The 257,734-nt window shown below is 45.0% G+C and overlaps 2 protein-coding genes across 14 annotated transcripts; both read right to left on the bottom strand.

Moving 5' to 3' along the window:
- Nucleotides 1-13,868: 13,868 nt before the first annotated feature.
- On the bottom strand, nt 13,869-57,641 carry COQ3 (coenzyme Q3, methyltransferase). The gene is made up of 7 exons (XM_029595384.1): nt 57,486-57,641; nt 45,957-46,032; nt 38,685-38,834; nt 34,960-35,059; nt 32,921-33,163; nt 23,893-24,052; nt 13,869-14,289 (listed from the first exon to the last, which is right to left on the bottom strand). The coding sequence occupies exons 1-7, from the start codon at nt 57,592-57,594 to the stop codon at nt 14,093-14,095; spliced, it is 1,035 nt and encodes a 344-aa protein (XP_029451244.1). The 5' UTR covers nt 57,595-57,641; the 3' UTR covers nt 13,869-14,092.
- Nucleotides 57,642-110,171: 52,530 nt separating this feature from the next.
- On the bottom strand, nt 110,172-256,166 carry PNISR (PNN interacting serine and arginine rich protein). Of its 13 annotated transcripts, XM_029595378.1 has the most exons (14): nt 256,036-256,138; nt 227,717-227,795; nt 201,619-201,729; nt 191,621-191,665; nt 191,359-191,544; nt 186,073-186,296; nt 185,390-185,561; nt 184,256-184,446; nt 168,097-168,234; nt 164,108-164,207; nt 163,392-163,445; nt 150,175-150,345; nt 110,756-111,818; nt 110,172-110,543 (listed from the first exon to the last, which is right to left on the bottom strand). In XM_029595378.1, exons 3-14 carry the CDS (start codon nt 201,704-201,706, stop codon nt 110,513-110,515), a joined length of 2,463 nt encoding a protein of 820 aa, XP_029451238.1. In that variant the 5' UTR covers nt 201,707-201,729; nt 227,717-227,795; nt 256,036-256,138; the 3' UTR covers nt 110,172-110,512. The 13 variants fall into 13 exon arrangements, with proteins under 13 accessions (XP_029451238.1, XP_029451237.1, XP_029451239.1 ...); XM_029595377.1 differs by lacking the exon at nt 227,717-227,795 and having other exon boundaries at nt 256,036-256,166; XM_029595379.1 differs by lacking the exon at nt 227,717-227,795 and having other exon boundaries at nt 201,619-201,726; nt 256,036-256,154.
- Nucleotides 256,167-257,734: the final 1,568 nt, after the last annotated feature.

The raw sequence follows: 257,734 nt of genomic DNA, 5'->3' as shown, positions 1-257,734 counted from the left end.
TGGCCAACCAAGCATCTGAACTTTCTAGGAACAAGGGAACCATCCCAGCATCCAAGGAGCCCTGTTATAATTGGTGTACCCTTATTCTTAGCACCCATATCAGCTATAACATCAGCCACTTTGTGCCAGAACGGTTGTAGACCCAGTCAGTACCACCCCATTTGGATACAGGGACCCTGTTCCCCACAACCCCTCCAGGATAGGGGACTAGAATCAGAAAAAGCAATGGAATAGTAAACTGGCATTCTGTAAACCCTATGCAGCAAATGAACCATCAGTTCAACCCATTGCTGGCAGTGGGAACTATGATGTGCATTTACCCATATAACCTTCCACATGGGTGCGGTAAGGGAGAGCCCCAAGTCCTCACTCCAATGCTCTATAAGGCTCTGTGGAAAAGAGGTACCAAGTTTCCCTTGTAATAGTCCCCAATAAAGAGTCGTACCGTTAAGAAAGGCATTGGGGATCTGAAAAAAATGTTTGCATACCGTTCAGCTCTGGAGTAATAGCAGTGAAATCAACCTACTTAGAAAGAGCTGTTCGCAATTGTAGATAATTAAGATGGGAATGTGTGGGAAGGTCAAATTCTAGACTCAAGGACTCAAAGGATAAAAACCACTCATCTTCCCAAAGCTGTGCAAGGTTATATAACCCACATTCTCTCCATTCCTTAAATACCGGAGAAAAAGTGAGACCAGAGACATTGGTGTTACCATAAACAGAGCTCAATAATAATACATTCCTATCCAATCCCAAATACCCTAGTACATGCTTCCACCCCTTTAGAGTGTGAGCCAATACGGGGCTAGTCCTAGTCACTCTACGGTACAAGGGAGAGGCATGAAAGAAAGGGCAACATTGTGAGATCTACCTCGTCTCATTGGAGCTGTACCAGAGACCCCCAAACAGTTCACCGGTGTCAAAACCAAACCTTAAGGAGCAACCATCGGGCAGCCCAATAATACATCTTGAAATTTGGGAGCACCATCCCATCCTGGTTTTTTTGGCTAGCCCTAATTGACTAAGCTTGATATGGGCCCTTCGTTATTCCAAATAAATTTAGAAATCAAGCCATGTATGGTGTTGAAAAACTTATTGGGAACATCACAAAGGATATGTTGAAACAAGTATAGGAATTTGGGTAAAATGTTCATTTTAATTAAATTAATGCATCCAGCCCAAGATAATGGAAGGGCAGCCCATTTCTGTAAATCATTATGTACCCTTTCCAATAATCCTACATAATTACGAGAAAAAAGATTTAAGATCCTGAGGTACAAAAATCCGCAAATAGAAGAGGCCTTCTTCACCAAATGAAAAGCCATCATACAAGCAGGAACTAACTACTGGGGACCCAGAGGAAGAATTTCAGACTTATCATAATTGACTTTATAGCCAGAGAGAGCCCCATACTGCTGAAGTGCTTCAAGCAAAACCGGACTAGACAACTGTGGGTCAGACAAAAAAAAATCAGATCACCACCCGCATATAGACAGATAGTATGCATATAGGAACCAAATTGAAACCTCTTGTTAACAGTCGTCTGCCTAATCAGGGCAGCCAAGGGCTCAATGGCAAGATCAAAGAGCAATGGGAAGAGTGAGCACCCCTGTCAAGTGCCTTGCTCTATCAAAAAGCAGGGAGAAAGAACCCCATTTATCAAAAGACGTGCCCTAGGAGCTGTGTACACAGAGCTCACCCATTGCAAGAATCGTTTAGGTATACCTGCTTTCCTAAGAGTTAGAAACAAGAAGCGCCAGGATATACGATCAAACGCTTTCTCTGTATCTAAAGATATAACCATATCCATCTTTCCTAATTTCTTAGAGATACTCAGAATATTAAATAAGCACCTGGTGTTAGCAGTAGAATTCCACCCTTTAACAAACCCCGTCTAATCCTGATGGACTAAATAGGGAAGCACACACTCTAAGCATAGCTACAGGATTTTAGCCAAGATTTTCAAATCAGAATTTAATAGTAATATGGGGCAATAGGAACCACACAGTGGTGTCCTTCCCAGGTTTATATAGGAGATTGTTGCATCCCCAAATCGCCCCAGTGATGATTCAATCAGCCCAGCATTATTATATAAGGGGAGCAAAAAAGGGGCGACACCTCCCACACACTTCTTATAAAAATCAATGTGATAACCATCAGACCCCAGACATTTCCCTCCTAGGATAGATTGGACAGCCAAGTGAATCTTGGAAAAAGTAATAGGTTCCTCCAACCTTACCCGCTGTGCATGACCCAACTCAGGTAGAACAATACTATCAAGGATCTGCTGGATAGCCCCTTCAGCAGGCAAGCTGGACTCCAAATATAAAGTGAAAAAAATATTGTACCAAAAGATGCTCACAGACCCAAGGGTCAGCAGTAAGCGAACCCTTAGGAGTGCATAAAGTCACAATATGCAATTTCCCTTGCTTTTTCTTCACTGCCCTCACTAGCAAAGTGCCCACCCTATTACCTTGTCCATAATAATTGAGTCTATTAAATTTAAGGGCCCGCTCAACTTTAGCTGTTTCAAAGGAACACAACTTTAGCTGTTTCAAAGGAACGTAACTCCCTCCTAGTTTATTATGTTTTTAGGCAGGCAGTCTTTTTCATGTTGAGCCTCAAGAGATGCAATCTGTTAGCAAATCTGCCATTCATCTTTTTTCCAATTTCATATTATAGCTGTCATAACTAATAATCTTCCCCCTAAGGAAAGCTTTGAAAGCTTCCCGTCTGAGAATGGGAGTGTAATCAGCTGCTGGGTTAAATTTGTTAAATTCCCCTACAGCTTTAGTTATCAACTCTCTAAATTCCAGTTTTCCCAACAAGGAAGTATTCAGTCTCCACAATGAGGCACGAGGTCCAGCCTGCACAGGGTATAAAGAAAGCTCAACAGAATTGTGGTCTGAGATTACGCAAGGCAGGTTGGCACAGTCTGCAACTCTAGCAAGGAAATTAGGGTAGCAGAAAAAATAATCTAACCTGCTGTAAGATCTATGTGGGGAAGAATATAACATTTATTCCCTATCCTGAGGGTGCGAATGCCTCCATATATCTACGAGTCTTAGAGAAGAGACCAAGTCACTATTAGCAAACCCAGACTACAGCAGAGTGGGAGACACATTAGACCTATCCAACAAGGGAGTCATACAAACATTCCAGTCACCACCCATACAGAGTGATTCATAGCCAAAGTCAATGAGAACATCCAGCAGGTGCTTGTAAAAGGCAGACTGATCATGGTTAGGTCCATAAACGTTAACCAGGGTAAACGAATCCCGATATAGAGAGCAGTCAAGCAAAACACAGCACCCATCAGGATCAGTCAAAGACCTGTGAACCTGTAAGGGTAAATTCTTACCAATTAATATACATACTTCTTGAATTAAAGGAGTAGTAGTAAACAGCACCCACCCAACCAGTTTGTAATTTCTCATGTTCCGCCTTCTTCAAGTGAGTCTCCTGCAAAAACAGTATATGCGTGTTATGTTTTGCCCAGCTTAATATCCGTTTCCGCTTTATAGGCGATAAAATGCCACGTACATTGAGGGACATAATATTAAGAGCAGACATCAGAACAAAAACCTAGAGATCAAAGGAGTGCTATTAGTCTGCAATTACTGGCATCAGTAGCATGGGATCTTCTTGGTGTTTGGGTACTTGCCAGGTTCTTGTAGCCTGGTTTGGCCTCTGTGGGAAACAGGATGCTGGGCTTGATGGACTCTTGGTCTGACCCAGCAGAATTGATATGTATGAGCAGGAACTGAAATAAAAGTGACATAGTCCACAATAGGTTAGCAGGCAGATCCGAGTCTGCACGAAGATACCAGCTGAGGACGAGATCCAAATTCTCAAACGGTGAAAATAAAAAATATTGAGGCCATAAAAATATCGAGGCCATCGCATAAATCCCAGGAGCCAAAGCACTGCAGATGCTGTTAGATTCCAGAATAGCCATCGTAAAATAAGGACAGACTGCCAGAATCCTCACCAAAATATAAGGAAGTCATTCAGAAAAAATGGGTACTGTGCCCAGGCTATCAGAGAAGGGAAACAGAACAAAAAATAGCATGCTAGTCACTAGGGTATGAAAGAAAAATTAGTCACAGAGCAAGGCCAAAATAGTAGTAAAAACCAATTCAATCAGCTGTAGGGAAGGCTCAGGTCACCTCAACAGAGGTAGTCGATAAACTAGCAAAACAGAACTAGAAAGAATTTCCAATCGAAACAAGCCACCAGAGGCTACAGGCCTCCCACCAGGCCCAAGGATAACAAGATAGTTCAAGTAGAGATTCCCTCAAGGCATCTCAGAGGTAGAGGCACAAGTCTTAACTTCAGATAGCAGCTTTTCCGCCTCTTTTACAGAGGCACAAAAGATTGCGTTGTTGTCAAGTCACTTTTAATTTGGCAGGATAAAGCATTGTGTAAGGAAAGCCCAAGTTGCTGAACTCCCTTTTTACGGCATCAAAGGTCTGGCGCAGTTTTTGAAGACCTGGGGAAAAGTCTGCAGTATATCATAATTTTCGACCCAGCGTGAGACAGAGATTTTGCCGCTCTGGCAGCTGCCAAAATGCAGTTTATCCTGAAAGTTGTGAAGCTGCGCAATCAGTGCCCTTGCTGTTCCACTTCTTGCCGAAGGAGCTGAGATGCGATGCGCCCGGTTGATCTTAATGGCGCCTTCTTTCCCAGGTAGATTAAGAAGCTGAGGGAGCCAACGAGCCACAAATTCAACAGTGTTCCGATCCTCTGCTCATTCCGGGAGGCCAACAATATGGATGTTGCACTGCCATCAGTTCTCGAGATCATCCAATTTGCCGATCGTTGCAGCGTGCTGGCACTCCAATTTATCTAGTTTGACGCTCATCGACGTGAGTGTATCTTCCAGGTTAGAAATCTGGGTCTCAGCCTCCACGATCCTACCCGAGTGCTCCCATACTGACTCAACCAACTGGGCAATTTTATCCACTATGATGCCGAGCCTGGCATCCAGACGCGAAGTTACTTTTGCCACAAGCCTCCAGTAGGTCAGCTACATTTTCCTGGCCTCCAGCGGCACTGATTAAGGTGTCATCCAGGTCCTTCTCCAGCATGGACGCCGTGGAGTCACTCTCCCGATCTGGAGATTTAACTCTCAGTGCTTTCCGAGGTTTTGACCTCCTCTTTGCCCAAAGTGCAGTTAGTGAGCTTCGGGAAGAATCTTTACTTAGTGCCATCGCAAACTTTAATACCGGACTGAAAGATCTGAGCAAAGATAGGTAGCCCTACACGTCTGCTTTCTTCAACATATAACCGGAAATCCTGATATTCTGTTTTATTATCCATTCCTTTCTTAATAATCCTTAACATTGTATTTGCTTTCTTAGCTGCTGCTGCACACGGAGCAGATGATTTCAACTTATTTTCAATGATAACACCTCGTAAAATTGATCATAACTTTTCCTAACTTGACCACCAGCACACTTTTTTTTTCTTTTTTGACAATTCTACTTTTTCAGCTCCTCTGATTTAATATCGCCACGTATTAAGTTGGAGGAAGTACAGAAAAGTTGGAGGAAGTACAGAAAAGCTATTAGCTACATGATCTTTTGGACATGTGTTGGACATGCTAACTCCTGTTGTGCATTGGCGGTTGTGGACGCATGTCCAAAACGCGTGTTAAGCCACGCATTGCGGCCAGTGCACGATATTGCATCTTTCTAAATGTAAGGATCTCTGCAGGATAAAGCCCGGAATTCTGAAATACATCTGGTGGAACAAATGCTACCTGAAAGCTTTCAAAGAAAGATCCTTCAAGAAAGCATGTTTAATCAGCTCGAAAAGAGACCTCACCGGCATTCTCAGTATCAGATTAAGGTCCTACTGGTGAATTAATTAGATTTGGCCTTCCTTTACTGCCGTAACACCACCAAGGAAACTACCAATATTCCTTGAATCCAAACCCTGTAGCAAGAGATAGCTGCTACCTGAACCTTCAGGGAATTAATGGCTAGACCTTTGTCCATGCCCTTCTGCAGGAAGGTTAATGTAGTTGAAATATCTACTTACCAAGGAAACACTGACAGATCCTTGCAACAATCCTCAAATAAGAACCAAACCCAACATACACCAATACAGTGTAATTTTTATGGGCCTTCAGAGTGGTGGAAAACCCTTTTCTGCACAAGTGTGACCTTGAAGGGCCAAGCCATAAGATAGAATGGCTATACTATACAGTATAAATTAACCCCCATGTATAGAATATGTTAATCCAAAGACAATTTCAAGGAACTGTCTTTTATAGGAGTGACAGAAAAGTTAACTGAAACTTTCTGATCGTCATATATGATCCCTAATTTTTACTTATTTTTTGTGCAATGCCATCTTACAAAAATTCATGTTTTAAAATATCCTAATGCTTAATTCCACCGTCTTAAAAAAAATTAAGTAAGTACTTATATAGCTTAATCAATTACATATCCTTCCAATTTCTGATGGAGAACCCCCTGACATGGTGCTGCGTTTCGATGTGTATCTGTCTCAGGGGGAGACTGGATTAACTTTCTTTGCTTCCTCTTGACTTGTCCCCAGCAAAATGGCAAACAAACAGTCCCAGTGGAATCTGAAAGAAGTTACTGCTTTTAATAAGAGGGAACCGGAAGTGGTCACTTAACATAACTTTATGTGATGGAAAATCCTGAACAAACAGTAGAACAAAACTGCTAAAAGAACATTAAATCAGAGAATACCACTCCAACTGATCATTAAGGTCTAACGGGTCAACAATGTTTAACTTATAAATCCACTTCTGCTCCTTTCAATTAACAACAGATTATATATCTCGTCCTTGTACAGGTGTCTGAACTTGTTCTAAACTCACCCATTGTAAATCCTGAAAAGAATGAAAAAATTCTTCACAATGGGAACCCATAGGGGCATTTGTTTACTGCATTGTGTGACTATGACATTCCTGCAATCAGATCTTGATAGGTCGTTTTGTGTATCCAACATGCAATAATTGGCAGGGACATTGAATCAAATAAATGTCTGTATTGTAATTTATATACTATTTGAATTTAATCACTGTCCATGTAATTGGACAGGCCTACAAGGACCCCGGTAAAGTAGTGGTGCACATGGAAAGTCGACCACACACATAGTGCCCTACCAAGTCTTCTGTCTCTTGCTGTGCTAATGACTGCAACGCTGATCTCACTAAAATATATTTCAAGTTCCAACCTCTCAAAAAGCAATTCTCAAATGTTCTTAAAACCCTTTATTGAAAAGAAAACATGCCAGTGTCACTGCAAAATATTAGCTATTTGTTGTGCTTAAGGTGTAAATTTCAATACAGATGTAATATCTTAAGAGTTGTCCAGTTGTTATGCTAATAGAGAGTGCTGAGTAAATAAATCATGTTTATATGCTCGCCTAACAACTTGAACAGGAAAACCACGACTCAAGAAACAAGAGCACTTGTGCTCGTTTCTTAAAATCTTGGTGACCATGGGAAATCCGGCATAATCACAAGAACTCACTCACTGGGAGAATATGTCTTAAATTCCTAAGCTGATAGCTGCTGTATAAAAAATAGTCAGGGGTTCTCTACCAGAAATTGAAAGGATATGTAATAGATTAAGCTACATAGTACTTCCTTAATTTTTCTAAGATTATGGAATTAAGCATCAAGATATTTTAAAACATGATTTTGTACAAGATGGCATTGCACTAAAAATTAAAAAGTAAAATTTAGGGATCATATATGACATCAGAGTTTCAGCTAAAATTTCAGTCACTCTTATAAAAGAGTCCCACAAAATTTTTTTGGGATCAACATCTTCTATAAATGAGGGTTAATTGATATAATTTATCGTTTTTCTCAATGTTGCAGTATAGCTGGGCTATTTGGTTAGCACTAAAAGATAGAATGGAGCAAGATCTTCCATGAGGAATAGCCATTGGTGTTATAAGCCAAAGAGAAACACAGACTTGCAACTTTATCAGATTTGGGTACCACGGCCAATTCAGAGGCAGCAATATGACTAAGGATAGGTGATCCACTATCTGACTTAATATACTGCTGATGAGAGGCCAGGGAGAAAAAACAAAGTTTGTTTTTTGGCCACAACAGAACCAGGGAATTGATCCTGCTGAAGCTCTACTCCTGGCAGCTGAAAAACCTGCGGTCCTTGAAACTCTTGTGAGTTGCCAGCAGATCTTTGTAAGGAAGGCCACACCTGTCTACTATCTTCTGAAAGGCTTCTCCCATTCTCCAAGATCCAACATATTTCTGCTGAGGAAGACAGCTTGGATATTGTCCACACCTACAATGTGAACTGCTGAGATCTACAGAAGATTCCTTTCTCTCCATTGAAACAGCAAACTTGCCTCTTTGGTCACCATCTGACTCTGTCATGCCCACTTGTGTTTGCGTAAATGACTGCTGTCTCATTCTCTGAAAGTGCATGAACTGCCACTCCCTTCTGTAAAGAGAGAAAGTGCACCAGGGTTAGCCTGACAGCCCTGATCTACAATCTGTTGTGTTAAGTGCCAAACATGCTTAAGGCTTTTTTGGGACACAAGGATAACATACCAAAATTTGTAGAAACAAATATCAATTTTTTAATTGTATATCAATAAGCAATACAACTATTCTTGGAAGAATCAAATGGCAGGACTTCTGCTTATGAGAAGCACTAGCCCATCTCTCATTTGTGCATCAGTGAGTTTTTCATTTTATAGATGAAACAGGCAATCTCAAGTAAGTAAACTTGCATGAACCTATGGGAATATCATGTACACAGTTTCTCTTGTCAAAAAGAAGAAAAATTAGACCTATGTTACCCTGATCGGTTTCCAAAATTTTCCCAAATTGGGGCCTGCTTGCTTAGTGGTCACATCAATCTTCTGTTAGTCCTTTGTCCTGTCATTTTTTCAGGGAGATCTCCAAGACTCTGTTTTCACAGGTGCCACTGTAGTTGAAATGTTAGCCTGTGAGATTCTGACCTTTTCCTTCTGTTTTTTTGTGACCTTATAACCCTCCATCAGCTCCAGCTGATGCCAGATGTCTCCTGTAATTTCTCCAGGGGGTGGTGAATTCTAGAGAATAACTATTCTGAACTATATACAGGACCCACTGGTCTGAAGTAATTATCCACTCCAGATAATTCTGCTGAAGGCACCTGCCTACTAGGGCATCTGCAAACTCGGCTGAACGGGTGGCTCTCGAAGTCCTGGTGTTATCATTCCTTGGTTTTCAGGGTGCACAAGGACCCATTCCTTCTCCTAAATTTTCCAACATGAGAAGATTCCAACATAGGGCCTTCAAGAACAAGACCACAAGACTTTGAGAAAAAAAGATCAGCAAGCAGCTGTATGGCATAAAACTTAGGAGACTGAACTGGACGAGAAGTCATGGAAAGCCTAAAAAGATCTCACAGATGCACAACTAATTACCAAGAGAGTCAGAATTATGTCCAAAGCAAAACAGAAATCACCCAAGATATACCAGAGACTAGTTAGACATCCTTATTTTCTTAAAAAAGTTGCACAAGTGGAAGAAAACTTGTCTCAAAGCATGCCATGTTTATGCTTGAGACACAGTGGTATGACACAGCAGAATGGTGCATTTGTAATATCTTTGTTAGCGTGACACCATCACAAAAGCTTTTTCCAACATCCAGGTTTTGACACCAGCTCTTCTCTGGTGCCATCCAGTCTGTTTGATATATTTCAAGTGCTGTTCTGATGAACACAGGGGCAGTGGATTGCATAAGACCAACCTCTCTAGCTTCTGTAACATGTCTGCCATTATTCAATGTTTGGCCAATTACACTACAGGAAAAACACCAATCCTTGCCAAAAATTGTTATTGACACTCTCCTAGCTGAGAAAAATGGGGTATGTTAATTCATTAATATCTCCCGCTGTGCTTATGTTGGTAACTCTGGCAAGTTGCAGGATATCATTAATAATCTGCGTGACCTTTTTGCCCAAGCCCACATCATCCCCTCCCAGCATGGGTGATTGGAATTTCCTTGGCATCGGATATTGGTTTGGGGGTCTGGGGTATAAGTTGATGTATATTATTGATGTAATGCCGTCTTGACTGCTTACCTGGGTTGCAGATCGATCTGGTGGGAGCCCTTCTAGGGCAGATTCCATCAGTCCTTGCGTTCTTGGCACCTGGTGCCTCCACCTGAGGAAGGTGGTGTTAGTGGTTGGGATTTCCCTCCCTTCACCCCATGAAAACAAATAGGACTGTGAACAGGGCTGGCAGTATGTACAGGTTTATTAGACTATATGAGTATATTATGTATGTTTTATGTACATCGCTTAATGCCTGAGGTGTAAGCGCATTATAAATAAATAATGTTATCTCCTGGCTTCCCTAAAATGACTGTGACATCTATTGATCTAGGAGGCTGAATATTATAGGTCTGAGAGCTTGTGTGGCTTAGCCTCCCCAAGATCCTTGAGCAACTTCACCAAGTCTTCCCCAAATAATAATTTCCCTTTCAAGAGGAGCTTGCTAAGGCAGGCCTTAGACATACTCAGGACAATTCAGTAATCTGGGCGTTAAGAACTGTGCACTTCAGCACACATTTTTAACGCCCAGATTATTATTAATTTTTTTTAACTCCTGATGCAGTAAAAAATGAAATGCAAATGCATCGTGAGTTTAAAAACAAAAAGCAAGTTTAGAGTGAAATGTGCATTTGCCCAGGTTGAACACACAGTTCAGCTCAGGGTGGGGAGGGGGAGAGATATCCCTGATAAGCCATAAGTGACAGCACTTATGGCTTTTATCCACTTAGCTGGATAAAATGGCAGCATTTATGCGGCTAAGTAGCGGTGAACCACACCAAAAATCTGGATAAGCACAGACTTATCCAGCTATTTGGCAGCTGTTACACTCTGATAGAGAGATAGATAAGTCAGTATTTATCTGGATAAGTGGCAGCTGTCGCTACTTAGCCAAATAAGTATAGACTTATCCGTGGACATTTAAAGAATTATTTTTTTTAAACATTTTTCCCCCTTTTCTTTTTCAGGGGTTTTAAGTGCCAGCACAGTGGCACTGGAAACTTAACTCCAGCTAGGACCTGAAATTTCCAGCACTAAAAAAAGTGTGATGGCCAGATGTAGTCTCTCTGCAAAAGGGAGTACTGCTTAATGCCCTCATTTGCATGGGATTTCCACACGAGGGTATTAAGAAGTACTCCTGTTTAGAAATGCACATTTCTGAACGCAAAGCTCCTTGTTGCATTGCCAGTAAGTTTTGCACACAGAAACACGCTGAAGTGCAGGCAGAAAGGTGTGTTCAGCTGCACATACCTTTCTGCATCAGTCTGAGTATCTGGTAATTGCATGGACTGCAACATCCTACATATTGGTAATGTCACTGAAAGTTTGTGGTTCTCTGCCTCCATCTGCTGGTAGTGATATAAACCCATGCATCTGGACTGGTCTAGCAGAACAAGGCATTATAAATTGAAATCTTTTAGTATGTTAAATATTCTTCAGTTGTGCCTGAAATTCACATATGCCTCCTCTAGCACTGATCCGCATGACACCAGTGACCACAGTACATCACAGGAGATCTTGAATACATTGGAAACTGATATGGCCACACCTTGTCTCCATGGCAGTGCTCTCTTACATGTATTTTTGACAACTATAACAACATTTTTAAAAAATACTTAAAACAGAAGGTAATGATTGCTGTACTTTGCAGCTTGAGACCTTTCCATTAATAGCTGGGTTCTCAAATATTTCGTGCTACAGTTTTGAAGAGCCGTGAACGAAACATACGTAAAATGACTAACCAAAATAATGCCCTCAGAGAGGGTATTATATGAGAATTATATGAGTAAAATCTGCCTAATGGCTTGGGAATTATTTATGCTGGCAGACATCACAAGTGTAAATACAGCAAGATCCACTCCCATGAAGAGATGTTTTCTGTTAACAGAGATCCAGGGAAATATGGCCTGCTCCTGCTTTCATTATCTCCTACACAGGCTAGGGCTGTAGTTTAATCAGAACAGCAATGGTAGAGATGATGTAGGCATGAAAGGACACCATTTGCGAATCTCCTCAGGTAGCAAGTATTACAAGAGAAAAATGCAGGAGTGAAAAATGAATATTATTTTTTTTTTTTTTATTTACAAATCCTGTAAAACCTTACATTAAAAGCAACAAAACCACAACAGGATTGTTCACATACTGTATGTGCTTTTCAATATATTTTTAAATGATATGGAAAGGGATACAACAAGTGAGGTAATCAAATTTGCAGACGACACAAAATTATTCAGATTAGTTAAATAACATGCAGATTGTAATAAATTGTAGGAGGACCTTGCAAAAATGGAAGAAGAAATTTAATGTGGACAAGTGCAAAGTGATGCATATAAGGAAAAATAACCTATGACATAGTTATACGATATTAGGTTCCATATTAGGAGTTACCACAAGGAAAAAGATCTAGGCATCATAGTGGATAATTGAAATCATCGGCTCAGTGTGCTGCAGCGGTCAAAAAAGCAAACAGAATGTTAGGAATTATTAGGAAGGAAATGGTGAATAAAACAGAGAATGTCATAATGTCTCTGTATCACTCATGGTGAGACCATACTATGTGCAATTCTCAAAAAAGATATAGTTGCACTGGAGAAGATACACAGAAGGGCAAACAAAATGATAAAGGGGATGGAATGGCTCCCCCATGAGAAAAGACTAAAGAGGTTAGGACTGTTCAGCTTGGAGAAGAGACAGCTGAGGGGGGATTTGATAGAGGTCTATAAAATCATGAGAGGACTAGAACAGGTGAATGTAAATCGGTTATTTACTTTCAGATAACAGAAGGACTAGGGGGCATTCCATGAAGTTAGCAAGTTACACATTTAAAACAAATTGGAGAAAATTCTTTCATCCAACACACAATTAAGCTCTGGAATTTGTTGCCAAAGGTCATGGTTAGGGCAGTTAGTGTAGCTGGGTTTAAAAAAGGTTTGGATAAGTTCCTGGAGAAGTCCATAAACTGCTATTAATCAAGTTGACTTAGGGAATAGCCACTGCTATTGCTGGCATTAATAACATGGGATCTATTTAATGTTTGGGTACTTGCCAGGTACTTGTAACCTGGATTGGCCTTTGTTGGAAACAGAATGCTGTGCTGATTGGACCCTCGGTCTGACCATGTATGGTAACTTCTTTTGTTCTTACATGGTGGAAAAGGGTGAAACTGACCAATGTGATTAGGCAATTCAACCTTTCTCAATGAGTAAATCCACTCCATGCAAAAGAACACTTTAGCCTGGAATGTTCAAATCCAGCTATTATTTTCTTATAGGTACAAACTGGAAGAAAGTAGCTTGGGTTCAACTCAAATAAATGGTTGCCCATTTAGGGTTTTTTTACATAGCAAAAATGCTGAAATAAACCTAGGAGATTGGTTATGCTTGCAGCATGTGTGGTCAGATAATCAAGGCTAATCATGGTTCTGCAGGTTAAATACATAAAATCTGAAAGATCTGCAGCTTACTGCATGCCACTTTATTTTTTTTGAAGGCAACTCATCTTAAACTATTGTACTCTGGGGAAAAACATCTCACTGAAAACATAAAAGAATACTTTTAGGGCCTTAGTGGCTGAGCAGCTGTTGGATTTTCCCCCATTCTCAAACCTGCTCAAGCTAGATCTCTGCCAAATGTTCTGAGAATGAGCCTCATTTATTCTCAGACTACTGGCTTGCTTGGCATCCCAAGCTGTAAAGGCACTGCAGCAAATCTGCTCCGCGACTGACACAATAGTGCTATTTTCATACCACACCAAGATGTAGAAACTAAATTTGAAGATTAACGTGACAGGGTCTTGCTTGCTTGAAATCTTGACCATTACTTCACCTTTATTTTGAAGGCTTTTTCCTAACTCTGGACATACATATACACAAGTGACGCTGATAAATACTTTTCACTGTGCAGCAGTATTCCATTTCACAGCAAACTATTGGACTGGCAACAGCCTACATGCTAGGTCCAAGTTGTTTTAGGCCATTCTTAATCTACAGGAGTTGATCTTCTTGATGCAGTTTTTACCCCCTCCATAAACCTCAAAGAGCAGAGCTGGTGCTGTCCTCAGCTTGCTCCTGCTTCCGTTCTGCTGCGGGCTCTGTGGAAGCGGGCTCCTCAGGCTGAATGGTCTTCACTGCATGCATTGCATAGTTAAGGCTAGTGTTCTCCATCCAACTCCATGAGCGACAGAATGGATTGTATAACATCCCGCTGAGTGTTTCTACTACAAACCCATCTAAAAAGAAGAAAATCCAGAAGTTATTCGGTATGTTAACCTGCTATGTGAAAGAACAGTCTACATTAGATTTTTTTTTCCCGCTAACACACTGAAAATATTTACTGATATTTATCAAATTCTTGTATTAAAAAAATACAAGATGGCCCAATAACGTGCATCTGAGATGCGTATGCCTGTCCAGCAAGAGGCTGAAGTACTAGCGGGCACAAGGTGTCAGTATAATGATTTAAACAAAGGCTGAATATCAGCAGTGGCCACAGGGCAACAGGTAAGAAGCCAGTCCTGTGGCCAGGCAAGGAGTCACTCATTACCTATGAAATGTGCATGCCGACTAAGTTTCCTATATGTGATGCTGTCTCTCTTATGCAGTAAACTCCCATCAGCCTGAAAGCTCCATGCTGAACACACAAGCACAGCAAACAGCAAAAGATAATTTGTGCTACTGCTTTTTGCCACCCCCTGAAACCTTTTGGCTGGCAAAGAAAAGCCTGAACAATGGGCTGCAGGGGGAGGGGAGACTTCCTGCTTGGGCTTCTCACTCAGATCCAGTTTGACAGTGGAGAGGAGCTGGGAGAGGAACCAGGAGCAGATGAGAATTGGGTGTGGGGGCTGGAAAAGGAGAACACGGGCTATGAGAGGAGAGGAAAAGGGGCTAATAGAAGAGATAAGTTGAAAGAAGGGTTGTGGGAGAAGACAGAATTATGAAGGAGACATGAGAGATGAAGGAAAGGAAGAGGCAGGAGGTGATGAGACTAGAAAAAGTTAAGAAGCAGTGGTGGCGGGGAAAAAGAGGAAAGACCAGCTGTAAATAGAGAGATACATGCATGGTGGACAGAACAGACAGAAGGAGCAGAAGACAGGACAAAACATTTTGAAAGAGGTGGTTATGAGGTGGCACAGAAGAATCTAAGAAGGCCAAGGGTAAATAGAGACAGGCTAGAAATCAAATTATAAACAGAATAGTTGGAAAATTATTGATGTTAGGGTGAAGATTTCTGTGCTAGCTAGCTGGGCTCCCGGGGTGAGGAAAGGCTGTTGTTGATTTTTAAGAACATAAGAACATAAGAAATTGCCATGCTGGGTCAGACCAAGGGTCCATCAAGCCCAGCATCCTGTTTCCAACAGAGACCAAACCAGGCCACAAGAACCTGGCAAGTACCCAAACACCTAGAAGATCCCATGCTACTGATGCAATTAATAGCAGTGGCTATTCCCTAAGTAAACTTGATTAATAGCAGTTAATGGACTTCTCTTCCAAGAACTTATCCAAACCTTTTTTGAACCCAGCTACACTAACTGCACTAACCACATCCTCTGGCAACAAATTCCAGAGATTTATTGTGCGTTGAGTGAAAAAGAATTTTCTCCGATTAGTCTTAAATGTGCTACTTGCTAACTTCATGGAATGCCCCCTAGTCCTTCTATTATTTTTCTGCAGTTTGGGGGGCACTGGGCTAAATAAGGTATTTTTATGCAAGGATGGCAGAAGAGAAATGTTGTGCTGAAAATTTCCTTCTTAAAAAAATTATACCCTTCTCATGGTATTCTTTGTCCTTTTCCTCAAAAGCATCTTGCTGCATTCCCCTCCTCTCAAGACATCTAGCCAGGTGTTCCTACCCTATCTTCTGGGCTCTCACTCAAATCTCTTCCCACTGTTATCTTGTGCTGCTGCATTCTTTCCTCCTGCTGGCATGCACTGATCCTAATTACTGCACTTTTACAAGAGACAGACAGGAAAGTTTCCTAAGTGAGCCTCTCTGCCTGCACTGGAAGCTCTTTTAACACATTTCAAAGCATATACAGAAAGCAAGCTCCATGCACAGGTCAAAATGCCACACTGCAACACGGCCTAGAGTCACAGCCCCTGGTTTCCTGCAGCAGCTCAAGGGTAGATTCTGTAGAAAAGTATCTGAAATTCTGTGGCAATTATGTGGCATACTTGCATATTGAATAATGTATATTTTTATTTTATTTTAAATAAAGTAATTTTCTGACATCTCTCGTTGTCCAGTTTGGGTTTTTTTGGGGGGAGGAGAGGGGGATCCTCTTACTCACAACCCACCACTCCGAACCTCTCACTCTCCACCTTCCACCCCCCCGATGCCCTCAGAGGCCCCACACCCCTTGGGATTCATTCACTCACTCTTTCCCCCCTGATTGTACTTGGCTGTAGGACAGCAGCAGTGCAGTGCTTTGAACCACAATCTCCTCTGCTTCCTGGGGCTGCTGTTCCGCTTCGAACCACTTGGGACCCCATAGTGCTCTGCGGCTCAAAGCGCATCAGTCCAGCTCTGGAAGTAGACGATGACATTCTAGAGAGGGAAAGTTCCTAGAAAAAATAAACGACTGCTTCATGGAGCAATTGATTCAAGAACCAACAAGAGGGGAAACTATTTTAGACCAAGTCCTTAGGAGGAGCACATGAATCAGAGCGAGAGGTAACAGTGGTGGGAAAATGGTTGGGAAAAAATTGAAAGGGTCAACTAAAAAGGTTAAGAGTTTAGATCAAGCAAGGACGTTACTTAAAAATATCATCTGGGAAACCCAGACCAGATGTATTCCAAGCATTAGAAAAGGTGGAAGAAGTCTAAACGACTATTGGCATAGTTAAACGGTGAGGTGAGAGAGACTATATCTTCTAAAAGAACATCTTTTAAGATACGGAAGAGAGATCCAAATGAAGAAAACAGGAAACCGCATAAGCACTGGTGAGTTAGATAGATAAGGAAGGCAAAGACAGAATCTGAAAAGAAGCTTGCTATGGAAGCAAAAACTCACAAAAACTTTTTCAAGTACATTTGAGGTTAAAAGCCTATGAGGGAGTCACAGTTGGACCATTAGATGATCAAGGGGTAAAAGCAGCACTTAGGGATGACAAAGCCATAGCAGAGAGAGTAAATAAATTCTTTGCTTCAGTATTCACCGAGAAAGATGTGAGAGAGATATCCATGCCAGAAATGATATTCAAAGGTAATGATTCTGCATGACAAACAAATCTCAGTAGATCTGGAAGATGTACTAGGGCAAATTGACAAACTAAAGAGTAGCAAATCACCTGGACCAGATAGTATATATCCCAGAGTGCTACAAGACTAAGAAATGAAATTGCAGACTTGCTATTGGAAATTTGTAAACTATCATTAACATCGTCTATGATACCTGAAGACTGGAGGATTGCCAATGTAATGCCAATTTTTAAAAAGAGATTCAAGGGTGATCCAGGAAACTACAGACCAATGAATCTGATGTCCGTGCCAGGCAAAATGGTAGAAGCTATTATAAAGAACAAAACTGCTGAACATATAGATAAGCATACTTTAATGGGACAAAGCCAACATGGATTTAGCCAAAGAAAATCTTGTCTCACCAATTTGCTTCACTTTTTTGAGGGCGTAAACAAACATGTGGATAAAGGTGAGCCAGTTGATACAATATGTCTGGATTTTCAGAAAGCATTTGACAATGTCCTTCTTAGGAAATTAAAATGTTACGGGATAGGGGATAGTGTCCCATTGTGGACTGCCAACTGGTTAAAAGCTAGAAAAGAGACAGTAGGGGTAAATGGTCAGTTTTCCCAATGGAGAAAGTTGAATAGTGAACTGCTCCAGGGATCTGTTCTGGGACCACTGCTTTTTAAAATATTTATAAATGACCTTGAAATGGGAACAAGGGAAGTGATCAAATTTGCCAGTAAGACAAAATTATTCAAAATTGAGAACTTGCAAGAGGACTTGCAAAACTGGGACACTGGGCATGCAAATGGCAAATAAAATTTAATGTGGACAAGTGCAAACTGATGCACTTAGGGAAGAGTAATCCAAAGTATAGCTACAAAATGCAAGGTTCCACATTAGGCGCCACCATTCAGGAAAAGATTTAGGCATCATCGTTGATATGTTGAAATAGTCTGCTTAAGTGTGCAGCTGCCAAGAAAGCAAACAGAATGCTAGGGATTATTAGGAAAGGAATGGAGAATAAAACAGAGAATATCGTAATGACTCTGTATGCTCCCATGATGCGACCTTATCTTGAGTACCGTATGCAGTTCTGGTCACATCTCTAAAAGAGAGCACTAGATGGCCGGCACCATCTTTAAAAATGGCAGGGCCATCCAGTGCTCCTACTATGTGACAGGAGCCGGCCAATGGCATGGATACCCTGTCACATGGTAAGGGCAAAGGGCCATCGGCGCCATTTTGATTAGTGGCAGCCGACGGCCCTGGAGCGGGAGATCGCTCCCGGTATCCCCACTGGACCACCAGGTACCTGTAAAAAGTTTTTTTTGGGGGGGTCGGGAGGGTGGGGGAAGCTAAGGGATTCGTTTTAAAGGGTCGGGGTGGGTTTAGGGGTTATTTGTGTGTGCCGTTTTTCCCGCCCTCCCCCAAAACGATAAGAAAACCCCCACGAACAATATCATGGGGGTTTCCTATCGTTTTGGGGGAGCCCCCGATTTCTGACGATTTTGAAAATATCGTACGATATTTTCAATCGTCCGAAGCCCGATTCTCATCCCTACTATCCAATATGGGCAGGGAAGTAAACTAATTCAAATGGAACTTTGATATCACCTTCGGCAAAAAGGAAGGAACAGTCCTGAGCTGCACTGCCCCCAGGGTTATCCGTAGAGAAGGCTCATGGCAAGAAAGAGTCTGCAGCTTGGAGATCCCTCACCAAATAGATCACCACCAGGAAAACGGTTTTCAAGGTAAGCAGCCACAAGGAGAGATCACATAGCGGCTGAAAGGTGGAACCCGTAAAAAATCTCAATACCACATTAAGGTCCCAAAGAGGCAAGGGAGGATGTGGATGTTTTACTCCCTTCAAGAACCTAGACACATCTCGATGGGAGGACGAGGCCTACCATTAATCTGCCCCTATAGCATGTGAAAGTTGGCACTTGCACCTTCAGGGTATTTAGGCTCTTAAACAATCCCTTCTGCAGAAATTCCAAAATCAGTGGGATCTCCACTCTGAAAAGATAATAACCTCTCACCCCGCACCAGTTCTCAAATACTCTCTAAACCCTAATATAAGCCAGAGATATAGAAAACGTTCTAGCTGGAAACAATGTGGTTATCACTGCCGGAGAATACCCATGCCTCAGTAGACAAGCTCTCTCAAGGGCCAAACTGTAAGACAGCACAGACCAGGATTTTCATGCATGATCAGCTTTTTATGCAGAATATCCTCCCTGACCAGCAGTCTCACAGGACTGCCCACTAGAAGTCATTGGAGGTTGGCGAACCAGTCTCCATGGCCAATCCAGAGGCGCCAGAACAACACTCTTGGTATGACTCAATTTTCCGAATGAGCCTGCTGATCATCAGCCAGGGAGAGAAAACATAACACCCCACTCCACCGCCATTACTGGGTGGGAGGAGTTGGCAATCTGTTATAAGTCCGCTAGAGAGTTGGCAACCAGTTATGGATCACTCTGCCAAAAGAGAGGAGCTTAACAATTGTAATACTCCTTAGGCGGAGTTAATGATCTGTGGTGGGTTGGCCTCCCACAGAGTGGCAGTCTGATTAATACTGCTCTAGGCTGGAGTATGGAGACAAACACAGATAGTTCTTTATTAGACAGGAAGTAGAACCACCAGAGGTGGCAGTAGTGAGCTGATGTGCCTGGCAGGGCTGAAGTCCCTCAGATACTGGAGTTGCAGTCTCTGGGTTGCTGAGCTGTAGAGAGAGACTATAGGTAGTGAGTAGACAGGGTATTCTGGATACATAACCAGTAGTAGATGATACACTCACAATTGTAGATATCTGTAATGGCTTCTATGCAACAGAGAGTCTTCAGTATTCAGGAGCAGGAGCCGTAGGCAGGTACTGGTTCCTATATGCAGTCTGGAATGAGAACTCACAATATCTGTGTATGAGATGGCTTCTGGAATAGAAGAGAATCTTTGGAGAGTTTTAGGAACATGGGCCCTTGTGGAGCGAGTATCTGTTCCTATCTGCAATCTGAAATAGTAGTGTACCAGATATAGATATGCGATAGCTTCTGAGATAGAAGAGAGTTGAGAAGGGTTTTAGGAACATGAGCCCTCGTGGAGTGAGTACCGGTTCCTATCTGTAATAGAACTCACAGTGTTCATGTCTGCGATCGCTTCCAGGTAGTAAGGAGTCTTCTGAGCATTCAGGGACATAGGCCCTAGAGGGGCGAGTACCAGATCCCGTCTTAGCAATCTGTAATCAAGAAGAGAGAACGGGGCCCCCGAGGAGCGGGTACCCTTTGGTAAGTTTGTGCAGGCAGAGCAGCAGAGAAAGAATTCCCCTTGCTAACACGATTCGTAGTTGCAAGCAAAGACCTTTTAAGTTGGAAGCGGATGACGTCACTACGGGGGGATGCCCCCGAGGTTCGCGCCCTTGCCGGTACAAACTCTGGCCAAGTTGGATGCCAAGTGGGAAGATCTATGATGCATCCACTCTTTGCAGGACTGCTTAGCCTCCATTGGACAATGTTTCAGAAAGGTCTATAACCCCTGGAAAAACTCCATCCAGGGAAAGAAGGCTGAACCTATACCGAGACACTCAGGACTGAATATAGCACTCTCCGAGCCCTCCCCTTGGGAACAAGGGAGAGGGGAACAAAACTGTCCATTGCTTTGCCTCCTGCACCCCCTCTCCGAGTCCTCCATCGGTAAGGGGATGCCCCAATGGCAGCAAAATCCTTGTGAGGCAAATTGCCATAAGCCTTCAGACAGCGCTGGCATAGGCAAAGCGAGAGCGACAACTTGTCGCACAAATAGAAAGGCACTTAGTCTTTTTAGTCCCTGGCGCCATTATCCATCATGAAAAGGCTACTCGCCTATCCACGCAGTCTTCTGCACACATACCAAAGTGCACGTAGATGTACCCACACAATTATGTGCTCATGTCTAGGCTACAAGCTTCTGCGCCGACTCTAGGCTTCGGCCCCATTGTGCATACACAAGCGCATGCATGAGCACACATAAAAATGCCCATTGCAGCCTAACTGCATGTAACAGCGACCTAGTTGCACTCCATGTGACCAACCGATAGTACCTGCGATGCAGGGCCTAGGAGCAAATGCTGTCCTAACTGCCAACCCGCGCTGCCAAAACGCTGCTCGCCTCCACTCTCTGCTAACTCATCAGAGGTGTGTGTGTGTGGGGGGGGGGGGGGGGGGGGGGGGGGGGGGGAGGGAGATTAGTATTGAGGGGGAGAAAATGACCCGGTAGGGAAAGGGGATCCCTATCACCTTCCCTCCTTTCTTTTACCTGAGCTCAGCTCTCCCCGGCTGAAAACACTATCAAGCCAGTGGCTATGGGAGGGGGGCACAAGCCTTCACCCCGAGCTCCTCCTCCTTGTCCTCTGACGATTTTTTTTTTTTTTAAAGAGCCTAAACCTGGCCAGGCATTGAGGTTCAACTGCTCAACCAAGGGAGGGATCAGCCTGGTTTCACCTCAGGAACTCAACCTCTTCTCTTCTTTTTTTTTTTTTTTTCCCTAACATGGGCAATCCCGCTAGAGAGACATGTGTCCACCATCTGCTGGAACCAGAGATACTGGCAGGCTGATGTCGGGGCAGAGCTATACGTCAGTGACATCAGTTTTCTCTGTTTCCATCTGCTGGTAGAAGTGGATAAACCATTGGTGAAGAATGGCCTTCCTGAGTGCAGAGGAATGGTATTTTTGAACAATGTCCACACCTGATTTAAACTCTTTACTTTTGCAGCTGCACCTTTTTGTATTTTCTAACAATTTTCCTCATTTTCTTTTGACAGTTAAATGTTACTGCAGTAGATTTATTTAATCTCCTTTCTTCAAGTCATTAACTCAAATTTGATCACATTATGATTACTGTTGCCAAGTAATCCTCTCACACCAAAGCCTGCTTTCCATTACAAATTAGGTGTAAAATGGCTCCTCTTTTGTTGGTTTCCAGAACAACTTCTCCATGAAGCAGTCATTTATTCATCTAGAAACTTTACCTCCCTAGCATTGGGAGGGGAATGCAGAGAGAGGTGTTCTTGCCATGCTTCCTCTCTCATTCCCATCCCTCTTCACCCCGTCCTCTCTTCTTTCTTCACCCCATCCAAGCTGCCCTTTCATTCCACATACCAATACACATACACACCCCCCGTTCATCCTCCTCTACCTTCTCTTTCATACAGCCCCTGACCCCTTATAACCCACCCAGCCCTCTCCTTCACACATCTCTATCCCCCAGCCACTTTCACATATCTCCCAAGTCTCTCTCACAACCCCTCTCACATATACCACCCCCAGCTTCTATCCTTGGCTCTTCTAAAATACCCCCTGCCCCTTCCCTCATTTTGCTGGGCTAGCAAGAGAGAGGAGAGCAGCAGCAGAAGCAGCAGCAGCACCACCCTGGGACATATCACCTTCCTCTACCACCTTGGGTCCAATTGCAGTTCAAGCAGTAGTCGGGCCCTGGCACAGAGGACAACGACATAATCTGATGACTGTATAGGCCAGTACCCCAAATTTCAAGCAGCGGAACCCAACCATTTGTTTCCCGCTCCAGCCCCTCCCCCACCAGGCAGCATGCAAGGAACAGGAGGAGAAGAGTGAGCCTGGAACAGACCGTGCACAATCCAAAGCAAAAATGAATCCTATGTTCCATAATCTGGCCCTTCTTGTCCTATTGTCTACATGGAACAAGATGAGGGGAGAGGAAGCAAGAGTGGACACGGTGACAAAGAATAATTCAGTTTTTTGTCTGCATATTGCAATTTGTGAACCTTTATTTTGTATTTGGTGAGAGTCTGTGTTCTGTTATGTGTGACTGAGGTGAAGAATTCTACTAGGTGCAGTTTCTGTGTAGGGATCTGTCGCATTCCAGATGGTTCTGGTTTCCCCAATAGGAGGTGTATTGATGTTTGAAGGCCTGGTAGAATATTTGCACTTTTGTCTTTTCATACAGAGGTGTTTCAGTTCTGGGAGTTTTTGTATGGCATTGAGTGCTGTTTTGATATGACAGGTTTGCTGTATAGGCTGTGAGTGATATTTTTTTGCAGGGTTTTGTATTACTTTGCAAAGTGACTGTAACGGAGAGACTTTGTACCATTGTTACTAAAACAACAATTTGAATTATTTTTCTATGGAGTGCAATAAGGGGAAACATCTCAATTCAGCCTTTTCACAGAATACCTTCAACTAATGCAGTATGAATTTAATTAATACTTTTTTGGGGGGAGGGGTTTGCAGCCTAACCCCAAAAATCACAGATGAAACATTCAGACATGATTTCTGAAACATATTTGTATTATGTATATTTACAGTGTCTTGTAAAAGTATTCACATCACTGTATATTTGTCACATTCTGTTGTCTAAAAAATACAAATCAAAATGCATTAAAGTAGGAGCATGTTTCACTGATCCATACAACATACACCACACTTTCATTGTAAAAGAATAGTTACAGAAATATTCCAAAAATATTTATGAATAAAAATAAAAAAAAAATAAAATAAAATAAACGTTCAGGTAGACAAAATGGTGCAGTTTAGGGCAATAAAGCATACTGTTTTTTCTCAATCTGACTTTCCCAGCCAATATATGTAAAGGAACAAACCCTAAAACATTTCCCATCTGCCGTTTGACACTTACTTGATTCTAAGAGGCGCTCAAGTTCTTCAGGCAAAACAAACTTCTCCCAGTCATGAATGCCGGCTGGTACAATTCCCATTATTCTCTCAGCCACTACAATTCCCAAAGCATAGGACATCATGGTTTTGCTGATTGTGGTAATAAAGAGTGAGCCACCAGGCTAACATGAAGAGGGAAATGTTATCGTTAGAGAATCTAATATGTTAAAAAAAAAAAAAAAAAAGCAAATAAATGAACATACCCAGGCAGTCTTGCTACGAAACACCAGTTCAGAAATAGTCCCTAAAGACTAGGGCCCCACCAAGTGCATAAATTATCTACCAAATGACTTGGGGAAACCGGTCCATTGGATGGGAACAAAAGTGGAAAACATTTGAAATTAAGATGATTAACATAGAAACATAGAAGTGACGGCAGAAAAGGACCTCATGGCCCATCCAGTCTGCCCAGCAAGCTCCCATAGTTATATTTCCCATACTTAACAGTAATTCAGACCGCCAAGGTCAGTGCTCTTGTTGGTTACTGAGTCCAATTTCCTTCCCCCCCGCCCTGCCATTGAAGCAGAGAGAAATATTGGAGTTGCATCAAAGTGTAGTATGAGGCTTTTTGTTTAAGGATAGTAACCGCTCATCAAGCAAGTTACCCCCGTGTTCTTGTAATTGAACCGTGTAATTGAACCCAAACCTACTGTTTGGGTTCAATTACCTTAACCCTCCCCCGCAATTGAAGCAGAGAGCAATATTGGAGTCGTATCAGAAGTGTAGTATTGTGCTTTTTGGTTAAGGGTAATAACCACCACATCAAGCAAGTTACCCCCATGCTTATTTGTTTTCCCAGACCTTGAAACAAATGCAAAAGGACAAGGATTTTGGCTCTCACCCATTATCACATATATGCCTTTTCAACTGTAAAAAGTTTTACCGTTCATAACCTCTGGCATTCTCACATCCCTTCCCTTGAGTTGCATCAGCATATGCAAACAGCCTAAGACCTAGATGAATGTAATATTTAAACCTAGTGTAACTGCGCTGTTTCTTCACTAACATGATGGAGACAGAATAACTCTTGAAAGCTCGTCACATATGTATTAAGTTAGTACAATAAAAAGGTATCATCTACAGCTTGTTGACTCTTCATTCTAGTTTCATAAAAATGAATTAATTGCTCTGTCACACACACAAGTAACAAGTTAAGAATTTTTTTGAATTTTATTTTGTTTTATTTTTTAGCATATTGTATTTTTATTTGATTTTATGTTTAACTTTATTGTGGATTATTTTTATACTGTATCATTTTTAAGATTATTTAATTTATTTATGTAAACCGTTGTCATTTGGAGAGCACCATCACGGTATATAAAATCAATCAATCAATCAATAAATAAACAAACACAAAAGTTGAGTTGCCTACCAACCAAATATTCATTTCAGATTTTTCATCGTAGGAAAATGGATCTAGTCTGCCCAGCTCTGCCCAGTAACTACCAGCTCTTGCTTCTGGAAAGTTCTGGGCTTTCAGTTTCTGCTTCTCACCAGACTAAAGTCATAAGTGCAAAAAGGCTGTGGAGGAGGAACTCTATTCTTATGTAGTTGTGGAACTTGGATTAAGCAAGACAGAGGAGTTAAGAAAGAGAACATAGAAATGGGCAGAGAGAGTAGAAAGAACAGCAGAGTGAACTGCAAAGAAAAAGGAAAGACATGGTTCAGAAGACACACAGCTTCCTATATTCCCCTACAATACCTTAGAAAACTAGCATGGCTTCTGGGCATCAGAGACCCTATTTGGAAGTATTTTCAAGAATTCCTTCTTGGATAAAGCAAGTTAGTTTACCGTAAACTGTGTCTTCTGTAGATAGCATGATCAATTAGCTATTACATGTGGGGTGACATCATCCAATGGTACCGGACTCATCTCTCTAAGCTAGTACTGCTTTCCTGAGCATGTGTGAGAGTTGCCGCATGTGCCTCCTCAGTCTACATCAGAGCTAATTCTAGCTATGTATTTGACTCTCTACAGAGGTGGGCAGGTACTTCATGCCTAATTAATCCTATCTATGGAAAACAATGTTTACGGTAAACAAACGTGCTCTTTCTGTCCATAAGCCTGCTGAATTATCCATTACATGTGGGGAGTCTCAAATTGTGGGTTGCAGTAGAGTGTTTACTTAATAAGCAACCCAGCCCCCACTGTGGAGAATAGACTACAGCAGGAACAGATTTCACAAAACTGCTTGTCAAAAAATTTGTCAATCTTTGAGAGGTTATCAAGACAGTAGTGGGATATAAAAGTGTGACTTGAAGACAAGTTGCAGCTTTGAAAATATCCTCAATAGGAACTTCTCGAAGATGAGCAACAGAAGCAGCCATGGCTCTCACTTGATAAGCCTTCACAGTGTCTGTGACTTGCAATCCTGTTAAGTTGTAGCAGTGGTGAATGCATGTGAAGTAAGTTTGATGACCACTACTCGTAGCCTGTTGGGGATAAGAGATGAACAGTAGGGAAGTTTGACGATATAGCCAAGTTTGTTTCTTGTAATACACTAAAGCCCTTTTTGCAGTCCAGAATATGGAGGGCTTTTTCGCCTTTATGCGCATGGAACCTTGGAAAGAAGTTAGATAGTATGTTGGATTGATTGATATGAAAAGTTGAGACTACCTTTGGCACAAACTTTGGGTGGGTACAGAGACTACCTTGTGGAAAAACTGTATGTATGGAAGATGAGAGCTTAGAGTTTGATGACTCTTCTAACTGAAGTCACTGAAATGAGGAACACCATCTTCCATGTCAAGTACTTTAGAGAAGTTGACTTTAGTGCCTCAAAAGGCAGCTTCATTAGTTGGTCAGATCCCACAGAATAGGTGTTTTTTGAACCAGAAACTTGACATGCCTTAGACCTTTCATGAATCGAGATATCAGGGGATAAGTAGAGATTGGTTTACTATTCCCTCAAGTATGGTAAATTGCTATAGCGACGAAACCTAAGTGAGCATTTCAGCAGATGCTTGGGTTCACAAGAAAAGGAGTCCAAAGTGTTCTGTTGGCACCATTTGGAGAACCTATTCCATTTTAAGGCATAATTTCTTCTAGCTGAAGCCTTTCTAGATGAGACTAGTCTGTTCACAGTCTCTGTAGGTAAACTGAGATCTGCACTCATTGACTGCTCAAAATCCAAGCTGTGAGGGCTAGGGCTGAAAGTTGGGAGAATATAGTGTCCCGTCTTCCTGAGTTAACAACTCCAGATGTTTGGGAGGATAACAGGAAGGTTTATTCATTTTATTTATCTTAAATCTTGTAACCCGTGAAAAGGAAAATTGGTTCTAACCTGCTAATTTTAGTTCCTGTAGTATCACGGATCAGTCCAGATTACTGAGTTTTGCCTCCCCTCCAGCAGATGGAGACAAGAGAAAAAGTTTGAGAGCGCCCTCTCTTAACCTGGTGAGCCACCTGCTGCTCTTCAGTATTTACTCATACCCAAGCAGAAATAACTTTGTAGACTAAACCACTTGTGAATTAACCTAAGTTTTATCTCTCAAATGAGCACAGGGTGAAAACACAGAACTTTGAAAACAGACCTAAGATCGGCCTTAAACGGATAGCACAAGCTTATACCACTCTTCAGGAAAGACTAGTTCGAGCAGACTCTTCTTCTACCCCATTCAAATCCACAGTGGGTGGACGTCTGGACTGATCCGTGGTACTACAGGAACGAAAATTAGCAGGTAAGAACCAATTTTCCTTTCCCTGTACATACCCGGATCAGTCCAGACTGCTGGGATGTACCCAAGATTCTTCTAAACAGGGTGGGACTGCGAGAGTGATGCTCAAACGACACTGGCTCCAAAATTGCAGGCATCTGCCTGCTGTACGTCCAAACAGAAATGTCGAGCAAAAGTGTGCAAGGACTTCCAGGTAGCTGCCCTGCAGATTTCCTGCGGGGAGACCAGCTGGCATTCTGCAGAGATGAGACAAATCTCTAGGAAGCAACAAGTACTCGACCAGCGAGGAGACCTGTTACAAAGGGAATGCTAGGGAGCAGAGCCTGAGCTTAAATACTATGGTTAGGTTGACGTCATCATCCGGGGCCACGGCTAGGTTCCCACCGTGGTCCCTAATTAAGAGTCAGTGATGCTGCTGCTCATGCTGCGCCTAGGGAGGGGCGCAGCATGAGCAGCAGCATCTCTCTGCAGTCCTCGCAGAGAGGCCTGATGAGAAGTGGAAGCAGGACTGGGAATGCCGGGGACTGTGGCAGAGCCGGAGGCACCGAGGGAGGCCCGAGGAGGAAGCTAATAGCCCACCGCCGCCAGCGAGGAGGAAGCACACACAGACTCAAAAACTTTCCAGATGCGCACGAAGGCCAGGGAAGTCGACTGCTTTCGGGCTCGCAGCAGGGTGGAAATTACCTCCTCCTTATACCCCTTACGCCTCAGGTGACGCCGTTCAAAAGCCAGGCCGCTAGACAGAAGCGATTGGCCTGGTTGAAAAATACAGGCCCCTGACTGAGGAGACGAGGTAGATGCCCGAGACGCAGGGGTCCGTCCACCGCCAGATTGATGAGATCTGTGAACCACAGTCTTCGCGGCCACTCGGGCGCGACTAGAATCACTGGTGCCCAGTGGAGTTCGATTCGTCTGAGAACTTTCCCCACCAGGGGCCACGGGGGGAACACGTACAGAAGAACGTCCGCTGGCCAAGGCAGAGCCAGAGCATCCACGCCCTCCGAGCCGTGCTCCCTCCAGAGGCTGAAGAACCGATTGGCCTTGGCATTGTGCAGAGTTGCCATGAGGTCTAGGTAGGGGGGACCCCACCTGTCCACTATCAGAGCCATGGCTGTGTCCGAGAGCTCCCACTCCCCCAGATCGAGCGACTGACGGCTGAGGAAGTCGGCTTGAACATTTTCCTTGCCCACGATGTGGGAGGCCGCAAGGCACTGTAGATGCTGCTCCGCCCAAGAGAAGAGACGGCTGGCTTCTAAGGCCACCAGGGGACTGCGAGCGCCCCCTTGGTGATTGATGTAAGCCACTGTGGTGGAGTTGTTGGACAAGACTCTTACCGCCTTGTTGCGGAGCAGGGGAAGGAACTCCTGAAGAGCCAGGCGTACCGCCAGGGTTTCCAGGCGATTGATGTGCCAGCGAGACTGAGTCGGCGACCAGGTACCCTGGGTGGACTGAGAGAGACAAACCGCACCCAGCCCAACAGACTGGTGTCCGTGGTCACTATTGTCCACTGTGGAGCTTGAAGAGGCATCCCTCGTAGTAGATAAGGAAGAGACAGCCACCACTGTAAGTCGTCTACAGTAGAGTCCAAGAACGGGAGGACTATGTGATACTGCTCAGACACTGGCTGCCAACGGGATAGCAAAGCTTTCTGAAACGGACGCATATGAGCAAAGGCCCAGGGGACGAGGTCGATGGTGGAAGCCATGGATCCCAAAACCTGCAGATAGTCCCAGGCCGTCGGGGAAGATAGCGCAATCAGATTCTGGATCTGCTCGATCAGTTTGAGGGCGCGCGCTCACGGTAGGAAGACCTTGCCTACTCAAGTGTCAAAGTGGGCTCCCAGGAACTCCAACTCTTGGGAGGGCTGAAGGTTGCTCTTGGAGAAGTTCACTATCCACCCGAGGGAGGCGAGGAGAGACAAGACGTGATCCACCGCCTGTTGACAGGAAGCCGCCGACTTGGCCCTGATGAGCCAGTCGTCCAGATAGGGGTGGACAAGGATTCCCTCCCGGAGCAGCGCCGCTGCTACCACCACCATGACCTTTGTAAAGGTGCGGGGCGCGGTCACAAGGCCAAAGGGATGCGCCCGAAACTGGAAGTCCTGATTGAGGATGTGGAAGCGAAGATACTTCTGGTAGTCGCGGTGAATGGGAATATGGAAGTACGCCTCTGCGAGATCGAGGGAAGCGAGGAACTCTCCGGGATGGACTGCTGCAATGACCGCACGCAGGGTTTCCATGCGGAAATGAGGGATCTTGAGGGCCCGATTGACCGTCTTGAGGTCTAGTATTGGGCGGAAGGAGCCGTCCTTTTTGGGTATGGTGAAGTAAATAGAATACTGGCCGGCGCCAAGCTCCCTCTCCGGGACTGGGACCACCGTGCCCAGATCCAGGAGTTTGGAGAGAGTTTGAACCACTGCGTCCCTCTTGGACCGACCGCTCGGCGAGAAAAGAAAAAGATCCGGAAGGTCGCGAACAATCTCGAAGGCATACCCGTCTTTGATAATGTGGAGGACCCATTGATCCAATGTGATTCTGACCCATTCCTCGAAAAACAGGGATAGGCGGCCGCCGAGGCGAGGGACCGAGGAATGAGTCAGCTGAACTTCATTGCGTGGCAGGCTTAGGGGTGGCGCGTGCGCGCAGGCTGGCCCTCACGAAAGGTCTGCAACCAGGACTGAGTACGAGAAGACCCCCTGGAGGAACCTCCCTGCCCACGCGGAGCGTAACGACGCTGACCTCTGAAGCGAGAACGAGAGGGCGCGAAAGACCGGGCAGGTTTAGGATGGTCCTCTGGTAGTTTATGGACCTTGTTGTCAGACAAGGAGTCCATAAGCTTCTAGAGGTCCTCTCCAAAAAGCATCTTACCTTTGAAGGGCAGCGTGCCCAACCGAGCCTTGGACGACTGATCAGCCGACCAATTGCACAGCCAGAGGAGCCTCCGGGCAGACACCTCTGAAACCATTGCCTTCGCCTGAACACGGACCAGATCATAGAGGGCGTCCGACACGTAAGCGATGACGGCCTCCAGACGCTCAGCCTGCTCTGCCGGCGGAAGTTCCTGGGCGCAGAGTAACTGTTGGACCCACCTGAGGCCTGCCCGCATCATGAGGCTGCTACAGCAAGAGGCCCGGACCCCGAGGGCCAAGACTTCGAAGATGCGTTTCAGGTGAGCCTCTAATTTACAATCCTGCCCATCTTTTAGAGCCGTGGAACCCTCCACCGGAATCGTGATGTGCTTGGTAACCGCTGAGACATAAGAATCCACAGAGGGATATTTCAGCAGCTCCAAACCTTCCTCCGGGAGGGGATAGAGCTTATCCATGGCACACCCCACCCGGAGAGCACCCTCAGGGGCCTCCCATTCCCGTAGGATCAGGAGCTTAAGCATGGGGTGGAAGAGAAAGGCGGAGGCCGGAGTCCTGAGCCCCCCAGGACCGGATTCATATCCTTGGGCAGAGAGTCCATCAGATTATCCACAGTGGGACCCTCCAAGTCCAACTCCTGCAGGACGAAGGGAATGAGGGGCTCTAATTCCTCCTTACAGAATAAACGGAGAGCTCTGGGGTCATCCCCCTCTAAAGGGGGGCCATCCTCCAGATCCAGGGAAATGGCGGGGTCCGGGATCCACCGGGAGGGAGGAAGGGGGGACGCCCCCAGGACCACCTGCGCCTGAACTGGCCCCTGGGGCTCCACAGCCGGGCATCAACGGTGTGGATCAAGGGATTTTTTGCGGGGGGGGGGGGGGGGGGGGGCGTTCGTCCTCCTCCTGCAAGCTAGCTAAATAAGATTTGTGCATGAGGACGAATTCTGCAGAAAAAAGGACCCTGGATTTCCCAGGGGGGGAGAGGGGGAGGGGGAAGCGAGGGGGGGGGTCGGGCCCCCCTCCTGGGGACCCGCGGGGCTCAAATTGGGGGGTAAATAAAAAAAAAAAACCAGCCCCCCAGCCCCAGGGAGCTCCGAAATTGGGGCCGATGAAAAATCCGAAATGACTGCCGTTCCCGGGCTCTGCCGACCCGGGAAAGGCCTAGCCACGCCGGGGGAAGAGGATCCCCGGGCTAAATTTGCTTGTCCTGCCGAGGAGGGACCTTCCCCACCCGGCAGGCAAGCAGAGCAGAGGCCCTGCCGCGAAAAACGCGGAGAGGGCAGCCCACAAGAAAGGCAGGCTGCCTGCCGGGGCATAGCAAGCTGCGGCTTAAGAAAAAAAAGCAGAAAAAAAGGTTTGAGTGATAGCCTGCAGTGCCGGAGTGAAGCAGAGGGGGAACCAGCTGACTCCTGCCTGTCTGGCTGCCGGTTCAAGGCCTGGTAGGACCAGAAAAATAAAAAAATGCTGGTCTACTGCTGCAAATAAGTTAGGGGTAGGGGAATACCCGTAACTTATTTAAAGTTTGAAACTTTTTTTTTTTTTACTGAGCGCAGCAGCGGGTTCAAAAACCCTCTCGGCAGCCAGATGGGGGGGGAGATGAGACCCCGAGAAACTCAGTCCCCACACCTAGAAGCGTACATGGACTCAGGCTATGCAGCGCAAAAGGGGCAAAGCCCCCCTGAGCCCGGCAAGAGCTGGGAGACGGATCCATCTCCCTCGCAGAAAAAAGAAAAAAATCACTAAAAAAATAAAACAAAGTCTTATAACTAATTTTTTTTTTTTTAATTTAAGGAGAAACTACAATGAATACTTGCTTGAGCCTAAGAAAGAAAAAAGAAGAGGCTGACTAGCCTACAGCAGAGAACCGAAGGGGAGCTGCTACACCTGCTTGGAGACAGACGAATACTGAAGGGTTACAGGATAGGCTCTGCCCTCATACAGGATATCCTTTCAGTTTTGGTCTGTCTCCACCTGCTGGAAAGGGGGCTCAACCCACTGTCTGGACTAATCCGGGTACGTACAGGGAAACTAGGTTTCTGTCAAATTTTTGAAGGATTACTTTGTGTTAGAGATTCAAGATGGGACAGTGGGCATAAATGCTTCTCAATTTTTAAAACATAAATATTAAAAAATCTAAAATAAAATTGTAGAGTAGTTACAGGATTTGTAAAAAGACAGCAGCTACCCCTTGAGAAAGTCCTTGCAGTGCAAAATGGCATCAGTTCTCGCTTATGGCTGATGTAATATACAGTATACTGAATTCTATTAACTCTGGATGCTCCCACTGATCTTTTCAGCACGTGAGAAGTTTGTGAATTCTGCTCCTTACCAGATTCTGAGCAGTGTGACAATGACTGGCAAGCTTCCTCATGGGAATAGGTAGTTAGGGAACAGAACAAAAATAGCCTGCCACACCCACTAATTGAAAAAAAAACATCAAACCTTACTTTTAACACTTGATGGCAGCATTTTATAAATGACTCCACGTCACCCACATGCTCCACAACTTCCGAAGCTACAACTGCATCAAACGCTTCTGTACTCTCTGCCACAATTTCTTCCAGGGAACTGGTTTTGTACTGGATCTGCTTAGCAAGGACTGGATCAAATGATTTATGGAGCTCGGCTGTTCTGATGTTCTCTTTCAAAGGGTCAATTCCAGTAACCGCAGCTCCCAGTATCCCTAAAGGCTAAAAATAGAAAGGCATCATCACTCTCTAAAGGAAAAAAATGGTTTATTAATGAAAGCACATAGCTCTTTGTGAGCAACCCACAAGCACCATTAAAAGCTCAGAATGCCAAGTACACCCGCTGTTATCACCACCACTGACATCGGTGGCACGCCTTCAGGTCTGCACCAGCTCACTCAATTATTTACATAGGAATACCACTTAGGCACTGGAAGCAACTTCCTGGGCCCAGCTTCCCACGTCTTTTATTAATATAGGCATGTTTGTAAGGAACTGATTATTTTAGGCTCTGCCTTTTCAGGTAATAAGCATCTATTAGAAGCTGTCTTTGAAACTAAATGCTCTTTGTTGTGCATACAAGTCATCTTTTTATAATTTTTCTATTTACTAACTGATTAAAACGTCCTCACTTGTGTGTGCACCTAAAATAAAACTTACGGACAACAAAATAAAACTTTCAGCGCCAACATCTTACTGGAAAAAGTCATGCAGAAAAATGATTTTGTGGAGGAGGGGCTAGGCAAATAGGGTAGAAGTCAGTAGGAAGAGGCAGGATATCTTGTTTGACAAAGACTGTAGTCCTAGCAATGTTCATCTTTCATTCTTTAGAAGGACACTGCTTGGATCAGGTTATCGTCCCTCCTCCGAGGACTGGAGTCTTGCACAGGATCACCGAAGATGCCTCATTCTGCAAATGGTGGGATCCTCCATCTCTGTAAAACTAGGCTCTCAAGCACAGGGCCAAAAAATTCCACTTGTCAGTGAGGAGTACATTTTTAGGACCGACAAAGGCTGGAAGAATGACTGCAACTAGCTGAATCCAACCCACCACTAACTGTAGAGAACCAGCTCTTTTTTCTCCCCTGATCCCCCCAACCCCCCCCCAACCTTCCAACTTTGCAGCAAAGGTAGCAGCATAGGACTCAGCAAGTGTGTGCTCCCTATCCTCTTCCTGTCTAGCAAAGCAGCATGCTAGGGAAGAGAAGCAGCAGCAACCGGGGGCCAGGAGTGCACTCTTCCTGCTAGACCAAGAGAAAGGAAGCAAAATGGGAGAAGGGAGGAGAGGAGCCTGAAGGGGGAAAAAAACTGAAGAAAAGAGGAAGGAAAATATGACAGGTGCCTGGTTTCCTGAAAAACGTGCAAGTTTACAGTGTATTTTTGGAACCCCAATATATATATTAAAAAAAAAGCACTTAATGGGGGAGGGGAGGAACATCTGTGTTCCCAAAGTACGACAACTGTACCCATGGAGAACGGGGTCGAGGGAGGTGGAGAAGTGGTTCCATCATGCCACCTCCTGTTTTCGGGCCAAACTAGCAGTGATTTTTAAATCATTACCAACAACATCAGATAGTATTTCCATTGGAAAAAAGTAGATTTGTCTTGATTTTTGCAATGCAATACCAGGGAAGTCAGCACTCTGCCTGGGGGGAAGGCTGTTTTTACAACATTCAAGATCAAATTTGACTAAATCCATGAAAATCAGGGTAAAAATTATAGCGCCTGATTAGATCACCACCCCTAAAAACTGGCCACACAGTAAACAAAAGTAAAAACCTTTCTAGGTAATAACATTTTATTTATTTATTTCAAAATGAAAAGGCTTGAGAATTAGTGACCTACTGGACGCCAATCAATGGGAAAAATGTCAGCGGCTCTGTGGGTCCTCCACAGGCTCTTTACTGGGCATTCTTCACAAAAACCTAGGCAAATAAGGTTATAAGAAATTAAAGTCTCTCCCATTTTTTGTATTATGGAAGGAAAAGGACAATATTACAATATATATATATATTCACCTCAGACAACAACCCTCCACCGCAGCCGACATCCAGGAGCGTCACACCTGCCAGAGGGCGTCCGGGATCATGGTCACGTTTCCGATTTATCAACGTGTCCCTAGAAAAATGAGACCAGACTATATATGGGTAAGGGGGAGCAGAGGCATCTTCCATTCAGTTGTTAGTCTAACCTAAATGATATCCGTATTTTGTCTTTCATTTCATGTTTTGTTTATTACAATCATTCAACTAGAATCTCTTTGTACCAGGGACTTTACCACAGAACTGTCTAGCCCTAATGCTGTATCAAATGATATGAACTCCCACCCTATGAAGTATCAAGGCAGGCATAAACCTTGCAGCACTGAAAGGATGGAAATGCTCATCCAACTGTTGGTCTTATACAAAGAGAACTGTTTCAAGAACAATCACATCTCCGGTATAAAAAAAAAAAAACCAAACCCAAAACATTAATCACGAAAAGCAGCGGTCTTTCTGATCCTTGGAGGACTGCAAATCATAAGAGGAGAGGAGAGGGCGCACCTCTGGGGAGGCCTTCACAGTATTCAACTATTTATATCACATAGGAGGGCCAGCTAATAACTCAAGGTGAGTTTTGGTGGTGGTTTAGGGTTTTGGGGCCAGTTTGACATGCAGAGTGAGACGTATGAACAGCACAGTACACCTCGGTGAAGATTTGACGTCATTTGGAGTGAGGAAAGTCTCACAAAAGATGAGATTTCTACAATGTTCTCTCGCCCTAGCTGTTAGAGAGTCCATCAGGCTACTGAGTTGTATATGCAGTTCAAGTTTCTCTCTGAGTCAAGGCGGCATTGTAAGCCCCTGCTTGAACTGTAGCGCAGAGCTCAACCACCACCTCCAGGCCAGCACAGAGGAAATGAGTTCCCGGGGGAAAGGTATCACAGGGCAGAAAAATAAACCACAGAGCAGGTAAACAGCCTCATAGTGAGGCAAAACAGTAACATAACTCAAGAAAGCCTGGGATAGGATGAGAGGATCCCTGGGTATTTAGAATGGAAGAGAAAGTCAGAGATCAGCTGGGTTCTATGATATTGCAACAAGGAGGAGATTGGGCAGATTAGATGGGCTTTAAGGATCTTACACTATGTACCATCATTCTCTGTGTCATTATTTGTATGGATGATAAAACAATCAGCCCAAAAAATCCCAAAAATTGTCCAGGGGAAAACACTGACCACAAACACACAAGGTCTCCATTCAGCCCCTTAGTTTAACTTTAATTATTTGTTCAACTACCAATAGCATCAGGTCCAAGGAGCACTTGTAGCTGTCCATTTATTAGTGAACTCCTTATCTTCCTGAAAACTCTCAGGCTTTTCCTGAACTCACAGGCGCCTGGGTTGTGTTCAACCACAGTCAAGTCATGATCTTTTCATTAGGCAGTATTTGAGTCTTATTCTGTTGTCTACCTTTACTGTCTGTGACTGCAGGATTTTGGAGTCACAGACAGTAAAGGTTTATTTCTTTATCAGGATGCAAGTATGCACGACGTCTTCACTCTTGAACACTTTTCTCTGTAGGACCAGTGGTTGGATGACTGGCCCCATATTTTCATTGCTGTAAGGTTTGTGCCTGATGTGACATTTTTGGGGACTTTTTTTTTAATCCTTTTTGCCATGGATTGATGCCTGGGTCTAAGAATTTTCTGAGCTAACGCCTTGCATTTGCTAGCATTTTACCACAGAAGCTCCCAAACCTGTCTTACTGACCCCATGAGCCAGATAATATCCACAATGCACATGCATGTGATCTGCATATACTAGCTCTCTAATATATACAAATATATCTCATGCATATTCACTGAGGATATCTGGAAAACCTGACTGGCTATAGAGTCAATAGATTTGGGAGCCATGGTCTTTGCCATTGCTTACCACCTCTATAAAACTGTGTATATTAAAAGTACACAGATTACAAATCCAGTTACAATTGTAAGAACTGTAATGCAGGCTCCCAGGTTCCCTTTTTAAGAAGAAGGTCTTAGAACCTAAACAGTTGTTTGATTCAAAGCTGAATTTGACTTGTGTAAAAAATGCTACACTATGAGGGTATCAGTTTATCACTATCAGTGATTTCAGTTTATACTAACCAGGATTTATAATAATAATAAAAAAAATTGTTATGGATGGAGCACTATAGCAATATCCTCCCTCTGAACCCACTGGCTATTAATACAAAGATGCATTCTTACATACTATGTAAGGCAAAGGTAAGTAAATGCAGCAACAAGATAGGCAGCAACAATCACATATCTCAAACTAAAAATCCTTCTGAACCTCTGGGAATAGAATCTGACGAAGTGGACCTGGTCCTCGAAAGCTCATGCTATAATAAATTGGTTAGTCTATAAATTGCGACTTGACTCCTATCATGTCTGGGAACAGCTGTTAGCAGAAGTCCTAAATCATTTCACACCGACAAGATCCCAATGGCCCCTTACTGGTTGTGGCATCACACACATCAGATCTAGGGCAGTTTGGGGCACTGTGATCCAAATATGGCTGTCCAGAGAATCAGGCCATTGAAGCAGCAGTGCGGGCTAAGGCCTGCTCAAAACAGTAACCTATATTTTGGCTATATCGCTGCCAATCTGGGTCTTAATCCCAGAAGAAAAGAGAACCAGTTAGAGATTTAAACTGACAACCATTAAAAACAAAATAGGCTAAGTACTGCTGCTTTAATAGATAATCACTGTCCCCACAAGATTACTACTAAACTGCAGGCTAGATACTGCTTCTGTTGAAGCTTGAAGGAAAAAAAGAAAGGGTTTCATGGTTTTCCAAAATGCAGATAAATGAACATTCCAGACAGTGGAACAGGATATTTGTTGAGTTAATGCCCCTAAATTTCAACCCATCAGATTACCTGGAATCAAATTCCCCATTCTATTTATTGTACAATTATTACATACCTACCTAAACTCTCTGACAAGTGTAGTCTATACACTTATGCCTCTTCTCATCATATTATTGTATTATCTAACTTGTTCAGTTATGCCTTCTATCGCTCCGGCTATCCTAGCCCTCCAGGTTAATACCCCTTGTTATATGTAACTTTCATTTCTTGTTATATGGTTGACTTTGTTATTCCCCTCATGTTAGTTGTAAACCGATCTGATATGAATTTCTTTCATGAAGGTCGGTATATAAAAATGATAAATAAATAAATAAATAAATTAGCAAACTGCAAATCTAAATTGCTTAATGAAAACTTTTTGCAAGGCAATAAGTATGATGAAGTCTTCACATGCTGTACAATCCACAGAAATTTATGAGGCCCATAATGAAACTTAGTTTATCCAGCTAAGTTCAGAATTCCCAGATAAACCATGGGATTTAAATATCCTGCTGCAATAAAATTTACCAGGATCACTCAGAGGCATTCTAGAGTGTGGCTAACTTACTTGGATAATGCCAATATTCAGCATTATCTAGCTAAGTCTGATTGTGCCACAGATCAGTCCTAAAGTTATCCAGATAAACTTATCTGGATAATTTGGTTTTAACTGGGTAAATTCAGGCGTGCAGCTGACTATCCAGTTTTAAGTTATCCAGATAAGTTCTTCCGGTTAATGTATTCAGACAGCCTGTGGCTGAATACTGACCTCATTGCATTTACTAACACTGTTACTGCTATCATGTTTAAAAATAAAATCAGTACTTAAAACAGGAAAAGCAGGCAGCAAATGTTGAAAACCCTACCTAATAAATGGTACTCTAAGGTCGTTCATAGTATGGAGGGCTGCGTATACGCCTTCCTCATCCCACCATTTGTAGGCATGCATCTGAAATTTCTGCATCTCTCTGGAATCTACTGTTTGGGCAGCGGTATGCATCCACTTCATGGTACATCTACAAGAAAGACAGCTTAAGGTACAAGTGGCAATGAAAAGACAGGAGCTAAATGCACAATAAATAAAAATAAATATCCCAATATGAACACGCAAACACATAGAATGAGGAGGAAACCCAAGGCTTCTTAGCTCCTGGGAAAATGTCTGCTGCAGACACATGAACATCCACAGCTCATTAAACAAAAGTAAGAAATCAAACCTGTTCAGTTGTGACCCAATAAAGAATTAGCTCTGGAAGAAAATCAGGCTTTGAGAGGGGCTTTATAGAAAGGGAGAACGGGAAACATATAAAGCCAGAGATTATAGCTGTAGGTATGAGGACATGTGAAAAGAAATCCAGCAGAACATGGAATATTTTGTTTAATTTGCTGGTTAAAATGATCAGTTATTCACAGCATGCTTTAACAACTGAAGAATAAATAGAGCACTATTTAACACTGAAATCATACAGTCTTATTTTAGGGAATGAAAAGAACAATAGTGACATAGGCGTGATTAACATGCTACCACTGCTGACCAATCTTTGCTCTTGCTTTTAAATACTCAAAGCACACTTTGAAGAATGTGGCCTTGAAGAAAGGGACACATTTTGTTTGTATTTGTACTACAGATGTGTCAAAGCTGCAAGGATCTTGCAGACAAAGGAACCACAACATGGCCTGACAGCTTTATTGCACCTTATTTTTGCCTTTGTTTACAAATGGTGAAATTACTTCTTACCTGATAATTTCCTTTCCTCGAAGTTGGGCAAGCCAGTACACACTAGTGGGTTGTGCACACCAACCAGCAGATAGAGAACGACGACTAGCTAATGTCACCCTCATTTGGTTCAGCTCAGACAGTAGCCAGCCAGCATTTTCTTCAAAAGCAAACTGTGGACACTAACCACTAAACATTAACAAGAAATATCACATCCTACAAACACTATTGGAAATTAACCTTTTTTTTAAATAAATAATGGAAACACTGGACTCAGTTCCGCTAACAATAGTCACCTAGGACAATCATAAAACCAGAATATCCTAAAAAAAATGGGACTCACTTACCAGTTTTGTACTAATCAAGCTCCAGGAGAGATCCTTGAATCTCATTCTTCCTTAACCAGGATCTAGCAAAAAGAAGAACGTTGGCTGCCCCAGAGGCAGCCCAGGCCGGGATGGTAGACTAGCATGCCCTGCTTTCAGGAATAGAAATCATCAGGTAAGAAGTAATTTCACCTTCCTCTTCATCCGGGCAAACAAGTCCACACCAGTGGGATGTACAAAACCTACTCCCCAGAAGGGCGGGAGGCTGCCTGAGGTCCAAGCAGCACTACCCTAGCAAAGGCAGAATCCTCTCAAGCTGCTACATCCAGCTGGTAATACCTGGCAAACATATGCAAGGAAGATATGTCACCGCTCTACAGATCTCGTTTGGAGAAAGCAAATGCAATTCTACCCGGGAAACCGGGAGAGCCTTCCCGGAATCCACCCAGGCTACTACCACCACATCCTTCAGCCAACGAGCCATCGTACCCCGAGAAACTGCCTCCCCCTTCATCACCCCCCCCCCCCCGGTGATGAAGGGGGAGGCAATCCGAATTCCAATCCAAATTCCAAAAAGTGTTCATAACCTCCAGATAATGTAATAAATGCCGCCGTACGTCCAATGGCCACAATTTCCTGTATTCCTGTCCATCCATATTCCTGTTTAAGGATGGCAACAAATCCAACTGATTTAAGTAAAAGTCTGAAACCACCTTCGGAAGAAAAGTAAGTACCATCCATATCTGCACCTTATCCAGCGTGATAATCAAAAAAAGGGTCTCTGCACGACAAGGCTTGCAATTCTGAAATCCGAATTATGACCAGAAACACAGTCTTCATGGTTAGTAAACACAAGGAAATGCCTCAAAGAGGACAAAAGGTCGGACTTGCCAGAAGGGAGAGAACCAGATTTAAATCCCACAAGGGTACTGGGAAACACTAAGGGGACCTAAAGTGTTTCACTCTCCTCAAGAACCAAGACACATCTGGATGTGAAGACAGAGACCTCCCTTGCACCCGGCCCTTATAAAACATTATAGCAGCCAACTGCACCTTTGGTGTGTTCAAGGCCAAACTCTTATTCAGACCTTCTTGTAAAAAATCCAAAATTAAGGGACCAGGCGCTGAAGTGGGCAGACAAGCGCGATTCTGACATCAATGCTCAATAACTCGCCAAACACGGATATAAGCCAATCGAGCTGGAAAACTTACACACTCTCAGAAGAGTTTCCACCACTGCCCCCTGTGTAACCTCGCTTTAAGAGCAGAGTCCTCTCAAGGGCCAAACTGTAAGACAAAAAATTGACCAGGATTCTCAAGAAATATTGGGCCATCCTGCAACAGCCCCCCAAGAAAACAGAGCTGCCATGGATACCATCAGAAGATGACATAGAGCCGCATCCTGCGCAGCCAATCCGGGATCACCAGAAACCACACCTGGATATTGAGCTATCCTTTCCCAATAACTGGCCAATCATGGTCCACAGCACAAATGCATAGAGTAACTTCCCCTGCAGCCAAGTCTGAACTAGCACATCCACTCCGAGTGATTGAACATCCCTTGTCTGACCCTAGAATCTCTCCATTTTCGCATTCCTGCGACTCACCATTAGATCCAGAAAGGGACAACCTCAGCGATCCATGACAAGGTGAAAAACCTCAGGAACCAATCCCCATTCTCCCGGATCCAACTCGTGACAACTGAGATAATATGACCGCACATTGTTGACTCCTGCTGTATGCAAGGCTGACAGTGACTGCAAATGAAGCTCTGCCCACGGAAGAAGGGCATATATTTCTAGAGAGATTTGCCAACTTCGAGTCCCCCCTTGGTGATTTATGTAAGCCACCACTGTTGCATTGTCTGACATAACTCTCACTGCTTTTCCTTCCAACCGGTCTGCGAACTGCAGGAAGGCTTACCAGATTGCTCAGGCCTCTAGCCGGTTGATGGACCAAGACGCCTCTTTGGAAGTCCACTAGCTTTGTGCCACCAACTCCTGACAGTGTGCTCCCCAGCCTTGGAGACTCGCATCCATTGTGACCACCAACCAGTCGGGCATCTCCAAATCCTTATCCTTTTCAAGATGCTCCCTTCGTAACCACCAGAGCAACTTCCACCTCATCTCCGGCGGTAAGGCTAATATCACATTGGTTTCTGAGACTGGGGATTCCACCGAGTCAGGAGGGACCATTGCAGAGGACACATATGAGCACATGCCCAAGGTACAATCTCTATCATCACAGCCACTGATCCTATCTGCAGATACGACCAGACATTCAGACCAATAGCCAACCACAGGGTCTAGACCTGACCCTAGATCTTCTAGGCCAAACACCTTACCTTGAGCCATACTGAAACGGACGCCCAGCTACTCCAGATCTTGAGATGGCTACAGGTTGCTCTTGGCTAAGTTCACTACCCATCCCAGGTGCTGTAACAAATGAACCACCCTGCTTGACACTGCCCGGCTCTCCTCTAATGACTTGGCTCTGATTAGCCAGTAATCCAAGTAAAGATGAACAAGAATGCCCTCCTTTCTGAAGGCAATGGCCACAACTACCATCACTTTGGAAAAGGTCCTGGGTGCTGTGGCCAAGCCGAAGGGCAACAATTGAAACTGGTAGTGCCAAACTAAAACTGCAAAGCACAAATAGCGCTGATGCTGCTTGCGAATCGTAATATGCAGGTAAGCCTCTGAGAAGTCCACAGAAATGAGAAATTCTCCCTTCTGCACCGCCATGATCACTGATCATAACGTTTCCATCCAAAAATGGGTAACCCAAAGGGCTCGACTGATCCCTCTGAGATCTAGAATAGGTCGAAACAAGCCCTCTTTCTTGGGAAACACAAGTAAATGGAATAGCACCCTGTGCCCTCCTGATCCTTTGGAACTTGAACAACTGCCTTCAGGGCAAGCAGCTGCTGCAACATGGACCGGACCACTGACTTCTTTTCCAAGGAGTTGTAGGGGGAAACCATAAAAGCATCAGAGAGGACAGATAAGTTCCAAAGCATACCTTTGCGCACCACTTCCAAAACCTACTGGTCAGACCTGTTGTAGGTCCACCTCTGACAAAGTTGAGACAGGCATCAGCCTATCTTTGGAACTGGAAGATAGACCCCCAAAACTTCATTGGGAGGATCAAAGAGTTCCGGATCCAGAGGCACTGTCCTTACCTGGCTTTTGCCCAAAAGTACTGACACCTTCCAAACGTATGAGACATCTGACTACTCAAACTTCTGGAGGAGCAAAATGCTGAGAGCTCCAAAATCACCCCTTTGCCTGAGAAAACTGGGCAGTTGACTTCTTATCCTCTGGTAACAGAGGAAATTTTATTCCCCCCATCGATCCGCCATCTTCTCTAGCTTCTCCTGAAACAAGTGCCCTTTAAAAGGCATTTTGGTAAGGTTCAACTTTGAAATAGTATCAGCAGACCAGTTTCGCAGCCAAAGGAGTTTTCGGACTGCAATCACCGAAGCCACACTACGAGCTGCTGTACATGCCAAATCATAGCGGGCATCTGCTAGGAAGGCAGCTCCCAGTTTCAGGTATGGGCTATTCTCTCCCAGAGCTTCCTGGGCCAACTGTAACCCAGCCCTTGCCACAATACAACAGCAAGCAGAGATTTGGAGATTCATGGCCATTGCTTCAAAGGCCTGCTTCAAAATTGCCTCAGTCTTCCAATTTTGAGCATTCTTTAAAGCTGCATCTCCTTCTACTGGAATGGTGGTCCACTCTGTCACTGCGCAGACCAAGGCATCCATCTTGGGAAACCGGAGCTGCTCCCTAGTTTTAGGATCCATTGGATACAATCCTGCTAAAGAGCGACCTCCTTTAAAACTAGCCTCAGGTACACTCCAGTCCAAATCTATCAGCTCCTGGATGGCCTCATGCAGAGGAAAGAACCAGGATGCCTCACGCAAGCTAACCATTACAGGGTTCTTCTTCGGATCCTTAGCCGCTGCTGGCAAGGTCTCCTCACACCCAAGGGCCTTCAAGGTCTGCAAATTACAATGGATATCTCGTCCCTGTGAAAGAGCCAAAGCATCTTTCTATAAGGCTCAGCATCATGGGGAATCTCCCCTTCTTCCAAAAATGGCTCGTCGGGATCCCCCACCAAGAATCCCGACTCCCCACCTGAGTTTTCTGAAGGATCACCATCTTCACATTCTCCTCCTTCAGTTTGTCTCCTTCTTTTCTTCCCCCTCCTGAGAGAGGACAAGGTCTCCTTAGAACACTTCCTAGGACCCGAAGAGGGAGACCTCTGAAGCAGGCGATCCCTAGATCCTCCCTGGGCCCTTCCTGCCCCTGACAGAAAGCCTGAAGGCCTTTAAAAAATTCTATCCACGAAATGGAAGAAAGATCCATCCTTGGGGTAGGCAAAACCTTCTCTGAGTCCATTCCCGGGGGGTTTGGAAGGAGAGGCAATGTTGAAGACTCTTCACCCTCACTTGTAGGAGCAGCCGCAGTACCTTCTTCCTGTAAAGTGGGAGCCTCTGAAGTCCCTGCAGGGACAAATTCCCCTGAGGAGACATCTCCCTGGGCCCAACACAATTCTGGCAAACATTGAGGGACCTCCTAGGACTAAGGATCCTCATAGGGCATGCAGAGTAGATACAAAGCTTCTTCATGCGCTGCTCCCCAAATGCCATCTCATTCTCTCTCTCTCCCCTAACAGAACTGAGCAAATGCCTCCAACCGCGTGTCTCAGCAGATCCTGCAAACCCTCAAAATGACACCAGCTGAATAAATCTCTGCACTGCCGCACTAATCCCAGCAGGTCCAAAAATAGCCCCACAGCACTCTTTAACTGCATGGCCCGATGCGGCTGCGATCACAGCTGCTGCTCTTTGATTGGCTCTATAAGAAGTGCATCAAAAGCCATTTAGACGGATAACTCACAAGTTATCCATCTATATGGCATATTAAGCCTCTTATCTGGCTAAATTATAGCCAGATATGTTGTTATCCAGCTATAATTTAGCTGGATATAAAATGGGTGTTTTGGGGGCATTCTGGAGTGGGGTCCTGCTATCCAGCTAACTTAGCCGAATATCTGGTATATCTTCCTAAGTTATCCGGACTTTTTTCTTCAAAAATTTCAATTTTGCGGTGTCCAGATTCGCCCCCCCAATGCACACCCCAACTCTTTCCCTTCTCCCCCTGCTCCGTACCTTTAGTTCGAGTTGGTCTCCAGGATCACAGAGGCCTCCTACCTCGATCTGGACCGGCGCTTCTAAGGATGCATCTGCCATTGTTAGATCCTAGAAACCAATTTGGTATGGGGCAGGGGGAGAAAGGAAAGGGATGGAGTACGCATTATCGGGGGGAACGAATCTGGATGCCATGAAATTGAAGTTTTTGAAATATAAAAGTAAGTTGGAGCAGGGGGAGAGGGCTCCCGGCACCCAATTTTTTTAAATTTTACATTAAAAGGCTTGTTTTGGTGGGGGAACCTAGTTCAGCCCAGTAGGGCCTTTGCAACTCAGGTGGGAGGGAGGCGGAGGACAGGCAGCAATGTTTTGGGTTTTTTTAGTGGAACATAACTTAATCGGATACATTCCTTTTTTAATATATCCGGTTAAGTCTAAAGTTATACAGCTAACTTTAATCGGGGATAGTCAGTGGAATGTTTCTCCCACTGAATATCCAGGACAAATTATGCAACTAATGTTAGCCAGATAACTTGTACACTGAACAGCCTCAATATTATTATGCTGCTAAGAAATTGAAAAACTGCAATAACTTGCTAAGAATGCAGAGATAAGATAGTTGACTTGGCCAATTTTTAAGTTATAGTTAAAATCCCTATATAGGTACACCTGCCAGAAACAGTCAAAAGAAAACCATCAGAGTAACTGGGCAGACATAAGAACATGTTTTCAGAATCTCCGTCCCTGACCACATCTAAGAAAGGTACTTTACCAGTCAAAGTTTCCATCTTATAAAAAGCAGTCCCACCCATCCACTTTGTTGGCTCTCCAACTAGTTTTGTTAAAATTTTGTACCACATTTACACTATCATCCTATGCATTTCTCCAAACCAATAGTATTCAGCATTCTTGTAGATTATACTAGACTACAGCTCACCTACTACTCAGTGCAGAAAGGCGGGAGAAGGTCCTACTAGCAGAAGTCAACAGCATTCCTGGGTTCATCTCGTCCCCTACAGAAAGATAAGAATTAAAGTAAGGGCAAACAAAGCATTATGCTTAATCAATCTTCTACTTTATACTGAGGTTGGGGAGGGGAGTCAATTTCCCATAATCTCTCTTTGACCTTCCTTCTAACTGGCCAATCAGTGTTATGCAAGAGTACTTACACAAGTCAGTCCCAAAAAAGCTCATCTCCTAAAGAAAAGATGTCAGTAGCGCCTGAGATGATGATTACATTTCCCTTCATGCTTATTCCCATACCTATCGTCTTATTTTGCCTTTTAGTTAAGTACTTCAGTTTCTAGAGAGAATGAAACACTGCCTAAGAATAATAAATCAAAAAGTCATTCAAGGAAAAAGAACTTTTTGTGGAATCCAGTCTTGAAAATGGAGAGCAGAGCTAAATGTTGAAAAGCGTTCTTAGTTATTTCATTCCCATACACTTTCTCCCTTTGCTTAAAAACAGGAATATTGAATAGTGTGAATTCTCTCCAAAATAAAACTCAGAGAAGTAGATGAAGTAAACAAAACTAATCAGATAGATGATCCACCATGGTAAGTGCTTCACTCTAGCGAGTGCAAAAGATATTGCAGAAGTCAAGTTTGGTTTCATTACTTCCCTTTAATATTGGAGAAATTACTTACCTGATAATTTTGTTTTCCTTAGTGTAGACAGATGGACTCAGGACCAATGGGTATTGTGCTCTTCTGCTAGCAGATGGGAGACGGAGTCAGATTTCAAAGCTGACTTCACTCTAGATATACCCCTGCAGTAATCTCAACTCTTCAGTATTCTCTTCGAAAAGCCATTGTGGATATATCTTTGCTTAAATAACTTGATTAAACCTGAGTAAAACGTGAACTGGTTCAACTAATTTCCAAACTGGAGACCGCCAGTGCACTCAACCAATTAACGCCGACACCAGACAAACTGTGGGTGTCTTGAACTAGGGGCTTACCCATATTTGCTTAGTCTCGAGGTTTGTTATCAGAGGTTCTCCTTTTCCAGGGCAGCCGTGGGCGGGACGCTGAGTCCATCTGTCTACACTAAGGAAAACAAAATTATCAGGTAAATAATTTCTCCATTTCCTAGCGTTAGCCAGATTGGCTCAGGACCAATGGGAATGTACAAAAGCTACTCCCGGACAGGGCGGGAGGATGCCCGTGGCCCACTTAATACTGCCCTTGCGAAGACTGCATCTTCCCAGGCCTGAAAATCCAGGTGAGGCATGTCTCGAGGCATCCACAGGGCCGGATCTTGTGCTTCCGGCAGGGGTTGAGCCTGGGGCGCAGCTGGGGCTGATTGCGCCTGAACGAAGGCTTGCAGCCCTTGGAAAAATTCCAACCAGGAGGAGGTCCCTGGGTCCATGTTAATCCCAGAGGGAGTCAGAGTAGGGGCCCCAGAAGTGCCCTCCTGTGGGGAAGGCATCTCGGAGATCAAAGGCCCGGGGAGCTATCTTCAGTACCAACTCCTGACAGTAAGGGAACCAACTCCTGACAGTAAGGGACCAGGCTTTGGTTCCCCCTGAGTTTTTTCGCAATGTTGCACAGGCAGGAATCAAATTCAGGCTGCGCGGCTCTTATGTGGCAGGCTATGCAAAGAGAGTGCCTTCTTGGGCACTGGTGCCATTGTTTCTATGCGTTTGCGGGCGTGCAGTTGTAAACACGGCTGTGCATGTAGTTATGTGCACGGGTGCGCTCAGTTGTGTGCACAAGTTAGGCTCATCGGCTGCCCGGCCTGCCCCACGCGTACCGCCGGCGAGAAGGGAAGATGGCGCTGACGACCCCCGCACGTATGATGGCGCCCCCCCCCCCCCCCCCCCGAGGGTCTCTACGTGTGTGGACCCTTGCACCGGATTGGGGCCTAGCCTAACCAAGGCTGCTCAACCCTATCTGTGCTCCCTTCTAACCTCGCTGGGACGGATTCGGTACAGCAAACCAAGCTGTGGAGACCGGAGACCTGAATTTAAATGTTTTTTTTCCTTACCTGTTCTCGGAGCTTACCAATCGTGTGCCGGACAGTCTCCAGCTGTGGAGGGAGAGGGAATTATCTTCACCGCCGCACTCGTTTCTGCACCCGCTGCCTTTCAGCCACACTGGGGGGCTACGTCCATGCCAGGAACCGGCTACCTCTGAGGGATATCAGAGATCAACCTCAGGAATTCTCGACTGGGGGAGGGACCCTTAGGTATCACTGCAGGAGAGCGGGGCTTGATCTTCCTGAAGGTAAATTTGTTTCTTCTTTGCTGTAATTCTTAACACTATTCTAGAGTGTGGGATAGTGTCCACATCTGCTAGGAGACAGAGAGATACTGAAGAGCTGAGGTTACTGCAGGGGTATATTTAGAGTGACGACAGCTTTGAAATCTGACTCAGTCTCCCATCTGCTAGCAGACGAGCACAATACCTATTGGTCCTGAATCCATCTGGCTACACGTTAGGAAAATATTATTTTCTCCCTTCATTTAATGGCACCAAATCTTTCCCCACCTTTTGCTACTAACACCATGCTTACAACAGTGACTTACCAATGCCTCTCATGGTTATAAATACTGGGCATGCATATGTGTTGACAAGTCAATCTCCTCACAAAGGTCATTAAAGGACTGAAGGTTCCCCTCATCCCAGAACTGGGCAACTTTCTCCAGTCTTTAATCTCCTTTGAAAAGGTGGGAGTTCCCACAGATCAGAGCAACAGGCAATACAACCTCTTCAATTGCACTCATGAATCTATGTACTTAAGTCCACATCCCGAGTGTGCATGATATAATCAGGCTTCCCCTGCTCACATTATGTCTAACAGGAGAGTCCCCTGGAAGAAAATGGCAACATTGCCAAAGAACCTACTTCTGTCTGTAGCCGCTCCAGTGATACCAATGAGGTATCTACATGTCCTGCCCAGGATTTAAAGTAAACCCTGCTTTTTGGGCATCCACAGCTGTCTATAATTCCAAATAGGTTTAGCCATAGAGCTCATCAAACACTCTCAGGGGGATAGTGCATGGTACATACTGGAATAAATACAAGAGTTTGGGCAACACGCTCATTTTTAACAAATTTTTATGCCCTGCCCAAGAAACTGGAAGGGTCGCCCAGTCATACAGACTTGGTTTTATTTTGACAACAGATTCCACAAACTTATGATCATATAGTTCTTGCAGGTCTTTACGACTCCATGGTTTTCAGGACCCACTGATCCTTGGTACTCTTCCACCACTCCTCCAAGTAAAGGTGAATCCTACCCCCTACCAGAAGTATTGAGTCCAATCAAAAACTAGGCCCTTATTGCAGCATCTTTGGCTTATATCTTTCATGCTAACATCCTTGATTCCAGAGCTGCTGCAGTGGAAGTGTAGGTAGTGCATAATAGTTTAATTTTATTAAAACTTCTTAATCATTTTTGTGCAAAAGCTCAAAGTGATTTACAAAATAAAACATACACAATATAACAATAAAACAATACATGACATAACGTCATATATATAAATGGTCCAATAACCAACTACCAGTATAACTCATGTTCGATAAGCTAGCATTTACTGAACTATGCATTAACTAGAAAAGTTTTTAGAGCAGCTTTAAAAGTTTTTTTGCACTCCATAAGTCTTAAAGGTGCAGAAATAAAATTCCACATTACAGGTGCTGCCATAGAAAAGGGAAATTCTCTCGTAGTTGACAATCTCGCTGTCCTCACAGTTGGCACCTCAAGGAATCCCCTTTCTTGTGATCTTTGATTCCTAGTTGGTTGGGAAATATGAAGAAAACATTAATCCACAGAAAGGAAACAGTGCTAAGAAGTTTGTGCATCAAGAACAGAAACATGGATTGAACCCTGTACCGAATAAGCAACCTTTGAAGATGATATAGCGTAGGAGAAATATGCTCCGAGTGTTTCGTTCTACTGACGACATGCCGTAAAATTGAGATGTTTTATTGCTACATCTGGGAGCCCAAGGTGTATAGAATTGCAATAATCCATAGTAGGCAGCACAGAAGCTTGAACAACCAATTTAAAATTGTACAGGTCAAGCAGAGTCTTGAGGCCATGTAGGGTTCTAAGTTTGAAAAAGCCATTTCAAATTACACCCTTAATATAGTGATGAAAAGATAGTTTAGAATCAATCAATACACCCAGACTTTTCAAATAAGGTGAAATCGGGAAATAAGGTTGTTCAAGACTATATTGAGACAATTTGTTATGTTGGAGTCACTGTTTTATGGTTGTCAGACAAATTCCAATACTACACACTCTTTCAGCCCATGAGGAGCTTGTTTTGCTATAAAACTGGATATCATCAGCATATATTCGCTAGCTATCACAAAGCATCATTAGAATCTTACAAATTGGAGCTAAGCAAATGCTGAAAAGTAAAAAACAAAGCAGAACCCTGAGGGATGCCTGTAGTATTAGTAAACCAAAGAGTACCCTGATCCCCCATTATGACCTGCGATCACCGATCAGAAACATATGATGTAAACCAGGACAAAATCTTTCCAGAAATCCCACTTTTTTTCAAACGATAACACAAAATATCATGGTCAAGGGTGTTGAGACCCCGTCTAATGCTATCAAGCAAAGAAACAAGAAGTATCTCCGTATTAAGTGACTTTCTAAAGCCAAACTGAAAGGGGTCAAGAATCCGATGTTCAATAAATTTAGATAGTTGCCTGAATGCTATAACGTCTAACAATTTAGACATGAAAGACAAAATAGAAATTGGCCTATAATTAGAAGAAATAGAAGGGTCCAATCCTGATTTCTTTAACAATGGCCTAATAACCGATTGCTTTAACCTAGCTGGAACAATGCCCTCTGACAAGGAAAGATTAATAAGTGCACAGAGGGCAGGGGCAACAAGATCTCCAGCGATCTTCAAGGTAGACACTTTAGTTGTATTTAAAAGGACAGAAGGAAGGGTTTAACTTAGAGATCGTCTGAGCAACCTAAAAAGCCATAGTGGGATCAAATTCAGACCATAATTCTGTAGCAAGATCAGAGAAATTAGAGTGACATGGAGGCACAGATTGGAAACTTAATAGCAAATCCTGGACTTTAGATTTCAGATGATCCTTGAAGTTATTACAAGTTATAGAACAAGCTACATTTCCTTTCTGCAAAGAAGAGAGTTCATGAGTAAGTTTTTTTGCTAACCTAAGAGCTTTAGGATTAACACCAATATCACGTATCTTTTTAGAATAAAATTCTCTTAGAAGCCGCTACCAAATTCTTATATTCTGAAATTAGCAGAAGGACCATCTCTGTAAGTAGGAGCACTTACAAGCAAAGTAAGAGCACCCAGAAGATGGTTTCTCAGAATCTGACAACATGCTGCTCCTTAATATGGGTGACATTTTCTCAGAGCTGGTCTCCAAAGAGATTTTCCCCAGAATAGGGCACATCTGTTCTTTCACAGACTGCTGGCTCTCAGCCAAGTCATCCAGCATTCTTCAGTGGCCACTGTCAAGTATCCATGTCAGGACCAATGGATCTTGGGCCACTGGCTGTGGGAGTGGCAGGCTGGAGCTCTCCAGGGAGGAGCCATTGCTGACTGTGGAGACCTGAGGAAGCAGTATTTTCTTTTTCTATCCTGCAGGTAGTGGGAGAAGAGGTACACACCTAGCCCAGTCTCATTGGCCTAAAAGGAGATCCAATCTGGAGTAGCACACCTGTTTAAACCTCTAGTCAGCAGAGTGTCTATTGACACAACAAATTCCTAATTCACTGGGCTAGGTCTGTAAGGACTGCTCTGAATCTGGCTGAACTGTTTTGGATCTTACTCCTCACTTGCATGGTAAGAAAGCACTTTTGAAATACTTTTGTTTCTCCTGCATAGTATAAGACATAAACCCATGTTGTGTGTTATGTTTGATACATGTTTCTTTAATTAAAGCTGTTGTGAACTGTGCCTGTTTTATCTATGCCCTTATCAGATCCTGACAATCTGGCTGCAGTATCAAATGATTCATATATGGAGCGGAGATGACGACGCTCACACTGCTGTCTCCAAATATGCCAGCTGATATTCTGCTTGCTCTCTGTGGACTCCACCAAGGGTTTTTGTTTTTTTGACACAATCATGTAAGTACTGCACAATGTAGAATAGGTGGGGTGTAATGTGGGCATTGGGCATCAAGCTCTGAAAAAGCTTTTCACAAAGTTTTTCAATAGCCTAGAGCAGCGGCTTCCAATCTGTGATCCACAAGACCATCACAGGGAGTTCACCAGAAGAGAGGCAACTAAAGTGCATCTCTGAGGAGCTGTTCTAAGGCTCCTATTTATTTATTTATTTATTTAAAGGCTTTTATATACCGGAGTTCATGCACTTGTGCATACCACTTCGGTTTACACAGAACAAGGAACAGAAAATTACATCAAACAGATTGAACAATTAAACAAATATACAATTACATCCAACAATTGGGTATAAATAACATGGTTAACTTAGTAGGAACTTAGAGTTTGAGGTAAAGGAGAGAAATAGTACCAAGTGGTAACAGAACAATGTTAATAGCTAAATAATAAATATAAATAGTAAATACAAATTCTTATAATAAATACAGGTGTTTACAGATTACAGTCTTCATGAAAAGTTTACGTCTACAGTTTACGTAGACAGTAAACGTCTACAGTTACGTCTACAGTTTACGTAGACAGTTTACGTCTACAGTTTACGTCCTACTACCTCACTGCCTAATCCCATGCTGAGGAGAGGAAAATTGTCTCAAAAGTCCAAAGTGGCATAGTAAGGAGGTGGAGAAGAATGTGGTTCATTGCCTCCATGAGGAGTCTGTAGCTGCACTAAGAGGAAGGAGGGAAGTGTGTTCATCAGCACTTTCAACAGCTGCTACTCCATGTGACCAGAGGCACCAAACAAGTTGATGACCCCAAAGAGCATTTCTGGCCACTACTACAGCTCTGGCTGTCCTGCTGGCCTAACAGGGAGGGGGAAAAAAAACTCATGGAGTGTCATGGTGTGGTTGGAGGGAAGGAGCCATAGTGGGTTCAGCACTCAAAGAGGCAGAGAAGGGGATCACAGGAAAGAGAGGGCAAGAGGAAGAGCATAGAGTGAAAGCACTTGAAAAAGGCCTTAAGAGGGAGGAGGGAGTATTACAAACTGTTTGGCACCACAGAAGGAGAGCATGGAAGAAAAGCAAGAAGGGGCAAGAAGCATGGGGGTGAAGGAAGCACTCAGAAAGGGGCCTTGATGGGAAAAACCAGGGAAGGGAAGAAGACAGAAGGAAAGACAAAGAAGGCAGGAAGGTGGGAACTCAGGAAAGCATCACAAGAGGAAGGTAGGCAGGACATAACCAGAGAAAGGACTACATGGAAAAGGGAGGTGATATTGTCCCTTTACAGGTCCCAGGTGAGACCTCACTTGGAATACTGTGTACAATTCTAGAGACTGCACCTTCAAAAGGATATTAAACAAGATTGAGTCAGTCCAGAGGTGGCTGCTAAAATGGTCAGTGGTCTTCATTCTAAAGCATATGAGGATAGACAAACATCTAAACGTAAACCCTGGAGGAAAGTAGAAATAGGGAAGATATGATAGAGATATTCAAATATCTCAAAGGTTTCCATGCACAGGAGGCAAGCCTCTTTCAATGGACAGGAGGCTCTAGAAGAAGGGGTCATACTCCGGAGTAATCTAAGGAAATATTTATTTACAGAGAGTGTAGTGGATATCTAGAACAACCTCCCAGTAGAGGTTGTGGAGACAAAAGCTGTATCTGAATTCAAGAAAGCATGGGATAAATACAGGGGATCTCTAAGGAAGTCATTGGAATTATAATGCTATATTATTTGGACAGATGGGCAGACTAGATGGGCCATACAGTCGGGCAGACTAGATGGGCCATACAGTCTGCCATCATGTTTCTAAGTATAAAAGGAACTAATTGATCATGAATTATTATTAAACAATCTACCATGTTTTGATGTTGCGTTGACCTATAATGTGAATGTTGCTTTTGTAAACTGCTGTGATCTTCTTTTGGAACGACAGTATATAAAAATGACTAAATAATTAATTAAATAAGTTTCTAGAAAGGAAAAAGCAGGAGGGAGAGCACTCAGTAAGGATCCACAGATAGTGAGAAGTAGGGCACTTGGAAAACATCTATGATGGAGGTGAAGAAAAGCACTCATGAAGCGGCCACAAAAAGAGAGCAGGAGGGAGCATGCACTTTATCAGAAACCATTCCTTATTTAATATTGTTTTATACATTACAGATGATTATAGAATGCATATTTGTTTTTATATTAGGTTCCGTAAGACATTTAACTGCATGTAAAAAGCTGCATGTGGGGTTCACCATATTTTTGGAGGTTTGAAAAGGGTCCACACTCCCCAAATTGTTAGGAACCCCTGGTCTAGGGTACTTGCCCTGAGGGGTTTTGTAGAAAAGTCTAGTCTTCTTTGCCCATTTCAGCTTGGATTCTACTACCACTAACTAGTGCAGTAGCTGGATTAAAACCGTGGGTTTGCTGAACACTATATTTACAATCCATTTTCCAAGCCACTGATGCTGGATTCTCCACATTCTTGTTTTTACATCCCATAGTATCAAGTATACTGGAATTGCTGCAGGCTCTAACAGTTTGCAAGATCTGAAGAAAACCCAAAGACTTCAGAGCGGAGGTCTTAATTCTTGCAGATGGTGATGCTCAAGGCCTTACCCAACTTATCCAAAAATTAGGAATATGAGAGGTCTTCTGGTGGCAAAAAACTGCACCAGAAGATCAGGCAGGAGGTCAGAGGGAATCACCGAAGGTCCTTCTTCAGACCTAAGAGGTGAGAGAACACTGACCAAGGACCCCAATGATGAGATAGGCAACTGGGGCAGGATCCCCAGTCATTTCAGAGGGAAATATCCCTGGGGCATGATCCAGATGGTAGTTTCTTGAGCTTCTTCCTTGGACTGATTGAACTCCGTAGCGAGAGACATTCAGAGACTAGAATCAGCCCCTGGAACTTCTGAGGGAGTTGCCAAAGCATAGAGGTGAAAGGGACTTGAGAGAACAAATCTGACAAAAGGTGGATATCCACATCTCCATTAACTTGGAGATGTGGATGTCCACCAGAGCACAGTCGTGATGACGTCACCCAAATAGCATGGCTAATTCAGCCTGCTTATTGACTGAAAATTTACTTTACACAAAGTAAACCGTTCCAAAGTACGTGCGGCTGCCAGGTTAGTAGACTTGAAGACATGGAAATCTTATTTTTGTTTTTTTAAATCTTTATTTCCATTCCCAAAATATTTACGCAGAATGATAGCATACATACATGTAGCAAGGATATAAGTGATTGATTAACAACTATGCATAGAGTAAGGGAGACAAAAAGAGGACTCAATTTAGAAAAAGTGAGCACACTAATTTACTGCCTACAATCCACTAATTATATGTCCTCCAACAGCCATCTTCCTTCAATATCCCTCCAAGTGTTTTCAGAGATAACTACCTATAATTTATAATGCCTACCTGAAGAACATACTACACAAGTATGTTCCCAGGAAGATTAAAGTAGAAGTCTCTCCTATTTTGAGCACACATTTCTCTCTCTGTGGTTCAGTTATTAGTCAATTTTTTCACATTTGTCAGAATCAGTAGAAAAATACATTAAGGATAACCTGAGGAGCCAATTTAATTTAAGGTAACAGGACACAGCTAAAATTTTTCCCAATACAAACTATTTCTTTTTTTTATTTTTTTCCTGACAATTCAAATATTTCACTTCTAGCTGAGAGGGGAGGGGGAGGGGAGGCATGGCAACAGGAATTACAGACAAGCAAAATAGCTTCTAATCCCACTTCACTTCCCTACCTGCAGTTTAAGAGGTGGGGGGAAACTCTGTGAGCCTTTAAAAGTTTCATGTAATCCCTGAGATGTGGGCACTAAATAGGTGATTACAATAAAGAACGAACTCCATGTCGAGGGAAGACGAACTCCAGTAGCTAGTACTGAGCCAGAATCACTCACTGCCTTCATCCCAAGTACAAGGGGTCTTCTGCCCCCTCAGACTACTGAAAGAGCCAAAATCCTCTGGCTACACTCCAATTGTAAATATTACTACCCTTAAAAGAAGGCATGGAGGTAACTTGCATATAGGCAACAGTTACTAGCCTTAACATAAGGCTTTGAGAGTAACCTATATGGAATGGCAGTTATTAACCTTAAAGGAAGACATGGGGATAACCTGTATGTAAGCAGCAGTTACTACCCATAACAGAAGGCATGGGGTAAGCTGCCAGAAGCAGCTGTTACTTCCCTTTCATGTATTAAAATGTATTAATCGCTTGTTCCATTCACAAAGTAATAGAAGGCATGGGGGTAACCTGCACTGAGCAGCATTTACTAACCATAACAGAAGGCATGGGGGTAACCTGCATGGAGCAGCAGTTACTAATCTTCAGGCCGATATAGTACAGTGCGCTCCGGTGGAGCGCACCGTTAACCCGCATTTGGACGTGCTAGCTTTACCCCTTATTCAGTAAGAGGTAATAGCGCGTCAAAAACGCGCATCCAACACCCCCCCCCCGGAAACTAATAGCGCCCACAACATACAAATGCATGTTGATGGCCCTATTACAAGCCGATACAGTACAGTGCACTCCGGCCGCACATTTTACTTTAAGAAATTAGCGCCTACCCAAAGGTTGGCATTAATTTCTGCCGGCGCCGAGAAAGTGCACAGAAAAAGCAGTAAAAACTGCCTGCAAAATTGAGCATCGGCTGTCAAACCTGCTGACAGCCGCCGCTTTTACCGCGGGCCTTAATTTGCATAGGCCACCCTCCTTAATCTCGCGCCGGGACAGCGGGCGCTCACCAGCTCGTTTTTCTGAATCGACCTGCTTAACAGAAGGCAGGGGGTAACCTGCATGGAGCGGCACTTACTAATCTTAACAGAAGGCATGGGGTAACCTGCATGGAGCGGCACTTACTAATCTTAACAGAAGGCAGGGGGTAACCTGCATTGAGCCGCAGTTACTACCATAAGGAACCTGTTGGGCGGAGTGGATGGTCCATTAGATCGTTGTCTGCCATCATTACTATGTTGTGGCTAAAATCCAAGGGCGGGCGGAGAACGATCCCTCCCGGCCTTAGGTTTCAGACTAAAGACCCTGGACAACAGAGAGGGAACTGTGAACGGACTGAACATCCCTACACCCCAAGTTTTACTGTCATACGCTCCGTGCAGCGATGAAGAGGGCGTAAAGTCAAATGGAAACAACTTTAGAGAAAGATACCAGTCGCTTCTAAGCTGCTGCTATTTCACAGACTCCCGGCCAGCAATGACAGGAAACAGACGGGGGGGGGGGACCCCAGTTACTTCCTGCAAGGGGCGCTCCGGGGAGAAAGCGCAAAGGAGAGCGGAGGCGGCCGCCGTCCAGCCACTCCTACGAGGGAGGGCGGCACCGCAGACGGAGGCACCTCACCGCAACCAACTGTTAGTCTCACCGTCAGCTCCCCGCCACCGCCGCCTCCTCCTCTCCCCGGCCGCCACAACCGTCAGCCGCCGGCACTGCGGCGAATACCTCCCGCCCGAACGACTCAACCAGGCCGCCATTCCTCCACCCGCACGACAACCAAACTAGAGACGCCCTTCAACCTGTGAAACTGACCGACCAATCCGACATCGTTTAACGACTGACAAGCTAACCTATCAATCGTCAGCCTTTAGCCAACCAATAAAATAAGAGGCGCTGACTCGGCAACTAACCAATCGACCCTCACCAAGGAAGGGACCGTCCCACCGGCGCACCATAATAGATCTGGCCGAGCCGGTACCCTGTCTGTTCACTTCTCGCGGGAGTTCCTGATCTGGGTTAGATCTGGTCCTGCGTGTCTGGGAGGTGGGTGGTGCGGAGGGCGGCGCTTTGTGTTGCTGTTAGCGCCTCCTGCTGGAGTTCCGCAGCCGAAGGTTTCGTAAGTGCAGCTTAATAGTGCTGGGTCTTCTGGAAGCAGCCAAGCAGTAGCGACTACTTAGTGGCCTAAAAGTTGCTTAAAGCAATGTGCAAAAGCCACATTATAAAATACACCTACAGCTTTTATAAACGTGAGGGTTACTGTGATTTTTTTTTTTTTTTTTACCAAAGACCTTCAGGGCCGCTTTAACCACATAAGGGACCTTGGCCAGGGTTTTGTAGTTGGGCTTCTTTTTATTTTTTCCCATATTGACCACCATTTTACCTATCTGACCCTAGCACTATCTTCCCTCCCTCTCCACTCACCAATTAATTTGATGCTGCAGCTTTTCTCTGTATCGGCTGCCAGGACTACAGCTTTAGCTTTATTAGTACATAAGAAAATGCCATACTGGGTCAGACCAAGGGTCCATCAAGCCCAGCATCCTGTTTCCAACACCTGGCAAGTACCCAAAAACTAAGTCTATTCCATGTAACCATTGCTAATGGCAGTGGCTATTCTCTAAGTGAACTTAATAGCAGGTAATGGACTTCTCCTCCAAGAACTTATCCAATCCTTTTTTAAACACAGCTATACTAACTGCACGAACCACATTCTCTGGCAACAAATTCCAGAGTTTAATTGTGCGTTGAGTAAAAAAGAACTTTCTCCGATTAGTTTTAAATGTGCCCCATGCTAACTTCCTGGAGTGCCCCCTAGTCTTTCTACTATCCGAAAGAGTAAATAACCGATTCACATCTACCCATTCTAGACCTCTCATGATTTTAAACACCTCTATCATATCCCCCCCCCTCAGTCGTCTCTTCTCCAAGCTGAAAAGTCCTAACCTCTTTAGTCTTTCCTCATAGGGGAGTTGTTCCATTCCCCTTATCATTTTGGTAGCCCTTCTCCATCGCAATTATATCTTTTTTGAGATGCGGCGACCAGAATTGTACACAGTATTCAAGGTGCGATCTTACCATGGAGCGATACAGAGGCATTATGACATTTTCCGTTTTATTCATCATTCCTTTTCTAATTCCCAACATTGTTTGCTTTTTTGACTGCCGCAGCACTCTGCACCGACGATTTCAATGTGTTATCCACTATGACACCTAGATCTCTTTCTTGGGTTGTAGCACCTAATATGGAACCCAACATTGTGTAATTATAGCATGGGTTATTTTTCCCTATATGCATCACCTTGCACTTATCCACATTAAATTTCATCTGCCATTTGGATGCCCAATTTTCCAGTCTCACAAGGTCTTCCTGCAATTTATCACAATCTGCTTGTGATTTAACTACTCTGAACATTTTTGTGTCATCTGCAAATTTGATTATCTCACTCGTCGTATTTCTTTCCAGAACAGAACAGTAAGGGTCCCAATACAGATCCCTGAGGCACTCCACTGTCCACTCCCTGGACACATTCATAATATAAAATACACTCCACTGTCCACTCCCTGGCCACATTCATAATATAAAATACACATGAGAGGAAAAAAAAAGCACCAAGGTTGTGGCGTGGATTACAAACTGGTTGTCAGACAGAAGACAGAGTGTGATGGTAAATGGAACCTACTCTGAAGAGAGAGCCGTATTACAGAGTGCCACAACGATAGTTCCCTGTACTTACCTGGATCAGTCCCGACTCCTGGGTTTTGCCTCCCCTCCAGCAGATGGAGACAGAGAAGTTTTAACAGACTCCGTCATATACCCCTGAGGTGCCACCTACAGTTCATCAGTATTTCTCTGTCTCCAGCAGACAGGAATTTGGTTTGTTTACTTAGTAAGTTTTTCTTTTTACACCCCCCCCCCCCCCCCCCCAAAAAAGAAAGACAGAAAGGAAAGAAGGACTTCTCTGCATCCTTTGGAGCCTCCTAGGGGGTTGGCAGGTCACGAGGGGGCCATCCCCCCCTGGTATCTGAGGCAACATGAGCCAGGGGTTGAGAACCTCTGTGTCGGCTCTGAATCCCTCCCTAGCTTCCGGGTGATACCGGGGAGCCCGGCTCACTCACCCGCAGAGGCAAAGGGCCCAGGAAGATGTCAGACAGGTTTTAAAAAAAAAAAAAAGGTTTTCTGTGGTCCGTGGCAGAGTGCCATGCTGTGCGTTGTCGGGCTGCTCTGGGGGCGGGCCTTTGTCTCTTCCCAGCATCTTCTTTTTCTCTTCATGCTGCCACCGCGGGGTTGAGAGACCACTCATGCGGTTGAAAGATGCGACTCAGCTTGTCTGCCAACATATTGTCCACTCCCAGCAAGTAGGTGGCCCTGAGGTACATCGAATGGGAGAGAGCTTCCGCCCAAATCTGTGCAGCTTCCTGACACAGAAGGAAGGAGCTTGGGCCTCCCTGTTTGTTGATGTACCACATGGCCACCTGGTTGTCCTTCTGGATCAGGATAACTTGATTTGAGAGGTAATCATGAAATGCCCTGAGAGCATATCTGATTGCTCGAAGCTCCAGGAAATTTATTTGGTGTTTGGCTTCCTCTGGAGACCAAGAGCCTTGCGTCTGCAGATCGGCCACATGGACTCCCCATCCGAGGTTGGAAGCATCGGTGGTGAAAATTGAGGGTTTGGAGCCTGAAAGGGCAAGCCTTGGAGGAGATTGATCTGATTTTTCCACCAGGCAAGAGCCTGATGGAGTGAGTCGGTTACGTGGACAATGGTAGACAGGGGCTGAATGCTTTGAGTCCATTGAGACCTTAGAGTCCACTGCATGATTCTCATGGCCAAACGGGCCATTGGTGTGATCTGAACTGAGGATGAGAAAGTGGCATGCAGTCGCGGAGTGCTGAGACTACAGCTGGTGTGCAAGAGACACGACAGTGAGAGCTCACTGTCGAGGCAGAAAAGCCTTTGCCTACAAGGTGTCCAAGTCTGACCCAATGAACAACAAGATTTGAGATGGGACTAAGTAGGATTTGTCATAGTTGACTAGAAATCCTAATGAAATTAGAGTGTGTAAGGTTAGATTGAGGGACGACAGAATAGCTTGCTGAGTGGGAGCCCTGATTAACCAGACGTCTAGATAGGGGTAGACGTGAACACCTTGGGTCCTGAGGAAGGCTGCAACTACTACGAAGTATTTTGTGAAGAATCATAGTGCAGACACTAGGCCGAACGGAAGCACTCGGTATTGATAATGCTTGGGACCTACGAGAAACCTCAGGTATTTGCGATGAGATGGAGTTATCGCAATATGAGTGTATGTGTCCTGGATGTCCAGAGAGCAGAGCCAGTCTCCTCGTTGTAGAAGAGGAAGAAGTGAGCCTAAGGTTACCATCTTGAACTTCTCTCGCTGGAGGTATTTGTTGAGGGCCCGTAGGTCCAGAATAGGACGAATGCCTCCCGCTTTTTGGGGGATTAGAAAGTACCGGGAATAGAACACTAGGCCGTGCTGAGAATAGGGTATGGGTTCTATTGCCTTGGACTGGAGAAGGAGGGAGACCTCTTGATCCAGAAGGATGGAGTGATCGGATGTTCTCCACATCGGTAGAGGTGGGGAGTCCGGTGGCATGGAGAGAAAGTTCAAATGGTAACCCTGATCAATTATTGCCAGAACCCATTGGTCTGAGGTGATTGAGTGCCATATGTTGTGGAAGTTGCACAATCGACTCCCACTGGTATGTGAGGCAGCGGAATCTGGCTGCTGCTCTCTAGGTGGAAGTAAAAAATCTGAAGCAGGCGCCGGTTGAGAGCTGCTTGTGGTTTTTGTTTACGTGTTTGACGAGACTGTGCTTTTTGAAAAGATCTCGTGGCACGGGATCTGGTTGGTGGTGGGTAGGACTTCTTCGGGCGGAAGAATGACTTTTTAGAGTCCTTTCTGAAGGGCTGTTTAGAATAGTCAGAAGGCATCAGAGAGAGCTGTCTTAGGGTCTCATGATGGTCCTTAATTTCCGCCACTGACCATTGAATCTTTTCTCCTACACAAGGCAGGTCGGATAACCTGTCTTGTACCTCAGAAGACTTGAGCCAGGCCCACCTTCTCGCTGAAATAGCAGCTGCAGATACCCTAGTAGCAGTATCAAAGATATCATAAGATGATCTGATCTCATGCTTGCCTGTCTCAAAACCTTTGTTTTCTAAGGTTTGGAGCTGTTCTTGAAATTGCTGAGGCAGGGAGTCCATCAAGTCTTGTATCTGCTTAAAAGTGACCCTGTTATATTGGGTCATATAGAGCTGATAAGCAGCAATTCAGGAGATGAGCATTGATCGTTGGAAGACTTGGCGACCAATGGCATCTACAAACTTCTGTTCCTTGCCAGGGGGAAAAGAAGTGTGAGGCTTTGATCTCTTTGCTCTCTTCGGTGCAGATTCCACCACTACAGATTGGTGATCCAATTGTGGTTTCTGAAAGCCCGGAGCTGACTGCACCAAATAGGTAGTGTCCGCTTTCCTGTGGACTGGAGCCAGGATGTTCCCAGTTCTTCTTCAGGAGATCCAGAAGAACCTGGTGGATAGGGATGGAGGTTAGTACCTTGGGAGCATCCAAGAATTGGAGCAACTCCATCATCTGATGCCTATCATCCTGTTCAGTCTATAATTGGAAGGGAACAAATTCAGACATTTCCTTCACAAAATTTATAAAGGAAAGGTCTTCTGGAGGAGAACGCTTTCTACTTTCAGTGGGTGAAGGTGGTGAAGGCAAATCATTGGTGTCTGGTGAGGAATCATCCGTCCAGGTATCATAAGGATAAGCACCTGCCCCTCTAGGACGTAGAGGGGGACGGGATGGTTGTATACCTGAAGGTCCTGGTCTAGGCTCTGAAGTAATCGAAGGAATAATCGGAGGCACCGATGAAAGCATCAAAGGCACCAGCGCAGGCATCGATGGATGGCTCGGTGGCACCGACGGGTGTATCGGCACCGATGGTTGGATTGGTGGCGATGGCCGTATCGGCATCGATGGCTGAGGCAGAACTCCTGAAGGAGGGATAGGAAACAGTGTTTCTCCTCCCAAGGACAGAGTGAGCAGGGAGGGTACCGGCGCCATTAATGACCCAGGGTCCATCGGTGGGAAAGCGGCTATGAGCACTTCCATCCTGGACAGCAGCAGTGCCAACGCTGCCGGAACTGGGTCGGTAACGGTTCCACAATCGGTACCGGTGTCTGTGCCGGAGGAACCTGGAGTCGTTGCATCGCCTTGTCGATGGCCTCCTGAACCATCCGAGACAGTTCTTCTCGGAGACCTGGAGCAAGCAGCCCTGGCTCCAGAACAGAAAGAGGCAGAGGCATAGCTGGAGGGACCACCGTTAAAGGCGGAGTCGCGGCTCCCGATGCCCCATCGGGGGAGGGTTGCCTCGGTGACCTGGTCGCTGAAAAGGTCGGTGCCTTTTCTGGACGGGTTTTTTCAACGGTGGCTCAGTCGATTATTTCGCTCCCTCGATGGTCCGAGACTTTCTATGCCGTGGCAATGTTTGTCTCTACAATCCCCTCGGTCCTGAGGGAGAGTAGAAGGTGTCGAAGGCTGAGATGTCATCGATGCCAGACGGTCACCGGTCGGTGGACGATAATGGCACGAAGTTGACTGTGCCAGTTCCGACGACGTCGATACAATGGACGGAGTCGGTGTTTGAGCACAGAAGAGAAGTTCCATCTTTTCCATTCTGGCCTTGCGACCTTTTGGTGTCATTATGGCACATTTGGTGCAGGTCAAGACATCGTGCTCACGTCCAAGACACATTACACAGACTTTATGGGGGTCTGTGATGGACATGGTGCGATTACAGTCCGGGCCCCGAAGGAACCCCGACGCCATGGAAAAAATTGAACCGCGGTATGGCCGATGGCCAGTAGGCCGCAAGGGCCAAACTAGACAGTAATCGACGGAAAAATGGGTAAAAACTTACCGGAGTACCGCAGCTTGAAAAAGTTAGAGGGACCCCTGTGGGGCAAATGAATTTTTAGTAATTCTGTGAGGAAATTTCCTGTCAGGAATCTCTGAAGAGCTCCTTAACCGCGAGGCTATTGCTGCGCGGAAAAAAGAAGACTGAAGGGGGACCCCTGCTGGCTGCAGGGTTAGTGCCATGCTGGGCATGCCCAGTAAGGGCCAGTCAAAGTTCTGGAAACTTTGACAGAAGTTTTCCGTGATTGGGCTCCATCCTGTGATGTCACCCATATGTGAGGACTACCATCCTGCTTGTCTGTGAGAACGGTCCATGGATGGCGGTAGACGCAGAGGATTCCTGCCAATAGTCTTTGCATGTCCGCATACCATGGTCTTCTTGGCCAATCTGGGGCGACTAGTAGAACTAGTCCCCTGTGGTGTCCTATTTTGTGGTTGACCCTGCCCAGTAGTGGCCAGGGTGAGAAGGCGTACAGGAGGCTTTCCTCTGGCCAGTTCTGGACAAGAGCGTCGATTCCCTGAGATTGTGGTTATCGTCTGTGGCTGAAGAATCTGGGGACCCGGGCATTGCAACAAATTGCTGTTAGGTCCATGGCTGGGAGACCCCCAACGATTTACTATCAGCTGGAAGGCTGTGTCTGCCAGCGACCATTCCCCCGGATCTAAGCTTTCTCTGCTGAGGTAGACCGCAGAGATGTTGTCTTTTCCTGCGATGTGGGAGGCCGAAATCCCTTGTAGATTTATTTCCGCCCACTCCATGAGGGGTCTATTTCTAGAGACACCTGCTGGCTCTTGGTTCCTCCCTGTCAATGTAGGCAACTGTTGTTGCGTTGTCAGACATGTCTCTGATGGACTCACCTCAGTCTGTGGCTGAATCGTATGCAGGCTAGTCTGACTGCTAGAGCTTCCAGGCGGTTTATGTTCCATTCCGCCTCTTCCTTGTTCCATTGTCTCTAGGCCATCAGTTCCTGACATTGGACTCCCCATCCGCGCAGGCTTGCGTCTGTGGTGAGCAAGATCCACTTTGGTGCGGATAGGTTTACACCTCTGCTTAGGTGTTCTTCCTGTAGCCACCATTGAAGCTGCTCCCGAACCTCTGTCGGTAGCTGGAGGCGAATTGAGTAGTTCTGGGACACTGGATTCCATCGTGATAGTAGGGAACGTTGTAGAGGTCGCATATGGGCCCTTGCCCACGGCACAACGTCCAGAGTTGATGGCATGAGGCCGAGGACTTGAAGGTAGTCCCATACCTTGGGGCAGACAGAGGTCAACAGCTTTTGTAATTGATCCATTAGTTTCCTTCTCCGTGGCGGGGGAAGGTAAACCTTGTTCTGTTTGGTATCGAACCGGACTTCCAGGTATTCTAGTGACTGGGAGGGCTGTAGATGACTCTTGGTTGTGTTCACGACCCACCTGAGTTCTTGTAGTAGATTCTTGACTCTGGTGGTCGCATGGCGACTCTCCTCTGGAGACTTTGCCCTTATCAGCCAATCATCCAAGTAAGGATGTATCAGGACTCCTTTCCTCAGTGCTGCCACTACCATGATTTTGGTGAAGGTTCTGGGGGCGGTAGCTAGTCCGAAAGGTAGTGCTCAGAATTGATGACGACGGTCCAGTATTGCAAAGCACAGGAAGCACTGGTGGTTCTGATGGACTGGGATGTGAAGGTAGGCTTCGGATAGGTCCAAGGAGGTTAAGAATTCTCCCGGTTGTACCGCCATTATAATGGAGCATAGGGTTTCTATGCGGAAGTGTGGAACCTTCAGGTAGCAGTTGAAGGCCTTGAGGTCCAGGATAGGTTGGAATGTTCCTTCTTTCTTGGGAACGATAAATTAGATGAAATAGTGGCCAGTACTTTGTTGAAGCGTGGGCACTGGAGCTATTGCCTTCAAGCAGAGTAGTCTTGCTAGCGTGGTTTCCAGTGCCAGTCTCTTGGAGTGGGAGTGGCACGGTGATTTCATAACTTTGTCTGGGGAATGCTTTGGAAGTCCAACAAGTACCCCTCTCAAATGATAGTTAGGACCCACTTGTCCGAAGTTATCTCGATCCATCTTTGGTAGAAGAGGATACGTCTGCCCCCTATGTCTTCTTCCTGTGGATGGGTCTGCGTCTTCTGATTGTGGGGTATGGCTGGGGCTTGCCCGTGCTTGCTCCTCTCTTAATGTGCCTGTTTCGAAAGGACTGAGACCTTCTTAAAGGACGAGGTGCTTGGGACTGTGTATTCTTGTAAGGCTTACGGCGCTGCGACCCTCTACCCTTGGTTCTTCTGGGGGAGGAGTGCTATGTTCTTTTGTCCTCAGGTAATTGGGGTACTGGAGATTCACTCCATTTGTTGGCTAATTTCTCCAGTTCGCTCCCAAACAGGAGGGATCCTTTAAAGGGCATTTTTTGAGGTTTGCTTTGAAGGTCACGTCAGCCGACCAATTCTGGAGTCATAATTGTCTTGTTGCTGCCACTGCGGTGGCGACACCCCTGGATGAGGTGTGAATGATAGCGTAGCATCGGTGAGAAAGGAAACCGCAGTCTCCATCGCGTCTCTGGTGAGGATCAGACAGGAACGTTCTACTAAAGTGCAACAGGAAGCAATTTGTAGCGTCATTGCTGAAACATCAAAGGACTGCTTAAGGATGGCTTCCAGCCTTCTATCCTGGGCATCTTTCAGTGCTGCACCCCCCCTCCACTGGGATCGTAGTGTGTTTTGAGACTGCACAGATCATAGCATCCACTTTGGGGAAACATAGAAGATCCTTAGCTGTGGGTTCCAGTGGGTATAGAGCTTCCAGTGCCCGGCCTCCTTTGAAAGTGGCTTCTGGAGCATTCCATTCCAGGTTAATCAGTTCCTTGATGGGCTCCAACATAGGAAAATAGCATGAAGCCTTATGGAGGTTCACAAACATGGGATTCTTCTTTGGTTCCAATGTAGGTTCCGTGCCTGGAAGACTCAGTGTCTTCAGTCTGGGACACGAGGACTGGTAATTCGTCCTTGTTTATAGTTTATTTAGGTTTTTTATACCGTCACATCAGTCTGAAAGACCATCACAACGGTGTACAGTTAACAATAAATACATTAAATATAATACAACAGTAATACATTTAATACCAGACTATACATTGTTATCTCTAAAAATAATAAAACCAATAAAGTATCCCTAAAATTTATACAGTAATACAATAAAACTAGGATAAAAATAAGAGAAACAGAATAAGAACGAGATAAGCTTGCTGAAATGCTATCTTGCCTCTGTATATGCACGAGTAAAAAGCCATGTTTTCAATTCTGCCTTAAATTTTTTAATGTCCGTTTGCAATCTCAAATTAGTTGGCAATGTGTTCCATAGTCTCGGACCAGCGATAGAGATTCTGCGAAGTTCGCGACAGAACAGTCTTGCTGATTTGATCGTGGGAACAGACATAAGCCCCTTGTTACTGGATCTTAGATCTCTTTGTGGAAGAATTAGAGCATGGTCCGGTATGGTTCCATCCCTAGGGAATTTCTCCTTCTTCCAGGGAGTCAGTTTCCTCTTCAGGGACGCTCTTGGTTAGGAGAGGCATGTCTCAAGAAACCAGGGAGGGGCCGGGAAGTGCTTGAGCTTCTGGCAGGATTTGAATTAGGTGGGTAGTAGGGGCTGGATGTGCCTGGACAAAAGTTTGCAGCCATTTATAAAAATTCCACTCAGGAGGTTCCTGGGTCCATGTTGATCCCAGGGGGGGGATTGTAGTGGTTGCCCCAGAGGAATTTTCCTGTGGGAGCGCAGAGTTGGAAATACTTAGGTCGGGGGTGCCATCATCTGTGGTACCGGACCCCTCTCCTGGCTGTAGAGGGTCTTGATTTGGTTCTCCCTGGTTCTGTTCACACTGTTGGCACAAGAGGGATTCCAATTCAGGCTGCACGGCTCTTAAATGGCAGGCTGGGCAAAGAAAAGGTCCCTTGGCTTTCTTCGATGGCAGTGCCATTACTTGTGCACATATAGGTCTTAAAAACTCGTCCGTGTGTGGGGTTATGCGCACAAATGCGCCTAGTTGTGCGCGTTGGGTGTGCGGAAGTTATGCGCATGAAGTGCGCTCAAGTTGCACGTGCGTGCAACAGAATTTGTGCGTGAACCGTTATGCACGCGGTTGTGTGTGCGGCCTAATTGTGTGCTTCGTTGTGCGCCCACCCTGTAGATGAGCGTTTAAATTAGGCGCTTCGGGCTTCCGGCCTGCCCCGCACGTACCACTGGTCGAAGGGGGAAAATGGTGCCGACGACCCCGAAGGCAAGATGGCGACCCTCCCCCCGGAGGGTCTCCACGTGTGCGGACCCTCGCACCAAATCGGGGCCTGCCACAAGGAGGGCTACTCAACCCAATTTAAACCTCGGAGGAAGGACAGTATGGCTGTTTGAACCTTGGAGACCGGAGACTTAGAAGTAAAGGTTTCTAGTTTACCTGGTCTCGGCGCTTACCGGTTGGTCTCCAGCTGTGGGGGGAGAGGGGAATACCTTCACCACCGCGCTCAAATCTGTACCTGCTGCCTTTTAGCCACCCTAGGGGTTAAATCCACGGCAGGATTGGCCGGCAGACAAAGGTTCGCTTCTGAGGGATATCGAAAATCACCTCAGGAAAGTCTTGACTGGGGGAGGGACCATTAGGTTTCATCTCAGGAGAAGCAGGGCTCTTTTTTTTTTAAATACTTTTTTAATATACCGATACTCAAGACTAGTGTCTTATCGTACCAGTTTACATTGAAACGAAGAGTAACCAATAAGCAATGAAGATAGAGTTACAATGAACAGGGAGTTTACAGAGTGGGAGGGTAGAGAGCAAAAGCATACCATTAACAAGAAAGATATAGATAACTAGGTTTTAACATAACGAAGGCTCTCTTCTTAAAGGTAAATTTTCTTTCTTCTAAATGTTATACTATTCTCATTTGGGATAGTGTCCGCATCTGCTATGGAGACGGAGAAATACTGAAGAGCTAAGCACGCTGCACGGGTATATGTAGGCTGACAGCTTTGAAATCTGACTGTCTCATCTGCTATCAGGAGAGCACAATACCCATTGGTCCTGAGTCCATCTGGAAATGCTCCTTTTCCTGGAGTTAAGGAAGACACTGAGCTCTTGGTTTGGTGCTTCAGCCTTCCTCCTTTTATAAAGTTCTAGTACACCCATTAGGAAAGTTGCTTTATCTTCAGGGGAAGAGGTTTCTGAAAGGAGCTTTGTCTACAAGCTGATTGCTCTTGGGAACATTCTGGTACAAGCTGCAGTTAGTGTCATGAGTAGGACCTAAGCAGCTTAGTGTAGGTCTGCTGTAGCTGTCTTGTGGCTGCATTTGCTAGTGTTTATAGAATGGTTTTCCTTACATGTCTGAAAATCCTTCACGTTTTTTCTTATTATCCTCCCCCTTTTATTTCTGGAGACTCAAAGACTTTAAAAAAAAAATTAAACCCAATCAATTTAAAGAAATAATCAAGCTAAGCACAAAACAAAAAAAAGAAACAGGCCATGTTGTGAGATGACATCCTGATGGTGCAGAAGACTCAGAAGATTCATGGGGAATACATGTGCATGTTCAGAAAGACTTCTTTCTGAGCTTGAAGAGAGACCATGTCCAGACTGATGGCAGATGATGAAACCCATGTGTGTGGCTGTTTTTTTTCCTGCTTGTTCATGAACAGATCACCATAGTTCCACGGCTGACTCCATTCACTTCAAAGGCCAATGATATCTGGCCTCTGATGAGGCCAGATATCATTGATGAGCAGGGACAATTGTGGAGCTATAGGATGGCTGGTCAAAAAATCAATTTTAAAATTATTTGACATCAGGAGCTGCCCAGCTCAAATAGTACCAAGGACCAGTTTTGGCTCATGAGCTGTAGTATGCCTACTCCTAGACTGAGTTAAGCCTGAGGGAAAACAGAGTAGTTACATTAATATTAGCATTTTCAAGAGAAAGATCTCACTGTGCTGGAGAAACCATCTATTGGGGTAATTATCTAGGAAATGGCTTATACTACTTTAAATAAGTTAAACTGAGAAAAGATCCAATTTAATAGAAAAGCATAATCTACAGACCAAACTCTCGCTCTCAAGGAAGATGTTAGAATTGGGCTCAGCAAATGATTTTAATTAAATATAAATTTAACAAGACAGAATGTGAATGTAGTTATAAATACAAATGGCGAGAGTTACTGGGCTGATAAGGATGAATAATCTTTCAATAGCGACTCAGTAGAAAAAAAGCAAATCTGATTACCTGTAAAGCAGAACTGCTTACCTGTAACAGGTGTTCTCCTAGGACAGCAGGATGTAGTCCTCACATATGGGTGACGTTACTGGACGGAGCCCTATCACGGAAAATTTTCTGTCAAAGTTTCTAGAAAGCTTTGACTGGCACACTGAGTGCACAGAGTATGCCCAGCATGCCATTATCCCTGTGTCCACAGGGGTCTCTCCCCTTCAGTCTCGTTTGTAGCAAAAAGCACGAGCGAAAAATAAAATAAAAAACGTTAGCGGACTCAACTCCGCGGGGTGGCGGGTGGGTTTCTTGAGGACATCCTGCTGTCCTGGGAGAACACCTGTTACAGATAAGCAACTCTCCTTTCTCCCAGGACAAGCAGGATGGTAGTCCTCACATATGGGTGATTAGCAAGCTACAGGCTGACTCGTATTACAACAGGCCAATAGCAGACAGCTCGTGCGCAGGCACAATAATTGGAGTGCTATTGGCAATGAGGCAGCCTGACATCACAGCAGGTGGTTGTGGAAGGAGTTGGGGATTATCGTCGAAGAAACCTTTTCAAGACAGGTTGGCCAAAGGCAGAGTCTTGACAGACTTTCATTGATAAGTAGTAGGGGGGGGGGCTGCGAATGTGTGAAGATATCTACAAGTCGCAGCCTAGGAAATAGCGGCCATTGGTACTGAATGATAGTGTGGTACCGATGTTGTCAAGGCAGTTATAGAATGTGCCTGCACTCACCCCTAGAGAGGAAGGCCTGGTGCATCATAGCAGAATTCAATAGTCTGCTAGACACTTGAACTCGCAGCTTGTCTTTTGCCAAAGAAGGAAAGAGTTAGGAGTAATTCCTATGGCATGTAGTGCAGTCTAGACAGATTGGAAGTGCACGCTTACAGTCCAAGGAGTGGAAAACCTTCTCGCCCTAGTGAGAGAGAGGCATTGGGAAAAAGTGGGCAGAGTATATTCTGAATGAGAGGCTGTGTCTACCTTAAGAATATGAGGGTGAATACGTAGGACCACTCGGTCACAGAGGAACACAGTGTCGGGTGAGCATGCAACAAGGGCTTGTAACTCACTGACTTTGTTAGTAGAAGTGATGGCTACGAGGGAAAGAAGTTCCCATGTCAGACTGTTAAAGTTATAGGAATGCAAATAAATAAATAAATGTAGGCCCCATTCCATAACCAGTAAACATAGAGGCGGCTTAATCAGTGGATAATCCATGGTAAGCAGACTCAGAAGGGATTGAACCGTTAATCAGGCATCCACACTCCCAAGTGGTACGCCAAATTGGAACTGAGGTGTACCCATGCAGAGGATGTCTGGGGACCAGAATCCGAGGGTATGTTAGAAAGCGTAACAGAAAAGGAGTTGTGTAGAAAAATAGGCTAATACCCTTTTGTATGCGCCATGTGGTAAATCATGCCATTTCGAATGGAAAGATTTACGTGTGGAAGGCTGTTGTGACGCTACCAGTACCCGAGAACATCAGTGAGTCTGTGATATGAGACTGACCTGTGAGCAGGTGAATTGGTTACTGGAGTGATAGGTTGAGAAGTATGGGAAAGCATACTTGTCGTGGTCAGGATGTGGGTCTGAGAAACACTGAACCCCGTCCTGTTGTAGCATAATGAGAGTTTTGGCTATGAGAGGCGTCAAAAGGACACATATAAGAGGCCTGTGTTGCAGAGCAAGCAAAGGCGTCCATGGGAACGCATTCTGATACATGTGTAGGGAGTAGAATCTGTCCACCGTATGGTTCAATTCGGAAAGAGGGCAAGGTCGGTTGACCTCAGCGCTAGAATTTGCTCGCTACACATGTAGTCAGAGAACATTCAAGAGGATGGAAACATCTATGGAGCAGGTCTGCTAGTGCGTTCGGCAAGTCTGTTAGATAAGCGGCCCGGGAATGCATGGAGTGTGCAAGGGCCGAAGGCTAGAGTTGCGCAGCTTCCTGGCAGAGCAGCTAAGAGGTTGTGCTTGCTTGTGTGTTGGAATACCAAATTGTCACTATGCAGTCTGTATGCACAAAGGTTTGTTGCAGAGGCAGTATTTTAAGGCATAAAAGGCTCCAGGAAGTTGATGTGAAACTCTGTATGGAGCGGAATAGACGCATATTGGGTTGGGAAGATGTGGATTCGAACTCTTCAACCCCAAGTAAATGCGACCGTGGCCAGGATCATCTGAGGATTTGTTTTTGGATCGGTAATATGGATCAGGGTTGAAAGTGATTGAACAGCTTAGAGCCACTGATATTTGAAAATCCACTGAATCTTACTCATAGCCAGTCTGGGCATATGAGTGAAGTGGATAGTGAAAAACCCCATGGCCCATCAATGAAAGAATTGAGGAGCCGAGGCTATGTTGCATGCACGCAGAGATGTGTAGGAATTTGACAGGATGTCTGTGCGGTTGTTGGGCAAGAAGTTCATTGCGACTGTAGTGCCCAGAACTGCTCCATATGGGATTTATGTAGTTAAACAGAAATTCCAGGGAAATGTAGTAGATTTATAGTGAGTCTGGGAGAATTTAGAGCTCCTTGCTTGGATTGACTCCAATTAGGCAGTTGTCCATGCAAGGAAAAGCGTGAATGATGTTTTGCTCAGTAGAGAAACAGCAGTCACTGCTAGGCATTTGAAATACACAAGTTGTTGAAGCTAGTGCGAATGGCAGAACTTGGCTTTGGAATGTTGTTGACTCACTATGAAGCACATAGAAGATTAGAGGAGAGAGGCAACCCACTTATTGCGGTAAGGGAAGCACAGTGACAAGAGACACCATTTTACCTGTCCCATGTGAAGAAAGTTGTTGACATTTCTGAAGTCCAGGATTTATTTATTTTATTTATTTATTTAATTTTATATACCGGCAACCGTTTGCACATCGTGCCGGTTCACAAGTAACTTACAACAGAAAGTATATAGGCATAGCCTTTACAGAGAACGGTGTATAACGTAAAACGCAGTAATAGAACAAATAACTAAGTAACTGGGGAGGGATGAGGGGGGGGGGGGTCGATACAAAGGGGGGGCAGGGGGAGGGTGCAAACAGATACATGGGGATAAAATGTGAATAGGGATTCGAGGAAGAAATATGTACAATGGTTATATACAGAAGTTGTACACTGGATATATATACAGATGTTGTACACTGGTTATATACAGGAGATGTAGGAAACTTTAGAGGGGGAGGGGGTTGGGTGTAGGTTCTGAAAGGGGGGTGTTGGAGAGGAATGATGGTTGGGCTAGCGTGTTAGTTGGTGAAGATGATGAAGAATGGGGGTATGCTTGGAGGAAAAGCCAGGTTTTGAGTTTCTTCTTGAAAGTAGGTGTGGAGGTTTCGGTACGTAGATTAAGAGGCATAGAGTTCCAGAGGGAGGGGCCTGCAAGGGAAAGGGCTCTATTGGTGGTGGAGATGAGTCTAATGGATCTTATGGAGGGAGGGATAAGGGTTCCACGGAGGGAAGCACGGGTGGGTCTTGTGGAGGTACGAGGGAGGAAGGGTGGGTTTAGCCAGTTGCAGTGTTCATTAGTAATACTTTTGTGGATGAGGGTGAGGGTCTTGTAAATAATTCGTGAGTGAATGGGAAGCCAGTGGAGATCAATGAGGGTGGGAGTGATGTGGTCTTTCTTATTGACATTGGTGAGGATGCGTGCAGTAGCGTTTTGGAGGAGTTGTAGAGGTTTGATGTGGCTAGAAGGGAGTCCAAGTAGGAGAGCGTTACAGTAATCAATTTTTGAGAAAATTATGGATTGGAGTACCGTGCGGAAATCGGAGAAGTAGAGAAGGGGTTTGAGTTTTTTGAGGGTTTGAAGTTTGAAATAGCAGCTGCTAAGGATAGATTTGATGTATGGTTTGAATGTTAGTTGGTTATCAAGTATAACACCCAGGTTTCTTGTGTCGGAGAGAAAGTTGGGGGAATGGAGAGTGGAGAGAGTGGGTGCGGCTGCATGTCTAGAGGAGACGAGGAGGAGTTCAGTTTTTTGCGGATTGAGGGCTAGGTGCATGTCAGTGAGGAGCTGGTTTATGGAGGCGAGAATGGTGTTCCAGTTTTGGAGTGCAGTGAGAACAGAGTTTTTGAAAGGGATGAGGATTTGCACATCATCCGCATAGATGAAGTGTGTGATACCAAGGTTGGAGAGGAGGTTTGTGAGGGGGAGCATGTAAATGTTAAATAAGGTGGAAGAGAGGGAGGATCCTTGGGGAACGCCACAGTCGAGATTAACAGGGAGGGATGTAAAGTTGTCGGTGAGGACTGTGTAGGTACGGTTTTGGAGGAAGGACCTTATCCAAGAAAGAGCAGTACCTGAAATTCCTATGCTGATGAGAGTGTTGATGAGGATGTTGTGATTTACGGTATCGAAAGCAGCGGAAATATCTAGCATGGCAATGAGGTAGGAGTTACCGGCATCCATTCCTTTGATGATTGTGTCTGTAAGGGAAAGGAGTAGGGATTCCGTACTGAGGTGTTTACGGAAGCCGTATTGTGTGGGTAGGAGAATGTTGGATTCTTCTAGGTAGTCAGAGAGACGGGAGTTTACTAGTTTCTCAATGACTTTGGAGAGGAAAGGGAGATTGGAGATAGGACGGAGGTTAGATAGATTGGAGGGATCAAGGGAGGGTTTTTTAGGATAGGTTTGACCACAGCTTGTTTCAGGGAGTTAGGGACCAGGCCGTGTTCCAGGGAGCAGTTCACGATTTTGGAGAGTGTGGTGGCTATTGTTTTAGGAATAGCGAGAAGGAGTTTAGTTGGGATGGTTTCCGAGGGGTGGGAGGAAGGTCTCATCTTTTTTAAGATGTTTTCTATTTCTAGAGTTGAGGAGGGTTCAAACGAAGCGAGGATGGTGGGTGTATGTGGGGTGGGAGGGGTTATGCTGTTGGTGTTAGTGTTCTTGGTATTAGGGGTGAACTTGGCAGTGATGTTGGATATTTTGTTCTTAAAGAAGAGGGCAATTTCATTGCATCGGTTCTGTGTGGAGGGGATTTGGGGTGTAGACGTGTTAGGTTTGGTGAGATTTGAGACTAGGGTAAATAGAGCCTTTGGGTTGAATTGGAGGTGGTGAATTTTCTTAGCATAATATTCTTTTTTGGTTGTTTGAATGGCATTTCTATATGTGTGCATGAGTTGGTAATAGATGGTTTTTGTGGCGGGGGAGGGGTGTTTGCGCCAGTGTCTTTCAGCTGCTCTAAGCTGGATTTTTTGGGATTTGAGCGTTTGGGTGTACCAGGGTTTTTTGGATGATTTGGTTTGTGTGATAGTTTTTTGAATGATTGGGCATAGGTTGTTGGCGATTTTTTGGGTGGTTTCTGTCCAGGAGGATATGGCGCTGTCTGCTGTCTCCAGGTCAATGTGATTAGGGATGTTGGAGCAAGCCGTTGCTAGGGTGTCTAGGGAGCAGGTTTTACGAAGTTGGAAGGATTTAGGCTGAGAGGGAGAGGGGATGGAGGGGGTTTGTAGAGAAAGGGTTGTATTGATAAGGGAGTGGTCAGACCAGGGTGGGCAGAGCGCATCTGCTTTCTGTTGAAAGACGGAATAGTGGGACTGTACCCCAAGCCCTGGTACTGTACCCCAAGCCCTGGTACTAAGTGGGATGGCCGCTCTGATATCCGGCAAGGTTGAGAGACCAGGAGGCTGTCCAACTGGCAGAGCTGATGTAATCTGGATATCAGCTGGTCTCATGTGGGAGCGTAAGCGGTAAAAGTCTTACCCGCATCTCTGTCTGCTGTGCAAGAAAATGTCGAGAGCTGTCGCCAGGTCTCGAGGCGGGCTTGCAATTGAGGCAGTGACTGCTGGATCTTGTGTCTAGCAGATCAACTAATGTATCTGGGACTTCGGGCCATAATTAGGAACCAGAAGCAAGAGTATTATCGAGTACGGAGTCCCGTTGCTGGCAACGGGAGGATGTCTCGATGCAATCCCAAATTATTGGTAGAGAGGTTCTCTTGTTGTTGTGTCAAACATAGCTGGCAATAGCGATATATGACAATACGGTTCTTGGAGGAGAATATGACCTAGAACCTTCCGAAACCATGTGGCCTGATTTAGCGACCAGGTCTTGATGGGACTGTTGCTGAAGCGGGATTAGAGTACTTACCGTCCTTCGTGGTGGATCGCAGAAGGGCGAGTCAGTGAATATTGATGGCTCCGGTGTTAGTGGATTTTGGAAGGCATCGAGGACAGCCTGAGGGACGTAAACGTCCGGGTCAACTCTATAAGCTGGGATGGTAGCGCAGCTACAGAGAAGATAGGCTAGACGTTATTGGCGCTTCCACATTATTTTGTGGTGGCTCAGTACCCAGCACCGGTGTTGGGGAATGCCTCGGCGCCTCGGAGTGCAGGACTCATTAACCCGGGCCTGCTTCGCAACTGGCTCAATGGACATTGACACCGGTGCGGAATAAGTATCCCTCTGAGCTCGACCCGGTCATTCTCCAGCACAGAAGAACTGCCACCGATGTGCGGAACAGTGTCTGTGGCAGTAGCAATGTCTCCCTCGGCGCTCGGTCTGGTCATTCTCCAGCACCGAGTAAGATGCCACAGATGTCCTGGATTGCGTCGGTGGCGGATGATCACCGTGCTGGTGACTATGATTGCCACGGTGCTTAGCCCGGTTTTTCCCCAGCACTGAGGTGGATGCCCTTGCTGTCTCGGATGGCGCGTGGTGATAGACTGTCACCATGCCTGCACTTCTCCTGGCACTGTCTAGTGCCCTAGGATTATACGGGGCTTTGGTTAAGAACCCGAAATATGGAGCGTTTTGTTTAGTCAAGGGCATTACATTTAGGTGCTCTGGTAGTATTGATTGCATCGACGTGGGAATCGATGGAATTCATGGAGGAATCAGTGGCATCGATGTAAACACTGATGGCACTGATAGAATAGATGCGGGCATCGATGGCGGCACTGACGGCATCGATTGGGGCATCGACTGCAATGAAGGCACAGAGGGAATCGATGGAGGCATGGATAGAATCGATGAGAGCATCAATGGCCTCGACAGCGGCCCTGGCAGCAACGGTAACTGTGGACGTCCCTATCTCTCTAGCTGCAATAACCCGGTGGAGGATCACAGGAGGACACTCGCAGGCTTTGTAGGGCTGAGGATGAAAACATAGGGAGAAGGGAGGCCGCAATTCAGTTGGTAAGCCGGGGAAACCGTTAACGAGGTGACAGGAACCAACCGAAAAACAGGGCATAGTACTCACCAAGCGTCGATTAAATGTACGCGAAGGGAGACCTGTGTAGGGAAAAATTATTTGTGAAGTAAAACTTCAAGTATTTCTGTGAGTAAAAGTTGTGAGAAATCTCACAGAGCTCCTGAAGCGTGGCAAACTGCAGTGTGGATAAAAAGAGACTGAAGGGAGACCCCTGTGGACACAGGGATAATGGCATGCTGGGCATGCTCAGTGCGCCAGTCAAAACTTTCTAGAAACTTTGACAGAAAGTTTTCAGTGATAGGGCTCCGTCCAGTATCGTCACCCATATGTGAGGACTACCATCCTGCTTGTCCTAGGAGAAACAAGGTTCTCCGTAGACAGCAGGCTGAAATAGCCATAACACGTGGGTGACATCTTCTGATGGCGCCAACATGGACCCAGCTTTCAGAGCTCAGTAAAGATATTACAGAGAATGCATGGAAGTTCCTATGTATGTATACTTTCATGAGCTCCTCAGTTTCTTCCAGAACTTAAGTGTTAGTGAGATAGTTGATTCTCCAGGGAAGAAGGTGGGTAACAAGGATGACTAATTCATCCTGCTTACAGGACATGCTGCTCAGACAATAGTGGGATGTGAAGGTGTAGACAACCAAGTAGCAGCTTTGCAAATGTCTTCAACAAAGGTGGCCCTGAGATAAGCCAATGAAGTCACCATGGCTTTCACAAGATAAGCTTTGACAGAATCTGTAATCCAGCCAGCATGTTATTGTACACTATAGCCTCCGCTAGTCAACTAAATGTGCTATTTGGCCACTGCCCTTCCCAATCTATTGGAATCAAAGGATATGCACAGCTGAGAAGCTTGACAGAAAGACAGACTTCTTTAGCTAATACCCCAGGGCTCTTTTATGTACAGTCCAAGGAGCAAAGCGCCTGTTCTCCTTTGCACACATATGGTCTTGGAAAGAATGCAGGTAGCACAGCAGCTTGATTAATGTAGAACAAAGATAGCACTTTCAGAAGGAACTTGGGGTGAGGTCATGCAGCCAACTTCTTATGAAAAAAAAAATGAAGGTATAGCAAATATGAAACCAGAGCCCTGTAGTTCACTTACTCTTCGAGTCAAAGTCATGGCCACATGAAAACACTTTCCATGCAAGAAACTTCAAGTACACTGATTCGAGAAGTTTCATGAGTTGAGCTAGGACTACGCCAAGGTTCAAAGGAAGTGGAGATTTACTGTTCAAAGTCTGGAATGCCACAGTTCTTTTAGGAATTTTGATACCAGAGTGGAGAGCAACTGGAAACCCTTCCAGTTGCTGGTGATATGCCACAGTGCAGTTCAGACAAACTCTGACTGAAGAGGTAGTAAGCCCTGAGGCTGAGAGGAAGAATAGATACTGAAGCAAATCCCTAAAGCCACAGAGGAAAGAATTCAACTGGCTGATCCTACACCAAAGTCGAGAACCTCTCCATCTGAACCCACTGGATCTTCTAAACAAAGTTTTTCTGTTGGAAATCAGCATATCTTTGACCTCCCATCCACCTTTAGTTTCCAAGATCACTGCATACCATTCTCCAAGATCACTGCATACCATTCTCCAAGAATGTAAGACATCTAGACACATTGGTGTTCAACACCTTTGCCATCTAGACACATTGGTGTTCAACACCTTTGCCATGAGGGCCAGCAATGGCATAGCCTACTGTCTTCCTGTGTGATGAGATCCAAGTCATTTCCAATGGAACCAGTCTGAACTGACAGATGGATGAGATAGAGATACCAACTTGCCATTTCCAGGCCATGCCTATGAGGATTATTATTGCCTTGCATGATTATGGACAACATGATGATTAGAGAAGTCTGTAAGTATGTACAGAGTAGATGGGCACTTTAGTCCAGCACAAAATTGTTAGGAGTTAATCTGTCACTGATCAGATGCAAGGAGCAGAAATTCTCGATATTTCTGTTGTCTTCTGAGGCAAACTGGTTGATCAGCAACCTTCCCTAGCAACTGAAGCAGTCATGATTCTTTGATCCAAGGACCATTTGTGCATTTTAACACTATGCTGAGGTTTGGTACACAAATGTATTCTGGATTCTTGGAAGGTAAGTCACCTGAAAAGGGCATTATGATCTCCTGCCCATGTTCAGATTCAGAGGGCCTGCTTGTTTATATAGAACAGGACCATTTGATTGTCTCTCTAGATCAAGATTCTCTATCCTAAAGGAAGGTGAGAGAAAGTCTATAGAGCATACTTAATGTGATGGGATGAGCAGAAAGCCATTTAGAACTTCCAGATTCATCCAACATTGAGGAGATGTTCTCATTCAAGGGGTCACAGAGATTTGGTGGGATAATGGTTTATAAACCTGATCCTACTGGCATCAAGAGCCCAAAATGTGCAGGTCAGAGAAATCACATCCAATACAACAGCCAGGTGTCTGAGGATGACCAGGATAGACCTGGCTGATGCATGGTCCTGGTGAAGTAGAGCACTTACTAGACCTATCAGCTATGCAGCCTATATGACAGGGAGAAATGCTTTTTCCTGAAGCAAGTCTAGCCAGCCTCCTCTAAACTGAATTCTTTGATATGGAACCATATCTTCTATTTTTGTCAAAGTTATTGAATCAGTAGTGTTACACTAACTCTGTGATTTTACTGAGGACAATGCCATCACTGACTAAAAGCAATCTGGCTTCATAAATGGTTTCAGTATAAAAAACCTTTTCAAGTTTCAACACTTATCCGAGATTTGATATCAGTCTAGACCAGAGCTTTCCAAACTTTTCATGTTGGTGACACACTTTTTAGACAAACATAATTTCGGGACACAGTAATTCAGTCTACTAGTAAACCAGAGGTTAAAGGTTAAACGAACGAAACATATTTCGACAATTTATGTATGTTTCCTTAAATATATACATAAATAAAATGTTTCACGACACAACCTATCTCATGAAAACCTTAAATTTATATTAAAAATATATATTCCAAGATTCATGTTATTGTTATAATTTATGAGAAACAATAATAAAACAAATTGTCTGTCCCCCACACACTCATCTCTCTCCTCCCCCCAGCACATGTCTGGCCCCCACACACTCATATCTCTCCCCCCCCAGCACATGTCTGTACCCCACACACTCATATCTCTCCCCCTCAAGCACATGTCTGACCCCCACACACTCATTTCTCTCCCCCCCAGCACATGTCTGTACCCCACACACTCATATCTCTCCCCCTCAAGCACATGTCTGTCCCCCCAGCACATTTGCCCCCCACTCACTCATCTCTCTCCCCCCTGCACATGTCTGGCCCCCACACTCATGTACCTAGTCTTTTTGATTGTTGCCAGTTAAGTGCTTCACTCCCTTCCATGATCACCAGACACTGCTGCTTGCAGTCAGTACTCCTCATGGCCAGGCCTCATCGGCAGCAGCAGCAGCAGCCAATGCAAGGATGGCTGGGCTTGTTCCACCCACCAAGCCCCCCAAAAAAACGCGATTGACAGCAAAAATCACCCAATAATAAGCAACCCATAAACTGAAAAAAAAAAAGTGAATCTCTAGGAAAAAAAAAGCCCAAACTTGCGTCAGAGTTGACCGGGCTTGCGCGACACACCTGCACACTGCAGGCGACACACTAACGTGTCCCGACACACAGTTTGGAAAGCTCTGGTCTAGACTATTTCCTGGGTCTCCTAGTCATAGCTGCAGCATTTGACACACTAGCCTGATATACTCACAAGGCTGTAGTCTTTTGGAATTTCTGGTGTTATCTTAAAATGGTTCTCATCCTACTTAATCAATCGTTCCCAACAAATCAGAATCAGTAATGATTGTTCAAATTAATATGCAGTAACCACATGTATCCCCTCAAGGCTCCTCTTTATCTGCAACTCTTCAACATTTATCTTTTCCCTATGTAAAGTATTTCTGTGTCTTGGCATAAATTATATGATACATGTGGAAGATATACAGTTTTTTGTTCTATATAATTCTTAATGGACAAATACATTTGATTTGGTGTCACTATGTTTAAATTCTGTCAAACGATGATTATCACATAATAGATTACAACTGAACATTCAAAAAACAGATTATGAGCCTAACAGTTATCAAATCTCTATCTTATGACCTCCCATCCACCTTTAGTTTCCAAGATCACTGCATACCATTCTCCAAGAATGTAAGACATCTAGACACAATACTTTACACAAATCTCTCACTGAAAAATCCAAAATTATTTTGGTTGTGAAATATTCATTTATCAGTATCTATTTAGACAACTGAAAACTCTCCTACAGCCCCAAGGGTTTCACTCTGTACTCTAATCCCTAGTCCTCAATGGTTAGGAATATTGTAATTTGCTATACCTAGACTTCTCAGTAAATTCCATTCATGCACTGCAAATAATGCAAAACTCCGCTGCCAGGATACTGACTGGTAAAAGAATAAGGGATCAGATAACCTTCTCATTTTGCACTAGCATCCAGGAATGTGGCACTGTTGCGTTCGTGCCTATTCTCACCCTCGCTCCACCCTCTCTACCTTTGTGGAGCCTCCCTTCGGCTCAGACGGACAGATGCAGCCGCAGCTTCTCCCCCATCCTTGGGCTGGCTTGATGCTACGGATCCATGTTCCTGATGACATAAGGGCGCGCTCCAGACTTTGTGCCAGCAAGGGCGAGAACCTCGGGGGCATCCCCCATAATGATGTCATCCGTTTTCAATTTAAAAGGTCTTTGTTTGCCAACTACTAGCGAGTTAGCAAGGAACTCCAACGGAACTTGCTTCGGCAGTCCACGCTACTTGCAACTATGTTCCAAGTCAGCAAGGGGAATTTTTCTCCACTGCTCGGCCTTTTCAAACTTACCAGGAGTACCTGCTCCTTGGGGGCTCTGCTCTCTCTATTCTTGATTTCAGATTGTTGGACGGGATCCGGTACTCGCTCCTCGAGGGCCTACATTCCTGAAGACTCAGACGACTCCTATTGCCTGGAGGCGATCGCAGACGTGAACACAGTGAGTCCTTTTATTGATAGGAACCGGTACTCGCTCCACTGTTCCTAATCGCTAAGGCTCCCTTCAGTCTAAGACGATATCGTAGGTACAGAGATCGTGAGTTACCATTGCAGATAGGAATCGGTACTCGCTCCAGGAGGGCCTATGTTCCTAATTTCTTTCTCAAACTTTTCTTTCTCAGAAGATATCGCATACCTATATTTTATGGATTATTATTACAGATTAACAGATAGGAACCGGTACGAGGGCCTACGTTCCTAAATCTCTCCTACCACTCTCTTCTATTCCAGAAGTCATCCCATACACAGTTATTGTGAGTTCTATTTCAGACTGCTTACAAAGAACCAGCGCTCGCCTGCGGCTCCTGTTACTGAATACTCTCTGTTGCATATAAAAGACACTAGAGAGATATTTTGGCAGAACGGACCCTGGTGGATCTTAAATTTGTTCTGATGGGCCCGAATGGGGAATTACCTTCAACAATATCCCAAAGTCCCCTAATAGTCCCACTTAGGAAGGCTTGGCTCTTCATTACCAAGCGGCTTGGACTACCTAGGCGATGCTCTTACCTCCTTCCGATTCAGGGAAACCCAGAGTTTCTGCCTGGCTCGCAATCCACTAGTTTAACAGGCTGGGAGCAGCGGGGCATCACGCACTTAGGTCATATACTTGACCCGGAGGGGACTCTCTTGCCCTTTGCTATCTTGCAAAGCACGTATGGATTAAAGGCTGCTCATATTTTTGGTTACTTACAGCTCAGACACTATGTTATGTCCTTAAAACTGGACACACATAGCCCGGCACATTTCTTGTCGAGTCTTTTTTCCAATTAGAGCGTCAGCAAGTCCCTTCGCTATCTAGATATTATAGGAGACTTTTTCAAGGTCAGTCGCAGACTACCTATGTTACGGCTGTAGACCGCTGGGGACATGATGGGGTGTTTACTGTCTCCTTGGCGGCCTTTTCTGCTTGTATGGGGGGATTAACCAAGGTCACTGGAAACATGTACTACCGGGAAATGCAGTACAAATTCTTGCAGAGTGCCTTTATTTCCCCACAAATAGCTTGGCGTGCACAACTAATCCCAGAGGCCACTTGTCCCCACTGTCCCCTTGCAGTGGGAACACTATCTCATGGATTCTGGGGTTGCCCACCTATCCAATTATATTGGGGGAAGATTGTGAGGTATTTACAGCGCTTACTGAAGGTGCACCTCCCACTCACTCTGCATTTGGTTTTATTTGATTGCATTCCCCAGACATTGGTCTAGGGGGGCGGGTCCATACTTATTGGTCAAGAAGGCCTGGCTGATAGGGAAGAAAGTTATATTATTAAATTGGAAAGAACCGACAGTGCCCTCGTTTTGGACTTGGTGTATACATTTTCATCGTATGATGCAAATGGACAATCTCACTTCCAAATTATCGCTGTTGCAACGTAGAGCCTTCGTAAGAACCTGGGAAGTTTATCTTCAAGTGCTACCGCATCAGGCACGGAGTCTAATTCTCAATGACTGACTGCACTGGAGTACTGGTTGGACCTGGATATGGCAAACTATCGCAGCTCACGGACTAGTTATGACTATACCGAAATACCTTGAACTTTTGTCGGGTTACCCGAAAGGACCTGGGATTGGGGGGTGGTTTCCATAACGTTTGTACATAGTAGGGCGGTGGTCTTGGACTTTCATTTTCTCGGTAAGAGCAGCTGGGGTGTGTATCAGAGTTCCACATCCCAGGCCTTCCCGGGCTTGTTCGTTGCCTGGTGAGACCACATTTCTCAGCGATTTGTCTGCACAGGGGAGCAGGGTTTTATGAGATGGGTTTTCTGTAATGAGTGTCTGTTAAATTTTCAAGTGGTGCCTCTATATGTACCAGTATGTGCTATGCCTCTGGACTCACTAAGTATCCACTATTTATCTGTTATGTATTTCACACTCAAAAATTGCTTTATCTAAGACACTACAGAGATCTAAAATTGTGAGTGAATCATCTATCACTGGTTATGCCCAGCATATCCTGTCTACTCTCTACCTATAGTCTCTCCTTACAGCTCAGCAACTCAGTGATCGTTGTTCCATTATCAGAGGGACTTCAGCCCTGCCAGGCATATCAACTCACTACTGCCACCTCTGGTGGTTCTACTTCCAGTCTAATAAAAAACTATCTGTGTTTGTCTCAATACTCCAGCCTAGCTGGTGGTCCCTCTCAGGATCTCCACTTGAGGGTGCTGTCAATTGCCATCGGCCCAGGGATTCACTATTTCTACTAAGTGTTATTCCTACACTAATAAGAGCGGTATTATCATCTACCACTCTGTGGGAGCCAATTCACATCAGACCATCACTCCTCTCACTGTGGAAGCTGATCCATATCAGATAGCTATCTCCCCGTGGGAATCATACAGGTTGCTGGTTCATCTTTCTACAGGAACAAGCATAACAGTTGCTACTCCTTCCCTCTGGAAGAGCAGAGCACTAACAGATTGTTACTCCTTAGCAAGATCTGTAACAGAGTGCTACTTCGCCCTCTGGCAGGATGATCGCTTATAGATTGTTAACTCCTCCTTCAACAGGAGTATCCAGCATCCAGATTCATAACAGATTACTAACTCCTCCCCTCTGGGGGAGATCTAAAACAGATTGCTAACTCCTCTCCTCTAGGGAGCTGGTCTTTAACAGGCACATCCAATATAAAGTTATAACCCTTATTCATAAGCTGATAAATAAATCTACAAGCTGGTTTAACTCTATCCTCCAACCAAATGGACACACAACTACTGCAATTAGCAAATAAGCAGGGATGTGCATTGGGCTGCATTTGGCAGCCATTTGTTTCCCACATACCTCGCGTAATATAGTACACACATAGAAACGTACGTATTCATCTTTATGTGTGTACTATACCTCCACGAGGTACATAGGTAATGGGAAAATAATGAAATGAATGGCTGCTGAATGTACATCCCTACAAATAAGCATCTGCCTGAAATCCCTTCTCCAAAGCAAGGATACCTTGATATAACAAGAAATAAAGATTTCTCAGTTGCTAGCTGCAAACTATGAAATTCTCTGCTGGAACAGTTGCATACCATTACACATATGAAAAATTTTAAGGCACTTAAAACTTTTCTTCTTCTGCAAGCCTTATATCTGAACACCCAGGAACTTGGTATCTAAAGACACTGCACACTGATCAGGTTTTTGTATCTCAAAGCTTACCTTCATGTCCTTGTAATATTGTTCTGTTTGCTTGTAAACTAAATGTAATTCACCTCAAACAACTTTTATGAGTGCAAAATACAAATCTTTTAAATAAAATAGTTCGACCTGGCAAATTTGACCAAAAATCCCAGGGATTATAGGAGCCATATGGCCTTCTCAAGGGCCTCCAGAACTGCAAATAGAGATGAACCTGTCAAGAATAGTATGGGAACATGCAGATTCCCCGTCAACAAAGCTGTGTTGCCACTACCACAAGGCATTTTGTGAACATTCTCTGGGCTGCCAAAAGGACAAAGGTGAACACTTTGATATGGTAATGCACATCCTGCATAAGCGCTGTGACGCGGCGGGGTGAGTAGGGGAAAAGGGGGGTCAAATGCCTGCTTATCACCGGGCCGCGGTGTAAGCGAAGAGCGGGAGGCGGCGGAGGAAGTGGAGGAAGGGATGTTATTTGTATTGATGTTATGATGTTGGCTCGGGTTATGTTCAATAAACTGCGGCCTTTGTTATACCATACAGTTGTCATGTAGTATTATTTACAAAGGGAGGAGGAAGCGAGACTGCCGGAGCGATGGTCTCGGGTCCCTATGTTAGCATATTTCAGATCCAGAGCACACATCCAATCCCCAAGTTTGATTGAAAAGAATTCACTGAGGGAGCTCACCTTGAACCTCTCCCAAACCAAAAACTTGTTCAGTATCCACAAGCCCAGAATAGGCCTCAATCCGCCTGACTTCTTGGATATTAGGAATTACTGGAAATAGAATCCCTGGACAAACTCCTGAGAAGGGAAAGGATCAATTGTCTCCAGCTGTAACTGGGCAGACTGGGAAAGGTCAGAAGCTGAAGACTGAAATCCACTGGGTTGGAGGAGGATAAAGCAAAATTGCTTACCTTGTAATAGGTGTTATCCCAGGACAGCAGGATGTAGTCCTCACATATGGGTGACATCAGTAATGGAGCCCTATGTACGGAAAAACTTCTTTCAAAGTTTCCCTGAAACTTTTGACTGGCACCAAGGTGCCTACTGAGCATGCCATGATATTCCCTGCCACAGGGGTCTCCCTTCAGTCTGTTTTGTAGCAATTAGCGTTAGCCAAAAATAAAATAATAAAACGTATCGGGCCCAACTCCGCGGGGTGGCAGGTGGGTTCTGTGAGGACTACATCCTGCTGTCCTGGGATAACACCTATTACAAGGTAAGCAATTTTGCTTTATCCCAGGACAAGCAGGATGCTAGTCCTCACATATGGGTGATTAGCAAGCTAGAGGCTGAGTCATTTGGGATTGAGGCAACAGTGAAGTATTGTTGTTGCAATGAATCAGCCGAAGATCACAGCAGGTTGGATGTAGGAGGAGTTGGGATTACACTGGAAACAAGTTCTTTAAGACAGATTGTCCATAAGCTGAATCTTGTCTTCCTTCTTTGTCTAAACAATAGTGAGCTGCAAAAGTGTGAAGAGAACTCCATGTTGCTGCTTTACAAATGTCCAGAATAGGTACAGAGCGAAGGTGTGCTACGGCCATTGCTCTGACGGAATGTGCTTTTACTCGCCCTTGAAGAGTAAGGCCTGCTTTTTCATAACAAAACTGTATGCAATCTGCTAGCCAGTTTGACAAAGTATGTTTTCCCACTGCTTTACCTGGTTTGTTTGGATCATAAGATACAAACAGTTGATTGGATTTCCTTTGGACTGTAGTGCAGTTTAAGTAGAAAGACAGTGCACGCTTACAGTCCAAGGTATGTAAGGCTCTTTCTCCCTGGTGAGAATGAGGCCTTGGAAAAAATGTTGGTAAAACTATAGATTGGTTCAGGTGGAATTCCGTAACTACTTTAGGAAGGAATTTTGGATGAGTATGGAGGATCACCCTGAAATGTAGAAACTTTGTAAAAGGTTCGTTATGTGACAAGTGCTTGTAGTTCACTGACTCTTCTAGCTGATGTAATGGCTATGAGGAATACAGTTTTCCATGTAAGATATTTAAGGTCACAGGTATCTATGGGTTCGAATGGAGAACGCATGAGCCTGGCTAAGACTACATTCAGATCCCATTGTATGCTTGGGGAATGAAGTGGAGGTTTAAGGTGAGTTAAACCTTTCATAAATTTACTGACGAGAGGCTGTGTAGAGATAGGTGTGTCTCCCAGCTTGTTATGGTAAGCTGAGATCGCACTCAAATGTACTCTTACAGATGAAGTCTTAAGACCAGAGTCTGAAAGATGGTATAGGTAATCTAGTAGTGAGGTAGAGGGGCAAGTGAAAGGATCTAAAGACTTCTGAGTGCACCACAAAGTAAACAGTTTCCATTTGTAGGAATAATTCTTTCTAGTGGAAGGTTTACGTCAGTGGTTCTCAACCCTGTCCTGGGGACCCCCCCAGCCAGTCGGGTTTTCAGGATATCCACAATGAATATGCATGAGAGAAAATTTGCATGTTATGGAGGCAGTGTATGCAAATTTTCTCTCATGCATATTCATTGTGGATATCCTGAAAACCCGACTGGCTGGGGGGGTCCCCAGGACAGGGTTGAGAACCACTGGTTTACGTGAAGCTATAAGCACCTGAGAAATAGTGGTTGGAAGGTTGAGTGGTTGTAAGATCAAGCTTTCAACATCCATGCTGTCAGGGACAGGGATTGAAGGTTGGGATGGCGCAACCGACCCTGATCCTGAGTTACGAGATTGGGAGCTACTCCCAGGCGAATTGGATCCCTGACTGAAAGGTCGAGGCCAGTGTGGGGCTATGAGTATCATGGTCCCTTTGTCCTGTTGTAGCTTCACTAGAGTTTTGGTTATGAGTGGTATCGGTGGATACGCATATAACAGGCCTGAGTTCCAATGGCGAGCAAAGGCGTCCTTTTATAGGCTGTTCTCCTGTCGGAGCAGAGAGCAGTAATTGTTCACTTTGTAGTTCAGGTGAGATGCAAAGAGGTCTATTGTTGGTTGACCCCAGCGTTGAAAGATCTTGGTTGCTATCGTTGGATCCAAGGACCACTCGTGTGGTTGGAAATGACGACTTAGGCGATCAGCTACTATGTTGTGGATGCCTGCTCGGTAAGTGGCCCGTAGAAGAATTGAATGTGCCAGGGCCCAATCCCAAATCTGTGCTGCTTCTTGGCAAAGGAGGTAGGAACCTGTTCCCCCTTGTTTGTTGATGTACCACATGGCTACTGTGTTGTCCGTTTGGATCAGAACAGTCTTGTGTGAAAGGCAGTCCTTGAACGCATGTAGCGCATAACATATAGCTCGAAGCTCTAAGAAATTTATCTGAAAAGAGGCTTCGGCTTTTGTCCACTTCCCTTGGGTCTTCAGATGAGCAATGTGTGCTCCCCAGCCTAAGGTGGACGCATCTGTAGTTAGTGTCACTTGTGGAACTGGTTGCTGGAAAGGCAGACCCGTGAGCAAGTTGTTCATTGATGTCCACCAGAGGAGGGAGGAACGGAGTTCCTGCGTTATCTGAATGTGAGTGGACAAGGGTTGAATGGCTTGAATCCACTGAGTTTTGAGTGTCCATTGCAGTAGTCGCATGGTCAATCTGGCCATGGGAGTGACATGAACTGTGGAGGCCATGTGACCGAGTAGGGTGAGGCACTGATGAGCTGTAACCTGAGATTGAGTTCGGAACGAGTGTGCCAGGAGAGCGAGTGTCTGAGCACGGTCTCTTGGAAGAAAAGCTTTTGCTATGATGGTGTTTAAATCTGCACCGATGAATTGTAGAAGGTGAGATGGTATGAAATGGGATTTCGGATAACTGATGAGAAACCCCAAGGAGTGGAGTAAATGGATTGTGAGCTTGAGGGAATTGAGAGCTCCTTTTGTGTGACTCCTGATGAGCCAATCGTCTAGATAAGGAAATAGATGCACCTTTTGTTTGTGAAGGTGTGCCACCGCCACTGCCAGACACTTTGTGAATACTCGAGGTGCTGAGGCTAGGCCAAATGGGAGCACTCGGTATTGAAAATGTTGTCCTTCGACCAGAAATCGCAGGTATTTGCGGTGAGGAGGAAAGATGGGAATGTGAGCGTAGGCGACTTGAAGATCCAGAGAGCAGAGCCAATCTCCTCTTTGAAGGAGAGGTAGCATAGTGGCTAACGATACCATCCTGAATTTTTCTTTTTTGAGAAATTTGTTGAGATTTCTGAGATCCAGGATTGGACGTAGGCCTCCTGTTTTCTTTGGAATGAGGAAATAGCGGGAGTAGAATCCTCTGCCCTGCTGAGGCCCGGGAACTTGTTCTATGGCCCTGGCACTCAGAAGGGTGGATAATTCTGTTTTTAGGATTTTGGAGTGGTGGTTCACTGTCCAAGATGAGATTGGTGGAGTGTCTTTTGGTACAGTGAGAAAATCCAATCGGTACCCTTGATCTATAATGGAAAGTACCCATTGGTCTGTAGTTATGGAGGTCCAGGTGTGATGAAAGTAGGTTATGCGACCTCCCACTGGTAAATCTGGAAGTGGATTGTGAAAAGGGGTTCTGCTCTCTGGTTGTGTTTCAAAACCCTGATGTTGATGCAGTCTGAGCAGGTGGTTGAGGCCTAGCAGGCCTTTGCTGAGACTGAGGATGCTGAGTTGGACGAGATTGTCTTGCTCGGCTCGCTGGAGGGTAATAGCGGCGTTGGCGGTAGTAAGGCCTCCTGATATCTTTTCTAGGGAGCCTCCTAGAAGGAGGTTGTGACTCTTGAGGGATTAGTGAGAGTTGCTTGAGAGTCTCAGTATGGTCCTTAATCGTGGCCACTGCTTCCTTGACCTGGTCTCCAAACAGGTTATCACCCAAACAAGGAAGGTCGGCTAATCTCTCTTGTACCTCTGGCCTTAAGTCAGATGCTTTCAGTCAAGCCCTTCTACGAGCCGTGATTCCTGAGGCTGACAGTCGAGAAGCCGTTTCAAAGCTGTCGTATGTAGCCCTGACCTCGTGCTTGCCTGCTTCTAGGCCTTTATGCACGAGTTGTGAGAATACTTCTTGGTATTGGTCTGGAAGATCATGGGTAAGGCCTTCGACCTGCTTCCAGAGGTTGCGTTGGTATTGGTTCATGTATAGTTTGGTAAGCAGTTATTCTTGAAACCAACATTGCTCCTTGAAATATTTTCCTACCTAGATTATCCAGGAATCGACTTTCCTTTCCTGGTGGCGTGGAAGCATGTGTTTTGAGTCTTTTAGCCTTTTTCTGGGCTGACTCAACTACCACCGACTGGTGTGGTAGTTGAGATTTTTGAAATCCAGGGATTGGCTGGATGAGGTATGTAGCATCTGCTCTTTTATTAACCGATGTCACTGATCCAGGATGCTCCCACAATCTGTACATGAGTTCTTGAAGTACCTCATGTACAGGTACACCAAGTATTTCCTTAGGTGGATCTACAAACTGTAGGACCTCTAATGTTTTCTGTCTGGAGTCAATTTCAGAGAGAAGCTGAAAAGGTATGGTCTCTGACATGTCTTTTACAAAATTGCAGAAGGAGAGATCTTCCGGAGGTGACTTTCTCCTATCTTCTGGAGGTGATGGCTCAGATAGCATTTCCTCGTCTGTAGAGACATCTGTATCAGAATCAGTTCCAGTGTCCCTTGGATGACCTGAAGGTCTGAACGGCATCGATGGCATGGAGGGAAAACCTGGAGAGTGTGGATTCCAAGGTGGAACAATACCAGAGGGACCAGGTATTGGTTCTGGAATCATGCCTTCATCTGTGTCTTGAGGCTTCTTGGATACAGCCTGGATTAGGGTATCCAACTTTTCCATCAGAGGTGCATCGGTGCTGGCGCTGGAATCGGCATAGACGGCATCTGTGCCAGAATGGCCGGTGATATCGGTAGCGAGGGCAAAATATCCGTCGGTACTGGAATCGGCATCGATGGTATCGCTGGTGTCGAAGGTTGTGGCCTCAGAATTGCATCGAGGAATGTGTCTCGTACCGCTTGACGAATATAAAACGTCAAGTTCCGCCCTCATGGATGGTGAGATCAGAGCAGCCATGGGGGGAGAAGGTAGTGGCGATGCCGGTACCTTCTCAGGGCCCTGAGGGGGTACGGTTCCCTGCACCGGTATCAGTGGGGATCGCCGTGGTATCGAAGGCTCTGGAGCCTGCACGTCCAACTGAGGTTTCTTAGCAGTCGATTCCGTCTCCGATGGCACTGCGGGTATCGGATCGATGGTCGATGTGTGCGGCCTTCGATGCCGATGTTTTTCTTTTTCTTTGGCCATTTCGCTTCCCGATGTCGAAGCCCTCGACGATGGAGAGGGGGAGGAAAGAAAAGCGTCTCCAGACTCACCTGGGACTCGTTTCTTTAACACCACCTTACGAATCGATCCAGCCGGAGACGAATGCGTTGAGGATGATGCTGCGGGTAAGCAGCTGAATTTTGAAGAGCTGTTCCATCTTCTCCATCCGGAGTCGACGTCCCTTCGATGTCATGGAGGCACACAAGGCGCAGGCCCTGACATCATGGTTCTCACCAAGGCAAAGTACGCAGTCTTGGTGGGGATCCTTAATAGACATATTTCTAGTGCACTTAGGGCACTTTTTGAATCCCAAAGCCATTTTTAGGTCGGACAGCCGTCGATGACCGTGGACCGGGAAAAAACGGTCTAAAATCGGAACGGAACCGCGAAGTAATGAAAACTTACCGCGATGGTATTCTAAAGGGAGACCCTTTGCAGCTAAAGTTTTTCTAACTTTTTCTGAAAAGTTTAAAGTTGTGGAGAAATCTCCACAGGACTCCAACTAACCGCGAGGCTAATGGCTCCGTGGAAAAAAGAAGACTGAAGGGAGACCCCTGTGGCAGGGAATATCATGGCATGCTGGGCATGCTCAGTAGGCACTCTGGTGCCAGTCAAAAGTTTCAGGGAAACTTTGAAAGAAGTTTTTCCGTACATAGGGCTCCATTACTGATGTCACCCATATGTGAGGACTAGCATCCTGCTTGTCCTGGGATAAGAGAAGTTTAACTAGAGACATATTCCAAAATGTTCAGCACCCTTCACCAATCCTTGGTGATGCACAGAAAGGACTAAAACCTTCCCCCACTGGAGGAGACATGAAGGCAAGGTAGCCCGCAAGGCAGACTGGTCCTGGGCTTAGTTTATGCTTGCTGCTGAGCCTTTGGCTAACCTTTCCTTCTGCTGACCTCAAGTGAGCACAGCTCAATTATGTTGAAAAAAAGAAGATATATCTTTGGAAAAATGGATACCTATAGGAAAAATACTGGTATTGGGCAGGAGCTGGCTGGTTCCTTTAAACATAGCCATCATCTCTTGAACTTTGTTGCAGAACAAGTTGTCTCCTGTACAGGGTACATCCACGAGATGATCACACACATCCACATGGAAACTACTTGCTCACAGCCACACAAGCCTTCAGACTCTTACAGAAGTGGCCAAACTCCTGGCCATGGTGTCAAAAGCTTCATAAATGGAGTGGATCAGACACTTCACATTCCTCCACTATTCAAAAGAAGTCCACAGTGCTGGGTCTGAATATTCTGTCAAAGATTTTAGCTTTAGCAAGCATTTTTGCAAATGCACCAAGTATAGCTGGAGAACTGCAATCTGGATGCTCAGCATAGGTGGAAGACTTTCCACCCAAACATGTGGATCCTTCCCAGAAGACATATTAAATGAGTGATCATGAGTGAGCTTAGCATGTTTCAATATTGACTCCATCTCCATGGAGCAGTGCGGTATTTATTTTAGGACCACTCAAATCATGGAGAGGCCTGGACCCTACAGTTTAGGCCCAGTTCTCAGTCGGCTCGATGTCTGTATCTGCCACATTCTCATCTGCATGTCTTTGAGGAGTTTGTGAAACACAGCCAAACAGTCCACTGGAGGTCAAAGCCCAAAGATGCCCATTTTCAGGTTCTTTTCTTTCCTTACACTGACTGACAGTGTCTCTGCAGGTTAATCCAAAAACCATGAGTAGAAGACATCTTCCAGAGCTGAGGTATGCTGAGACAAGTTTGGCAAGGGATCTGAAAGAATCCACATAGAATCTTCCTCCCCCAACCACAGAGGAATGTTGAGCCATGACCTTGACGATTAGAGTGACCAAGATCACCACTGGTCTGAGGGGGAAACATCCTGCAGAAACTCTGAATGAAATGATCCTTTTCCCCCCCTTTTGAGTCATAAAGGAACTCCCATGAAGGAGAATCTTCATAAAGAGGACTCTCTCCTGAGCAGTATGAACCAGTGTGGGAGTCTGGACTACCCCACTATGGGGGAAAACTTCCTCCATTTTGGACAGGAGAATTTCTAGTCTCTTATCTCCAGTCTTCAGGGAAGCAAAGATATTCTTAACTAGTTCTAATAGCTGGATTCCCACTGAGGGAACCCTTTGCATTGGAGTTGAAGAGACATTTTCTTCAGAAACTCAGATTGGTTCATCCTCACTATGAGCTGCCAGAAAAGTCAAAGAACTCTGCATCATGGCAATGGCATCTACTGTAGAAATGTCTGGCTCTGAAGCACTCCACGCCAGTTGCGTCAATGCCTGCTGAATGCTGCATTCTTCCATGGATGATGCCAGCAGCGGGACTCAGACTTATGCACCAATGGAGTCCACTTCAAAACATAGGAAACAAATAGCTGTTTGATGCTGCCCAAATGCAGATCCCTACTTATTTGCCAATCGCAGTTGTGTGAGCCTATACAGTCAGAGGATGGAGTTAAACTAGCTTGTGCCAAGTGAGTTGACTGCCCAAAATGCAAGGTCTACATCGGTAACATGGATGGTGTCAAGTCTGAGTAAAACAGATGACAGTGCCATCGTAATTTTCCACGCCATGAAGGATGATGGCACCTGTGCCCATTAAGGATCAAATCTTTTCATTGACTCTGAAGGGAATGACCATAATGTTTAGGGCTCATCAGCACCCTCACTGGCTTTTGTGCCATACTCAACCCCTGGCCCGAGACGGAACTGGGAACCAGCATCACAGGTGGGGAATCATCCCATGCTTGCAGGAATGTGAGGGGGAATTTCTTGTGCTCAGAGTCTGACACCTTATTCGAGGACGAGAAATGGTTCCACTCCTCAGCCTTGAACTGGGGCATGGGGCTCTTGCCTACTAGCACCTTCTTTAGGACCTCTGTCTTCTAGGTGCAGCAGTGTAGTAGTGCAACAGCTGTAGCAGTTGGAAGAATCATGGCCCGGACCCAAATAATGTGTATCCGTGATGGACATCTGGCACGCAGATGAAGGTCTTGAAGCTGCTGACCACAGGCTTCCTTGGCCTTTTCCATACCTTTTTTTTTTTTTTTTTTTAAATAGAATTTAAAATTTTTATTTGAGAGGCAGTAGCAAAAACTAGAAGTAAGGCAGCTCAGGTTCACAACAAACTAAAATTTTGAGAATGGGACCCCTCTATATGATAGCTCCAATAAAAACGAAGGGGCTCACAAGCAGCGTGCATGCAGTCATTACTGAGCTCTGAGAGCTGGGTCAGTATCGGCACCATCAGATGATGTCATCTACATGTTAAGGCTAATTCATGCCTAATTGTCAACTGCCAAAAACATTTGCTTCTCAGTAGCAATCTGGACACTAGATTAACAAAGGCACATATAGATAAATAAGTGTAATTCCCCCCCAAAATCTCCATTTTTGCACCTCAGATTCTTAATTCTGATCAAGAAAATCTCTCATCAGTAAATCCTATGTGTATTCAGAGTTAGAAAAGGAAATTACTTTTAAAGCCAAAGATATTTATTCATTATGAAGCTTCTATTCAAAGATCGCTGAACACCTGATATAGGTGTCTCAGTTTAAGGCCCCTACACATAGGTTCCTACATTTTGGACTGAAAATAGCTTTAATCACCAAAAGTTAGGTATATGAGGCTCCTAAATTTAGGATTGAGATTTATTTTCCTAACTTTAGGTACCTAGTGCTGGAAATCAGCACTGAGCATCTAACTTCATTCCCCCAACCTGACCCTGCCCATTCTTTAGGAACCTAGTGAAAACAGGTACCTAATTTAGGTGCTCTGCAGAGGGCCATTTTCAGTTATGCAGATCTAGACACCTAAATCTGTTGAATATCAAACTATGAATCCAAAATGTATATATTTTTCTAGATTTTGCAAGAGCATGTTTGGCACTTTACCTGAAAACTGCTGTCACTGAGAACAGTTACCTTATTTATCTTACACCTTTTCATTGGTAGCTCAAGGCAAGGTATTTCCCTAACCTCAGAGGGCTTACAATCTAAATGGATACCTGAGGTAATGGGAGATAAAGTGACTTACCCAAGATCACAAGGATGGTCAGTAGAAGAAGTGGGGTTCTGAACCCTTACTTCCCTGGTTCTCAGTCTGCTGCTCTAACCACCAGACTACTCCACTTCTACCTTGTATCCTGCAAGGCTCAGTTCCTACAGTGCAGCCAGAAACATCTTCTATGATGACCATGCAAAGTGTTTTTTTAGAGAATGAACTGGATAAGATTCAGGGAGAGTTTGAAGGATAAATCTTCATTGGATATTTTAACTGCTATTAAAGTGGTTGTGTTCCAATACCAGAGATAGCAAATGTTGCTTACCTGTAACAGGTGTTCTCACAGGACAGCAGGATGTTAGTCCTCACATATGGGTGACATCATCAGGATGGAGCCCAATCACGGAAAACTTCTAACAAAGTTTCCAGAACTTTGACTGGCCCCTACTGGGCATGCACAGCATGGCACTAACCCTGCAGCCAGCAGGGGTCCCCCTTCGTCTTATTTGATAGCTACAGGCAGTGCCAAAAAAATAAAACAAAACGTTCCGAACCCAACACCGCGGGGCGGCAGGCGGGTTTCGTGAGGACTAACATCCTGCTGTCCTGTGAGAACACATGTTACAGGTAAGCAACATTTGCTTTCTCACAGGACAAGCAGGATGGTAATCCTCACATATGGGTGAGTACCGAGCTGAGGATGTCCGAACATGCACCAAATGTACCCAACAGCGTGTAACAGGCATAACAACTGTGGTGGAATTTGGTAGAGGGCATCCTGAACCCCACCGGGCAGGCAGAAGGGTGTTGGTACGTCAAGTTGGAAAGAGGTTACGCAGGACAGACTGGCCGAAGATGGAATCTTGTCTTCCGGCTTTGTCCAAGCAATAGTGGGCTGCGAAGGTGTGGAGTGAGCTCCAGGTGGCAGCCCTGCAAATGTCAGGAAGCGGCACCAATCGTAGGTGTGCTACTGAAGTCGCCATGGCCCTTACAGAGTGTGCTTTAACACGGTCTTGGAAAGAAATGCCTGCTTGCTGATAGCAAAAAGATATGCAGTCCGCCAACCAGGAGGAGAGAGTCTGATCACCCACAGGCTGCCCTAATTTATTGGGATGGAAGGAGACGAATAGCTGAGTGCTCTTCCTGTGGGCAACTGTACGGTCTAGGTAGAACGCTAGAGCCCGTTTACAGTCGAGGGTATGGAATGGGGCCTGGGAAAGAAGGTAGGTAGTATGATGGATTGATTAACGTGAAACTCCGAAACTACCTTAGGTAAGAATTTAGGGTGAGTGCGGAGTACCGCCTGGTCCTGCAGGAGTTTAGTGTAAGGCGGATAGGTAACTAGGGCCTGTAATTCACTAACCCTGCGAGCTGAAGTGATAGCTAGAAGGAAAATCACCTCCATGTGAGATATTTCTTATCTTATCTCTTCTCCATTGTCATGTTCTAGCTTAGACAACATTATTACCCTCTTAACGTTGTTATTTACTCTCCCAATTTTTGCTGAAGTGTTCTGCTGGTTTATGTTACGAGTTAATAAGTTTTATTGTAAAGCGCTTTGCTAAATTAATGTTACTTGTAAACCGAGGTGATTTGCCACACGTGCCGCGGTATATAAAAATCTTTAAATAAATAAATATTTTAGGTCGCAGGAGTGAAGAGGCTCAAATGGAGGTTTCATGAGCAAACCAAGAACCAGATTAAGGTCCCAAGAAGGGGCTGGAGGCCACAAGGGTGGCTTGATATGAAGCAAGCCTTTAAAAAAACGTGTTACGAGGGGGTTGTACCGATATAGGGACATCCCCGACACCTTTATGGAAGGTGGCTACCGCACTGACATGCATTCTGATTGAGGAAGTCTTTAGACCGGATTCCGATAAATGCCAGAGATAGTCCAAAAATCTCAGGATTGGACAGGAAAAGGGATCAAGGGACTGTGAAGAACACCATGATGTATACCTTTTCCATTTATAGGAGTAAGACTTTCTTGTGGAAGGCTTCCGTGAAGCAATGAGGACACGAGAAACCGAATCTGAAAGGTTAAGCGGCTGAAGAATTAACCTTTCAACATCCATGCCGTCAGGGACAAGGCCTGAAGATTGGGATGGCGTAGACGTCCGTCGTTCTGAGTGATCAGAAGCGGGTCCCGGCTGAAGCTCCGAGAAAATCGAAGGAATCGCAGAGGGCACCATGGACACCTTGGGGGGCATCGGTGCCGGCATCGAAGGCATTGATGTCGCCGATGTGCGTATCGCCCCCGATGAGTGAATCGGTGGTGAGGGACAGCATGGCATCGATGGCTGAGGCACTACTCCCGAAGGAGGAATGCGGAACGGTGTTTCTCCTCCCGATGAAGCAGCCATCGGGGAGCACACCAGAGCCATCGGAGACCCGGGAATCACCGGTGGAAGGGCAGTCATAAGCGCCTCCATCTGGGTTAGCAGCAGTGCCAGTGCTGCTGGAATCGGGTCGGTGACCGGTTCCACTCTCGGTGCCAGTGTCTGAGGGACCTGGAGTCGTTGCATCGCTTTGTCGATGGCCTCCTGGACCAACCGGTCCAGTTCTTCCCGGAGACCTGGGGCAATGAGCTCCGGCTCCATGACGGAAGAGGGAGGCTGAGGCACAGTCGGGACCGACCACCTTTACAGGCGGAATCGCGACTCCCAAACCCTGATCGGGTGAGGGTGGCCTCGATGTCCCAGTCACAGGAGTGGTCGGTGCCGCTCCTGGACGGGGCTTCTTCGACGGTGGCGAGGTTGATGATTTCACTCCCTCGACGGTCCGAGACTTACGATGCCGATGGCGATGCTTTTCCCTACGATCCCCTCGATCTTGAGGGGGAGATACGGGAGTCGATGGCTGTGAAGACGTCGATGGAGGGCGGTCACCGGACGGTTGTCGATGGTACGACTTCGACGGTGCCGGTTCCGAGGACGTTGATGCGATGGACGGCGTCGGGGTGTGAGCACGGAAGAGGAGTCCCATCTTCTCCATTCTGGCTTTGCGACCCTTAGGTGTCATGAGGGCACACTTGGTGCAAGTTAGGACATCATGCTCACGGCCTAAACACAAAACACAGACTCCATGAGGGTCTGTGATAGACATGGTGCGAGTACAGTCCGGGCACCAACGAAACCCCGACGCCATGGCAAAAAATCGAGCCACGATATGGTCGACGGCCAGTAGGCCACGAGGGCCAAACTCGACGGTAACCGACGAAAAACGGTGAAAAAAAAACTTACTGGAGTACCGCGGTCGAGAAAAGTTAGATGGGGGACCCCTGTGGGGCGAAGTATTTTAATTAAATTCCGTTAGGAAAAATTCCTGTCAGGAATCAGTTCAGAGCTCCTAAACCGCGAGGCTATTGCTGCGCGGAAAAAAGAAGACTGAAGGGGGGACCCCTGCTGGCTGCAGGGTTAGTGCCATGCTGGGCATGCCCAGTAGGGGCCAGTCAAAGTTCTGGAAACTTTGACAGAAGTTTTCCGTGATTGGGCTCCATCCTGATGATGTCACCCATATGTGAGGACTACCATCCTGCTTGTCCTGTGAGAACTATTGCTTTTGATTCTATGATAACCAAGTTTCTAAATTCTAATAAAGGAGAAATGTTATTACCTATTAATTTCCTTTCCATTAATTCTGCTACACCAGTCCAGCCATGAAAAGTGGGTTATTTCCCCCTACCAGCAGTTGGAGGCAGACATCACTGATTTCTCCTTTGACATCAAAGCCACTACTTAGAGGGTGAGATTCCAGTATTCTGACAAAGCTTCAGATCAGACCCCATCCCTCAAGAAATTAACTCAAGTTCAAATTCAAATGAGATGAAGTTTCCATGACACCTAACAGAAAGAAAGGAAGCAAAGGAACTTGAAAGTAAGAAAAAAAGAAGCAAAACCACACTCCTTAACCAATAACAAGAACAGCTTGAATATAGTCTCGCTTCCCAGGTAAGTCCTGAATTGGTGTGGCAGGACTAATGGAAAAGAAATTAACAGGTGAAGAAATTTCTCCTTCCATCTCACCCTACTACACCATGATAAGTGGGAAGTACCAAAAGGCTTCATCTACTTGGGCAGGAGGAAGCAAGAGCCGCCCAAAGAACCCCTTCTCTGTAAGCTGTCTCCTCCCGCGCCAGCACATCCAGCCAATAATGCAGAGAAGACGAAATGGCTGTCCTACCAGTGCATGTATCACCGCCCAGGACGCTGTGTGTGTGCGCCAATTCCAGTGATTTTTTGCTTTTCAAGAGGTAGACAGATTCAATAATCTCTTTTATACAGGAAGCTAGAGTAGCCTTCAAAGCCACTTAACATTTACCCGGACCTCCAAAGAAGACAAACAACTTGCTGACCTACAGGAGATGTTAGTGACTTTCAAATACCTCAGAATAAGCCTCAGCATGGCCGAGCATCTGTGCGTATGATACTAATTAGCCATGGTGTCTGGGAGTCCCCAGCTGAAGTATTGAGCGCAGTAGGCATGTAGTCATTTGTATGTTAGTGAGCGCTCAATATATAATAGGAGGCGGACAGTTCTGAAATGGTTGAACTATTTAGTGTTCTTTTGGAGAATTATCCACCCCATCTTTGCATCACCCTCCGCCTGTTTGTCCAAGCAGTAGTGGGATGCGAAGGTGTGAAGTGAAGACCATGTGGCTGCATTGAAGATACCCAAGAGAGAGACATCATGAAAGCGAGCAATGGATGCAGCCATGGCATGTACTTGGTGTGCTTTGGGTGTGTTAGATGATGATTCCGAACTTTTTTGATAACAATAGTATGCAGTTGGTAAGCCAGGAAGATAATGTTCTCTTTGATACAGGAAGATTTGGCGCTTTCGGGTTAAATGAGAGGATGAGTTGCGAAGGTCTCTTCGGAGATTGAGTGCGTTGTTTATAATATGCAAGAGCACATTTACAGTCTAAGGAATGAAGACGCCACTCACTGTCATTTGCGTGCGGTTCTGGATGAAAGATCGGTAGTGTTATGGTTTGATTTAAATGAAAAGTAGAAACTACCTTAGGTAGAAAGTTGGGATGCATACGTAGTGCAACTTTGTCATGGTAAAACTCCAAGTAAGGAGAATAATGAACCAGTGCCTGAAGTTCGCTAATTCTTCGTGTGGAAGTTAGGGCGATTAAGAACCGTACTTTCCAGGAAAGGTATCTAGGATGGCAGCTGTGCAATGGTTCAAAGGGTGGTAACATAAGTTATTCCAAAATTGGGTTAACATCCCAAGGCACTGGGGGTTTTTTGATTGGATGTCATAAATGTAGAGCTCCCTTCATGAATCGGGAAACTAGAGCATGACATGCTATAGATTCTCCATTGAGAAGATTGTGATATGCTGATATCGCGCTAAGATAAACACGTAAGGAAACGGTAGCCAAACCTTGTGCATAAAGTTTGTGGAGATAAGTCAATAGTCGTTCAGGTGGGCATGCGAGTGGATCAATGTCCACAGAGGAACACCATGTGGAATAACGTTTCCACTTATGTTGATAGTTCAGATGGGTGGATAGTTTCCTTGATGCCACTAAAATATCTTGAAGTTGTGGAGATATGTTTAGGTTTTGGAACGTGAGCCATTCAATCTCCATGCAGTGAGATTTAAGGATGTGTGGAGTGCATGGAGTAGTGAACCCTTTTGCTGGGTGAGAAGAGTGGGGGCATTCCCCAGAGGAATTGGTTTGCAGATTGATAGTTGGAGTAGGTAAGAGTACCATGGCTGACGTGGCCATGCTGGTAAATCATAATTAGGTTTGCTTTGTCCTCGCACCTCTGTATTGTGCGTGAGATCAAGGGAATTGGTGGAAATGCGTATAGGAGATGTTGAGACCAATCCAGTAGGAATGCGTCCTGTATCAGAATGTGAACACTGGGGTAAACTGAGCAAAAAAGGGGAACCTCTCTGTTGCGTTCTGTTGCAAAAAGGTCTATTTGAGGGAGATCCCAAATTGAAAATATCCTGTCGGCTACGCGCTGGTCCAATTCCCACTCGTGTGGGTGAAAAATCCTGCTCAACTTGTCTGCTTTGGTATTGTTGATTCCCGGAATGTATGTGGCTTGTAGGGAGATTCCCCTGCTGTGAGACCAGTCCAGAATCTCAACAGTTTCTTTGCAGAGGTTCCATGAACCGGACCCTCCTTGTTTGTTTACGTAAAACATTGCCACTTGGTTGTCGGTGTGGATCATGATGATGTGTTGCCGTAGCTTGTGTTCGAAAACTCATAGAGCGTATTTGATAGCTCGTAGTTCCAGGAGATTGATGTGATAAGTCCGTTCCTGGAACGACCACAATCCATGAATTTGGGAGAGACATCTGTGGTAAGAATCAATTGATGTCGAAGAGGCATTAGTGGTGAGCCTTCTGTCAGCGCTGGTAGGCAAATCCACCAGTGAAGGTCTGTCTTCATGCTGTTGGTGAATCTTACTTGAGTGGACAAAGGACTTCAAACTGAGACCATTGGTGTTTTAAGCCCCATTGAAGACAACCGATGTGAAGTCTTGTGTTTGGGACTACATGCCCGAAAAAATTCAAACAAAAATTAAAAACATGGCTTTTCACAAAAGCTTTCCCATAACGTACTTCCATCCTTAAGTAAAAAAGACCCCTCACATTCCTAGATGCCACCATGAACTTTCTTTGTAAATATTAATAATCATTAACTTTATGTAATCTTTGTAAATTTTTAGTTACAGCCACTTGCTAACCTAAGTTATTCCTTGTTACGAAATTGTTATTTACCATGATGTTCCTAAATGTTATTATTGTAAAGCACTGCTGCTAATTACTATGTTTTGTTTTCTGTTTAGCGCAGCCGCCAAGTTCTGTTGAATGTAAACCGATTTGATGTTACTAAACGAATGTCGGTATATAAAAGATTTCAAATAAATAAATACATATGTACATGCTGCCATATGACCCAGGACAGTCAAGATTTGGCGGGCTGAGGTAGTCGGAAGCTTTAGTAGATGTTGGGCTAAAGAAGTAAGCGCTATTGCCCTGGGTTGAGGCAAGAAAGCTTTGTCCCGAATGGTGTTTATGGATGCTCCTATGAAGACTACGGTCTGGGTAGGTTGAAGATGAGATTTTTCGTAATTTATGAGAAAACCTAGATTGTCTGGGCAATTGATTTGTTTGCATTAAACTGTTTTAGAGAAGATTGGGAGTTGGGGCTACTAGTAGCCAATCTTCCAGATAAGGAAATATTTTAATCTCCCGACGATGGAGGTGTGCCACCACTCTCGCTAGGCATTTGGTAAATACCCTGGGAGCAGATGAGAGACCGAAAGGAAGGACTTTGTATTGAAAATGTCTTTTTCCCCACCTGAAAACAAAGGTAATTCCAAGATTTGGGATGCACTGGGATATGAGCATATGCATCCTTTAAATCTATGGAGCACATCCAATCCATGGGCTGCAGGAATGGAAGGATTGATTTGAGAGAGGTCATTTTTAATTTTTATTTCCGAATGTATTTGTTGAGGAAGCGTAGGTCCAGAATTGGACGTGGACCTCCAGATTTCTTGGGAATGAGGAAGTATTTTGAATAAAATCCCTTCAGATGTTGAGAGGGGTGTACTTCCTGTATACAGTGTTGTTGAAGTAAGTGATGGACCTCTTGAAGGAAGTCTCCCAATGAATACTCTGAGATCTGTTGGTACTCAAATGCAGAAGAGGCGGGAATGTAAAACTGAGGGAATATCCGTCTTTTATTATGTTCAGGACCCAGGAATCTGTTGTGATATTGCTCCATTGAGTGAAGAAGTAGGAAAGTCGACCCCCTACTATCTGGGCTTGTAATGGTGGCAGCATTATTTCTAAAAACTATTGGTTTTTAAAGGGTTGAGGATCTGTAGTCTGGAGTGGTTGACGAGGTGCGCGTGGGCGTTAACAAGAAGTTGGTTGTTGGAAAGGCTGTTGATGGATTGGTTGGTATGGTTGGGGCCTATAGGTAGTATAAGGCCGATACTGACATCTCTGGAAAGGTCTTTTGAACGAATCGAATTGACGTTTAGATGTTGAGTCATGTTGAGTTAAAGACAGTACAGCTACTTTCTGCTCCTTTAACTTCGCCAGTTTTGGTACGTTTATCTCCGAACAAGTTATCGGGTCGACAAGGCAGATTAGTCAGCTTATCGTGAACATCTTCACGTATGGCACTCGCACGTAACCATGCCAGTCTCCTGGCAGCTATAGCATCGGCTGTTTTTACAGAGGTTTCAAACCCCTCGTAAATGGAGCATACCAGATGCTGACGTCCCTCTTCCATATCATGGAATTCAGATGGAAGTGTATTATCTGCTGAGCTTTGTTGTAGCAAATGTTTTAAAGGATTGAAGGCATTAAAAAAGATACTGAGCTACATAGAATTGATGGTTCTGTATCTTAGCGTTAAGGATTCCCGATTGATACGCTTTCCAAGCAAAGTTATCTAGATTTTAGTTGTCTTTGCCGGGCGGATTATTTGAATGTAAGCGGGATTTGCGTGCCTTTTGCATGGCTGATTCAACCACGACAGATGCGTGTAGTAACTGCACATTGGTGTAAAAGGGTGAATCTCGCATCATATACTTCAAATCCATTTTCCTTGAAGTTGGAGTCGTGGAGTATCCCAAGTTTTTTCCAAAAGAGATTCCAGCACTGGATGAAAAGGGAGTGCTGTAGGTTCAGCCGGTGTATCAAATATTTTTAATACAACGAACATCTCTTGCCTAGGATCAGGAATCTTTTCTGTTTCTACTCCTAATCGGTGGCCCACTTTCTCAAGTGGGCCACCGATTAGGAGTAGAAACAGAAAAGGACTTGGCTCCAGACTTGGCTCACAGACTTGGCTCCAGACTTGGCTCCAGACTTGGCTCACAGGACTTGGCTCCAGAACCAGTATCTCCGGTGGTGATACTGGTTCTGGAGCCAAGTCCTGTGGGTCAGACGGGTAGCCGGTTAACGACCCTGCCGATGAAGGTGAAGTAGGAGAATCTACTGGTCGAGGAGATAGCCTTGCAGGCAGTGTCTTCGGTGCTGGCTCTGGTATAAGTGCCGAAGGCACCTCCGCCGGTGGATCAGGGCTTGGTAGATTTTGTTGCTGGATCGATGTTAGAAATTGTAATAAAATAGAGGTAATCTGTGTCAGTGTATCAGATACTGATATTGATGTGGGGGGGGGGGGCCCAACATTCGGTTGTTGACCCAGCTGTCTTGAGGATGCCTTGGTTCGGTTCATGAGAACGTCCAATATCTTCAGGTGGATAAGGAAGTTTGGAATGTAGAGGCTCTTGATATAAGGATTTCTTTCGATGCTGAGATGGGGCAGAAAGTCCTGAAAAAATCTCCACAACTAAAAGTGGGGATGAGCTCCTAGGCCTTTTATGACCTGATGTGTGTTTCTTATATTGTTTTATAGGTCGCTGAGATGTAGATACGGTGCTGTGTCGATCTTCCTCAGAAGTTTCTGGGCGTCGATGTCTTCAGATGTTTGAGTGCTTCACCACTGTGTCAGTGTGTCGATGCTGCACCGATGTGCCAGTACGTTGATCTTTCCCCGAGGCCTCGGGGCGTTGCTGAGTCTGTGTATCTATAGGCCTTGATGCATGCGACGCAGGCTGCGTCAACAGTGCATCACCAGCCATTTGCATCGAAGGATTTTTAATTTTCTTTTTCTGCTTATGGCCTTGAGGGTCAGCAGAGGTGGATCTCCAATGGGCATGAGCCTTGGGGGTCGACTGCAGTCCCCGAGCCGACCTGGCTGAAGCGTCAGAGGGGGCATACAAGCCCGTTGCCTCCTCTCTGAGCTGGGCAATCCGTGCTGCTCTCTGGCGCTGTGCCCTTGGGGACATCCATCCACAATCATTACAGTTTGCCTGATCATGTTTTGGACCAAGGCAAATGTAACAATATTGATGTCTGTTGGTTACAGACATTATCTTACCACAGTCACAGAATTTAAACCCTGGACAAGGCATGATGTAACTATTCTGTGTGAAATTTTTAAGTTTTGAAGAAATAATTAAAGTTTTTATCTTCAGAGCAACTTTTCCTCACAAGAACTGTAGAGCTCCGCGTGCGGTCAGTCGCACGGAAAAAAACAGACTGAGGAGCCTCGAGCAGGCACAGGGACAGGCAAGGAGGGAACACCTCATCTAAAGACTTTGGGTTATTTTAGAGAGCTCCGCCACCTAGTGGCACAGAGGTCGTACCCCAGACAGCATGGCTAATTCAGCTGCTTATCTATGGGAAAATCACCTGGCTAACATGAAAGGTGGAATTTCACCTTAGCGAGGAAAGATGGTACCGGCTAGAACACTACTGTGTCTGAGGAAATCACGAGAGACTCCTGGCAAGATAGAGATTGCAATTCAGAGACCTGCCGTGTGGAAAAAATTGCAACCAGAAATACCATCTTCAGCAACATATCCTTCAGAGACCTCTGTCTCAAGAGATCAAATGGTGGGCCCCACGAGGGCTCTCATCACTAGATTGAGATCCCACTGTGGTAATAATGGGACGAAAAGTAGACTGCACCCATTCAACTCCCTAAAGGAAATTGGTCACGTCTGAGTGAGTCACTATAGACACACCTGCTACGGGACCCCAGTAAGAGGAGACAGCCACAGCCTGAACCTTAAGAAAGCCAGACCTTTGTCTAGCCTGCCCTGAAGAAATGCCAGAATACAGGGCACCATGGTCTGTCAAGAGCACTCTGACCTGAGCTTGCAAAGCTCAAGATGCCAGACTCAGATGTAAGCAAGAGAAGTGGATCTCTTCCAAGAGCTAAGCAAAGTGAAAATTACTGCTGAGGACTACCCCTTTCTACAGAGCCCCCTCTGCTCAAGAACCAAGCCGTAAGACAAAAATGGAGCTGGATCCTCCATGACCACCAGCCCTTGAGCCAGAAGGCCCTGCACTGACGAAAGGTGCAACAGCTGGCCCACCTGCAGCCGAAGGTGGTCTGCATATCAAGGACGACGACAGCCAGTCTGGCACAACTAGAACTGGAGAGCAAAGTCATTCTATCCACCATAGCAGTCTGCCTATGAGCACCCACGGAGGGAAGATGTACAAGAGCTCCCCCTCTTGGCCAGGGCTGCGCCAAGGCTTTAATACCCACTGATCCCTGATATCGTTGAATGAATAAGCAGTCTATCTTTGCGTTCCACTGGGTCACCATCATATCCATTTATGGCCAACCCCCATCTGGGGCAAATCCTGTGAAAGGCACCCTTGCTTAGCTCCCATTCCCCAGGATCTAGCTGATTTCAGCTGAGGAAGTCAGCCTGGACATTATCCTGCCTGGCCAGGTGTGCTGCCCAGAGCAGCTGGAGATTCTTCTCCGCTGAAACTAGAGTCTCCTGGTGCCCCCCCTGCCAATTCACATAAGCCACAGTGGTGGCATTGTCCAAGATAACCCAAATGGCTCTCCTCTGGAACAGTGGGAGAAATTGAAGAAGGGCCAGGCGAAATGCTCCAGACTCCAGCCAGTTGATGTAGAAGCCTCTTCTGGAGATTAATTCCTCCAACCCAAAAGACTTCTGTCTATCATGACCAAGACCCACATCGGAGTTACCAGACTGACTTCTCACAACAGATAGGAGGAAACCAACCATCAAGAAAGCAACTGGGGTACCAACTGGCACAGAGGGAGTCAAACTCTGCAGTCCTGTGACTGTGGAGACCACAAAGTCAGAAGCAACGCCTTTAGAGGCTGGATGTGGGCTCTGGCCCATGGCATGAAGTCAAGAGTCGCTGCCATCAACCCAAGCACCTGCAAATAATTCCAAACGGCAAATCCAGTAAGGCTTGAACCTGATTATCTTGTGTACTCTCTCGCTCGTAAGGAACTGTCTCACCTATGTGTCAAACCACGCCCCCAAGTACTCCAGGGATTGTGTGGGCTGTAGGTTGCTTTTGTCAGAATTGACTACCCAGCTCAAACGTTCTAAAACCTGAATCTCTTAACGAGACACGCACTCCGCATCTTTGTGCAAAGGTGCTTTTATCAATCAATCATTGAGGTATGGATGGACTGTAATTCCCTCACGCTGAAGCGCCGTCACCACCACCACAACCATCACTATGGTAAAAACCTGTGGTGCGGTCGCAAGGCAGCACTCAGAACTGAAAATGTTTTTTCAGGACGCAAAATCACAAATACTTCTGATCCCCTTCCTAAATGGGAATATGAAGCTAAGCCTCTGACAGTTCTAGTGAGAACAGACTGCAAAGTTTCTATATGAAAACTCAGGACCTGCAAACAGTTCACTCCCTTGAGATCCAGGATGAGGAAGAATGAACCATCCTTCTTGGGTACCATGAAGTAAATGGAATAAAATCCCAGGCCCCATTCTGATGGGCGACCGAAACCAATGCACACAAGAGCTGCAGCTTCAGCAGGGTCTCGAAGATCGCCCACTGATTGGTTGGAGTAGTGCAGGGAGAGACCATGACGACATTGCGTATGGGGTAATATAGATCCAGGGTGTAATTATATTGGATTATTTTCAACACCCACTCCCTGCAGAACTTCTACAGACGACTGCCCACAGACGTCAAGAATGAGTGGACTTATGGAACCTCATAAGGCAGCTCTGCTGGCTCCGGCAGCCAAGCTGGCATCCCCTCGCTGCCTCCTGGCTTCAGGAAAGGACAGACTTAAGTGCCACAAAATACTGACTCCCTGGCTGATCCCACCTAGAAGATCGAAACTGTCCATGACCTCTGCCAGCCTTATAGAAGAAGCAGCCCTTGTCCTCTGGCAAGCGCTGGGCTTAAGATCCCTAAGGTTTTTAACCAACTGGTCCAGATCTTCCCCAGACAGTCAACCCTTAAAGGCCAACTTTCCCAGGAGGGTCTAAGACCAAGAATCAGCCGCCCAATTGCATAGCCACAAGAGCCGATGCATCGTGACTGGGAAGAGCTCTGCAGAAGGTTATACAGGGCATCCGGCAAGGTGGCTGCCGTGGATTCCATCCTGGCAACCTCCTCGCTCTCCGGAAGTTGTTGGATCCTGTGCAGGAGGGCCCAGACCAGGAGATCCGAGTAGATAGAAATCTGCATGGCCATTACTGTAGAGGCAAATAAACTCCTCAGCGAAGGCCCCATCTTCCTGTCCTGGGGTCCTTCAAGGACACACACCCCTCAACCAGGATAGTGGTACGCCTTGTCACCACCATGACTAAAGCATCCACTACCTGCACCTGAATAAATTTCTGGAGCACAGCTGGAGGAAGAATCTACAAGCAGTGCAGGAGATTAACACCTCCCAGGCCTGACTCTGGGGACTCCCACTCTGCCAATATCATCTCCTCCACCTCTGAGTGGAGTGAATAGGTGGTAGTGGTCTTATGTTTTCCTTTGATAATGGAGTCCCACATTGGAGTCTCTGGAGAATTCAACTCCTCCAGCCAAAGACACAAAACCACCTGTTCAATGAGAAAACCTCTCTCCTTCGAGAGAAAGAGGTGAATAACTAAATTGGTTTCAGGGACACTTATCTGACTTTGCTGCCAATCTCATCCATAGGCCCCCTCAGAGGCAGTGAGTAGAACAATGGGCTTGCACTGCTGGCCTAAGCCAGTGGCCTGCCCCTGGATCTAGCTAGTGATCCATTGCCAAACTGAGGCACCAACCCAGTCCTACCATCTGCTGGAAGCAAAATAAACTTGAATCTCACTGCTAGCATCACCTTCTAAGTAGCGGCTGTGATGCCACAGGAGAAATCAGTGTTGTATGTCTTATCTGCTGGTCGGGGGAAATAACCCACTTGTCACGGCTAGATTGGTGTAGCAGGATGAGATGTAATAAGCATTTTATTGGTAGTCAATGATTTCTCAGCTGTCATTTATTTATAGATCTATCTAACTGATGAGACTGAAGCAAGTCTGAGCCAGAGATGCTAAGGGCTATATAAAATTTGCCACTTCAAGAACATAATAGAACTGAAAAGGGTAATGGGTATGATTAATTATCTTGGGTGTTATTGCCAAATCTTTCCAGCACAGCCAAGTTTTTCAACAAGCTGTTGAAACTGGACTCTGTCTGGATTTGGGATGAAGCCCAAGAACAAACCTTTAAAAAGCTGAGGCACTGATAACCTCATAGTAGCCCAATGACAACAGATCCTTGGCTACAGACCATTAACTTGATGTACTTGTATTTATATGTGAATACCAGTAATAAGAAATCAGAAGAGCTATCCATGATCCTTGATCTCGTTTTCACTTTCCAAGAAGCTAAGAAAATTAATTAGTTTTTTTATTGTCTTACAATTATTTAAGCAGATTCCTTTTTTTCTCTGCCATTTCACATTCTTGCTCTTCCCAAGAACTATAGAATGGAACTATTTTGTGTTTTCTTTCTAGACTATAGGATTGGATTTTAGAATATTTTATTTTTTTTGCTGTTTGCAATTGTTTTGACCATGTAATTCGGATCCTGAGATAGAAGCACTACAAATTAAAATAATGAAGGACATTTCATGGATAGATCACATTGTTATAACAATCACAGGAAAAAGTCTTTCCTTTAAAAACTTTCAAAATCATGGTGTAGGAACATTACCAAAAATTATCTAAAGAATTTATTGACATCACAGTACACTCAATAGTAATTTTAAGACCATTACAGCTGAAAGAGATTAGTCTATGGGATATTCTTAATGAGCACTGTGTTCTTCCAAAAACTTTAATACAAAGGAATCCTATTACTCATTTAACCTGGAGCAGCTGTTGAAAATAAAGAAAAAAAAGAAAAAAAAAAAAACTATTTACAGTTTAAAAAGAATTCTGGTTTCACCTACACAGCCATAATGTGTCTCTATAATGAGACAAGCCCTTAAAACTCATGGAATTTTTAAACAAAATCATGGCAAAAGTGCCACATCCTTCCTCAGCGTTTTCGGCGGGGAGGGGTGGTTGACCTGAAAAATAACAAAAAAAGGGAGGAATACAATCAGTGATTAAAAAATGATTTTTAGTAAAACTACAAAGTTTTTAACTTGCACTTAATTTACTTTCCCATGCCAACAATTTTAAAAGGATTAAACTCATTTATGAAGCAAAGTGCACTTATGTAAGACAATTTTAATTAAAACTAAAGAAAATCAGAAAAAATACTTAAAAAGTATACTACCTTGATCGAGACTTAGACTTGTGTTTGCGGCTTGCCTTCTTACCAGACCTTTGAGTTTTCTCCACAGACTCTGACCGGCTATGCTTCTGTTTTTTGGCCTTTCTCTCTTTGCTGAATTCTGGTGATTCAGAACTGCTCCTTCCACTAGAGTCAGAGGCGGACCGTTTTTTACAGTCTTTGGTGGAACTCCTCTTGCTCTCTTGCCTAGAATCCTGCCGTGCTATTTTAGAAGATGATGACTCGTGAGAGAGGGTTCTTTCACTCTCTCGTTTTCTTTTAGTCCTACTCTCATCATGACTGCTAGATTTGCTAACTCTATCTTCATCTTTCATTTGTCTCTCCCTTCTTTTATCCTGCTCTCTCTCATGAACCCTTTCCTTTCTCTTCTTCTCTCTATCCATGCTCCTATTACTATTTTCTTTTTTAACTTCTCGCTCCTTACTATCGCCCTTACGTTTGTTCCTGCTCCTACCATGGTCATCACTCCTGCGTCTGTCTCTGCTCCCCTTGGCGTGTCTATCCCTCGAGCTACTTCTACGTTTTTCCCTACTTCTTTCCTGAGAAGAACTACGATTTCTACGCCTTTCCCTTTCCAGGCTGTTTCGACTTGATCTCCTCCTCTCGCTGATTTTTTCCCTACTTCTACTTCTCTCCCTCCTATTCCTATGAGAGTAACTTCTGCTTCTGCTACGTCTGACTGTCCGTGAAGGAGATCTGCTTGGGCTATGTCTTTTCTTTCGTTTGGGAGAAGAAAAATATGATGAACTGTGGCTGCTTCCTGAGCTAGAACTGTAAGAAGAGCTAGAGGGGCTACTGCTGCTGCTGCTCCTGCTATTGCTCGTGGTGCTACTACTGCTGCTACTTCTCGACTTGCTTCCAGCCTTTTCCTTTTCCTTAACTTCTTTTTTTAAATCTACGTACAACAGAGTATCACTCAAAGACCCTTTCTTTTCATCATCTATATCAACCTCATATTCTCTCTCTTCCTGTATTTCTGTACACTCTTGTTCTGCAATAGCTGCTTCAATCTCTCTTTTTATTCTTTCGTTCTGTAATCTTTCCTCTGCAAAAAAAAGAAAATAAAATCATCCAGAGACAGGGTTCTGAAAAAAATACAACACATAATTCAAACATACTTTATCCTAGTGTTGTCTATTGGGTTTCCAAACAGTTTCATTTTTAACAAAATATAATTTCCTTTCTTTTCTTGAATGCCCACACCCCCAGCAATATTTCAGCAATTAGAAAAACTCTCTCTCTCTCTCTATATATATATATATATGTAGTTATAAAAATTCTTACAGTACACAATTAAAACTGAACTGCCTCCTTAAACTAAGTCATAAATAATATCCACATGAAGCACTAAAGTATTTCAAATTCAATAAAATTATAATTTAACATTTACCTTAAATAGTATTATACAAAAATATCAGTAAAATACATGAATGCATCTACATAAAGTAAAAAAAACCACAAAAACTCCAACAAATATATGTCTCCAAGAAGGGTATCACAAGGTGCTACATACAATCTATGCTCATAACACTACTGAATGTTCCGAATACATGAATACGTGGAGCTTGCTCAGCAAATGAACTGTTCCTTTGCCCAGTTACAAATGTCAATTTTTAGTATTTAAGGTATGTGTTAAAAATTGTAATTAAGTTTTGTTTTTATTGAATTTGAAATATTACATTTGTGCTTCATGTGAATATACATACACACACACACACAAACAGTAGAGGCAGTCAAACAGCTAAAGTGTTCAATACAAATTGTAAATATAAAATTGTAGTGAACACGATAAATTAGTTCTTACCTGATAATTTTCGTTCCTGTAATACTACGGATCAGTCCAGACAGTGGGTTGAGCTTCCTGTCCAGCAGATGGAGACAGAGAAAAACTGAAAAGGTATCCTATATGAGGACAGTGCTCACCCTGCATCCCTCAGTATAAACGATAACAAAGCAGAAAAAATAGCTGAATAATTTAACTAGAATAAGATCAAGCAAATAACCCGTGAAAAATCATGAAATTGCAAATGGAAATTCAAACAATTCAAGAACTGCTCTTACATATATATCTATGTAATAGATACTTCCGATGCCATATAACTCGAAAAGAAGCAGACATTCCTCCAATCTGTGAATGAAAAATAGACATTCCTCAAGACTGTGAACGAAATGAAAACTTCGAGCGGTATCAAGAAACAGTCAGGGCGGGAGTCAGGACTGATCCGTGGTACTACAGGAATGAAAATTATCGGGTAAGAACTAATTTTCCTTTCCCTGTACGTACCTGGATTAGTCCAGACAGTGGGATGTACCACAGCTTCCCTAAGTAGGGTGGGACCGAGATAGGTACTTCGAGCGGGACTATCTACCGAATGGACCAAAAACTGGCGCCTCTACGTCGAGACGATAATGCCGCGCAAAGGTATGCAGAGATTTCCAAGAAGCTGCTCTGCAAATGGCTTGCGGGGAAACCAATTGGCTCTCTGGCTAAGAGGTAACCTGCGACCGCAAAGAATGGGCCTTTAAGCCCTCGGGAACCGGCCGGCCCCAACAGATATATGCAGATGCAATTGCCTCTTTTTGGTCCGCACCATAAACTAAAGAGATGATCAGAGACCCAAAACTAGTTTGTAACTGGTAAGGGCTGGAGTAGAACCCTGTGACATCCAAACGCTGTAGGTCTCCGCCAGGAGTGCTCGCAAAGTCCTCTGGAGAAAAGGCAGTAAGCTTCACTGACTGAAGTACGTGGAAGGAGGACACTACCTTTAGTAAGAAAGATGGGACCGTCTTTAGGGAAACCCCTGAATCCGAAAAACGAAGAAAGGGCTCCCTACAAGATAAGGTCTGAGGCTCGGAGACTCTCCTGGCCGAGCCAATAGAGACTAGAAATACTGATTTAAGAGTCAGGTCCTTAAGCGTAGGCAGCCAGAGGGGTTCGAAGGGTGCCATACCACGACGGACAAGTAGCCCGGACGGGCAGGTTCAAATGCTTAGCCCCCTTAAGAAATCGAACGACATTCGGATGGGCCGCCCCAAGAGGGAACAGAGGGCCAAATCTGTACTCACAAGGAATTGAAAGACGAACCTTTGGAGAGGCCACTCTGGAGGAAGAAGAGAACCTGGGACACCAGGACCTTGCGTGCCTGAACTCCGGAGTCAGCACACATATTTTCAAACACTCTCCATACCCGAACATAAGCGAGAGAGGTAGAAGTCTTACGGGCCCGCAACAGCGTGGATATAATTTCCTCCTTGTAACCCTTCTTTTTCAGTCGCCGCCACTCAAAGCCAGGCTGCTAGACAAAAGCGATCCACCCGATTGAAAAATACGGTACCCTGACGAAGCAGGTTTGGAAGGGGACAGAGATGAAGGGGACAGTCTGTCGCGAGTTTCACCAGATCCGCAAACCCTGGTCTCTGGGGCCACTCTGGCGCCATGAGGATGACCGGCCCCTTGTGAAGTTCTATTTTTGTGCGTACCTTTCTCACCAGGGGCCATGGTGGGAACACGTAGAGGATGACGTCATGCAGCCAGGGTAGAACTAGGGCATCCACCCCATCCGAGCAGCGCTCCACCTGCGACTGAAGAATGTGGAAGCCTTCACATACCTCATTGGTGGCCATAAGGTCGAAGTGGGGAACTCCCCACCTGCGCACGACAAGGGCCATTGCCTCTTTGGATAACTCCCACTCTCCGGGGTCTAGATGTTGGCGATGGAGGAGGTCGGCTTGAATATTCTCCTTTCCTGCAATGTAGGAGATCGCTAGCCGATCCAGATGGTGCTCCGCCCCGGAAAGTAGTTTGCTGGCTTCCAGGACCACTAGACAACTCCTGGTGCCACCCTGGCGATTGATCTAAGCTACTGTGGTGGCATTGTCCAAGAGGATTCTCACCGCTCTGCACCGAACCAGGGGTAGGAAGGTCTTGAGTGCCAGCCACACCGCTCGGGCCTCCAAACAATTGATGTGCCATCGGGATTGGACTGCAGACCATTGTCCCTGAGTAGACTGATTCTGACACACCGCTCCCAAGCCGGAGAGGCTGGCATCCATCGTTATAGTAATCCACTGGGGTGTCACCAGGGGCATCCCCTCCAACAGGTGAGCAATCGATAGCCACCACTGCATGCTGGCAATAGTAGAGTCTGAGAGCGTTAGAAATGTCCGAAAACTACTCCAAAACTAGCTTCCAGCGGAGCAGCAAAACTTTCTGTAACGGACGCATATGCGTAAAATCCCAAGGGACCAGACCTATAGGCAAAGCCATAGAGCCCAATACCTGGAGGTAGTCCCAAGCCGTAGGCACCGAGACAAGAGATGTTGTACTTAATCTATGAGCCTGAGCGTCCGGGCCTTGGAAGGAAAACTTTGGCCACCTGGGTGTCGAAACGTGCTCCTAGAAATTCCAGGACCTGAGAGGGCTGGAGGTTGCTCTTGGAGAAATTGACTATCCAACCGAGGGAGGAGAGGACCAACAGGACCCTGCTGACCGCTACCGTGCGGAACTGTTCCGATTTTGCTCGATCCTCCAGTTAGGGATAGTGCTGTCCCAGGATGTTGAACCGAAGATACTTCTGATGGTCCTGGCGGCTCGGGAAGTGAAGGTAGGCCTCTGACAAGTCGAGAGAGGCCAGAAATTTGCCCGAGTGAACCGCTGCTATGAGCGCCTCAAGGTCACAATTCAAAAATGAGGAATCTTGAGCGCTTTGTTGACTCTCTTGAGTCCAGGATCGGTCGAAAAGAGCCGGCCTTCTTGGGAATGACGGAATAGATGGAATACTGGCCGGACCCCCGTTCCTCCAAGGGGACCGGGACAATGGCACCGAGCTCCCGAAGCCTGTCGAGAATCTGGCACACCGCTGGGCACTTCCAAGTCCCGCAAGGAGAGATGAAGTAGCGGTCCGGGAGATCCCGAGCAAATTCTAAAGCGTAGCCTTTTTCGATCCCCTCGAGGACCCACTGATCCGAAGCAATCTTGACCCAGTCCTCCAGAAAGAGGACTGGGTCAAGAGATGTTCACCCAAGTCGGGAAAGGAGGAATGGGCCGGCCGCATTTCATTGAGGACTTCGTGGCGGCTTCCCGAGGGTTACCATCTCGGGACGGACGTCGGCCACAAAAGGAATGAGACCAAGACTGGGATCTAGTGGAGAGCGCCCTCTGAGTAGCCACTCGTGGCCTGTTGTACCTGCGCTGAAACGAGAGCGCGAAGGAAAAAAAAAAGGACTTGGACTGTCAAGGGCGGTCCTCAGGCAGCTTATGAATCTTGTGTTCTCCCAGAGACTTAACAAGCTGCTCCAGGTGCTCACCAAAAAGCAACTTACCCTTGAAGGGGAGAGTGCACAACTGCGATGTAGGAGTCTGCCGCCCAATTTCACAGCCAAAGGAGTCATCTGGCTGACCCCGTTGAGACCATTGATCCGGCCCGCACCCTAAGGAGATAATAAAGAGCATTAGATCTGTACGCAATCGCGCCTGCCAGCTGTTCTGCCTGTTCTACCTCTGCAGATGGGAGGACCTGGGTGCCGAGTAGTTATTGAACCCATCTGAGGCTTGCCCGCTGCATGAAACTGCTACAGACCGTCGCCCAGACCCCAAGTGCCAAAACTTCAAAAATTCTCATGAGATAGACTTCCACCTTACGGTCCTGAAGGTCCTTCAAGGCAGTCGCTCCTACAACCAGAATTGTAGGTCTCTTTGTGACCGCGGAAACCAAAACATTCACCTTAGGGATTGTGAGCATATCCAGACACTGCTCAGGGAGGGGGATGAGATTATTCGTGGCCCTTCCCACGTGTAAGCCAGCATCTGGCGCCTCTCACTCCCGTAGGAGTAACAGCATCAACATCGGATGAAAAAGAGAAGATCTGCGGAGGTGCCCTCAGCCCAGCTAGGACCGGATCCGCGTTCCTAGACGTCAAGGCACTCGGGCTTTCCCCCGGGTGGGGATCTATGCCCAGCTCAGCTAACACAAATGGTAAGAGTGGATCCAGCTTCTCCCACTGGGAGAGACTTAACATTCGTGGGTCGTCCCATTCTACCAGAGGATTCGGAGTTAGGGCATCCTCAGCTGGGTCGGGGTCCAGGAGCTGAGGTGGTAAATGAGAAGGATCCAGGGGATCCGGTACCCCCAGCACAATCCGTACACGAGTCGCCCCTTGATCTGGGATCTTGGATCCCTGATCCGCAGGTATCCTAGGGACCATAGCAGGAGGAGGACCTGAAGGAATGAGCGGTGGAGCAGGATCTGGGGGTGAGTTATCCTGCTGCATAGGCTGGCAACATATGCCTTATGCAAAGTAGGACAAGTCTGTTGAAAATTGGCCCGGCTTGTTTTGGTTTTTTTTCCCCTGTCACTAGGGGAGGGGGACCAGCAGGCTGAGGAAAGAGCTCACATCCGGGAAGTCCACAGGGATTAAATCGGGCGGACTTTGTGGAAAAAAGTCGTTTCCTCCCCCAGTCGGCACAGAATCCGAAGCGAGGTCTAAAGGCAAGATGGCTGCCGTTCCCGTGGTTTGCAGGAACGGGGCCGACCTCGGAGCGTGCTTGCAGGAGCAAGATCGCACAGCTGATTTGCCTTGTGCAGAGGAGCCTTCCCCGCCGGGCAAACACAGAGCACAGTCCCTCGCAGGAAAGCCTCGGTGCAGTCCCCACATGCGATCCAAAAAAACTGAACGAAGCATGGGGGGGGGGGGGGGGGGGGCCAGAACTGCCACGTGAGAAGCAAGCAAGTTCACCTGTGCCTGGCTGCGAGCGGAAAAGGGAAAAAAAATCAACTAACCACTCCTTTCCCCGAACCAGCAGCTTGAACGCTGTAGGCTTTTGAATCACGCTCTTTTTTATTTTTATAAAGAGGCAGAGGAATTATATATCTCTGTCCATAGACCGGAGGCATGCCACTTCTCTGGGTCTGCGTGGGGGAGGGACTGGACCACCAGTGTCACCCCAAGCCAGGCAGATCACCGGGTAGGGTCCTAGGCTGATCACATTAAGGGGCAAAGCCCCCCTAGGCCCTAATAAGAACAAGCAGCAAGCATCGCTGCCCCAAATATAAGTTTTCTTCAAATTTCCTTTTTTTTTTTTGAAAACTTTATATGAAGAGAAATACTTGCTTGATCCCTGAACAAGACAGAAGAAGGAGAAAATACTTCCTCAAAGGCAAAAAACTGCCTAAAGAGAGGGAACCGCAGGTTCTGCTATCTGCATTTGCTGGAGACAGACTGAGGGATGCAGGGTGATATCTTTCCAGTTTTTCTCTGTCTCCATCTGCTGGACAGGAGGCTCAACCCACTGTCTGTACTGATCTGGGTACGTACAGGGAAAGCAAAATTGCTTACCTTGTAATAGGTGTTATCCCAGGACAGCAGGATGTAGTCCTCACATATAGGTGACGTCACTGACGGAGCCCTAAGGCGGGAAAGCTTTCTGTCAAAGTTTCTAGAAACTTTTGACTGGCCCTGTGAGGCCACTGAGCATGCCCAGCATGCTATGATATTCTCTGCCACAGGTGTCTCTCTTCAGTCTCATATGTAGCAAAAGCGTTAGCAAAATTAAAGTAATAAAGGTATGAGGCCCAACTCCGCGGGGTGGCGGGTGGGTTCTGTGAGGACTACATCCTGCTGTCCTGAGATAACACCTATTACAAGGTAAGCAATTTTGCTTTATCCCAGGACAAGCAGGATGCTAGTCCTCACATATGGGTGATTAGCAAGCTAGAGGCTGAGTCATTTGGGATTGAGGCAACAGTGAAGTATTGTTGTTGCAATGAATCAGCCGAAGATCACAGCAGGTTGGATGTAGGAGGAGTTGGGATTACACTGGAAACAAGTTCTTTAAGACAGATTGTCCATAGGCTGAATCTTGTCTTCCTGCTTTGTCTAAACAGTAATGAGCTGCAAAGGTGTGAAGAGAACTCCATGTTGCTGCTTTGCATATGTCAAGGATTGGTACTGAACGAAAGTGTGCTACTGAAGCTGACATTGCTCTTACTGAATGTGCTTTTACTCGCCCTTGGAGAGGAAGGCCTGCTTGTTCATAACAAAATTGTATGCAATCTGCTAGCCAGTTGGATAGAGTATGTTTTCCCACTGGTTTACCTGGTTTGTTTGGGTCATAGGAAACAAAAAGCTGATTGGATTTCCTGTGGGCTGCAGTGCGGTTGAGATAAAAGGATAAAGCACGCTTACAGTCCAAGGTATGGATTGGTTCAAGTGGAATTCCGTGACTATTTTGGGAAGGAATTTTGGATGTGTACGTAGAACCACTGTCATGTAAGAACTTAGTAAAAGGTTCATATGTGACAAGTGCTTGCAACTCACTAACCCTTCTAACTGATGTAATGGCTATGAGGAAAATAGTCTTCCATGTAAGAAATTTTAGGTCAGTGGAATGTATGGGTTCAAAGGGAGAACACATAAGCCTTGATAAAACCAAATTGAGATCCCATGGTGTGGCTGGGTGTCTAATTGGTGGTTTGAGGTGAGTTAAACCTCTCATAAACCTGCTGACGAGAGGTTGTGTGGAAAAAGGTGCATCCGCTACCTGGTTATGGTAAGCAGAGATTGCACTTAAATGTACTCTTACAGATGAAGTCTGGAGACCAGATTCTGAAAGATGGTATAAGTAGTCTAGTAAAGAATTTGTAGGGCAAGTGAAAGGATTTATGTTGTTTTGCGTGCACCACAAAGTGAACCTCTTCCATGTGGAAGGTTTGCGTGAAGCTATAAGCACTTGAGATATATTGGAGGAAAGATTGAGTGGTTGTAAGATCAAGCTTTCAACATCCATGCTGTCAGGGCTAGGGATTGGAGGTTGGGATGGCGCAACCGACCCTGATCCTGAGTTATGAGAGTGGGAGCTACTCCTAGACGAATGGGATCCCTGACTGAGAGGTCAAGAAGTGTGGGAAACCATACTTGTCGAGGCCAATATGGGGCTATGAGTATCATGGTCCCCTTGTCCTGTTGTAGCTTCACTAGAGTTTTGGTTATGAGCGGTATTGGAGGATACGCGTAGAGTAGGCCTGAGTTCCAAGGGCGAGCAAATGCGTCCTTGGCCAGCTTGCTGTTCAATTTGTATAGGGAACAGTAGTTGTCTACTTTGTAATTTAGATGTGATGCAAAGAGGTCTACTGCTGGATGTCCCCAAAGTTGAAATATCCTGGTCACTACTGAGGGATCCAGGGACCATTCGTGTGGTTGGAATTGACGACTGAGTCTGTCCGCCACTACATTGTGAATGCCCGCCAGATAAGTGGCCTTGAGAAACATGGAGTTGCTCAGGGCCCAACTCCATATCTGAGATGCCTCTTGACAAAGGAGGTACGAGCCTGTCCCTCCTTGTTTGTTGATGTACCACATGGCTACTGTGTTGTCCGTTTGGATCAGAACAGTCTTGTGTGTAAGGCAGTCCTTGAAGGCATGCAGAGCATAACGTATAGCTCGACGTTCCAGGAAATTGATTTGAAATGTTGCTTCGAGCTTTGTCCAAGTTCCTTGTGTTTGAAAATTGTCTATGTGAGCTCCCCAACCCAAGGTGGATGCATCTGTAGTTACAGTTACTTGTGGAACTGGTTGTTAAAAAGATAGGCCCTTGCGCAAATTGTCCTTGTTCATCCACCATAGTAGAGAAGAACGTAGTTGGTGGGTTACTTGCATTTGAGCATGCAGTGGTTGAATGGCTTGGATCCATTGTGATCTTAAAGTCCATTGTGTTATTCTCATGGCTAAACGTCCCATGGGTGTAACGTGAACTGTAGAGGCCATGTGGCCTAGTAAAGTTAGAACCTGGTGAGCTGTTACTTGTGTTTGTGAGCTGAGCCACGTTGCTAGCAGTGAGATTGTTTCTGCACGATCTTCTGGCAGAAAAGCTCTTGCAAGGTTGGTGTTCAAATCTGCTCCTATGAACTGAAGCAGTTGTAATGGTGTGAGGTGGGATTTTTGATAATTGATCAGGAAACCCACTGAATGTAGTGTTGCAATTGTTTGATTGAGGGAATCGAGAGCTCCTTGTAGAGACTGACTTCTGATGAGCCAGTCGTCTAGGTATGGGAATACATGAGCCCCTTGTTTGCGTAGATGTGCTGCTATGACTGCTAGACATTTTGTGAACACTCTGGGTGCAGAGGCGAGTCCGAAAGGGAGTACTCTGTATTGGAAATGTTGATGACCCACTATGAAGCGCAGGTACTTGCGATGAGGAGGGTATATTGGGATGTGAGTATAAGCATCCTGAAGATCCAGAGAACAAAGCCAATCTCCTTGTTGAAGAAGAGGAAGCATGGTGCCTAGGGAAACCATCCTGAATTTTTCTTTCTTTAGAAATCTGTTGAGATTTCTTAGGTCTAGGATGGGCCTTAGGCCTCCTGTTTTCTTTGGAATGAGGAAGTAACAGGAGTAGAATCCTCTGCCCTTCTGAGAATGTGGCACTAACTGTATTGCCCTGATTTTCAGAAGGGTGGATAATTCTGTTTGTAGAAGAATTAGTTGAGACTCTTGTTGTGGGATGGCTCTCGGTGGAAATTCTGGTGGAATTGACAGGAAATTTAGCTTGTATCCTTGAGCAATTATAGAGAGCACCCATTGGTCTGTTATTGTTTTCCAGTGAGTGTAAAAGTGGGATACTCTTCCTCCTACTGGAAGTTGTGTGTGAGGATTGAAAGGAGTGGCTTGTTCCCTGGGCAGTATCTCAAAACCCAGACGCAGGGCCTGTCTGAGGTGGAGGTTGAGTACGAGGTGCCCTGGGTTGTCTAGTTTGGGCACGTTGTTGCTGAGGCCTAGTGGATCTACCCCTAGATGTTTGGGAGTAGTATCTGCATGGCCTATAGTAGGGCCTCCTTGTTTCTCTGCGAGGAAGTCGACGAGGAGGCTGTGTGGAAGGATCCTGAGGTATTTGAGACAATTGACGCAAAGTCTCTGTGTGATCCTTCAGTTGTTGGACTGCCTCTTGAACTTTTTCTTCAAAAAGGTTATCTCCCTTGCATGGAAGATCAACAAGTTTTTCTTGGACCTCAGGCCTGAGGTCAGAGGCCTTGAGCCATGCATATCTGCGTGCAGCAATACTTACAGCTGCAGTCCTGGAGGCAATATCGAAACCGTCGTAGGCCGCCCTCACTTCATGTTTACCTGCTTCCAGGCCCTTATGTATAATGGCTTGTGCAGGTTCTTGAAGCTGTTCAGGTAGAGATTTTGTAAAATCCTCCATCTGTTTCCATAAATTTCTCTGATACTGTGTCATGTACAGCTGGTATGCAGAGATTCTGGAGTTCAGCATAGAAGATTGATAAATTTTTCTTCCCATAGAATCAAGGAAACGATGATCTTTGCCCGGTGGGGTAGAAGAATGAGGACGGATTATTTTTGATTTTTTCTGGGCAGATTCAACTACCACAGATTGATGTGGCAGTTGTGCCTTTTGGTATCCTGGAGATGATTGTACTAAATAAGACGAATCCACTCTCTTGTTTACAGCTGACACTGTGGATGGGTGCTCCCAGATACGGTGTTGTAGGTCTAAGAGCACCTCGTGTATAGGGATGACCAAAACTTGTTTTGGGGGATCCACAAATTGCAGGACTTCTAAAGTATGTTGTCTTGAGTCCTATTCCGCTTCCAACTTGAAAGGAATGGTGTCTGCCATATCCTGTATGAAATTAGAGAAAGACAGGTCTTCAGGTGGGGACTTCTTTCTGGGCTCTGGAGGTGAGGGATCAGACATGAAGTCCTCTGAAGAGGATTCTGTATCTTGGCTATCCCAGGATTCCTCTTCTTCCTGTCTGTGAGTGGATCTTGGTGGAAAATATAGACCTGATGGACCTGGTAATGGGTCATCAACAGGTGTGGGTGGAAAAACGTGCTCCCCAGGTTTTTTGGGCAAGGTGTCGATGACATCTTGGTATCTCTGAAGCAGACGCTGAAAAGATGGTAGGTCGTGAACATCATCATCATCATCCATCGGTGTTGGCCTCGATGTCGAGAGCGGCCGTTTTCCCGTTGGAGGCGGTAACATGGGCATCGATACGGTAGTAATCGATGGTAGTTGCGCATAGATCGACGTCGATGTGGTGATTATCCTTGGTGTCGACGTCAATTCTTCTATTGTTCTCGGCGTCACTGTGGACACCGGCATCGGTGGTCCCACCGGCATCGGCAAAGTTGCCGGCATCGATGCTGGAAGCATCGGCATTGACGAGCCCGTCGGAATTAGCTGTTCCCTCAAAGCCTGTGATATCGCTTGTCTGATGATATCAGACAATTCTGGCGTTACAACTGTTGGTACCAGAGCAGTTGTAAGCGGTGGCGAAGGCTGAGGCGTTGGATCCGCTGCAGGGCCCTGCAGGGGATCAGGTGTCAAGATCGGAGGATGAGGCCCAGACCCCGAGGTTTCCTCCGAGCGTGGCCGCTTTGCTGTCGACGGATCCTGGGACGCTGATTCAGTCGTCGATGACCTTCGATGTCGATGTCTATGTTTCGACTTTTGCGGGTCAACGGATTTCGTCGATGTGGACGAGGACGACGAATGATCCCCTGACGGTCCCGGGGTGGACTATTTAAGCAATAAGCGCTTTGTCGCTCCGGCCGGAGACGATTTTGATGACGTCGAAGGCAATGGTATTAATTGAAGGTGGAATAAATGTTCCATCTTTTCTAGTCGAGATTTTCTTGTTTTCGGCGTCATCTTGGCACATTGCGGGCAATTTTGTACGTCGTGTTTTTCACCGAGACAGATAATGCACTCGAGATGCGGATCGGTTAACGACATCTTACGGGCGCATTCCGGACATTTTTTAAAGCCGGTAGCCATGTTGCGATCGACGGCCATCGAGGGAAAAACGGAATTTTGTGAGAAAATTATTTTCTCCAAATGAGAAGAAAATGAGACCGAAGTACTCACCAGCCGGTGAAGAAAAAACCCCTTGAGAGATTGTGACAGAGAATATCCGAGAGGTATGACTTAAGTCACAAAAGTATTGAGAAGTTCTCAATGGCTCCTACACCACGATGCGAACTGCAGCACGGAAAGACGAAGACTGAAGAGAGACACCTGTGGCAGAGAATATCATAGCATGCTGGGCATGCTCAGTGGCCTCACAGGGCCAGTCAAAAGTTTCTAGAAACTTTGACAGAAAGCTTTCCCGCCTTAGGGCTCCATCAGTGACGTCACCCATATGTGAGGACTAGCATCCTGCTTGTCCTGGGATAATAAACAATATAAATTTTGTTTTATTAGAAAATATTTTATTCTTCTTAGATATCACACACTATAAGCTGTTTTTAAACAATTATCAACATGTATACACTCACTTTTACTATCATGAGAACCTGTCTTTGTAAAAAGACTGTCCATTTAGCAGATACGTTTTTAAATGTCTCTCCAGAACCCTGCTGAATGTTATGTCCCAGATCCAAAATGCTCCAATGAATGGTTGCACCAGAACTAGAATGTACTAGCACCAAGATCATGCTGGGTTCAGCTTTAATCCATTGTAACCGTTGCATTTAAAACCAGATGTCAACTTAAAACTCTCCTTGATAAAGGACCTCTGTTTCGCATACCAATGGTTTAATCAGGAGGATGCATAAATATCTAAGAATAAAATTGTTTTCTAATAACACATAACAGTGTTCACTATGATTTTATAGAGATTATAAATATATAGATAGACATATGTCTCCTATATTAGAGGTTCAAAATTCTGGTTCTCAAGAGACTGGTTTTCAGGATATCCACATATCTGCGCACACTTGATCCAAGAATCAGGTTACCCGTACAGGGGTAGATCCTTTTGATGGCCCAGTGGTAGGCAGGAGTTATTGCAGGCCATAGAAACAGTTCCATGTGTTGGTGGCCTGGCAGCAGCTCTGGGCAAAAGTTTCAAATGTTAAGCACACTGGAGCCTGAATGTTTTCCAACCCTGGTGGCAGGTCATAGATACAAATGCTATCCTGAGGACCCTCATATATAGGTTGAGTGTGAATTTCATAATCCTTTCGGGCAATAGGACATACTGGGCTAAAATTGCTGTCCCTCTTCTGTTCAACTATATGGATAAACTCAAGGGAATTTTTTTTTTGCCTCATTTGGACATACTGAATTGAGGGTCTCAAAACCCTTGCTAGTAGCCTATTTGAAAAAGTTTAAAAGAAACAATTAAGGGAAGAATGATGCATTCCCCCCCCCCCCCCCTCACATTGTGATTTCTAGGGAAATTACCTCCTCTGCATTGGCAGGCTACAGTATAATATATTGTAAAAGGATACTGCCATAAGAATTTAAGAATTGCCATACTGGGTCAAGCCTAGTATCCTGTTTCCAACAGTGGTCAATCTGGTTCACTAGTACTTGCCAGGATCACAAATAGTAGATACATCCCATTCAATGTCTAGGGATCAGTAATGGTCCCCAAGTCTATCTGGTTATGGCTTTTTCTCTTCAGAAATCTATCTTAATGTTTTTAAATCCAGATATGCCTACTGCCTAAAATTTACCACATAATTTGGCAATCAAATCCAGAGCTTACTTGTGCATTGAATAAAAAATATTTTCTCCAATTTGTTTTAAATGTGCTATTTACTAACCTCATGGAATGTCCCCATGTCTTTGTATTTTTTGAAAGAGTAAATAACCGATTTGCATTTACCCATTTCATAGACCTCTATCACATCCCCCTCTCTGTTGTCTCTTCACCAAGCTGAAAAGCCCTAACCCTTTTAGTCTTTCCTCATAGATGAGCTGTTTCATCCATTTTATCATTTTGGTTGCTCTTATCTGTATCTTTTCCAGTTCAGCTATATATTGTTTGAGATGTGGCAAACAGAATCATACACAGTACAGTAGATGCAGTCTCACCACTATAGAGGTATGACATTCTCTGTTTTATTCTCCATTCCTTTCCTAATAATTCTTAACACTGTTTGCTTTTTTGACTGCCACCTCACAGTGAACTGAGGATTTCAAAGTACTGCAGCTACAAATTATCTGAAATAATTGGCTTATTTATATCTGAGCTAAGTATATTCCTTGTCTGATTTTTATAATATTTTGTGCCTTTGAGGGGAAGAGGTATATTTTACTTATGAACAGAAGTCCTAAAGTGGGTATTGGGGCTGAAAAAGAAATAAAAAAAAAAAGAAAAAAAAAAGTTCAATAAGTTTTACCAGTATGGCTGGGGGGGGGCTCTTTATAAAATTCATTGGTGTAGAGACCAGCATTTGGGAGCGGACAACAGCCACTGTTTGCAGTTCTTCCTGTGAGAGGCAGCTACAAGGTATCTAAAAAAAATTGTTTTCCTGCAAGTAATCTCAACTCCCTCCCAACCTCTACCCACCCACCTCGGAGTTTACTTTTCTTATATAGTCTTCCCTGGACTCCTAGATAATTAGTTTCAATTAATTCATCCCCCATTACACTGTAGTTCCTTACAGCTCAGATAACGGTAATTTAAACTGTCATATTGCTTGTAAAAATTGGTTTTCATATTCTACCTATTAATCTTTACTGACTAACACTAATACTTTTAGTTTTTATTTCAAATACCTATTAAAAAATCTTTGCTAGAGCCTAAATTTTACCTTATCTATATGAATTTTAAGGAATTAGTGATAATTTAATAAAATGTCTTTCATTCAATGCAACAATTATGTTGCTTATGTCCCAAGGCCTATTTGGAGAATCAAAGGTTGTCCCTTGTGCCTTCAGCTGTCTGCAATTAAAATGGAAATGACTCACCTAAGGGAGGAATTGTCCAGGTTTCAATTAACCTCCCCCCTTCCTTGAACCATCCAGATCTCTCGCCCATCTCTCACAAAGGTTTCAGAAATTCAGGAAAAAGCAGAGTTGCTTACCTGTAATAGGTGTTCTCCCAGGACAGCAGGATGTTAGTCCTCACATATGGGTGACATCATCAGATGGAGCCCTGTCACGGAACACTTTTGTCAAAGTTTCTAGAACTTTGACTGGCACACTGAGCATGCCCAGCATGCCACCAACCCTGTAGCCACCAGGGGTCCCCCTTAAGTCTCGTTTGTAGCAAAAGTACGAGCAAAAAATAAAATAATAAAACATAAGCGAACCCAACTCCACGGGGTGGCAGGAAGGTTTCATGAGGACTAACATCCTGCGGTCCTGGGAGAACAACTGTTACAGGTAAGCAACTCTTTCTCCCAGGACAAGCAGGATGGTAGTCCTCACATATGGGTGAATAGCAAGCTACAGGATGAGTCATACATATGAGGCCAAGCAGCACACAATATGTGCAACAGGCACAACATCTGGGGTACCGTTGGCAAGGATGAGGTAGCCTGAAATTCACAGTGGGTCGAGGTAGGAGAAGTTGGGTTACTACACTGGGAACAAATTTCTTAGGACCAAAGACGGAATCCTGTCATCCTGCCTTATCCAGGCAGTAGTGAGCTGCGAAGGTATGGAGAGAGCTCCATGTCGCAGCCCTGCAGATGTCAGTAAATCGGTACTGAACAGCAGTGTGCTACTGACATTGCTATCGTCCCTGTAGTGGAAGGCCTGCTTCAATGCAGTCTGCCAACCAGTTTGACAGTGTTTGCTTGCCCACCGCATTCCCAAGTTTGTTTTTATCAAAAGATACAAAGAGTTGGGTGGACATCCTGTGGGCTGTAGTGCGGTCTAAGTAAAACGCAAGAGCACGCTTATAGTCCAAGGTGTGCAGAGCTCGCTCACCTGGGTGAGCGTGAGGTCTTGGAAAGAAAGTGGGCAAGACTTACTGATTTAAATGGAATCAGTTATCACCTTAGGAAGGAATTTAGGGTGAGTGCAAAGAACCACCCGGTCATGAAGGAACCTTGTGTAGGGTGAGTAGATCACAAGGGCCTGTAACTCACTTATCCTGCAAGCAGATGTGATGGCTACTAGGAAAACAACTTTCCATGTAAGGTATCTGAGTTCACAGGAGTGCAAGGGCTCAAAAGCAGTGTGCATGACCAGTGCAAGTATCACATCGAGGTCCCATGCCGCAACCGAAGGCCGTAGAGGAGGCTTAAGTTGTATTAAGCCTCTCATGAAGCGATTCACCAGGGTTTGAGTCGTTATCGGGGCATCCCCTATTCTTTGATGGTAAGCAGAGATGGCACTAAGGTGCACACTGATAGATGATGTCTGGAAACCAGATTCCGAGAGGTGCCAGAGATAATCTAACAGACTCGATGCGGGGCAAGAAAAGGGATCCAAGCCTTTCTGTGTGCACCACAAGGTAAATCTCTTCCATTTAGAGCGGTAGGATTTCCGTGTGGAAGGCTTCCGTGAAGCTACTAGGACTTGAGATACATCACTTGAAAGGTTGAGTGGTTGTAGTATTAGCTTTTCAACATCCAGACCATCAGAGAGAGGGCCTGAAGGTTCGGGTGGCTTAACTTGCTGTAATTCTGTGTTATGAGGTTGGGCGATGTGCCCAGGCGAATGGGGTCCTGGACAGAAAGGTCGAGAAATATGGGAAACCAAATTTGGTGCAGCCAATATGGGGCTATGAGAATCATTAAGCCCCAGTCCTGTTGCAGCTTCACCAGAGACTTGCTTATTAGTGGAATCAGAGGGTACGCATAAAGCAGGCCTTTGTTCCAGGGACGGGCGAAGGCATCCCTTCTTGGTGCTGGCCGGTCCCTGTGCAGAGAGCAGAAGCATTCCACTTTGTGGTTCTAACTGGACGCAAAGAGGTCGATGGTAGGATGACCCCACCGGTGGAAGATTCTGCTCGCAACCGAGGGATCTAGAGACAATTTGTGGGGCTGGAAATGTCGGCTAAGGTGGTCTGCCAGTGCATTCTGAGTGCCCGTTAGATAAGTGGCTCGCAGAAGAATGGAATGCGACAGGGCCCAGGCCCAAATCTGCACCACCTCCTGGCAGAGCAGATAAGAGCCCGTGTCCCCTTGTTTGTTCAGGGACCACATTGCAACTTGGCTGTCTGTTTGAATCAGGGCAACTTTGTTGGAGAGGCAGTCCTGAGATGCATAAAGGCGTACTGCATCACTCAAAGCTCCAGAAAGTTGATTTGATGGGTCACTTCGGCTGTTGTCCAAGTCCCTTGAGTTTGAAGGCCTTGGACATGGGCTCCCCAACCTAGGTTGGAGGTCCACAGTTAAGGTCACCTGAGGAGCAGGTTGCTGGTAAGGAAGACCTACTTGTAAGTTGGCTTTGTGTGTTCACCAGGCAAGGGACAGAAGAAGCTGGCTGGTTATGTGTATCAGGAACGACAGCGGTTGAGTAGCTTGTCACCACTGGGATTTTAGAGTCCATTGGGTCACTCTCATGGCAAGGCGTGCCATGGGGGTGATATGGACTGTTGATGCCATGTGGCCAAGCAACCTAAATAGCTAGCTAGCTGAGGCTCTTTTCCGATGGCAGATAATGTTGGCAAGGTTGGACAGCGTAATCACACGGTCTTTGGGTAAGAATGCTCTGGACAGCGTTGTGTCTAGGTCTGCTCCTATAAAGGAGAGAAGATGAGCCGGTGTCAACTGGGATTTTAGGTAATTTATTAGAAATCCCAATGAGTTTAGAAGCCTTTATGATGAGACCGAGTCGAGGGCTCTTTGTTTTAATTGGCTTTTTATGAGAAAGTCCTGGTATGGAAAAACATATACACGCCTCTGCTGTGTAACTGTGCAGCCAAACTGCCAGGCACTTCGTAAAGACTCGAGGCACCGAGGCTAGGCTGAATGTAGTACCTTGTATTGATAGTGACTGTGACCCACCACGAATTGCAGATATTTGCGATGAGGAGGGGACATAGCAATATGGGCGTATGCGTCTTGAAAGTCCAGAGAGCAGAGCCAATCCCCTTGTTGAAGTAGAGGAAGCATGGTGCCCAGGGATAACATTCTAAACCGTTCCTTGCGAAGAAATGTATTCAAGGCATGGAGGTCCAGAATAGGCCGGAGGCCGCCTGTCTTTTTTGGAATTAGGAAATATCTGGAGTAGAACTCTTTTCCCTGCTGATTCGGTGGAACCGGTTCCAAGAAGGGTTGAGAGCTCTGACTCGAGTTTTCCTGTGTGGTCGACCCACCTCCAGGATGGATTGGGTGGGAAGTCCAGGGGTATTTTTGAAACATTTAGATTGTAACCGTGGGTTACAATGGACAATACCCACTGTCCGTGGTGATTGGTTGCAAAGTGGCACAGGCGGCCCCCCACTGGAATATGGCTACTGCTCTCTGGAAAAGAATCAAAATCCAGACGCAGGGCCAGCTTGTGGAGTTGGCTGTGGTCTGGATGTTCTCGCTTGGCACGCATGTGCCCTCTGAGGTGCCCAAGCCGGTCGTGCACGGGATGCAGGAGGGTAATATCTGCGTAGCCTGTAGAATTGCTTCTTGGGTTCTCTATGTGTGACCCTGCGGGCTACGGAGGGAACATCTGGAGAGACAGTTGACAACTGGCGCAGGGTCTCATGATGGTCCTTTAACTGGGCCACTACATCCTGGATCTTATACCCGAACAGGTTATCTCTGTACAGGGTAGATCTGCCAGTTTGTCCTGCACTTCTGGGCATAGGTATGAGGCCTTAAGCCAGGCCCAGCGTCTAGCACTGATGCCAGCTGCTGAGACACTGGATGTTGTTTCAAAAGAATGGTAGGCAGCTCTGACTTCATGTTTGCCTGCTTCCATTCCTTTTTGTAGGATGGAGGACAAAGTTTCCTGTTGTTGTTGAGGCAACGTCTCCGCAAATTCCGACTTGTTTCCAGAGATTTCTGGTATATTGGGTCATGTATAATTGATATGCTGCAATTCGCGATATCAACATGGACCCTTGGAAAACTCTTCGTCCCAATGCCTTCTGTTCCTTACCGGGAGGAGCAGAGGAATGTGGACGAGATCGTTTAGCCTTTTTCTGAGCTGATTCCACGACTACAGAGTGGTGGGGCAGCTGACTTTTTTTGAAAACCTGGGTCTTGTTGAACCAGGTAGGTAGCATCTGTCTTCTATTGGGGTACCATACCTGGATGTTCCCAAAAGAACTTCATGCACCGGTATTGCCATTATTTCTTTTGGAGCATCTACAAATTGTAAGATCTCCAACATCTTATGGTGAGCATCTTCTGTAACTAGTGAAAACGGTATAGTCTCAGACATCTCTTTGACAAAACAGGTCTTCTGGAGGAGATCTTCGCCTTCCCTCCGGCAGTGAAGGCTTTGAGAGCAAATCCTTGGATGTCCGTGATGAATCATCTGAGGATGCATCGTCCCATGGATTATAGGGACTTTCCCCTTCTCCCGGTGGAGCTCCTGATGGAGGAAGCCTGCCAAAGCCGAGAGAGCGGGAAGGCATTGATAGATGCGGCACTGGCATCGATGGAATTGGTGCTGGCATTGAGGGCATCGGGGCAGATGAGGTACGCTTGGGGACCGGTAGCCCCAATGGCCCTGGCATGGGTTCTGGCATCGATGGTTCCCATAGACGGACGTGGCCGGGAACTGATCCTTCCCCTCCGAGGAACCCGGTACTAGAATCGGGACCTGCAGAAGCCTCGATGGACGACTCGATGCCAGTGTGTCCAGTGGCAGAGGAGTCGATAAGGCGCAGATGAGCGTATCGAGGAGCAGTTAACATTGAGGGAGCCGGTTCCGGGGCCAGTATGGGGTCCGGTGCCGGCGGCAATTGGAAGCCTCATAAGGCTTTCAAGCACTTCCTCTTGAACCATGCGGTCCAATTCCTCCCAGGAAACCGGCATAGGTGGCACAGCAATCTGAGTAGGAGGCAGGTTAGGCATCACTGGAGCTTCCACGGAGGCCCATGGAGGCTCGGTGCCCGGCACGGTAGGGAACACCTAGGGGTCCCGGGTCAAGAGGAGGATGGGGGATCCTCTCCCCAGGCCCTCTTCGCAGGCGGTTCAATGGAAGTCGATGCTGCTGCGGTATCGGTGCCGGCACTGGTCGGGGACATCCGTCTGCTGGTGTCGATGTTTCCCTCTGTGCTCGGTCCAGTCTTTCCCCGGCACAGAAGATGACGCCGATGTCCTCGATGACGGACGGTCACACCCTGTCCACAATGCTCCTGGTCGCCATGTTAAAAAATGGGCGGGCGCGTGGTCGGTGACCGTCGGGCATCAAACGGGAACAGACTGCAAGTACCGGAAAAAACACTTACCGAGCGGAGGGAACAGAGCGCGATGGGGGACCCCAGTGAGGGATTTTTAAGAAGATAAACTTCAAATATTTCCGTGAGGAAAGTTGTGAGAAATTTCTCACAGAGCTCCTAAACCGCGAGGCAACTGCTGCACAGAAAAAAAAAAAAAGAGCGAGACTGAAGGGGGACCCCTAGTGGCTACAGGGTTGGTGGCATGCTGGGCATACTCAGTGTGCTAGTCAAAGTTCTAGAACCTTTGATAAAAGTGTTCCGTGACAAGGCTCCATTTGATGATGTCACCCATATGTGAGGACTACCATCCTGCTTTTCCTGGGAGAAAATAGTTTACAGTGGGCTCTGGTAGAACAAGACATGTGACAGATACCCAACTTTACAGCATCCTGTGCCTCAACCCCAACTCCTACAAAGATGTCAGATATCCAGGATTAAAAAACCCAGGAACAGAAAGTTTTCCACAATAGGGCTCCATCAATGATGTCACCCATACGTGAGGACTAGCATCCTGCTTGTCCTGGGATAATAGAAAGACTAGGGGGGCACTCCATGAAGTTAGCATGTGGCACATTTAAAACTAATCGGAGAAAGTTCTTTTTCACTCAACGTAAGAACATAAGAAAATGCCATACTGGGTCAGACCAAGGGTCCATCAAGCCCAGCATCCTGTTTCCAACAGTGGCCAATCCAGGCCATAAGAACCTAGCAAGTACCCAAAAACTAAGTCTATTCCATGTTACCATTGCTAATGGCAGTGGCTATTCTCTAAGTGAACTTAATAGCAGGTAATGGACTTCTCCTCCAAGAACTTATCCAATCCTTTTTTAAACACAGCTGCACTAACCACATCCTCTGGAAACAAATTCCAGAGTTTAATTGTGCGTTGAGTAAAAAAAGAACTTTCTCCGATTAGTTTTAAATGTGCCCCATGCTAACTTCATGGAGTGCCCCCTAGTCTTTCTATTATCCGAAAGAGTAAATAACAGATTCACATCTACCGGTTCTAGACCTCTCATGATTTTAAACATCTCTATCATATCCCCCCCTTAGTCGTCTCTTCTCCAAGCTGAGAAGTCCTAACCTCTTTAGTCTTTCCTCATAGGGGAGTTGTTCCATTCCCCTTATCATTTTGATAGCCCTTCTCTGTACCTTCTCCATCACAATTATATCTTTTTTGAGATGCGGCGACCAGAATTGTACACAGTATTCAAGGTGAAGTCTCACCATGGAGCAATACAGAAGCATTATGATATTTTCCGTTTTATTCACCATTCCCTTTCTAATAATTCCCAACATTCTGTTTGCTTTTTTGACTGCCGCAGCACACTGAACCGACAATTTCAATGTGTTATCCACTATGACGCCTAGATCTCTTACTTGGGTTGTAGCACCTAATATGGAACCCAACATTGTGTAATTATAGCATGGGTTATTTTTCCCTATATGCATCACCTTGCACTTATCCACATTAAATTTCATCTGCCATTTGGATGCCCAATTTTCCAGTCTCACAAGGTCTTCCTGCAATTTAACACAATCTGCTTGTGATTTAACTACTCTGAACAATTTTGTGTCATCTGCAAATTTGATTATCTCACTCGTCATATTTCTTTCCAGATCATTTATAAATATATTGAAAAGTAAGGGTCTCAATACAGATCCCTGAGGCACTCCACTGTCCACTCCCTTCCACTGAAAAAATTGTCCATTTAATCCTACTCTCCGTTTCCTGTCTTTTAGCCAGTTTGCAATCCACGAAAGGACATCGCCACCTATCTCATGACTTTTTACTTTTCCTAGAAGCCTCTCATGAGGAACTTTGTCAAATGCCTTCTGAAAATCCAAGTATACTACATCTACCGGTTCACCTTTATCCACATGCTTATTAACTCCTTCAAAAAAGTGAAGCAGATTTGTGAGGCAAGACTTGCCTTGGGTAAAGCCATTCTGACTTTGTTCCATTAAACCATGTCTTTCTATATGTTCTGTGATTTTGATGTTTAGAACACTTTCCACTATTTTTCCTGGCACTGAAGTCAGGCTAACCGGTCTGTAGTTTCCCAGATCGACCCTGGAGCCCTTTTTAAATATTGGGGTTACATTTGCTATCCTCCGGTCTTCAGGTACAATGGATGATTTTAATGATAGGTTACAAATTTTTACTAATAGGGCTGAAATTTCATTTTTTAGTTCCTTCAGAACTCTGGGGTGTATACCATCCGGTCCAGGTGATTTACTACTCTTCAGTTTGTCAATCAGGTCTACCACATTTTCTTGGTTCACCGTGATTTGATTCTGTCCAACTGAATCATTACCCATGAAAACCTTCTCCATTACGGGTACCTCCCCAACATCCTCTTCAGTAAACACCGAAGCAAAGAAATCATTTAATCTTTCTGCGATGGCCTTATCTTCTCTAAGTGCCCCTTTAACCCCTCGGATATATTTAAAAATGTTTTTACTGTGAGTTTTTGCCTCTACAGCCAACTTTTCAAATTCTCTCTTAGCCTGTCTTATCAATGTCTTACATTTAACTTGCCAACGTTTATGCTTTATCCTATTTTCTTCTGTTGGATACTTCTTCCAATTTTTGAATGAAGATCTTTTGGCTAAAATAGCTTCTTTCACCTCCCCTTTTAACCATGCCGGTAATCGTTTTGCCTTCTTTCCACCTTTCTTAATGTGTGGAATACATCTGGAAAGTGCTTCTAGAATGGTATTTTTTTTTTAACAATGACCATGCCTCTTGGACATTTTTTACTTTTGTAGCTGCTCCTTTCAGTTTTTTTCTAACAATTTTTCTCATTTTATCAAAGTTTCCCTTTTGAAAGTTTAGCACGAGAGCCGTGGATTTTCACACTGTTCCTCTTCCAGTCATTAAATCAAATTTGATCATATTATGATAACTATTGCCAAGCGGCCCCACCACAGTTACCTCTCTCACCAAGTCCTGTGCTCCACTGCGAATTAGATCTAAAATTGCTCCCTCTCTCATTGGTTCCTGAACCAATTGCTCTAAAAAGCTATCATTTATTCCATCCAGGAACGTTATCTCTCTAGCGTGTCCCGATGATACATTTACCCAGTCAATATTGGGGTAATTGAAGTCTCCCATTATTACTGCACTACCAATTTGGTTAGCTTCCCTAATTTCTCTTAGCATTTCACTGTCCATCTCACCATCTTGACCAGGTGGTCGGTAGTATACTCCTATCAGTATAGTCTTCCTCGACATAAAAGGAATTTCTACCCATAAATATTCAATTTTGTGTTTAGTCTCATGCAGGATGTTTATCCTGTTGGACTCTATGCCATCCCGGACATAAAGCACCACACCTCCTCCCGGGTGTTCCTCTGTCATTGCGATATAATTTGTACTCTGGTATAGCACTGTCCCATTGGTTATCCTCTTTCCACCATGTCTCTGAGATGCCAATTAAGTCTATGTCATCATTCACTGCTATACATTCTAATTCTCCCATCTTACTTCTTAGACTTCTAGCATTAGCATACAAACATTTCAAAGTTTGTTTTTTGTTTGTATTTTCATGCTGCTTTTTAATTGATAGGGATAAGTTAGAATTTTTTAGCTCAGGTAAGTTTTTAGTTACAGGCACTTGGACCATTTTTTTTTTCTACAATTTTTCGTACAATTAAACTCTGGAATTTGTTGCCAGAGGATGTGGTTAGAGCAGTTAGTGTAGCTGTGTTTGAAAAAAGGATTGGATAAGTTCTTGGAGAAGTCCATTACCTGTTATTAAGTTGACTTGGAAAATAGCCACTGCTATTACTAGCAACAGTAACATGGAACAGACTTAGTTTTGGGTACTTACCAGGTTCTTATGGTCTGGATTGACCACTGTTGTAAATAGGAAGCTGGGCTTAATGGACCCTTGGTCTGACCCAGTATGGCATGTTATGTTCTTAAGGCCTGTGATGAAGAGACACCCACCCTTCCCAATGCTATCCTTATAAAAAGCTTTTTCTGCATTGGAGAATGAAGAAACCTCAGCAATAGATTTTAATGTGATTTCTAAAAGTGAAGTCACCCAATGCACCCACAAGCCCTTCAACAGAATCAAATGTCGTAAAAGAAAGCTGCTTCTGCAGGGAGACTCAATCATCAGAGGAACCAATTTGGGAGCACATTTTCATGGTGACAAAAGTTAAATGCCTTCCAAGATCCTCAGCAAGTAGAAATACAAACCAGATAGTCCAGGACAATGAAGAAGAAAGTAGGAACTTTGCTATTGGTGTTATCATCCATCTGGGGATAAATGACCTCAATAGAAATGGTATCCATGAAGAACAAGATTTCCAAAATCTAAGAAAGATAAGATACTGCAAAGACTACTGCCTTTACAGAAGTATTACCTGTTCATGAAAAGGGAAAGGAGAGGCTATGCCATAGATATTATCAATTCTTGGCTCAAAACCTAGTGTACAGAAAGTGGTTTTGGATACATTGGAAGCAAAGGTCGTGTATGGAACAGTAAAGGCTGGATGGTAAGGATGGCCCTACATTTGTCTGTAGCAGGCAGGAGGATGCTAAGTGAGAAATTCAGATTATATATTACACTGGTAAACATTTCTTGAAACAGGAGTACCGCAGGGATCAGCCTTGTCCGCAACCCTTTTTAACATACACATGCTACCATTATGCCATCTATTAGCAGAATTAGGAATAATACATTACCATCTATGCAGATGATATTCAATTAATTCTACCAATCGACAACACAATAGAAAAAACATTAAACCTAGCTAACATGTACCTAGACATCATAAAACAACTATTAAACCGAATGGAACTCGTGATCAACATTGAAAAAACGGAATTTCTACACTTAGAAAGAAAAAATATCGAAATCATTCAAACCCCAATAATACTCAAAAACAACCAGAAAATAGAACTAGCGAAAAAAGTACGGAACCTTGGAATAATAATGGACCCCGAAATTAATCTAACACACCACATATCGCTAAAAGTAAAAGGCGGCTACGCTAAACTCATGATCCTCAGAAAACTTAAACCGCTACTAACTCCTGCAGATTTCAGAACAGTGCTTCAGGCACTAGTTTTCGCCAGTACCGATTACTGTAATGCACTTTTTTTTTTAATGTAAAGTTTTATTGACTAAAATTGCAAAACAATGTTATACAATGAAACATGGAGGTTAATAAGGTTATCATAGAATAAACCCCCTGTAATCCCCCCCCCCCCTTCTCCACACCATCTCTTCTCTGAACAGGTACAACACGAAACGGATAAAGAATAATAACCTTAAGGTGGAAAGTAGGCAAACTGTACAGATCAGCATGACTGTAGGACAATACAAGGTGTAAATCAGTGAGTACACATTACATAATAAATCTCGTGAGGTAACAAATTTTGGCTCTGGGTGTTTACTGCTACGTGTCATTATCTGAGCAAGTTCAAAATGGTCCATAAGAGAGGGATAAGATTAATAATAGAGAGTAAACAGGCATCTTATGTGCTCCCAGTCGTAGATTGAGCGGAAAGCCACTTAATAAAGGGTTCCCAGAACGGCAAAAAGCAGGCATCTGATCCCAATGAAGGGCAGTGAGGTGGGCCATCCGATAGCACGAATGAAGTCTATGGATCACAGCAGGCAGAGATGGTATGTCAGACAGTTTCTGTGCTTTAGCTAGTTCACAGCAAGCGCAACCCTAGATGGTCTTTTGTTCCAAATATAATTAAAAATGTTGAGATTACTTACCTGATAATCTCGTTTTCCTTAGTGTAGACAGATGGACTCAGAACAAGTGGGTATAGTGTGCTCGTGCTAGCAGTTGGAGACGGATCTGACGTCAGCACGGGTACATATACCCCCACAGGAAGTGAGGCAATTCAGTAATCTTCCTTGCAAAAGCTGTTATGGATATATGTGTACTGACGATCAATGAAATAGTGAAACAGGATTCCCCTGACCGATTGATAGTAGCTGGAGACCGCCAGCATTCCCAACCAGAAGGCATCGACACCTGGCAAAGGGGACGCTCTTATGTAAGAAAATGTATTTAATAGATTGTTTTGCCCAGCAGAAGGGAAATGCTGCCGCTATGCAGTCCACTTCTAACAAGGGTAGAGTAAGATTTAATTTCAGACTTGTCATGATTGACTCGAAACCCAGCCACTTTATGAAAGGCCTCTAACTCGCCCACCACTGCTGTTAAAGAATCATAGGGGTTAGTCAGGGTAAATAGGACATCATCCGCAAAAAGCGACATTTTGCAGTGGATACCCAAAAGTTCCACACCAGTTACCCTAGAGGACTGACGCACTTTGGAGGCCAAGGGCTCTAGGAAGAGGGCAAATAATATAGGTGAGAGTGAGCATCCTTGCCTAGTACCTCTCTGAATATCAAAGCAGGAACTGTAGCCTCCGTTCACCTTCACCCAAGCCTTCGGGGAGTCATACAGCGCCCTCACCCAGTGTTGGAAGTATTTTCTCTTCCAAGTCTTACAAAAAATGGGATTTGGCAAAGGCCAATGAATAAGGTCAAAGGCCTTTTCGGCATTAATAGCTAACAGCACTGCGGGAATTTGTTTACCCTAGACCCAATCAATAATATCAATGACCTTCTGAATATTATCACTAGCTATCCTAGATGGGACAAATCCAACCTGATCGTTATGAATCAAGCCCGGCAGAAGAGACTTTAGGCGCTCCGCTAAAACTCGTGCTAAAATCTTGAGGTCAAGATTTATCAAAGATATCGGTCTGTAGGATCTGCAAAGCTCAGGATCCCGCCCAGGCTTGGCTATAACTGTGATGCCTGCAACATTAGCATGGGCTGCAAGACTTACATGACCTCTCAGCAAAATGAACATTTCTGTCAGAGGGCCAACTAAGGTGGGTGCTAGTTTCTTATAATAGGCCCCTGAGAGACCATCAAGTCCCGGTGCCTTTCTGGCCTTTAGCATTTTGATAGCATATTGGACTTCAATGTCCGTTATGGGCTCATCCAACCGAGTTTGCTGTTCTAGCGTCAGGTTTGATAAGACAACCTGTGCCAAATAGCTATCAATATCCCCATCCTGTATAATTTAGTCCATCCCATAAAGATCTGAGTAAAACTCAGCAAAGCATTGGCGTATATCATCAGAGGTTGTATAAACCTCACCACTAGCGTTTTTAATTCTAGCTATGTTGTTTTGGGCTAAGACTTTCTTAAGGCGTCTAGCCAGGAGGCGACCCGCCTTATTGCCTTCTTCATAAAACTGTTTCTTAGTAATCTCTAGGGCTAAAGCGGTAGTGTCTGCATCTAGAATATTTAACTCCGCCCTCACCCTTTCTAGCTGCTGGTAGACTGTGGGGCACTGTGTAGCCTGGTGTTGACTAGAGAGTCGGGCAATGGAAGCATGCAATAAAGCTCTCTTTTCCCCTTTCTGCTTTTTGCAGTATGTAGCTTGTGAAATAAGCAGCCCCCCTGGCTACAGCCTTGGAGCATTCCCACACCAATGGGGGCGAACATTCTGGAGATGAATTCAAATGGAAGTAGGACTGCAGTCCTTGCTCCAGACTTTTCAAAAAAAAGCCTTGTCAGTTAATAAGGACTCATTCAGTCTCCAGAATCTTTTCCCCAGATGAGATGTAGTGACTAATTTCTAAATTTACTGGCGCATGATCCGTCCAGGTGATTGGGTCTATCCCTGTTTCCACTACCCTATTCTGCAGCTGGGAGTCAACTATAAAAAAAAATCGATCCTAGAATAGGAGTGGTGGGCAGTGGAATAATACGTATAAGAACGAGAAGCGGGAAATCTGTGCCTCCACACATCATGGAGATCCCATCTGTCTAGCAAGGATTTCAGGGAGGACTTCGCAGCTCTGGAGGAATAGGATACCTGGGCAGAATTATCAATAGTGGGGTTAATAGTGATATTGAAATCCCCTCCAAGTAGGAGAGACCCAGCAGCATGTTGCAATAACAGATTATGGCCTTGAAAAAAGGACCTTGTCCCGTGTTCGGGGCATATATAGTAACCAGAGTCCAAACCTCATCTCCTGCGCGTATCTTTAGCAGGACATATCGCCCTTAGGGGTCAGCCAAAAATGAGAGGATCTCATGAGTAAAATCTTTGGCTATCAGAATTCCCACCCCGGCATATTTGGAGTCTTTAGTACAGGCCGCTAGAAACTTATGAGGGAATTGCCTGTAGGATAAGAGACGTTCATAACGCTTTCGTAGATGGGTTTCCTGAATTAGCCCTATAGAAGCTCCGCTAGTTGCTAGCTCTCACTCCAAAAGTGAGCGCTTGCGTGGGTGGTTAAGACCCTTATCATTAAGGGAAATAACTCTGTGTTCCGGCCATAAATCATGGGTTAAAGGATCTGCCACAGAAGTGAAGCCTACATCCCTCCAGGTCCAGAAACTAAGTACCAAGAGATAAAACTGAATATACAAATATGTAGAAGAGAACATCCCCCCTCCCCCCATCCATCCAGCAAGTAGGATGGCCGGCACCATGGTTAGGGGCGATCCTCGTGCAGACGAAAACAGACTACAATCAGTGCCCCCCCCCCCCAGACCAATGTAACAAATAACATATATAATATAGTCAACCTGCAACTGTTCTGGAAATACATAACCGTAGAGAAGTAACTTTTTTCCTCTATCACCATTATAAAGAAAGTAATGACATGGCGAGCGGACGTCAGAAGCAAAGCCCATCAAAGGAGCGTAGTTATCTGTATTGAGACCTGGTGGACTCCTCAGCTATTCATCCTTGATCCGAAAGGACCGCTCGCGAGTCCTCAGAGTGCCTCCGAAGTCTCTTGCCACCCTTTCCAACTCTGTGCCAACGTGGTGGATCCACCAGACGCTGTGCCTTTGGTGGGGGCTTAGCAGGGAGGACATTGATGTTAAAACCGGCCTTTTCCAGAGCTGCCACTGCTTCGCTCTGCGTTTTGACTGTGTGAGGTTCCTTTTACTAGAAACTGTAATCCAATGGGGAAAGTCCATCGATATCTGATGTTTTCATTGCGAAGAAAGGTGGAAATCTCTCTCAGCTCAAACCGTTTCCGAAGTGTGGAGGAAGCTAAGTCTTGATAAATGGTGATGGAGTTACCTTCCCACATCCATGCATTTGCTTTTTTGCAGCGTCCAAGACGGAAGCTTTTTGGGTAAAACTATGGAAGCATAACACTATTATCTCGTGGCTTGGCATCCATTCTGGAGCCTAAAGCTCTATGCGCTCTCTCAAGTTTTATATCCAGATTTTGATCAGCAGGATCCCTGTCTGGTGTATTACCTCCCAGCAATATAAAACGGCATATCTGCACTGCCACTTCAGAAGCATTTATATAAGCAGGAGACTCTGTGACACTCTGGATACAGATACTGCACCTCCTGGTGCGATTTTCTAAGTCCTCCAGCTTATCTTCAAGCACAGTAAGCGCATTGTCCATGTGATCCTGTTTCTGATAAAGCGTATAAATGGCCTCCGCGTGGTTTTCGGTCCGTAGGTCTACCTCATCAACCCGCTGCCCAAGTGCGGTGAAATCTTCGCGCAGATCTGAGATAGATGCTAAGAGTTCTTTTTTGTGCGATTTAAGGTCTGCCCTAAATTCGATGAACCAGCCCCGAATTTCATCCCGGAATTGCGTGACAAGCCCGGGGGGCTCGAGTTCTGCGCGATCCGCACTACTGCAGGCATCGCCAAAATTTACCTCGGGGCTCTCCAGTGCGGTCTGCTTAGGCCCATCAGCAGGGACGTCTGTTAGATCCGCCGGGACTTTGGAGAAGGAAAACGGCTTCAAATCCGCAGTTTTCCTTTTTGCTGCCACAGTAGTGAAATCGGGAGATTAATTGCCTCTGCCGGGTGAAATTGCTAATTTGCAGGTTGGTTTTATAAAGTAGAAAATAGATCAGGGAGGAAGAGCCCAGGACTATGCATCCATCTCCATCACAGGCAGAACAGCACACCCCCCCATATTGCACTTTTACTAGGACTCCCAAATAAAACAATAAGACCACTTCAAATTCTACAAAACACAGCAGCTAGAATACTAACTGGAAAAAGAAGAGGAGACCATATAACAAATTCTGGCCGAACTTCACTGGCTACCCATAGAACAAAGGATAAAATACAAAGCACTATGTACTATACATAAACTAATAAATGATGAAAAAGCGGACTGGCTAAACACTGCACTACGGGTACACCTCCCACACAGGAACCTTCGTTCAGCAAACAAAGCTCTCTTAACCATTCCCTCAGTCAAGACAGCACGACTAACCCAGGTAAGAGAAAGGGCATTATCTTTAGCAGGACCCACACTCTGGAACACAATGCCTTTAGAGACCAGATTACAGAGAGACCCCAAAACATTCAAGAGAAGTCTAAAGACATGGCTTTTTAAACAAGCCTTTTATAAAGAGACCAGAGAATAGAAAATATACTGGAATAAACAGAAGAGCACCGGCACACAGCACTATTCTCAAAAATGTACATTATAATATTTTATCAAATTTAGCACACAACGAACGTATTAATAAAAACACAAGAAATGAGATTTTTTACCTGTAAAGTACCTTCCAGGTACACCTGGCCAGAACCTACATCACTAAACATTTATGCGTATTTTGATGATTTAATGTAACCGAAACTTAATGGCACCTGTTAGAATGTACTATAGTAAGCTTACTCCAACATTACTTATGTGCCTACATGTAAACCGTTGAGATGGTATATATCTTCGCGACGGTATAGAAAAGACGTTAAATAAATAAATAAAATAAATAAAAACTTCTGCCCTGGAACCAACTTCTTGCGGAGAGGCCAGACTTTTCTGACGTAATGCGAATCTCTTGCTCGACTGTCCCACTCACAAAGGAAGCAACAATACTTGGTATAACCAAGCTGTAGACCCAGTAGAATTGCAGCTACCTTGAGATCACCACACAAATTCCAGTTGTACCTAGAGTACTCAATGTGGTTCAGCAGTAGCTGCATGTTCTCATACGTTTCTTTCATATGAACGGCATGTCCAACAGGTATTGATGGGCAGATAGATGGGTGCAAAACAGCCTTCAAACTTAAGATTGATGAATCAATAAACAGTTGCTATTCTATTCTGTTGGGTCGTGGTCACATCCGAGAGCACAAAACAATCATTTGATGTTACAGCAAAAAGTCAGACTATCTAATTGGTTGAAATATTTTGTCAAATCTTCATGACAGCTGCGAAATACTGAAATTTTCGTATCAGATGTCAAAAGATTCCATCCTTGCAGCCTTGACCCAAGTAGCTCCGCCTGACTCTTCAATAAAGCCAAATCTCTGACCAGATCGTTCAGCTCTGACTGAGATATTAATTGAGGATTGCTGGATGTTGATGGCACAAAGTCAGTATCAGCTGTAGCTTCCCATCTGCGACACTCACCATCATCACCTACCTCCTCATCCTAGTCATCAAGTGTCCACACCTCTGGCGGTTTTGGAACAGGAAGACTGTTGTCATGCGGCACTGGTCTTATTGCCGATGCAAGGTTCGGGTACTCAAACTTCCTGTTCTTTGATGAGTATCCTGACACATTCATCATGTAGAAGTAGCAGTCAGTTATATGATCTTTCTGTTCCCTCCATATCATTGGGATGGCAAACAGCATGAATGGTCGCACACCTTTCAGCCAAGCTCGCAGATTACTGGCGCAAGATACGCAACATATATGAGGAGCTCATGCTCTGTCCTGGTCACCAATTTTGCACCCAAAGTATAACTCGTATGCCTTCTAAATGAGTGCAGTCATACTCCTTTTCTGTGCTTTCAGAGTAAACTCACCACAAATGTAACAAAACGTGTCTTGGCTATTACGACATTGGCGCGACATTTCATAAAGTATATGAAATTAAATCCACAAGCATTAAACTCAACAGTTTTAGCGATACGATTCGCTCATTCACACAGATGTTGCATAGGAGACTACTCATTGCTGCTGCTTATATAAGGCTGCGTTGTCATGGAAACAGGTTGGAATCTTGCAGCCAAGCTGGGGCTTCCCGAGCAAGTTCTGGCATGATCAGGCGAGTTTCTTGGTGTATTTTAAAAAAAGTTAGTCTCTGTTACATGTTACGTTGCTTATGCCCGTCAAAAACGCGACATGAATTTAAAAAATCATAAAAACTACTGTCCAGCAAGAAAATATATGTACATGAGATTATGTTTTAAAATTTCACAATTATTGTAATACAAAATTGGCCATTTCTCAAAAACCTTACGTGATGTACAAATTTCGAAGTAATTTATCTGTGATCAGCATCAAAAAATCTATTTGGAACACCAAAAAGCCTGAAGGAAACAAAAATTTTGTTTACCAGTGTTATCAGATATTTAAACTAATGAATGGGGATGTCAGAAGATGGCCAATGAAATTGATGTCACCCCCATGCAATATAGAAAGTGGGAGAAGAAAATACAATCCATCAGCTCAAAAAAAGGAGAAAAGGTGTCTAGGAAGTGCAAAAAATCAAAGGAAAAAAATTGGAAAGCTATCACTACAAATGCTTATAGTTTGGGCAATAAAATCCCAGACCTGCAGGCCCTAATGGTAGAGGCAGACTTAAACATTGTTGCTGTTCAGAGAAATGGTTCACAGATTCTTATGATTGGGATACAGTCATACCAGGCTATAACTTGTTAAGGTAGGACAAGGAGGACAGAAAAGGGGGAGGAGCAGCTCTTTATGTCAAAAACAATATCCAAGCAACTGAACTGCAAGGAATGTGGGGATAGAGAAGAAGCATTATGGGCTAACCTAAAAAAAAAAAAGGATGATGGTGCATCCATTTTTACTGGAGTGGTTTACAGGCCTCCGACTCAAACGGAAAAACTAGACAGATCTGGTCGAAGACATCCAAAAGGTGGGAAAGAAGGGAGAAGTGTTGATAGTTGGAGATTTTAATTTGCTGGACGTAGACTGAAGAATCCCTTCTGCGGAATCTACCAGAAGTAGAGAGATAGTGGATGCTCTGCAAGAGGCTCTGTTAAAAAAAAATGGTAATGGAACCTACGAGGGAGGAAATTATACTCGGCCTAGTGCTCACTAACAGTGATAATGTCCCTAATTTCCTGGTGGGTGCCCACGTCAACACCAGTGATCATCTACAGTATGGTTTGACATCGCAAACCAGATAAGGAGAAGTCACATGAAGACCCAAGTGTTGAATTTAAAAAATACGGACTTTGTTGAAATGGGAGTGTACCTGGAGGTAAAACTAAAGACTGGGAGAAATTGGGAGAAGTGGAACAGTGAGACAATCTAAAAAGAAAAATTACAAAGACAACAAATCTATATGCTAGAAAAGTAAACAAAAGTAAGAGAAATAAGAAACCAATCTTGTTCTCAAAGCAGGTGGCTGATAAAATAAAAGCAAAAAGAACAGCGTTCAAGAAATATAAAGAATCCCAAAAAGAGGAATACAGGGAAGAATATCTAGTGAAACTTAGGAAGACAAAGAAAGAAGTCAAGAAAACAAAAATCAGGCAGAAGAAAGGATTGCCAGAGGTAAACAAGGTGACAAAATATTTTTCAAATATATCAGAGAAAGGTCCAAAGTGGTATAGTGAAATTGAAAGGTGACAAAGATCAATGTATGGAGAGACAAAGAAATGGCCGAATTATTAAATAAATACTTCAGTTCGGTGTTCACTAAAGAAGACCCTGGAGAAGGACCGTCACAAGTTAACAAGACTGTGGATGAGGGTGGAGTAGGCAAGACTCCGTTTACAGAAGAGAACGTATGGAAGAGCTAGGAAAACAAAGCGGGCAAGGCCAGGGGGCCGAATGAGATACATCCCAGACTACTGAGGGAGCTCAGAAATGTGCTGGCAGGTCCGCTGAAGGACCTGTTCAATAGATCCCTGGAAACAGGAGTGGTGCCAGAAGATTGGAGAAGAGCGGTGGTGGTCCCACTTCACAAGAGTGGAAGCAGAGAAGAAGCTGAAAATTACAGGCTGGTTAGCCTCACCTTGGTGGTGAGAAAATTAATGGAGATTCTGCTGAAGGGAAGGATCATGAACTATCTACAATCCAGTGGGTTGCTTGACCCTAGCACGGATTCACCAGGAGAAGGTCCTGTCAGACAAATCTGACTGACTGGATAATGGAAGAGCGCTTGATGTGATTTACTGGGATTTTAGAATAGCTTTTGGTACAGTCCCACATAGAAGACTTGTGAACAAAATGAGAAGCTTCGGGAAAAGGGAGCCTAGGCTATATAAAACAAGGGGCCAAGCCCCCCTAGGCCCCCGCAAGAGTGAGGAGACAGGGACTGCCTCCTTTGAAGGATCCTCAGAGTTCACACTTTTTTTTTTTTTTTTAAAACAATAACTCAAATACTTGCTTGATCCAAACACGATATAGACACAGAAGGAAAAAAAACGCACAGAAGGGACAAGTAGAAGTGAACAGGGAACCACAGGGTGCGCCGTTCCACCTGCTGGAGACAGACAAATACTGAAGGGCTACAGGGTAGGCTCTGTCCTCATAGAGGATACCCTTTCAGTTTTGGTGTCTCCACCTGCTGGAAAGGAGGCTCAACCCATGGTCTGGACTGATCCGGGTACGTACAGGGAAATGAGAAGCTTGGGAGTGGGTGCCAAGGTAGTAGCATGGATTGCAAACTGGCTGATTGACAGGAGACCACGTGTAATGATAAATGGAACCTACTCTGAAGAAAGAACGGTGTTAAGTGGAGTGCCACAGGGATCGATTTTGGGACAGATTCTTTTTGAGTGACCTGGCAGAAGGAATAGAAGGTAAAGTTTGTCTATTTGCAGATGATACTAAGATCCGGAACACAGTAGACATGCCTGAAGGAGTAGAAAGAATGAAAAGTGATTTAAGAAAACTTGAAGAGCGGTTGAAGATTTGGCAGCTGGGATTCAATGCCAAGAAGGGCAGAGTCATGCATTTTGGTTGCACTTCTCTGTACCTTTTCTAGAATCTTGGCTAGTGTACCTTTGAATATCTATTCTAGCATGGGTGTATATGTTCCTCAGTGAAGACCGAAGCAAATAATTCATTAAGTCTCTCTGCTATGGTTTTGTCATCCCTAAGTGCCCCTTTTACTCTTTGATCATCTAATGGTTCAGATGACTCCCTTGAAGGCTCTTTACTTCGAATATACCTAAAAATGTTTTTATGAGTTTTTGCTTCCACGCAAAGCTTGTTTTCAAATTTTCATTGCCTTCCTTATCAATGCTTTGCATCTAACTTGCTAATGTTTATACTGTTTCCTGTTTTCTTCATTCTGATCCCGTTTCCATTTCTTGAAAGAAGTTTTTAGACAATATATCCTCTCTCACCTCACCTTTTAACCATGCCATTAGCAGTTTGGCCTTCCTTCCACCTTTTCTCATGCATGGAATAACATTTGGTCTGGGCTTCCAAGATGGTATTTTTAAATGTCATCCATGCTGATGTAAACTCAACCTTTTCAACTGCTGCTTTTCAGTTTTTTCCTAACCATTTTCCTCATAGTCATCTTTTTGAAAGTTAAATGCTGACAGGAGATATGATAGAGGTCTATAAAATGAGTAGAGTGGAACTAAGGGATACACTATGAAGTTACTATATTTTTTTTTTTACTCAATGCATAGTTAAGCTCTGGAATTCACTGCCAGAGAGTGTAATGAAAGCTGTTAGTGTAGCTGCATTTTAAAAGGTTTGGACAAGTTCTTGGAAGAAAAGTCCATAAACCATTACAAAAGGTGGACTTGGAGAATTTCACTGCTTATCCCTGGGATAAGCAGCTTGGAAACTATCTACTCCCTGGGATCCAGTCAGGTACTTGTGACCTGGATTGGCCACTGCTGGAAACAGGATGCTGATCTTGATGGACCTTAGGTCTGACCCAGTATGCAAGATTTATATTCTTATGCTCTCTCCTGTAGAGAATCTATCCAGGCTCCTATGAATTTGATTTTTTTTGGAGGAAATTAGAAACGATTTCTCGAAATTCCCCAGGACCCCCTACAATAGCAGATGTAGTATTTATTTTTGCAGGGAGTTTAGTACAACTTCCTGGGAGCTTGCCGTCACAAGCCAGTTGTCCAGGTAAGGGAAGATGCATATGACCCAATGCTACAGATGCGCTGCTACTACAGCCAGGCACCTGGTGAAGGCTTGGTGCTACTTAAAGACCGAAATATAGCACTCTGTTCTGATAGTGGGAAGAGTCCATCATAAAGCTCAGGTAATGCCAGTGGGAGGAATGGATGAGAATATGAGCATAAGCATTCATTTGATACAGAGTGTACATCCACTCCCCCCTTCTGGTTGAAGGGAAGGATTGTGCAGACGGTATTCCTTTTTAATTTCTCCTGGAGTATGCACTTGTTCAGGCTTCTTAAATCCAGGATGGCTCTCAGTCCCCCAGATTTCTTGGGGATAAGGAAGTAGTGTGAACAGTATCCTTGGCCAATGTAATGGGAAGAAACCAGTTCTATTGCCTGTTATTTGAGGAGCAACTCCACCTCCAGCCAGAGTTCCGTGGAGTGAGACAGATCCAGATTGAAGGCTGAGTGATGAGAAAGCATGGGACGCTGGTGAAACACAAGCAATATCCAAACTCCACAATCTCGAGAATCCAGCAATCTTTGGTGATCTTGTGCCACTCCAAGTAGTGCTGGATTCTCCCCCCTATTAGTGAGATGGTTGCTAGGTTTGGAAAGTGGTCTAAAACATGGTCCAGGTTAGGGATGGATGTGTTTTAGGTTGACAGTGCTCATACTGTTGAGCTTGAGTCAGAAGTCGTTGCTGTTGCAGAAGAGGTGGTATCCAGTACTGCTGGAATTGCCAGAAGGGTTGTCTCCAGAAATGTGTTCTTTTAAAAGCATAGTAAGTATATCTTGCAGAAGATGGTTGCTCTGGTCTCAGACAGGGACTGGACCTCCACATGATGCTTTTTGATTTGAGCAACTGTTTCCCTGAGCATTCCCTGAAAAGGTCAGCACCAAGGCAAGAGATATCATGATGTAGGCTACTGACTCTCGACTAAGCCATGCAGTATACTATGATGAACGCTGTTGAGGTATGTGCTGTGGTATCAAACGCCTCACAGATGGATCAAATAAGATGGTGTAGACACACTTCCACATTTAGGAGTGGATGTGGGTAAGCGATTACACCCTCACCAGGTGGAAGGAAAGGCTACAGTTTCTGTATATAATCATGTAAATGTTGAAACATGTGAAACTGGTGTGTGGAGATCCGTGTATTTAGCATGGAGCTTTGGAACTTTTTTTTTTTTTTTTTAAACCGAAGTTGTCCAGTAACCTGGGATCATTTCCTGGCATTCTTGTTTTCTTTGCTTTTTAGAGCTGATTCTACCACAGCTGATTGATTGGGTAAATTGTACTATTCCAATCCCCAGATATTTTTGCACTCTATATTTTAGGTCTAGCTTCATTTCAAGTGGAGCACAGTAAACAGGATACACCAGAGACTCAGTGTTACTTTGGCGCCAGCTGCTCTGGTGGCTCCACAGAGTAGCACCTCTTCTTCTTCGAAACATGCCATTTCTGTTTATTTGACCAAGAAGATTCGGCTGGTTCCACTGATGGGAGGAGATAATTTGAGGAATTCCTGCTCAACTCCATTAGCGCGGAGGCAGACAAGGCTGCACTTCGAGAAGAGAATCAACTGTGGCTTCTGAAAGACTAGCACAGTTCCTCCATTTTCCAGGTCCTTGATCTTCAGGTACATAAAGACATCCATCTACAATCCTAGTAGTTGGCATGGTCGCAGACATTCTCCTACCACATTTACAAACCTTGAAACCACCTTGTGGTGGCTTTCTTCCTGCTGGACATTGTGAAGACAATTTTCTTTTTAAAATAGGTAACACTGAAAAGTGCAGTTTGGGGTTCAAGGCAACTTTTAAGAAAAAATTATGAAGATTTTCACAGAACAATGGAGATAGGAACATATCTGTGCTGGTGCTTGGATGGAAAAAAGACAGAGGACTCGTGAGACAATGCCCACACAGGAATTCCTGCACATGCTCAGTAGAGCAAACGCTCTACTAGCTAAGAGAGAGAAGTCATGTGCCATCTCGTGATGTCACTTGCATGTCATGGCTAATTTGTTGGAGGAAAAAAGGCTGCACAAAAAAATATAAGAGCAAAAAGAGTGAAAGAAACCAAAAAGTTATACTAAAAGGAAAATTAAAAAAAAACAAAACAAACTTTTCCACCAGCAAATAAAAAATATTTTGGCTAGCGTGCAAGTTTTCTAAATATTTCCCACCACAATTCAAAGAACTTACCTTCCAATTGTTTTTCCAACAACATTTGCAGTTCTCTTTCTTTTCTCCAAAAAGCTTCTTGCTTTTGTCTTATTCTGTGACGCAATTCTTCATCATCAGTATCAGATGATTCGGAGCCTCGGTCACTCTTCTCATCTTCACTGTCTCCTGATCCATAACCACCCAGTCCACCTGCATGCATAAAGCCCAGTCTATCACAAGGCACCAGTAAACTTTTTTAAATAACCTTTTTCTAGTGAGCTGATAGGGTAAGCAGTACATCTCCTTACTCCCATTTGTAATCCATCTTTCAAGGAGCTAGACTTTCAAACACTGAAGAACCAACAAGGTCACCATAAGCGAAGTGATGATGCTGCCCTTACTCTTAAAACTACACAATTTTGCTTCTGTGGGGAATGGCCAATTACAGTGCATGTCATAAAACAGCATACAGAGCAATCGCACGTGTAGGGCTCTGCCCTCTCATTATCCTCTCTGAATGATTTAAGTCTAATTGGCAAACTAAAACCTCCAAATCCCTATCTAAACATCATTTGAGTATGGTAAATGTCAATTGTTCATATATACTTCTCTGCAAAGGAAGGCAGATGTGGCTGAAGAGTAATTCCAGCCTCTCTTGTAACTGTAGTAACTGATTAATTGAAAATATTTATACTTTCTGATTCAGGCTTTATGAAAATATATTATAAATTTAAAGGTAATAAATTGAGAATGGTTTTAAAAATATGGTGCCTATTACAAAGTTCAATTAACATTTCTAAGCAGGTTAAATCATGACCTGAAGGTTTTTTTTTTTTTTTCTTAACTATCACACTATCATACATTTTTTTTAAACTCACATCTATTTACATTACTGCCTGCTTTCTGAAAACTTAGGTTTTTACTCAGAAAAAGACTTGCTTTCATATAAATATACAATTACTTAATACAGAAGTTATTAAATTGTAACTTTTGGTCAGCCATAAAAGATACCCATTCAGAAGGAGAAAGTGCTTTGGACAGATGTGAACACTTTACAGAAAAAGAAAGGAGGATAATTCATAGTATATGCCAAGCGAGAGTTATCTTTACATAGCTAATTGATGAGAAAGCAAATGTTGCTTACCTGATGTAACAGGTGTTCTCACAGGACAGCAGGATGTTAGTCCTCACAAATGGGTGACATCGAGGATGGAGCCCACCACGGAAAACTTCTGTCAAAGTTTAAACAGAACTTTGACTGGCCCCTACTGGGCATGCCCAGCAAGGCACTGACCCTGCAGCCAGCAGGGGTCTCCCTTCAGTCTGATTTTCAAAGCTACAGGCAGTGCCTAGAAAGTAAAAATAAAACGAACCCAACACCGCGGGGAGGCGGGCGGGTTTCGTGAGGACTAACATCCTGCTGTCCTGTGAGAACACCTGTTACATCAGGTAAGCAACATTTGCTTTCTCACAGGACAAGCAGGATGGTTGTCCTCACAAATGGGTGAGTACCGAGCTGAGGATGTCCCGACTTGCACCAAATGTACCCAACGGTGTGCAGCAGGCACAATAAGTGAGGAGAAATTTGGGAAAGGGCATCCGCACCCAACCGGGTAGGTGGAAGGGTGTTGGTACATCAGGTTGGAAAAAGGTTACGCAAGACAGACTGGCCGAAGATGGAGTCCTGTCTTCCAGCCTTGTCCAAACAATAATGGGCTGCAAAGGTATGGAGAGAACTCCAGGTTGCAGCTTTGCAGATGTCAGGAAGCGGCACCGATCGAAGGTGTGCCACTGACGTCGCCATGGCCCTCACAGAGTGTGCTTTAACACGGTCTTGAAAAGGAATGCCAGCTTGCTCATAGCAAAAAGAAATGCAGTCCGCCAACCAGGAGGAAAGAGCCTGCTTACCCACAGGTTGTCCCAACTTATTAGGATGGAAAGAGACGAATAATTGAGTGCTCTTCCTATGGGAAACTGTACGGTCTAGGTAAAAAGCTAGAGCTCGTTTACAGTCTAGGGTATGCAGGGTCTGCTCTCCAGAGTTGGAGTGGGGCCTGGGAAAAAAGATAGGTAGTATGATGGATTGATTGATATGAAACTCAGAAACTACCTTATGTAAAAATTTAGGGTGAGTGCGGAGTACCGCGCGGTCCTGCAGGAGCTTAGTGTAAGGCGGATAGGTAACTAGGGCCTGTAATTCACTAACCCTGCGAGCTGAAGTAATAGCCAAAAGGAATAACACTTTCCAAGTGAGATATTTAAAGTCACAGGAGTGCAGAGGTTCGAAAGGAGGTTTCATTAGACGACCAAGAACCAGGTTAAGGTCCCAGGATGGGGCCGGAGGACGCAAGGGCGGCTTTAGATGGAGCAAGCCCTTAAGAAAGCGTGTTACTAGGGGTTGTACTGAAATAGGATTACCCCCAATACCCTTATGGAAGGCGGCTACCGCACTGACATGCATTCTGATAGAAGAGGTTTTAAGACCTGATTCAGAGAGATGCCATAAATAGTCCAAGAATTTGGAGATTGGACAGGAAAGGGGATCAAGGGACTGAGAAGTGCACCATGATGTGTACCTTTTCCATTTGTATGAGTAAGACTTTCTTGTGGAAGGCTTTCGTGAAGCTATCAGGACCCGAGAAACGGAATCTGAAAGGTTGAAAGGCTGAAGGACTAACCTTTCAACATCCATGCCGTCAGAGACAAGACTTGGAGGTTGGGATGGAGGAGGCATCCGTCGTTTTGAGTGAGCAGATGCGGGTCCTTTCCCAGAGGAATGTGCCTGCGGATGGAGAGATCCTGGAGTATTGGAAACCATACTTGGCGTGGCCAGTAAGGTGCTATCAGGATCATGGTTCCTCCGTCCTGGCGTAGCTTCACGAGAGTCTTTGACACAAGAGGGAGTGGAGGGAATGCATAGAGCAGACCGGTTGTCCACTTGAGGGAGAATGCATCCCTCGGCCGAGAGTGCTGGCTCCGAATGAGAGAGCAGTAATCGTCCACTTTGTGGTTCTGAGGGGACGCAAAGAGGTCTATGCGGGGAGAACCCCACTTGTGAAACAGAGAGGTCGCTACCAGAGGATCGAGTGACCACTCGTGTGGTTGGAAGACACGGCTCAGCTGGTCTGCCAATACATTGTCTACTCCCGGCAGGTAAGTGGCCCTGAGGTACATGGAGTGGGAGAGGGCTTCCGCCCAGATCTGCGCAGCTTCCTGACACAGAAGGAAGGAGCCTGTGCCTCCCTGCTTGTTTATGTACCACATGGCCACTTGGTTGTCCGTCTGGATTAAGATTATCTGATGAAAGAGATGATCTTTGAAAGTGCGGAGCGCATAGCGGATTGCTCGAAGTTCCAGGAAATTGATCTGGTGTTCGGCTTCCTCTTTGGACCATAACCCTTGGGTTTGAAAGTCGTCCACATGGGCTCCCCAACCGATGTGAGAAGCGTCGGTGGTTAGGATTACTTGCGGATCCGGTGGAAGAAAGGGTAAGCCCTGAAGGAGGTTGACCTGAGTCGTCCACCAGGTTAAGGATAGGCGTAGCGCTTGTGTGACTGTGACTATGGAGGACAGAGGCTGAAAAGCTTGAATCCATTGGTGTCGCAGAGTCCATTGTGTTACTCTCATGGCTAGTCGGGTCATGGGAGTGACTTGAACCGAGGATGCCATGTGCCCTAGGAGAATGAGGAACTGGCGAGCCGTGGCAGTGTTCTGAGACTGGAGCTGGCGAGCCAGGGACATTAGGGTGTGGACCCTCTGAAGAGGAAGGTAAGCCTTTGCCTGTAAGGTGTCCAAGTCTGCCCCAATGAAGGATAAGGTTTGAGACGGGACTAAGCAAGATTTCTCGTAACTGACGAGAAACCCTAAGGAAAGGAGTGTTTGAATTGTCAATTTTAGGGAGGATTGAGCTATCTGTTGGGTGGAGGCCCTGATTAGCCAATCGTCCAGGTATGGGTAGACGTGGACACCTTCCTTCCTTAGGAATGCTGCTACCACTACGAGACATTTGGTAAAGACTCGTGGGGCAGAAGCTAGACCGAAAGGGAGGACACGGTATTGATAATGGTCGTGGCCTACTAGAAACCGCAGATATTTGCGATGGGATTGTGTGATCACAATGTGGGTATAAGCGTCCTTGAGGTCGAGAGAGCACAGCCAATCCCCTCTTTGTAGCAGAGGGAGCAGCGCGCCTAGGGTTACCATTTTGAACTTCTCTTTTTGAAGGTATTTGTTGAGGGCTCGAAGGTCCAAAATGGGACGTAGTCCCCCTGATTTCTTTGGTATTAGGAAGTATCTGGAATAGAATCCCTTGCCTCGTTGAGAGGGAGGAACGGGTTCTATAGCATTTGATTGCAGAAGAAGGGATACTTCCTGTTGTAATTGAGCCAAATGGGTGGATAGACTCCACGCTTGAAGAGGCGGGGAGTCTGCCGGAAGAGTTATAAAGTTGAGGTGGTAACCCTGTGCGATAATTGTTAGCACCCACTGATCTGAGGTGATCTGCAACCAAGGTTGTAGAAAATGGTACAGTCGACCTCCTACAGGGATGTCCGGAAGAGGGGTTTGGCATGTGTTCCCTACAGGGGAGTCAAAGGCCAGCCGCAGGCCCAGGAGGAGGGGCTACAGTAGGCCTTTGTTTCCTAGGCTGACGCGGCTGAGGCCTAGTAGAGGATAGAGCTGGACGAGGCCTGGCCGATGGAGGGTAATAACGGCGTGGTCGAAAGAATGACTTCTTAGAGTCTTTCTTTTGCGGTTGCTTGGAGGTCAGCTCAGGTGGGACAGATGAGAGTTGCTTCAACGTCTCATGGTGGTCTTTTAACTCCGCCACAATCTGCTGAATTTGCTCTCCAAACAAATTATCGCCTAAGCAGGGTAAATCAGCAAGACGATCCTGAACCTCTGGGCGAAGGTTGGATGATTTTAACCAAGCCCAACGTCTGGCTGAGATGGCTGTGGCTGAAACTTTTGTGGAAGCATCGAATATGTCGTAGGCAGTCCTAATCTCGTGCTTCCCTGCCTCAAATCCCTTGTGAAGAAGGGCTTGAAGCTGCGGTTGGTATTGGTCTGGCAACGTGTCAGCATAGTCTTGCATCTGCTTAAGGATGGCTCTGTTGTACTGAGTCATGTAAAGTTGATATGAAGCTATGCGTGAAATCAACATAGCTCCATGATAGACTTTCCGTCCAACACTATCTAGGAACTTGTTGTCCCTGGTAGGTGGGGTAGAAGAGTGTGGCTTAAGACGCTTGGCCTTCTTCTGCGCGGACTCAACCACAACAGAGCGATGATCCAGTTGAGGTTTTTGGAAACCTGGTGCTGACTGGACAAGGTAGGTGGAGTCAGCTTTTTTGTTAACTGGGGACACTGATGAAGGAGATTCCCAGTTTTTCTTGAGCAGATCCAAAAACACCTGGTGTATAGGGATGGAAGCGATGATTTTTGGAGCATCCAGAAATTGAAGGAGTTCCATCATCTGGTGTCTGTCATCAGCTTCAGATTGTAGTTGAAAAGGTACAACTTCTGACATCTCTTTCACAAAATTAATGAAAGATAGATCCTCAGGAGGAGATCTTTTTCTACTCTCTGTAGGAGATGGTGGCGAAGGTAAATCTGTGTCAGAAGATGTATCATCATCATCACCCCAGGTATCGTAGGGATCAAGTGGGGCTTGTAGCCCTGATGGACCTGGCTGAGGCTCTGAAGGCATCGATGGAAACCGAGGTGGAATCGGTGCCGTAGGTGGAACCAGAAATGGCATCGATGGCTTCGGTGCTGCCGATGGAATCGGTGCCTGGCGTGGAATGGATGGAACCGAAGGATATATCGGTGGAGATATACCAGAAGGCACCGATGGAACCACCCCGGAAGGGGGAATCCGGAACGGTGTTTCTCCTGCCGATGAAAATCCAGTCGGAGACGGTGGTGTTGTCGATGGTACTGGAATCACCGATGGAAGGGCCGTCATGAGCGCCTCCATGCGGCTCAGTAGCGGTGCTAGCGCTTGTATCAACGGCTCGGTGGTCGGTTCCCTCCTCGGTGGCGAAGCCGGTGCCGGTGTCGGTGTCGGGGGCGGCACTGGAACCGGTGCCGGAGACGGTGCCGATGGAGGTTGCAATTTCTTCATCGCTTTCTCGATGGCCTCCTGGACCAGCCGGTCCAGTTCTGCCCGGAGACCAGGGGTAACCATACCCGGCTCGACGGGAGAGGGAGGCTGAGGCAGGGCCGGAGGGACCACCGTAACCGGTGGGATCACGGCCCCTGCACCCCGGGAGGGTGAGGGTTTCCTCGATGCTGGCGAACGAGACGTGGAGGGTGTCCGGTCTGTTCGCGGCTTCTTTGTCGGTGGCTCGGCTTGAGCAGAGGTCGATGGCTGTGGATCCTCGACAGGCCGAGACTTGTGCCGTCGATGGCGGTGCTTTTCCTTCCGATCCCCTCGCCCATCCGGGGAAGGGACGGGAGTCGACGGCCGAGAAGCGATCGATGGCGGACGGTCACCGAAGGGTTGACGATGATGGTACAACTTCGACGGTGCCGGTTCCGATGACGTCGATGCTATCGATGGCGTTGGGGTGGGTGCATGGAAGAGGAGCCCCATCTTCTCCATCCTGGCTTTGCGACCCTTGGGTGTCATTAAGGCACATTTGGTGCAAGTCAGGACATCATGCTCACTACCCAAACACATTACACAAACCCTGTGGGGGTCTGTGATGGACATAGTCCGGGTACAATCCGGACAACGGCGGAACCCCGTTGCCATGGCCTGAAGCCAAAATTTAGGCTGGGGATCGGTAAGTGCCAACAGGCCTCAAGGGCCAAAATCGACGGTAGTCGATGGAAAAAGGCAAAAAACTTACCGGGTTCCGTAAGATGACTAAAAATTTGTCGAAGGGAGACCCCTGAGGGGCAAATTTTCTTAGGAAATTAACTTCCAAATTCCTGTCAGGAACGTGGTTAGAGAGCTCCTTTCACCGCGTGGCAACTGCTGCGCGGAAAAAAAGAAGACTGAAGGGAGACCCCTGCTGGCTGCAGGGTCAGTGCCTTGCTGGGCATGCCCAGAAGGGGCCAGTCAAAGTTCTGTTTAAACTTTGACAGAAGTTTTCCGTGGTGGGCTCCATCCTCGATGTCACCCATTTGTGAGGACAACCATCCTGCTTGTCCTGTGAGAACTGGATTGCATATCACATAAAAAAAAACTCATTCAAAGCAAAGGTATGTGTGGGTGTAGTATAGACATGCTTGCTCATTCACAACTAAGAAAAGATGTGTAAGTCAGTCTGAAAATTCAGATGTCTTTTATGGCTAATCCCCTAACACTTACTACATATTACATCTTATATGAACATCAATTTTTTTTAACTCAGACTGGATCAGTAAAATGGGAAAATAGTAACAGTTTACTTCAGTGACTTTCCAATGTGTCAGACTAAATCAAAGTAGTATACAAAGGAAAACTGGTTCTTACCGGCTAATTTTCGTTCCTGTAGTACCAAGGATCAGTCCAGACCGCTGGGTTATGTCTCCCTTCCAGGAGAGGGAGTCAGAGAAAAAAACTGAAAAGGCACCCCTCTTAACCTGGTGTGCCATCTGCGATCCCTCAGTATAAACGATATTAAAGCAGAATAACCAATAAAGGAGAACAAATCCCCAAACATAACAACCAATAGCTACAACAATACGCGCGGTAAAATAAACAAACCGTACCACCACATTACATATCAAGAAGATTCCTTCCCATGCCTGTAAAGAACTCTGCCGAGGTAAGAAGAAAGAAAACATACAGACAAAATGGACTCTCCAAAAAACCCAAGGGTGGGTGTCTGGACTGATCCTTGGTACTACAGGAACGAAAATTAGCAGGTAAGAACCAATTTTCCTTTCCCTGTACGTACGTACCAGGATCAGTCCAGACCGCTGGGAAGTACCAGAGCTGCCCTAATTGGGGTGGGATCTGGAGAGTCCCGCACGAAGAACACTGCTGCCAAAACAGTCGACCTCCGGATCCCAGACGTCCACACGATAATGTTTCGCAAAAGTATGCAAGGATTTCCAAGTGGCTGCTCTACAAATCTCCTGCGGTGAGACAGACTGGCTCTCTGCCCAAGAGGCCGCTTGAGACCTGGTAGAGTGCGCTTTCAAGCCTTCTGGTATGGCACGCCCTGCGCAAAGATAAGTGGAGGAAATGGCCTCCTTCAACCACCTAGCAACTGTAGCTTTGGATGCCTTGTGTCCCCGTCCAGGACCAGCCAACAAGACAAACAAATGATCCGATAATCAAAAAGCATTGGTCACCTCTAGATAGCGAAGGAGAATCCGGCGCACATCCAACTTATGCAGATCCTTATCCGTCGCAGAAGTCAGATCCAAATTTGGGAAGGCCGGTAACTCTACCATCTGATTGACATGAAAAGCCGATACCAGCTTGGGCAAGGAGGGAACAGTCCGCAGCGAAATTCCAGAATCAGAAATACGAAGATACAGATCTCAACACGACAAAGCTTGAAGCTCTGAAATTCGCTGTGCGGAGGTAATGGCTATCAAAAAAAACAGTCTTGAGTGTCAAATCCTTCAACGTAGCTTGCCGGAGGAGCTCAAAAGGAAGACCACATAAGTCCTTGAGAACTAAATTCAAGCTCCAGGCAGGACAAATTTGTCGTACCGGCGGGAGCAAATGCTTGGCCCCTTTCAAAAAAAACAGGACATATCTGGATGAGCTGCCAGTGAAAAGCCATCAATCCTGCCCGCAGGCAACCCAGTGCCGCGACCTGCGTCCAGAGAGAACTGTAAGCTAGACCTTTCTTCAGTCCCTCCTTCAGGAAGGCTAGGATGTGGGCCACCGAAGCCAGACGCGGGGGGACGTTCAAACCTTGGCACCAAGAGTCAAAAACTCTCCAAACACGAATATAGGCCAACGACATGGACGATTTCCGTGCTTGCAAGAGGGTAGAAATAACCGAATCCGAATATCCCCTCTTCCTCAATTGCCTCCTCTCATAAGCCAGGCCGCTAGACAAAAGCGATCCGCTCGATCGAAAAATACTGGACCTTGTCTAAGGAGATTCGGAAGGTGGGTGAGACTCACCGGACCGATCGCCAACGAGATCAGATCCGCAAACCACAGCCTTCGGGGCCACTCTGGGGCTACAAGAATGACAGACCCCACGTGGTTCTCTATCCGACGCACGATCTTGCCCACTAGTGGCCAAGGTGGAAACACATACAGCAGTACACCGCGAGGCCACGGAAGGACGAGAGCATCCACTCCTTCTGACCCGTGGTCTCTCCGACGACTGAAAAACCGGGGCGCCTTTGTATTTGTCCGAGATGCCATCAGGTCGAGGTGTGGAACCTCCCAACGACGAGTGATCAGCCGGAAAGCTGCGGATAATTCCCACTCGCCGGGATCTAGATGCTGGCGGCTGAGAAAGTCTGCCTGCACGTTGTCCACCCCGGCTATGTGCGAGGCCGCCAACCGGACCAGATGTCGCTCTGCCCACGTCATGAGCCTTTCGGCCTCCCAGGCCACCGACCGGCTCCTGGTTCCCCCTTGGCGGTTGATGTAGCTACCGTCGTCGCGTTGTCTGACAAGACTCGCACCGCACACTGAGCTACCAGAGGGAGAAAAACACGTAACGCCAGGTGTACCACGTCTGGCATTACGTGTTATCAGGCGACCATGTCACCTGATAACTTGTCCAACGATCCTGAGCGGATTGTGACTGGCAAACTGCTCCCCAACCAGTGAGGCTGGCATCCATCGTAATTATTACCCACTGCGGCTCCTCTAGGTCCATCCCCTGTAACAAGTGGGCCGGAATCAACCATCAATCGAGACTGGACCTGGCTGGTTCCATCACTGGCAAAGGCAGGCGAAACTCCTCAGATTTCGGATCCCACCGAGAAAGCAATGTGCGTTGTAATGGTCTCATATGCGCCCATGCCCAGGGAATCACTTCCAGAGTAGACGCCATGGAACCAAGAACCTGCAAATAATCCCATACTATGGGCAGGGGGGTAAGGACATGAGCCGAAGGATCTGCGCCACTACCTTGAGCCTCCTCTCCCGAGTGAGGAAGACCTTGCCTACCAAGGTGTCGAAGTGTGCTCCCAGGAAGTTGAGAACCTGAGATGGTACCAACTGGCTCTTGGCAAAGTTGACCACCCAACCAAGGGACTGGAGCTAGAGTAGAACCTTGCTCACTGCTTCCCGACAGAGACTCTCCGATTTGGCCCGGATGAGCCAATCGTCCGGGTATGAGTGAACCAAGATACCCTCCCGCCGGAGGGCCGCTGCTACGACTACCAGTACACCTTGGTGAAGACCCGAGGCGCTGTCGCTAAGCCGAACGGAAGAGCTTGGAACTGATAATGCTCCCCCAGGACCATGAACCGGAGAACCGCTGATGGCGCTCGCGTATCCCAATGTGAAGATATGCCTCGGTCAGATCCAAAGAGGCCAAATATTTTCCTGACTGGACGGCCGCAACGACCGACCGTAGAGTCTCCATGCGAAAATCAGGGAACTCGAAGTGCTCGGTTGACTGCCTTGAGATCCAATATTGACTGGAAGGACCCGTCCTTCTTCGGGACTATGAAATAGATGAAGTACCTGCCGGCCCTGCGCTCTTCTGGAGGGACCGGAACAATAGACCCCAGGGATTTCAAGCGACTCAGGGTTTGCCCGACTACCTCTTGCTTGGTCAGAGAGCCGGTGGGAGAAATCAGAAAAAAATCCCTTAACGGGCAGGCAAAATCCAACTCATAATCGTGGGCAATGATATTGAGGACCCACTGGTCCGACGTGATCCTGACCCACTCCTCGAGAAACAGGGAGAGATGACCTCCTACCATGGGAACCGGGGAGAGGGTCGGAACACCTTCATTGGGACTGCTTACCTCCGGTGGCCCCTTGAGAGCCTCCCTCCCGAAATGGCCTCCGACCACAAAAGGAAGTAGGCCAAGACTCAGCTCTCTGAGTCTGTTGTTGTGCGGGAAAAGCGGGCGGCCGCGACTGCCGAAATCTGCGCTGTCCTCAGAAACGGTAACGCGCTGCCCTAAAGGGCCTGGAAGACTTAGGCTTGTCTTCTGGCAATTTATACACATTTTTCTCCCCCAAGAGACTTAATAAGGGCGTCAAGTTCCTCCCCAAACAACAATTTTCCCTTAAAAGGAATATTGCCCAACTGAGTTTTGGAAGAAACGTCCGCGGACCAGTTCTGGAGCCAGAGAAGCAGTCTAGCTGAAACTGCAGTGGCTATGTTGCGTGAAGACGCCCGCAACAGATCATATAAGGCATCCGCTGTGTAAGCTACCGCAGACTCCATCCTATTTGCCTGATCTGTTTCCTCTGGCGGCAACACCTGTGATGTGAGCATTTGCTGTACCCACCCGAGGATCGCTTGCTGCATGAGGCTACTGAAGACCGCTGCTCTAACACAGAGCGCTGACACCTCAAAAATGCGCTTGAGGACGACTTCTAGCCGCCTATCCTGTAAGTCCTTAAGAAACGTCGCTCCCGTAACAGGAATGGTGGTCCGCTTGGTGACCGCAGTAACCGACGCGTCCACCTTGGGAATCCTGAGGATATCCAAGGCTTCCTTGGGTAAAGGGTAGAGTTTGTCCATTGCCCGTCCCACCCGCAGGGTTGTGTCCGGAGATTCCCACTCCCGAGTGACCAACTGCTTAAGCATTGGGTGGAAAGGAAAAGTTTGGGGCAGGGCCCGCAGCCCCGAGAGTACTGGTTTCCCCCCTTAACTGGCTCCAAACTGGGGACTGGTGCCTCCACTTCCAGTTCCTCCAGGACATAGGGGATCAAGGGATCCAATTCCTCCCGGCGAAACAGCCGAGAAACCCGGAGTCATCCCCCTCTACTGGAGCGGACTCATCAACACCCCCATCTAGGTCTTGGAGGAGAGAATCCAGAAAAGATCCCAAGGGAGCAGGATCCGGAGGCCCCCCAGGAGCCGAAAGGGCATCCAGAGACGTGTCCTGCAGCACAATCTTCGCAGGAGGGGGCTGCTCATCCTGCTGATGAGCTTCTGCCTCCAAAAAAGCCTTATGCATAAGTAAAATAAATTTTGAAGAAAAAACGGACTGGCCCTTTAAGGGATCCGACAGGTGAGGAGGAGGAGGGAGGAGGAGGACCGGGCTCCCCGAGGGGGCGGGCCCCGGATCGCGCGGTCGAATGGGACTCAAACTGGGAGGAGAAATCGGAGAATCCTCTCCCCCAGTCAGCAGGCAGGGCTCCGACAAAATGGCCGCCGTTCCCGCGCTCGCCGGCGACAGACCAGGATGCAATTGCCATTCCACGCCTCGTGGCAAAATGAGCCCAAAATCTCCCCTGGACGAGCCCTCCCCCCCGGGGAGGCAGCGGGCACATGTGGGAAGGCGGGGCTGCGAGAGACGCAACCCCGCTTCCCCACATGCTAAGCACGATAGCCCTAGTGGCATCCCGGGGGGGGGGTCCAAACAGCGTGGTAGGAAAGAAAAAGGAAGAACTTAAAATACCCTGCCGACTCGCGGCCTTCCGGAGCTCTGGGAACGCTGCAGCACCCGAGGAAACTGGTCTCGGGGCACCGAGGGGAGGGGACCAGCCCACCAGTTAATCCCCCTCCAGAGAGAGACGGCCCTCCAGGAACAAGGTTTTTAGAGCTGCCAGCCCCTGCCTTACCTCTACCTGCTGAGTGAAAAGCCTGGGAAAATAAAACCGCACTGAGCTTTTTTTTTTTTTTATACAACCAACTTGCTGAGGCCAAAGGTGTTAACTAAAGCATCCAGAGCCTTAGAACTCTGTTAAAAAAAAAAAAAAAAGTAACTAAATTTAAAGAAATTGAAAAATCAGGACTGCAGGTTCTGTCAACCCTTCTGCTGAGAGTCAGAGAAAATATTGAGGGATCGCAGGTGACACACCAGGTTAAGAGGGGTGCCTTTTCAGTTTTTTTCTCTGACTCCCTCTGCTGGAAGGGAAAGACAAACCAGCGGTCTGCACTGATCCTGGTACGTACAGGGAAAGGGTCAGATGCACTAAGCATTTCTCTCATTGGGACAGAATAGGAAAACATATTTAGTGCATTAGCCCCAAAATAAACAGGAACTGGAAACTTGCTAGTCAAAAAAAAATCCTGAAACGATGGTGCTGTCCAATACACATACAAGCAGGATATGTTCATTCTTTAAAATGGCAAATATTAACTAACAGAGATGCAAGATAAAGATCCCGTTCCCCTGTTAGCCCTTTTGCAGAGTACAAACTTACTTACCGAGTCCAGAGAGGGAAGCCAGTGCACTGGACTGTGCCAGCTGTTTTGCAGGAGCTTTGTATCACATCAACAACAGGAACAACATGTTAACACAAACAGCCACGATTTCATATTCATGAGATTCTATGGCATTGTTAAAGCTATTACTAGTGCTGCTTTGTGGGGGAGAGAAGAAAGGTTAAAAACATAACATCCATAAATACAGTCTGAGAAGTTCAGAGCTTTTTTTTTTTGTTGTTTTAAATATATTTTGGCAACTACAGAATTTTAAAACGTTGCAATCAAAATTAGTTCCATGCTTTAAATAAACACTTGAGTGACTGATTAAATTCTAAAGTAGATCAAGTTATGTTTTAGAGATAGCAAAAGGGGGGGGGGGGGGAACCAAATATTTCTAAATGTATTTTACTTACTGACGAGAACTATTGAGCCAATAACTCGTCATTACATGCCACGACCTTTCCCATTTTGCTTAGTTAGTTATCATTACAGAGTAATAGAAGGAACTTACACTGACATTTACTTGTCATAAGACAAACACTAGAAATAAATAGCAATAAAAAAGTGTAGCACTTTAATTTTTAGTCAGTGCACCACAAAAAAGCTAACTCATAGGAGAGAGTATTAGTGAGTCTGAGCCAATTTTTAAATTGTTTTGGACATAACTACTAGAGTCACTCATTTTAAGAAGCAGTAGCAGGAAGAAAAAAGTCTACCTTTTGTTGCCTTTCGGTGTACCTCTTTAGCCACAGTTGAAATTTCTTCATTTGTGACATCTAAAAGAATTTCTGTTAGCAGCATTTTTGTCAAGAACATCTAAAGAAAAGAGGTTCACAAAACATATTTAGAAAGCAGGCCCTGCAATTAACATATAAATACGAGTTAGTTACATTAAACAAACAAAAAAAAACCCCAAAACCCTATCTGGTTTCATAAAAATGTATCTTGACAATTTGAATTCACACAGACCTGCAGGATTTGAACTTTATACATAGAGTTTAGCAGCAGTATTGGTCCTGTAGAAATGTCCAAAATGGCTGGCGATTTGAGTCTCCATAAAGATATGGATATCACCTTGAGGGTGCATTGATAATAAGCACTGCTGCTGCCGGTACTTCTAATCACTAAGGGGAGTGGCCTTTTTTAATTTGCATTTAAGAAAAACTTTAAAAAATTGAACAAGGGAGCCGACGATGGTAGAGAAAGAGGGGCTGCCACCAACCTGCCTGGCTCAATGGAGCGGAGAGTAATTAAAATCCGACTATCAGCTGTGGGACTCCCTCGATGCTGACATCATCAGCCAGAGACCGCAAGCTTAAAAGCCTGTGGATTTGAGGTGAGAGTGGGGCCGACAATTGTGGAGAGAGAGGGGCTGTCACCAACCTGCCTGGCTCCACGGAGTGGAGACTAATTAAAATCCAGCTATCAACTGCTGGACTTCCTCGACGCCGACATCATCAGCCAGAGACCACGCGCTTAAAAGCCCGCGGAACTGCGGCGCACTGCAGCCACTGGCGCGCCGCCTAAGCCGCACAAGCCGAAGGGGCGTGCTCGCGGCTTAGATCCGCTTTGATCGCCTTTTGATGTATGATGTTTATATGGGGCGTAAAAGAAAAGCCAAGTTTGTGACATCCTCTCTGGCTCCGCAAAAAAACAGCCCCATGTAAGCAGGAGTAATTTGCCACAAAAGGACTGTGAGGGAGACTCATTGGATGCCTCCTTAACTCCTAGCATAGGACCTACGCCTCTCAGCCCCCAGGAGGAATCTCCGTCAAAAGAGAAGCTGCAAATGTAAGTGGCTTTGAAATTCTCTCTCAGTCACCGAAAAATGCAACACCTCCCTGCTTGGAGCTAGAACAGCAGGAAGCAAGTGAAGGAACTCTTAACGATTAACATAAATAGTGCATGGGTTAATGCCATGGAAGAATCTAATGTAACCCTGGGTGATCTTTGGAGGATGCTGATAAAGCTAGATTCAAATGTGTCACAGATGAATTCTTCCTTTAGTGCAAGAGCTAATGGGAATAAATTTGTTATACAGGAACAAGGGAAAAGATTAAAGGATGTAGAGGTCTTACTTAGTTGAAAACATGACATTAGAATTACAAAATGTAAAAATGTTGGAAAATCATTATACATCTGATAATATGGTTTTACATGCTGAATTAGAGAACATAGAAAATTTCATCACAATAAAAAACTTACGTTACGTAAATTTTCCACTTACTAGCTTACTCTCACCCTATGAGGAGTTTTCAAAATATCTAAGGGAAAATTTGGCATGTGAAGAGATACCTTTGATCTAAAAAAAATTTTTATTTCCCTGCCCAAACAACTAATACACCTGGGAGAGAGGAGGAGAGTACACCAGGTGTATCTACTTTTTTGGAAGATTCCATTGATTTGATAAATAAGAGGGCAACATTATTTGTTTCTTTTGTTTTAGAAAAGGATAAAGAATTCATTCTTGATAAGTTCTTTAAAAACAAAGATATACTATTCTGCAGGCAGAAGGTATTCGTATTTCCTGATGTCTCCAAGCCTACCAAGGCAAGGAGAAAAAAAATTTCTCCTTGAAAAATAAAACTTTAGAAATAGGTGCATCTTTTTATTTGAAATATCCTAGTAAATGTTTTAATAATTTTCAAGGAAAAAAGTATGTCTTTTCGGAACCTTTAAACCTGGATATATTTTTGAGGGACAAAAGTGAGGTAAATTTTGGTAAAGCTATATCAGTAGTAGAAAGGCCAGATCAAATAGTAGAAGCTTCTTCTCTCTGAGATTATGTGTTGGTACTTTGTTTCTTTTTTGCTTTTGGCTCCCTCTATTATTTGTATTAGTGCAATGGCTAAATTTTATGTATTTGGAATGGAATGTTATTCTTGTATTTGTTTTATGATAAGTTGTCACACTGAATTACCTCTATTATGCACAGAAATGTGAATTTGTAATTATAAAGTGAAATATTCAATAAAAAGAGTAAATTATAAAAAATTGAAAGAAAGAACATTTTATACATGTTAAAATGATGGACCAATGATTAAATTATGACCCGGGCATTTTGTGCTGAAACTAACCTGCATATACGGGTGTTATGATGGTCCTTTCTGCAGCCACTTATTTGCAATATCCGTTTCTCTGTTAGAGTATGTTTTCTATTACCGTAAATGTGAATTATAAACAAGTTTAAATTCAAGTTGAATGCTATTTTGATGACTGGATTGCTTTTGTTTGCATTCACTTTTTGACTATCTTTCTTGTCTGGCAGGCAATTCAATGCCTGTTGGCACAGACAGTGCACTGACTTGGCATCGAGATGGAACGAAATCAGAAAAAAAAAAACCCACCCAAAAAAACAACCTAAGAAACTACCGGGAAACAAAACAAGACCACAAGGCCTCGCAATGAACAATTCTGCGACATTACTCCCAGGAAGGAACAGGATTAGATGCAAAAGAGTGAGGAGCCACAAATAGGCTCCGTAGAAAAGAAGAGATTTAAGTAGTCCCCTTGTGGTATAGTGGCATGCTCATAGTCAAATTTCTAAAAATGTTGATGTAAGAGCTCCGGATTAGACTCCATCTACATGTGAGGACTGCCATCTTGCATTTCTCAGGAGAATCCAGACATCTATTGCCCTCTCAATAAATAAGTTATTTCCACTTGTCTCCTCTGAACTTCCCTCCTTCCAATTCCATATCATGATCACCTGTCCCTGAATTTATTTTTCAAAGGAAAATTGCATCTTCCTATAATTTTATTGAAACTTGCTAAATTTTGACTATTTCTATCAATTCCCCATTTCTATTTGTTCTTCCAGAATTACTGATCCAACAAATTAAACTCAACACACATTACACACAGACTGGGACACTAAAATAATGGTGGCTGACAGAGCTACTTAGTTGGAAGTGGATTTCAAAGACAGTCACTTATTTCACTGGAGCCAAGAGGAGGAGTCAGGCTTCTTGTGCGCTACTGCTCATGAATCCATCGGCTGAAAAGCACTCAGTCTAAAAGCGCTGGAGGAGGCAGGTTTGGCTCTGCAATTTCCTCTTGCTCCTCTTGGCTTCCAACTGGAAACAGCATCTATTAGGGTTATGTCATTATCAGCCAGAGGGGAGGAAGAAAATTTCATTTTTACTCTCTTCTATCAAGCTCAATCATTGTAGTGACAAGCCTTTTGCCAGAGACCCTGACTCCTTCCAGAACCTGGCACATAGACAACATGAGTCTGGCTGGGTCTCTCCCTGCTCCACCCCAGATGCTTAGAGCACAGTCTTTGCAGCATTCCCAGCCTCAACCAGCAGATTGCCTTAGAAAATAGAACCCTTGATCTCTCACAAAGTAGCACTGACACTGAACAGCACCTTAAATAAAGGAATTTTAATTTAGAAATTTTGTTCACTTTTGTTTTGCCATTTGCAGTATATTCATTTTGGTGGCAGCATTTTATTTTTTTTTACTCTCATAAGTAGGGATAAAAATGATGCCAAAAATAAAAGCAGAAATGCAGGATGAAAATTTTCTATTATCATGAATAGCAGCAGTTATTGAGTCTCACCAACATTAATATGTCATGCACAATTTACTAAATATTCTAGGAAAAAAATCTGACAGCATGGATAATACTGTAACTGCAACTAAAGAGAAAACAGGAAAGTCTTCAGTAACTTCTGCATGTTAACTGAGGAAGCATTTGTACCATCTGATACTCTCTTTCTTCATCTGTCATTTCTGGTTCACTCTGCTCCTCCTGAAGCACTGGTGATGGACTTCTGCTTACTTTTCCAGTACTAGCAGCCTCTACATTTTCCTCGTCTTCTTCCTCCTCATCACTGTCCTATAAAAGCATACAACACATATTTCCAGGGAATATCTGCATTTATAATAAATTTACTTTAGCCTTGCTTATCAGCCTTGCTAGAAGCATGAGAAGGCTGATGGCAGGGAATGACATTTTTCCTGAAGTTTTGGATGGATTTTTCCATTTGCATATTTTCTCTTTTTCCCCACTCCATTTTTGACACTTGCTCCCCCTCCCAATGCAGATGACATTAGGTAACATATGTGGTCCAAAGGGCTGGAGGGGGGTCTCCTTGAAGACGTGACAGTAGTCTTCCCTCTACCCCTGGTCGAGAGCACACCACCTCCATGGCATGCCAAGACCTGACTGACTGATTTTTAAACTTGAATACCCTGTGCTGAAGCACACAGCTTTGTGGTCTTAGCAAGGAGTCTGACCCCACTACTGGAGAAATTACTTACCTGATAATTTTGCTTTCCTTAGTGTAGATAAGAGAGACTCAGGACCAATTATGCTCCCCTGCTGGCAGATGGAGACTGAGTCAGATTTCAAAGCTGACATCACCCTACATATACCCTTGCAGTGACCTCAGCCCTCAGTATTCTCTTCAAAAGCCACTTTGGACCCACTAGTGAAAAAATGATTAAAAATATGATTAAAAATGGATAACCTAAACTGTACTCAACCAAACAGTGAACCCCAATAAGAATATAGGTGCCCTGATCTAGGGACTGGATGAAGACTTACTAGTAATCTCTTGGATTCGATATCTACTCCATGGGCAAATCCTTGGCAAGGTTCTTGGGAAGCCAAGAACAGGATGTTGAGTCCATCTGTCTCCACTAAGGAAAACTAAATTACCAGGTAAGTAATTTCTCCATTTCCTGGCATGTAGCCAGATAGACTCAGGATTAATGGGATGAACAAAAGCTACTCCCGAACAGGGCGAGAGGCTGCCCGCGGTCCAGTTAACACCGCCCTTGCAAATGCTGCATCCTCTCGGGCCTGTACGCCCAGGCGACAGAACCTGGAGAAGGTGTGCAAGGAGGACCATGTCGCAGCTCGGCAGATATCGGTGGGAGATAGTCTAACTTCCGCCCATGAGACTGCCTGACCCCTAGTGGAATGAGCTTTAACTTGAAAAGGTAATGGCTTTCCTGCCTCCACATAGGCTCCCATGATCACCTCCTTAATCCAGCGAGCTATGGTAGCCCATGAAGCTGGTTCGCCCTGCTTCTTTGTACCATGAAGGACAAACAGGCCTGTATGTCTTCCGGACTGGTTCTGAAACTTCCAGACACTGCACCAAAAGTCTACTGACATTCAAATGACGGAGGAGGCAGCATTCCTTTGCATCCTTGTGCTTATCTAAGAATGGCAACGAAATGGCCTGATTCAAATGAAACTCCGAGACTACCTTGAGCAAGAAGGATGGAACGGTACAAAGCTGTAATGCTTCTGGAGTCATTCAGAGGAACAGTTCCCGACACGACAATGCCTGCAGTTCAGAGATGCAACATGCTGAGCATATAGCCACCAGGAACATCGTTTTCAAAGTTAACAAACGCAAGGAAAGACTGCACAGTGGCTGAAAGGAGGGCCTGCCAAAAATTCCAATATTAGATTAAGATTCTACAAGGGAACCGGCCATTGTAGGGGTGGCTGAAGGTGCTTCACCCCTTTCAGAAAACGGGCCACGTCTGGATGAGCCGACAGGGAGATTCTGTGCATCGCGCCCCTGAAACAGGAGAGAGCCACTACCTGCACCTTCAAGAAGTTAAGGGCCAAACCTTTATTCCAGCCATCCTAAAAAATTCCAGAATAAGCAGGATTTTGACCACCCAAGGTGGGACACTGCAATCCTCACACCAGGCCTCAAATACTCTCCAGACCTACATATATGCTGGGGATGTAGAGAACTTCCGAGAGTGGAGTAAGGTGGCAATTACTCCCGCAGAATATACTTGCTTCATCAGGCAAGCCCTCTCAAGGCACAGACCATAAAACAGAATTGAGTCAGATCCTTGTGAAGGACCGGTTCCTGCTGTACCAGGTCCCTGTGCGGTGGGAGGCACAGGAGGGGGGTCTACACCAGGAGTCTCCACATGTCCGCATACCATGCTCGCCTGGGCCAATCTCAACTACTAGTAGGACTAATTGCCTGTGGTGCTCAATTCTGCGATTGTGACCCCTGCTGGGCAGGGTCAGAGAGAAGGCATATAGCAACTTGTCTTCCCGGCCAGGTCTGAATGAGAGCGTTGATCCCCAGGGACCACGAATCTCTTCTGCGACTGAAGAATCGGGGAACCTTTGCATTGTGAGATACGGCCAGCAGATCGATGGACGGGAGACCCCAGCGATCTACTATCAGTTGAAAGACTTTGGCCAACACCCACTCTCCTGGATCCAGACACTCCCTGCTTAGAAAGTCTGCTCTGACATTGTCTTTTCCTGCGATATGGGAGGCTGAGATTATTTCTTGCGATATGGGAGGCTGAGTATTTCTGCCCATTCCATAAGGAGATCGATTTCCTGTGACACTTGCTGGCTCTTGGTTCCACCCTGGTGGTTGATGTAGGCATTGTCTGAAATCACATGGACTGCTTCACCCTGGAGTCTGTGGCTGAATTGTAGAAACGCCAATCTGACTGCTCGGGCTTCCAGATGGGTGATGTTCTAGAGGGCCTCTTGTTCAGTCCAATGTCCCTGGGATGACAGTTCCTGACAGTGAGCTCCCCAGCCCCGGAGATTCGCATCTGTCATGAGGACCAGCTAGTTCGGTGAGGACAGGGGCACACCCCTGCTCAGATGAGCTTCCTGCAGCCACCACTCCCATCGGCAAGTGGAGGCGAACTGAACAGTTTTGAGACTTCAGGTTCCAACATGTCAACATTGAGCACTGAAGTGGCCACATGTGTGCCCTCGTCCATGGCACCACTTCAGGGTTGCCGCCATCAAACCAAGGACTTGGAGATAGCTCTTCACCACCAGGCGTATTGTGTTCATCAAGTGATGCACCTGGGACTTCAACTTCCTTACCTGCGCAGTCGGAAGGAAGACCTTGCCCAGCTTGGTGTCGAACTGGTCTCCCAGATAGTCCAAGGACTAGGAAGGTTTGAGACTGCTCTTGTCCATGTTTACTACCCAACCAAGTTCCTGAAGCAAGGTGGTCACCTTGTTGGTCACCTGGAGACTCTCTTCCACAGACTTGGCCCGGATCAACCAGTCATCCAAGTACGATTGCACCAGGATTCCCTCATTTCTCAATGCTGCTGCAATGACCACCATGATCTTAAAAAATGCTCTGGGGGCGGTGGCTGGGCCAAAGGTCAGCGCACAGAACTGATAATAGCGATCCAGTACCGCAAAGCGTTGGAAACGTTGGTGTTCCTGATGGATTGGAATATGTAGGTAGGCCTCAGATAGGTCCAGGGAGGTTAAGAACTCTCCCAACTGTACAGCCATTATCAGAGTGTAAGGTTTCCATGTGGAAATGATTCACTTGTAGAAGTCAGTTGACACTCAAGGTCCAGGATGGGGCAAAAGGAACCTTCCTTCTTGGATATGATGAAATAAATTGAATATGCCCTATATTTTCCTGGAGCGCAGGTACTGGGATTATAGCCCTCATCGTAAAGGAGCCTTAAAAGAGTAATCTCCACTGCCCAATTCTTGTGCTGGGAGTGGCAAGGAGAAGTCATGAATATATCCAGAGGAGTGCTGTGAAATTCCAGCGCATATCCTTCTTGTATGACCTCCAGGACTCATTTATCCGAAGTGATCTCGACCCCCCCTATCTCCTTGTTCCGAGGATGAGTTGGCAAAATTTCTTTGGGGGATTCGGGACAAACCTGAACCAGAGCCTGGCCCTCTCTAGGGCTGTCGACTACAAGAGGACTGAGACCTCCCAAAGGGCCGAGACCTCTGAAATGTCGAGTTTCTGTACAGGCGAAAATGTTGGGAGCCCCTGGATTTGCCCTTCATAGGCAAGGAGCACTGTAACTGCTTCCTCTTATCTTCCGCTAGCTGGGGGACTGGAGTCTTGCCCCATTTACTGGCCAGCTTTTCCAATTCATTTCTGAAAAGAAGGGATCCATTAAAGAGCATCTTTGTAAGATTGGCCTTGGAGGTTGCATCTGCAGACCAATTTCACAACCACAGCTGTCTTCTGGCTGCCACCACTGAGGCCACTCCTCTGGCCAAAGTACGGACTAAATCTGAGCCCATGTCTGCTAAAAAGGCGGCAGCGGGTTCCATAATCGCTCTGGAATTCACTCCGGAGTCATCCATCTTCTGAGAGAGGAGTAGGCACGAATGAGCTACCAAGGTACAACAAGAAGCAACTTGCAAGGTCATTGCTACTGCGTCACAGGCTTGTTTAAGGATGGACTCCATCTGTCTATCGTGCGCATCCTTTAAGGCCACTCCTCCCTCCACTGGAATAGTTGTTCGCATAGAGACGGCACAGACCAGCGCATCCACTTTAAGGAAACGCAGACGCTTTCTCATTGCCAGATCCAGGGGGTATAGAGCTTCTAACACTCGTCCCCCTTTAAAATTTGCTTCTGGGGCATCCCATTCCAGGTCAATCAACTCCTGGATGGCTTCCAGTACCAGAAAGTAGCAAGATGCTTTCTGTAGGAAGATCAAAATGGGATTCTTCTTTGGTTCCGTCATGGAATTGGTCCCAGGGACTCCCAGCGTCTTCAGGGTCTGGGAATCAAAGGCCGGCAATTCGTCTTATGAAAAAACTGTAACACGGTTCAATACGGTTCCAACCCAGGGGGAATTTCCCCTTCTTCCAAGGGGTCCGAATCATCCTTTTCATCTTAGCCATCTGGGTCCCTACCAGGGATGCCCTTGGTAAAGCGAGGCATGCCTCGAGGTCTGCCGATAAAACTAGGAGAAGGCAGGCTTACCAACTGAGGCTCCGTCTGGACGGAGCAATCGAGGTAGTAGACTACACCTATATGAAGGCCCGTAGACCCTGGAAAAATTCCAGCCAAGAGAAGGCAGCCGGGTCCATGCTTAACCCAGGGGGTACTGGGGTAGGTGCCTCTGAATTTCCCTCTCCCATGGATGACCCAGTCAAGGAAGTACTCAGATCCAGGGTACTTCCAGTTAAAGCTGCGGCTAACCCATCCTCTGAATGGCTTAACAAAGTTCGGGAAGGCCATCTCTCCTTGGGCTTCCTCACAGTGCTGACCTAAGTTGATATCCAGGTCAGACTGCGAAGCCCTAATATGACAAGCAGCACAGAGAGAAAGGTGCTTATGTTTCTTGGCTGCCGGTGCCATTGGCAGTGGTAACTGTGTGTTCTGTCGGCTCGCACTTTTTATTTTTTTATGCGGACAGATTTTGAGCACCTAGGCGGAGTGTGGCGAGATGCACGCACAGCCTGTGCACCCGGCTTTTCCGGTGTTCTGTGCTTAGTAAGTTGTGTGCGTATGTATGCATGCGGCGTGTGCGCAGAGCCGCCACATCGCGCGCATCGACGTTCTATGGAGGACAATACAGCACGCACAAAGACGCACGCAAGATGCTGGTGCTGCCGCGGCCTACCACTCGGTGTGCTGACCAAGACTAAAGTGGGGCCTAGCTCACCGGGAGCAGCTCAACAGCCCACTTCCCCTTACGCCAACAGGATCAGGAACAATCTTGGTACGGTGCGCCAAGCAAGGAGACTCCAAATGTCTCCAAGTTGGGAGGTAAATTTTTTTTTTTACTGGCTGAGTAGAGAGACAGTCTCCAGCTGTGGGGAAGAGGGCTTTGGCGGTCATCACCGCACTTGGCTTCCTGCATCCTCTGTCTTTCAGCTGCTTAAGTAGCAAAGTCAATGCTGGGAACCGGCTACCAGACGAAGGCACACCTCTGAGGGATCTCGGAAATCACCTCAGGAATTCTCAACTGGGGGAGGGACCTTTAGGTATCACTGCAGGAGAGTGGGGCTCAATTTTCCTTCAATTTAGAAAGAATAATTTCTCCTTCCAAAAAGAGCAAGTTTGCTTTCCGTAGATAGCAGATGAATTAGCCATGTTGTCTGGGACGTCCTCCCGACCTGTAGGTGGCGGAGCTCTCAAAGTAAAGTTTTAAGTCTTGCTGTAGTGTGTGCCTGCTTGGCACCTCCCCCTCCCCTCTGTAGAATCTCCTCAGTCCGTGAAAAAGCTAGGTAGATAGTAGCAAGACTGTCCGGGGAGGTGGGAGGGTCAGCATGGCTAATTCACCTATCTACGGAAAACACCGTTTACGGTAAGAAAACGTGCTCTTTTCACATAGATAAACAGGATGAATTAGCCATGCTGTCTGAGAGTCCCCCGCTAGCAGCTTGAGCTCTATTGCCTGTTAGATATTGTGTTACTTGTAGGCTCAAGATGCAAAGGTATATTGCAGACAGTCCTTGGCGATATGGAGGATTTAGGAGGTGCCCGCTGTTAGTATCTGTTTGCCCATGGATGCATCTTCTGATGCGAGTTTGTCCAAACTGTAGTGAAGGTATGAAGGGATGACCAAGCTGCAGCTTTGCAAATGTCTAATATTGGCACATCTCGTAGATGGGCAATGGAAGCCGCTACGGCTTGCACTTGGTGAGCTTTAGGTGAAACTGTTAGCTGTCTTTGGTAGCAAAACTGAATGCAGTTGATAATCCAGGATGACAATGTTCTTTTTGATACTGGCAATCTCGGTGGAATTGGGTTAAACGAGAGGAAGAGTTGTTGCTCTTTTGCAATCTAGGGTATGTAGCTGGCATTGAGCCTCATCGATATAAGGTCTGGGATGAAATATCGGTAAAGTTATGGATTGATTTAGGTGGAATGCCGAAACGAACTTTCGCAGGAAATGCGGATGTGGACGTAACACCACCTTATTGTGGTAGAAAACTAGGTACGGAGAGTAGTGGACTAGAGCTTGAAGCTCGCTAATCCATCTAGCCAAAGTGAGTGCTACTGGAAAAAGTACCTTCCATGCCATGGGGTGACAGGTTTCCAGGGGGTTCAAATGGTGGAAGCATGAGTTGCTGCAGGATTAGGTTCAAGTCCCACGGTACCGGGGGTTTACGCAGCGGTAGGCATAGACATAACATTCCTTTCATGAACCTGTGACTAGTCCATGAGGAACACATCTTGTGTGAGTCTTTCATGGCTGGGATATATGGAGCAGAAGTTCGTTACTTTGCAATTGCGTACCGTAGCCTTGTCCCGTATGCATACATGGCCATCCCCAGGTGTGGAAGATCCTTAGTGCTACCTTGGGTTTAAGTTCCCATTTGTTGGGATGGAAGATTCTGCTGAGTTTGTCTGCTTTGGTGTTGTCTATTCCCAGTAGGTATGTTGCCTGAAGGGTTATGGAGTTGTTGGCCGCCCATTCCAAGATGGATATTGCCTCCCTGCAGATTGTCCAGGAAACGGACCCTCCTTCCTTGATTATATAGAACATTGCTACTTGGTTGCCCGTGTGGATCATTACTGTTTTCCCTTGTAGTTGTAGTAGTTGGAAGGCTTGAAGAGCATTGAGGATCGCTCGTAGTTCTAAAAGGTTTATTTTTTGGGTACTTTCTCAGGTCGACCAGAGGCCTTAAGTTTGAAGGCGAGTTAGGTGAGCTCCCCATCCCTTCGGTGAGGCATCTGTGGTGAGTATGATATGATGCACCAGGGGATGTAGAGGAGCTACCATGGTGAGGGCTGTTGATTGCAGCCACCAATCCAAATCCCGCTTCATGTTATTGGTAAGGGAAACCAGAGTTGAAAGGTGGTCGGAGAATTGTTTCCATTGGGACTTTAAGCCCCACTGAAGACATCTCATGTGTAGTCGTGTGTGGGGAACCACAGATTGACGCCTCCATATGTCCCAGAATCGTTAATATATGACTGGCTGGAGTCTTGGTCGAGTCTCAGAATTTGAGCTAGAGCTTGCAGAGCCATAGCCCTTGGCTGGGGAAGGAAAGCCTTGTCCCTTAAAGTATCTATAGTGGCCCCTATGAATTGCAACACTTGCATGGGATGCAGATTTGATTTTTCGTAATTGATTAGTAGCCCCAATGAATCCAAACATAGAATGGTTGTTAGGAGATTGTTAAACACTGTGGATCCATAAAGTCAAGAGGCTGCCAATGAAGAGTGGGTGACTCGCCAGAATGATGGCTACTGCCTGGAGTCAATACCCTTATTAAATAAACATACACAGGCTTGACTCCAACATCGCTCTAAGCTTCAACAGCAAGAGGAAATGTGGAAAAAAGGATTCACACTCACAAAGAGGGGAGTAGCTGGCTTGTTACGGCGGTTACTACCCCAAATCAAATAAGCCTGATACTTCACTTTCAATGCATATACAGCATAGTTCTCTGATTCAACGGCAGGGGAGAAGAAAAGAGGGTTCGCACTCACAAAGCGGGGAGTAGCTGGCTTGTTACGGCGGTTACTACCCCAAACCAAATGGGCCTGATACTTCACTTTCGATGCACATCCAGCATGGCTCTCTGCTTCAACGGCATGGGAGAAGACTTATACGTCACGCATATCCAGCATAGCTCCCTGCTTCAACGGCAGGGGAGAAGAAAAACAACCAATAAGGGCTAATAACATAGTCTGGGTAAAACAAATAAGCATGGGTGCAGCTTGCTTATTGCGGCGGCTACTACCCCAAACTAATCATAGAAACATATATAGAAACATAGAAATGACGGCAGAAGAAGACCGAATGGCCCATCCAGTCTGCCCAGCAAGCCTCACACATTTTTTCTCTCATTCTTATCTGTTACTCTTAGCTCCTTGTTCTATTCCCCTTCCACCCCCACCATTAATGTAGAGAGCAGTGATGGAGCTGCATGCAAGTGAAATATCTAGCTTGATTAGTTAGGGGTAGTAGGGGCAGTAACCGCCGCGATAAGCAAGCTACACCCATGCTTATTTGTTTTACCTAGACTATGTTGTACAGCTCTTGTTGGTTTTTTTTTTTCTTCTCCCCTGCTGTAGAAGCAGAGAGCCATGCTGGATATGCATTGAAAGTGAAGTATCAGGCGCATTTGGTTGGGGTAGTAACCGCCGTAACAAGCCAGCTACTCCTCGCTTTGTGATTGCGAATCCTTTTTTTTCTTCATCCCTGTCGTTGAAGCTATGCAGGATATGCGTGAAGCATCAGTTTTTTGTTTTTGTTTTTTTTTTTTCCCCTGCCGTTGAAGCAGAGAGCTATGCTGGAAATGCGTGATGTATCAGTCTTTCTCCCATGCCGATGCAGCAGAGAACCATGCTGGATATGCATGGAAAGTGAAGTATCAGGCACATTTGGTTTGGGGTAGTAACTGCCGTAACAAGCCAGCTACTCCCCGCGTTTTGAGTGCGAACCCTTTTTCTTCTCCTTTGCCGTTGTAGCAGAGAGCTCTGCTGGATGTGTGAAGTATCAGTTATTCTTCTCCCCTGTCATTGAAGCAGAGAGCTATGCTGTATATGCATTGAAAGTGAAGTATCAGGCATATTTGGTTTGGGGTAGTAACCGCCATAACAAGCCAGCTACTCCCCTCTTTATGAGTGCAAATCCTTTTTTCCATTACCTCTTGCTGTTGAAGCTTAGAGCGATGTAGGAGTCACAGTAAGCATGTGTATGTTTATTTAATAAGGGTATTGTGTCAATAGTCATCATTCTGGCGAGTCACCCACTCTTCATTGGTGGCCTCTTGACTTTATGGATCCGCAGTGTTTATCCCACGCCCCTTTGAAGTCTTTCACAGTTCTGGTCTTCACCACTTCCTCCGGAAGGGCATTCCAGGCATCCACCACCCTCTCCGTGAAGAAATACTTCCTGACATTGGTTCTGAATCTTCCTCCCTGGAGCCTCAAATCGTGACCCCTGGTTCTGCTGATTATTTTCCTACGGAAGAGGTTTGTCGTTTTTGGATCATTAAAACCTTTCAAGTATCTGAAAGTCTGTATCATATCACCTCTGCTCCTCCTCTCCTCCAGGGTGTACATATTTAGATTCTTCAATCTCTCCTCGTACGTCATCCTATGAAGATCCTCCACCTTCCTGGTCGCCCTTCTCTGTACCACTTCCATCTTGTCTTTGTCTTTTTGTAGATACGGTCTCCAGAACTGAACACAGTACTCCAGGTGAGGCCTCACCAAGGACCTGTACAAGGGAATAATCACTTCCCTTTTCTTACTTGATATTCCTCTCTCTATGCAGCCCAGCATTCTTCTGGCTTTTGCTATCGCCTTGTCGCATTGTTTCGCTGTCTTCACATCATTAGACACTATCACCCCAAGGTCCCTCTCCTGCTCCATGCACATCAGCCTTTCCCCCCCCATCGAGTACAGTTCATTCGGATTTCCACTCCCCATATGCATGACTTTGCACTTCTTGGCATTGAATCTCAGCTGCCATATCTTCGACCACTCTTCCAGTTTCCTTAGATCCCGTCTCATTCTCTCCACTCCTTCCGGCGTGTCCACTCTGTTGCAGATCTTAGTGTCATCCGCAAAAAGACAAACCTTACCTTCTATCCCGTCTGCAATGTCGCTCACAAAGATATTGAACAGGACCGGTCCCAACACCGATCCTTGCGGCACACCACTTAAAACCGCTCTCTCTTCAGAGAAGGCTCCATTTACCATCACACATTGTTTTCTGTCAGTCAACCAATTTGCAATCCAGGTCACCACATCGGCACTCACTCCCAAGCTTCTCGTTTTATTCACCAGTCTCCTGTGCGGAACCGTATCAAAAGCTTTGCTGAAATCCAAGTAGATGACATCTAGTGCTCTTCCTTGATCCAATTCCTTGGTTACCCAGTCAAAAAAGTCAATCAAATTTGTCTGACAGGATCTTCCCCTGGTGAATCCATGCTGCCTCTGGTCCATCAATTCTCCAGACTGTAGATAGTTGACTATTCTCTCTTTCAGCAGTGACTCCATTACTTTTCCCACCACCGAAGTGAGGCTAACCGGTCTGTAGTTGCCTGCCTCTTCCCTGTTCCCACTCTTGTGAAGCGGGACCACCACCGCTCTTCTCCAATCACTCGGCACCACTCCCGTTTCTAGGGATCTATTGAACAGGTCACACAGCAGACCCGCCAGAACATCTCTGAGCTCCCTCAATATCCTTGGATGAATCCCATCAGGCCCCATGGCTTTGTCCACTTTCAGGTTCTTTAGTTCTTCCCACACATTTTCTACTGTAAAAGGATTTTCATCTATTCCCCTTCCCTCCAGTTTCTTGTTGTTTAGAGATGGTCCTTCTCCAGGGTCTTCTTTAGTGAACACAGAGCTGAAGTATTCGTTTAATATTTCTGCCATTTCTTCGTCTCTCTCTACACATTGATCATTACCACCTTTCAATTTCACTATACCACTTTGGACCTTTCTCTTTTCGCTGATGTATCTGAAAAATGTTTTGTCACCATTTTTTATCTCCTTGGCAATCCTCTCTTCCGCTTGACTCTTTGCCAACTTGATTAATTTCTTTGTCTCCCTCAGTTGATACAAATATTCTTCTTTGTGCTCCTCCCTTTGGGATCCTTTATATTTCTTGAATGCTGTTCTTTTAGCTTTAATTTTGTCAGCCACCTCCATTGAGAACCAGATAGGTTTCAGTTTTCTTTTGCTTTTCTTTACATTTCTAACATATAGAGCAGTTGCCTTGGTGATTGCTCCTTTTAGATTGGTCCACTGCTGATCCACATCTCTCTCGTTCTCCCATCCTTTAAGTTCTTCCTCCAGGTAGTTCCCCATTTCCTCAAAGTCTGTGTTTTTGAACTGTAAAACTCGGGTCTTTGTGGTTCTTTTCCCTATTATTTTAGTGATATTAAACCATACCGTTTGATGATCACTGCTGCTGAGGTGGGCGCCCACCTGGACATCTGAGACATTATCTGCATTAGTGAGCACTAAGTCGAGTATAGCTCCTTCTCTCGTGGGTTCCAACACCATTTGTTTGAACAAAGATACTTGCATGGCATCCACTATCGCTCTACTATTTTTAGTTTCTGCAGATGGGATTTTCCAGTCTACATCTGGCATATTAAAGTCACCGACGATCACCACTTCTCCCTTCTTACCTATCTTATGGATGTCTTTAACTAGATCTCTGTCCAGCTCTTCCTTTTGGTTTGGAGGCCTGTAAACCACTCCAATATAAATGGATGCTCCGTCATCGTTTTTTAGGTCGACCCATAGAGCTTCTTCAATACCCCAACTTCCTTGTAGCTCAGTTGCTTGGATGTTGTTTCTGACATAAAGAGCCACACCTCCCCCTTTTCTATCCTCTCTGTCCTTCCTTAACAAGTTGTAGCCTGGTATTGTTGTATCCCATTCATGAGATTCTGTGAACCATGTTTCTGTGATAGCAACAATGTCCAATTCTGCCTCAGCCATTAGGGCCTGCAGATCTGGCTAGATATTTCAAGCTAGATATTTCACTTGGATGCAGCTCCATCACTGCTCTCTACATTAAAGGTGGGGATGGAAGGGAAATAGAACCAAGAGCTAAGAGAAACAGATAAGTATGAGAGAAAATATGTGTGAAGCTTGCTGGGCAGACTAGATGGGCCATTTGGTCTTCTTCTGCCGTCATTTCTATGTTTCTATGTTTCTATGTTTCTATGTTCTGTAGAATGGAGGGGCTGGGTGCAACTAGAAGCCAGTCGTCCAGGTAGGGAAATATTTGGATACCTTGGTGATGTAAGTGAGCCACCGCTACCGGTACGCATTTCGTGAAAACTCTGGCAGCCGATGAGAGGCCAAATGGAAGAACCTTGTATTGGAAATGACGATTCATTGCCGTGAAGCAAAGGTACTTCCAGGAGGCTTTGTGCATCGGTATGTGGGAATACGCATCTTTGAGGTCAATGGAACACATCCAGTCTTTGGGTTGGATAAAGGGTAGGATGGATTTGAGAGAAGTCACCTTGAATTTCTCTGACATCAGATGCTTGTTGAGTGCCCCGAGATCTAGGATAGGTCGGAATCCTCCTGATTTCTTTGGAATGAGGAAGTATGGGAAATAGAAACCTGTGTGGTGATGAGATACAGGTAGTTCTTGAATGCAGTGTTGCTGCAGGAGGTTGTTGATCTCGAGGCTTAAATGTTGGGAATGCATGTTTTGTTCCCTTTTGCCTACTAAGTGCAGTGTGACAGGAAGGGTTTGGACGTTTAACACGTAACCGTCCTTTATGATTTTTAACACCCAGCTGTTGGTAGAGATGTTGTTCCATGCAGATAAGAACTGAGTCAATCTGCCCCTGACTGAGAGAAGTAGCGGTGGTGTAGGATCTTCTAAAAACTTTGAGAAGTTTTAGGTTGGGATTGTTCCTAAGGAGTCCTGGTTTGCTTAGGAGTCCTCTGACGTTGACGAGAGGTTTGGGTCTATGAAGTTTGCGGGCGTGGCGTAGAATAGTATGAAGGCCTCGAAGGCGGATAAGGCTTAAAGGGGCGGCGTTGGTATTGTGGTCTTCTGTAGCCCGAGTAGTAACCTCTATAATAAGAGATAGGTGTTGGAGTGGTGAGTGACTGGACCGCTAGTTTTTGCTCCTTTAATTGAGCTACTGTATCTTTAAAGTGATCTCCAAATAAATTATCTGGCAGACATGGAAGATTTGCCAATTTTTCTTGGACATCCTCTTATAGCACTGGCTCTAAGCCATGCTATTCTTCTGGCGGCTATAGCATTCGCTGTAGACTTTGCTGATGTTTCAAATCCTTCATATACTGTGCGTATTAGGTACTGCAATCCTTCTTCCATGTGAAGGAATTCCTCCGGTAATTGTTGGTCAGGAGAGCCCTCCTGCAACTTTGGCTTTAGAACTTGCAAGCATTCAAACAAATATTGAGTTACTGCAAATTGGTGTTTTATCCTGGCGTTGAGCATGCCAGACTGATATGCATGTTTTCCAAAGTCGTCTATGTATTTTTTATCTTGACCTGGCGGTGTATTTGAATGCAGCCTTGATTTGCGGCCTTTTTGCCTCGCGGATTCCACTACCACTGATGAATGTGGCAATTGTACATGAGAATAATAGGATTTACGCATCCTAATATTCAACTCTGATTTCCTGGAAGTAGGTGGTCGTGTGAGAGGTGTTTCCCAGGCTCTCTTCATGAGGAAGTCAAGCACATCATGGGAAGGTAATGCCACCGGTTCCGCTGGAGTTTCAAAAACTTTTGAGTAGACCTAGAACGTTTACTCTAGGATCAGGTAGTTTTCGGGTTTCTATATTGAGAGTTTGGCCCACTTTCTCGAGAAACTTCGAATAAGTTAAGTCCTTGGGAGGTGAGACCGGCTCTGGCTGGTCCTCTGGAGGGTCAGAAGGATATCCCATAGAAGAACCGAGAGAAGATATTACTGGTGAAGCATCTTGTGGCAGTGGTGAAGGTGATGTTGGCGCCGGCTCTGGGGTGGGGCGTCCAGAAGGTGAGTGGGTCTTCTGTTGGTGGCGCCTCCTCAGGTTGGTCTTGATCAGCAACTGTAGTTAAAAATTGAGCCAGAATTAATATTTGAAACATCACGAGATGCTAGAGCTTGTTGAGGCAGTCTAGCTGGTGGAGCCACTCTCGGGGCAGGTAGAGGGTGTTTAGGAGGTCTGTCAGTTTCTTCAGAAGACTTGCGAGGTTTTTTTAGTCAATGGTTCTTCGTGCTCCGATGGAATCGACGGAGAGGATGGGCCAGGAGGAGATCACACAGGGTCCTCATCCACAATCAGCAGTGGAGATGGTTCTCTTTGTTTTTTTATGTCCTGAGATATGTTTTTTAGGTGGTTTCTGACTCTTATGCTTCGATGGAGTCGAGTCTGAATGTTTTTTTCATAGTGAGCCGGCTCCATAACGCATCGGTGTGTCGAGGTTGTATGGTCATGCTTCGAGCCCGAAGCATGGCTTGATTTAGTTGTGCCAAGTGATTCGATGTAGATGCGTCGATGCCGATTGACACACTGGTGCCGGTCGACGCAATTGATTTTTTCGACGCAGTGGTTGCGTCACCCGCTCTGGGTATCTGCGTCGATGGAAACTTTTTAAATTGGCGCAGTCGATGCCGAATGGCCCAAGACGCTGCTCGCGGCCAAGCCAACACCCTCAATGCATAAGGCGGCCCTGGGGAGGATTTTGCCGATTCCTCTGAGGGGGCATAAGATCCCAACGCAGCTCTTCTTAACTCTTCAATCTTAGCTGCTGTCTTTGTGTCCTGGGGGACATCCGTCCAGTCAGCACAAGCGGATTGTTCATGCTGGGGCCCCAGACATATGTAACAAGATGAATGTCCATCAGTGACTGACATGATCTTTCCACAGTTACAAAACTTAAAGCCTGGACGAGGCATTTTTGAAAAATTTGACGAATTACTACAGTAGTGGTTAAGCCTAACTACTAGAAAGTGTTTTAACCTTACGAAACTTCTTTTCTTGAAAACAAACTTTTCTCTCAGAAAAAAGCTCAAGGAGACAGAGAGCTCCGCGTACTGCGAGGCTTGCGGAAAAAAACGGAATGAGGAGACTCTGCAGAGGGGAGGGGGAGGTGCCAAGCAGGCACACACTATAGCAAGACTTAGAACTTTACTTTGAGAGCTCCACCACCTACAGGGCGGGAGGACGTCCCAGACAGCATGACTAATTCATCCTGCTTATATATGTGAAAAGTACAGCAATCCCCTTGGGAGACGTATGTCCGCCATCTGCTGGAGATGGAGAATACTGAGGGGCTGAGGTCACTGCAGGGGTGTATGTAGGGTGATGTCAGCTTTGAAATCTGACTCCATCTCCATCTGCTGGCAGGAGAGCATAACCCATTGGTCCTGAGTCCATCTGGCTACACGCTAGGAAATTATACATTTTAAATCTCTGTAGGGATGAAAATATACAGTGGAAGACACATTAAGAAATATAGCTTCTGCTGTGGATTAGGACCTGGTCACCAAGCATAAATGTGCCCAATACTGCCTACCAGCAAGAAGCTCTGACAAAGGCCATTTGTTGTGTCCTTTGGGTTAAAGGTTAAATATTTATGACAGTGGGAAAGCCACTTGGATCAAATAAGAACCACCTTATTTTTAAATGCTGAAATATCTTGGTACTTACAAACTTGCTCTTCTGCGGCAAACGTGGCCCATCTCCCTCATTTTCCCCTGCATTTTTTTCCTTTTTAGAAACCTGAGAGCGGTGTTGTTCCATTTTCTCTTTTTCTAATTTCTTCTGCTTTTCCCTCTCCATTTTTTCCAGACCCTCACGAATCCAAGCAGGCAAGGTTCTGCGTTTTATAGCATCTATAGCTTCACAACAAGAAACTTACAGAATTAGCTGAAAAAAAGGCATTACAAAAAACACACGCCACATACTAGCACCACAGAACACAAGAACATTCATTCCTGTACTTTTATATTCTGTGTTTTAAGAACATGGAATTGATGTGCAGAACGCTTGAAGCATCAGTGTGTTTCTCAGTGAAAATAAGGTTACAAAACGGACAGGGTACATCCCGACCTTTTATTTCCTTATGACCTTAAGAGTTGGAACCTAATTTGACACGTTACTATCATATCCACACATACTAGCATGGTCATAATATGCTTTCCTGCTCAATGTGTTTATATGGATATTAAACCTGCCTGATGTGGTCTTTGAGAATAAAAAAAAAATTCCCCAGGAATAAGGGTAAAAACAAACCAAAAATCCAAAGCCCTCCAAAAATGAATTTTTTTCAGTTACAGAGGAAAAGAAAAAAAAAAAAGATCTAATAAAAGACTAGAAAATTTTTTTACAGGACTCAAAAATGAGAAAAACTAAAATGGACTAGGGAAATCTAAAAATAAATAAATAAATAAAAATTTACAAGCCATTTTTGCCAAATTACTACCAAAAAAAGTCATTCTGTCAGCAGATAATGATGTCTCGATTTACCCAGTTGCACTATGTGTATTGCAGATCCAACTTAATTACCAGTCATCCCCCTTTCCTGCCCTTACCACCACCCTCTATGTCTCAAGTATGCTTGAACTTTCACCGTTTTGGGTCTACCATCTCCACTGCAAGCATCCACTATGCTCCTCATTCCTAAGCCTCCCACCTAATTACTCATAACCTCTTGCTACTAATTAACTTTTTTTTTTTTTTTTTTTTTTTTTTTAATAGAAAATACTAGCTTCTTGTACCTGAGAAAAGCCTAAGTGGAAATCTGACAATCATCAGAGATAAAAGAATATGGTTAACACACACCAATTTGTGCTGGTGGCTCCGGCTTCACAGGCATTGCAATAGGTGAGCGCTGACGGTCTCGGAAGGCCGGCCTCTCTCTTCGGTTTTGTGGTGGAGCTGGTGGTCCTGGTGGACCTGGTTGCCAATAAGGAGGATGAAAGCCACCTTGAGGGGGGCCAAAAGCTGCTCCATGCTGAAAGAGCACCACAGTTGTTTACTGTTCTTCATGGCACATACACGATGGAAGCCCTAAAGTGATTCCACTCATACTCTTATCTTTTTAATCTGCTGTGCAGTGTGGATTATTCCAAGTTCAAATTTAGCATTTTAAAACAGCAGATTTGAAAATCGGATAAAGAACTTTGTAAGTCTTCTAACCTTTTTAATTCAAAAGTAAAATGAATTTATTTTTTTTTTTAGTTTAAAAGTAACCATTTTAGGTTACAAACATTCTTTTAAAGAAAGATTAAAGAAAATGTTTGTAGCACTTCAATTGAAACAACTGAAGTGACATTTATAGATCTAGGTCAAAATATGTCATTTATACTTTGAGTCTCATACCAATGTAGCTGAATGTTCTTTTAATCTGAATGTGGACATGCAGGAATATTTCCTTTAAAATTAATTTCTGCACCTAGATAATGCATGCAGAATTTCCATAGTCTCTACTTATTTGTTGACTGTATACTTAAAGGATTTTTCACCTGGTAATCAAACTGGCTCCCTGGGCCCACTGGAAAATTCTCAGGCGGCCCTCCAAAGTTGTGATTGTTCTGGTTAAATATGTGCCTGTTTTCAGGGGTAAATTCCCCGCTGTCCTGACTGTTGCTGTCTTCAGATGGAGGAACAATTTCCATGGGCCCTGGGGCTGGAGGAATCCACTGCGGATCAGGAGGTGGAGGCGGGGGCTGGTGATGCATTCCCCATTCTGCTCAGGATTTAGCCATGAAAAGGTTTCAGTAAACAGTTAACAACAATAATGACACACCTTTTTCTTTGGTAGTGAGGGCCATCAGGAATTCAGTACACAAATTTTGTTGGCTTTACGAAATCCAGCAAAGAGTAAATAAGAGAGGGTGTTAATGGCAAAATATTTTGTTTCTTGCCATGGCTCCCTTCAGAATGATTGCTAATCTAAAAGATCTGGAATATTCATCATTCATTCTGGGGCACTATTTATTCTCCAAGTTCCCTTTCAGTATGCAAGTGCCAAATTCAAAGCTGCAACACCACAAACACTGTCTTTCTCCACTCAATCACTAATGCCATATGAATAAAGATGTGCCATCCTGAGTCAGACCACCTCAAGCTCAGTATCCTGTTTCCAATAGTAGCCAATCTAGTACCTGGCAGGAATGTCTGCTACTGGCCACTTGTTTACTATTATTTTTCCTTCTGCAACTAGGTCTACTTTTAAACAGTCAACATCCTAAATCCTGAGGATAAATATGTCAAAACAGTTCCTTATAACTAACTTTCAAAAGCAAGTACACATCTGTAATTAGCAAAGGCAATATGTTTTAACCTTTTCCATCTTAGGAATTTCTACATATTTAAGGTATATCTCCTTGCCAAAAAAATTTTCTAATGAAGCTGGAAAAAGTTTAACCACCCCTCACCCCCACCCCTTAGCTGTGGCAAGATGGCTGTCCCTTACTGCTGTGGGCCCAGCCGATTATTCAGCATGTTGTCTCTTCCTCCTGAGCCTGATAGTACTCACGCTCTCTGGGATCTTTTGCTAGCATAGGAAAGACTTCATTTAAATTAGGGTTGCCAACTGCCCAGTTTTGGACCGGACATTCAGCTTTTCAGGCATATGATGTTGTATCCAGTCAAAAGTACCGACCAGATGCTAAAAGTCTGGTTTTGCAGGAGGTTCCTCCTCTCCCCACAGTTTCCTAGTTACAAGGAGAGAAAGGCAGGGTTGGAGCTTCTCGGAGGAGAGCTGCATTGTATTTTTGCCACCCCTTTACTTGTGCTGTGATTGGACAGCATAGGGAGAGGAAGTGGGGCACAGCAGAGCCCTCAGCAATCAGTGGCTCCACAGATTTCTGTAGCTATCACCCTCTTGGCCCCCCCACAGCATACTGGGCCAGGACCCAAGAGAGGGGCTGCAGTGAGCCAGCCCAGACAGATACAGGCACAGAAGAGATGGTGGAGAAACAGACAGATGTAGGGTACAGGGTGGAGAGGGGAGAGACAAAAGGGGAGACAGATACATGGGGAGCATGGTAGGGTTGAGATATAAAGGGAGGCATGGAAGGAAGGAATGGGTCACAGGATCTCTTGCTCAGTCCAGCCAATAGCTGCAGCTGTCTAGAAAATTGCTCTGTAGGCTGAACCTTCTCCCTTCAGGTCTCTCTGGACCCATACCTTGTCCTTTAGCAATTTGGAATTTGCCTGATGCTAAACAGTGATCCCCTTCCCTTCTCTGTCCATGCCTGTACTCTTTTCCTGGCCCCTTCTCTGCCCAGCATCCCCTGCCCTGAACCAGTCTTTCCCTCCACCTTTTATCTCACTGCTCCCCTCAGGCCTATTGCTGGTCTGCACGGTAATATGGCTGGCAGGGACGAGGGGGCAGTTAGTGCTTCCTTGGATGACATGACTGGTCAGTTGAGCCAGGAGCCACATAGGAGCTAAGGAACGCTTGTTCCACTACAATGGTGCCATGCAGCACTGGTGGCCAGCCCCCTGATGAGGGGGGTTAGAGCATTCTGGGCAATTGTTTGCTTCTTCTGACAGCCCTGGTTCTCCCCTTCCCTGTTCATCATACTTCTGACCTTCTGAGATCATGTGTGAAAGAAAGAGGGAGCATGTATGAGTGATTGTGCGAGACAGAATGAATGTGTATGGGTATGAGAGAAGGACACAGGAAAAAGTATGTGCTGCCGCCACCCCCCCCCCCCCCCCCCCCCCCCCAATAATCCATGAGATAAGAAATGGGAAGCAGCTGAGTGGCAAGGGCCCCCCCTTTCACTGCCCTGAGAGGCTGGAAGAGAAATTGTTGCCTGTGTGTAGCATGTCAATTCATGATTGCCTTTTAATGCACACACAGAGAGTTTAGGTACTTCACTGTCAGGATCTTACATTTATGCAAATAAAGGACACCATCTCTCTTCTCCTCTGCTGCTGGCCCCCACTTCCTGTCCTCAAGTGTCCAGTCCTGGTCTATGGAAATGTTGGCAATCCTAATTTAAATTGGTAATTCACATTTGCAAACTGTTATGTTTTACAGGCTCTTTTTCCTGAACCAGCAAAAATGAAACACTCTTCCAACAGTGGCAGTACTGTGCACCACCAGGGAGATGACCTGGATTTGATTCATGGGTTAGCTTTCTGCTTCCTGGGCTACTCAAGACTGAGGATGATGTGGAGAAAGCATTCATAGCCTCTATGGGGGAGGGAGTCCAAGTAATTGTGCAATAGTGACGCCTGGTGGCTGAATTTTTAAGGCCCCCATCATTGCAGAGTTCCAGGAGGAGCCCTGGTGCCTAGCCCCAACCAAGGTCTATTCCTGCAATGACCAAGCTAAGTAAGCTAGGAGGGGATATAAAACAGAGAAAAATCCCCAATAGTTGCTGATAAGGGCTCATGGCATGAGATCCCAGCCCTGGTTTTGATTCAGATGAAAACCCAAAAGGATCTTTCAGGCCTCCTCCAAAAAAACAAAACAAAACCCATTTGTGATCATTTTCCACATACTAAAGTATTAATTTAAGTTTGCATCATTCTGGTCACATAACACTATGTCTAGGGAAGAGTTTTCTGAATGCTGCATACTTGCTGGAAACAGTGAGTGGCCAGAAAATTATTATTATTTTTTTTTTTTAGGATTCCTTTAAAGATTGTTGTAGTACAACAATTTTAAGCTGATACAGTACAGTGCGCTCAGCTGAGCGCACCATTTAGCAAGCATCTATTATCCATTATACTATAAGGGGTAATGGCAGCGCATTTTTGATGCACTGCCAACCCCCCAAAAACTAATAGCGCTCATCATATGCAAATGCATGTTGATGAGCCTATTAGTTAGGCATGCGGGATACTGCTCAAGGGCAGGCGTTAAATTCTGAGCAACCCGGAAAAGTGGCACAGAAAAGAAGAAAATTAAAAAATAAATAAATAAGCTAGAAAAAAAAAATCTGCCCGCCGATCAGCGGCTAGCAAAATGGACACTCAATTTTATCAGCATCTGTTTTCCTAACCCCTGGCTGTCAGCGGATTCGAAAACTGAAGCCGGTAAAATTGAGCATCAGTTGTTGGAACTGCTGAGAGCTACCTCTACCACTAATAAGGAGGCGCTAGGGACGCGCTATTGTCCCTAGCGCCTCCTTATTAGCGCACCACCTAATTTAAATACAGAATCGCGCACCCAGGAGTGGTGCCTGGGCGCTCAACATGGAGCACCCGCTCTCCTGCATTTCTTACTGTATCGGCCTGTAGATCTGTACATTTTAGAAAAATTCATAATTCAAAAAGTACGTAATATCAAGGTTAGGGCTGACATTATGCAAATTTTTGTTAAGCTGCTAATTGTAGGGGTATTTTACAGTGGATTTTTTTGAGCAGTTAGATGAGGTGGGAGGGAGGATTGTGGGGAGATGCAATTTGATTTTTCCTGTTTTATCGTGCATGTTTTGGGATGTGCTTTGTCCAAAGCTTTTTGAAAAATGCAGAGAATAAGCATAGAAATTAAATTAAGGAGATTTCATATTACTATAGCACCCAGTTAAATATAGGACAGAAATATGAAAAAAATGTTCCAAATCCATTCTCAGAGTACAACTTTGCACCATTCAGGGATACATCCTGAAGGATTTGTCGTGATGATCATGTAACCAAGACTTTAAATAAAGACATGGTGTTCTTATTGAAGACATGAAAACATTAATTTAAATAGAAGGAAGATGATTAGATGAGTTCAGCCTCCCTGATAACCACACAGAAAATACCGTGGCAAGTGTGACTTCCTTTTAAAAAAAATTTTTGCAACTTCATTAGAAAGTTTTACCCAAAATCTGGAAGAAATGTTTTCAAACTCCAAAGAGAGTAATGAACCAGCTAATCTTCATCAATACAAGATATACAATAACCAAAATAATCAGCAGCAATCAATTACTGTACCCCTAAGAAAGTACCTATGGGAACTAGCTGCCAGAAATGTTTAGTAGATGTTAAGGATAAAAGCAGGAAATGACAGGGTGCCAGACACCACCTCACCTCAAAATCCAAGCAGCATTCTCAAAGCCCAGATGGCCTTATTTGGTCAGAACAAAATACAGAAAATACTAAGATTTGCCAGCTTGGCTCTTGGTGGTTAATTTCAGTAGGTATTTCTTGATGTAATTTGCTCTTGGATTTTGTATGATAAGCTCTATACAAGAAACACTGGGCAATCAAGGCCAAAGAATTTCTAAAACATATGACTAAACAACAAATTGTGGAGCAACCACCAACCTAATAAATTAGCTCAGGATTTTAAGATTCTTACTTCTACTGCAGAACAATTTGCTCTTTTTATAATCCTAATTTTTCATGTATGAGCAGGACTGCAAACCAGGTATGTAACAAGGGTAGTTTAGGAATAGCAAAAACACATTAGTAATAATGGAGGATACAAGCAGAACACAAGTTAATCAGAAAACTTAAGAGCTGGTAAGCAGAAAATAGAAACAGAAACAGATTAAAACATGTGAACCAAACAAAATGTTAATTTCTTTAGGGAACAAGTTTTTTTTTTTTTTTTTTTTTAAATCCATCATGACATTTCAAGGCCTGAGAAAATTATAATTCATACTAGAATTCCAGATATAAATGCAGATACCCAAAATGGACATAAGCCTAGTACTAATTGTGAAACCACTTCAAATCAAATCCCTGCCCACAAAAAATACCATAATGCCATCATAGAAATTAACTAAATATCTTTATTAAAAAAGATAGACAATAAAACGTGAACATTTTTTATTTGCAAAAAGCTGAATACAAACCTGGCTGCCACACTCTGTTGAAGTTAGGATCTGCCTGAAAATTGCCATGGTTGTTTGGAGGTGTTTCAACTGCTGCAAGGTCTTGGCCGTTTGGTATAACTGCTGGCGGCGGTTCTACTATGTTTTGATTTGTAGCCTCCCTCTGAGCAATCCATGCCTGAGCTAATGCAGCCCAGTCAATCTGGCCTAAAACAATTGGATGAAGCAATGTTCAGCATTTCAGTCTCAAATGTTATGTGGTCTAGATCTCTTAATTTCATACCTTTGCAATTGCTCTTTGACAGAGATGGAACTGAACTCAAGATATCTGATGGAAGCAAAGGGCACTTAGTTTTAAAATTTAGAAAAGAAGAAAATCATACTGATGTGACAAAATACAAGAGGTCTTTGTTTAAAATCACACACGATTCTTATCTTTAATTGTATCACTAATTTATGGTATCTTAACCAGGTTAAAAAGGATTTAAAACACAAGGGCTGGCACCGAGCTCCAGGTTTGACTCCTCCCTCTGTCGCAGATGCTGCTGAGGTGTAGCATGCAGAGGACCATGCAAGCAAGCTGCTGCTACTCTGCAAGCAGGACCAAGAGCACAACTTGCAGGAGGTATCTTCAGCCAGCAAGAGCTTCCAGTCACCTGGGCATTCAATCTGGGGAGGCAGTCAAAGCTAGAGGGTAAAAAAAAGGGGGGGAAAGATAAAGCCCTACAACATCCCCATCTCAGAAGCCAGGATCTTTTCTGTATAACATTATCGTGCTTTAGGTCATAACGGCCAGTATCTATACTTTCATATTCAGTATCAGTGGCTGGAACTCGCTGGCCATTTGCTAAGATTTATTGTTATTTCTAGAAACCTTGATTAATCTGATGGATCATAACACACCAAGGCGCATTCAGCTAATCAAACTGTTCCATTAGTTGACATGGAAGGGCAGCTGTGGGCTAACTTGTTCATGTCAACTTTTCAAACTGGAAAAAATAAAATTAAATCCCAATCGATTATAGCAAGTTAACAGGTATTGCTTCCAGCATGTCTTAATGTTTAAATTCATGATGAAAATACATATAACTACAATATTTAAACACCACAGAAAACTGTGGAAAAGAAGACCATCATCCCCACAAGCTCTTATCAGTAACACAATTATGTTTAGCCCTTCATTGCAATCATCAGTCTCCTATATTTTCCAGTTATTGCACATAAAACATTGGGGATGTGCAGCCAGAAAATATTCATTTACATTTTTAGTTCATTCAAATTTTTTTCATTTGGGGGTTTTTTTTTTCCCATTTTTTTTATTATTGTGCACCAAATCAAATTAACATGCACTAAAACACAATTAAACAAACACACATTCCTATAAAACCTAAGTCCACAGTCTTTTTCACTTATCTTTTTGCAGCTATGTCACCCAACATAACTTAGTGTTTCGGATATCTGCTTCAGAGGCATATTTCTTCATGACATTAGTGAGAACGTTTTTTCATCTACTTAGGCTCATTAAGGTCCCGATACACTGATCTTCAATACATTTATTTTTATCCACAGAATATCATGCAATAAAGCAAGTTTGCTTATCGTAACTGCTGTTTTCCATAGATTGGAGCCACTGGCTAATTAATCCTAATGGACTCATTGCTCTTAGCTAGTAGAGTATTAGCTCTACGGAGCATGTGCAGAAATCCCCAAGTGGGCGTTGTCTCATGAGCCTCCTCAGTCGATAAAGCTAATTCTAGCCAGGAAGTCAACCCTCCAAGTCTATCTACTGAAAACACAGTTTACAGTAAGCAAACTTACTTTTCTGTCGATAAGCAGGCTGAAGTAGCCATTATATGTGGGGAGTCCCAAGCTGATACTATCTCACAAAAAAGCCACTGAAGCAGCCAGGGCTCTGAGATGACTCTTGATGGTATCTGTGATATATAAGCCTGCTAGAGTGCAGCAGTGTGCGACGTAGTTAGCTAGCCAGTTGGACAATATATATTTGACTACCTAACTCGTTAGAATCATGGGAGATGAAGAGATGAGAAGCCCGACGATGAGGCAGAGTACTTCAGTTGTAGTAATCCAGTGCCCTTTTATAGTGCTTGGCATGAAGGACTTCAAATTTTTTTTCTTTTTTGGAAGCGCATGGCTTCAGGAAGAACATAGGCAACATGATGGATTAATGTAAAAGGATAATAGCACTTCTGATAGAAGCTTAGGGCGAGTGCATAGCACAACACTATTGTTGAAGAATTGCATATAATGAAGATAATCAACCAAGGCCTGAAGATCACTGAAACTTTAGGTTGACATGACCACTAAAAGGAATATAATTTCCATGTTAGGAAGATCAACTAAGCCAGCTCCAATGGTTCAAACATTGGCTTCACAAATAGTTCTAGAACCATGTCTAGGACACATGGTACAGGTGATTTTACATCTGGTAGCGTTGTATCCTAGAGGCCTTTTATGAATTTAGGTAATAATGGCTGAGTGGAGATTGGCTAACACTCAATTTGAGTTTGATAAGCCATTATTGTCCTCAGATGCACTGTTAAAGATGTGGTGACAAAAAACTGAAGCAGAAAAGGAGGAAGTAGTTCAGCAACTCCTTGAGATTATATATGAACAGATCTAAGGTATTGTGATGCCAGCTTGTAGAGAATGCTTCCTACCTTAAAAGGTAGAGAGGATCTGGCAATTATTGAGTGGTTAACATCCAATCTAATAAGCTGGGGGAGGGAAAGATCAGAAAAAAAAACCAGATGTGCCCCTCTGAGAGTCAATAAGCAGGAGAGGGACTGGAAGTTATACTGCATACGCAACCAACTTGTCTGGGCCCTGCTGGGGTTATAAGGATCAGTTGGGTCCAGAATTTGAAAAGTGTTTGTGTCATAAGAGTATCAAAGGAGCAGCATATATGAGATCTGTATTTCAACTGGGCACAGAAATTTCTTGAGTGGAGCTGAATTTTCTGGCAAGAATGGAGTAAAACTCTTCCATTTTTCTGTTTGGATCTGGTGCAAAAGATGAATGGCTAGAAGACTGAAGGTTTGCTGGCCGTCAAATGTTGTAGAGGCCATTCATGTGGTTGACATACTCCGCTGATGTGGTCTGTCAATATGCTGGAGATCCCTAAAAGGTAGGAAGCGTGCAGGATGGTTTAATGTCTGCACACTCATTCCCATATTTTGCCATTAAATTAATTTTTCCTCTTGTTGGCAGAGTCTACATCTCTATGTCTCCCTATTTGTTCATGCAGAACATGGCTCTCGGGTTGTCAATGTGAACAGAGAATGCTTTTCCCCTGGAAGAAGCAACTGAAGGGAGGAAGCGTATATTTGACTACTCTCAATTCTAGATGGCTGAAGTGGAATTTTTTTTTTTTTAAATGACTAAGGGCCTCATTTTCCAATATCGCACGGTATCGCATGCGATACCAAAAAGGGGTGTTACCTTATGCTAATAAGCATGTGTATCGCAAATTGCGATAACAGCTATGCAACACGCTCTTAGCGCAAGTTGCGCTATTAACCCAATTTGGGCTACATTGCCAGTATATATCGCGGTTCACGATGTTTCCGGACAACCTGTTTCAGTATGAGAGAGAGAGAGATATGAACGCTCTACCTGGGCAACAACAAGCTTGGTGGAGAGAACATTGTCCAAATCTTAGCTTGGAGTGGGTTTCCTCACTCCGAAGGCCATCAAATCTTCACAAGAGACCACTGTTCTGTTCGTACGTCTCATGTTAAATGTGAAAGTGGCCCCCAACCCCCTACACTCATACCTAATTCCCACCTCAAGTTACTAGGTGGGCCTCCCATAGGGATACAAATACCTGTCTAGGGAAGAGGCACTATAGCAAGTCAGTCTCTCTCTCTCATATACTGAAACAGGCTGTCCGGAAACATCGTGAACCGCAATAAACCTTTTCCGGCCTCTAGCGCACAACGTACCGCAAATGAAAGAGGTGTAGCTATTGGCCGCGTTAGGAGCCGCGCTAACACTGCGGCTGTTTCGTGGCACACGATAACTCTTTTCTACTTTACATATGCTCCGCCCCAACTCCGCCCCCTGAATACAAAATTAAAAATTTGCATTCGCAAATCGCATTAACGGCTGTTAGCGCAATTTGCGGAATTATCTCCCACGGTAACTCCTTGGAAAATGACCCCCTAAGTTTCTTGGGTTCGAAAGTGGCCTGTATAGTTTTAACACTCTTTTGTGGAGGCAGCCATTGTCAATGTTAGTTGACTTCTTAGTGTTTGGGTAACTGCCAGGTTCTTGTGGCCTGGTTTCGCCTCTGTTCGAAACAGGATGCTGGGCTTGATGGACCCTTGGTCTGACCCAGCATGGCAATTTCTTATGTTCTTATGTGAGGAGGTAGCCAAAAGAGAGTTAGCAAGTTGGTTCTATTGGGAATGATGAAGGCCCCATTGCAGAAAACATATGTGAACGTGGGGGAGCGGAAACACATGGAGTAGAGCAGTGGGCTACAACCCAGGGAAACCAAGGTTCAAATCCTGCTGTTGCTCCTTGTGACTGTGGGCAAGTAACTTTACCCCCTGTTACCTCAGGTACAAAATTAGATTGTAAGCCCTGTGAGGATAGGGGGAATACCTATAAAACCTGAATGTAATCTGCTTTGATGTACACTTTAGATATGCCGAAAAGCAGAATATAAAAATCTAAATAAAATATGTTGTCCAACACCTGGCCAAAAGTACCCTGCACATTTGTGGGTAATGTCCAACGTGTGTTTTAACAGGTTGCAGAGGAGGGATCTGAGAACATTCTGAAAATGTAGATCTTTGATAGGGAGAATCTACCCAGACAACAATTAACTATTTTGTGACTTGGAAAAACAAAGACTTCGCGAACATCACCAGAAATCCTAATAATGAAAGGAATTGAACTCATGTTCTCAGGGAAAATAATTCATCTCCTTGTGAATTTTGACTCTGAGGTCTTGTAGTCACAGATGCCCTGCCACTTCTGCTCGATGTTCAGTGAATGCTCTTGGGGACGTACTCTGCATGGACAGCAAAAGAAGTCCATGATGAGGCATAAGCAATGAATGGGATGGACAGGAAAAAGAATAGAAGCATCCTTCAGATCTGGGGCACACATCCACTCCATCATCTGAACAAAGGGAAAACTTGTGTTAAAAGAATTCTTTTGAAATTTCTCCAGGAATGTATATGCTTGTTCAGGTTTTTTAAACCCAGGATTGATTTTAAGACCCTGATTTTTTTTTTTGGAGATAAGGAAGAAAGCAGAAATAGAACCACTGCCGTGGTAATGCGAAGGAATAGGTCTTAATGCCTGTGTATTGAGGAAAAACTTCATTTACATTCAGAGTTGGATCCAGATTGAATGAGGTACAATGAAATAGCATTGGAAGTAATGAAGTGGATTCCAGGCTTGCATGCTTGACAAATTAGTAATCTCTGAAGATCGTGAGCTGCTGCTATCAGAAGTGCTGAATTCTGTCTCCTACTGGAGAGAACTGACATTGGGTATGAAGCTTGAGCAGGCTCAAACTGACGGGTTTTGTGCTGTACAATCTGTATAAGTGTCATTTGTAATCCACACAAATCTGCTGACTTTTTAGGGTGTCATATTCATTTGCAAGCCACGTAAATGCAGATGCTATATTCAATAGTGAGGCTGCACTACTGAATATACCTCCAAAAAGTTTGCCGGCTAGACTTATCCAGCTATCTAGACAGTGACTGAATATGGACCTCAGTTTTTTTATTTTGCAAAAATCTGAATACAAACCTGGTTGCACAAACAAGCTGCCATGGTTGTATGGAGGAGTTTCAACTGCTTTAAGGTCTTTTCCATTTGGTATTACCGCTTGCATTGGTTCTACTACATTTTGATTTGTAGTGTCCCTCTCAGCAATCCATGCCTGAGCTAATGTAGCCCAGCCAATCTGGCCTAAAAGAACTGGATGAAGCAGTGATCAGCATTTCTGTCTCAAGCGCTATACGGTCTAGAGCTCTTAATTTCATATCCCTGAAGCAAATATACAAAACATTGGGCCTATGTCGGGTGACATAGCTGCAAAAAGATTAGTAAAAAGGACTGTGGACTTGTGTTTTATGTGCAATAACTAGAAAACAAAGAAAATATAGGAAACTGATTATTATGATGAAGAGCTAAAAATAATCCGTTGTTACCGATATCATGGCCAAAACTGCACATAACTGTCTTGAACAGTAGGAGACACTGGCAAAAACACCAAACTTATAACATTGTGTGTCAAAAGTCATTTTAAACTAATGTGGTGAGAATTTTCAAAGGGATAGCCGTAGTCTGGTGTAGGAAAAAAAATGACAAGAGGGAGGTAGCACCTTATAGACTAACCAATTTATTGAAGAATGAGCTTTCAAGGACAGAGTCCACTTCCTCAGATGCATCTGACAAAGCGGACTGTCTTCAAAAGCTCATGCTTCAATAAATTGGTTAGTCTATAACATACCGTTTCCTGTCAATTTTTCAAACGAACATGTTTAACATGGAAATTTTTATTCCATGTTTTTTCCAGATGGGAGGATATCACAAATTGAAGATATAAGCAAAGATATGATTTGTGTGTGTTTTACTCAAAATAAAGTCCTTTTTGTTGATTTTGATCTTCTGTGATCATTGACTGTCCTATTTTCCCCCATCATGATATAATGCAAAACTAGAACAGGTAACTACTATAAATTACTTTACTGAATTACAATACAATGTACAGCACAATGATGCCTGCCTATGTAAAGTTAAAACTGCTCATTAACGAGCTATCTTTGTTGACAAAGTCATTGGAAAAAGGAAACTATCTAAAAAGGAATTAAAGAAGTTGGGTATAAGACACTTGCTAAAATAACAAATGTTTAGTAACACAAGTTTCCAGGGCTGCTAACGTGTTTATAAATGCAAGCTTTCAGAGCTATTAGGATCTCTTGCTCAGGCATTGATGGACAGCACCATAACAGTCATGCATCTTTAAACATTCATTAACCCAAGAATGAGATTTTTTTTTTTTTATTTTTTTTTTTTATACTGTCATTTCCTATTCTATTAACTCCTGGAACAGTCAGGACCTGTGGGAATACTGCTTGAAATGTAAAACTGAGAGCAAGCGCCTCAAACCAGAAGTTGCATCATAACACTTCCTATCCCAAACACCTCCACCTGGCAATGGTTTCGTGTCCATTCTTGATCTGAAATACATGTCAGTAGGGCTCTTTCCTACCAAATATTAGTCAAAATATTACACAGATCAACAGGTCCTAAATAGGCAAAAAAATGTGCCCCAAACATTTAAAGAGGGGTCAATCCTGCATGCTATAGAAGTTAATAGAACAGAAACGGACGGTAAGGAAAATTCCCATTCGTACACTCTACCAACAGCTATGACCTGTGGGACATAGTACAGCAGTCCCTTTCCTATGATTGAATTCTCAGCAGCCTGGAGTAATTCTCCCAATTGCTACAGTAGCTGATGTGCATTTGTCTACTCTGCAATGTTTCACCAAAGTTTAAAAGGACTCCACATGTGTTTTTGCAAATTTATACCTTCAAAAACGATCCCAAGCAGATGGCTCTAAGCAGTATCTAAAAAGAGTAAGATTAGTCAAATCTCTTCTGGCTTGACTGCACAGGCCATAGCCCTGGACTAGAGATTGAGTCAAACCACATCTGCCAAGAATTTTGACACAATACATGTCACCAGTAAGACTGCCAGCAAATCAGCTATTTCCCTATGTCCTTCTGTGTAATCTCATATTTGATCAAAGCTCTAGATTTATACAATGCATAGTGGAGGCGGTCATTAATCTCAGATCTTTTCAGATGTGTCTCCATTTTCTGTATATTGAATTTTATATAACATGTTATTTATTGTAACCCACCTCGATCTTTTCTGATGGAGCAGGAAATCACATTTTAATACAAACATACAATGATCTGCACCCTCTACAAGGGGTAGCCGTTACTATCTATTCTGGTAATAGCACATTTCACATTAGAGGCCTTTGCCTAATGCTCTATCTTGTTCTTATGTGGCCAGTTTTAGCCAAGGCCTTGGGCAAAGCACTCTGTCAGGGTAGGACCAGTCTTTTCTAATGAATCTCTCTATAGACTTGTGTTCATTCCAACTAGAAGAGGACAACTCTCTTGCAATCCAGGGAATGAAGAGCCTTTTCATCTTTATAGAAATGTGACCTAGGGTAAAATATTGGAAGGATAACCGGAGTGGAGTAGCCGACTAGTGGTTACAGCAGCAGACTAAGAACCAGGGAAGCCAGGGTTCAAATCCTACCAACTTTTCTTGTGATCTTCAGCAAGTCACTTCACCCTCCATTGCCTCAAGTGCAAACTTAGGGTCTCATTTACTAAGCATTTTTCCCCTCAGACACAGAATGGGGAAAAAAGTCTTAGTAAAACAGGCTCAAACTGTAAGCACGCTGGAACAGCAAGATACCTGCTGTACTTGAATATAACTTGCCTTGAGCTACAAAAGGCATGAGCTAAATCCGAAATGCGTATACTACCTCAGGCAGGAATAATTTAAGATGTGTATGGTGTGCCACCCTATGATGATGAAATCTGGTATAAGATGAACAAATCACTAAAGAGCTGGAACTCACTGACTCTTTAGTCTGAAGTGAATGCCATCAAAATTGTTACCTTCCAAGTAAGAAGCTTGAATTCACAGAGTCGAGAGGTTCAAAGGGGCATTCATTAGGTGGGTGAAAATCACAGTGATATCCCATGACACTACAGAAGGCTCAATGGGAGGATTTAACTGACAGAAGCCCCAAAAAACCTGACAACTAGAGGCTGTACAGAAATGGGTTTTCATTCTACATAATGGAGATGACAGTTTTGAAAAATCTGGAAAGTCCTTATCCCTTTCCAATCTCTACTGGCCTCCAATAAGGCAGTTGTATCTCTGGCCTCAACTGGTGCCCATCAGGAGGCTGCATATCTTTTGCCCTGATTGGGCCTGGCAAGAGGCGCCATCTGTCTGAGATCCATGTAGAAGCCTATAACCTCCAATCCTCACAGGCTGCAAACCAGCTGGATTTGCAGGAAAAGCCTAATGACTATTAGTTGCTTTAGACAGTCATACATTAAAAAACATGAATTAGGAGACTGTAAAGACAGATATAGGATCTGCTGTACAGAATAATATGAGAAAAGGCTAAAAGCAGTACCTGCTTGCTCAAGCACTCTGAGCCTTGAGATTTTTCTCAACTCCTGGGCCTTTCCTTGGACCAAACATCCAAAGGGATTGAGGACCTCTTTGGCATAGCTTGGCCATTAGGGGTCTGTGGGTCAAATCTTTGGGACACTGGAGTTTAGCATATTGCTAAGGAAAACAAGGAACCTATCATTCCAAGACTGAGCCGCTTCGGGTGACATTTTCATGCAGATGTCAAAGTCAGAAACATTGTAGTCTTATCCCAGACACTGATAGAAAACTTTGTAATCAGGGATAGAAAATAAACCTGAATGCCAGGTTTCCTAAAATTTAACACCTGGTGCTAACTTGAGCTGGATGAAGGAGCCACCACTAAGATACAAGAGACCACAGGATGAAAAGTAGGGGAAGTCACTAGCCTGGTTTTCAGGCACATTGAGGTTGAAGAAAACTGATGAGGCAAAATCAAATGAAGAACTTTTTTTTTTTCCATGAAGACGGTCCACAGAGATTTAAAAAAAACCCCAAAAAACAAACAAACCACCAGCTAGTTCAGCAGAATAACAAAGAAAAAGAAAACTAAATGGAGAGAACCCCAACTAGGGAAATATAAGGAAAGGAGTTTACGCAAATAAAAACGAACTGAGGGGAGCTACAGGACCTTGACAACATGGGAACAGTGAAAGGTCTTTGCCCTTTCCAGAAAGCTCTGGAATAACTCGTCCACTCAGCATTCAGCACAGTTACACAGTCCACATGTATGACTTTGTGAACTGCTAGTCTTCAGAAAACAGCAGATGACTGGACAGGTAAGACCGCTACAGCAGAATAGGTCGTGCAAAGATGCTGGTCTCAACTACTCTCCCAAGCAGTAGTACCCACAGGGCATGTGACAAATGTACCATACACCTGGCTACTTTGTTGGTCTCTTAAATATTATTTTTGCCAAGCCAAGATACTTCTCCCTTTCAGTTTTCCAAAAGAGAACAGCATTTTGGCCTGTCAATTACTTGTACTCCAAACCAGCTTGCTAAAACTAGTTCAGACATGTATGGTCATTTACTTACTTGGGTCTTGTTGCTGCTGGAATGACTGCATCCACTGCTGCTGGTTTAAAGGCCATTGCTGCCAAGGCTGTCCACCTTGATCCCACATCTCTGCTTCAGTCTCAGAACCTACTTTATATTTGACCAGAAATTACTATTAATTTTTGAACTATACAATTCATGTAAGGTAGAAGAACATGTTTCTGAGTTTATTACACAACTGCCCTTTAATTGCAGTTTTCCTATTTCAAAAGTTCCAAAGTGATCCAAACTGATTTAATTTTTGTAAGACAATACTCAAGTCTCGATTCAGTACAGGTTTGCCTACAAAAGTAACAAGCTTGATAGAGCACCCTAAAAGTTTGAAGAGTAAAGATTTCCTCTACTATTACATCCTGGCCTTAACTTTAGTCTGAGTGGGAAGGTGGGCAGTTTACAAAAATTAAAACTTACTCTAATGCAAGCTTCTTCCAAGTTCTGAAACAGAGCCAAAACAGGCTTCTTAATTATCCAGATATATGGAAAGAACAATTTCATTTCATTCAATTTAGTATTGCAGAGTAGTGTCTACTCCCTCCCCACTCCCGTTATTTTACTTTCAATATAAAACTTGCTTCCTAGATAAAATTAGTATACAATTCATTTGGCACCTTTTTACTGAGGATCTAAAATATGTATCATCTGCTTTGAGGATGTCAAACCTTGGATGGAACGATATAACAATTAAAAATACTGAAGGGAATCTCAGTCATTCTCAACAGCAACATCTAATGGCCAGGCTTTGGGTCCACATTAGCTAGGATCCAGAAAGTGCTGTGGTTAATTACCCCTGGCCAAGGACTGTTGCTGTGATGGCTAGGCCAAACTGGAAAGGAGAATATAAAAATAGGGCAAAATACCCAAGTAGCTGTGAATGAAGGCTGTAGCCCAGGCAAAATAAAAGAAACAAAAAACAATCAAGTCAATAAATCCAATTAATGTTTACAATCTATCTTCCTTTCATATGGGAAATACTTGCCTAGCAGAACATCTGATACAGACCACATCTGCATCAGAAAATGTAAATTACACAGGGAACCATGACTAATCAGTTTGTGAAATCAGCTGGGAAACAAATAGATATGAAGCAGCTGGCAACTCCATACTAAGTGTCAATACAAATATTAAAACAAAGAACCTCAACTCTAATAGCAGTTCTCCTGAAGTAAATGTCAAAAAATTATGTGGCATGAAATCTTATATTACTCAAAATGCACAAAAATGCCAATATTCAAATAAAAATCTATTTACTATTTTTTTTCCAGTCTTTGTTGAATGTACATTGATAAGTGTCTATTCTATTGTTATTCTCTTTTCTTGTATCAAATTCTTGCTCTCTATTCACGTTTTCATCCTTCTCATCTTTCACCCTGCTCCCCCCATCTCCAAAAAGGAACCTCTTTTTCTTCACCACCACACTTCATTGACTGAAGGAAAATTAGTCTCTTACCTGATAATTTTCTTCCTGTAGTACCACGGATTAGTCCAGACTCCTGGGTTTGGCCCCCTCTCTAGCAGATGGAGACAGAGCAGTTACCATAACAATGCTCTACCTATAAATAGAATGGTGCCACCTACAGTCCGACAGTATTACTCAATGTCAAAGCAGAATATCACATCAAAACCTCTTCAACTATGTACAATAACCCTTTAACAAGAAAAAGAAATAATTGGTTACTTAACCCTCCTGGGAACTGAACCTGTAGAACCACTTGAGTACAGACAGACAATCGCAAATTTCTTCAGACCTAAAAATTAATTACATAATAACCGAGCAGACTCTCCCTTACTTCCATGCCTCTGACGGGCGGGACTCTGGACTGATCCGTGGTTCTACAGGAACGAAAATTAAGAAACTAATTTTCCTTTCCCTGTACATACCTGGATCAGTCCAGACTCCTGGGATGTACCAGAGCTACCTTACCTGGGATGGGATCCGGAGAGGTCCGCTCGAAGCACACCTTCTCCAAAACCACCAGAACCTAGTGTTTGGACATCCAGTCTGTAATGTCTCGCAAATGTATGCAAGGACTTCCACGTAGCCGCCCTGCAAATTTCCTGTGGAGAAACCATCTGGCACTCTGCCCAAGATGCTGCATGTGAATGAGTAGAGTGAGCCCTTAGACCAACAGGAAGAGATCTACCATGAAGGAGATAGGCCGAGCTAATAGCCTCCTTCAGCCAGCGAGCTATGGTAGTCTTGGAGGCCATCTGACCCCGCTTGGAGCCACGCCACAGCACAAAAAGATGGTCGGAATTATGAAAGTCATTTATAACGTCCAGATAACGAAGCAATGCTTTGCGAATGTCCAGCTTCCACAAATCTCTGGACAAGGGATCCGAATGGTCTAATTCCGCGAAATAAGGAAGCTCCACAGATTGGTTGATATGAAAGGAAGAAACCACTTACAGGAGAAAGGAAGGCACTATTCGTAATGAAACCCCTGACTCCGAAATCCGCAAAAAAGGTTCTCCACAGGAAAGAGCTTGAAGTTCCGACACTCTACGAGCCAATGTAATAGCCACCAGAAAGATCCTTCTTAGTCACCCTCTTCAAAGACTCAAAGGGTGCCAAGAATAGAGCCGTGAGAACTAAATTTAGACTCCAAGACGGACAAGGATGATTCAGAGGACGACGCAAGTGCATTGCTCCCCTTAAGAAACGAGCCACATCTGGATGTGCTGCTAACGCTTCACCTTGCACAGAGCCACGCAAACAACCAAGAGCCGCCACCTGCACATAAAAGGAAACTGCACGACAAGCCCTTGGACAGACCAGCCTGAAGAAAACACAGAATTTCCAACTCAGAGGCCTGGGTAGGAGAAACATCTCGGTCTAAACACCAAGCCTCAAAAATCTTCCATACTCCAACATATGCGAGGTTGGTGGATGTCTTACGAGATCGCAGGAGCATAGCCACAACGGCTGGAGAATAGCCTTTCCCTGTAACCATCGCCTTTCAAAAGCCATAGACTTCCTCCAAACAGACGGGCCCTTGATGTAGCAGATCTGGACTGTCTGTAAACCGCAGCAGACCTATCACCACTAGATTGAGGAGGTCTACAAACCATGGGCATCTGGGCCATTCCGGGGCTACTAGGATGACCTCCGCTGGATGGAGCTCTATTCACCTGAATACTTTGCCGATCAACGGCCAAGGTGGAAAGATGTACAGTAGAACTTCAGTGGGCCAGGGCAGGACTAGAGCATCCTCGCCCTCTGCTCCCATCTCTCTGCGACGAGCGTTGAAACGCGGAGCCTTGGCATTCCGAAACGTCGCCATAAGATCCATGCTGGGCGTACCCCACGTATCACATAGTTGAAAAACTGCGTCCGCTAAGTCCCATTCTCCGGGATCTAAGCGATTTCGGCTGAGAAAGTCTGCCTGTATGATGTCCATGTCGGAAATGTGAGACGCTGCTATGCTAAGTGCTGTTCCGCCCAGCTGATCAATTGACGAGCCTCAACTGCCACTGGCTGACTTCTGGTCCCTCCTTGACGATTGATGTACACTACTGTGGTTGCATTGTCCAAGAGAACTCTGACGGACCTACCGTGAAGGAGAAGACGAAACGCTTGTAACACTAACCACACCGCTCGGGTCTCCAGACGACTGATTGACCACTGTGATTCCTCTGCAGACCAAAGTCCCTGTACAGATTTCCCCCGGCATACCACCCCCTCAACTGGAGACTGGCATCCGTGGTGACCACTGTCCAGTCGGGCACCTCCAGAGGAACACCTCGGGTTAAATTGTCCATTACCAGCCACCAATCGAGACTGGACTGCGCTGCATCCGTCAGTGGGAGAGGAAGAAGAAACAGTTCGGCGACGGGATTCCAGCAGGAAAGCAATGCCGACTGTAAAGGCTGCATATGAGCAAAGGCCCAGTGAACCAGTTCCAAGGTTGAGGTCAAGCCGAGAACTTGCAAGTAATCCCGGACCCTGGGAGAATGCTTGAGTAACAAGACTCTTACTTGAGCCTGCAATTTGGAAATGCGTTGTGTGGAAAGAAATATTCTGCCCTGCTGTGTGTCGAAAAGAGCCCCCAAATACTCCAAGGACTGCGAGGGCACGAGCCTGCTCTTGGATAAATTGACCACCCAGCCCAGCGACTGAAGTAGCTGGAGTACCTTGTGAACCGCCAACCGGGCCAGTGGTTCAGACTTTGCTCGAATCAGCTAGTCGTCCAGGTAGGGATGTACCAGCAGCCCTTCCTTCCGGAGACTACCATTACCTTGGTGAACATCCTGGGTGTGGTGGCCAGCCCAAAGGGCAGCGCTCGAAACTGAAAATGCTGACCCAGTATTGCAAAACGAAGGAACGTCTGGTGATCCGACCAGATGCCTATATGAAGGTAACGCCTCCGTGAGATCCAGGGACACCAGAAACTCTCCCTTTCGCACCGAGGAAATGACTGACCGGAGGGTTTCCATGTGAAAACGTGGCACCCTGAGGCATCTGTTCACTCGTTTGAGATCCAGAATGGGCCAAAAAGATCCCACTTTCTTTGGCACCATGAAGTAAATGGAATAATGGCCCTTCCTTCTTGCCTCTGGAGGTACTGGGACAATGGCTCCTAACTGCCGCAGGTGCTGCAAAGTTTCCTGGACCGCTCTTCGCTTGTTGCTTAACCGCAGGGAGAGATGAGAAACCTGTCCAGAGGATGCCGTGCAAAATAGAAAGCGTAGCCTTGTCTTATCACGGCCACCACCCACTGGTCCGTTATCTTGACCCATTCCTTGAAAAATAGGGATAGTCTGTCCCCTACTGCAGGCACCGAAGAATAGACCGGCGCCCCTTCATTGTGAAGACTTAGCCCCCGAAGTAGACTGGGAATTCCCGGCTCTGCCGAATTTTCTGCCACGAAAGGTCTAGGACCAGGACTGCTGTCTAGTTGGTGCCTGACAGAAAGAAGAACTGGGTGCTCTAGCTGGCCAGAAACGGCAATTCCCTCTTAATCTGGCCCGAGACTAGAAAGAACCTTGTGACTTAAGTCTGTCCTCCGCCAACCTAATGACCTTATTCTCTCTCAGAGATTGAATCAGATCTTCCAAGTCCTTTCCGAAAAGCAATTTACCCTTGAAGGGCAAAAAACCCAGCTGCTCCTTGGAGGACACGTCCGTCAACCAGTTTCTTAACCACTGGAGTCTCCGAGCAGAAACCGCGGACCTTGCCGACATCTGCAACACATCGTGAAGCGCATCAGCACTGTAGACCATTGAAGCTTCTAGTCGTTCTGCTTGGGTGGACTCCTCATCGGAGAAACCCACATTAGCCTGTAACTGTTGAACCCAGCGCAGACCCGCTCGCAAGGCAAAATTGCTGCACATGGCCGCCCACACTCCCAGTGCAGACACCTCAAAAATCTTTTTAAGCTGTACCTCCAACTTCCAGTCTTGCAGGTCCTTGAGTGCTGTAGCCCCTGTGACCGGGACTGTGGTCTTCTTGGTAACCGCGGACACTGCCGCGTCCACTCTGGGCACTCGTAGCAGCTCTAAAGCATCCTCCGGCAGAGGATATAGCTTATCCATGGCTTTACTCACCTTCAAACCGAGATCCAGGGTATCCCACTCCCGGAAGAGCAAGTCCGTAGCCAAAAAATGAAAAGGGAAGGAAGTAGCAGGGCCTCTCAGACCCAGCAAAACCGGATCCATCGCTCCCCAGTTTGGATTCCTCAGGTGGCCCCTCAATGCCCGGCTCAGCCAAAATAGAAGGGATAAGAGGACCCAGCTTCTCTCTTCTAAAGAGACAGACCACCTTAGAGTCGTCCCCTTCCGTCACATGTGAGCCCCTCGCTGAACCCTGCAGATGCACATCAGCGTCAGCATCCACCCCCTGTGGGGGCTTGGACTGAGGGTCTGGGTCCCCAGGGTCAGTACCTTGATCAGAGGTATCTGAGTCAGTCTGAGGGACCCCTGTTCGGAGAGGGTGCTTAGGTCTCGATGGGTCAGCAGCCCCCTGAGACCTAGAGCGTTTCTTGGAAATAGGCTTGGACCCCAGAGAGACGGATTTTAAGCCAGACTGCTGCTTCCCTGATTTTTTTTTGCTTTATAAGCTTTATGGAGCAGTAAAACAAAGTCCGACGAGAAAGAGGAAGAGGAGGAGTACAGAAACCCCCTCAGTGTTATCCTCCATTGCTGGCAAATTATGATGCAAAAGGTCCCTTTCACCTGGGAACCTCTGCTGAGGAGGGGTTTTTACCACCTCCTCTATCGCAGCACAAGTGGCAGCTCTGAAAAACTGCAAAATGGTATCCGTTCCGGCGCTGAGCGGGAACGGGTCAGCACCAGCTTGACCTGCAGTATCTGAGCCCGCAGTCACTAGGGTAGATTTAGTTTTCACTATTTTGACAGCATTAACGGCCCCGGAGGACCCCCCCCCCCCCCCCGGCAAACATGCAGAGCAGAGGCCCTCCAGTGAAAGGCGCACGCGGGCCGAGCCACATGTACGGCATGAAGATCGCGGCATCGAGAGAAAACAGAAATTTACAATGACAAGAAAAAAATTTCAAAAATAACTCACCCCCGCTGCTAAAATGCGCCGAGACAAGGAGAGAGCCGCCGTGATACTGCCAGCCAAATGAAAAGTCTAACTTTTTTTTTTTTTTTTTTTTTAGAAACTTGCCAGGCAGTGGTCCAAGGTGCTGATTCCTGTAGGGTGGAGTGAACCGGGCTCCCCGGAGTTGCACCCAAAGCTGCCCAAGAAAGAAATTAGAGTCCTCAACCCTCTTATGCAGCTGCCTCACGACCAGTGGGGGATGGCCCTCTCTGGACCACACAACCCCCTGGGAGGCTGAAGACAACACTGCTATGGACTAAGGTTTTTGTTTTTTTAAGCCAAACTGACTAAGAAATAAGAAAAGTAACTAAAAAAACCCCACCAACTCTGACTAACTCCCAAAAGAAACTAGCACACAGACCAGACTGTAGGTCTGGCACCCCCACCATCTGCTGGAGACAGAGGAATACTGCTGGACTATAGGTGGCACCATTCTATTTATAGGCAGAGCATTGTTATGGTAACTGCTCTGTCTCCATCTGCTGGGGGGGGGGGGGGGGGGGCAAACCCAAGAGTCTGGACTGATCTGGGTATGTACAGGGAACCTCTCCTCCTTTCCCTCCAGTCTCCTCTATCCTCCCCATGTCTATCACTTCCTCATTCCTCTCCTCTTGCCCCCAACCATCCTAGGTCTCTGTCCTCCTCATTCTCCAGGTTTCTTCCTTGATCCTAAAATGCTGTCAAGTACTATTCCTTACTATTTGTGCCACAGCTCACTGGCATACAGTTAATAAGGGTGCATAACACCACCACACAGTTAATAAGGGTGCATAACACCACCACCACCAATGGTGGGAATGAACAGAGAGGTTGAAGATACTGTAGTCAAGGTTGGACAGGCAGCAGAGGGACATGGACATAAGAACGGCCAAGATGGGTCGAATCAATAGTTCATTTATCCCGACATCCTATGTTCAACAGTGGCCCTAGAGTTATTAGTAACACCTACCAGACAAACTAGAGTTCATGTACATGTTTCCTGTAGATAAATAGTATGAGGAGACCTGGCCCCAACACAATCTAATATCTATTTCCTTCCTTGTCTTCCAGGAATGCATCCTAGAAGATCTTAGATGAGGGATTACCAATAGTAATAGCATCTACTGAATCAGGAGGGCAGTTAATGTTATTGGCCAACGTTTTCTGTTGTTCCATAAGGCATTAATTCTGTGCAAATCATCATGGCCACACACCCAGAAACCAAAGTTTATAATTTTGTGTCTAACTGAAAATTGAATTAAATTTTCAAAATGGCAAAAGGTGAAGGAAGTTAAAACAGCAGCACCTCCTACACAGACACCCTACCTAACATATTGTCACAATATTGTTTATTATTTGATATACTCCCTTTCAAAGTAAATAAAGTGTCTTTACTCATCTCTAAACAAATTTTCTATTTTATTCTAGTTTTTTCCCTGGCTGCTAAAAATTTTGGCTTGTGTTCCCATCTTTCTAAAATGTTTCCACTTCTATATTAATATGAAGAGTTTATTTTTTCCTTGTTAATCTTGCTAAGGGTTTGAGGCTTTCATTCATCTCTCTGTTTCCATTAACATATGCCTATAATAGCCCCTAGATCTATTTTCTCACCTTCACTTAGCTATTAGGCTCCAACATTTCAGAATGTAGACATCAGGGTTCCACATTGGGGGGGGGGGGGGCCTAAAAATCATGTACTTTTAATCAAATCCTCAAAAAATATGGTTTTGTCCTTTTCTCTACCCAAACAGATGGCATACACCAAAGCAACTCTAAAGATTTCTCAGTAGCCTGAGGGATGTTTCCTTCAAGGCATATCCTCAGCACCACTCTCCTTCTCCCTCCCTGTGCCCAGGCTCCATTTCTGCAACGCAGCCCTCAGAAATAAAACATAGAAATGATTGGATTACTTAACCACACAGATATAAAATCACCGACTGCCTGACCTATAGATGGTAAGCACAGAAGAAAACTTTGCCACTTTAAATAACAAACCAAGAATCCTGCAATAAGAAACAAACTATTTTGAGAGGATTCTTACATAAAAGGTTGAGTATTTATATAGATATCTATAGATAGATACTTTCTAATAAGACAAAGTACATGTTTTGTGAAAAGAGTGCTTATTTAGGATTTTTCTTACCAAGAATGTTTGTTATTAATTGCCTATGTATAAGGTATTGTTTTTTGAAGAAAGGTTTTTTTGGATTACTAATAAATATGGACTTTTAATTTTGGACAGATAAGTACTGAGGCCATGATCTTTATGTGGGCTGTACACAACTTCATATGGATTCTCTCAAATTAGTGTGCAATTAATTACCAGTTTTGTAACCATTTTTGCATATGCCTCTGTTCTAAAAAATAGTGCACTGGCTCCAGATCAAACTTTGTCTGCTATTCATAACACTTGTATTTAGATCACTGCATGGTACTAGAGACAGTTATCTTAGGCACGCACCCCAAACATGCTTGTTTGCTGAACTAGCTTTGAAATCCTCCCATTTGACCTGTACGAGAAATTGTGCTTGCAGTGCAGTGGGTCCAACTTGTGCAATAAGTTGCCAGTTGAAACAAATACCAACTGACTATGCAGCATTTAGAAAGATTGTAAGGATAAATTAAAAAAACATCTGCAAAATTAAATGTCTTTTTTCTCTTTGTAGCAGGATGTACTTTGCTGATATTCAGATTTTGAGAACATTTTATATGCTGTTAAATTGAATAGCTCTGTATTTATGTGATTGTTTTTGCTTATGTTCCTACAGTATTTGTGCTGTACCTTGCTCAGAGTTCCACGTAAATATGGCGAGCCAGAAATGTTTTAGAAATAAGTATTGAATAGAAACAGTTCTTTAAAATCACATGAATCACTTTTTGAATTGCGTTGAGATATCACAGAAATGTGTGAGACAATGAAAATTCAAGTAAATAATCCATATAATACAGGGTTATACACACCCATATTAACTCTGGGTGTAACATTTCAGCATGGGGGTAACCTGCATGGCACTGCAGTTACTACCCTTAATTGAAGGTATGGTGGGGAACCTACATGGAGCAGCAGTTACTACCATAAGCAACTTGCTGGATACATTGGAAGGGCCGTTTGGTCTTTATCTGCCATCATTTACTGTGTTGTTAGTAGCACTACAAAGAGGTAGGTATAGGGCAGATAAAGGGCACTAAAAGTTTAAAAAAAAAAAAAGAAAAGAAAAGAAAAACTTTTCACAACTTCATCTTCAGATAATTTTTCTAGGATGACCATTGTGGATATTATACTTTAAAGAAATTTACAAAAAACATTTTGAATTAAATGCTTTGGATTTTTACTCTGGGTAATGTCACCTTGACTGCAATCATCCACTGGTATTCAGAACTCAACAGTATCAGCAACTTTTTTTTTTTTTTTTTTTTTTTTTTAAATAATTTAGTCAGTTAAAGCAGAAACAAAAGGTTAACAAAAACAAATATATCACTTGATACCTTTTACTTGACTAGCTTTCAAGTGATAAAACTCTTCTTCAGGTCAGAATTTAAATGGACTGTCATCTTTAGCTCACTCAAATTCTGAAAAGAAGAGAGTTTTGGCTCTTGAAAGTTAGACAAGAAAGGTATTGTTGGTTCAATAAAAAAGGTATCACGTGATATACATGTTTTTGCTAACCTTTATGTGCATTCAAATGGACTAGCAAAACTACGCTACTTTATCAAGTTTAAACAAATTACAGTAATTCACAATTTATTATGGATTTCAATTTAAGCTATATTGTTGAAAGAGTTTAAAAGTTCCTCTTACTTAGTAGGCTGCGATAATTGGGCAAACATAAGAATCTGCCAGAGAAAGAAGTGCAAGCAGACATAAGGAATAAGACCAAAAGAAAAAAATAGAGTGAAGACAGAATTTGAGAGTGTATTCTGAATCATCTATGTAGTACTCCACCTTCAGAAGTCCAAATTCTTTCCTTTTCTCGATGAGAGAGAAGTCACCTCAAACAATAACTTTTCTTTTTACACGGAATATGCTCTTTTCTTGTACTATGATCTTAGTTTCCAGAAGCAAAGTATGTAATTCTACCTCCGATTATGCTCCACAATCACCAACATGCAACTTGTCATGTGTAATATATGACCCAAGTTTTGAGTTACCAAGATTCTTAAGTAATTATCTTTATACTCCGTGTACAGTATTCATTTTTCATTCTCTCTGCAAGTCTAAATAGTATTTTGTTTTCTTCAATGGCTCAGATAACGTCCTCAATTGTAAGACATTTGGCTTGACATAAAATCTTGTATTTTGGAAAATATTCTCTTATATAGCTCCACATTAGAGATCTTACAGTTAAGTTTGTCAGAATGCATATACTACTATGTGGGGAGCTGTCTGAACTTTATCTGGTCCACCCTGGATCCTCTGCCAAACCACTGCTATAGAACTCTTACCAATGGAGCCAGATAAGAGGTATGGAGAGTCTGTGTAGCTGAACACACTAGGTCCCCCAAAGGCCTAAATAAAATGTTTTATAGTTCTCCTCTCTACCTTCTTTCTCATCACTCTTCAAAATTTAATATTGAATGCATGCCTCAACAACCCAACTTTTTACTAAAATTCTACAAATAAAGCAGTTTTGTTCTATGAATGGCAGTAAATACTTATCTCAGTACACCAAACCCATTTCTCATCATTGTTTGCAACATAATAGGCATCACTATGGTGCCATTCTACTACACTTGCCAACTAAGGAAAAGAGGGAGATCCTGCAGGCGATCAAGCTTGTACAGCTGACTGATGGAAGATATCCTTGTTACAGTGGATGGTGGTAGAGGCAGTCAAAGCTTGGGTGGCTAAGAGTTATTCTTAGATAAAGCAGTGAGGGTGGGGGAAACCAAGCAGGTTGAGTGGGTCAAATGCTCCTTTTCTGCCAACATTTATATTTACTATGCATTCTCAGTGAGACTTTTTCCTTTTCAAAAAAGATAACCACCACACAATTTTTTGACTAAAAGATATATATGGTAAATGAATCTTTATTACAAGAGACTGTGATTTTGTAAACAATAACGTATGTTTTGAAAATCAGTCCTTTTAATATTTAACATGGTACTTACGATTCCAATAACACCATGATAGTGAAAACAGGGTTTGGATGTCCGTGCAGAACTGTAAATCTATCACAACATTAAAAGCTGGTTTTACACGTGGGCGTAGCTTTTTGTGCATGCAACCCGGCGCGTACAAATCCACACCCGATTTTATAACATGTGCTTGCAGTTGCGCGCATGTTATAAAATCCGGGGTCGGCACGCGCAAGGGGGTGCAAGCCGAGCATAAAAAAAAAATAAAAATGGAGAAATGTTTACCAAAGAATCCTTCTACACCAGTCCAAGCACGTGGGTTATGTTCCTCTACCAGCAGATGAAGACAAACACCACAGACTCTCTCTGTCACATCACCAACACTATGTAAAGATGATTCAGCACAGAGAAACTCCAGTGTACCTATGACAAAGCACTTAAACTACATTAAACATTCTCAAAGTACAAATCTTAAGCACACTAGGAGAGATTCTCCTCAAAACTCACCCTCTTTAAACCAAAATTCTGGAAGGATGAATAGGCAAGGTAGAAGAATATACAGTTTGAAAAGATGGTAGTCCTTACACATGGGTGACATAAGTTTTCCGCATTGCGCTGCATCTGATTTATGTCAAGAAACTGACTAGGCACACAGAATGCCCAGCATGCCCTATACCATGCATCCATGTGGGGTCCCCCTCTTCAGTCTCTTTTTTTTTCCTCCAGAGATGGTGTCAGCATCGTGGTTGGATTGAGCTCTCAAACTTTCGGCTTTTTGCATCGCGGAAAAACTTTTTGCAGTTTTTCACTTCTCTCTTCTAAAGTCCATCGTTGTGTCCCTCTCAGTGCCTCCCTGTAGTATCCCTGGTCAGGGTCAAGGCAACCACAGACATTATGCTATGCCCCCAGGCAGAGGATGCAAACCTCATGAGTATCAGTAATCAACATGGTCCTTGGGCACTGGGGGCATTGGCATAAGCCAGACAAGGTCATGATGGGGCAAATTAAATGGAATAAGACAAAACTATGGCGGTGGGTGGCGATGGAAGACGGGCACTGAGGCACTGCCACCATGGGGGGAGCCAACTGTGAAAGAAAACTTACCTGAATGCCAAAAACCCTGTATACATACAGACATGCAGTAGCACACCCCTACAGAAGACGCATTGAAAAGAATCAAATTCCCAGGAGGGTCCGGAACTGGTATAGCAGGATTCATGGATAGAAAATTAGAAGATAAGAAAATGTCTCCTTCCAATTCATACTGCTACACCAGTCCAGTCCAAACAGCTAGGAAGTACCAAAGCCCCACAACTGTGGGTGAAAGTAAGGTCCACTCTGAGAACACCTACCCCAAAGGCTACGTTCCCCTTAGCAAATACATCCAGACAATAATGATTCACAAAAGAATGCAAGGAGGACAACATAGCCACCATGCAAATGTCCTCAGGAATGGCTACAACTGTCTTCACACAAGAAGACAACCACGCCCTTGTAGAGTGGATAGTGATAAGTTCTGGAACCTGCCGGGCCTTAGGCAAAGATGCTGAAGAAATCATGTCCTTGATCCAACGGGCTAGAGAAGCCTTAGAGGCCACTTCTCTCTTATGTAGACCACCAAACACCTCAAATAGCCTGTCAGAGCTACAAAACTAATTAGTCACCTCTAAGCATTGAATGAGAACCTGGTGAGCATCCAAGAATCTCAGCAACCTGTTAACACCAAACACTCCTCTCTTAAAAAAAAAAAAAAAGCAGGCAGGATGATAGATCGATATAAAGGAAACAGAGGATACCTTCAGCAAAGAGGAAGGGACAGGCCAAAATGACACCGAATCAGAGGCTATCACTAAAAAGGGATCCCTGCAAGATAAAACTTGCATCTCTGAGACATGATGGTGTAGAACAAATTGCCACAAAAAACACTGCCTTTAAAGAGAGATCCTTTAATGAAGCCTACTTGAAATGGAAACAGCCTCTGAAGAGTAACCACCACAGCTTGAGAAAAATCTTCTCTACTAAACTCGCCCTTTCAAGGATCAAGTCACCAAAGAACAATGGACCCTGGAAAGCACAGTCCCTGAGACAGAGAAGTCTCATGGGACTTCCATGCTTCAAATGCATGAAAGTCGCCTACCACATATTCCATGGACAAGGTGGGGCTACCAGAATTACCAGAGCTAGATGTTCTGAGATTCTATCATGGCCTAGAATGAAATGCGCACAGGAACGTTTGTCAGTTAGCTCCAGACCAGAGCATTACTTCAGGAAGAGACATTGCATCTCATGTGTCTGAAACATTGCTGCACTTCACAATCAGGAAAGTCACCATAAGGTTCATCATCATCAGAACTTCCCATCTATCTTCACCTCGACTGACAGCCTAAACCTGCAATGGAGCGTGAAATTTTAGAAGAATCAAATCAATCTGATTTAGTTGCCCATCAATTGATAGACTATTTTGAATCGTCGTGCTTCCATTGTCCCTGAGTTAGCTGCGCCAGACAGAGTACTCCCCAGCCTATCAGAATGGTATGACCCGCCATCACCTGCCAGGCTAGAGTGCCAAGCTTATCCTGGTGAACTCTGAAACTGGTACCCTATCCGAGCCGTAACAGCTGGATCCACAGACCTATAGAAGCATGGAAGTGATCATAGAGCGCATCCGCCAGGAAAACCACCAAGAACTCCATTCTCGCTGCGCTCTTACTTTCTGGGAGCTGTTGTATTCAGCGCAAGAGAGCTTTAATCACAAAGTCACTAGAAAAAGAAATACGTAGTTTATTTATTTAACACTTTTTTATACCGACCTTCATAGTAATAACCATATCGGATCGGTTTACATTTAACAAGGGTATAACTGAAGCGTAACTAAAGTAAATTAAACAAAAAGATGTGAATAAGGCAAAGTTACATTCAACAAGGGGTAAGAACTTGGAAGCTTACGTAGCTGGAAGAAAGGTAAAGGCAGATAATAATCAAGAAATACAATAGAGAATACGGGTTAAAAGCTTCAGGTGAGCGCTGAAGTAGTGAACAAATGTTACAAAGGAGGTTCAAAATCCTGCCCTGCGGATCCCTGATGGAAAGGCTACCTTCCAATAGAATAGTAGTATGCCTGGCCACAGCATGTCCAACGCATTCACCCTGGGAGTTAGAAATGAATGGTGAACTGCATCTGTAGGAAGGTGATACAACTTTATACCATCTTCCAACAACATCTCCTCTACTTCGAAATGGAGATGATTTTCAGAATCTTGTTTAAAAGATTCCAAACCAGAGCCTCCTCAACACTGGAGTCTGCTATCCTGAAGCAAGGCACTACTTGATAATCAAAGCAGAAATTTCCTCCCAACAAAATAAGCGGATAACAAAATCATCCTTTGTCTCAGAGATGTCCTGGCAGCTCTGCTGGCTGATCTTTTTAACGTTTCTTTAGAGTCTGGAGGAGTTCCAGAGGACTGGAAAATGGTAGATGTGGTTCCTATTCATAAAAGTGGAAATAAGAGGAGGCTGGAAACTACAGGCCAGTTAGTCTGACCTCTGTGGTGAGCAAACTAATGGAATCACTGCTAAAACAGAAGATAATGCAATTTTTGGAATCCAATGGATTTCAAGATCTGAAGCAGCATGGTTTTACCAGAGATAAATCTTGTCAGATGAATCTGATCAATTTCTTTGATTGGGTGACCAGAGAGTTGGATCAAGGAAGAGTCTTAGATGTAGTATACTTGGATTTCAGCAAAGCATTTAACACTGTTCTGTACAGAAGACTTATAAATCGTGCACAGTCAGTAAGAATCCTAGAGTGACTGACTGGTTAGAAACTGGCTAATGGAAGGTGACAAAGGGTAGAGATAATGGAGTTTTTTTTTTCTGAGGAGGAGATTGTTACTAGACATACACCTCAGGGATCAGTCCTTGAACCAGTCCTTTTCAACATTTTTGTGAACATAATGGGAAGAGTTGTTGGGAAAGGTTGGTCTTTTTGCCGATACCAAAATCTGTAACAGAGTGGACAGCCAGGAAGGAGTGGAAAACATTAGGAGGGATCTAGCAAAGCTCAAGCAACGGACTAAGGTCTGGCAGCTAAGATTTAATGCTAAAAACGCAGAGTAATGCATTACTGGAGGTGAAATTATTCTAAGCACAAAGGAATAGGATCTGGGGGTAATTGGCCACTTTAAGATAAACAGATACAAACAAGTGGATAAAGCAACAGTAAAGGCCAGAAAGATGCTTGGCTGCATAGGGAGAGGAATATCAGCAGAAGAAGGGAGGCGATATTGCCCCTTTATAGGTCCATGGTGAGACCTCACTTGGAATACTGTGTACAATTCTAGAGACTGCACCTTCAAAAGGATATAAACAGGATGGAGTAGGTCCAGAGAGATGCTACTAAAATGGTCAGTGGTCTTTTTTCTAAAGCATATGGGGACAGAAAAAGATCTATACATGTATACCCTAGAGGAAAGGTGATATGGGGGAGATATGATAGACACATTCAAATCTCAAAGGTTTTCATGCACAGGAAGTGAGCCTTTTTCTATGCAAAAAGAGGATCTAGAACAAAGGATCATGGGGCTGAGGTTGAAAGGGGGAAGAATCATGAGTAATCTTAGGAAATATTTCTTTACAAAGAGGGTGGGGGATGTGTGGCACAGCCTCCCAGTGGAAGTGGGAGGAGACAGGCTATCTGAATTCAAGAAAGCATGGGATAATTACAGGGGATCTCTAAGGAAGTGATGAGAATTATAATGCTAAATTGACTGGATGGATGGGCTAACTTGATGGGCCATATGGTCTTTTTCTGCAGACATGTTTCTATGAATGTGCACCTGGTCAAAGGAGCACCTACCATCCCTCTGGGATGTTTTAGTGGGACTGGCCCCTCAAGAGAGGACTTAACATATCCCAATAAAAGAAGTGCACTTCCCCTCACACATGAATTGCACATAATACCTAATGAAAGAAACTAAGGTGAAAGTCGTTATAATAAAATTATCAGCTTCTCTGGGGGAATCCAGGTCGGGGGGACGACACCCACCCCCCCAGGTTCCAAGTTCACAGGCCCACCAGAATCCTGCACTGAATCTAACCATGGCTGCTGCACATCAGAAACACAGCGGGAGCTTGACCCAAAATGGCTATTGCTCCCACCAAAGCTGCTGCCCACAAAGATTCAGCCAAAGCCACATCTGAGCCAAATTTTCCAGGGGAGTCATCCCTGATGGAGGGGAAGCAACAGACGGGTCAAGCAGGGGCAGAGGAGCATTGCTCAGGAACTTCATTGACTTGCACAACATGGAGCACAAAGGCCCTGTGGCCAATATGGCCCTCTTGTAACCGCATGCCCCGCAGTGGCGGCTACATACTGAACTGTGCATGCCATTTTGAATGGATCCCCCAGTGCAGCACTGACAAAGGAGAGACCAAACGTCCAGAATCACCCCAAAAATTTACCTCTGAACCGTGACGTAAGTAAAAGCAGGTCAGCTTCTTAGCCTGAAGAATCTCTGGCCTCCACCAGCCCATTCACTATTGTCCTTTGCGTTGTTTCTTTCTCCCCGCAGGCCAACTGAGCAGAGGTGGAGGTGGAGGAAGCAGCTAAAGAGCTTAAACTGTTCTCTTTTAAAAATGGATTTTCCTTTTTAGAAAAAGTAAATAGAGAGAAGAAATAGCCTCTCCCAGGCTATACCTAATCCCTCTGGGACTGGGAACCATCGAAGACAGGCTCAAATCTCCTGGGAAAACCAGGGGCCTGGCTCTAATCCACTTCAGAGCAACCCTGCTGCACCATCAGTGAGTCTTACCATCTGCTGGAGTTTGTCTGTGTTGCACCCCAAAATGGCGATGACATCACAAAGAAAGTCTGTCTACTTTGCCTACATCTGCTGGTGGGGAGACATAACCTGCCTGTTTAGATTGGACTGGTGTAGCAGGATAAAACAGAAATTTGTTTTAAAAATGACTTTTTTGACCCAGCAGTTTCCTCCAGCTTCTATGGGCTTCCAGCTCAATCGGATGCAGGGCTGGGATCCTGATGCTATGCACTTTCATTCACAACTGCCCATGGGTTTTTCCCCTTATTTTATAGCTGCCCCAGCCCAAACAGTCTGGCCATTAAAGTTAAGGTTGTTGGCCAGAGGCCAATGCACCAGGAACCCAACCCTTACAGAACTTTGACATCATAAACCCTGAATCTAGCCATTAGATACCACCGCATAAGAATGACCATGGCTCTCCCCCGCCAGGGGCTGTGAACACTTCCTCTGCAACATCCCTAGCTCATATGGAACACAGAAGACCTGATGTGAGGGTCGAACTGGGGACCTTCCAGCTGGCAGTGTGCAACCACAGAGCTACCAGGTTGACTCTAAAAATGAATTTTAAAAAGACTGTTTCCAAAATCACAATCCATGGTAAATTCTTAGAAAGTTTATTACTAATATTTAAATAAAGGTAAATGGTAGTGCTCCTATAAAGTATATAATTTAAGGTACTTCAGAGGTTAAAGCTAAATCTAAGATATGTATGTCTCTGTTATCAGTCACTTTGCTTTCTAAAAAGAAGTATTTTTTGAGCATTATTTGACAGGTAGTAAATGAGTGAAAATAAGGAATTTGATAATCCAAGTAGGCAAAATAAATCTTTGGATTGGGAAATTAAAATGATTGCTAGGTCCTTGGTATGTCTTTTCATATAACAAATGCCCATAGTTTTCTGTCATTCTGAGGATAATGGAATCTGCCAAAAATTTGCTCTCTGAAACAGAGTTTCTCCTTTTTCTCATAACACGTTATACGTCAAATAAAAAGAAAAGGTATGGCAATAATTTCAAAATCAAAAAGGTTTGTGAAAAAACAAATCCAGTCATCCTAGAGACCGCCTTCAGTAGATTTAGCATTGATACAAACACAATGAGCAGGCAGGCTAATCATGATCATCTTAATAAAGGTGCCTTCTTTGTCTTTTATTAACACTGGCACACTTAAGTGCCTGGAAGGATGATAAACAGGATATAAAATTAACAATTGTTTAATGTGTGTGCAACATTCGGGCTGAACGTTTAACGAAGAATGAAGCAGGACAAATTAAGATTATCTGCTCTTGCATTTAAATTTTGTCAGTACCCACCAATGGAGAAATTACTTACCTGATAATTTCATTTTCCTTGGTGTAGACAGATGGACTCAGGACCAATGGGTATAGTGTACTCATATTTCAATCTGACGTCAGCCCTAGTACATATACCCCTGCAGGAAGTGCAGCTCTTCAGTACTCTCCTCGAAAAGCACTGTGGATATATGATTGACTGAATAATTTGAATAACTTGATTAACTTTATAACTTGGATAACTTGATTAATTTGAACTGGTTGAATTGGCTATAGCTGGAGACCGCCAGTGCCCTCAACCGAGAATAGTCGACACCCGGTAGGGTGGGTGTCCTAGATGAAGGAAAGCATGGCTTACCTGTAAATCACTCGCTCCCAGGGATGTCCCCCGAGAATTCCATGAGTAACGGCAGCCGTGGGTGGGATGCTGAGTCCATCTGTCTACACTAAGGAAAACAAAATTGTCAGGTAAGTAATTTCTCCATTTCCTAACCTGTAGCAGATGGACTCAGGACCAATGACATGTATAAAAGCTACTCCCGAACCGGGTGGGAGGCTGCCCGTGACCCACTTAGTACTGCCCTTGCAAATGCTGTGTCCTCCCGAGCCTGAACATCCAGGCGGGAAAACCTGGAGAAGGTGTAGATGGAGGACCATGTCACCCGCCCTGCAGATCTCGGCAGGTGACAGCATCTTGGTTTCTGCCCAGGACACTGCCTGGGCTCTAGTAGAATGGGCCTTGACTTGTAAAGGCGGTGGCTTGCCTGCTTCTACGTAGGCTGCCTTGATGACTTCTTTGATCCAGCAGGCTATGGTTGCTCACGAGGCTGCTTCCCCTTGCTTCTTCCCGCTGTGACGAACGAATAGATGGTCAGTCTTTCGTACGGATTCCGACCTTTCCAGGTAATTGGACTATGAGTCTGCCGACGTTGAGATGGCATAGACTTCGAGCCTCTTCCGAATTCTTATGCTCATATGGCGATGGTAGTGAGATGGTTTGGTTGAGATGGAAGTGAGACATCACTTTGGGGAGGAACGACTGAACTGTGCGTAACTGGATGGTTCCCGGGGTGAATCTGAGGAACGGCTCTCTGCAGGACACTGCTTGTAGCTCGGATATACGATGGGCTAAGCAGACTACCAGCAGGAACGCTGTCTTCAATGTTAATAGTCGGAGAGACAGGCCGCGGAGAGGTTGAAGGTGGTTCCTGCTAGGAAATCTAGGACCAGGTTGAGGTTCCAAAGAGGCACCGGCCACTTTAGGGGTGGTCGGATGTGCTTGACTCCGGGTGAGAGGCTATGCTGCTGCTCTCGGTTCCATAGCATGACAATGCGGCCACCTGTACCTTGATGGAGTTGAGGGACAATCCCTTCTGCAGGAATTCCAAAATTGCAGGAATTTTGACTGAGCGTGGTATATCGTCGTGGTCCTCGCACCAGGCTTCGAATACTCTCCAAATCCTTATGTATGTTAGGGATGTGGAGAACTTGCGTGCTCGGAGTAGGGTGTCAATTACTGCCCCCGAATATCCGCTCCTTCTTAGGCGAGTCCTCTCAGTGACCAGACCGTAAGAGAGAATTGAGCTGGATCCTCATGGAGGATCGGTCCCTGTTGGAGCAGGTCTCTGTGTGGAGGTATCAGCAGGGGGTTCCCTGTCAGCAGTCTTCGCATGTCTGCGTACCATGGACTTCTTGGCCAGTCCGGGGCCACTAGAAGTACTGGTCCCCTGTGATGTTCTATCTTGTGGATGATCGCGCCCAATAGGGGCCATGGCAGGAAGGCGTATAACAGAGTCTCCTGTGGCCAGGTCTGTACCAGGGTATTGATTCCCTGGGACCAGGGTTCCCGCCTGCAGCTGAAGAAACTGGGTACTTGGGCATTGGACCAGTTTGCCAGGAGGTCCATGGTTGGTGTTCCCCAATGGTTTACTATCAGTTGGAATGCTGTGGTCGACAGCTTCCATTCTCCTGGATCTAGACTCTCTCTGCTGAGGTAGTCCGCCGCGACGTTGTCTTTCCCAGCAATGTAGATGGCCGAGATCTCTTGAAGATTCACTTCCGCCCATGACATTAGGAGGTCTATTTCCAGAGACACCTGTTGGCTTCTGGTTCCTCCCTGACAGTTGATGTAGGCCACTGTTGTGGAGTTGTCCAACATTACTCTGACCGCTTTGTCTCGGAGTCTGTGACCGAACCTTAGGCAGGCTAGTCTGACTGTCCGGGCTTCTAGGCAATTGATGTTCCATCCCGACTCTTCTTCATTCCATTACCCTTGGGCGGTTAAGCTCCTGGCAGCGTGCTCCCCATCCTAGTAGGCTGGCATCAGTGGTGAGTAGGATCCAGGTTGGTGAGGATAGTCTCGTTCCCTGGCTCAGAAGGGCTTCTAGTAGCCACCATTGAAGTTGGGCCCGAACTCTGTCCAGGAGCTGAAGCCGTACGATGTATTTCTGGGACAGTGGATTCCATCATGATAGTAGTGAGCGTTGTAGGGGTCTCCTGTGAGCTTGTGCCCATGGGACTACTTCCAGTGTGGATGCCATGAGGCCGAGAACTTGTAGGTAATCCCATGCTGTGGGGCAAAGTTTGCTTAACAGGGTTCGTAACTGGGTCATCAGTTTTGATCTCCTTGTCGGTGTCAGGATGACCTTGTCTTGTTTGGTGTCGAACCGGACTCCCAAGTATTCTAGAAATTGGGAAGGCTGCAGGCAGCTCTTTGTTTGTGTTGACCACCCACCTGAGGCTCTCCAGTAGAGAGTTTTGACTCTGTTGGTTGCCTGGTGGCTTTCCTTTGGGGATTTCGCTCTGATCAGCCAATCGTCTAGATAAGGGTGCACGCGGATTCCTTCCTTCCTCCATGTTGCTGCCACCACCACTATAATCTTGGTGAACATCCAGGGTGCAGTGGCTAACCAGAAAGGTAGTGCCCGGAACTGGTAGTGACGGTCCAGGATCGAGAAGCGTAGAAAAACGCTGATGCTCTTGATGGATCGAAATGTGTAGGTAGGCTTCCGACAGATTCAGGGAGGTAAGAAACTCTCCCGATTGTATCGCCCTTATTACAGAGCGTAGGGTTTCCATGCGGAAGCGAGGAATTTTCAGGTGACGGTTGACCGCCTTGAGGTCCAAGATAGGTCCGAACGTTTCTTCTTTCTTGGGGACGATAAAATAGATGGAATAATGGCCAGTATTTATTTGTTGGGGAGGCACTGGTGTTATAGCCTCTAAGACTAGTAATCTGGTCAGTGTAGATTCCACTGCCATTCTCTTGGAAGGGTCGTGGCAGGGAGATTCCACAAACTTGTCCGGAGGGGGGTGGTGGAAATCCAGGTAATATCCCTCTTGAATGATGGATAGGACCCACTTGTCCGAAGTTATCTCGACCCATCTTTGGTAGAATAGGGCAAGTCTGCCCCCTATGGCTTCTTCCTTTGGATGGGTCAGCTGATTTTCATTGTGGGGTGCGGCTGGGACCTGGGCCCGAGCTGGCTCCCCTTTTATTGTGCTTGTTCCGAAAGAACTGGCTCCGGCCTGTGGGGTGGGCCGCTTGATATGAGCTTCTATATGGGTTGAAGCGCTGTGATCCTCTGCCCCTGGAGGTCCTGGGGAAGGATCGCTGGTTTCTCTTATTCCTGTCCTCTGGTAGCCGCGGCAGTGGGGACTCGCCCCATTTGTTGGCTAGTTTCTCTAGTTCGCTACTGAACAGGAATGTTCCCTTGAAAGGCATCCTTGTGAGTCTCGTTTTGGAGGATGCGTCAGCTGACCAGTTTCAGAGCCAGATTTGTCTTCTGGCTGCCACGGCAGATGAGACTCCTTTAGCTGCTGTGCGTACCAGATCTGACGCGGCGTCCGCGAGGAATGATACAGCTGGTTCCAGGGCCTCCCCAGGAGTGTTGTTCCTGGTCTGTGCTAAGAAGGCGCGTGTCACAACAGCACAGCAGGCCGCGATCTGTAAAGACATAGCGGAGACGTCAAAGGACTGTTTGAGGATAGATTCCAGACGTCTGTCTTGAGCATCCTTGAGTGCTGCTCCTCCCTCCACTGGGATAGTAGTGCGCTTCAAGACCGCGCAGACCATGGCATCCACTTTCGGACATGCCAGGAGATCTTTGGCGGCTGGGTCCAGAGGGTACATGGCTGCCAGAACCCGGCCCTCTTTGAATGTAGTTTCTGGGGCATCCCATTCCAGGTCAATTAGTTGCTGGACGGCTTGTAATAGTGGGAAACGGCGGGAGGCCTGACGGAATCCCTCTAATAGTGGGTTCGTCTAAGGCTCCCCCGAGGCACTTGTGCCCGGGATGGCAAGCTATTTTAAGCTGTGTGTGACCAGGCCTGGAAGCTCGTCCTTGGTGAAGAAGCGTCTCATGGTTCGATGGGGTTCTGTCCCCGGAGGGAGTTCCCCTTCCTCCAGGGGGCTTCTGGGCGGTGGGATCACTTCCCTGGGCATAGAGGGTCCCGGCCTGTTGAGGTCCTCTGGTGGAGCCTGTGGCCGCATTATAGGAGGCCCTGGTTGCATGTGGATGAAGGTATGCAGACCTTTGACGAATTCCTTACCCAAGAGATAGATGCTGGTTCTAGACTAGGAGGCGCCATGTCCCTGGGGAGCCCCGTTTGAGGGGAGGTCCCGCTGTGTAATGCTGGGTCCGGTGAACTGCTCGAGAGGCTGGGGTCCGGTACCGGCTGGGGAGGGCCATGAGTTGGGTCCCCTAGGGCCTCTTTGTACTGTATACACAGGGCCGTGGCCTCTTCATGCTGTGCAGCTCTAATGTGGCATGCTGGGCAAAAGCCCTGAGCTTTGAGTTTATTTTCAGGTGGTGCCATGGCTTGCGCGCATACAATACAGTTGTGCGCTCCGGTGTGCGAAGTTGCGCACGTAGGTTTGGTGAGCGCATACAGGGAGATGTGTGTGCTGTTGTGCGCACAGGTCGAAATTATGCGCCCGGCATAGTAAGCGCGTGGCTTATGTGCATCTGGTATTTGTGCGTGCGACATTGTGCGCACAAGGTATTTGTGCGCACGGATCGAAACAGCGGACAGGGTGGCGAACAGAGCCAAAATGGTGACGGCGACCACCTCGGAGGGTCTCCACGTGGGAGGGCCCTTGGATCTGACTGGGGTCTAAGCCCTGCTAGGGAAGATCAACCCGGTGGCACTGGTCCCGGCTGGCGACCTGTGCATCTCCTTGAGCTTCGGAGACTGGAGACTTTTAAATAGACTTCTACCTTATCTTGTCTCGGCGCTTCCCGGTTTCGTTCCGGGCGGTCTCCGGCTGCGGGGGAGGAGAGGGAAAGTACCTTCACCGCCACGCTCGAGGTTGCACCCGCTGCTTCTCAGCCTTACCCGATGTCGAGGGCTAGGTTCCCACCGAGGGTCGGCCGCCGGACCGAGGTTTACCTCCGAGGGATCGCGGAAATCACATCAGGAAATCTCAACTGGGGGAGGGACCCAACGGGTGTCAGAAGAGCGGGGTTCGTCTGTAGAGGTAAGATTTCTTCTTAATTTGGTTTTCTTTGGTAAAATTACTCTAACACTGTGCTAGCGTGCACAGAGTCCCTAACTGCAAGGGAGACGGAAAATACTGAAGAGCTGCACTTCCTGCAGGGATATATGTACTAAGGCTGACGTCAGATTGAAATCTGATCCGTCTCCAACTGCTATCAGGAGTACACTATATCCATCTGCTACACGCTAGGAAAGGCTCATGAGTTTCTGCTGGCAGAGCAAACCATTGCATAATCAACAAATCTGAAGCACCCCCAACTCCTAATTTAATTATTTGAAGAAAGCTATGGGGTGCCTGCCTTCAGTTTCAGCTCTCTCTCTCTCTGCTTGCTGCTCCAGCCCTCTCTCTCACATGCAGTCAGAAGGCAACAGGAGAGGAAGGTGTGAGAATGAGGCTGGAGCAGACAGAGCAAGAAGAAAGAGAAGAGGCACTCTGTTCCTTAATCCAACTCCTTCTATCCTGCTGTTCCTCCCTCACCCCACCCCCTAACTCATCCCCTGGCCTGAGACCAGGAAGGGAGAGATTAGGCTGGAGTGGATAGAGAAAGAAATCAGAAAATGTGATCCCTCGAAGATCTCTTAAATCAAACCAAAGACGATTTTGATATAATTCCTGGATGAAATGATGAAATTCTATTAAGGGGATATCTTTATACAAAGGTTCTTGTACCACCATATGTGGCCAACCATTTACCAGCCTCAAAGACCTGGATGTGCTTTGTTATTCTGCAGCTGCTAGTATCACAGCTGGCAAAAAAGATACTAAATTCATAGAAGCCTTGACAACTGGCACTACTGCCAACAAGTTATAAACCATGTATCAAACATATGTAGAGATTTTTCTAAATAATTAATACAATGACAAACTGTGATGCATACATAAGCTCATATACATGGACAGATAAGGCCTTTCAAGAAAATATTAAAGGATAGTTACACTGTTTTTCAATTTAACACAAAAGTGACGTCAGTTAAAAATGTGTTAACTATGTTTGTCCTTCATAATAGGCATCATTGTACAGTGCTCTGACTTTATTACTCTACCTTATATTTAATCATTGGTCAGTGGTGATAATCTTTTTTCTTATTTTTTTCAAATACGCTTTTTTCTCAAAATACTGTAACAAAATCCCAAGGTGATTAAAAATTCAAACTTAACTTGGAAATCTGACACCGTCAAATTTTATCACGTTGTGATTTTGTTACAGTATTTTGAGAAAAAAGCATATTTGAAAAGAAGAGATTATCACCACCACTGACCATGATTAAATATAAGGCACAGTAATAAAGTCAGAGCATTGTACGATGATGCCTATTATGAAGGTCAAACATAGTTAATACAAGCGTCTTGTTCAAATTATTGGGAGGTTTCTATGGTTTATTGATTGATATCGTCGATAAGTACCATAACCCCATAAACCATTCGAAAAGGAAGGCACACGTGGTAATTGATAGTTAAAAATGTTAACATGTCTATTTGATAAATAGTTGATTTTTGTATTTGGTAAATTTTATATTTGTATATAATTTAAAAATTATTTAAAAACTGTGAAAGTTTCAATAAAAGATTGATTTTGTTGCATAGTGAGAGATAAACTTCATGCAATTCAAATTTGCCATATATATGATGAAGAATTGTGAATAATCTCACACAAGATACTAGATGCTGTGAGTATAGTATACAATTTCCCCTTATGACTAACATATCAGGGATATTTAAAGAATAGGCAAAGTCTGACAATTAACATAAATAAGAATTTGTAATGTGGTTTTCAATTTCTAATTAATAAATTATTTCATTCGATGTGCAACGAGTGCTCACTATTTAATGGCAATAGATGGACTTACTTTACACTGCAAACATGCTGCACAAATGATGCCGAATTTTCAAATTCTGGTACCAGAATTCCATGCAACTTATCTACAACTAGGAATTGTCAAAAACAGACAATCAGCATCAACAAAATGCCTTAAGAATGTATTAGTTTTTTTTTAGCAACATTAGAACTAGTATTAGTTAAGAGATACACTTAAACATACATATTAATGGAAGCCAATACTGCATACCAGAAATGTGTGTGCATCTTTCAAGAAAGATTTATTAGGTCTGTCTGTTGCAATTAAAGAACCTGAATGTGATGAACCTCTGTTCCTTTTTTTCAACCTAACTTCTAGCTTTCTGCTTGACTCGCTGCACTGAAGGGTCACCTTGTGCACAGCGTATTTATGCAAAGCCTCAGATTTTCTGGGGCAATAAGTGAACTGATTTTGTGGCAACAGTCAAAATTCTGCAGCAACATTTTCAAGATTCTGTAGTGTGCGCACATAAATTTACTACAATGGTACATTAATTTACAATGTGAACATCAAGTTTATTACAAATCTATCAAAACTGAAATATACTGCCTTATCAAAATAATTATTTAATCTTTACTATGTGCAGCTGGATACTTTTTGTTTTCATCTTTTTACATTTCAGTTCCTTTTCCTTCTTTTCTAGTTTCTTTTGCTTTTCAGCTCTATTTCCTTTCACCCACTATTTTCTGTTATTTCTGTCTTGCTCCTCTCCCTTTAAGTGACTTCTCTCTTCTCTCCTTCATACTTCTCTGCCCCCCCCCTCCATTCTAGCATCTACCCCTGCTTTCTAGTCATCCTCTATACTTTTCTGCTAAAGATTCTCCTCATAATAACCCTCACACCAGAGTCTCTGGCATGACAGAGGTGAAGAGGTTGAAGTCAGGGTGTTGCAGATGTAGGAAACCAGCTTCAGTGGACAAATGACGAGCACTTCTATGGAGACAAAGTGTCAGCAATCATAATAGAAACAGTGGAGATGAGATGCCAGTGGCCAAAAGAGAAGCAGCTTCATTAGACAGCAGCAGATGAAAGAAGATGTGCCCAAAGAACGAGCAACAGTGGACAAAACAGAGAAGTACTGGCAAGCCATATCATAAACTACTTACACTCCGTCATCTAAAACCATTTCTCTCAAATAATGACTTCAGAACAGTCTTGCAATCATTATTATTCCCCAATATAGACTATTTATTTATTTTATTTATTTATTATTTTTATATACCGACATTCAATCTCAATTGAGATATCACACCGGTTTACATTCAGGTACTGTATTTCTCTATCCCCAGAGGGCTTACAATCTAAGTTTTTGTACCTGAGGCAATGGAGGGTAAAGTGACTTGCCCAAGGTCACAAGGAGCGACAGCAGGACTCGAACCCTGGTCTCCTGGTTCACAGTCCACTGCTCTAACCACTAGGCTATTTCTCCTCCAACTCTCTACTCCTCAACTTACCTCTAAACACCATTCAACCTCTCCAAATCCTGCAGAATGCAGCTGCAAGAATCCTTTCAGGTGCCAAAAAGCATGACCACATCACCCCAACCCTCATATCACTTCATTGGCTGCCAATAAAATACAGGATCGAATATAAAGTCCTTTCCATCCTACATAAAATTATATATGAAGAACAGAAAAATTGGCTAAGCCCCTACATTCAACTCCATACCCCAGGTAGAAACCTGAGGTCAGCAAATAAAGGACTCCTAAAAACACCACCAATGCACTCAAATCAACTCACCTCTACTCAAAATAGAGCGATATCCCTTGGTAGCCCAAAACTTTGGAACTCCCTCCCAACTAAACTCAGAATTCAAGAAAACCTAAAAACATTCAAAAAAGAATTAAAAACTTGGTTATTCAATAAAGCATTTCAAACCACCCAAAGAATCAACTAATCATCACTGCCCTCCATTACAACCTCATGATTAAATGATTATCAGCACAACTATGCTTTTCTAAAATAAGAATGAACTTGTTTTGATCTTAAGCATGAATTTGTTTACTACTAAGCCTAACATATTATGTTTTTACACCCCTTGTCATCCCCTTTATCCCTATAACCTTATTCTGTAAACCGTTATGATGGCGTTATTTTGACGTTTCCGAATGACGGTATATAAATCTCGCTAAATAAATAAATAAATAAGCCATAGGATAACAGTGGTAGTGGATGGAGATGGAAGATAAAGACAGAACAAGAGACAGCAGCAGCAGACAGAGAAGGGAGGTGCTGGTGGCCACAAAATGAGCAGCAGTGATGTATGGAGAGGGGAGGTGCTGGCAGGCACAAGAAGAACAGCAACAGGTGGCAGCTAACACCGATAAATAGTTTGGTGCAATTCCCCAGTAACATGTAAATAGGGACCTTCATTTTCAGTTTAAACAGATTTTCATTCATAAATTTGATTTTTTCAAAGGTTATAATCAGTTTAAACTGATTTTATGTGGACTGTGAAGCCATGCTCTGGCCGATGCTTTGGTTCCAGCCCTTTCCTGGAGTCTTAAGAGCATGGCTTCATAATCACTTACCCAAATACAGATGAACAGCAGCCTGCCACCAGACGTTTCTGGTAGGATCCCTGCCTCAGCGAAAACTCAGAATTTCAGAGTAGAGCTTGCACTGCGGAGTGCAGGAATATGAACATGCTTTTGAAAATGAAAGAGAAAAGGAACCAGAGTCACCACAGCTAGTAAGAATGAATAAAGTTTGGGGGAAGGGAGATTTTATGAGGGGCGAGAGAAAGAGGGGAATCTTGGGGGGGAGGGAGAAGTCGATTTTTGGAAATAAGGGAGACAATGAAAAAGTGGAAGGAGAAAAAGGGGAAATGATGGAGGGGACCAGGATCACCTGAAAGATCATTTGAGGGGAGGTTATAAAGGTGTGGGGGAATGGGATAGTGGGAGGTCTTAGTCCACCAAAATTAATTCCGAAATTCTCTTGGAAAAATGATGAAACCTTTTTGTCCCCATTGATTTTCACCTGTTTATGTATTTGTCAAAATAAACCCTATTAAATTCCTGGGGAAAATATATAAAAGATAAATAAAATCCCAAAATTAAAGTATATATACTTTGCAAATGCAACAAGCCATACTGCCATGTGTTCATGCATGAGCTCCTTCAGTCTATAAATTAGCTTATACCTGGAGAAAACAATTCCAAGGGAAGGTAGGTATGTTTGGGGAGAATTGTCCTCGAACAGCAGAGAGGAGGCTGGAAGCTTAAGGCTGGTTAGCCTCACCTCGGTGGTGGTGGGAAAAGTAATAGAGACTCTGCTGAAGGAAAGGATAGCGAACTATCTTACACTCAGGAGGATTGCTGGACCCAAGGTAGCATGGATTCACCGGGGGAAGGTCCTGTCAGACAAATTTGATTGATTTTTTTGATTGGTTGACTAAAGAATTGGATTAAGGAAGAGCACTCGATATGATCTACTTGGATTTCAGCAAAGCTTTTGATATGGTCCCATATAGGAGGCTTGTGAATAAAATGAGAAGCTTGGGAGTGAGCGCCAAGTTTGTGGCGTGGGTAACAAACTGGTTGATGGATAGAAGACAGTGTGTGATGGTAAATGGAACCTACTCTGATGAGAGAGTGGCATTAAGTGGAGTGCAACAGGGGATCGGTGTTGGGCCCAGTCCTGTTCAATATCTTTGTGAGTGACATTACAGAAGGGATAGAAGGTAAAGTTCATCTATTTGTGGATGATACTAAGATCTGCAAAAGAGGGGACGTGCTGGAAGGAGTAGAGAGAACGAGACATGATTTAAGGAAGCTTGAACCGTAATCAAAGATATGGCAGCTGGGATTCAATGCCAAGAATTGCAGAGTCATGCATCTGGGTGTGGTAATCCAAAAGAGCCGTATGTGATTGGGGGGGGGGGGGGGGGGGTGTGAAGGGTTGTTGTGCACGGAGCAAGAGAGGGACCTTAGTGTGGTAGTGTCTAGCGATCTGAAGTCAGCAAAGCAATGTGACAAGGCGATAACTAAAGCCAGAAAAATGCTGGGCTGCATAGAGAGAAGAATAACCAGTAAGAAAAAAGAGGTGATAATCCCCTTGTACGGGGTCCTTGGTGAGGCCTCACCTGTAGTATTGTGTTCAGTTCTGGAGACCATATCTCAAAAGGGACAGAGACATGATGGAGGCAGTTCAGACAAGGGTGACAAAAATGGTGGGAGGTCTCCATCAAATGACCTGTGAGGAGAGATTGAAGGAACTAAACATGTATACCCTAGAGGAGAGGAGATGCAGGGGAGATATGATACAGACCTTCAGATACCGGAAAGGTTTTAATGATGCACATGAGACAATCCTTCTCCATTGGAAAGAAATCATTAGAACTAAGAGTCACGAAATGAAACTCCAGGAAGGATGACTCAGAAAAACGTCAAAATATTTCTTCACGGAGAGGGTGGTGGATGCCTGGAATGCCCTTCCAGAGGAGATGGTGAAAACAAAAACGGTAGAAAATTTAAAAGGAGCATGGGATAAACACTGTGGATCCCTAAAGGTTAGATGATGGAAAAGTGCGCATGGGGGTAACTTGCTGGTGTGGCGGTTACAACCCTTAACCAATAAGCCTTCATACTGTTGATGCAATTCATTATTGCTCTCTGCTATAATGGCAGGGGGAAAAAGGGAATTAGTTTCAGATAGCAACAAACAAGGACCTTGAATTTTACGATCTGGGAAAACAAATAAGTATGGGGGTAGCCTGCAGATGCAAAAGTTACTACTCTTAAACAATAAGCCTTAAACTTGTGATGTAACTTCAGCGTTGCTCTCTGTTTCAACTGCAAGAGATAATGGGGAATCAGACTCAGACAGTAACCAACAAGGGCCCTGACTTTAATGTTTTGGGAAACCAAGTATGGGGTTAACTTGTATGTTATGGCAGATGCCACTCCCTGATGCTACCATTGCAGGAGAGACCTGTATGGCACGGCTGATGCTACCATAAGCTTGGTCCTTTTCTGCTGTCATTTCTATATTTAAGAACATCTGTTCCAGCTAAGCAACTCTGCTTTCTCTAAGGACAAGCAGGTTTGGGACTCCTCACAAGCGAGGAATCCCTAGCTACAGACTGCCCTGAACGAAAAGGGGAAAACCAAAACCGTGCCCACGAGCCTTTCCTGTATTTCTTGTCTTTCATAAAGACAGCCTGGAACAAAAATAATGGGCCCTAGGAAGAGTGGAATTGGGTTCTACACTTCAAAAAGATTCCTCAGGATAGACTGGCCAACCTACTGCCACATTGGGAGTTCCTGTCCAAACAATACTGAGATGTGAATGTGTTGAGAGAATTCCACATTACAGCCTCGCAGATCTCTTCCATAGAGACCGATTTTAGGTGGGCCACGGACGCTGGCATGACTAACAATATGTCTTGAAATGGCCCACCTAGGCATAATAGAAGGAGATAAAAACTGTTAGACAATTTGAAAGTGTGTGTTTGTCAACAGCAATCTCAGATTTTTTGGTATCAAAAGAAAGAAAGAGCTGAGTGGACTTTCTACAGGCTCAGTCTGTTCCAGATAGAAGGTCAAGTCTTTTTTGCAGTCCAAATCATGTACCACCTGTTCACTTTTGTGGACATGAAGCCTGGGAAAGAATGTTAGAAGAATGACCGACTAAGATGAAGAAATTTAGTATAAGCTAGATAAGTCACGAAAGCCTAGGGCTTGAGGACCCCACATACTGAAATCATTATTACCAAAAATATGACCTTCCAGGTCAGGTATCTCAGCTCACAGGCGTGCAGAGGCTCAATGGTGGCTTTCATCAGCTGGATCAGTACCACCCTGAGGTTCTAAAACACAGCAGGAGGCTTGATGGGAGGCTTCAAATGAAGCTTGCACAGCATGAATCAGACATCTAAAGGCCATACAGAGGTAGGTCTACCTTCTATATAGTGATGATAGGTGCCAATTGCACTAAGGTGAGCCCTTACTAATTTGACCTTGAGATTTGACTCTGAAAGACGTAGAAGGTAATCAAGCAGTTTTTGTTTGAAGCAGAAGAGATCTATTGTCTTTTCTTCAAGCCACAGGCAAAACGTTTGCTTGACTTCATAGGACTTTCTCTGGAATCCTTCTTTGAAGCCAGAAACACAAGACATCTTCTGAAAGATCTAGGAATTGTAAAGCTACCCTCTCAACATCTAAGCTGAGAGAGAGCCAAGGACTTGACATTGGGATGATGCAACCACTCCTGATTTTTAATAAGGGTTGTTGGGGAATTCCCCAGCCTGACTGGGTCCCTGATGGTCATCTCAATAGCAGAAACCAAATATATCTTGACCAAAAGGTAGCTATGAGAATCATAATTCCTCGGCCTCTTCTGAGCTTCAGCAAAATCTTCTCAATAAGCAGAATTGTAAGGTATGTATACACCAACTCCAATCGAGGATGAAGGCATCACGGGCTAGTTTGACTTGGGTCCATTTCTAGGAACAGAAGAGTGGAACACTTCTGTTCTAAGAGAAAATGAGCAGATCTAATAGGAGTGTGCTCCATTCATGGAACATCTGGCTCGCAACCCTCCAGTCCAGGGACCATATGTGGGGTTCGACTGTGTCTACCGGGACATTCTCATTGCCTCCCAGGTATGTGGTTCTGAGGACCATTTCCTGAGAAATGGCTTAGTCCTACATTTGGACAATCTCCAAATACAGGAGGTACAATCCTATTCCTCTCTGCTTGTTGAAATAGAACATTGCTATTTAACTACCCATCCTAGACAAGGATTACCTTGTTAGCCTACTTATCTCTGAAAGTCTTCAGAGCATACTGAACCTCCCTTAGCTCCAGTAAGTTTATCTGACGAAGCCTTTCCCAAGCTGACTATAGGCATTGGGTACAGAGACTCTCTAGACCCAATGGACACATTGGTGTCCATTGGGTACAGAGACTCTCTCAACCCAATGGACACATCTGTAGTCAGAACAATTTGGACTGGAGGAAATGAGAAGCATATACCTCTAGTCAAACTGGAATCTATTCACTCCATGTAGGGAGTCCTTGAGCAGACACTATCTCAAAGATAGTAAGTGGTTTGAGGCACAACTACCTCAACTTTCCCATGCTGATGCCTGACAACTCGCTTGAATCCTCTCCACTATAGATATCAACGTGATAGCCCTCAGTTGTGGAAGGACGTTCCTTACCCGAGTCATGTCTAGCAGTGCTCTTAAACTTCAATTGAGGATGGACTCGTTAATGGACCAACTCCAACATCTAAATGGTTCTGCACATTGATTCTATGGCACCTACCTGAGGTGTGCTCTTGACCAATCAATTATCAAAGCAGAGAAAAACACATGCACTCCTAATTTGCATAACTGCACAGCTACCATGGTGAGACATTTTGTGGTGCGGACGCCAAGCCAAAAGGCAGGATACGATACTGGAAGCGATGATACCCTACTACAAATTGAGATATTTCCTGGAACTCTATGTGGGTGTAAGCACCCTTCAGATGGGGTGGGCAATGCTCTCTCACTTTTTTGAGAAGTGTGTTACAGACATCAATGTCTAGTCTTCTCCAGGAACTGACAATGATACCAAGCTGCTGAATGGCTAGAGAGACAAATATCAGCTAGACATCAGTCTGCATCAACATCTATGCCCTCAATGCCAGTGCCCTGATTCTGTGTATCGTCTAATCCAAAGCCTGCAGGATTTTCTTGTCCAGCTCCTCCCAAAAGACTGATGATGCCAACGTCTGTTGGGTAGCAAATTGGGGTGGCCACATCTTTCTAGGAAACCAGAGGTTATCGATGGCAAACACCTGAATCTGTGGAGACTGCGTGATTCCAAAGAATGCATCAAAGATGAACTCTCATCACCATGGGAGTGCTTCAAGGGGGGTCTCATTGCTGCAGATAGAATGTCTCTACTCCTGGCATTGTATATCGATGCTGGAACCAAAGAGGCTAAACCCTTTACTTTCTTCAGGTGGGAGCAGGCAGACAACAGTCCTCCTGATCCTCAAAGTTGAGGGAATTCATAGCCCTCCCAATGCTGATGCAGTTCCTGGCTCCATCAACATTAATATCACCGATGCAGTTACTAATGGGCTGGACTTAACAGATGTCAATGAGTTTTTCCATCAGGTCAAGCCAGGACCCCCCTAGGAGTCATGGTCATGCAAAGTCGACATTCCTAGATGTCATGGGTGGCCCTCAGGCACAGGATACATCTATCACGGGAATCTGTGAAGCCACTGGCAGACATTCGAGGAACAAAAGGAAAAACCACCATCATGAAATTCATCAACTCAATGATCGCTATGCTGTCAATGCCTCAGTGCACTGCATGAACACCAAAAACAAGCTTTAAAAAAAAAACAAACCATCTAGGGATGAAAAATCCTGTCAGGAAGGATGTCGAATGGATCCAGGGTCAGCAGAAGAAATCTGCGACTAGTGGGCTCCACAGAAAAGATGAGACTGAAGGGGCCCCAGCATGAACACACAGCAGTGGCATGATACACATGCCCAGTGAGGCATGCTTAAAGTTCTAGATAATGGCACCCACTTGTAAGAATAAACATCCTGCTTGTTTTCAAAGAAATTCTACTGCAAACTGGTGGCCTTGCATTTCTCATACATGTAGCCCCTCACACTAGCTGCTCAGAAAATATTCTGTAAGAAATGCACAGTACAGAGATACAGCAAATATTTTACTGTTATGTATATCTGTACTTAAAACTAAATGTGAAAAAAAATTCACTGAAAACAAAGACATCTTTTTATGAAGAATGCTATAAGACCAGTTTTCATTTGGCAGTTTCTATTAATTTTCTACCACTGATTTCCATAGGTGCACAATAGTTCAGTGCTGCTGAAATGTCAGGCACCAGGGTTACCATGGTTTCCAGCCTAGAGACTGAGCCCCCTTGAAATCACGCACCTTGGGAGGGGGAAGTGGCCCCTGGCCATGCATGCAAGAAGAAGAGTAGCTCCCAAGCTTGGCAGAGACTTAAAGTACTTACTAGAGGGGGAAGGAAGTAAAAAAGAAAGCAAAAGTGAGGGACTGAGTGAAAAGGAAGCTTTCAAAGATGAATGTGAATCAGGCAAAAGGGAGACTAGAAAAGATGAAATGGGATTGGAATAGGGCCTGAGACAGGGAGGAAAGACCAAGGTGAAAATGGGTTGGAGGACGAGAAATGAATCACGTAGGAGAGAGATAGGGAGGAGGAAAGTTGGAAGACATGATGAAAAGGTGAGATGAAAAATGTAGGGAGAGATGGAGAGAAGTACAGGAAAAAAGGTATCAGAACAAATGACAAACATATGGAAAGATGTAACAAAGAAAATGAGGAAGAGAGACAAAAGAATAGCATAAAATGTTTTTCTGTGTATTGGATTGTGTGGCTTCTGAATATTTTAAATGACCATATATTGTATGTACTTTTTAAATATTTTAAAATGCATAATTACAGACAATGTCAGTGCTCTATTCTGGATTAGCGTTATCTCCTGCACTTAGTATTTGCCACTAACATTTAATAAATTCAGTTTTTGCAACTTTTTTTTGAGAGGAGAGTATTGGGTGCTGTCAGCCTATAAGATGCATGGGGACAGGAGATAATGAAAGCGGGGCAAAATGTACACTGCAGGAATTATGCAATTTGTATCCTTTAACAGCATGTATAACCATGCTAATTTTCATAATACCCCAGGGTAGGGCAGACTATAGACCACTTCAGAAGATTGGCAAGACAGCGCTGGGACAATAAAAGTAAGGCAATGACTGACATTACCGCAACTGTCCTGACTGGCCCTCAGGGAAAAGGGATGGGAGGGGAAGCAGCTTCTGGGCCAATCAGTGCCTGGATGAGAAGGAAAAGAGCTGCAGTGGGGCCAAAGCAATGGAGAAATTACTTACCTGATAATTTCGTTTTTCTTAGCGTAGACAGATGGATTCAGAACCAATGGGTATAGTGTGCTCCTGATAGCAGTTGGAGATGGAGTCAGATTTCAATCTGATGTCAGCACCAGTATATATATCCATGAAGGAAGCTCTGCTCTTCGGTATTCTCATCTCAAAGCAATTGTGGATAAATGTATGTCTGGATAACTTGGTTAACTTTGTTTAAACTTGAATAACTTGAGAAACGTGATCAACTTGAACTGGTTGACGTGGACTATAGCTGGAAACCGCCAGTGCCCTCAATCGAGAAACGCCGACACCCGGTAACTATGGGTGTCCTAGCTGAAGGGAAGCGTGGCTTACCCGTATTTGTCTTGCTCTCGGGAATTGACTCCCGAGGTTTTCGTGCATAGCAGCAGCCGTGGGTGGGATACTGAATCCATCTGTCTACACTAAGGAAAATGAAAATTATCAGGTAAGTAATTTCTCCATTTCCTAGCGTGTAGCAGAAGGATTCAGGACCAATGGGATATACAAAAGCTACTCCCGAACCGGGTGGGACGCTGCCCGTAACCCACTTAGTACTGCCCTTACGAATGCTGTGTCCTCCAGAGCTTGAACATCCAGGTGGTAGAACCTGGCGAAGGTGTGAATGGAGGACCATGTCACCGCCCGACAGATCTTGGTGGGTGATAGCATCTTTGTTTCCGCCCAGGACACTGCCTGGGCTCTAATGGAATGGACCTTGACTTGTAGCGGTGGAGGCTTGCCTGCCTCTACGTAGGCCGCCTTGATTACTTCTTTGATCCAGTGGGCTATGGTTGCCTGCGAGGCCGCTTCTCCTTGTTTCTTCCCGCTGTGAAGGACGTATTGGTCCGTCTTTCGTACGGGTTCCGACCTTTCCAGGTATCGGACTAGGAGACTGCCGACGTTAAGGTGGCGAAGATGGCGAGATTCTTCCGAGCCCTTGTGCTCGTCTGGAGATGGCAGCAAGATGGTTTGGTTTAGATGGAAGTGAGAAACCACCTTTGGAAGGAAGGAGGGGACAGTGCGTAGCTCTATGGATCCCTGTGTGAACCTGAGAAAGGGTTTCCGACAGGATAGTGCTTGAAGTTCGGAGATGCAACGGGCCAAACGTATTGCCACTAGAAATGCAGTCTTCGAGGTTAGTAGTCGTAGAGACAGACCGCAGATAGGTGTGAAGGAGGCTCCCGCTAGGAAGTCTAGTACTAGACTGATGTTCCATAGGGGTACCGGCCACTTTAAGGGTGGACGGATCTGCTTGACCCCCTCTCAGGAAGCGGGAGTCGGATGAGATGTTAGGCTAATGCCTTCCACTTTGGTTCCGAAGCATGCCAACGTGGCCACCTGAACCTTGATGGAGTTGAAGGACAACCCCTTCTGGAAGCCGTCCTGCAGGAATTCCAGGATCGTGGGAATTTTGGCTGTCTGCGGAAGGACGTCGTGGTCTTCGCACCAGGCTTCGAATATTCTCCATATTCGTATGTAGATTACCGATGTGGAGAACTTGTGTGCTCGGAGCAAGGTGTCAAACACCACCCTCGAGTATCCGCTCTTCTTCAGGCGTGTCCTCTCAATGGCCAGACCGTAAGAGAGAATCAAGTTGGGTCTTCGTGGAGGATCGGGCCTTGCTGGAGCAGATCCCTGCATGGAGGCAGAGGGAGAGGGCTCCCCATCACGGCCTTCTTGGCCAGTCCAGGGCCACTAGAAGAACTAGTCCCCTGTGGTGCTCTATCTTGCGGATGATCCCGCCCAGTAGTGGCCACGGGGGGGAGGTGTATAACAGGTCTTCCTGTGGCCTGGTCTGGACGAGGGCATCGATCCCTTGGGATTGTGGTTCTCGTCTGCGACTGAAAAAGTTTGGAACTTGGGCGTTGGACCGGGTTGCCAGGAGATCCATGGCTGGGGTTCCCCAGCGGTTTACTATCAACTGGAAGGCTGTGGTCAACAGCTTCCATTCCCTTGGGTGTAGACTTTCTCTGCTGAGGTAGTCCGCAGTGACATTGTCTTTTCCCGCAATGTGGGCGGCTGAGATCCCTTGTAGGTTTGCTTCCGCCCACGCCATTAGGGAATCTATTTCCAGGGACACCTGTTGGCTTCTGGTTCCTCCCTGGCGGTTGATGTAGGCAACTGTTGTGGCGTTGTCAGACATGACTGACAGATTTGCCTTGGAGTCTGTGACGGAACCGTGGGCAGGCTAGTCTAACCAGCCGGGCTTCCAGTCAGCTGATGTTCCACCCCGACTCTTCCTTGTTCCATTGCCCCTGGGCCGTCAGTTCCTGGCATTGGGGTCCCCACCCTCATAGGCTCACATCTGTGGTGAGCAAGACCCAGGTTGGTGGAGATAACCTTACTCCCTTGCTTAGATGGTCTTCTTATAGTCACTATTGGAGCTGATTCCACACTTCCTCCGGGAGCTGGAGGCGAACGGAGTAGTCCTGGGACACCGGATTCCATCGTGACAGTAGGGAGCGCTATAGCGGTCGCAAGTGGGCTCTTGGCCATGGGACCACTTCCAGGGTTGATGTGATGAGTCAGAGGACTTTGAGGTAGTCCCATACTTTGGGGCAGGGACCTCCTAACAGGTTTCACAATTGGTTCATCAGTTTTCTTCTCCTTGTAGGGGGAAGAACGACCTTGTCTTGTCTGGTGTCGAACCAGACTCCCAGGTATTCTAGAGATTGGGAGGGCTGCAGTCAGCTCTTGTTTGTGTTGATGACCCACCCGAGGCTCTCCAGTAGAGTCTTGACTCTGGTGGTCGCCTCGTGACTTTCGTCTGGAGATTTTGCCCTGATCAGCCAATCGTCCAGATATGGATGTACGAGGATTCCTTCTTTCCTCAGTGTCGCCGCCACTACCACCATGATTTTAGTGAACTTGCAGGGGGCTGTGGCTAGCCCAAAGGGTAGCGCCCGGAACTGGTAGTGGTGGCCCTGGATCGTGAAGCGCAGGAATCGCTGATGCTCGTGATGGACTGGAATGTGCAGGTAGGCTTTTGACAGGTCCAGGGATGTAAGGAATTCTCCCGGCTGTATCGCCCTTATGACCGAGTGCAGGGTTTCAATGTGGAAGTGTGGCACCCTCAGGTAGCAGTTGACTGTCTTGAGGTCAAGGATGGGCCAGAACATTCCCTCTTTCTTGGGAATGATAAAATAGATGGAATAGTGCCCAGTATTTTGTTGTCCCAAAAAGCAAGAAGGTAGGCGATCTAAGAAAGCCATCAGGAAAACCACAAGGATTAGATGCCACGGTCTTTTTCAAACCTTTATTGCAGTGGAGACGTATATATTCTTATAGCCCGACTTTGGCCGAGTTTCACCGTTAACAGAACAGCTGCCTCAGGGGCTAAAAACAAATCATATAACACGCTTGGTTTAATATAAATAGATGATAAATAATCAAAATACCATAAATATTAAATGACTATCCAATAAAAACATTTCTAATACAAAATCATATATAAAAACAATTCATTAGTAAAATATCATATTTACAATGGTGACATTAAAATGAAAAATAAAAGTGGAGTAATGAACAATTAATTCAATTGCAGTTTGCCCATATTTGAAAATTTCTTTATTGCAATTTGTTTTTAGCCCCTGAGGCAGTTATTCTGTTAACGGCGAAACTTGGCCAAAGTCGGGCTATAGGAATATATACGTCTCCACTGCAATAAAGGTTTGAAAAAGACAGTGGCATCTAATCCTTGTGGTTTTCCTGACAGTATTTTGTTGTTGCATGAGCACCAGTATTATGGCCTTTAGGGCGAGCAATTTGGCCAGTGTGGTTTCCACTGCCGTCCTCTTGGAGGGTGCGTAGCAAGGAGATTTCACGAACTTGTCCGGAGGGATGTTGTGGAAGTCCAGATAGTATCCCTCTCGAATGATGGTTAGGACCCACTTGTCCGCTGTTATCTCGATCCATCTTTGGTAAAATAAGGCAAGTCTGCCCCCTATGGCTTCTTCCTGTGGATGGGTCGGCTGATTCTCATTGTGAGGTGCGGCTGGGGCCTGTGCCCGAGCCGACTCCTCTCTTGTGTTTGTTCCGAAAGGACTGGCCCCTGCCTACGGGTCAAGGGGCTTGGTATGTACTCTTGTAGGGTCAGAAGCGCTGTGATCCTCTGCCCCCAGGTAATTGGGGAGAGGGGCGTTGGCTTCTTTTGTTCTTGTCCTCCTGTAGCTGAGGTACTGGGAATTCGCCCCATTTGTTGGCCAACTTCTCCAGTTCGCTTCCGAACAGGAGGACTCCTTTAAAGGGCATTCTCGTGAGTTTAGTCTTGGAAGTCGCGTCAGCTGACCAACTTCTGAGCCAGAGGTGCCTTCTGCCTGAGGTGCATACCAGATCAGAGGTCGCATCCGTGAGGAAGGATACCGCTGGTTCTAGTGCTTCGCCAGGCGTGGCAGCATTCCTGGTTGTGGATAAGCAGGCATGTGTTGCGTTCCTGATCATGAATAAGCAGGCACGTGTTACTATGGTACAGCAGGCATAGCTGATAAGTCGAATGACTGTAAGGATGGATTCCAGACGTCTGTCCTGGGCATCCTCGAGTGCACTCCTCCCTCAACTGGGATGGTAGTGCACTTTGTGATCGCACAGAGCATGGCGCCCACTTTGGGGAACACTAGTAGATCTTTGGCTGAGGGTTCCAGTGGATATAGGGCTTCCAGGGCCCGCCCCCCTTTGAAACTGGACTCTGGGGCATCCTATCCAAGTTGATCAGCTATTGTACGGCTTGCAGCAAGGGGAAATGGCAGGAGGCCTGACGGAGCCCTTCTAGGAAAGGGTTCGTCTTTGATTCCTCTGTGGCATTTGTGGCTGGAATGGTGAGCGCCTTCAAGCTGAGAGTCACGAGATCTAGTATCTCGTCTTTGGAGAAGAAATGCTTCATGGTTCAGTAAGGTTCTGTTCCTGGAGGTATTTTCCCTTCCTCCAGGGGGTCTTGACCCTCGTCCAAGGTGTCCATGTCCCCTATAGTGAGGCTTTTGGCCGGGGGGGGGGGGGGGGGCACATCACTGGAAGGCATGGAGAGCCTTGGGAGGCAAGGGTCCTCTGGTGGCGGATGTGTCTGTGCCATTGGTGGCGGTTGCATGTGGACAAAAGTGTGTAGACCCTTAAAGAATTCTAGCCAGGAGAAGGATCCTGGGTCTAGATTAAAGGCCGCTGCGTTCCCCAGGAACCCCGTTTGGGGATGGGTCATGCTGGGGACCGAGAGGTCCAGATTCCTGTACTGGCTGGGGAGGGCCTTGTCCAGGTTCTCCCAGGGCCTCCTTGCACTGTAGACACCGAGCCGTGGCCTCCTCGTGCTGCGCCGCTCTTATGTGGCAGGCTGGGCAGAGGGCTTGTGCCTTGGTTTCTTGGCTTGTGCGCGTAGGTCACTGAAACCCAGGTCCTTGCGTTTAATGTGTGCGCCGGCTTAGTTATGCGTTCCGGGTGTGCCCAAGATGTGCGTGTAGGCCGGGATGCGCGCGCCGCTGTGCGGACGGCCTTAACTTGTGCGCCCGGCACAGTTGTGCGCGTAGCGGTGCGTACGGCACCTATGCGCGTGCCGCTGTTCACACAAGTAATTTATGCGCCCAGTTCATCCCAGTGCGCACAGTTCAGTAAGGCGGACAGAGCAACGAAATGGCGTCGGCGACCATGCGAGCAAGATGGCGACCATCTCAGAGGGTCTCCAAGTGGGAGGACCCTCGTATCCGATAGGGGTCTATCCGGACCTCGTATCCGGATCGTATCCGATGGTACAGACGCCGGCAGGCAATCTGTGCGGCTATCCGAGCCTCGGAGACCGGGGACTTAGAAAACGTTTTCTACTTTACCTTGTCTCGGCGTTTCCCAGTTTCGTTCCGGGCGGTCTCCGGCTGCGGGGGGAGAGGTAAGTACCTTCACCGCCGCGCTTGGTATTGCACCCGCTGCCTCTCAGCCGTTCCCGTTGCCGGGGGGCTAAGTCCACTAGGACCCATAAGTGAAATACTGTTCTCTCATTCGCTCTCCATGTCACCCACTAGGAGTAGCCTAGTGGTTAGAGCATAAGAACATAAGAAATTGCCATGCTGGGTCAGACCAAGGGTCCATCAAGCCCAGCATCCTGTATCCAACAGAGGCCAAAACCAGGCCACAAGAACCTGGCAATTACCCAAACACTAAGAAGATCCCATGCTACTGATGCAATTAATAGCAGTGGCTATTCCCTAAGTAAAATTGATTAATAGCCATTAATGGACTTCTCCTTCAAGAACTTATCCAAACCTTTTTTTGAACCCAGCTACACTAACTGCACTAACCACATCCTCTGGCAACAAATTCCAGAGCTTTATTGTGCGTTGAGTGAAAAAGAATTTTCTCCGATTAGTCTTAAATGTGCTACTTGCTAACTTCATGGAATGCCCCCTAGTCCTTCTATTATTTGAAAGTGAAAAGAACAGAGTCACAACTACTAGTTCAAGCAGTGGGCTATGAACCAGGAGACCAGGGTTCGAGGTCTGCTGTCGCTCCTTGTGACCTTGGACAAGTCACTTTACCTTCCATTGCCTCCTGTACATATAAGCCCTCTGGGGATAGAGAAATACCTGCAGTACCTGAATGTGATCCACTTTGAAGTGCTGAAAAATGTGCAAAAGCGGAATCTAAATAAATATAAATATTCCCTCTCTCTTTTAGAAATGTTCATACAGATGGACTGAAAGTAGATGACAAGAATTTTCATTTAAAAGGCAGTATGCATATCTCAGAAGTGTTAGCACTGTGACAGACAACATGCACTAAATAAATTATTAAATGTGAAACTTTAAGTTATAAGCATGCTGATAAAAGCTGGTCTATAACAAAGATTTGTGTAAAGTTTTCTAAATAATTGGGCTTCCTTTCCAATGGCTACACAATGAAAATGGCTTATGAAGTTTAATATATGCTGGTCTTGGTTTTATCATGCAATAAAATTTGTATAAGGTGGTATTGAAGAAAAGACAGGGAACGGCCTCTCCGTGGGAGAAAAAAATTGGAGAAATTACTTACCTGATAATTTCGTTTTCCTTAGTGTAGACAGATGGACTCAGGACCAATGGGTATAGTGTACTCCTTTTAGCAGTTGGAGAAGAATCAGATTTCAATCTGACGTCAGACCCTAGTATATATACCCCTGCAGGAAGTGCAGCTCTTCAGTATTCTCCTCGAAAAGCATTGTGGATATATGTGTGACTGACTGATTAACTTAATAATATGATTAACTTAAATAACTTCATAACTTGTTAGAACGTTTAAAACATGATTAACTTGAACTGGTTGATTGACTATAGCTGGAGACTGCCAGTGTACTCAACCGGAAAGCGTCGACACCCGGCAGGGTGGATGCCCTAGGTAGATGAAAACATGGCTTACCCTTGATTCATTGACAAAAAAACCATGTATAACAGCAGCCAAGGGTGGGATGCTGAGTCCATCTGTCTACACTAAGGAAAACGAAAATTATCAGGTAAGTAATTTCTCCATTTCCTAGCGTGTAGCAGATGGACTCAGGACCAATGGAATGTATAAAAGCTACTCCCGAACCGGGTGGGAGGCTGCCCGTGGTCCACTTAGAATTGCCCTTGCAAATGCCGTGTCCTCCTGAGCCTGCACATCCAGATGGTAGAATCTGGAGAAGGTATGGATGGAGGACCACGTTGCCACCCTGCAGATCTCGGCAGGTGACAACATTCTAGTTTCTGCCCAGGATACCGCCTGGGCTCTGGTAGAATGGGCCTTGACCTGTAGAGGTGGATGTTTTCCAGCTTCTATGTAGGCCGCCTTGATGACTTCTTTGATCCAGCGGGCAATGGTTGCCTGCGAGGCCGCTTCTCCTTGCCTCTTTTCTGCTGTGAAGGACGAAAAGGTGGTCAGTCTTTCATACTGGTTCCGCCATTTCCAGGTATCTGGATAGGAGTCTGCCGATGTTGAGGTGGCGTAGACTATGGGCTTCTTCCGAATTCTTCAAGCCATCCATCGTTGGTAGTGAGATGGTTTGGTTAAGGTGGAAGTGGGAGACCACTTTGGGAAGGAAGGAGGGCACCGTGCGTAGTTGGATGGACCCTGGGGTGAGAGTCTGGAGAATGGCTCACGGCAGGACAGTGCTTGTAGTTCCGAGATGCAGCGGGCCGAACACAAGGCCAGCAAGAACACAGTCTTTAAGGTTAACAGACGGAGACACAGGCCTTGGAGGCGGATCCCGCTAGGAACTCCAAGACGAGGTTGAGGTTCCATAGAGGTACTGGCCACTTTAGTGGTGGGCGGATGTGTTTGACTCCTTTCAGGAAGCGTGATCTGGGTGCGAGGCTATGCTGTTGCCCTCGTTCCCGGAGCCGTAGCATGACAATGCTGCCACTTGTACCTTGATGGAGTTGAGGGACAGACCCTTCTGTAGTCCATTCTGTAAGAATTCCAGGATCACAGGGACCTTGGAGGAGCGTGGCTTGACGTTGTGGTCTTTGCACCAGGCCTCAAAAACTCTCCAGATCCTTATGTACGTTATCGATGTGGAGAACTTGCATGCTCGGAGAGTATCTATTTCCGCCCCCGAGTATCCGCTCTCTCTCAGGCGGGCCCTCTCAATGGCCAGACAGTAAGAGAGAATTGAGCTGGGTCCTCGTGAAGGATCGGACCTTGTTGTAGTAGGTGTCTGTGTGGGGGCAGGGGTAGTGGATTCCCTGCCAATAGTCTTCTCATGTCTGCGTACCAGGGTCTTCTGGCCAATCTGGAGCCACCAGAACTAGACCCCTGTGTCGCTGTATCTTGTGTATGACTGCTCCCAGCAAGGGCCACGGCGGGAAGGCGTATAGCAGGGTCCCCGGTTGCCAGGTCTGTACCAGGGCATCGATCCCCTGGGACTGCGGATCCTGCCTGCGGCTGAAGTATCTGGGTACTTGAGCATTGGATCTGCTTGCTAGAAGGTCCATGTCTGGGGTCCCCCACCGATTCACTATCATCTGGAAGGCTGTGGACGACAGCTTCCATTCTCCTGGGTTTAGACTTTCCCTGCTGAGGAAGTCTACCGTGATGCTGTCTTTTCCGGCGATGTGGACGGCAGAGATCTCCTGGAGATTTGCTTCCGCCCATGCCATCAGGAGGTCTATTTCCAGGGACACCTGTTGGCTTCTGGTTCCGCCCTGTCAGTTGATGTAGGCCACAGTCGTGGCGTTGTCTGACATCACCCTGACCGCTTTGTCTCGGAGTCTGTGGACAAACCGCAGGCAGGCTAGTCTGACTGCCCGCGCTTCTAGGCGGTTGATGTTCCATCCCGCCTCTTCTGCGTTCCACCGTCCTTGGGCGGTTAACTCTTCGCAAGTGTGCTCCCCATCCATGTAGACTAGCATCTGTGGTGAGCAGGGTCCAGGTTGGGGAGGATAGTCTTGATCCCCGGCTCATGTGGCTGGTCTGCAGCCACCACTGTAGCTGGGTCCGGATTCTGCCCGGGAGTGGTAGATGTACAGTGTAGTTCTGGGACCATGGGTTCCACCACGATAGAAGTGAGCGCTGTAGGGGCCTCATGTGGGCTCGCGCCCATGGCACCACTTCCAGTGTGGATGCCATCAGCCCGAGGACTTGCAGGTAGTCCCATGCTGTGGGACGAGGAACGCTCAGCAAGGTCTGCAGTTGGTTCCGCAGTTTTGATCTCCTTGTGGGGGTCAAGCTGACCTTGTCTTCCTTGGTGTCGAATCGGACTCCTACGTATTCCTGTGAGGGCTGTAGGGAGCTTTTGTTCGTGTTGACCACCCATCCTAGGCTTTCCAGCAGTGTTATCACTCTGCTGGTCGCTTGGTGGCTTTCCTCCAGTGACTTTGCTCTGATCAGCCAATCGTCTAGGTAAGGGTGAACAAGGATTCCTTCCTTCCTCAGTGTTGCCGCCACCACTACTATTACCTTGGTGAACGTCCGGGGTGCTGTGGCTAACCCAAAGGGTAGTGCCCGGAACTGATAGTGATGATTCAGGACCTTGAAGCGTAGGTAGCGCTGGTGTTCCTGATGAATTGGGATGTGTAAGTAGGCCTCCGAAAAATCCAGGGATGTGAGGAACTCTCCTGGTTTTATTGCGCGTATGACGGATCGTAGGGTTTCCATGCGGAAGCGGGGGATCCTTAGGTGGCGGTTGACCGACTTGAGGTCCAGGATAGGCCTGAATGTACCCTCTTTCTTGGGTACGACAAAGTAGATGGAGTAATGTCCAGAATTAATTTCTTGTGTAGGCACCGGGGTTATGGCCTCGAGGGCCAGAAGTCTGGATAGAGTAGCTTCCACTGCCGCCCTCTTGAGGAGGTCGTGGCAGGGGGATTCCACGAACCTGTCCGGAGGGGTTCGAAGGAAATCCAGGTAGTACCCCTCCCGGATGATAGCTAGGACCCACTTGTCCGAAGTTCTCTCGACCCATCTGCGGTAGAATACTATTCTGCCCCCTATGGCTTCTTTCCCTTGGATGGGTCGGCTGATTCTCATTGTGGGGTGCGGCTGGGGCCTGTCCCCGAGCTGGCTCCCCTCTTGTTGTGCTTGGTCCGAAAGGACTGGTTCCTGCCTGTAAGGTGGGGTGCTTGATAGTTGCTCTTGTAGGGGTTGAAGCGCTGCGAGCTTCTGCCCCTGGCGGACCTGTGGAAGGGAAGCTGATTTCTCTTCGTCCTGTCTTCCGGCAGGCATTGTAATGGGGAGTCGCCCCATTTGTTGGACAGTTTCTCTAGTTCGCTGCTGAACAGGAAGGATCCTTTGAAGGGCATCCTCGTGAGGCGTGTCTTGGAAGAGACGTCAGCTGACCAATTTCGAAGCCAGAGTTGTCTCATGGCCGCCACTGCGGACGACACTCCTCTGGCTGCCGTGCGCACTAGATCGGAGGCAGCGTCAGTGAGGAATGATACTGCTGGTTCCATGTCTTCTCCCGGAGTGTTTTTCCTGGCTTGTGATAGGCAGGCACGTGTCACCACGGTGCAGCAGGCCGCAATCTGCAGTGACATGGCTGCAACTTCAAATGACTGTTTTAGGATGGCTTCCAGGCGCTGGTCATGTGCATCCTTAAGCGCCGCTCCTCCCTCCACTGGGATGGTAGTGCGCTTGGCGACCGCGCAGACTATGGCGTCCACTCTAGGGCATGCCAGAAGCTCCTTGGTCGCTGGGTACAGGGGGTACATGGCCGCCAAGGCTCGTCCCCCTTTGAATGTGGACTCCAGGGTATTCCATTCCAGGTCAATTAGCTGTTGTGCCGCCTGTAAGAGAGGAAAATGGCGAGATGTCTGGCGAAGGCCCTCCAGCAGAGGGTTCGTTCTAGGTTCCCCCAAGGTGCCTTGGCCCGGGATAGCGAGTTCCATTAGACATTGAGATATGAGGTCCGGGAGCTCGTCCTTTGTGAAGAAGCGTCTCATGGTTCGGTGTGGCTCTGTCCCAGAGGGAAGTTCCCCCTCCTCCAGGGGCTCAACTTCCTCTTCGGAGAAATCCGTGTCCCCGCAGCCGGGACTTCTGGGTGGTGGGAGCCTGTGCCTAGGCCTCAAGGGTCCTCCTGAGAAGCATGTGGCTGATCAGCCAGAGGTGCAGTTTGCATCTTGACAAAGGCGTGAATCCCCTTGAATAACTCCACCCAACATATTGACGCTGGGTCTAAGTTCAGGGGCGCAGGTTCTCTGGGGGTCCCCGTCTGTGGGGGACGACCCACTGGGGCCTGCTAGGTCTGGGGTACCCCCTGAGGAGCTAGCACTGGGCCCTGGGTAGGACTGGCCCTGACCTGGATCTCCCAGGGCCTCCTCACAGTGTGCGCACAGGGCGTCGGCCTCCTCGCTCTGTGCGGCTCTGATGTGGCATGCAGGGCAGAGGCCTTGAGCTTTTATTCCTGCTTCTGGAGGTGCCATGTCTGTGAACGCGTAAGCTCTTGTGCGCTCCCAGTGCACCTGAGATGTGTGCGCAGCTATGCGCCTAGCCGTAGATATGCGCCCGACTCTGTGCGTGCAACTTATGTGCGCAAGATTTTATGTGCGCATAAGTTTATGCGCACAAGGATTTTTGTGCGCTTAGCTCGATTTGTGTGCTCGGATCGAACAGCGGCCGGTGCAGCGAATAGGGCCAAGATGGCGACGGCGAGCATGCGGGTAATATGGCAACCTCCTCGGAGGGTCTCCACGTGGGCAGACCCTTGAAAATAGCCGGGGCCTGGCCCTGCTAGGGCGGATCAACCCGGTGGCACTGGTTCCGATCGGTGACCCATGCTCCTCCTCGATCCTCGGAGACCGGATTCAAACAGTAGATTTCCACCTTACCTTGTCTTTGGCGCTTCCCGGTTTTGTTCCGGGCGGTCTCCGGCTGCGGGGGGAGAGGGCCAATACCTTCACCGCCGCGCTCAAGGGGTGCACCCGCTGCCTCTCAGCCGTGCCCGAGGATCGGGGGCTAGGTCCTCGCCGCGATTCGGCCGCCAGACCGAGGCTCACCTCAGAGTGACCACGGAAATCACCTCGGGAATCTCAACTGGGGAGGGACCCGAGGGTATCACCGAAGGAGAGCGGGCTCATCTTCAGGTAGGTTTTTCCCCTTTAATTTTGGTTTTCTTCTTTGGATTTGGTTCAAACGCTGCGAGAGCGTGCAGATAGTCCCTAACTGCTATGGAGATGGAAAATACTGAAGAGCTGCACTTCCTGCAGGGGTATACGTACTAGGAGCTGACGTCAGATTGAAATCTGATCCGTCTCCAACTGCTAACAGGAGTACACTATACCCACTGGTCCTGAGTCCATCTGCTACATGCTAGGAAAATCTGCATTTTAAAAAAAACCCAATCACAGAACTGGAACAGAGGATACTTAAAATAGGAAAAGTGAGGGGTAAACTAAAGATCAAATGAGGTTTGCATTACAATACTGCATCAGAAAGGGAAAACAGACTGGCTGGACCTGATAATCTGTATACTATGTTTCTATGATGATATAGTAACATAGTATATGACAGCAGAAAAAGATCAACAATCCATTTAGGTTTGCCAAGATATTCCTGTCCACACTACTAAAGATATATACCCCAGCTGCCAGCCACAGAGTGTGAGACCACCTGTCCAATATTGCTTAACCCAGAAAGCTTTTGCCTTCTCTTATCTTGAGTAGATGATCCACTTCCGTTCCCTGTCTAACTACAAAGCTTTATAATAATCTGAACAGCTACTAATTCCAGAGCGATTGTTGCTCCTATGTCCCCATGGCTTTTCCAGACAGACCTCACTACTACCAATCTGCTGCATGAATCCAGCTGATGTCTGGGGAGTTGTAGCCTGCTACTACCAACTCAACTACTCCTACGACATGCAGTGTTGTTAGGTCATGCTGCCACTATTTACTGTTTTGCAAATAAGGATCCTCTGTGCGTATTCCATGCCTCTGAATTCTATTACTGTTTTAGCCTCCAGCACTTGCTTTGGAAGGACATTCCATGCATCCACCACCGTCCTTTGTGCAAAACTATTTCCTGATGTTGCATGTGAGTATATGTCCTTGGAATCTAATATCATGACTCCTTGCTCTAGAACCTCCGTTCTACGGAAAAAAAGGTTTACTTCTTGTGATACTTTCAAATACATGAACGATATTAATGCACATTTCCAGTGTCTCTCCTACTCTAGGATATACATATTTAGATCCTTTAGTCACACCTCTCACAGGGCTTTTGGTAGAGACGTACATCATTTTGGCAGCCTCTCTCTGAATTGCCTCCACTCAGCCTACATCCCGCAGGGTCTCTACAATTGAATAAAATGTTCTAGGTGAGTTGTCACCAACAACCTGTACAACAGCATAATTGCCTTTTTTCTACTAGTTTTGCCTCTCCCAACTCTAGAATCCTACTGGCTCTCACCTTTGTTGTATTGCTACCATTACATCATTGGATATAATCACGCTAAAGCCACTTTCCTGCCTGGAGGCCATCACGGTTTCATCCTCCTTATTCCAGCATGTGCTGCTCCTTTGGTTTTCGGCACCCCAAATTCACAACTGTGCAATTTTTAGCACCGACACTTGGCTGTCATCTCTCAAGCTTTTTTACATAGGTTCTCATTCTGCCTACTCTTTCCAGGGTGTCCACTCAGTTGCAGATGTTACTGTCATCTGCAAAAAGAGTAAACATATTCTTCCAACTCCTCCACAATATCGCTAAAGATACTGAGCATAACAGTCCTAGGACCAATCCCAGAGGTAAATCCACTCATCACCTTTTTTTTTTCACTTTATCATTTACCAGCTTGCTCTGCTATCCTTCAACCTGCTTCTAAACCAGTCCACCACCATAGGTCCCACCAGAGACAGTATTTACAAATCTCCTGAAATATCACATCCAGCAAATACCCCAATTTAACTCCCTAGTCATGCAATCAAAGGAATTGATACTATTTGTGTGGCATGATCTCCCCTCTCGTAATATCATGCTGCTTCTGGCCCACTAGAATAAAGATGCTTTATGAGACTTTCTTTGGGAAGTCTCCATTAATCTACCCATCACTGTCTTTAGATTAATCAGCCTGTAATTTCCAACTGCTTCATTATTCAGGTGCACAGAACCACTTCCATCTGTGGATCTTTCAGTGGACCTGCCAGACATTATCTCCCCAACCTTTTTAATATTTTAGAATAGGGATGAGCAACTTTGGTCCTCAAGAGCCACAAACAGCTCTGGTTTTCAGGATATCCAAAATGAGTATTCATGAGATAAATTTACATGCACTGCCTCCACTGTACACAAATATGTCTCATGCATATTCATTATAGATATGTTGAAAATCAAGCCTGCTTGTGGCTCTTGAGGACTGAGTTGGCCACCTTATCTGACTCCGTAGCTTTGTTCACCTTCAGTTTTTTACTTTCAAACAACTTCCACAAATGGTGTGACATCTACTCCACTACCAAATGTATCCTTTCCAACAGCTGGTGATCCCTCCAATCCCTTCTTCAGTTAATACTGAACAAAGTATTTATTTACCATTTCTTCTTTTTCCTTGTCCCCCCTCCATACTTTCCTTTTCTCTTCTCGTTTTTATAATCCCACCTCTGCATTTCCTTTCTTCACCAATATGTATAAATTTGGATGTATTAGGATAGAAATGTAAATAAATAAAATATCTGAAAATTCTTATCAACTCCCTTGACCTTTTTTTCTTCCACTTGCTCCTTTGCCATCCTGCCTACTTTACCTGCCTTTTTCAACTTTACCAAATATTTTTCCATGTGCTCTTTCTTAGAGGCATCATATGTTTTGAATGCTAATTTTTTAGTCTTACCATTTTAGCCACATCTTTTGAAAACCATGCTGGTTTGTTTTTCCTCTTTTTTTCCATAAAGGTTTGTCTGTCTTCTTGGTTCATTTTAGTTTAGCCCAGTTGGCATCCAGCCTGCCAGCATCTCCTGAAGTTACTTCACAATTTTACTAAAGTTGCCTCTCTGCCTTGGCTAGTATATCAAATAAGGCTGTCTGAGGATCACTGGAACGCAAGTAGTTACTTACCTACACATAAGAAATGCTAGCCCCGTGAAGGGAGTCCAGGATCTCTGATTGGAGCACCTCATTTGCCCAATCCTAATTCAGCAAGTTAAAATCTCTCATCAAAACCTCTGCCTTTGGATGTCTTTGATGGCCTATTTCAGAAGTTTGTAGACTAAACCAGAGTAGATGGGAGCTCTATTTCCACTCTCCAAGATAGAGTACCTTCTCCTTGTCTCCTGATCTCAGTTATTTTATATTACTATTTCCTTCTTTTAAATAAAGATCTACTCCTTCACCTTTACCGCATCCTTATTCTTCCTGAACAGATTATAGCCAGGTATAGTTGTATTCCATTCACGGAACTCACTGAATCACATCTCTTGCAATAGCAACAATATCTAGGTGTACCTCTGCTATTAGGGTTTGCAGATCTGGAATTTTATTGCCAAGATTATGATTATTAAGAACATAAGAAGTTAACATACTGGGACAGACCAAGGGTCCATGAGGTCCAGCATCCTGTTTCCAACAGTGACCAATTCAGGATGCAAGTTCCTGGCAAATACCCACGAATTAAATAAATCCCATGCCACTAATGCCAATAATAAGCAGTGGCTATTCCCTAAGTCAATTTGATTAATAGCAGTTTAAGGACTTCTCCCTCGGGAATATCCAAACTTTTTTTAAATCTAGCTACGCTAACTTCCTTAACAATATCCTCTGGCAATGAATTCCAAAGCTTAATTGTGAGTTGAGTGAAAAAGAATTCTCTCATATTTATTTTAAATATGCTACTTTCTAACTTCATGGAGTGCCCCATAGTCCTTGTAATATCTAAAAAAGAGTGAATAACCGATTCACATATACTCATTCTCATGATTTTAAAGACCTCTCATATCCACCCTCAGCCATCTTTTCTCCAAACTTAACAGCCTTAACCTCTCTAGCCTTTCTTCATAGGGGAGGCATTCCAAACTTACAGCCATTTCTCCTTATCTTGTTTAGCTTGTATTGCCTTGTCTAACTTGTTGCTCAAGAGCAGTCTTCTGAGATAATTTTCACTCGTAAACTTAGCTTAATGCTATATAAAGCTCAATGTCTTTGCTACATAACACTTTTTTGGATAATTATGTTCCATTTACCTTCCTAAATCCAGAACTTCCTTCTTGAGATCTTTCCCTCTCAGCTTACCACCCTCCAAAAAGTTTTTTCTTCTTATATTTGGATTTTCCAATGTCTGTTATCTCTATCTAAACAGAGCACTGAAATTCATTAAAATAAACTATTCCAATTGACATGCAAGTGATTAAAGGCCAACACTGATGTCACAATAGGCCACGACATCAAGACTGAGCGATAATAAAGTTGAAATGATCACATATCACAAGGAAATCAGCCATATTCAATCCATATTCACTATTATTTTTCTAAATATATACAAAATTAGTGAACAAATGTGACTGAGATAAGCAACCAACAGAAACAAGTGAAGAAAGGAAAATTTCTGGAAAGACTGAAAACTTGCTTTTTCTTTAATAGCCTTCAATAATTCAATAAACATGTCTCACATACACAAAAATGTGTACAATCACACTAAGATTCTGCACAATATATTATTAAAGCATCAGCCCGAAAAGAGAAGCTACCACAGGATCCAATCTATTTCTGGTGGTCACAAAAGTATTTGGTTGTGGAGTACCAGGCTGCAAACTAGAAAAGCCAAGATTCACCTCACACTAACATGCATTGTATGCAAGTCACTTCACCCTCCATTACCTTGGTACAAATGTAGAGGCCAAATTACTAGTTTTTTTTCCCTATTCTGTTTCTATAGGGGAAAAAATAGTTAAAAAAAAAAAAAGCCCTCAGATTGTAAGTCTTAAAATGGCTGACCAGTCATAAATAGAAGACTAAAAACAATAATAAAAAAAAAGTCCACGCTGAACAGTCCAATAAGATTTCTACATGTAATTTTTATATATAGTGATTGGCCAGCAAGTCATTTCATAAACGGGTTTGATCAATGGATGTAGCATAGGACTGCTAAATCAAGCACTTGCCTAGACAATATTTAAGAAGTTAGGATGCTTCAAGAATGTGTCAGGTAGCGCTTGGAAGTCATTCATATAAAAAGTCGAATAGCTAGATAGGTAATGCGCAATGCGGGACATCAGACTGAGAAGTCTGTGTACAAATCACTTTCGACATAGACACAAAGTAGAAAACAAATCATTTAGTGTATCTTGCCCGGAGGCTCAATGAGGGAGGACAAAAGACATTCGCGCAGCCTAGCAATCCTATTAAAAAAAACAAACCCCGATGTTTAGGTAGCGTCTAACCTGAATTCACTTGAAAGGCCAGTTTACAGCTCATAAAATGTATGACACTGTGATGTGCAGGAGACCGGAACTCTGTGCATGCGCTGCTCATGAAGAACCTAACCCCCCCCCTCCATCCAGCACCACCCGTACAGGCAAAACTCGAGAGCGCGCCTCAAGATCAGTGCTCGCGGCTTCTCCCGGCCATGCGCATGCGCGACGCCGGCCGCCGACCAACCTCGCACCCAGCAACAGGACGGCGCCGCGTCTTTAACCGCCGCTCGCGCGCGAACAAAAAAAAAAAAAAAAGGCCAAGCAGAGAGCACGAGCCTTTTCCCTCCGTTCTCCCGTCTCCGGCTATATGGTTAGTGCTCGTCACAGGCCACGCCTACAAAAGCCAAGATACCACCGCCGCTTATGGTAATAGTGGAGGTGGATGTGGTGATGATGATGGTTAGCAATCCCTCCCACTCCCCTACTCTCATCGGTTTTTTGTTTTTTTTTTTTACACAGACACGTTCGCTGCAAGACTCGGGCAGGCCGCCACTTCTTTCCATTTAACAGCGACCTCCCGGGCAGGTGCCTGTCACCTGAAGCGATTGAAAACAAACCCTTAAATGGCGGCAAAATTACTCACGCTGCCGCCTGACAGGAAACCCGCGTCCTCTCCGCCGCTGCTTCTTCTCGGACTGGACAAGATGGCGCTAGGAAAGTCTCGCCCGGAAATGCAAAGTGTGATGGACATGTAGTCGTCACTGCTTCCCTCACCAACTTCCGGTGCAGGACGGGAGCATAGAGCTGGCGCGCCCTAGTTTGTTAAACTCCACCCCCAGCGGTTCTGCCTCTTGCTACATTTTTGAAAGGGCTTTATCAATAGAAACAGAGAGCCCTCTGGCGAGTTATTCCTGTAGTATCCACAAGTAATAAGTATTGCTTCTGGATCAAACGAGACTTTTGTAGATTGAGACCTTGAGCTATGCTCGTGGGGGGACTGGAGGAAGTAGCCTGAAGAGAAGGTTGGGTTGATGCTGGTTTAATATAGCATATCCCCAAAACACAAAAATCGACCTCAGCGATAATAAAGATGGTAAACTTTCTCTACTACCATGCTCAGAAAAAAGCTCCATTTTTAGTTCATTTTAACTTACTCCCGCTAGCGCTGAACACTAGTAGGGTGTATTTGCATAGCTCCCCCTCCCTATTTTTCATTATGATTTTCAAATAATAAATATCATCGCCTATCACAAATTTACAAAAAGGGCTTTAGAGTGGTTATGGTTAAAATGTATTTATATACCAGTCCTAGCCAGGGTAGTTCACAACAAAGCATAACCACAGGGTGTTCACAATAAAACTAACTTCCAATCAGTCCCAGCTGACAACAGATCTTTGATGGGTACTAAAAACTGTACATCATCTACATACCTGCAGTAGTTGATACCAAACCAGGCTAATAATTTACACAAGGGTAACATACATTGAAAAGGGTAGGTGATAAGGCCTTAAAACATGGTTATTTATGCAAACATGAGTTTACTGGTTCCTTAATATCAATGTAAGCAAAAAGGGATGAGGTTTATTTTATCTTTATTCTTTTATCTCCACTCTATTTATTGTATTCTATATGGCTTATTTATTCTATTTTACACTTTCATTTATTTAAATGTTTCATATTTTATGATGTAATTGCATTATTCTATTTTATCTTATTTCAAACTGTCTTATTATTTTACTTATAATTGTCTTATGGTTTTGTTTATAAACTGTAGACAGAATAGCAGTATATAAATCTAATAAATAATTGATGGCAATGCAGCAAGAGGCGGTAGGATTCTAGCATTGGGAAAAGCAAAACCAGTATCTGATTGATTTATTTTGATTGGGTGACTAGAGAATTGGATCAGGGAAGAGCGCTCAATGTGATTTACTTGGATTTTAGTAAAGTGTTTGATAGGGTCCCGCATCGGAGACTGTTGAACAAAAGAAGCAGCTTGGGAATGGTTGCCAACGGAGTGGCGTAAATTACAAACTGGTTGACTGACAGGAGATAGCGTGTAATGGTAAATAGAACCTAAAGAAAGAATGATATTAAGTGGAGTGCCACAGGAATCAGTGTTGCGACCGGTTCTGTTCAATATCTTTGTGAGCGACATTGCGGAAGGTAACGTTTTTCTATTTGCGGATATTAAGACCTGCAATAGAATGGACATGTCTGAAGGAGTAGAGAAAATGAAAAGCGATTTAAGAAAGCTTGAGGACTGCTCAAAGATTTGGTAGCTGGGATTCAGTGCCAAGAAATACAGTGTCATATAGGGTGCAGCAATCCAAAAGAGCTT

The sequence above is a fragment of the Rhinatrema bivittatum genome, chromosome 3, assembly GCF_901001135.1.
Source record: "Rhinatrema bivittatum chromosome 3, aRhiBiv1.1, whole genome shotgun sequence".
Taxonomy (NCBI): Eukaryota; Metazoa; Chordata; class Amphibia; order Gymnophiona; family Rhinatrematidae; genus Rhinatrema; species Rhinatrema bivittatum.
Note: the sequence above shows the minus strand (reverse complement) of the source record. Positions and strands in the feature narration are given on the sequence as shown.

Excerpts from the sequence above, each read along its gene's own strand:
- PNISR (XM_029595371.1), bottom strand. The coding sequence starts at position 255,510 with ATGAGCAGCGCATGCACAGAGTTCCGGTCTCCTGCACATCACAGTGTC. Across the intron at positions 191,666-201,618 it reads CCAGCAGCAACAAGACCCAA|ATATCTTGAGTTCAGTTCCA; the intron begins GTAAGTAAATGA and ends TGCTTCCATCAG. Across the intron at positions 150,346-163,391 it reads GGCTTCCCTCTCTGGACTCG|GTGGACTGGGTGGTTATGGA; the intron begins GTAAGTAAGTTT and ends TTATGCATGCAG.
- COQ3 (XM_029595384.1), bottom strand. The coding sequence starts at position 57,594 with ATGGCGGCCTGGTTGAGTCGTTCGGGCGGGAGGTATTCGCCGCAGTGC. Across the intron at positions 33,164-34,959 it reads GTGGAGGGTTGTTGTCTGAG|CCTTTAGGGATACTGGGAGC; the intron begins GTGAATATATAT and ends TTCTATTTTTAG. Across the intron at positions 24,053-32,920 it reads GCTGCCATCAAGTGTTAAAA|CCTGGTGGCTCACTCTTTAT; the intron begins GTAAGGTTTGAT and ends TCTTCATGTTAG.